General features: G+C 53.8%; 6 protein-coding genes and 1 long non-coding RNA gene across 13 annotated transcripts; 3 read left to right on the top strand and 4 right to left on the bottom strand.

Annotated features, from left to right (window-relative positions):
* Positions 1-77075: 77075 nt before the first annotated feature.
* Positions 77076-86490, bottom strand: IRF8 (interferon regulatory factor 8). The gene is made up of 9 exons (XM_068150828.1): positions 86429-86490; positions 84695-84869; positions 83469-83652; positions 81918-82006; positions 81374-81485; positions 80468-80515; positions 79560-79946; positions 79137-79252; positions 77076-78289 (listed from the first exon to the last, which is right to left on the bottom strand). Exons 2-9 carry the CDS (start codon positions 84866-84868, stop codon positions 78116-78118), a joined length of 1284 nt encoding a protein of 427 aa, XP_068006929.1. The 5' UTR covers position 84869; positions 86429-86490; the 3' UTR covers positions 77076-78115.
* A 3033-nt stretch (positions 86491-89523) lies between these two features.
* Positions 89524-109555, bottom strand: LOC137447418 (dual specificity protein phosphatase 22-A-like). Of its 4 annotated transcripts, none has more exons than XM_068150901.1 (9): positions 109541-109555; positions 109211-109275; positions 109000-109078; positions 107491-107524; positions 106554-106636; positions 101286-101335; positions 94864-94938; positions 93916-94087; positions 89524-91238 (listed from the first exon to the last, which is right to left on the bottom strand). In XM_068150901.1, exons 3-9 carry the CDS (start codon positions 109018-109020, stop codon positions 91032-91034), a joined length of 642 nt encoding a protein of 213 aa, XP_068007002.1. In that variant the 5' UTR covers positions 109021-109078; positions 109211-109275; positions 109541-109555; the 3' UTR covers positions 89524-91031. The 4 variants fall into 4 exon arrangements, with proteins under 4 accessions (XP_068007002.1, XP_068007001.1, XP_068007000.1 ...); XM_068150900.1 differs by lacking the exon at positions 109541-109555 and adding an exon at positions 109415-109431; XM_068150899.1 differs by lacking the exons at positions 109000-109078; positions 109541-109555 and adding an exon at positions 109415-109499.
* Positions 109556-111049: 1494 nt separating this feature from the next.
* COX4I1 (cytochrome c oxidase subunit 4I1) lies at positions 111050-116128 on the bottom strand. Its single transcript, XM_068150827.1, has 5 exons — positions 116024-116128; positions 115093-115172; positions 114390-114557; positions 112090-112221; positions 111050-111328 (listed from the first exon to the last, which is right to left on the bottom strand). Exons 2-5 carry the CDS (start codon positions 115169-115171, stop codon positions 111192-111194), a joined length of 516 nt encoding a protein of 171 aa, XP_068006928.1. The 5' UTR covers position 115172; positions 116024-116128; the 3' UTR covers positions 111050-111191.
* A 24-nt stretch (positions 116129-116152) lies between these two features.
* EMC8 (ER membrane protein complex subunit 8) lies at positions 116153-130584 on the top strand. The gene is made up of 5 exons (XM_068150825.1): positions 116153-116521; positions 123439-123515; positions 127622-127691; positions 128187-128281; positions 130275-130584. The coding sequence occupies exons 1-5, from the start codon at positions 116168-116170 to the stop codon at positions 130432-130434; spliced, it is 756 nt and encodes a 251-aa protein (XP_068006926.1). The 5' UTR covers positions 116153-116167; the 3' UTR covers positions 130435-130584.
* A 2545-nt stretch (positions 130585-133129) lies between these two features.
* On the top strand, positions 133130-141980 carry LOC137447365 (uncharacterized). 3 transcript variants are annotated; one of them, XR_010988854.1, is made up of 3 exons: positions 133130-133297; positions 140327-140415; positions 141557-141980. It is a non-coding gene; the product is annotated as an uncharacterized lncRNA (long non-coding RNA). The 3 variants fall into 3 exon arrangements; XR_010988855.1 differs by lacking the exon at positions 133130-133297 and adding an exon at positions 135338-135707; XR_010988853.1 differs by lacking the exon at positions 133130-133297 and having other exon boundaries at positions 139441-140415.
* A 1498-nt stretch (positions 141981-143478) lies between these two features.
* On the top strand, positions 143479-148835 carry GINS2 (GINS complex subunit 2). The gene is made up of 5 exons (XM_068150898.1): positions 143479-143679; positions 144629-144743; positions 145898-145997; positions 147146-147272; positions 148219-148835. The coding sequence occupies exons 1-5, from the start codon at positions 143590-143592 to the stop codon at positions 148342-148344; spliced, it is 558 nt and encodes a 185-aa protein (XP_068006999.1). The 5' UTR covers positions 143479-143589; the 3' UTR covers positions 148345-148835.
* Positions 148836-153096: 4261 nt separating this feature from the next.
* On the bottom strand, positions 153097-265406 carry GSE1 (Gse1 coiled-coil protein). 2 transcript variants are annotated; one of them, XM_068150823.1, is made up of 17 exons: positions 263438-265406; positions 229021-229186; positions 171997-172215; positions 166304-166503; positions 164485-164663; positions 163552-163749; positions 162455-162646; positions 162005-162327; positions 161260-161584; positions 158894-159474; positions 158170-158282; positions 157474-157744; positions 157232-157354; positions 156718-157089; positions 155601-155879; positions 155116-155219; positions 153097-153349 (listed from the first exon to the last, which is right to left on the bottom strand). In XM_068150823.1, exons 1-17 carry the CDS (start codon positions 265376-265378, stop codon positions 153215-153217), a joined length of 5721 nt encoding a protein of 1906 aa, XP_068006924.1. In that variant the 5' UTR covers positions 265379-265406; the 3' UTR covers positions 153097-153214. The 2 variants fall into 2 exon arrangements, with proteins under 2 accessions (XP_068006924.1, XP_068006925.1); XM_068150824.1 differs by having other exon boundaries at positions 153098-153349; positions 157232-157339; positions 263438-265392.
* Positions 265407-281770: the final 16364 nt, after the last annotated feature.

Here is a 281770-nt window from a genome sequence, read left to right as displayed (position 1 = left end):
TGCAGTAAACAAAATCTTCAAGCAGAATCCATTAAAGCTGTTTCAGTTCCCAGGCTCTAGTCCTTCCAAAGGTTAACTCTTATAAAATTCAGTGTAGGCAAATGCTCTTTGACTGGGTAGGAGAAGGATTCAAATCATCAGATGTTCATCATGACCTTCTGGGTCAAGGATCTCCCACTAATGGCATCTGTGAATTTGCCACCCAGCCTGGAAAAGGCCTTAGCAAAGCATTCCCAGAGACAATAAAGATTTTTAAGTCAACAACAAAAACCCCAAACCAAACCAACATAGTTTCAAGAATTTTACCAAATTGTGGTATTGGATCCTTCTCCATTTTTGCACAACAGGAGCCAATGCTCAGGTTCCCTTTGCAGCCTCCATCCACAAAGCCATGCTGGTAGGAGCTGGTTTCCCATAAACAGTGGGTTTACATCTAAACTAAGCTCCAGTCACAAACCTCGAGCCGTGAAGGACCTGAGGGCTCTTGGCTAGGCTGCTCTTCTCATATGTGTGGCTACAAAGCAGCATTTAAGTCATTAAGGCTCAACTGTCCCAGAAAATGTCCCTTTGGCAGAGCCCAGATCTCCAACTGCTGCTTCTACAGAATCACAGAATCACTATTGCTGGGAAAAAACCTTCAAGATCATCAAGTCCAACCATTACTTAACTCCACCAGGGCCACTACTGCACCATATCTAGACAGCTTTTAAATTCATCCAGGGATGGGGACAGAAGGAGCTCAGGAACCATCTCTCTGCTCAGCATTTTAATGCTCAGTCACAGTCTTAGAATCATAGAACTATAGAATTGTAAAATGCTTTGGTTGGAAGAGGTCATTAAAGTTCATCTAGTCAAACTCTTCTGCAGTCAGCAAGGACATCTGCAACTACAGCAGGTTGTCAGAGCCCCAAACAACTTGACCTGGAATGGCTCCAGGGATGGGGCATCTTCCACTTCTCTGGGCAACCTGGGGCAGGGTCTCACCACCCTCAGTGTAACCAATTTCTTCCTTCCCTCTAGTTTAAATCTCTCCTCTTTCAGTTTCAAACCATCACCCTGTGTTCTGTCACAACAGGTCCCACTAAAAGAAGCCTGCCCCCATCTTTCTGATTGGTCTGTTTAGGTCCTGAAAGTCCACAAGTAGGACTCCCCTGGAGCCTTCTCTTCTCCAGGCCAAACAACCCTAACTCTCTCAGCCTGTCCTCACAGCAGAGGGGTTCCAGTCACTCCAAAAGAAAGCAAACAAAACTTAATAGCTACTGCCTTGAAGCTGTCGACTCCCTATTCCAAGACAGAGTAAGTCTGTGGCTCCAAATTGTTGGCTCTGGGACTCTCTCATGACTGGGGTTTTTCTGCATCTGGTGGAGCAAGTTTTTCTAGTGTCATTTCTCATCAAGGTAGCTTTCAGTAACAACTTTCAGCATATTGCAGGTCAAGGTTAAGAGGGAAGGGGAAATTGCCAAGAGGAGGTGCTCCCGCTGCCGTTTGAGGTGGTGAGGGCTGCAAGAGAGAGGACTTGTGCAGAAATTAAAGGAGTTATTGTAATGCAGAGGAGCTGATATGAAAAAAAATATATAAAAGAGGAAAAAGCAGCAGTTGTGACACTGCTAGCAATTGCAACAAGGTGCAGCTGCCTGGAAATGAGCAGCTTCAAAACCATCCGTGGCAAATTGATTTCCAACCATCAGCTATCTGGTCCAGCCTATCCCAAGCAAAGGCTGCTTCTCCTATGAAAACACTTTGTGCATTTGGAAAGCACTTTTAACTGAGCCTGGAAAATATCTCACAAAACCAGGACCTGTCTCCCAGCATGACTTATTCAAACCTTTCGCCTGCTCTTGGGCAGGTCGGGAGCAACCCTGCGTGTCAAATCGTAACTCAAACCACATTCTCAGCGTGACTCTGCACCCTCCTCCTTTCCAAGGGCCAGGAGAGCCACGTGAAGAAGCTGAGCTTGCAGCCACTCATCACCGTGGGGGGGAAGCTGAAAGGGATGACACAGGCTTTGTGAAGCAAAAAGCTGCCTTTCCTCACCCACAATGATGTGGAACAAATGGATCAGCTGTCTGAGCTAAATTCCCAGGCTAAGCTGTTGTGATGCATTCAGCTGCACCAAACAGTTCCTTGCCCTGCAATCCTACAATGCTTCATGAAACAGTCACAGAATGCTGGAGGTTGCAAGGGACCTCTGAGGATCATCTAGGCTAACACCCCTGCTGAAACAGGATCACCCACAGCAGCTTGCCCAGGACTGCAATGTCCAGGTGGGTCTGGAATCTCTCCAGAGGAGGACTCCACAACCTCTCTCAGCAGCCTGCTCTGGGGCTGCAGTGTCCTCATAGCAAAGAATTTTCTTCTCCTGTTCAGATGGAATCTCTTGGGTTCCAGTTTGTGCCCATTGCCCCTTGCCCTTTCACTGGGTGCCACTAAAAAGAGCCCAGCCATATCATCATGACCTCCAGCAATTAGATATTTGTATTCATTGGTCAGATCCCTTCTCAGCCTGCTCTTCTTCAAGCAGAACAGCCCCAGGTCTCTCAGCTTTTCCTCCCCTCAGAGATTCTCCAGTCCCCTCAGCATCTTTGTAGCCTCTGCTGGACTCTCCAACAGTTCCCTGTCTCTTTTGAACTGAGGAGTCCAGAACTGGACCGAGGACTCCAGATGTGTCCTCAGTAGGTCAGATTAGAGAGGGAGGAGAATCTCTCTTGACCTGCTGGCCACACTCTTCTCCATGCATCCCAGGAGTCCATTTGCCTTCTTGACCATGAGGGCACATTGCTGGCTCGTGGTGAACTTGTCATCCATCAGCACTCTCAGGTCCTTCTCTGCATAGCTGCTTTCCAGCACTTCAACCTCTCCCCTGTCTTGGTGCAAGAGGTTATTCTTCCTCAGGTGCAGGACCCTGCACCTGTCCTTGTTGAAATTCATGACAATCAGCCTAAAGAAGTCAAACAGCCAGCATCTCTCTGACTCATTCTGTTGTTATAAAACATAAAGAGAAATTGCCTTTCAGAGAGGCAGAGGCAGGATCCCATCATTTCCCAGGCTTGCATCCCTCAGGCTGGAACTAGATATTTAAAACAATCAGAAGAGGGCAAAACACTCTCTGCTTTTAGGTTCTGATTTTATTGGGTTTCTTGTTCAGGACACTCTGAACTTCATTTTTGAAGATGCCCAGCTCCTGTAAATTTTATGCTGAGCTGTGATGGCTCATCACTTCAGAGTAAAATGACTCCATGGGAAGGCATCTGGGGAGTGTTGCCATTATCTTCAATGAAATCAGGACTTTCCTTCTAAAACTCAGCTCTTCAAACCCAGGGAAATTTAGTACTCAATATCAGCAGGGTGAAAATATAACAAGGTGAAACCATGTTCAGACAGCTCCTTTTTCTCAGAGATGTGGGATGGAATTAGTAGCTGAAGCTGGAGCTGTGCCATTCATCCAGCAATGGGGCATTTGGGCTAGTGGATATCCTTAAGGTGATTACTTTCCTTGCCCCATGCTAATGACTCCACTTTTTTCCACATCCAGTTTTTCCACATCCACTTTGGGATATGCTCAGTCCTAGGAAGTGAAAAGGATTTTGTTAGCACTTCATATTTGCTGGGTCCAGCTCTGGGTTCCTTAGGACAGGACAAATAATAGATCTGTTGGAGCAGGACCAGAGGAGGCCATAACAATGACCCAAGAGCTGGAACCCCTCTGGTATGAGGACAGGCTGACAGAGTTGGGGTTGTTCAGCCTGGACAAAAGAAGGCTCCAGAAAGACCTCCTTGTGGTGTTTCAGGATTTAAAGGGGTCTATAAGAAAGCTGGGCACAGACTTTATAGCAGGACCTGTTGTGACAGGACAAGGGGTGAAGGGTTCAACCTGGATAGAAGGAAGAAATTGTTTCCACTGGAACTCAGGCCCAGCTTGCTCAGGGAGAGCCAGAGGTGCCCCATCCCTGGAACCATTCCAGGCCAGGTTGGTTGGGACTCTGAGCAACCTTCTCTAGTTGCAAATGTCCCTGCTGGCTGCAGGGGAGATGGACAAGATGACCTTTAAATATTCCTCCCAACCCAAACCAGTCTATGATTCCATGATCTTATGATTCTGTGTAGCATTTCTAGCTACATAATCTATGTAGAAATACATAATCTATAGTAATCTATACTAATTTATAACCATCTGCAATATTATTGGTTTTACAGACACATAAAAAATCAGAGCTTTTGAGTGGAAGAGATTTCCTTCATTTTGAGGAGTGACACCAGTCCAGACAGACCAGGATGAGACTGGAGTCTCCTTCTTCTGGAGACTTTCAAAACCCACCTGGACACATTCCCGGGCAACCTGCTCTGGATAAACCTGCCACAGTAAGAGGGTTAGAATAAACCTTTATAGAATAAACCAAACCAGGTTGGAAGAGACCTTCAAGATCATCGTGTCCAACCCATCAACCAATCCAACCCACCCAAACAGCTAACCCATGGCACCAAGCACCCCATCAAGTCTCCTCCTGAACACCTTCAATGACGGCGACTCCACCACCTCCCCGGGCAGCCCATTCCAATGGGCAATCACTCTTTCTGTATAGAACTTCTTCCTAACATCCAACCTGAACCTCCCCTGGCACAGCCTGAGACTGTGTCCTCTTGTTCTGGTACTGGCTGCCTGGGAGAAGAGACCATCATCCGCCTGTCTACAACCTCCCTTCAGGTAGTTGTAGAGAGTGATAAGGTCATCCCTGAGCCTCCTCCTCTCCAGGCTAAGCAACCCCAGCTCCCTCAGCCTCTCCTCATAGGGCTTGTGTTCCAAGCCCCTCACCAACTTTGTTGCCCTTCTCTGTACACCTTCCAGCAAGTCAACCTCCTTCCTAAACTGAGGGGCCCAGAACTGGACACAGTACTCGAGGTGTGGCTTAACCAGTGCGGTATACAGGGACCGAGTGACCTCCCTGCTCCTGCTGGCCACACTGTTCCTGATGCAGGCCAGGATGCCATTGGCCCTCTTGGCTGCCTGGGCACACTGCAGGCTCATGTTCAGCCTACCATCGACCAGCACCCGCAGGTCCCTCTCTGCCTGGCTGCTCTCCAGCCACTCTGACCCCAGCCTGTAGCACTGTATGGGGTTGTTGTGGCCAATGTGCAGAACCCGGCACTTGGATGTGTTCAATCTCATGCCGTTGGACTCTGCCCATCTGTCCAGCCTGTCGAGGTCCCTCTGCAGAGCCTCTCTACCCTCCAGCAGATCAACTCCTGCCCCCAGCTTGGTGTCGTCAGCAAATTTACTGATGATGGACTCAATGCCCTCATCCAGATCATCAATAAAGATGTTAAAGAGCACAGGGCCCAGCACTGATCCTTGGGGCACACCACTAGTGACTGGCCGCCAGCTGGCTGTGGCACCATTCACCACCACTCTCTGGGCTCGGCCATCCAGCCAGTTCCTAACCCATCGCAGTGTGCTCCCGTCCAAGCCATGGGCTGACAGCTTGGCCAGGAGTTTGCTGTGGGGGACGGTGTCAAAGGCCTTGGACTAGATGATCTCCAGAGGTCCCTTCCAAACTCCACCATGCTGTGATTCTGTTGTTAAAAGGGAGACATTCCCAATTCAGGACCCAGTGCCTTATGTTTCCAACACATTGTGTCGGCACCCAGGGCTCATTCCTCCCAACTTACTGCACACTGAGATGCTAAATGCTCGGTGCCACCTCATCCCCAGACAGACCCTAAAAAAACCATTTGGGCCTCAGCAAGCAAGATGCCTTCCTTAATGGCCTGGTATTTGTGAAAGTGCCTTATGGTTGTAATCTTTGGGATCCTGAGATCACCTTACAACCACAATTGGATTTCAGCAGCAGGCTGCAAGAGTCTGACTCCCAGCATTATACCGAGATGTTGTCTTAGCTGGATTTTCTGTTTAGTCTGAGTTCCACATAGTTTAGGGCTTAGGGAAAAAAAAAAAGAAATATAAAGCAAAAATAAAATTAAAACAATCCTCAGGTAGTTCAAATAACCTCCAAGGCAGGGTGCTTTGAGCTTGCTTGAATTTGGAAGGGTATTTGTCTCTGCTGGCAGCCAGCATGGTGTTGGCAGCATGGATTAGAAGTGCTTCCCAGAGGCCACTAGTATCCACCAGCAGCTCTCAAAGACTCCCAGAAGTCTTTGAGACAGGGAGGAAAGTATGACACAAATATGTCTTGACAGGACAAGATGCCACAGTTTTAAACTTAAAGAGGGAGATTCAGACTGGGTAGAAGGAACAAAGTTTTATGCTGAGGGTGGTGAGACACTGGCCCAGGTTGTTGAGAGAGATAAGAGATGCCACATCCCTGGAAGCATTCCAGGTCAGGTTGTTTGGGCTCTGAGCAACCTGCTCTATTTACAGATGTCCCTGCTGACTGCAGGAGGGTTGGACCAGGTGATCTTTAAATCTCCCTTCTAACCCAAACCTTTCCTTGATTCTATGAAATAGCCCCCAGGGCATTCTCAGTGCCCTTTCTGTATCAAAGGTAGCTAATAGCCAGAGCACTGACCTGGCCCTGAACAATGTCCTTTGGATGCCAGATGACCCTGGGGCAACATCCCCCTCCTGCTCCATGACCCGGTTTCCCCGGGTGTAAAATGCAGAGCTGACATTTAACCTTCTGTAAAGTGCTTGGAGTTCCTCTATGGAAAATGCTGCCTCACTGCTTTAGCTCAGCCTTGCAAACCAGGGGCATGGCTGGGCATCACCTTGGTCCCTCCAGCCTTGGTCTTGCTCAGGCATGCTGCTGCCAGCCCAAAGTTAAACGGTGCTGAGAGTTTCATCATCCCCTGCTGAGAAGTATTATACACATATTGCTTCCCACAAGAGTTAACAGAGGAATCAGCACAAGGAGGCACTTTAGATACTGCTGCTTTGAATTTCATGTGTGCTTGTGGAAATGCATCTTTTATATTCTTTGCTGTCTCTTCTCTGATTTTGAACCTCAGTTTAAGAAGGACATTGAGACACTTGAACGTGTCCAGAGAAGGGCAACGAGGCTGGGGAGAGGCCTCGAGCACAACCCTATGAGGAGAGGCTGAGGGAGCTGGGATTGTTTAGCCTGGAGAAGAGGAGGCTCAGGGGAGACCTTATTGCTGTCTACAGCTACCTGAAGGGTGGTTGTAGACAGGAGGAGTTGGTCTCTTCTCCCAGGCAACCAGTGCCAGAATGAGAGGACAGAGTCTCAAGCTGTGCCAGGGGAAGTTTAAGCTCGAGGTGAGGAGAAAGTTCTTCACAGAGAGAGTTGTTAGCCATTGGAATGTGCTGCCCAGGGAGGTGGTGGAGTCACCATCCCTGGAGATGTTCAAGAGAGGATTGGATGTGGCACTTGGTGTCATGAGGTCTGTGGTGACAGGTTGGACTTGGTGATCTTTGAGGTCTCTTCCAACCTTGGTGATTCTGTGAAGGGAAAAGAAAAAACAAGCCCCAAAAGAAAAGCCCTCTCCAGCAGCTCACAGGTGGAGGGTATCCATCCAATGAGCTGAAAGCTGCACACACAAAGCACAAAATTATCATTTCTGTCATCAAATGACAGCCAGACCCCCCTGGAAAGTCCCAACCCAGATCAATTAATCCATACCACGATCAGCCAAGGCAGGCATTAAGTCTTCAGGCTGCTGGGGAGTTGCCAGAAGCTGGGAATTTCGGCACCAGCTATAAAGACTAACTGGCAAGGACAGCAAAATTTGACAGTGTCTTTTTGATTTCCCTGTCAGCCCCAATGTGATTTAGGGATCACCAAAGTGCCAAGGATGAGCTCTCTCTGCTGAGCCCATGGATGATGGGATGCAGAGGACAGGGTGCTCCTTGGCAAAGAGACCTTCTTCCTTGCCAGCATCTCCAGCTCCATCCTTACACGGGCATCTTTCACATGATGAGGTTGAGCTGGGACAGACAGGGAGGGAAGAAAAAGAGTTATAAATTTAATCTGTGGTGTTTAAGTCTATTGGACAGGTTAGAGGTTGGTTTGGGGGAAAAATCAAAACCTTTTGGATTCAGATTCATCTCCCCCTAGGTCATATCTCTGTAACATGAGAGGTAGCTATGGCTTTGGTAACTGGAGTAAATGCCAACCTGGAAAGATGGAAATCTTGTAACCAAGCCATTCTGCTGGATAAAAATCTCATGTAGGCTCCCAGAGAGTCCATGAGCAGCTTCAAACCTTACCTGCACAGCCTGTGAACTTTGTAGGACCTTTCTGGGCTCCCAAAAGTTGCTTCCTACTTTGAAAAGCTTCCATTGATGGAAACCTCAGCTGCTGTCAGAGAAAGACACCCAAAAGGATTTGCATCCAGCTGAGGTGATGGGAAGAAAAATCACTTTTAGGAGCAGAAAAAGTGGACAAGAGAGGGGATTCAGCTAAGAGAAGCTTGACACAGGTGCCACCTCAGCCTACAACATCAGAGTTGGCATCACCTTGCTGGCACACACCTCTATACCTGCCAAAGCAGGTTTCACAAGCTCTGTGAACCACAGCAATGAGCAGACACCTTCAGCATCCCAAACACACACCTTCACTCTTCAAAGCAGCATCCTACAGGCCTGGGGGAAAGCCTTAAACAGCTCCTGGAAGACAGTTCAGGGTTTTGGTGGTTTCAACCCATGACCCTGATTTCATGCCTCCCCATCTTCCCTTCAGCAGCTGCCTGGAGCAAACCTGTTGACAAAGCTGGGATGCTCAGAGCCTTAGCTGCGTCTCCAGCTGCTTACCCGCAGCCAAAGAACATGTCCGCTCCTTCTTCATCATCTCCTCCCTTGCTCACCCATCCTCCCCAATGCCCCCTGTTTTTCTCTCCCACAACCCTGAAAATGCCTTCTTGGAGTTGTTTTTAAGAGCCACCCCATTGTTTGTGGCAGGATGGGCAGAGCAGCAGGCTGCACAATGCAAGTGCCCTTTTCTCAGGATGTACGTTGGTCATCCCAGGGCAGGAAAATGCTTACGATGGGGCTTCCTCAGCAAGCTGCCTTCAGCTCTTCACTTTCCTTCCCCCTTCCCAGCAGATTCTCACACTCACCCTGGCTGTCTGACCACCATCCATCCTCGGTAGCAACTCACCCCAGGCAAACAAAATGCTGTGCATAGTGCACAGCTTCACCCAAGACCCCCTGAACGTTCAACACCCACCGGGCTCTACTGCTCTCCCTAGGTAAATTCACCTTCATCCCATCCTATCCTTCATCCTGTCCAGCACTAGAAGAGTAACCTCACCACATCAAGAGGGCCATGCCCATCTCATCTGATGACAGCAGCCTCCATCCTCACTGACGTAATGTGTGGAGACGCCGGTGCAGTAAACCAGGGCAGGAGTCCTTTCATCGCCTGCCAGCCTTTGTCCTTGGACACGCATGAAACTCCTGGGCATCCTGAGCCTGGGGCCAGACTTGGTCATCATCTGCTTGGCAGACCATGGAACAAAGGGCTCCCTGGATGTGCAACCCCACACCCACACTGGGCTCTGCAAATGACATTAAGTGGACTCATATAATTAGTGATGGGTCGGAACAGAGTGTACCACTGCAGAGCACAGCATCAGCCTCATGTCATAGACATCCTCCCCAGGGGCTTGTACAATGTGAGGCATTCACCCTCATCCTGCTCCCAGACTTCAGTGCTCCTCATAAACCCACATCTGAAGAGGTTGTTTGCATCTGAGTTCACATCTTCAAATAGCTTGTGGTACCCATAGTCACAATACCAAAGCCCAGCCTAGACTTCATGGTGGGCTTCTGCCATCACCATCCTGTGTGAGTCCCAGACATTGACTTTCTACTAACCAGAGCAAATCTTGCATCCAGAGCAGCTCAGGGTATATTGCAGACCATGGTTTCTCAGGATAGCAAATTTTGTTTCAAAGCTAAGGACCTCTTCAAGAAGTAGCTTTCAATACATCAGGTCAGCCTCTTCAAAGGCTGAGAGTATCCTGATGGCCAGAACACAGCCCATGTGCAGCAATGAATAGTGCTGCTGGGTAGTAACATGAATTGTGAGATCCCATGAAGCTTGGCTGCAAGCATCAGGACTGAGTCCTTCATAACCAGTACACAGCACTGGTTAGGTCACACCTTGAGTCCTGTGTCCAGTTCTGGGCCCTTCAGTTTAGCAAAGATGTTGAGTTGCTGGAATGTGTCCAGAGAAGGGCAACAAAGCTGGGGAGGGATTTGGAGCACAGCCCTGTGAGGAGGGGCTGAAGGAGCTGGGGTTGCTTAGCCTGGAGAAGAGAAGGCTCAGGGGAGACCTTCTTGCTGTCTACAACTACCTGAAGGGAGGTTGTAGTCAGGAAGGGGTTGGTCTCTTCTCCCAGGCAACCAGCACCAGAACAAGAGGACACAGTCTCAAGCTGCACCAGGGGAAGTTTAGGCTCGAGATGAGGAGAAAGTTCTTCACAGAGAGAGTTGTTAGCTGTTGGAATGTGCTGCCCAGGGAGGTGGTGGAGTCCCCATCCCTGGAGGTGTTCAAGAGGGGACTGGATGTGACACTTGGTGCCATGGTTTAATAGTCATGAGGTGTGGGGTGACAGGTTGGACTTGATGATCTTTGAGGTCTTTTCCAACCTTATTGATTCTATGATTCTAAGGACTCAATCCTTCTTCCCTTCAACTACATATCTCTTGTTCATGACTCACCTTCATCTCAGCATTGCTACTGCTGCTGATGAACACATGAATGTCCTGTGGGAAGTCCATGAGATGATCAAGACTGGATCCCTGTTTGAGGTGGGGAATTCAAGCACAGATGAAACCACACAATTCCCAGAAGGTCTCATTGTCATGAAATCAGGTAACTTCTGTGGGGCTTTGCAAAACTCCTTCATTTCCTGTGAGGAGCAGCTGAGGGAACAGGGGTTGTTCAGTCTATAGAAAAGGAGGTTCAGGGAAGACCACCTCAGTCTCTACAATTTCCTGAAAGAAGGCTGGAGTGAGGTGGGTGTTGGTCCTTTTTTTTAAGTAGCAGGTGACAGGATGAGGAGAAATGGCCTCAAGTTGCACCAGGGAAGGTTTATGTTAGACATTAGGAAAACTTTCTTTGCTGAAAGGGCAAGAGCAGTGGTAGAGACCCCATCCCTGGAGGGATTTGAAAGACATGTAGATGTGGTGCTGAGGGACATGGTTTAGCAGTGGATTTGATGGTGTTAGGTTAATGGTTGGATTCAATGATCTTAAGGGTCCCTAAAACGGTCACAGTCTTTTCCAGCCTAAACAATTCTATGAAGCTATGATTCATGTGGGGTTTACAGACCAGAAGACCTACAGGGATGATGTCTCAGCAGAACATCTACCCTACCCCCACTGCCAGGAAAAGAACTGGTTAAAAATACCAAAGTGATCCGAATCCTTTTTCCTCTGAGGCTTGAATGAGGCTTGGAGAGGAAAGTGCTTCTCAGCGTCCTGCCATCTGAATGTGCTGTTGAGGAAGAGGTGTGTACCACATAGGCAGTAACTCATTTGGGCTTGAAGGCTACAAGTGGCATTTTGAATGGCAATTTGCTCTGGGAGTCCATAAATACATGACATGATTTATCAGGTTGTGGTCAACATGGGAAACAGCCCAAGAAAGGGATTTTGTAATTGTGGCTTTGCATTCCCTGTTCAATGCATGTTCTGTCCAGTTCATAAGCCTGAGGAAGAGGAGGTTCTAGGAGAGGGCTGGTGGCTTGGCCCAGCAGTGAAATCAAGATAAGTTTTTGAGTGCAGTTAGCAACTTAACTTGCTGTCTGAGGTCATTTTTATTTGATTAAGTGAATGCAGCTGCATGGTGGACTTCCTGGATTTTGGGGAGGAAGAGATATTGGAGAGATGGGAAAAAGAAACAAGGGAAATTATTCATTATCTGAAGTGTGTCCAAAGTCTACAGGAACCTGGAGAAGGTCTGTTTCACTGGGTGGTGCAGGAGGCCAGCAGACATGCTGCTGAGGAGGTGCATCTCACAGAGAATGGCATTTTCTCTCTCAGCAGCATTCAAGATGCTCCTCGTATTTCTGGCATAAAATTGCTTTGAAATCAGAAAATAACCACTCAGAAGAAACAAGTCATAACAAGTATTGGTGGAAACCTCTAAGCCAGGTCCAAAACCCAGGGGAGGTCCTCCAGTAGTGCCTACGCACTAGCTGGGACAGGGTGGAGAGATCTCCTTCCACACAGAAGAGTAGGAACTTACCAGTAACTCCGACTTTTCATCAGGCCCTTGAACCAACAAAACACAAACACCCTGATAACAAAGCTACCAAAACCAAAACATTAAAAGAATCATGTCATATAGAATCAGCTAGATTGGGTGGGGAGGGGACTTTAAAAGGTCATCTTGTCCTAAAGTTGCAGTTTGTCCATTTAAGTTTCCAAAATCCCTTCATGGAATGGAATGGAATGGAATGGAATGGAATGGAATGGAATGGAATGGAATGGAATGGAATGGAATGGAATGGAATGGGAATAGGAATGGAAGAGAATAGAATAGAATAGAATAGAATAGAATAGAATAGAATAGAATAGAATAGAATAGAATAGAATAGAATAGAATAGAATAGAATAGAATAGAATAGAATAGACCAGGTTGGAAGAGACCTTTGAGATCATCGACTCCAACCTATCATCCAATACTATCTAGCCAACGAAACCACGGCACCAAGCACCCCATCCAGTCTCTTCCTAAACACCTCCAGTGATGGGGACTCCACCACCTCCCTGGGAGCCCATTCCAATGGCCAATCTCTCTTTCTGTGAAGAACTTCTTCCTAACATCCAGCCTAAACCTCCCCTGGCACAGTTTGAGACTGTGTCCTCTTGTTTTGGTGCTGGGTGCCTGGGAGAAGAGACCAACCCCCACCTGGCTACAACCTCCCTTCTTCATGGTTTTGTGTGTGCAGAGCAGAATGGCTGCAAGAGGACATAGTTGGCTTGGAGGCTTCCCCAGGTTCTTCTGTCACTGAGAAGGGATTAGATACATGGACATATTTTGTGGGCTCTCAGATGAGAGCTGTAGTTGCTGGACCTTGGCTAAGCCAAAGAAGGCAACAGCTTTGCAGGGATCTTGTCCAAGTTTGGTTGGTTGTTTTTTCCCTTCAAGTAAAACAAGAATATTTTCTGGAAGCATCAAAGACTTTTGAAAGGAGAAATAGAAGTTTCCAAGTTGTGTTTGGTCAGAGCCAAACCTGCGTCCTGAAGCAGTGGGGCTGGTGAGGGACAAGGGTCAGAAGGGAAACGCGCTTGGCTCTGGAGGAAGGCAAGCCTCAGGCAGAGGAGAAATCAAAGAGCTATCCACAGAAATAATAAAAGTCCAAAAGGAAGCTTCAGGTCCCTGCTCATGACTCATGTCTGCAGCATTATTCACCAGAAATTAGTCAAAACGTCTCCTCTGGCCAGCTCCACTCTTTCCTACCTCTGGAATTCCTACCCATTCTGCCCAACAAAGTGGCCATGGCACCTCAACACTCCCCACCCCCAGCACCCAGTTGGCTTCTGCCTCCTCTGCACCATCAATCCCTCCAAAACCAAAGTAAGCCAGACAAATCCCCTCGCTGCCAGCTCCACTAGGAGAAAAACAGGGCACCCTTGTTTGCAGTTATCTGTTCAGCTGCTTTAAGGAGCAGGAAACTTGGGCCATTTGCTTTAACCATTGTATCTTCTGTTATTCATCCATTTTGGAAAACAGCCTCTAAAATTGTTTCCGCCTCCCCCTCCCCCCACCCCCTTTTCTTTTTTCCCATGTAAATCACTCCAAGGTTTTGTGTTTTTGTTAAAAAAAAAAAAAAGAGGGGAAGGGGGGAGGGGGAAAACAAAAAAAAATAGCCCGAACATTCTGTTGTTCACAGCAAGATTTTTTCACTTCTATTCTAATTTAGCAGCTCCGCTGAGCTCCCCTTTCCCTACAAGCCTGCGAACAGAGGAAGCAGTTCCTGCCTGCGGCTGCACGCAACCACCGAATGCCGCAGCTGAAGGGCTTTTTCCTGTCCCCTTGTAATGCGCAGTCAGCTCCCTCCAGGAGTGAAGGGACGTTGGTCGGTTCAAGGAATAACCCAAGGAATAAACCCCCTCTCCTGGAGAGTTTTCCAAGTGCTGGCTCCACTCGGGTCCTGTGTCCAGTTCTGGGCCCTTCAACTTAAGAAGGACATTGAGACACTTGAGCGTGTCCAGAGGAAGAGCAACGAGGCTGGGGAGAAGCCTCGAGCACAACCCTACGAGGAGAGGCTGAGGGAGCTGGGGTTGTTTAGCCTGGAGAAGAGGAGGCTCAGGGGAGACCTTATTGCTCTCTACAACTACCTGAAGGGAGGTTGTAGACAGGAGGGCGTTGGTCACTTCTCCCAGGCAACCAGCACCAGAACAAGAGGACACAGTCTCAAACTGCACCAGGGGAAGTTTAGGCTGGAGGTGAGGAGTAAGCTCTTCACAGAGAGAGTTGTTAGCTATTGGAATATGCTGCCCTGGGAGGTGGTGGAGTCACCCTCCCTGGAGGTGTTCAAGAGGGTATTGGACATGGCACTTGGTGCCATGGTTTAGTAGTCATGAGGTCTTGGGTGACAGGTTGGACTTGATGATCCTTATCCAACCTTATTGATTCTATGATTCAATCAGAATTGTTTTGGTTGGAAAAGGTCTTTAAGATCAAGCCCAACCACCTTCTATGTCCCTCAGCACCACATCTCTGGGGCTTTTAAACCCCTCCACAGGGATGGGGATTCCAGCACCTCTCTGAGGAGCCTTTTCCAGTGTTTGAGAACCTTTTCAGTGTAACAGTTTCTTCTAATGTCCAATCTAAACCCACCCTGGTGCAACTGGAGAACATTTCCTCTTGTCCTATCGCTTGTCACTAGGGAGAAGAGACCAACTCCCACCTGGCTCCAACCTCTTTTCAGGTTGTTGTAAAAAGCCAGAAGGTCTCCCCTCAGCCTGAACAAACCCCCCCTCAGTCTGAACAATTTCACTTCCCTCAGCTGCTCCTCACAAGACTTGTGCTCCAGACCCTTCACCAGCTTCATCACTCTTCTTTGGACTTTTTCCAGCACCTCAATATCTTTCTTGGAGCGAGGCCCTCAAAACTGAACCCAGTTTTCAAGGTGTGGCCTCACCACTCTCAGGTACAGGGGAACAATCACTTCCCTGGTCCTGCTGGTCACACTAGTGCTGATCCAGGGTAGGACACTGTTGGCTTTCTGGGACACCTGGGAACATGCTGGCTCATCTTCAACCAGCTGTTGATCAACACCCCCAGCTCTTCCTCTGCTGGACAGCTTTCCAGCTACGCTGTTCCAAGCTTCAGACCCTTGGATGATAGAAAATGTTCTTTGCAGTCAGCATGTGAATTGTACTTTGGAAATTGCAAGGCAAGTTCTACTCCAATGCTCAGGCTCAGGTTTGGGAAGGAAAAATGGTCTTTTTTGTACTTTTTTTCCCCAAACTCAAAGAACTTGGTTGGTTTTGAGGGGAAATGTGCAGTGGCCCATAAAATTGGGATGTGGCCACTCCTGAGAGTGTGGTCTAGTCATGAGGGCTGTGGTGATAGGTTGGACTCGATGATCCTCGAGGTCTCTTCCAACCTTAGTTATACTGTGATACTGTGATATGCTCCCGAGACCCTGTTTCGGGTGCTTGTCAGGGAGATGAGTCAAGGTTGGTCTAGATGAGGTTTAATGGAGAATTCCTTCACATTTACACCAGGGTCCTGTCCTGGGATCTGCTCAAAGCATGTAGATATTTCTGTAGATTGTTGTTCAGAAGAGACCTTTAAGATCCAGCCGTTAACCCGGGACTGCCAGGTCACCACTAAACCACATCCATCAGCGCCACATTTCCACAGGGTTTAAATCCCTCCAGGGACTCAAAATTTCCCTTGAAGCCCCAACTTCAAGAGCCATCTGAAAATACCAGAAAATATGTTCAGGGTTTTGTTTTTTTTTAAGCTCTATTTAACTCCACACCTATTAAGTCTCCTCCATTTCCCTTACTGAGGTGTAAGCCAACATCATCTGCATCCCTGAGGAGCGTGGACCTCCTCTAACCTTTCCCAGCAGGAGCAGAAGGAAGCTGGAATATCTCAGCTGAGTGCTGCCAGGCTGTGCAAGAAGCAGGCCAGGAGGTTTTCAAAGAGTTCACACACACACACATGGAAAAATAATAAAAAATAACTTCAAAAAATACCACCAACCAAAAATAAAACAAAGCAAAAAAGAGACCTTTACGTTGCAGCTTTTGCTTCTGGAAATCCCCTCTTTGTTCCTGAGTGAGTCAGCCAAAACAGTGACCTTGGAAGCACGATGGGAATGTCGTCGGACGTAAAAGGAGCATGGAGCAGCCCAGCTGCAGCAAGGAGCAGTGTGATGAGCCAAGGAGCTGATGAGCACAAAGGTCTGACCACGCTGCAGATGCAGCACCAGTGGTTCCAGTGGGAGAGAACAGCTGTTTTCCAGCAGAGAGGGGCAGCCAAGGAAAATAATTCCTCAGTGGCTGCAACCTGCATGAAAGGGGTCTGGAGCAGAAGCCTTGGGAGGAGCAGCTGAGGGAACTGGGGTTGTTCAGCCTGGGAGAAAACAAAGGAGCCTGAGGGGAGACCTTCTGAGTGTGTACAGCCCCCTGAAAGGAGATTGGAGCCAGGTGGGTGTCAGACTCTTCTCCCAAGGAACAAGCAACAGAACAAGAAGAAACAGCCTCTAGTTGAACCAGGGGAGGTTTAGGTTGGATAGGAGGGAAAATTCCACCAGAAGGTTTGTCAAGCCATGGAGTATAGGAACATAGAATTGTCTAGGTTGGAAGAGACCTTTAAGATCATCAAGCACAAAAATTAACCCAAGGTCACCACCAAACCATGTCCCTCAGCACCACATCTACCTGACTTTTAAATCCCTCCAGGGATGGGGGTGGCACCATTTGCCTGACCAGCCTGTTCCAGGGCCTGACAACCCTTTAAGTGAAGAAATCTTTCCTAATATACAACATAAACCTCCTAGAACACAACATGAAGCTGTTTCCTCTTGTCCTATCCCTTGTTATATGGGAGAAGACACAGACCCTTACCTCACTCCAGCCTCCTTTTAAGGAGTTGTAGAGAGCCAGAAGCTCTCCCCTCAGCCTCCTTATCTCCAGGCTGAACTACCCTAGTACCCTCACGCACATATCTTAAAGCTTATGCTCCAGCTCCCTTTACATCGTGGAGGCAACCCTGAAGTTATCAGCAGCCCATCTGATGTTCATCAGTTCAGTAACCACACGATGGAGCTGGACTCAAACCCCACTGACTACAGTGATGCTGGGAGAAGGCATCAAGTACCTTCAGGGCCTGGAGTGAGAAATGAGACCTGTCTCCAGCTGAGGATGCAGCCAAGCATGTTGCTGCAAGGAAACATTCATATCAGCACGTTTATCCCAGTATTTCAATGCACATTTTTTTATTCAACTCCTGATTTTCCAGGAAAGCAGAGGCTGGGCTGCATACTTTGGAGAGATAAGGGCAAGAAGGAGTCCCTATAATCTCCTGCTGACCTCAGCAAAAGTGTCCCACTTTTACCTTGTCTTTAAAGGCTATGTGCCTGTTGCAAGTGGCCGTGTGGTCTGCCCCCCTACCTCCTCCGCTCCTACTCTGTGTTCCTTAAGAGCAGGAGTGGGAGATAAGTGCTTAATGAATTAGCAGAGCACATAGTTTCCCTGCAAGAAGCATCATCTCTGGGCTCCTGCCAGATGCTGAGGCTCTCCCCCCTCGCAGACCGCCCTCAGAGCCAGCCCTGGGATTTCAGAGACTTCCCAGCACGGCACCAGCTGCACGGAGAAGGAACCTGCAATTTCTTCATGTCTCAAATGCAAGTGCTGCTTCCCACCCCTATTTGTGAGGAGAAGGGATGATGATCTGGGAGGAAAAGCCCAGCTGTAGACCCAGACCTTGCAGAAAATAAGAGTCTCCATTGAGCTGAAGGTTAAACGAGAGGCTGAGTTCGTTAATGCTTTGAGCAGAGGAAGGCATCGGCCTGGATTTTTTAGGTCACAGCGACAGCAGAGGAAGTCTGGCAGGGCCATGATGTGGGATGGAGATTGCTCTCCAGGGTGACTCCAAAAGGCAATAAAAAAAAGACAATAAGGAGAAAGATAATAAAACCCTCTGGCTTTTTCTTTTCTCCCTGCTTTCCAGGAAGGGCTAATGCTTGCCTACAGATTTACTGCCCTCCAGGCGCAGGGTGCAAAGGGACAGCTGCTGTTACTTGGCAGCTCCCACGAAGGGCTGCATAGCTGTGACCAACCCTCTTGCTGGCAGTGAGGACCAGCCAAGGTGTCTACCATCAAGCTGATAGAAAATAGCCTGCTGGAATGAAACAAGGTTAGAAGTGCTCTCTCCCTGAAAGGCCCTCAGAGAGGATCAGCTTGCACAGCACCTTAAATCGGGTTTATTCCTGCAGGAGGCTGGGTTTGGTCCCTACAATAAACACCAGCTTGTTCTGCTGGGAATAGGAAGGGCTCTGGATAAACCATGTCACAACCTCAAGTCATCCAGCTGGTAAATCACTGAGGATCCTTGGGATGATAAAAGTTGATGCTGGTTTCCCCAGGGGTCAAGAGTGCCTCCAGCTATTCTCCTTAGCCTCACCCATATCAGAGCCTCCATGCCTTCATGCACCTACCACCCAGACCTCAGCTCTGTCCTGTGAGCTGACACTGAGCACACATAGAGGGCAGAAAGCCTAAATCCCAAGCCAGCACAGGGAAGCCTGGCTGGCACACTCTGCTTAGTGACCATCACTCCTTAGAATTACCATGAGGATCTCATTAGCTGGGAGCCAGGAAAGCAGGACCTGATTTTTCAGGGCTGCTCCACAACAACAAATGCCTGTGGAGGAAGCACCCTTAAGCACACCATTCCACACTGACATCTAGCATGGAGGTCACAGCCCCATCAAGGAACCATGGTAACCACTCCAGCAGCTTCTCAATCAGCATGTTGAATTAATACTGTTTGAACCAGCCCTGGTTATTCCATCTCCTGGCAGGACCTGGGAGAGTTGTAATTTATTCTTTCTCTTTCATGCTCATTTGTATTCCCAAGCAGCCTAGGGGAGCAATTTCTCAATGGTTGGACAGCTGCTGGGAGAGAGGAGCAGGTCTGGGAGCCTGGGATCAGGGAAGTGGACATGAGGACACCTGTGGCAGGAACCATGGACATGGAGAAGCCTCAGGGAACCCAGGAGCATCATGAGACAAGGAGGTACGGAGCAACTAGATTTACCGTGGTGGCATCCACCCAGTTGCTTGAAGCTCTGCCTCTCTACCAGGGTCACCTGGCTTTTATGGGGCTGAAGCTGGACTGGGTGAGATGACAAGTCTGTCAAGCCTGGACACCAGTGCTGCACCAGTGAAAGGAATTTCTCTCATCTTTCCAAGCCCAGGTGGTGCAAACCTAGGTGTTGCACATTCCCATGGGATGCCTTTGGAGGAGAATCAAGCTTGTGGGTGCAGCCCACTCCAAGGCCAGCAACACAAAGGGATGAGCTGAGATATGGGCTGTGGAAAGGAAAAAAAGAGTTTTCTGAGGGAAGCTTCTGAGTTTGGTTTTCACCCAGAGACAGCCTGAAAAGTTGGAACTTCATTTTCTTCTCATTTTCCTCTTAGAACAAGAATGCCTAAATATGTATATTTGGACCTAGTGGAATGCTGTGTTCCAGGGTGATTGAAATATTATGCTAATATTAGAGGTACTGTGTGATTACAGAATGACATGAAGGCCAGTATGAAAGGAGGAGGCTCAGATGAGTCCTTTCCACATCCTTCTCTCTATGTTTTTTTCAGTGAAATGAAGGCATTTCCTGAAGAGGATTTGATTGCAGCAAAGCTATTTCCAAAGGAGAGCTGCCCTGCAGGGATTAGGGGGATGATGGCCAACATCATGACTGCTGGTGAAAACATGGCACAGGGGCTGTCCAAGCTAAAAAAAAAAGTGAACATCATGGAAAAGAGAATACTTCCTAATTATATTCTCTCTTCTTGGGGGAAGCTGGTTTATGGGGTGGGTTTTTTTGGTGGTCATCTCCAATCAATGGCTATGTAACTAGAAAGGCAAAATCCCTCTCCACCTCTCTTCAAAGCACAGACACATGAGACACCTTGCCCATGTTTGATGTATATCCCACAGCAAGGTCAGAGAATCATACAATCAGTCAGGGTTGGAAGGGACCACAAGGATCATCTAATTCCAACCCCCCTGCCATAGGCAGGGACACCTCACACTAGATCAGCCTGGCCAGAGCTTCATCCAGCCTGGTCTCACACATCTCCAGGGATGGAGCCTCAACCACCTAAATACAGAATTACAGCACCACAGAATCCCAGCACGGTGAGTGTTGGAAGGCACTCTGGCGATCACCCAGTCCAACCCTCCTGCTAAAGCAGGGTCACCCACAGAAGGTTGCCCAGGATCACAATGTCCGGGTGGGTTTGGGAGCTCTTCACAGAAGACAACTCCACAACCTCTTTGGGGAGCCTTGTCCAGGGCACCAACACCCTCACAGAAGTTTCTCCTCGTGTTAAGACAGAACCTTCTAGGTTCTAGTTTGTGCTGTGTCCCTCATCCTGTCATTGAGCACCAGTGAAAAGAACCTGAACCCACCCTTGTGGACTCCACCCTTTTGATATTTATATGCATTGAGCAGATCCCCTCTCAGGCTGCTCTTCTCCAGACTAAACAGCCCCAGGTCTCTTAAACTTTTCTTCTCACAGAGATGCTCCAATCCCCTCAGCACCTTCATAGCCTCCAGACTCTTTCCAGCAGTTCCTTGTCTCTCTTAAAGTGGGGGGCCCAGAACTGGACACAGTATTGCAGATTAATACAGAGGAGAAGAGAAGAACCTCCCTTTACCTGCTGACCACACTCCTCTTAATGCACCTCAGGATCCCATCAACCTTCTTGATCATGAGTTCACATTGCTGTCTCATGGTGGACTTGTTCACCAGCACTCCCACATCCTTCTCTGTGGAGCTGCTTTCCAGTAGGTCAGCCCCTCACCTGTATTGGTGGTGGGGGCTATTCCTCCCCAGGTGCAAGACTCTACCTGAAATGATGTCAGTAACACCAGAAACATTTTAAAACACTAAATACAGAGAAACTGGGAAAAGACACCCAAGAATAAACAACAATCCATCCTTTTTAGCTTTAGGCTGCTGGCCACAGTTGAAAAACACATTAATCTTGCAGAACATGGCCAGCAGACAGGAGCCAAAAGGTTGACACTGGGGTGTGGTGAAGGGGAGACATATTTCCATGCTATTGCTCAGCAGGTCACAGCAACAGGATGCTGATAACATCCTGCAAACTTCCTCCCTCAACTTGGGGGGGAAGAAAGAAAGAAAAGAAAAAGAAGAAAGAGAGAGAGAAAGAAAGAAAGAAAGAAAGAGGGAAAGAAAGAGAGAAAGATGAAAGAAAGACAAGGAGAAAGAGATAAAGAAAGAGCAAAAGAGAGAGAGAGAAATAAGGAAAGAAGGAAAGAAAGAAGGGAAGGAAGGCAGGAAGGAAGGCAAGCAAGAAAGGAAGGTAATAAAGAAAGAAAGGAAAGAAAGAAAGGAAAGAAAGGAAAGACAGGAAGAAAAAAAAGTAAGAAAGGAAGAAAGGAAGAAAGAGAGAAAGAGAGAGAGAAAGAGAGAAAGAAAGAGAAAGAGAGAAAGAGAAAGAAAGAGAAAGAAAGAAAGAGAAAGAGAAAGAGAAAGAGAGAAAGAGAGAGAAAGAGAGAAAGAGAGAAAGAAAGAGAAAGAAAAAGAGAGACAGAGAGAAAGAAAGAAAGAGAGAAAGAAAGAGAAAGAAAGAGAGAAAGAAAGAAAGAAAGAAAGAAAGAGAGAAAGAAAGAAAGAGAAAGAGAGAAAGAGAGAAAGAAAGAGAGAAAGAAAGAAAGAGAAAGAAAGAGAAAGAGGAAGGAAGGAAGAAAGAGAGAAAGAGAGAAAGAGGAGAAAGAGAGAAAGAGAGAAAGAGAAAGAGAGAAGAGAGAAAGAGGAAGGAAGGAAGGAAGGAAGGAAGGAAGGAAGGAAGGAAGGAAGGAAGGAAGGAAGGAAGGAAGGAAGGAAGGAAGGAAGGAAGGAAGGAAGGAAGGAAGGAAGGAAGGAAGGAAGGAAGGAAGGAAGGAAGGAAGGAAGGAAGGAAGGAAGGAAGGAAGGAAGGAAGGAAGGAAGGAAGGAAGGAAGGAAGGAAGGAAGGAAGGAAGGAAGGAAGGAAGGAAGGAAGGAAGGAAGGAAGGAAGGAAGGAAGGAAGGAAGGAAGGAAGGAAGGAAGGAAGGAAGGAAGGAAGGAAGGAAGGAAAGAAGGAAGGAAGGAAGGAACATTCACAAATTCACCTCTGGGAAGCTTGCATTTCAGAGCAGACTGGCAGGCACATCACTTTTTTCTGGTTACAAAGAAGAGGACTTGAAAGCAAGGAAAACAGGGCAGAGGCAGCAGCCTGCAGCACGATGGGGTGAAGGCTCAGCGAGTGTGGTGCTGGCACTGATGCTCCTTTTATTGTTCCAGATGGATTTTAAATTGACCAGCTCTAGCAGAGAGGGGGGTTTAATAGCTGGGTTTACACGCTTCCCTTGTCCTCCAGACAATGGAGTTCAAAGGGGTTCAGAGCCACATTATGCTCTCAATGACACCGATATAAATCCAGATGAAGTCAAAGCAACAGGCTGAGCAGAAGCACTGTGAGCTTCCATGAAAGGCAGAGGAAGGAGCAAGTCCTCACCAACATCTTTAAAATCAACTGAAAATAATTTCATTTAGATCTTTTGACAAGAGGTGTGCAGGATTCCTGCAGTGCCCAGGGAGGGAATATTGTTTGCCAGAGTCCCAGGGGGGGATTTTTGCCTCCCTTTCCAAATGAAAACACAGAGCCGTGCTCGGAAGGAGAAACCAAACCTGCCTGCAAAGAGAAATGGCTGGGAATAAATACCTAAATTTCTCTTGGTATGAGCAAAACCCAAAAATTTCCTCTGATCAAATGAACTAAATCACTCCAACCATGGCCCTTGCTTGGTTTGCAAACTAAGGGAGGATGTAACAAAGATCTCCAAGAGATGCCAGGGGCATTCGCAGACCCCATGGAAGGAGCTTTTGCCTCCGAGCGTGACTCATTTCCCCCAGAGCATGCTCAGCCCCTTGCCAAACATTTCTCTGTGTATTTAACTCTCCCCCTCACTACCCAACCCCCCAACCCCCCCCCCCCCAAAAAAAAAAAATCCTAAAGATCAGTTACAAGAAATCTCCAGTTCCAAGAGCTCATGCTTAAATAAATAATTTGTCTTCTGGGTGGGTAGGAAACCAGAGACAGGACCGTACATGTCTTGGTCATGCTCCTGCCCATTTTAATCATCAAGGGTTGCTCTTCAACCCTCAGCTCTGCTGAGCAGGTCTGATTACACCCACACCAGGGGCTCTGCTTGCATTTATTTGCTCTGATCTAGTTAAAAGTTGTCCCTGCTACTGCAGAGGGCTTGACCTTTTAAAGGTGACCTTTGAATGTCCCTTCCAATCCAATGCATTCTATGATTCTGTGATGATATGATTATGGAGGGGAGATAGGGTAGCAATGGTAAGCTGGTGGGACCATCACCCTGTGAAATGTGAAGGCTAGGAAGGAGACAGGAGGCTGCACCCTGTGCATAGTGCTGCACAATATTGCAGCCTTTCAGTTGGGGATGGTCTCTCACCAAGTGCCACATCCAATCCCCTCTTGAACACCTCCAGGGATGGTGACTCCACCACCTCCCTGGGCAGCACATTCCAATGGCCAACAACTCTCCCTGTGAAGAACTTTCTCCTCACCTCAAGCCTAAACTTCCCCTGGCACAGCTTGAGACTGTGCAGCACCAGAACAAGAGGACACAGTCTCAAGCTGCCCAGGGAGGTGGTGGAGTCACCCTCCCTGGAGGTGTTCAAGAGGGGATTGGATGTGGCACTTGGTGCCATGGTTTAGTAGTCATGAGGTCTGTGGTGACAGGTTAGACTTGGTGATCTTTTAGGTCTTTTCCAACCTTATTGATTCTGTGATTCTTCTCATATGCAACAAATGATAGGACAAGATGAAACAGCCTCAAGTTGTGCCAGGGAAGGTTCAAGTGGGTTATTAGGAAACATTTCTTAACAGGAAGCATTGGAACAGGCTGCCCAGGGAAGTGGATTGGTTTAATGGTAGTGGCTTAGAAGAAGTGGTGGGACTGTGAGCTGCAGGTGAGCAGTTTGGACTTGGTGATCTCAAAGGTCCCTTCCAGCATCAACAGTTGTATGACATCCCTCAGCAGTGCAGGTGGAAGACTTAACACAGTCCAAGCTTGCATGAGGAGCAGCATTCCCCAGACATCTGTGGCAACAACAGAGACATTTCTGAGCTTCGGCTCCTGCATCTTCTCAGAGCCCCATCAAACCTCCACTCCCCAAAGCAGCATCCAGGCTCGTCGACAAATACACATTCTTGGAGGCTCATTCTCAGTTCTGGTTTGTTTTGCCCAGTTCTGGAGAAATGAAACACAACTACACCTCCGTGGTGTGCTCACAGACACCCAGAGCACATACACACGTCCCTGTGCACAGCTTTCCTTTCAGAAGCAAAGCTGCATTTTGGAGCCTATCCAGGAGGCTGTCCCCAGCCCCCACATTTTTGGAGGGGGTGCTTGCAGCCCCACAGTATCTCACAAAGCCAGCTCTGTCGTTTTTACTCTCTCCTCCCCCAGAGAACACTTCTGTGAAAGTGAGACCTGCCCTGCAGCAAGTCTACCTTCTGCTTGGCCACTCAAGAAGACATTTTTCTCCTTGTAGGAGCAAGGACATTTATCTTGGCAGGGTCTCCATCACCAGCCCAGCACGCAGCCTCTGCAAAATGAAACCTCACTTAAAGCACCCACCCACACAGGTACTGGGGCCAGTTCACACATGGAGGGTTTCCAGCTCCACCTACGTGCCTGTGTTGATCACAGCCCAGCCTCTGGATGCTTCTGGTGGAGGGGCTGTGGAAATAAATAAATAAAGAAAGATAAGCTGAGGTTTGCAAGAAGAGGGGATTTTCACCCAAGCTGAGGAAATCAGGTGGTAGTACTGAACTTTTATTTGCCTCTGCAGCATCATTTGTGTCCTCACATATCAGTCTTGGGGTTTGGCCAGCAGTTCAGCAATGATGACTCTGGAAGAGATCTCTAAGGTCATCAAGTCCAACCATTAACCCAGCACTGCCAGGTCACCACTAAACCATGTCCCTCAGCACCACACCTACACGCTTTGAAACCCTTCTAGGAGCCCTGTCAGTACTTGATAACCCTTTTTTGGGTGAAGAAATTTCTCCTCATGTTCAATCTACACCTCCTTTAGCACAACTTGAGGCCATTTCCTCAAATCCTGTTGCTTGTTCATTGGGAAAAGAGTCCATCCCCAACATGGATCTAATCTTCCTCCAGGGAGTTGTAGAGAGCCAGAATAGAATAGAATAGAATAGAATAAACCAGGTTGGAAGAGACCTTCAAGATCATCACATCCAACCTATCACCCAACACCACCTAATCAACTAACCCATGTAACCAAGCACCCTGTCAAGTCTCCTCCTGAACACCTCCAGTGATGGCGACTCCACCACCTCCCCAGGCAATCCATTCCAATGGACAATCACTCTCTCTGTGTAAAACTTCCTCCTGACCTCCAGCCTGAACTTCCCCTGGCGCAGCCTGAGACTGTGTCCTCTTGTTCTGGTGCTGGCTGCCTGGGAGAAGAGACCAACCTCTGCCTGTTTAGAACCCCCCTTCAGGTAGTTGTAGAGAGCAATAAGGTCACCCCTGAGTCTCCTCCTCTCCAGGCTAAGCAGCCCCAGCTCCCTCAGCCTCTCCTCACAGGGCTGTGTTCCAAGCCCCTCACTAACTTCGTTGCCCTTCTCTGGACTCGTTCCAGCAAGTCAACCTCCTTCCTAAACTGAGGGGCCCAGAACTGGACACAGTACTCGAGGTGTGGCCTAACCAGTGCAGTGTCCAGGGGCAGAATGACCTCCCTGCTCCTGCTGGCCACACTGTTCTTAATGCAGGCCAGGATGCCATTGGCCCTCTTGGCTGCCTGGGCACACTGCAGGCTCATGTTCATCCTACCATCAACCAGCACCCCCAGGTCCCTCTCTGCCTGGCTGCTCTCCAGCCACTCTGACCCCAGCCTGTAGCACTGCATGGGGTTGTTGTGGCCAATGTGCAGAACCCGGCACTTGGATGTGTTAAATCTCATGCCCTTGGACTCTCAGAAGGTCTCCTCTCAGCCTCCTTTTCTCCAGGATGACCAACCTCAGTTCCTTCAGCCGCTGCCCCACATCTTCTTCCTCCTACCCATCAGTCCATGCTGAGAACGTCTCCCTTTGAGCTCATCACTGAAAATTAAGGAAATAATTAAGCTGATATCAAATTCTAGGGGGTCACCTTCTCACCTGGTTTCTCTTCACTCAACTAAAACATTGGATCACAGCATGCCCAGGGTGGGTGCTGACAAGCTGGGCCTCACTCCCTCTTGGGCTGGCTCCATTTCCTGGCTGAAGTCCCAGCTCCCATTCCTGGAGCATGGACAGGGAAGAGGAGCCACAGAGCAGCCAGGCCAATTCATGCAGACCCAAGCAGGAGCTCTGGGTCACCCCACACACGGGGCCAACATGACATGGCAGGCTGCCACCCCCAGCAGCTCCTCATCCCCATCACCAGCTCAAGATGCAAACCTACTGAAGAGGAATTTCATGCAAGGTGGGGAAAAAAAAAAGCTTTCTGCAGATCTACTTCAGGTTTGACTGTGTTTCTGGTCATCAGCCTCCAGCCACAGGCGTTTTGGAAGGACTTGTGTCCTGGATTCCTGTTCTCTAAGGGCCAGATCCTTCTCGGTGCTGTATGCAATAAGCTGGGAGCATCCAGCAGCAGCAGCATGATGGAGAATGTTTCTTGTTGTGAAAACTGGATTTAATAAAAATAAATGGCTTTGGCAGCTCAAACATTTCCCCCACTTGCTGCTTTAGTGCCAAAGGAGGTGACATAAACAGTAATTTCATCTGCCTCCTTTCCCCCTACACACACACACACATACCCAGACTAAAAGCAGCCAGAGAAGCAAAAAATCTCATCCTGGAGAAACAAGCTCAGATCAAAAAAATCAACTTTCCTTCTGATTTGACCAAAAGGGGGGAAAAAAAACCAACAACCAGAAGAACAGCAAGGTCTCAGTGGAAAGGGGGACTGCCTCCTTCTCTTCCCTGTTTTAGAAATGACCAAGAAAGGTCTGTGCTGAGAGGCGAGTCAATAGGTGCGTGCTCAGGGGCTCAGCAGTGCTGGGTGGTCCCAGCACCCCAGGGAGGAACAGGGTGGGGACCTTCCCCTGACAGCCCCTATGGTTACAGGGATAAAACATCTCTAGCAATGCACAGAAGCGCTCTGGCAGCTGGTGAGGGGTTTGGAGCACAAGCCCTATGAACAGAGGCTGAGGGAACTGGGGGTGCTTAGCCTGGAGAAGAGGAGGCTCAGAGGAGACCTTATGGCTGTCTACAACTACCTGAAGTGAGGTTGTAGCTAGTTAGGGGTTGATCTCTTCTCCCAGGCAACCAGCAGCAAAACAAGAGGACACAGTCTCAAACTGTGCCAGGGGAGGTTTAGGCTGGATGTTAGGAAGAAGTTCTTCATAGAAAGAGAGATTGGCCATTGGAATGTGCTGCCCAGGGAGGTGGTGGAGTCACCATCACTGGAGGTGTTTAGGAAGAGACTGGATGGGGTGCTTGGTGCCATGGTTTAGCTGGTTAGATAGTGTTGGATGATAGGTTGGAGTTGTTGATCTCAAAGGTCTCTTCCAACCTGCTTAATTCTATTCTACTCTATTCTATTCTATTCTATTCTATTCTATTCTATTCTATTCTATTCTATTCTATTCTATTCTATTCTATTCTATTCTATTCTATTCTATTCTCTCTCCACTGTGAGCTGAGTGCCTGCCTTCACACTTTCTCCATGGGAAAGTACCTCCTGGGGGCTTCCAGCTCTGGTTTCACTCTACACAGTGGTTGCTTTCCAGGCAGGATTAGGACATGGAAATCTCTGTCATGCTGGGAAAATTACTTCTAAGAAAAGGATTTTTCAGGTGATTGATGGTCATGGGTATAGAATCATAGATTCATTTTGGACCCCAAATATATATGGTCATTCCAATAGTAAAAGTAAAACACCTACAGCACAGGTCTCCCTTGGGCGCAGTGTTTACAAGAGCAGCCAGGGAGAAGGAGAAGCTGGAGCCTTGAAGGGGGGAAGTGCCATAGAAACTGATTTGTGGACATGAAAATGAGAGTTAAAGGAGAACACAACAAAAAGGGAAGGTGGAATAAAAGGAGAAGCTTCTTCACCACTGTCCTGTTTCCTTCCCCATCCAAGCCCGTGTCCTCTTCCCCCTGTATCCAAACTCACAAGGTAGAACCCAAAGATGCTCTTAAGTGTTGGTGGAGGTCACAGGAGCAGAGCAAGATCTGAAGAGGAAACAGACCTCGAGCAGGACACAGGCATCTGTGGGATCCCACGAGGCACACAGGAAACCCTGCTTCACCTCGGCACATCCAACACATCACTGCAGCAAGGAAAAGTGCAGCAACACGGGCTGGCTTCTTCTCTGGATGAAGCGGGGCAAGAGGTTTAAAGCCCTACCAGAGTGCTGGCTGGTCCTGCCTGTCCCACACATCCTTCTTCCTGTACCTGAAGGGGACTATGGGAAAGCTGGAGAGGGATTTTTTTATAAGGGCATGTGGTGAGGGGACAAAGGGCAATGCTTTTAAACTAGAGCAGGGTAAATTTAGACTAGACATTAAGAAATTCTTTACTGTGAAGGGTGGTGAGACCCTGGAACAGGTTGCCAAGTGAAGTTGTGGGTGTGTCATCCTTGTAAGTGTTTAAGACCAGGTTGGATGAGGCTTTGAGCGGCCTGATCTAGTAGGAAGTGTCCCTCCCCATGGCAGGGGGGTTGGAACCCTTTCCAGCTCAAGCCATTCTATGATCTCTGATGTCATGCTCTGAGAAAGGCCCTGGGAAGAGCCAATTCCATCCACCTCCACTTATCCTCAGCCGGCTGGCAGCAGATCCAGGCTGCTCAACTCAAGTGGGGTTAAACCCCTCCTGATTAGCAAAACAATAACAACTTGCAGGGCAACGCAGTGCACCAGCCCCTTCATGCACCGAGGGCGTCGGGTCTTTGGCGGGGGTGAACTTCAAACCCCAGGAATGTGATTGTCACCAAAAGGGGAAGCGGCTGGGGCCAGCGTCCCGATCGCTATCTGGCTGCCCTAATTAACGCCTTTGAGCGGCCGCCAGCCGCTCGCTGGCAAGTGAACTTTCCTCTGAACTCCATTCCCCGCGCAAGAGGGAGCTTGTCAGCCCCTGCCCCGCGTCTCTGCACCCCTTATCTCCCCCCAGAGCTTTCCTGTTTACATTTCCCATTAGATGACTGTAATTAATGCAATAACAGCAGATACTGCTTTGGGAATGTGGCTGGCTACCACTCGCTGGAGGAGGGCTGCGGCGCTGCTCCTGCAACGCAGCTAAGCAGCTCTTCAGCCACCTGGAGCTGCTCCCTGAGCTGTGACAGTGGAGCTTTGACCACGGGAAGTTGGGGTGACCGCCTCTTACAAAGACTATCAAGGGTTTGTTTGAAGATATGCTTGCAGTGGGAAGCAAGCAAGCAGCTCTGGTGAATACTAGGTCAACCTGGTAGACAAGAAGTTCATCATGAGCCAGTAACGTGCCCTCATGGCCAAGGACAACGGTCTCCTGAGGTGCATGAAGAAGATTGTGGTCAGCAGGTCAAGGGAGAGTCTCCTCCTGCTCCCTAGTGCAACCACATCTGGAGTCCTGGGTCCAGTTCTGGGCTCTCCAGTTCAAGAGAGACAAGGAACTACTGAACAAAGTCCAGCAGATGCTAAGAAGGTGGTGAGGGGACTGGAGTATCTCTGTGAGGAGGAAAGGCTGAGAGACCTGGGGCTGTTGAGCCAGGAGAAAAGCAGCCTGAGAGGGAATCTTCTCAATGCTCAGCAAGAGCTAAAGGGTGGAGGACAAGAGGATGGGACCAGACTCTCCAGTGATGTCCAGTGATAGGGCAAGGGGCAAGAGGAAAGACTGGATCCCAGGAAGTTCCATCTGAACATGAGAAGAAACTTCTTTGCTGTGAGGGTGCTGGAGCCAGTCAACCAAATGCTACCAAGTTCACTGCTACACCACATTCCTACCGAGGAGAAACATGATCTGATTTCCCCCATTTTCACCAGCCCAGGAGAAGACCACGTTATTCTGTACGGCTGCTGCAGGTCCTGATAACAGCTGAATCCCTCTGATGGCAATGGGTAATCGTCTGGGGGAAACCAGAGTCATAAACTCCATCCCTCACCCTTAATTGAAGGCAAGCCCTGTGCAGATCACTATCAGAATCAAAGTCCTCCAGCTGATGTATGGGCTGGGTTGTATGTCAGGGACCCTTTGGTGGAAACAGGCCCCTTGCTGTTATATGGCACCCAGAGGAACTGTAGCTATCAGCTTTCCAGACCTCTCAGTTCCTGGGGGATTTAGTAGGGGAGGCCAAAGGGAAGCTGGAAGCTGCAGCACATCTGTGCTCCCCCTCATCGACACATAGGTAGCTAATAGGTGCTATATAAAAACCCAAGAGCAGGGAGCACAGAGATATGGATCTTCAAGGAGAGAGGAAATTCAGCAGGAGGGTGAAGTAAAACAAGAAAAAAGGGGAGGGGGGAAAAAGGAGAAGGGGGCAAGAAAAGCAGCCCGCTTTGAAATCAAAGCCTTGGTTGATCCTGTCTCAGAACTGGGAGGTGGTCTGGGGAGTAGATGAATGGGGAGGGGTGAGCTGGGAGGGGAAACCTGCCCCCGGGTTGTGGATGTAGTTGGTATTAATGCATCCTTTTGGTGGGGCACACCCAGAAATCAAAGTGGATTGGCTTCTGTGCCCTGCTAGAGCCAAAAGTGCCTCTGCTGGTAACTTCCAAGCAAGTCTCCTTAAAGAAAATCAATTTGGCCTCAGCGCCTGTGAGCTCTTCTGCTTAACTGGTAGCCCCCAAAGCATCAATATTCAGCCTTTATCAACACAGTGCAGAAGCAAAACAGACATGGGCTCAAATCTGGAGGGAAGGGGAGAACATTTCAAGCTTCAAAACGCAGAAAAGAGCAAAGCTACATGCTGGCGTTGTCCCACAATATTGATTTTCTCACTAACTGGCCAAATTCCACGCATCCAACCCTGCAACATCACTGCTTGGCATGAACTTCTCTCCAGGCTCCATTTTTCTAGCACATTCAGCTCATTTATTTTTTGCCTTCCTCACGATAAACCCTGCTCATTCTCTATGTGTGATCAAAACAGACACCACCGTCTGCTGCTGCTCCCCAGATTTCTTGCCTGTGGGTGATCTCTCCCTCCTCTATCACTTGGGGACCTTTTGCAGCTGCCACCCGCTGCCAGGCTTCATCCCCAACACAAACCTTTCACTCCAGGCATCCAAAACGACATTTGCCTTTAGAGACACACACACACTCCCCCCTCCTCTCATCAGCTGCTGAGGCAGAAGAAGGGCTTGGAAATAAACCCCTCATGTTGCTTTTTTGTGCTTGCATATGTTCCCCAGCTGGAAGATTTGCAGCTGCGTGTCAGCAGCACTGAGCCTGCTGCAGTTCCCCCCCGCCCCGACCTCCCCCTCCTGCCTCCAGCCGTCATTGCCTATGTGATTTGCAGCACAATGCAGGCCCGAGGGTCGCTGGATGGGTGGGAAGAGAATTAACCTATCTGCAAGAGAATTGCTGATTTTGTTTTCCTCCTCTCTGCAAGCAACCTGCCTTCCCTAGAGCTCTGCAGCAGCCATCTCTGGCTGGAAAAAACATGAACCGTCAGCCTTGCAATGAATATTCCACCACCACCCCCTCCACCCATCCACACAGCAGGGTCAAGAGCCCGCAGGTCAGCCCAGATGAGCTGAGGATGCTCGCAGCTTGTTGCCCTGCTTGTCTTCCAGCCCTGCAGCTCACAGCATTGCTCCTGCACGTCCTGATTTAGGATGGTATCCAAATTCTTTGGAGCCAACAGCTATGTCTGTGCCAGAAGCAGAGGTTCTGGCTGGAGCAAGGGAGAGGGCAAGGACCAGGAATGTGATATGGCCCAGGAAGTGGTGGAGTCCCCATCCCTGGAGGGGTTTCAAAGCTGTGTAGTTGTGGTGCTGGGGGAACATGGTTTAGTGATGGGTTAGTGGCTGGACTTGGTGATTTGAAAAGTCTCTTCCAACCAGAATGATTCTGTGATTCTTTACTCACAAGGTGTCACGCTGGGGAGAAGCTCTCGGGATCAGAAGTTGCCTTTGGTGGCGCAGCTCCATTTTGCCTGCACTGGTTGCTAAGGGCAGCCCGGAGGATCTGAGCTGCAGGCATGCCCCTGAGGATGTGGGGAAATGATACAGCTGGTTTGATGAAATCATACCCTTGCTGGCAAAGGAAAATTGCAGCAGCACAACAAATCCTGCCTGGGGGCTCGAGGATGAGATTAAACCCACGGCAGCCACTTGAGGCAAAGCGCTGATGCGGTGTCAGTTCAGGCTGCTGGTTCACAGCTGCCTCTTCATCTGGGCACTTGCAGATCCTGTGCCAGAGCAGGAACTGTCTGTACCACTCCTGGCTAAGGCATCACTGCTGCTCCCTGGGCAGCATCCTACAGCGTGAAGCTGCCACACGTTCAGCTCAGGAGCTCTGGTTAATGTAGTGCTCATGATGTGCTCAGTGCTCAAGGCCTCTGCCACAACCAAGACATGCACCCAGGACACAAACACAGTAACTGTGATGTGTGCAGTGCCACACCTGAGATATCCACAGCACCCAACACACTCAACACCAAAGAGACACAGAGCACCTTTAACACATGGTGCAACACCCTCAGTAGTTGCAGCACATCAGCCAAGGGACAGATGCACAGCACCCAAGATATGTGCAGCACTCCTGACACATGCAGCACCCTTGGTGTGTTCATCACAGCACCCTAGCCACATGCAGCACAGCATTCAAGACATATACAGCACCCTCAATGAGTGTACCACCGTACCTATGACACACACAGCACCCTCAGTGCTTGCAGCACAGCATCTGAGACATGCACAGCACCCAGGATGTATGCAGCACCTTCAGTGTGAGCATCACAGCATCCTAGATGCGTGTCAACACCCTCAATGCATGCAGCCCAGCATCTGAGACAAGCACAGAACCCAAGATGCATGTACCACAGTACCTTTAACGTGCACAGCACCCCAGATGCATGCAGCACAGCACCCATAACAAGCACAGCGCCCTCGATGCTTGCAGCACAGCACCCAAGACATTTACAGCACTCTTGATGTGTGCAGCCCTCTCTGCATGCAGCCCAGCACCCCGAGGAAAGCTGAAGCCTGGAGTGTGGCTCTCTCTTGCTCTCACTAGAGGGAAGCAGTCTCCAAGAGAAGACAGAGGAGAATCTCCCTGGGCAGTCACAGCTTTCCAGGCCATCTGGACAAGAAGCTGCTTTGGAGGGGTCTGTGCTTCTATCCCTGTGCAAGGCATTTTCCTTGCAGCAGCCTCGAATCAGCCCAGATCTGAATCTCACCAGGAGAGAGGCTTTGGTATAAGCTGTGCAGAACCTAAGGGGAGCTGAACTTCACGTGGCACTCATTTGGGTGGCTGGGCTCAGCTGCTCTTGCCTCCCCAAATTTCCCTCAGGTCCCCTAATCCCTCTCATCCCCAAAGGCCAGTGTGTGCCAGCATCACTCACCCACAGACCTTTCTCTGGCTGCTGCAAACTCTCTGTGGAGAGATTTGGGTTTAGTTGAATCCAGATTTAGCTGAGTCCCATCTTGGTCCCATCTCATACCACTGTTTCTTTCCATTCCTTCTTGCTTGGAGAAGAGTCACTGCTAACCAGTCCTACATGGATTAAAGCAGGAATGGGAAGTGCTTTGAGATCTGGGTCACACTGAGCATTGCTCAGATGTGGTTTATATCAGCATGGAAAATAACAGCTCTCCTGAATTTATTACAACCCAGTCATAAAGCTGCATGATAGCAAGGCAGGGCAGGCAGGGATGGAGGAATGGCATTGATAAATGCATCTTCATGCTGCATCAGGACTTCCTGTAGGAAAAAATAACCATGGAGCAGCTGAGAAGTGTGCAACCTGCCTTTTAAAGAGGGTAGCACAGGCAAAGTGAAGAATTCAGGCTTTTGCCTTCATTTCTTCTCCAAAACAATTTCATTTGGGATAGGGTTTAGGTAGGACATTAATGTTTTAAAAGCTTGGGGTTTGGACTAGGTGATCCCTTCTGTTCTATTCTATTCTATTCTATTCTATTCTATTCTATTCTATTCTATCCTATCCTATCCTATTCTATTCTGTTCTATCCTATCCTATTCTATCCTATTCTATTCTAGAGTAATATTATTCATACTCATGAGGTAGATGTGAAGATTCTGTGTCGAGGTATGAATATACAACATTCAGTGTAGTTATGTCCAGAAATGGAATGTAAATATCCCAGTTTTTAAAGAGGTTTTCAAGAGCAAAGGAATAATATTCCAAAGCTAGCATAATTGTTGTGCCTGGAAAAACACCTGCTAGGCTGGGCCACTTGTTATATAATGAGGCATCGAATGAGGTTATAGACCAGATAGATAGAGGAGTCTCGTGGTATCAGACTGGTTTGGTTTGGAAGGGACCTTTAAAGTTCATCTAGTCCACCCCCACCCCCCCCTGTAGTCAGCAGGGACATCTGTGACTAGAGCAGATGGCTCAGAGCCCTAAACAACTTGAACTAGAACGGTTCCAGGGATGGGACATCTCCCATCTCTCTGGGCAACCTAGGGCAGGGTCTCACCACCATCAGTGTAAAACATTTCTCCCTTCTATCCAGTCTAAATCTCCCTCTTTAGTTTAAACCATCACCCCTTCTTCTGTCACAACAGGCCCTGCTAAAAAGTCTGTTCCCATCTATCTCATCAGCCCCTTTAAGCACTGAAAGGCCACAGGAAGGTCTCCCTGGAGCCTTCTCTTCTCCAGGCTGAACAACCCCAAGTCCCTCAGCCCATCCTCAGAGCAGAGGGCTTCCAGCCCTTACATCATTGTTGTTGCCTCCTCTGGTTCCACTCCAAGAGGTCCATGCCTCTCCTGTGCTTCGGATCTGGACCCAGCACTGCAGGGAGGGTCACAGCACAGTGGAGAAGGGCAGAATCCCCTTCCTCCCCCTGCTGCCCCCTGGGTAGAGTACAAGATGTAACACAGATCTGAAGCAAAAGCCCTTTCTTAGACATTCAGCTTCACATCCAAACTCTGAATTCCTTTTAAGCTTTGCAACATTGTCTGTAATAAACCCCAAGACTTTAAAAGAAAGAGCCCAGTGGAGAAATAAGTTCAAATTTTAAGGAAGTTTGAGCAAAGGTTTGATTTTGAAACCCCACAGTGCTTTCTCTAGGCTGATTTAGGGGAAAAAGACGAGTTTCTGCTTTCTCTTTAGCACTCAGGGTGACTTTTTTTACTGCTGAGCTGCCAAGGCAGCGTCTCCTCCAGCTGAGATCCAGGCAAAATCCCTCTCAGCATGGTTACTTACTATGTGCTGCTAATTTGGGTAGCCCATTTGTGAAGCTCATTGCCTTGGGATGGGCTGCCCAGGCAGGTGATGGAGTCACCATCCCTAGAGGTGTTAAAAACCCATGCAGACATGGCACTTCAGGACATGGTTTAGTGGGCACGATGGTGTTGGCTTGGTGGTTGGACCTGCTGGTCTTAAAGGTCTGTTCCAACCTTAATGCTTCTATGATTCAAGCAGCTCCTGATGCACTCCATGTGCTTTGGTGGCTGTGTTTTGCTCCAGAGCTGAGAAGCTAAAATCCACTGGGCGCTCTCCCAAACAAGTTCAGAAATAACTGAATGGGCACAGCCCTGAGAGAAGTCCTTCAGACCTGAGCTTCTTGCCTGACAGCTATTTATCTGATGAGACAGGAGATCACCCAAAGCTTCACTCCAGCCAAACAGCACAGCAGAGCTCCTCTCGCCTTGCTGCTCCTTCCCACAGGCTCGGTGGTTGACAAAAGGTAGCACTTTGGTGCATATTTAGCATTCTAAAGACCATGCTGCTAATCAGCGATGATAAATGGGGAAAATATGATTTAATCTCGGCAAGGAACTCCCACAGAAACTGTGTTTTCTGCCTCCCAAGGCATTCTAGTACAACATCCACCTAAATCACCGTGTTCAAGCATCCATCTCTTACAAGCCCTGCTTAATAGAAACAGATCAGAAGACTCAAAGGAGGATTCAGGCTCAAAGTCTCCTGGCTGTGAAGGGATTTATCTCTCTGAACAAAGGGTCAGTATAATCTGGGGTCTAAAAGCAGGAGATTTGTTCCAGGAGGAATTCAAGCAGGTCACACAAAGCAGGGCTTGCTCTATCCCTGCCTCCTGCCTTCCCATATGAAGGTAATTGGTCTCTATCCAGCTCTAAGTTATGAATGTAGAAGAGGTTTTTGGAGCAAAACTCGGTGAAAGAGGAAAGCTGGCTTCCTCAAATGCAGTTTCTTGGCAGTTTAAGACATTTCAGTTGAATTTGGGATGAGAGAACCCTCCTGCAGCGTGTTCCCACCCTGTGCCTGCTCCAAGCCACCCTGGGGAGTTAATCAGGCCAAAACAATAGTCAGTCTTTTTGGAAAGATTATTTTTGGTTCCTTGAACCAAGTGGTGTCTCAGCCCCTGGAGCACCAGAGTCTGCAGGAACTGTGCCCCCAGGGAGTAAGGATAGGCCAGGACTTCAGATGCAAACCCATGGCCACGATCGCCTATGGGTTTCCACCTTCCACAGCGATACTTTGGCTTCCAGCACTGCTGTATTTATAGAAGCCCCAGGCTATTATATAACCAAAAGGCTGATTTCACACACCACCCCCCACTAACCCCAGCCCCAAGGAGCTGCAGGGTCAGAGTTTTGTCAAACCTCACAAGCTGTGTTTGTCTCCTGGCTCAGCAGCACGTCTCGCAGAAAGAGGAAATGGTTTGGAGGCTGCTACTTGATTTTTATTTGTTTTTATTATTTTTCTTTAAGATGAACCAAGTGTGAACTAAATGCTGACATGAAGGAGCAAGAGGGAAGAAGTTTTGCACTGAGAGAAAGTTTAGCAGTGGCCAAGCAGTTCCCACAAACGCTCTTGTGCAGGAGGAGATCAGTTCTGCTGCAGGAGATGGGCTTCGTGCATGAAATATCTGTGCAGTGTGCATGAAATACCTCTTCAGGTGCCCAAGCAGCTTCAGAGCCAGTCTGCAACTAGTGCTAGAGCAATCAGCACTGGGATTAGGCTGCAATTAGTGCTGGAACACTTTCTTGTAGTGAGGGGCCCAAAACTGAACCCTGTATTTGAGGTGTGGCCACCCCAGTGCCCAGTACAGCTGTTGGTCCCTGCCCTGCTCCTGCTGGCCTTGGTATTGCTGATCCAAGCCTCTCCATCTGCAAAGAGGAGAGGCAGAACAAGAGCAGCTGAAGCCTCTCAGCACTTCCAATATCCCTGCCAGCCACTGCCTCAGCTCACCAGAAGTGCTTCTGAAGCAAATACTCATCTCCCTGCAGCTTTGGGATGGGGTAATTTATGCTCACTAGCAAGCCTTGAAGAAAATGTGCTCACAGCCATTAGCTCTGGTGCAGCTCTCCCCAGGCTCAGCCACCTATAGCTTAGGAACAACCTACTCCAATCACTTCCAAGGGATGCAGCATGCATCTAAAATGACTTCAGGGGATTTAGTGGTCTATCAGCTCCAGCATTAGCTGTAAAAGAAAAGGAAGAGCAAAAGCACTCAGATTTTTCTCCTCCCCTCAGCATACATGTACACCCTGAGCACACAGGTCACACAGCCTACAAGGTACATGACCTTCTCCAACCACTGAAGCATCAAACAAACCCCAACAGTGCAACAACAGCCCTTGCCCTGCTCTCAGTTAGCCACATCAGGGTGCACCTCATTGAGTGTAAAGGGGCTGTGTCAGGGGAGGTGGATATATAAAGGTGAGGCTTGTTTGTTGTTTATGTCATGGAAATAAGGTTAAGAAAGCTCATTTTGGGGATAGAATGAACTCTGCTGTAGGCAGCAGCATTCATTCTCTTTATTGGCTGTGCCTTCTCTAGGTAATGTTAATGCAGGAATACAAAATATAGCTGGAAGTGATCCCTAAGAGAGCTCAAGCAGAGGAATGTGGTTCACAGAAACATGGAATGGTGGGGGATTGGAAGGGACCTCTAGAAATCATCTAGTTCAATCCCCCTCCTCCCCCTGCACCCCCCCCACACCCTACTGATGCAGGTACAGACTCCACAGCTTCTCTGGGCAGCCTCAAATTAAGGAATATTTTCCTTAAGAACAAATGAAACCTCTTGTGATTGCTGGGTGGGGTAAGAGTGTACTGTTTGGGTAGAAAGCAGAAGAAAAGACCTCTGGAGATGTGAAGATATGAGCATGTTTCTCCCTGGACCCTGCTGTGCTGAAGGTGAGGGCTTTGAGGATGGGGTCTCCCACCCTAGGGTAGTGCCTTGGTAAGGGTATGACCAAGGTATCTGAGCAATGCCCTCTTGCTCTCAGCAGCCTGGATTGGGGTTAGGACTGAAGGTGCATTAGGAAGGTCTTTTCAGAGCTGCAAAGTTTCCTTGAGTATCAGCTGCAGTAGCTTGCACTTGAAAATAATGCTGGTTTCTGTCACCCATACACAGTCCAACCACCTTGGTGATGAAAGAGGAGCACCCAGAGCACAGCACGCAGGGTTGCAGGCTGCACCATCGCGAGGCAACAGCTGCAGGAGGATGCAGGTTTGCAGAAGCCACACTTGGTTTTCAGGGCAGCGCAGCCTGTGCAGCCACTGGGTGGCAATCGCCATCAGGTTGTGCTCCCAGCCAGCACCCCCGGGACCTACTCAGCATCCTCCCCTTCGCCCCGCATGCAAATGAAGGAACATCTGGTAGCAAGGGCTTGTAAAGATAGCCCTCAGCTAAGCAAATGCAGCAACGGGGGCTCAGCTGAGCTGTCACAGAGTTAAAGCTCTTCCTTTCTTTTTTTTATTATTCTTTTTTTCTCAGTCCTCATTTGCCTGTTGTGGTTCATCCCCCCTCCCAATGCCCAGCTTTATCTCCTGGCCACAGGCACTGCACAGCGTGTGGCCTGGCATGGTGGTAGTGTCTTCACCCTGCTGGGTGACACTTTGATAAGAGATACAGCCCTTTGAAGGGGCTGAATTATCCTTAAACTCTTCTGGTTCACTCTTCCCTGGCTGCTTTGAGCAGGAGTGGGATTGGCCCTTGCACAGGATCTGGGCTGTGCTCATGGCTGGGGCTTGCCAGCACACCGCGGGGGGTGGCATGCAGTCAGTGCTGGAGGGGGTTCCTCTGAACTGCAACCAAAGCATTTGAGCAATTCCCTCTTGCTCTCTGCAGCCTGGATTTGGGGTTAGGACTGAAGGGCTAGAAAGGAAACCTGTGGTCTGAGAGACTGAAGCCTGCTTAGGGTAGGAGCCGGAAGTGGATTCATTGCGCTTCTGCCACAGGCTTCCTTTGCAGCCTTCCACATTCCCTGGCCTCCATTTGCTGTCAGCAATGGGGATATCAGCACAGCTCTGGCCCAGGGAGTTATTATGAGGACAAGGGTATAGCTGAAACACCCAGAGTCCTGCAGCTGTACTTGAGGCACGTTTTTTCACATGTGTTGCAGAACAACACTGTTTAGACCCCAAAACCTGATGACTCAAGGCTACGTATGAAAATGCATCAAGCAGCCAACCGCTGCACAGACCTGGGGTTTGGCTGGCCCTATCCAGGTCCCCAGTGCAGTCTGCAGTGATGCTTTACCACCAGTGTTACCCTGAACCACAATGACAACAAACCTTCAACCCCTGCCTTGCAAAAGATGTTTTAGCCAGACCCTGGCTCTTGCAGCTGGTTTTGGAGACCCCCAAGACATTGGGTTGATGGCCGTGAAGGAGACCGACCACCCAAAGCAGATACTATACCCCAATATGGGCACAGCCACCTCTTCCTCCTCTCCCCAAACCATTGCCCACTGGGAAGGAGGTGATGGGATAGCATCACTCTGGTGCCAATGGGTAAGACACTGTGGTTCCCCTCTGGTTTTGTGGGGCCAAACACCATGGCTGGCAGTGCTGCGATAGGTCCCACGGCTCACCACTGCGGTCACCAATGAAGAAATAGCTGCAGTGGTAACAGGGAGAGGAATTATAGCTGGTGGTGGAGCCAGGAGAATCAAGGAACTACTAACATGGGAGAACAAAGGGTACCTAGGACTAGGGCAAGAGCAGATGAGGGGGCCTGATGGAGAAAGAGAGGTGGGATGATGGGGAAGGACCTTCTCCAGCATTGCTGGTGCTCATCCAAAGTGGGGGAAAAGGGAGATTGGGAGGGAAGTGTGGGTGCAAGGAGGAGTGGGGAGATTGGTGCTTAGTGGCATGGTTTAGCAAGAGACTTCCTAGTGTTAGGTGGAAGTTGAAGAAATGGGTGAGAAAAAAAGCAGGCTGTGAGGTCTGTGCAGCCACCTGCAAGGTGCATCTCTTCTGGACTTGGATGGACTCATTGAAGGAGCTGGTAGTCAGCCTGGTGCTGCCAGGAATGGCTGGTGAGGGGAAGACCAACACCCCATTTCAGCTTGAGGAGGGAGGCTGCCACAGTCACTTCTTCTGGGAGGTGATTAACACAAACATCCTCCAGCATGGTGGCCACGCTGCTGTCTCATTCTGCTGGCAATTTGGTTTACCCTCCAGGAGAGACACTCCCCTTTTCTGATGGCCCAGTTGCCACCCTGAGCACACAAAGCAAGACAGAAGATTCAGTGGCCAACTCCAAGAACATCATTAATTATAAAACCATCTTCTTCTCATTGGGTGAAGGTGAGGAGCAAAGAATTCACACAGGTGTGGCCTTCCCAGAAGGGGTGAAGCTGATGCCTCAGCTCTCCGTGCTCCTGAGCATAACCACCCTAATTTAGCTATCAGATTTCTCAGGCTAATCATTAAACAGGAAGATGCCTTTACAGCTCAGAAGGACTTTGCTTGCTGCCAACATCTGCTCCCAACACAAGGCTGCCAAAGTTTCCAGGAAACCCTCTCAGCCTTTTTTTATTGTATTTATTAAACATTCTAACTCAGTGCTGGGGGTGTACATTTTAGGTGAGTGTCTCAGAAGATTGAAGCCCTGGCTTTAACCATGCCAATGGGCTAACAAAGTTTGGGTGGAAGAGATACTGAGGCATGAAAGGACTTTGTTCTGCTCATCAATATAAGAAGGACATGGACCTGATGGAGAGGGTCCAGAGGAGGGCCATGAAAATGATCAGGGGTTTGGAGCACCTTTGCTATGAGGACAGGCTGAGGGAGCTGGGGTTGTTCAGCCTGGAGAAGAGGAAGCTCTGGGGAGACCTAATAGCAGCCTTCCAGTACCTGAGGAGGGCCTACAGGAAGGAAGGGGAGAGACTGTTTACAAGGGTCTGCAGTGACAGGATGAGGGACAATGGCTTCAAACTAGAGCAGGGTAGATTTAGACTGGATATCAGGAAGAAGTTCTTCACTATGAGAGTGGTAGAACACTGCAACAGGTTGCCCAGGGAGGTGGTTGGGACTTCTCCCTGGCAATATTCAAGGTGAGGCTCAGTGAGGCCCTGGGCAGCCTGATCTAGTTGGAGATGTCCCTGCTGACCATGGGGAGGTCAGACTAGATGACCTTTGGAGGTCCCTTCCAGCTTGCACCATTCTGTGATTCTATGATTCTGTGATTTTCAGACATCGATATGCAGATCCTCAACCAAACTGGGGGCAGGTGTTGATCTGTTAGAGGGTAGGAGAGGTCTGCAGAGGGACCTCGACAGGCTGGACAGATGGGCAGAGTCCAACAGCATGAGATTTAACACATCTAAGTGCCGAGTTCTGCACATTGGCCACAACTACCCCATGCAGTGCTACAGGCTGGGATCAGAGTGGCTGGAGAGTGGCCAGGCAGAAAGGGACCTGGGGGTGCTGGTTGATGGTAGGCTGAACATGAGCCAGCAGTGTGTCCAGGCAGCCAAGAAGCCCAATGGCATTCTGGCCTGCATCAGGAACAGTGTGGCCAGCAGGAGCAGGGAAGTCATTCTGCCCCTGTACACTGCACTGGTTAGGCCACACCTTGAGTCCTGTGTCCAGTTCTGGGTCCCTCAGTTTAGGAAAGATGTTGACTTGCTGGAAGGTGTCCAGAGAAGGGCAACAAAGCTGGGGAGGGGTTTGGAACACAAGCCCTGTGAGGAGAGGCTGAGGGAGCTGGAGTTGTTTAGCCTGGAGAAGAGGAGGCTCAGGGGAGACGTTATTGCTCTCTAAAACTACCTGAAGGGAGGTTGTAGCCAGGTGGGGGTTGGTCTTTTCTCCCAGGCAACCAGTACCAGAACAAGAGGACACAGTCTCAAGCTGTGCCAGAAGAGGTTTAGGCTGGATGTTAGGAAGAAATTCTTCACAGAAAGAGTGATTGGCCATTGGAATGTGCTGCCTGGGGAGGTGGTGAAGTCACCATCACCGGAGGTGTTTAGGAAGAGACTGCATGTGGCACTTGGTGCCATGGTTTAGTTGACTAGATGGTGTTGGATGATAGGTTGGACTTGATGATCTCAAAGGTGTCTTCCAACCTGGTCTATTCTATTCTATTCCATTCTATTCTATTCTATTCTAACCACAAGGAGCTGCTTCTTGGGCTCTCCCAACTCAGAAAGCCACCAGGTTGCCAAGAGGTGGTTGTAGGTCTTGTTCTCAGCCAACGTGGCCACCAGATCCTTCCAGTTCACCTCCAGAAGATGTTCCCCTGGTTGACATCAGCTGGTGGTGGTTGCAGAGATGTTTTATGGGAAGCAGGAGCTCTGTGCGGCTGAGCCACTGTGCCCACGTGGAAGTGAAGGCCCTGCTGCAGTTTCGCACAGGTGGAACCAAGAATGGCAGGAGGCACCGGCACCGAAAGTCCTGCCTTGGTTTCAATGGTGAACCACATGGGTTTGTTGCATTGTTTTTATTCTCAGCCCAAAAACAATGACTCCAACCTGGTTATTTCCCCCCCGAAACCAATGCCGTGCTGTGCTCAGCCAATCGGAGCAGGGCTCCTGGCCCGATATTCCATTCTTGCCTTTTATGGTCATAATCTGGCCCCTCCAAGGAGAAAAAAGTAGGTGAGGACAGCCCACAGCAAGATGCCGTGGGTTGGTTCCACATGACAGGTTGTCCTGTGACCTGGTGTGGTGGTTTGAGCCTTAACTGGGATTGAAGAGCTCAGATGGGGGCCAAGGCTGAGAATCCCTCCCCCACTCCCTCCCCCTCTTTCCCGATCAAGAGGAGGGGAAAAAAGAAAAGGGAAGGAGCAAAGAATAATTTGCTTGAAATAATTTGGAGTTGGTTTGGAAGTAGAGAGGCAAATATTTTCTTTAAGTAATATATATATATTATATATTATAGATATATAATATATAATATAGAAGGACGTATAGATGTCCTTCTCTAAACAGTATTTTTAGATCAGAAGCATCATCTCTGCTTATTTCTTCCTCCTTTCCTATAAGTTTAAACAAAGGAAATTCCTGGAATCTCAGGACTTGCTAGAAGAAGTGTTGAAACTCATAAGCCACTTCTGCCTTGCAAGTAGCCATGGGCTACAGTTTTAAACCTCATCATGTTCTGAGTTAATTTTCTTTAAACTATATATATATATATATAAACCAATAACAGGAAGAGTTCAGAAGGGTAAGGAACAAGGATGGATAGGGAAAATAAGTATACAAAAACAGTCTTTTGGAGTCCTTTGGAGAGGCATGGATGTAGGAGGACTGGGCCTGACCATGTGGCAGAGAAGCAGGAAGCCAGCAGTAGTCCTCATCCAGGCAAGGCAGAAGCCAAAAGAGAGCTCATGGCTGCAGTGTCTCCCTTTTTATAGGCTTGCTGGACAGGGAGGGGGAGTGGAACAGACTAACTCAGTTTCCCCAGGAGGTAAACCCCCTCCAGGAAGGGCAATGCTCTCATAAGCTCTCCCCGCTCCCTGCTTTCAGGATGGATGTAACCCATCACACCTGGTCCTCACAACACACTGCAGGACCAGAAAAGGGGGAAAGGGGGGGTGGTGGGGAACCGTCAGGCAGAAGGTGAAGGTGGACAAAGCTTTTGGGCTCAAACAGAGTCCCAGCAGGCATCTGAGATGCTGAAACATGGAGAGCATCAGTGGATGTGCTCTCAGACATCCTGACCATCTGTGCTAACGAAAATCACCTAACCAGGGCCCAGGAAAACACTATTGGACACCAGGAGTGATACTGGTGGTGCTTCTGGGAAGACTTCCAAGGCTTGGCCTTGAGCTGGGCCCATGTTGCTCTCGTTCAACTGACATAGGAGAAAAATCCTATGGGACCTCAGTGCAGTTGAGGAAAAGTCTTCCTTCTCTCACCCATAATCATGGGAGCACACAGACACTGATTTCTGTTCATGAGTAGCAGATGACATTTATAGACCTCAGCCTGAAAGCCCCTGAGGCTTAAACACCTCAAGCCAACATCCATTGATTCATGATGGAACCCTGAACTGAAATTCATTTGCAAATTCACATTGGATGTCCTGACTGACAGACAACAGAGGTCAAACCACACCACCAGGTGTCAAATCTTCACAGTATGGAAGATGTTCCTATCTTCAGATGCTTTTTCTGAGCCAATTCTGGTTCCCAACCAATGAGTCTTTGCTCATCCCATCCTGCACTCAAGAGGAGGGTGGTAAGGCAGACAACTAGTAAGCCATAAAGGAAACTATATCTGTTGGAGGGGGTCTAGAGGAGGGCCACAGAGATGATCAGAGGGCTGGAGCACCTCTCCTATGAGGACAGGCTGAGGCAATTGGGTCTGTATATTCAGCCAGGAGAAGAGAGCACTCTGAGGAGACCTTATAAAGGACTTCCAGTACCTGAAGAGGACTGTAGAGGGACTTTTTATGAGGGCATGTGGTGATAAGACAAGGGGCAATTCTTTTAAACTAAATCAGGGCAGATTTATATTGGACATTAGGAAGAAGTTCTTTACAGTGAGGCTGGTGAGACACTGGAAAGGGTTGCTCAGAGAAATTGTGGGCATCTCGTCCCTGAAAGCATTTAATACCAGGCTGGATGGGGCTTTGAGCAACCTAGTCTAGTAGGAGTTGTCCTTTGCCCATGGCAGGGGGGTTGAAACTAGATGATCTTTAAGGTCCTTTCCAACTCAAGCCATTCTACAATTGTATGAAACTACTTTCCCCCTCTGACCTTGAGCATCCCTCCTGGGGGACCTTTTACAGAGTTTTGTTCTCACCAGTGACAGGATTTGTAATTACTGGATGTTTTCAATTGGGATGAGCTCACAGAAGCAGTGGTGAAGAACCATAGAATCAACCAGGCTGGAAAATACCTCAGAGATCATCAAGTCCAACCTATTACCTAATAACTAATACCTCATAACAACTAAACCATGGCTTCAAGTGCCACATGCAATCCCCTCTTGAACACCTCCAGGGACAGTGACTCCACCACCTCCCTGGGCAGCACATTCCAATAGCAAATTACTGTTTCTGTGAAGAACTTTCTCCCCACCTCAAGCCTAACCCTCCCCTGGTGCAGCTTGGGACTGTGTCCTCTTGTTCTGGTGCTGATTGCCTGGGAGAAAAGACCTGTCTACAACCTCCTTTCTAGTAGTTGTAGAGAGCAATAAAATCTCCCCTGAGCCTCCTCTTCTCCAGGCTAAACAACCCCAGCTCCCTTAGCCTCTCCTCATAGGGCTTGTGCTCAAGACCTCTCCCCAGCCTCGTTGCCCTTCTCTGGACATGTTCAAGTATCTCAATGTCTTTCTTAAACTGAACAACCCAGAAAGAAGCAGGGACCCAAACCCTGATGTCTGACCTGTGCAGCTCCACCAGATCCTGATGTGGGCAATTACATCTCCACCACCCACCAGCACTTAACCATGCAGCTGCATGCTCCTACCCTTCAGTAAATGCCAAACATTTCACAAGTAGAATCTCTTGTTGTAATTTGTGACTCTTTTAATTCCACTCTCAGACAGAAAGAGAAACAAATTACTGGAAGACGGGGGAGGGGGGAGAATAAAAAGGGTTGCTTGAAGCAATCTGAGAGCAACTTTTGGCTCCCATCTCAGCCAATCCTCTCTCTGGGAAGACACATAAACTCCCAGGAAACATGTTTATTCTCAACACCCCAAAGTATTTCCTCCAACTGATCATATTTAAGACTCCTCTCCTGACATGAGCATGTTAAGGTATTTAATCCTAGGCTGAAGAAGGGAAAAAGAGAGGTGCTGGCATATAAGAGGATTTAATGAATGTCATGTTGGGCCCAAGACAAGTCTTTGTCACATAAAACCCCTGGAGCCAAGGTAGAAAATTCGTTATTAATGAGGCAAGGGAACAGCCTCTGAGTTTCATCACCCCTTCTAAGGCAACACAATCACCCCAAAGCTGTGGAGGAGATCTCGTTTCTCTCCTGTGCTGCTTCTGACAGCCCCATCATGTAAAATTAGAACACGGGAAGTTTCAGGAGTAAATTCTCAAATGTGCTTCAGTTGCAAGAAGAAGAAGAAGAAGAAGAAGAAGAAATTAGTACCATGGGGAAAATTTCCTCCCAGGCTGAAACTCTTGTCTTGACAAATGGAGAAAGAAAAGCCCTACAGAGTCAGAGGGAGTGTAGAGGGTTGGGGAAAGGTGGAGGAGACCAAGCATTTAGCCTCCAAAAATCTTGACCCAGACTTTCATGACTCCTTATACCAAAAATCCGGAGCAAACTGCTTGTGCAATTTCACCTTCCTCAGTTTCGTGCGGCATTAACAGGATGCGGTGACAGGAGAGGTAGGAACAGAAGGAGCATTTCTGGGCATCCAAAGCAGCCCCACGACTCGTCTGAAAAGCCTGCGTAATGTCGCTGTATAAATTCATGAGCCTCTTCCCCTGGGGAGCTCTGCTTTAGTGCCAAAAGAGATTGCAGAATTACAGCGATCAGAAAACAATAAAGAGCTGGGGGGAAAGGAGGGGAGGGGGCGGGGGGGGGTGGGGGGTTGGGGGGGAGGAAAGCTGATGAGAGAAACTGGAAAAATTAGGGTAGTTAGAAAGACAAATGAGAAGGAATCAAATCCAGGTATTAAATAATTGGAGGGAGGCAGGAGGTAGATTAAAAGCTGTTTTCGTGGCTTGTACTCCAAGCACGAGGAGTCATTAGACGAAAGGAAGAGATGGGAAATTAAAGGAATAGCTGGGAAATTAAACCCCCCTCCAAGGGCAGTGCTTTCACTTGGCAGAGGTAATTAGAGCGGGGAGCTTGCAGCCACCCGCCCCTTCAGCTGAAGCCACCATCTGAAGAGGTTCACATGCACGACAAGAACACCGTGTGCTAGCCCATTAGCAGGCATAAAAGCAGCGCTGAAAGGGCTTTCAGAACCCCGGCCTTCCCCCCCTCCCTCCCCCTCCTCCTGCTTTTGTCCTTTAAACATCTGGAGGGAAGCAGCCGCTGCACCACAAGACTGGAGCAAGAAGTCTGATGAAGTCTTGATGTTAGCCAAGACCTCAGCCATGCCAGAGGCTGCTGACACCCACATGAGTCTTCCCTCAGAGCCTTGGCCCACCAGATCCCAGTGATATTTAAAACCAATCACATCATTCATCCCCAAGGATGACCTTGGATCAAAGGATTTATGGGAATCCAGCATCGTGATGGCTCATTTCCAGGTTCAGGGGTTGCTGCTATCAGTGTACAGTGGAAGTGAGCTCTGATAAGACACTTGCTACTTGCTGCTATAGGGGTTAAATAATCAGAGGTTAACTAAGCAGGGCTTAAGTAACAGTGACACACTGCAACTGATGGAGGTTTATGACCTGATTTGGCAACTCCTTGTCCTTGGTGGATATAGTCCCATAAAACAAATCATATTCAAGGTGGTACCCTGTGGTAGAGCTGGTTTAGCAAATCTGGAAGGAAGCACAGGTGGTTTCTTACCATTTTGTCACAGACTCCCACAATCCCAGCATGGTGGGGCTGCAAGGGACCTCTAGAGGTCATCCAGTCCAACCCCCTTGCTAAAGCAGGACCACCCACAGCAGGTTGCCCAAGGATCACAATGTCCAGGTGGGTCTGGAATCTCTCCAGAGGGAGATTCCACAACCTGTCTGGGCAGCCTGCTCCAGGGCTCTGTCACCCTCACAGCAAAGAATTTCCTCCTCCTGTTCAGATGAAACCTCCTGGGTTCCAGTTTGTGCCCGTTGTCCCTTGTCCTATTACTGGGCACTGACAAGAGTCTGACCCCAAGTGGGTTTATGGTGAGCTGTACAATACTCGTTATTTTCCTCCCCCTAAATCTCCAGCTCCTGGAGTCCTGCCATGACATCAGAATCATCCTTCCTTTTTTTGAAAAACAAGAACTTCAGAGACTCTCAGAATGGAGAGAGAAAGGCACAAAAGGGTCTTTCTGCAAAGGCTGTGCCTTTTAGCACAAGTTTCCTGGGTCCCTCTGGGGTCTGACCGTGTGGCATTTGGGAACAGTTTGATTTTTGGGTGTAATTATTAACCCTAGCAAACACAAGATGACGTGGTGGCCAGCGAGATAAAACCACTGGGAGGATTAAACCTGCCTCTTTAATTCTGCTGAGCTTTTTAGGCTGCTTGACCTCTGGAAGGCAGGAGCTCGAAAGTGAAAATAAAAGACAAGACAAAGGTCACTTATTTGATGCTGGGGGTGGGGGTAGGAGAAGAGGAGGGTGGAATGTTCTTGGCTTTCACAAATCCTCTCTCAGAAATTTTATGAATGGCTTTTCTCAGCATTCCCCATGTCTCCAAGAGGACTCCAGTAGCTGGAAGTGGTCTCCAAGAGGTCCCCAGTAGCTGGAAGTGGTCCAGCTCCATCGCCTGGGGGGACTGCAGACTGGAAAGACCTGGAACTGCAAACTGGAAAGCTCAGGGATGTCCTCATCTCTGCACCACAGGTTGACAATGAGAATTCCTTTCCATTTCATTGCATCCTCTCCAAGTGAAGAAGCACCTCTAAGAGAAGAGGGGGATGGCTGCAAGCTTTCTGTTTGCTTTCCAATCTTCTTACCTCTCCCAGTGTTGGGAGGAGACATCTGAAGGAGAGCAGTCTAAACACTGAGGACCTTGACATCTGAAGCTGCACTGCAGATGTCCTTCTCTAAACAGTATTTTTAGTTCAGAAGCAGCATCTCTGCTTATTTCTTCCTCCTTTCCTATAAGTTTAAACAAAGGAAATTCCTGGAATCTCAGCTCCTGGTTCTTTTAAGTGACTTGCTAGAAGAAGCGTTGAAACACGTAAGCCACTTCTGCCTCGCGAGTGGCCGTGGGCTACAGTTTTAAACCTCATCATGTCCTGAGTTTTCCTCCTCACTGATCTCATCAGTTCACCTTAAAGACCAATTCCCTAACACCCAGAAAGACCTAGAATTGAAGATCAAATTTTCCCCTCTGTTTCCCCCCCTCTCTCCAATCAGCAAAATGTTTTTCTCTAGGCTAGGAGGAAACGTCACACCCTGCCTGGTTTCCATCACAGCCTTGCAGGCATGGTGGCCAAAGGTTACCTTCTCCACATGGGTTGATATTTTCTCTTAGCTTGCAACCCATTACAAAACAAGCATCTGTAGATACACCTGATAAAAACCAACCTTTATTAGAATAAACCAAACCAGGTTGGAAGAGACCTTCAAGATCATCGTGTCCAACCCATCAACCAATCCAACCCACCCAAACAGCTAACCCATGGCACCAAGCACCCCGTCAAGTCTCCTTCTGAACACCTTCAATGACGGCGACTCCACCACCTCCCCGGGCAACCCATTCCATAGCGCAATCACTCTTTCTGTATAGAACTTCTTCCTAACATCCAACCTGAACCTCCCCTGGCGCAGCTTGAGACTGTGTCCTCTTGTTCTGGTACTGGGTGCCTGGGAGAAGAGACCATCATCAGCCTGTCTACAACCTCCCTTCAGGTAGTTGTAGAGAGTGATAAGGTCACCCCTAAGTCTCCTCTTCTCCAGGCTAAGCAGCCCCAGCTCCCTCAGCCTCTCCTCATAGGGCTTGTGTTCCAAACCCCTCACCAACTTTGTTGCTCTTCTCTGGACTCGTTCCAGCAAGTCAACATCCTTCCTAAACTGAGGGGCCCAGAACTGGACACAGTACTCGAGGTGTGGCCTAACCAGTGCAGTGTACAGGGGCAGAATGACCTCCCTGCTCCTGCTGGCCACACTGTTCTTGATGCAGGCCAGGATGCCATTGGCCCTCTTGGCTGCCTGGGCACACTGCAGGCTCATGTTAAGCCTACCATCAACCAGCACCCCCAGATCCCTCTCTGCCTGGCTGCTCTCTAGCCACTCTGACCCCAGCCTGTAGCACTGCATGGGGTTGTTGTGGCCAATGTGCAATGATGATAGTCACAGCATCCAGCCCAGCTACTAGAGTTTGCCACCAGGTCTGGCTTGGAGCTTGTGTGCAAGATGTGCTGCTATATTGGCTGTTCCAGAGAGAAGCCACCTGAAATACCTTTGCCTTTGTCTTCAGTGTCTTTTTTCTGCTGCTTTTGAATATTTCAGACAGAGCTAGTGTTTCCTCAAGCCAAAAGTAGGCTTTAAGATGTTCATGTCAAAATGTTGAGTGCAGAAGGCTGCTGCCAAAGCTGGAATGCACACGGGACATGTCCTACCCAGTCTGACTTGGGTCAGCAAGTGGAAACATCAATAAATCCAGGGAAAAAGAAGTTGATGGGAGTGGGATCCTATAACTGTCATGTACTTTGGTGTAGCTGTGCTTAGTGAGAGAATATCTGGCAAGATGCTTAAAATCTGGTTGAGCCTGAATTAATTCAGTTGAGTTGAACCTGTTTGAGCTCCTCTTTTGAGCTGTGTGATCATCCTTGGATAGAAAGCTTTTTAATGGGATCAAGAGTGGTTTGTTGTTGTTTGTTGTTTTTTTTTTTCATAGAATCATGCAACCATAGAATCATTAAGGTTGGAAAAGACCTCTAAGATCATCAAGTTCATCTGTCAACCCAACACCAGCATGCCCACTAAACTGTGTCCTAAAGAGCTATGCCTACATGCTTTTCGAACACCTCCACGGACAGTGCCTCCACCACTTCCCTGAACAGCCCTTTCCAATGCCTGACCCCTCTTTCACAGAATCACAGAATAGTAGGGGTAGGAAAGGACCTTTGGAGATCATCTAGTCCAACCCCTGTGCCAAAGAATCATAGAATCAACCAGGTTGGAAAAGACCTCAAAGATCATCAAGTCCAACCTGTCACCCAGCACCTCATGACTGCTAAACCATGGCTTCAAGTGCCATGTCCAATCTCCTCTTGAACACCTCCAGGGAGAGTGACTCCACCACCTCCCTGGGCAGCACATTCCAACGGCTAACAACTCCCTCTGTGAAGAACTTTATCCTCACCTCCAGCCTAAACTTGCCCTGGTGCAGCTTGAGACTGTGTCCTCTTGTTCTGGTGCTGGTTGCCTGGGAGAAGAGACCAACCCCCACCTGGCTACAACCTCCCTTCAGGTAGTTGTAAACAGCAATAAGGTCTCCCCTGAGCCTCCTCTTCTCCAGGCTAAACAATCCCAGCTCCCTAGCCAGGGCAGGCAGGTTGCACAGGAACATTTCCAGGCAGGTTCTGATAGTCGGCACAGTAGGAGACTCCACAGCCTCTCTGGGCATCCTGTTGCAGGGCTTCAGCACCCTCATGGCTTTTCCTCATGTTGAGAGGGAACTTCCTGTGTATCCATTTATTTGTGTCCATTTGCCCCTCATCCTACTGCAGGGCACCAATGAAAAGAGACTGCCCCCCTCTTCTTGACACCCACCCTTAGAATATTTGTAAATATTGATCACTTTCCTCTCAGCTTTCTCTTCTCCAGGCTAAACAGCCCCAGGTTTCTCAGCCTTTCCTCCTAAGAGAGATCTTTTATTCCATTAATCATTCTTGTGACCCTCTGTTAGACTCTGTCCAGCAGTTCCCTATCTCTTTTGAACTGGGGAGCCCAGAACTGGATGCAATAATTTAGATGTGGCCTCACTAGGGCAGAGTAGATGAGGAGGAAGAATATGTCTCAGTCTTGCTAGTCACACTCTTCTTAGCACACTCCAAGCTTTTTATTTCCCTAATATCCAATCTAACCCTCCCAGGGTGCAGCCTGAGGCCATTTCTGCAGGCTCAGACTTCATGGGAGCATCACCCAGCTGAAGCCCCTGAGCAAGACAGAGACCGAATGGAGCCGTTTGGACTCTTGCAAAGGACCTTCATGCCTCGGTGGGGTTGTGTTTCCTTTTCTGGGAGGGCAGGCGAGCAGCAGGGGAGAGCCGATGCCAAAGGCACACAAAGGGTGTTGCACAACGCCGGGACAGCGCCGGCTTCCAACCGTCAGGGCTGCGAGGCAGCAGCGGCAGGAGAGGACGTGCAAGTTGATGCCTTTTGTGGGCCCCGGGGTCTTTTTATACTTTTAGAGAAGTTGGGCTCATCCTAAGTTCCTCTCCCACAGATTGTTCCTGTTGTTGTTGCTTCTCCAACCCCACAGATCATGTGGCTTGGTGTGACCTGGACGCAGCAAAACTGGGTGCTGGAAACCCTGGGTGGCTTGCAGCACAGTGAGGGACAGCAGGGACAGTGGGGACAGAGGTCCTCTGGCTCCATTAGCTGGGTGCTCTTACCTATCTGCCAGTCTTCTCACACTTGGTTCATCTCTTTAGGGAACTCAGTTTCCCTTTAACTTCCTAAATATGAAGCACTCTCTGTTCCTCTACCAGCTACCTTGGCAGCTGTGCCAGGGAGCAACTCCAGCTCCAGGAGCCCAAAAGTTTTGCATGGGCAGAAAAAAAAAAGGGATCTGCTTTCTAGTGGGAATCCCTTGAACATGCTTGGCATGAAGGGCAGGGCCAGAGAATCACAGAGTCATAGAATTGTTTTGGTTGGAAGAGACTTTTAAGATTATCAAGTCCAACAGTTAACCCAGCACTGCCAGGGCACCATTAAACCATGTCCCTCAGCACCACACCTACACAGCTCTGAAACCACTCCAGGGGTGGGGACTCCACCACTGCCCTGGGCAGCCTCAAAGTCCTCAAAGGCAATAAATTGTTTCTCATGTCCCACCTAAACCTCTCCTGGTACAACTTGAGGCCATTTCCTCTTGTCCCATCACTTGCTACTAGGGAGACTTGTTACTAGGGAATCTCCTTTCAGGGAGTTGTAGAGAGCCAGAAGGTGTCCTCTCAGCCTCCTTTTCTCCAGGCTGAACAACCCCAAGGACCCTCAGCTGCTCCTCAGAAGACTTGTGCTCTAGACCCTTAACCAGCTTTGGTGCCCTTCTCTGGACATACTGCAGCACCCCGATGTCCATCTCGAGTGCAGCCTCACCAGTACCCAGTACAGGGGACAATCACTTCCCTAGTCCTGCTGGCCATGTATAAAGATGAAGGTTTTCCAACCAGCTGCTGGGTCTGCTTCAGCTTTTATCTGCTGCATCATGGCTTCAATCCAAACTCTCTGTCATTTGGATGCAATGAACCATAATTTATTCATGGGAGCAGGTTTTCTCAAGGGCTTGGCCAGGAAAGCAAGCTGTAGCCCTGCTTTAGCTCATGCCTAGACCTGGTCATGGTCTTTTGGCCAAGGCTGTCCACTCTTAGCCCCAGGGATTGCAGGGTGGGCACGTAGCCACTGCAGGGGACACCACTTTGGGGGCAAAAGGAACGGCATCCATGTCTCCTTCTCTCTGCTCACAGTAGCTTACACAGAGCCAGGCTGGCACAGAGAGCTTCAAAGCCCAGTGCCAGGACACTTAGAGGCATCACTGTAAAACAGCTCATTAAACACTCAATTAGGCGGCTCATTGGGAAGGGTCTGTGGCAGCAGTTCCCTGTGGTGCTCTGCTCATAGCTGCTGAGCTCAGATGTGTGCTCAGATGCTTTCTCTGAGGCTGCTGGTGCTAGTGGGTAGTGAAGGGTCCTGTTCTCCTTGCCCCTCCTGCCAGCTCCCAGGATTTTAGTACAAAAAAGAATAAAAAAGGTTGAAGTTTAGTTCAGAATCCCAGAGTCCCAGCATGGTGGGAACTGGAAGGGACCTCTGGAGATCATCTAGTCCAACCACGCTGCTAAAGCAGGGTCACCCACAGCAGGTTGCCCAAGGATCACAATGTCCAGGTGGGTTTGGAATCTCTCCAGAGAAGGAGACTCCACAGCCTCTCTGGACAGCCTGCTCCAGGGCTCCAACAGCCTCACGGCAAAGAAATTTCTCTTCATATTGAGATGGAACCTCCTGGGTTCCAGTTTGTACCCATTGCCCCTTGTCCTGTCACTGGGCACCACTAAGAAGAGTCTGGTCCCATCCTCTTGCCATCCAACCTTTATCCCTTGCTGAGCATTGAGAAGATCTCCTCTCAATCTGCCCTTCTCCAGGCTGAACAGCCCCAGGTCTCTCAGCCTTTCCTCCTCACAGAGATGTTCCAGGCCCCTCAGCATCTTCATAGCCTCTGCTGGACTCGCTCCAGTAGTTCCCTCTCTCTCCTGAGCTGGGGAGCCCAGAACTGGACATGGTGCTCCAGATGTGGCCTCACTAGGGCATAGTATATGGGGGGAAAACATCCCTTGACCTGCTGTCCACACTCTGCACCACAGGAGAGGGTTGGCCTTCTTGGTCACACAGTCACATTGCTGGCACATGGGTAATTTGTTGTCCACCAGGACTCCCAGATCCTTCTCCTCAGAGCTGCTTTCTAGCAGGTACAAAACTCTCATTTTCAAAGGGAAAAGCCTCCAAGTGGGAAGCATCCACTGGGCAGTGCAATGCAAGCCAACCACAGTGAACAGACCTGAGGCTATGCCCTACAGACACAGGCACAACCCAGCCCACTCCAGAAGATGTTCTAAATTGTTTGTACTGCTGGCTAGTTTCTGAATTAACTGCATTGATTCACTGCATGATTCCTGCTGCAAACTCTGTATGGAGGGAACAGCTGGTGAGTGAAAAGAGCAAACAGCTCTTGTTTGCTCTTCTGGAAGAAGGAGGGTGGTGAATAATAGCAAGACTCCAACTGTGCCATCACACTGATGGCTGGAGCACGTGGGGAAGAGGATCAAGGTGTGCAGGGAAGGACAGAACTATAGCCACCAACCACACAAAAACAGCTGGAAGGGGAGGGGGAGGATGGTGGAGGGAAGAGGGAATGCTGCTCTCTCCATCTTCCATCCCCAAAATGAGCCAAAGGAGATGGTGACGGAGATGCTCTTGCACAGTGCATGCTCCAGCTCTGCCTCCATTGCTGAAGAAGAGAGCAGCCACTGCAAGCCCCAGCAGGATTGCATCTGTCTCACTAGCAAGGTTAAGGACACAGGAATTTATCACAGCAAAAGAACCTGCATGAAAGAGTCCTAAATCATTATCTTCAGGGTTTGGATCAAGGGGCAGGAAGATGGATCCCAGAGTCCAGCCCATCCTCACAGTGTGGGGCTTGCACTGAGCCCCTGAGGATCTACATCCTATGAGTATGCTGAAAGCAACTCCAACAGCTGGGCAGAGCTGCACCCCAGGCTGGTGAGAGCCTTTCTTCTCCAGACTTTGTCTCTGCTTTCTCCCAGTTCCCCACCCAACAACACATGATGTGCCTGTTTTCTGCAGGGCTTCAGCCTTTGCCATGGTGAAAGAGCAGCAGTGGGTTTAGGGAAGTGTTTTTTCTCTGGAGAGAGGAGCACCCTGAGGTAGGGCTCTGTCTGTCCCCCCGTGCACCACTGCTAGGGCTGGGTCTGAACAGTGGAACTGGAGTGAAGGAGAAGGGCTTCCAAATTCCCTGGTTTCCACCTTTTGAGACGATGAGCTCCATGGGTAGCTTCTCCATCCATGGTTTTGCCCTCACATCCCAGGCAGGCATGAGAGCTCTTGCTCACTCCCACCCTGGAGAACATCCACCATCACTCTCCCAGGCAACACCATCCCCCTTAATGGGGGCTGATGCCTGGTACTGGGTTTCTCCACCACCCAGGGCCATGGAAAATCCCACCTGCTAATGTACATAGCATTTTTTCCCCCCTCTAATGACTTAGCATGTGGTTTTCACAGTGACTCAGAGCAGGCTTTGAGCAGCCCCTCAGCAGACCCAGGCTCAGGTTGGATTCTAGTTTTAGTCAATCACCCCTAATTAACACTGACTGTGATGGGTCTTGATGGCTGTGGCGTCTTCCTATTCACGCATAAGAATATTTCCACTGTTCCCTTTTCAGGCTGCTGTTATTTTTAGTGAGATTCCCTCCCCTCCCCCTTCCCTCTCCCCACCTCATGATCCTCACGTGTGTTTTCCAGAAGGATTTGAAACTCAGACTTTCAGGAATTCATTTGCTTGCTTAATTACAAACAGCAAACCCCTGCTCTTTAATGGTACCTACTAAGAATAAGCCTCTAAAATGCCCCCCCCCCCCTTTTTTTAACTCTTAAATGAAATTCACACTCAACAAACCTCTTTTATCTTTTGTTTGTAGGTTGTTTTTTGGGGGGGGGGGGGGTTTCTCTTTGATTTTTTTTTTCCCCTAACATTGGGATTAGGATATTTGAATTTTGCTAAGACATGAGAAAGATTTGAGGCAGTAAACCAGTTCCCAGGCTCCCTGGTACAAGCAGTCACACTTTCAATGATCCAGAGAGGGAGTTGGAATTTAAAAGAATCCACAAAGAGAAATGCTTTGAGCCCTTTGAAGTGCAGAGGAAATAGTGAACATAAGCAGAGGGACTGGCTTGGTTGGGGAAGTGCATGCCAAGATTCATGGCCAACATAAAGAAATGCCCAGTGGATTGTCCCAGTGCCTTAATGGTGCCTATAAATAGATGGAACTCTGCTGGATTTGTTATTGGTGAGCTTAATCTTGTCTCAAGGAGCTTTTGGTGTCTGTGGAGGGCTTATGTCTACTCCTTATTAGTGAACAAATGATTTAACAAGCTCATCATAACCTAGAGAGGGGGTATTATATCCTTGATACTGGTGTGCTGTTGGTGGATTTATGGCCTCAATGCACAGCACTTCAGGTCCCGTTGCAAGACCAAGAGACAGATGGTAGTGGTGATGGTCCACTGCAGGACATGGGTTAGTGGGCATGGTGGTGGAGGACTGACTGTTGGACTAGATGATCTTAGGGCTTTTTTCCAACCTTGTCAAATCTGCTGATCTTAAAGGTCTTTTCTTAGGGGTCTATGGTCTGTGAAACAACCATTGCTGAGTGAGCAGCATGATGGTCAGTCTCAAATCTTCATGGGTCTACCCATGAACAGAACTGTGGGTGAAGGGGATAGAGCAGCATCCACCATTGGCTCCAGGATGCTTCTGCTGGGACCTGCTCTGGACAGATAAAGCACTGAGCTTTGTACTTGATCCTCTTGGAGGTCTTTTCCAAACTCAATGATTCTGTGGACATTCTGTCAGTAACTCCTTGCCATCCTTGAGATTGGCACCCAACTGCAGCTCCACGTCAGGGACTACCACCCCCTGGTAGTCCTCTGGTTGTATTTCCCCTCCATTGTACTCTCACACCGAGGCAAAAGAAACACAGCAAAGCAAACCCAGATCACAGCCCAGCAGCACTTGGCACTCAAGAACCCTACACCCACACCGCTGCCTGCCCCTGAACCACTCCTCGCCTGAGTCCCAGCCAGGAAACCAGTCAGAAAATGAAAATGAAGTTTCCCTAACCAGTACAAAATACTGCAGTGAGGTTATTAATGTAGGTGAGAGCTCCAGCCAAGCAGAACCAGGATTGGGCTGTCCCCGCCTTCAAGCAGCACCCACTGCTCTCTCACCTCACTCTAGTGTGTTTCCTGCCATCACCCAGCACCAGGGATTGGGTCACAGTGACCCTGTGAATGCTCCAGGACTGGGGAAGAATGGCTGGAAAGATGCCTGTCAGAAAAGGACCTGGAGGTGTTGGTCATTGAATGCTGGGATCCCTCACTCTGAGAAAAGCGTTGAGTTGCTGGAGAAAGTTCAAAGAAGGGCAGCAAAGCTGATGAAGGGTCTGGAGCTCAAGTCTTGTGCGGAGCAGCTGGGGAAACTGGGGTTGTTAAGCCTGCGGAAGAGGAGGCTGAGGGGAGAGCTTCTGGCTCTCTACAACTCCCTGAAAGGAGATTGGAGCCAGGTGGATGTTGGTCTCTTTTCCCCAGTAGCAAGCAGGACAAAAAAACAGCCTCAGGTTGTGCCAGGGGAGGTTTAGGTTGAACATGAACAGTTTCTCCCACTTGAGGGTTGTCAAGGCCTGGTCCAGCGCAGAGCAGTGGTGAAATATCCAACCCTGGAGGAGTTTCAAAGCTGTGTAGATGTGGTGCTGAGGCACATGGTTTAGGGGTGACCTGGCAGTGTTGGGTTAATGGTTGGACTTGATGATCTACAGGAAGGCTGGGGAAGGACTTTTCAGGATCTCAGGTAGTGATAGGACTAGGGGGAATGGAATGAAGCTGGAGGTGGGGAGATTCAGGCTGGATGTGAGGAGGAGGTTCTTCACCATGAGAGTGGTGAAGCCCTGGAATGGGTTGTCCAGGGAGGTGGTCGAGGCCCCATCCTTGGAGGTATTTAAGGCCAGGCTGGATGAGGCTCTGGCCAGCCTGATCTAGTGTGGGGTGTCCCTGCCCATGGCAGGGGGGTTGGAACTAGCTGATCCTTGTGGTCCCTTCCAACCCTGAATGATACTATGATCTTAAGGATCACTTCTAACTAATATGGTTCTGCAATGCTATGATTTCCTGGGATGATTTTTGCAATTCATCCCTAGCTGGGATGACACCAGGCCCCATCTCCCCATCAGCAGCCACCAGGAAGGACGGGGGTGCTCAGCCTAAGGCTGCATGCAAGCATAGCTAGAATAGGGCTGTATTTTCTTACAAGCTCCATCATCTCCACGCAAAGCTCTTTCTTTCCCCCAGCTGTGGCTTCTTACACGCAAGAAGCTGCGGCAAAGCCCTTTCTCAGGAAAGCCGCCGCTCTGGGGGGGATTTTGGAGGGCTGGTGGCTGGTGCTGAGCTCTCCCCACAGAGGGGGAGAATGGGGAAATGCTCTTGAGATGCTGCAGCAAAAAGTTGAGCTCTATTTTTTTCTTTTTTTCGTTTTTCTCCTCAGTTTTGCATTACCTTGTGTCTTTCTGGGAACTCGTGGGAGTCCTTCAGTGCGGACATTTTCCATTAAGGAACAAGACTCCTGTTTTCTTGCAGCTCTTCCTCATCACCAAAACCCAAAGGGAAGAATGAAACTATTACCCAGGAGACGGCAAAAGCAGGTCTTCCTAAATAAGGGTTTCTCAGCTTGCTGCTCCCTGCAAAGGCTGCAAACAGCAGGGGCAAACTCCTGGGTCCTTTGCAGAAAGGATGAGGTGGAGGCTGATTCTTTTAAAGTCTTATGCATCAACTTAAAACACAGAATTGCCCCACAGGAGCAAAATGATGACTTGATTTGTTGCCTGTGTGGTGTGAGGAGTAGCTTTATGCAGATTGCTAGCACCCAAGGAGGGAATATATCACAGAATCACAGTATCACTAAGGTTGGAAGAGACCTCAAAGATCATTGAGTCCAACCTATCAACACAGACCTCATGACTAAACCATGGCACCAAGTGCCACGTCCAATCTCCCCTTGAACACCTCCAGGGATGGCGACTCCACCACCTCCCTGGGCAGCACATTCCACTGGCTATCAACTCTCTCTGTAACGAAATTTCTCCTCACCTCAAGCCTAAACTCCCCCTGGTGCAGCTTGAGACTTTGTCCTCTTGTTCTGGTGCTGGGAAAAGAGACCAACCCCCTCCTGGCCACAACCATCCTTCAGGTAGTTGTAGAGAACAAGAAGGTCTCCCCTGAGCCTCCTCTTCTCCAGGCTATGCAACCCCAGCTCCCTCAGCCTCTCCTCATAGGGCTTGTGCTCAAGGCCTCTCCCCAGCCTCATTGCCCTTCTCTGGACACACTCAAGTGTCTTAATGTCCTTCTTAAATTGAGAGTCCCAAAACTGGACACAGGCCTCAAGGTGATGCTCCACTCCCAGAGCCCAGCAGGACTCTGCTGCTTAAAAGAGCATTCGCAGCTCCGAGCCCCCCAAAATGAGGGGAGAATGGCCACAATCTGTGTGAAGCACCCCTGCAACACACTTCTTCATATTTCCTAATTGGTTTGGGGTTGGGTTTTGGTTGCCTTTGGGTTGTTGGGTGGTTTTTTTTTTGTTGTTGTTGTTTTGCAGAGATTATTCTTGAGTAATGCCTGTTTGGTTGAAGAATTGCACCATAAACAGCCAACGGGGAAGGAAATAAATAATTGCTAATAAATGTCAAAGTAGATTAGCAAACCAGCAAGGCCAAGGAAGAGCAACTTTTCTTTTGCTTTTCCCTTTTTGTTTTGTTTCCTTGGCTTGGAAAATAACTGCAGGGTTCTTGCAAAGATCCTATTTAATGAAAACTATTCCAGTACCTTGCAGGGGAGTTAATGTTTTGTCATTTCCTCAGCCTGGGTTAAAATGCTGTCTGACTCCTCTGCTGTCTGCAAGCAAGCCTGGAAAATAGCTTTTCTTTATTTTTTCCTTCTGCAAGACAAGGATAAGAAGTAAAAAAACCACACAGCTTCCTTCTGAGCACATCAGGAGCTCGGAGTCCTGCATTCAAAAGGCTCTTCCAGCCTCTGGTGTTGGGAAATTTGGGAAAGGTGAGGGATGTATTAGCTCCCCACAGCCTGAAATTACACAAGATAACATGCATCTCACTGAGGCTGAGCATCAAATAAGCTTCCAGGTCCTTTCAAAGCAAGACCAGGAAAAAGAAGCATTGAAAGCCTTAAATGGAGTCCAGAAACTTGTACAACTATAGATCAAAATAAGGAAAAAAAAAAGGCAAAGAATGAAGATGAAAAATGCTGCTGCTGCTGCTGCTACATAGACAGTTGGTGTTTGGGGGTTTCTGCTGCTCTGGGTTGTGCATTCCCAGCCCAGTGCTTTCTGGAAGCAGATGAAAGGTGTGATTTGACCATCACACCCCTTCAGCTGCCCCTTTGATTTAAAGACTCATTAACATCGGTGCAAAGCTGCGCTCCCCAGAGCAACTGCTGACAGCTGTAAAAGTGACTTATGGAGAAGGGGAGAGGGGAAGAAGAGAGGAGAAACCCCACTCAGCTGCTCATGGACCCACCAGCACAACCCTGATCTTCCCAGGGTGTTACCCTTGCTGAGAAAGGGCTGGTACCTTCAGCTTCTGCCGTGATCCTGGATTCCAAAGTTCAGAGAGCTGCTTGTTTTTATCTGCAGGCAAAGAAATGACCCAACACAAGCTACTTCAGCACAAACCTCTGGCAATTTCCCCCCTCCCCCCCCCCCCCCCCCCCTTTTCATTTTCTCCTCATTGCTCAGCAGAAACCCATATTTACTTGCTTCTTGTGTAGAAGAAATAAAAACCTCAAGAGCATAGAGGATGCAGAAATTAATAGCTAACCCTTCTCTTACTCCTCGTGGCTCCCCTAACTACTGCCAGCTCAACTTGTGGTTGAGATTACAGCGATAAATCACAAGCTGCTCTTTGAAATAACAGCTCTGATTTCACCCAGCACAAGGAAGGAGAAGGACCAGTGAGGTTGTGCAAGGCTGAGGTGGAACAGGGTTGCAATGGGCTCCTCTGAGCTGGGTGGTGGGTTGAAGAGACCCAGACAAGACCACACACCTTCAGGCATGGCTCTAGCTTGTGGTTCATGGCTGGAAATGTCAGAGGTTTTTCCTCCTGCCCCAGCTGCCATCCTTATAAAAGGCTGGAGAGGCTGAGCATCCTTTTGGGCAGGATGAGGCACAGTCAACTTGCATGGATGCTGTTAGAGGTGTGTGCAGCTGCAGGGCAAGTACGGTTTGGGTTGGAAGGGACCTTTCAAGGTCATCTAGTCCGAGCTCTCTGCAGTCAGCAGAGGCATCTGCAACTAGAGCAGGCTGCTCAGAGCCCCGTGCAACTTGAGCTGGAATGTTTCCAGGGATGGGGTAACCTGTGCCAGTATGCTGGACAAAGTGAAGGGGACAAGTCCTGGGGGCTTCATCCCCAGAAGAAAGCTTGTGGGTGTGGCATGGCTTTATCACCTCTAGTCCCCAAGCATCACAGAATCCTAGGATTGTTTCAGTTGGAAGAAACCTTTAAGACCATTGAGTCCAACCACTCTCTAACTCTACTAAGTCTGGTGGTAAACTATGTCCCTCAGCACCACATCTCTGCATCTTTTAAACACCTCCAGGGATGATGACTCAACCACCTCCCAGGGGAACATATTCCATCATTTGCAGGTGGCCTCTTGCCTGGCTGGTGACCCCGAGGAACAATGACAGGAGATGTATGGAGGTGATGGCGATGCCCCACTGGCTCCACACACAAGAGCTGCCACACTTCTCCTGCTGAGCCTCCCTGAGCAGAAATAAGCCTTCTGACACGCTCGGGTCTTCCGTTAACCCAAACCCAGTTTCACCTTACGCTTCAGGATCTTCTGAAACTTGCTCCACACCCCTATTTTTAGCCCACCCTCTCAGTCCCAGCTGCTCTGGCCGCAAGACCCTTGCAGGACGCCTGTGGCCAGGAGGTACTCTGAGGTATTTTTAGCCATGTCCATCTGCCACAGACCAGGCTGGGTGAAGGCTGCATGTGGTTTGAGCATCTGCAAGTGAGACCGGCTCCAGGGCTCTTTGGCAGTGGCCAGGGGGGGTGTAAATGTGGAAGTGGCTCCTCCATCCTGGGATCAGGGAGGGTTAAATAAAGAAAAGAGCCGCTCTGGCCGGTGTGTCTTTTTGGGTGCAGCTGAAACCAAGATCACTGGTGGGATGTAGCCCTGCAGGAGGATGATAGATGGAGCAAGTTTGTGCTCAAACCTGTCTATGCAAAGCCCTAATGGTGCAAACAGCCAGGATAAGAGGAGGCTTCTCCTCCTTGGGGTCACCTCAGTGTCTCCTGCACCTTCCAGCTTTGCCACAGAAACCTCCCCGTTGCTGTTGCCTTGCCCAAAACCTGCTGCAAGCCAGGCTGCTGTGGCTCACCCACCATCTTTGCTCTCCTGAGGGGCACCCATGGGAGATGCACATCCCCACAGATCTGATGGCCCCAGCGCTTCCCTTTTCTCAGAATAAAGGCTGATGTTCCTCCAAAAACAACAGCAACAACACAAAACAAACCCAAAGAGGCAACACTGGAACTTCTACTTGTTTTGTGCCTTTTTAGGTGAGTTTTGCCTTTTTTTTTGGGGGGGGGGGGGGGGGGGTGGAGGTGGGATTTAGGAAGTTGCCACAGGTTTGGTAGCTTTCAACTTCATGTTTTCACTTTTTACTGCGCTGCAGTGACTAAGATGTGCCTGCCCCTACCACACCACCTTACACTGGAAATACCCAGAAAATAAAAAGGACATCATCAAAGGAGTCTCTGATTTCTCTCAAGGTCTCACCAGGTCTCTAGGAGTTTGTGAGGGTTGGGAGACTACAGAGTGGGTGCAAGGCAGCCCTTGCCCTGTATTTGATGCTGGCAGAGACCTGAGCATCTTCTCCAGAGGTGATGGCCAAGGCCAGTAGTAATGCTTTCAAGCATGAACATAAACAGTGCCCACCCAGTCTCAGTGATGTGACTTCCTCATCACCCAAACCTCCATGGGGACTTGGAGCCACCTGGGACTTCAGCCCTCACCAGGAAATGAGGTCTGCAGGCCAGTAGCACCTTCACCATCATCGTTGGAATGGGCTGCCCAGGGAGGTGGTGGAGTCACCATCCCTGGAGGTGTTCAAGAGGGGACTGGACGTGGCACTTGGTGCCATGGTTTAGTCATGAGGTCTGTGGTGACAGGTTGGACTCGATAATCTTTGAGGTCTCTTCCAACCTTAGTGATACTGTGATACCGTGATACCGTGATACTGTGATACCATGATTGACTCAGGGGATGTGCATGAGGTTCTTTGATGGAGTCTCCACCTCAACACTGGTTACTTAGTGCCACCCAGCCTGGTATTTGCACCATCCTTGCTGGCTAGTATCCCATGGACATTACCTCAGCACCCAAGCCTGCCATGATGCCTTGTCCCTGTAAGTGTTACAAGGACAGGTTGGACAAAGCTTTGAGCAGCTTGGGCTAGTGGATGATCGTAGAATCATAGAATCAATAAGGTTGGAAAAGACCTCAAAGATCATCAAGTCCAACCTGTCACCCAACACCTCATGACTACTAAACCATGGCACCAAGTGCCACACCCAATCCCCTCTTGAGCACCTCCAGGGATGGGGACTCCACCACCTCCCTGGGCAGCACATTCTGATGGCTAACAACTCTCTCAGTGAAGAACTTTCTCCTCACCTCCAGCCTAAACTTCCCCTGGTGCCGCTTGAGACTGTGTCCTCTTGTTCTGGTGCTGGTTGCCTGGGAGAAGAGACCAACCCCTCCTGGCTACAACCTCCCTTCTGGTAGCTGTAGAGAGCAAGAAGGTCTCCCCTGAGCCTCCTCTTCTCCTGGCTAAACAATCCCAGCTCCCTCAGCCTCTCCCTACCCACACTAACAGTATTGGACTAGATGGTCTTTAAGGTCCCTTCCAACCTAACCATTCTGTGACTGTGTGAAGATTCTCTGCCCTCACCACGCACGCTGGAGCTGGGCTTTTGTACGGCCGCTCCACGCCGCGACATCTGCTCTTCCCCTTGCCCTCTCCTGTGCACTTCCTAGCCCAACAAGAGTATGTGCTTGTCTTCAAAGCTCAGGATTTATAAATAAAAGAAAGAAAAGAGGTCTTTTTTCTGTTCCAAATTAGCCCTGTGCAGACAATATGAGCGTAGCAAGAGACTTGGTTTCCTGTCTGTTTGCCGAGGCTCCGAACGAGCTTCCTCTGCATAACAAACCCGGCCCGAGGGCGGAAAGGGTAAGGACCGAACTGAAACGTCTGGGGGGGGGGAGAGGTGGAATTGCACAACATCCCTGGCCACCAGCGCTCTCCAGGGCTTGTAATCATGGAATGGTTTGGGTTGGAAAGGACCTTTAAAGGTCATCTAGTCCAAGCCCCCTGCTTTCATCAAGGGTGTCTTCAACTAGAGCGAGTTGTTCAGAGCCCCAGAAAACTTGACCTGGAATGGTTCCAGAGATGGGACTTTTACCACCTCTCTGGATGAGCTGGGCCAGCGTTTCACCACCCTCAGTATAAAAAATGCCTTCCTTCTATCTAGTCTGAATCTCCCCTTTTTCAATGTGCTGTAGTATTTGAATCCATCTATAGTATAAATCAAATCTTATCTGAGGTAATCTTAAGGTCTAGGGGTTTTCTCTTTAGGATGTGGAGGTTTGCACAGAGGGGATCCATAGGGGGACCCAGGAGTGTAATGCTGCCCTCTGCACCCACCTCCCATGGGGGGTTTGAGATGGCCAGCGAGCTGTCGGCTGCAAGCAGCAGCATGGGACTGCAGCAGGGAGATGCACGCTGGGTCCTGAAATAGCTCTTCAGATCCACAAATGAGTCATTTGATTTCTTGACCAAAAATATCTTCCTTTGCAGCTCATGGGTCTTAATAGGAAGAGCCAGACTCTGTCTGTGCCGGGCGCCGTTTGGTGCTGCCACCCTTGGAGCGGCAGTCAGAGCTGGAGAATCCGTAGCCTGGAGGGTGTTTGGAAGGATAATCCCTCCTGGGAGTGTGGGAAGAGCAAAGCCAGCGCTGAGAATGATGACACAGCGTTGTTCTTGTGGTATTTCTGGCTCAGCCAGAAGTGGGAAGTGTCAGAAATCTCATGAGACGCAGCGAGGCCTTGTGAGATTTCCAACCAGTTTGCAAACCCTCCCAGGGTTTGGATTCCTCCCTAACCTGGTTTTCTCCCTCTTTTTACTGCTTATTCTTCTCAAACACCCCCTTTTGCCCTAAAGGAATGCTGACTTGCATGCCCATCTCTTTCTCACCACCACTGTGCTAAGGGGAGGCAGGAGCATGCAGAATCTCACTCTACAATCCCCTGCACCAAAAAATGGTGAGGAAAACAAAAGAACAAGGAGTCCAATGGCATTGATAATACCAGGAGGAAAAAAGGAAGTATCTCCCTCATATTGGTGTACTCAATATGGCAAGAAAAAAACCTCCTCCTCAGCCCTGCAGCTTGTTGGCACAGTATGGATGGAACAAGCAAGGTGTGGATGCAAGAGAAGCTCCTTGGTTAACTGCAGAGCTTGAAAATTGCAGAACTGAGGAGAAATCAGAGGAGAAATTTGCCTTCACTTCTTATTCTGGGTTACAAAGAGATGAAATAGTGTAGCCAGTAGGAGCAGGGCAGGGGTTGTCCCCCCCCCCCCCCCCATACTCAGCACTGATGAGCTCACACTTCAATATTGGATTCAGTTTAGGGCTCCTCACTCCAAGAATGACATTGAGGTACTGGAGTGTGTCCAGAGAAGGAAAAGGAAGCTGGAGCACAAGTCTTGTGAGGAGCAGATGAGAGAACTGGAGAAGTCAGCTTGGAGAAAAGGAGGCTGGGAGGAAACTTTCTGGCTCTCTACAGCTCTCAGAAAGGAGGTTGGAGCCAGGTGGAAGTTGGTCTCTTTTCCACAGTAACAAACGATAGGACAAGAGGAAATGGCATCAAATTTTACTAGTGGAGGTTTGGGTTGGACATGAGGAACAGTTTCTTCTGCTTGAGGGTTGTCAAGCTGCACATGGCAGTAGTGGATTCCCCATCCTTGGAGAAGTTTCAAAGCTATGTAGATGTGGTGCTGAGGGACATGGTTTGGTAGCGACCTGGCAGTGTTGGGTTAACTATTGCATTCAATGATTTCAAGCATCCCTTGCAACCCGAACCTTCCTATGACTCCGTGATACTCTAACTGCCCAGGGACAACAGGGATCTGCAGCAGGACTATCACAACAGCAGAGCAGCTTGGCATAGCCAATGCATTGTAGCAACCCAAATGAGCAGGGGCAATTTGTCCATCCAGTCCTGGAGAGGTTTAGAGAACCCTTAGGGGTCCCAGGGCTGCCCTTGTCATTGCCAATGGCTACTACAAGTGAAGGGGGAGCTGCTGCTGGAGGTATCTAAAAACCAGGCAGCTTCACAGGAGTAGGGAGATCTCTGGGTGGCATGCAAGGCTGGGCAAGCAAGATGGAAGTCCATTTGGAGTCCCCTGTATGGAAGTGGCAGCACACCAGGGCCACAGGATGCTGTTAGCTTCCTGAGCAGAGGGCTTGCAGGTGCTTCCTCTTCATCACACCAACCACAGCAGCAAAGCCTCTCGAAGCTCAGGGTGTCTTGGTGGCTAGAAATCAGGGGAGGACAGGTATGTGCTGTAAGTACTGCTGTTGGGCTGGGAGACAGGATGCAGGGGAAAAAAGGAGTGGCCTCTGCACAGCCAGCCGTAGGGGGCTGCAGACCCATTTCCCAAGGTGGGGAATGTGTGTGATGGCATCTATGCTTCTGCCTTTGCTCTACCTGACTTCAGCAGCCTCAAAACTGCTTAATTCCTTAAAACTTCCTAGAAATAGGAAGTGATGTGTTGGCTCCCTCCAAATGACTCCTGGTGGTTTGAGGATGTATGAAGAGAGGTTGGTGCAAGCTGTGCCAGGTGATAACTGGTGCGAGCAGCCCCTGCAGTCATCATTTCCAGCATCTCTATCCTTTCTCACTTTAAAAAAGAAGCTGCTAGAAACCATCTCCATTTCATAAAAAATTAAGGTGAAATCCTCATTTTTCCACTCCACTGCTTAAATGTTTAAACTACTGAAGAGCCAAAGTTAGGCAGGAGGACCAGAAAAGACATGGAAGCCCGTGAGTGATGAATACAACAACCTCCTTCCCTCCAGCAGCTCTAGCTGATGTTGTCACTTCACCAGAAACATGAAATAGTTTCTGAACTAGGCAAAACCGAGGCAAGGTTTTGCTTTCATGTCCATGGCTGCAATCTGCAGTGTTAGATCCCTGCAGTGAAAAGCAAGAAGAGCTCCAGGCTAGGATGGGCACCATCAAACCAGCCCAGACAGATGCCCGCCTGCCTGCCTGCTGCTCAAAACCCTCCAGCAACAGGATCTCTTGCCTTTGTGGCTCATCCATGGGGTGAGAAGAAGCTTCCTTCATATAGGCTGATGGGGAAATAAAGGAGATGGGTCCTCCATTCACAGACACCCTGGAGCACATCTCCCAGTTTTTTCCTGAACACTCCAAACCACTGACCTCCTGGAAAACCAGTTTCCCCTGAGCCATCACTACTACCACTTGTCATTGGAAGGGGCTGCCCAGGGAGGTGGTGGAGTCCCCATCCCTGGGGGTGTTCAAGAGGAGATTGGATGTGGCACTTGGTGCCATGGTCTAGTCATGAGGTCTGTGGTGACAGGTTGGACTCAATGATCCTCAAGGTCTCTTCCAACCTTAGTGATACTGTGATACTGTGATTCCAGAGGACACAGCCATCAGAAAGGCTCCAGAGCCTGAGAAAGGGGCTTTTAAGGGATGACTGGTGGCAAACCCAGAGGGCTTCCACCAATCCTGTCTTGCTCCATGTCATGGCTTAGCTGGGGCTTGGTGTTTCTCCTGGGGGAGTTGCACACCGTGACTTTGACTGCCCAGCACAGTAACCTGTAAAGCCCCTTGGTTTCTCACAACCCACGGTGAGCCTATAATTACACCAGAATTTCCAGTCTCTCGTGAAGACTGAGAGTTTCCCACATCCACCCCAAGGGCAGAGCCATACAGGCTGGGCATAGCAGGTTCATTTTCACCACCATGCTTGGCCTCCTGCCTCATCTCAACCCCATGAAATGAGAGTCAACATCATCACTTGCTGCAGCCAAGAAAGAGAAACCAAGGCAGTGTCATGCACCAGAGATGCTCTCATGCTCATCAGGAAGAACCCAGAAGATTCTCCACTTTTCAGGAGCCATACCCTGTCTGATAGGGATAATCCTTTTCCTTGCTGTATCCTATCCTTTCCCTTCCTTTCCTTTGTTAAGGACATTAAAGACATCCATAAAGAAGAGCTGCTCTGAGTTCTATGGCCCACAACCCTTGGTCTAGGCTGTCCCTCAGCCACTGAGTTTTGGGTTCGGCACACAAAGATCCATTTGCTTGCTTCTTCCTCTCCCAGACACCTCTTGACTGGTGTTGAGTGTGGGACCTGGACTGTGTGAATATTTGGCAGGCCTAGGGATGGCAAATGTTCAGATGTTCATCCTTCCCTGTTGATTTCCTTCCACCAACTCTTCCTTTGCTGCATCCACGATGAATCTTTCTGTCCATCGATCCTCATCACTCACTTTCCCCCAACTTTTCAATCTCCTGCTCAGTGGTGAACACCACAGCCCACCTTCCCAACCACAAAACTCCTTCCTCCAGGTTCTCTTCGCCCTTAGTGGTGACACCACAAGGAAATAATTTTCCACTGCCTTTCCTTTCAGCCAAGTCATCCCTTCCCTTCTCCACCTGAAAACTCACTGCCCCAGGAGACAGAGCTGTGAGGCTTTGTCCATTCCTCTGTGGAGCAGATCTCCTCCAATTCTCAGTGCCACCCCAGGGAAGGGCAGGAGCTGAGCATTTAAGAGCAGAGAAAACCCCAGAGCAGGAACTAGAGTAGAAACAGCAAAGCAAACCAGTAAATTCTAAATATTCAGGACTTTTATCAGAGAGGTGCCCAGACCCTCCTCCAAACTAGAGACGGAGGCATTTCTTTTTACTGGGGCAGAGGTGTAAGAACATTCTCTCTGTTTTCATGCTCTATGGGAAGACCAACCTGCAGATGTGCTGTGAACATGTCCATGAGCCCAATTTATCTTGGGGAGAAGTGGTTACTTTTCAAGAGAAATACAGAACAGAAAGATCCAGGCGAGGGAATAATTTGTTTTGAACCACTCTCTGCTTCCACATACCTCAGTCCCCCCACCCCATCCCCGGGGGCTGCAGCACCCAGTTGATGGGAACCTGCTCTGCTGTTGTTGTGGGGGGAAAAAAAAATGAGGAAACACTGATTTTTGGTAGGAACATCTCCAGGAGCCTCGAGAAGTTTCAGGTTCCAGGGTGGATTCACATGACTTTGTTCTAAGGTGCAAGGTTAGGCAGAGATTGGGGCTGCTAGGCGTGGGAGGAGACCATGGTGGGGTGGAGAAGGGCATCCTTCAGTTAGCTAGTGGAGGTAACTTTGGTGGCATGGAGAGACCAAGGTGATGAGGTGAGGAGAAAGTTCTTCACAGAGAGAGTTGATAGCCATTGGAATGGGCTGCCCAGGGAGGTGGTGGAGTCACCCTCCCTGGAGGTATTTAAGAGGGGATTGGATGTGGCACTTGGTGCCATGGTTTAGTAGTCATGAGGTGTTGGGTGACAGGTTGGACTCGATGATCTCTTGAGGTCTTTTCCAACCTTCTTGATTCTATGATTCTCTGATGTTTGGTGACTCAATGCAGTGTGCTATGGATGGAGAACTGGCTCCAGGGCACTACAGCATCTGATTTCAAGGAAGTGTGTGTTTCCTTTATGGCCTCATTAAGCAAACAGGTCATCACTGAATTACAGCTCCAGTTTGTGAGCACGAAGCTCAGAGGCAGACACAATCTCTCATGGCAGCCAGATCCAAGTACACATCAGTTGGAGACTGCCTGGCAACTGCTGTTTACAGGACGTCACTGACCTCAGCCTCCAGCTGGGTGATAGCAATTGCTCCACGCCCCTCTCTCTGTCCAAATACAACATCCCTGCAAAACATCTGCACAGCACAGGGCAAGGGCAAACAGGAGAAATCCCATCCACAAGCTTTGCTCTCCGGTGCAACAGAAGCTCACTGCCATCTGCTCTCCCTCAGCCTTGAGTTACCCCACACAGGCTCCAGGGGTTTTTCTATGGCAGGTGAGCTCATGGTTCAGCTCAACAACACCCAGCCTTGCAGGAGAACACAACAGGCATGTGAATGCAGTGCAGGATTCACAACAGCAGCAGCTCCCTCATCCATGCAAAGTCCTCCAGCACCTCTGTCCTTGGCTCATTGCAGCAGAGATGCAGGAGATTAATTGGGCCAAAACTCCATTTGAAGCCCATCAGAAGAAGAAGCAGGAACCACAGCACACTGATATTGAAATCCACACCTACTTGCTCCAAAACTCAAGGTCACATTATCATTTGTGGTTCCCCCTAAAACATCCAGCACAAGTAAGGAAGCTATGTGGATCATACTCTCAGGAAAAGCCAGAGCAACTCTTCTGAACATCCAGCTCTCACACGCTGAGGGGGGGAAAACAAAGAAGGAAAAGGAATGTTGCTCCAGCTTGGAGCATGTTTTGAATTGCCTCATTACAAAGCCCTCCTTGTGAAACAGCCTGAAATGCCCTTTGGCTTCTGCCCATTTTCATGAGTGTTTTTGGGGCTGAGTCAAAGTTCTTCCATCTTACTCTTCCAAAGAGCAAGAGAGGTCCAGGTTAGCTGGTATCTGGCTGGGGTATGGCTCACAGAAAAAAACAATCTGACTATTTTATGGCTCCAGAAACTTCAATGCATCAGGGTGTTTGTGTTGCTGTAATCAAATCACATGCACTAACAATAGGCTCAGAGCAGGACACAACATCATGGCTCATGCAAACTCGGAGAAGGGAGAGGGTTTCAGCCTGGACCTCGGTTTCAGAGCCTTGGTCTCATCAAAAACCCAAAGGTCTGACAAAACAACATAAGCATTGCTGTATTTCTTCCCATCCCTGAGTGGTTTTTGCAGTATCACCCTGTTTCTTCTCATCTCTCTTTATTTTTGCAGTTGTGGCTTGGGTGGAGCCTGCTTGCACGACCTTGTGTCTGGTGTTACAGCAAAGACTTGCAGGAAGAAGAGGTCATCTGTCAAAAATGTTCAGAAAAATAAGTGGCTGTCATACTTGCTGGAGTTTGGGATCTTCTTTCCTCTCTGTGAGACCTTTCTCCAGCCAAGTCTAGCTTGAGGAAGCCAGCAGGCTAGTTGCCTCCCCAGACTCAGACCCTACTTCAGCCTCCTCACCCTTGGCTCTTCCAGACACCTCCTCTCTGTTCTTCACTTCCAGACCTGAGGGAGCTGAGATGCCCAGAGCTGACAAGGTACCTCCCTCCCTGTAGCCTGAACAGGTGTGACATTAAGAGAGCTGTGGTTTGACACATAAACCAAGTCCCACCAGCCATGTAGCATGACCATCCAAAGCAAACATGGACTGGGAGGACCACATAGTGCCAGTCTGAGCACTGAGCAGTCACACAACGGTGTAAATCCTCTGGGGTCCACCAAAGATGACTCCAGGCAGGTTGTCACAGAACAGAATCCTAGAATTGATTTGGTTGGAGGAGACCTTTCAGACCATCAAGTCCAACCATTCCTCAAGGCATCACTGAGGTGTCCTTGGCAAGAAGACTACCCAAGTGAGTACAAACCCCTTGAAGAGGGAGGTACAGGCCCTCATGCAGCTCTCCTGCATTCCTGAGGGCAGGGAGATGTCCTGCTGCTGGTGACCATGCAAAGGAGGCTGCTTCCCATGTTGCAACACGCTGGCAGGAAGAGCCCAGAGATGCCCGTCGTGGACAGGCTGCTGTGCTGAAATGGGGCATTGAGCAATGAAACCAGTTGGAAACCCTGGTGTCTAGAAATAAAAAGTGACTGTTTGTTTTCTAACGCCTGGAGGGGCTGGTGGGGCCCATGCCAAGCTGCAGCAGGTTGGAGGAAGCAGCTGTAGCTGGGTTATGTTGTGTTTCTGAGCAGCTCAACTGTGAGCTGGGACCTGCAACTCAATTGTGGTTGTCTGCATAGAGTGTTTGGTCTCCAGAGATGGAAGGTGTCCAGGGAGGTGGTTGAGGCCCCATCCCTAGAGGTGTTTAAGACCAGGCTGGATGAGGCTCTGGCCAGCCTGACCTAGTGTGAGATGTCCCTGCCCATGGAAGGGGGTTGGAACTAGATGATTTTTGTGGTCCCTTCCAACCCTGACTGATTCTATGATTCTATGAAAAGCTCTGCAGCCATCTCCATCCTCTTTCTCCAGGCTGAGATGAGCAAAATCTCAGGAGCTTTAAGTGAAACCAAGTGAAACCAAGCTCCTCTCTCCTGCCCATGTGAAACCTTCACTCTTCCCTTCTGCTCCTGAAGGCAGGACTGCAGCACCTTCCCAGGTCTACAGGGATTGCAGCTCTCTCAGAGGAGCAGCACAACCTGGTCCCTGGGTTGGCTTTCCCAGGAAGCAAGGAAATACGTCAGGTATCAGGCAGAAGTTTGATGGTATTACTGCTCCAACTGAAACACATCCTGAAGGTGTAGGAAACCACATTTGGATGATCAGCAAGCATGTCAGGGAGGACAGCCTTTGAGCTCCCCATTCCTGCTATGATTCTGCCACACCTGGGAGGATTGTTCAGTGGAGAACATGCAGGCTGTGCCATGGATGCTTACATGCAGTGGCCCAGGACCCCCAGCTGAAGCTTGTGCTTGGACTGGCTTACTGATCTAATGCTTGGACTTACCAACAGAGGAGATACTGATGAAGAAGAGCCAGCACCAGGTGCCAAGGTTTCACTTCAGTGAAGCCATAGAGAACCCAAGTGAACAGAAACCAACGAAAGTATTTGAGTCCTCAGTCACCCAAAACCACTAAAACCTGGTGCAGCTGCACAAAGCAGTTCACCAGAGCTGCTGGGAGTCAGGCAAGGTGCAGGGATGATGGGTGCCTGGCATGGAGGTGCTACCTTGAGGTCAGGGAGCTCCAAGACACCACCAGCACCAGCTGGGGTTTGAGGGAGAAGTATAAGATGTGCAGAAATTGCTCTGGGCTTTTGCAAAGCCCACCACAAGTCTGGGCCTGAACATCCCTTAGCACAGTGTGGAGCAGTTACCTCAAATCCTGCTTCCATCTGCTGGTTTTGTCCATGAGTCAGCATCAGAGGCTTCTCTGGTGTTGGATTTCAGGATGCACAAGTCCAGCTTGGGCCAAGCATTAAGCACAAACCCAACACTACTGTGAGCCCCACCTGAGACCTGAGCAATAAAGGGATCCCACAGCATCATCCTTCTTACATCCTACCTCTACCACAAGACCCTGTCCTGAGGTTTCTTTCCAAGCTACTCCACTCCCACCACTTGTCTGCTCTTGAGCAAGGCTTGGAAACCATTCAGGACAGGAACTACTTTGGAGCACAAGCCCTATGAGGAGAGGCTGAGGGAGCTGGGGTTGCTTCACCTGGAGAGGATGCTCAGGGCAGACCTTATTGCTGTCCACAGCTACCTGAAGGGAGGTTGTAGCCAGATGGGGGTTGGTCTCTTCTCCTAGGCAACCAACACCAGAACAAGAGGACACATTCTCAAGCTGCACCAGGGGAGGTTTAGGCTGGATGTTAGGAAGAAGTTCTTCATAGAAAGAGTGATTGGCCATTGGAATGTGCTGCCCAGGGAGGTGGTGGAGTCACCATCACTGGAGGTGTTTAGGAAGAGACTGGATGGGGTGCTTGGTGCCATGGTTTAGTTGATTAGATGGTGTTGGATGACAGGTTGAACTCAATGATCTCAAAGGTGTCTTCCAACCTGGTGAATTTTATTCTATTCTCTTCTACTCTGTTGGGTTTATGGAACAAGGGGCAGCATGGTCCCAAACCAAGCTCTGGGCTCTAAGGCACGATGGTAACACTAAAAATAAACCAAAGTGCCCAACAAAAGCTACCTCTGCTCCCCACTGCTCTTCTGCGGTCTTGGAGTGGAAATTGAAAGAGCCCTGAATACGTAGCAGGTGGCTCCAGGCAAGCACAAGATGATGGTTTCTGAGGAAGAACTTGGCCCAGGACAGCTGGGGAAACCGCAAGTGGTGTTTCTGGTGTCCCAGCCTGCTGCCCACCACGTGTTTCACAAGTGGGCACGTGTTGTTCCAGCACAGATCGCACCTCCTCCCCACCGGGCGCCTCACCCACAGGCAGGTGAGTCTCCTTCATGCTCTGAAAGAGCACCAGAGACTAGAATAGGATTCAGCCCTGAAGAGGACACCATCATGGCCCTCAGAAGGAGCAAGGAAGGGCTAGATGTGAATGCCAGTGGCACACCTGCAAGGTGCAATCCCCATCTCCACGGCCAGGCATCTCAGATGAGAGTGCAGGAGCTGGGGACCTCATGGCACTTGGGACCCTGGAGCATCTTCAGAAATCTTGGCCTGCAGCCACCTCCACTCCCAAGCACCAAAGCCATGCACAGTAAGGCTTGCCAGGGACATACACAAGGGTGCAGACAGGATTATGACATCAAACCAACTTAGTGGAGGTAAGGAGAACAACTTATCTACAGTGGGGTGCTCATAGCATACAAGGCCTCCACAAAGCGCCAGCTGAGTCTCCCATTTCAGAGCACTTTTTAGGTGCTCTAAGCTGTATGTTGCCCACAGCTCTTTAGGACAGAGGCTGCAGCTGCTTACCTTGGAGGGACACAGCAGGGACAGCTTCAAGTCCCATGAGAGCTGAACATATATAGCTGTTTTGGAGAGGCATATTTGGGAAGGCTGAGTTGCTCACCCCAAATTAGCTGGCAAGCCTTTAGCCAGAGCAACATCCATCACAGATGAGCTGCAGTCAACCCACCCAAGCTCAGGGTGCTCAGGTCTGTCATTCATAAAAGCAGAGCAGCAAAAAAGGGCTGATCTTTGAGACCCAAGAAGAGAGAGGACAGCTTTGTATCCACCTCCTCATCATTTCCAAAGGACACCCAGCCTCCAGGTGCCTCAGGAATCCCCTTCACTAGTGCATAGATCCCCCAGTACCATGGGCACCAAGGTCACAACAAGAAGGTTGGTGCATCCCTGCCTGCACTCCTTGGCAGGGATAACCCAGATCACACACTCATAGAAAGGTTGGGGTTGGAAAGGACCTCAGCGATCACAGCAGAGCTTGTCCTCAACAGAGGGCAAGGTGGCAGATCAGACATATTCCTCACAGCCCTTCAGAGCCCTTTGTTTCCCCAAACACAGTCTTGAAGTGAGGTCATGTGAGGGTGCAGCTGCTCAGCCTCCCTTGATTGCAACACTGACTTTGTCCGACCAAGGCAGATGCTCTCTTTTTGCCCTTGGTTATCCACAAACATCACCCACCTCCACTAGACTGTGCCCTATATGAGAGGTGGATGGAGAAGACAACAGAGAAGAGCTCTGTTGTGCTAAGGGGCATGGCTTAGTGGTGACCTGGCAGTGTTGGGTTAACAGTTGGACTTGCTTACATGAAAGGCCTCTTCAAAACAATTCTATGTGCCCAGCAGGCAATGGAGGAAGGGGGATGACTGTAGGTCTTAGATCAGGACCATAACAAACTACCCTTCATCACACATCCTTGGAGCACCACAGCCCAGATCAGAGAACTAATGGTACCCAGGCCAGTGCAGTGGCAGACAGGCAGAAACCCATCTTCATGCTTCCTTGAATTAAGGACCAACAAGCAAGCCTTTGCCTCCCTCCATCAGGTTACAGCAGCCTGGCTTGTGTCTCTCCTGCCCCAGAAATGAAGCTGAGCAGTTATGGAGCAGAAGGGAGGTGACAGCAGAGGCTTAAGAGACCCCACCACAGGGAATCTTAGAACAGTTTGCACTGGCAGGGACCTTTCAAGGTCATCTAGTCCACACCCCCCCACACACCCCACAGTCAGCAGGGCCACCTTCAACTAGATCAGGGTGCTTAGAGCCTCATCCAACTTGAAGATCATAGAATCAGTAAGGTTGGAAAAGACCTCAGAGATCAAGTCCAACCTATCACCAAACACCTCATGATTAACTAAACCATGGTTTCAAGTGCCACATCCAATCCCTTTTTGAACACCTCCAGGGATGGTGACTCCACCACCTCCCTGGGCAGCACATTCCAATGGCTAACAACTCTCTCTGTGAAGAACTTTCTCCTCACCTCAAGCCTAACCTTCCCCTGGTGCAGCTTGAGGCTGTGTCCTCTTGTTCTGGTGCTGGTTGCCTGGGAGAAGAAACCAACCCCCAGCTGGCTACAACCAAGTCAGAGATCCCCAGGCTCTGCCCACCAGAGGTATGACCTCCACACACACACACACAGACTCACTGCAACCAAAAACCACGTGGCAAGAGGAATACAAAATATAGCACTTTTAATCAGGAGAAGATTAACATTACTAAAAAATGCCAAAAAAGAGAATTAATAAACCTTCAGACATAATAAATAGGCAGCTTAGTGAGAGACACAGATGTGCAGTTGTGGGTTGTGTCAGCTGCGAGGCACCAGCCCCACGTCCAAGTCGCTCCGGATTCACACATGGCTGCTGCTGCCTTGGTCATGCTTGGGAGACTCCAAGATGTGCACTTGGGAGGGTGAAGCCAACCTACTGACACTATGCTTTAAAAATTACAGACCTTCTAGGCTGATAGAACCTTCTATTTCTGATTTGGGGGGGGGGGTGGTGGAAATTAAGATCCTAGAGTTCTTCTTACTCACCATTTCCCCTCTGTAACTCTCTGCATTGGTTTCCAGTCTCATTTGGGTAGCACAGATAAACACAGAAACCTCACAGGCAAAATAAAGGGGAATCTGAGGAGGTTCTCCTCTGAAGGCCCCACCTTCTGGCATCAGGACTCTCTGGGGGGGGAGGGGAGGGGGGAAGTTGATTATTTTTTTAAAGAATTCCCTACATTTGAGCATTTTAAGGCTTTTCCAGGAGCTACCTCCTAGCAAGTCACTGTTTTCAGCAAGGTCTGAGCTGCAGACTGCAAGGGCAGGTCCTCAGGACTTGTTTGGTTTGGGTTCTGCTTGACCAGAGTTCAGCAAAGGCAATGCAAAGTCAAGCCAGCCCTGATCTTCCCTCTCTCTCTCCCCTTCCATCAGCTGTAGACAACACTACTGGGACTACCCTCCTGCCATGAGCTGTATACAACAGCAGCAGGACTACCCTGCTTGATACAAGAGTCATTTGTATCAGTGAAGTGCCCACAGGCCGGATGCTGAGCATCCAACCTATTTCCTCACAGCAATTTCTGCTGCTGTGTTGATACAGACTCTGGCCTGGAAACAGCAAAGAACCAAACCCAACTTTCCAAAAGAAGGAACTTAGGCACTAATGGGACCAAACTGGGTCTAGGTCCACTCAAACCACCACATTAGGTCTGGAAGAGGAGGCTCAGACGGCAATTTGTTGGTTTTCTCTGAAGAGTGGCCGCTGCGTGGTGCAGATGTCCTGGAAGATTCTGTACACCTGCTCATGCTGTGTCTCATCAGCTATGGGGACCATGGGGTTGCTGCTGCAGGTCTTCCCAGCCTCCTCCACCACCTGCCTGACATACAGCTGCTCCACCTACACAAAAAGAAGTCACTCAGTGTCCGTATGAAGAAGAACCTTTCCAGGCATCTCCCACTGCTGTCAATCACCCCCACTGCTGTCATTCACCCCCAGCAGCCCAGACAGCAGGGCATAGGATGGGAGAGACACAAAGCAGTAGTGTCCAATAGACCCCAGTGGCCTGGTCCAGTCAGGCCAGCAGGTCCAAATTCACAAGCAAGCTTGGCACAACCACCTCAAGGAGAAAATGAGCAGTCACGAGAGCTTCCCTCCCAGCAGAGCTACAGGAATGTGAAGACAGGCTGGGGGATGTCCCAAAGCAACCAGAGTGATCCTTTGGTGCAGATACCCAAGGCTAGAAGAGGTGACCAGGTCAGAAAGTTGTGCAGGGAGACACAGGACCAGTCTTCCCAACTTGTAAAAATCAGCACCAGGACCTCACAGATTTGTTAGGTCTCCGTTTGCTCAAGGGTGGCTGAAACATCCTCCCTGTGCCCTCCATGCTATGTCCCTGCTGCCACAGCCTTGCTGGCCCCACGGAGTCCCACAGTAGGTGGAGGCTCCACAAACACCCTAATGCATTGACCCAAGGCTTTGAGATCCCAGAACTGCTTCAGCTTCTCCAGGGAGAAGCTTCTGCCCAGAGCCATGGAGACTGTCTCTGTCATCCTTCCTCTTTTCCACCCTCCTGAAGGTTTCCCAGCCTCACTGCTGTCACTCATGCCACATCTGCCACCCCGCCAATTCAAGCTCAGGGGGATGAAGGTAGAGCCCTACTTATGGAAGAGGGAAAAAGGGCTAAATGGTCCAGACAAAGCAGGGGAAATCCTGCAGCAGAGCTCCAAAGGGCAGCTCTCCATACCTGGACCAGGATGAGCTTGCACCGCAGCGGCACGGTGTCTGGGAACTCCTCTCCAAAGCACAGTATGACTCTGCTGTCCGGGAAGCGGCCCTGGTTGTTGTAGAACTGCTGCAGCTCTGCAAGGAGAGGAGAACAGTTTGGAAGCTGCCTCCTGCAAGCTCTCAGCCTTTGCTACACAGCTTTGGGACCACAGAAGGAAACCATGGGCTCAAGCCAGTCTTGTTGTGCCTCTAACTGGGAGGAAAGTGCCAAGTGACACACGCCACCAGGCTGTGCCTTCCTAGATCTGGTAGCATCAGCTATTTATCCAGAGTACTCCATCAGCAATGGACAGTGATAATTCCAGAGTGCTTCAATGCCAAGGCCTCTACCCTTTCAACCCCCTCCAAGTGGAAGGAAAGAAAAGAAAATGCTCCTACAAACCTCTGAAGAACAAGTTGGTGTCAAATATCTTCACCACCTCATCCCGGTCCAATTTGTTGGGCTTGTCCTTGTAGGCCATGGTGTTCCCGCTCCAGAAGACCCTGCCCTGGCACAGCCTCTTGATGAAGATGCCCTGCTTGTTGCTGTGCAGCAGGACACCCCTCTCCAGATGCCCAAAGAGCTTCTTGGTGACCTGCTTCTGGCGGTCGTTCTGGATGGTGTCGGCCGAGGGGAACCGCACGTGCTCCAGGGCGTCCGGCGCGTAGAGCTTCTCGCCCTGGCTGGAGGGCTGGCTGAGGGAGAGCCGGCAGCCCTCGGGGTACGAGGTGGTGACGTGCCCCACCAGCCTCCCACCGTAGAAGAAGCTGAGCACCATCTGGGAGTAGCCTAAGGAGGGGATGGACACACGTGTGACCCATAAGGAGAAGACAAACCCTGTCTGCTCCTGACGGCAGTGCCCGAACTCCGTGACAGCAGCAAGACTTCCAACGAGCAAGTCTCACTTGATGGTGAGAACACCTACATGCTAGGTGACATCTCCTTCAGCACTCAATCTGGTACAAGCAAGCAAGATCAGCATCTCCTGATGCTGAACTCCTTCCTCCTGCCTTTGCTCCCTGTGTTCTTTGCTGTGGGCAGATCTCCCTGCACCCAAAGGCACGGCTGATCCCAGCATCCCAGGGCAGCCCACCATGCCAGGGCCACAGCCACCAGGCAGGATGCATCCCTGCTCAGCAGGCAAATTGTGGATCCTCAGGATGGAGCAGCACCTCCCAAACCCAGGAGGAAAGCCTCACTCAAGGCAAGGAGCAGAATCAGAGCTGCCTTCTGCCACCACACACACAAGGCCAAGCCCCAGAGGACCTTTAGATGGCCACAGCCCAAGCTAAGCAGGGGAGCTGCCTTACCTGATTGCTGCTGCTCATAGCTGGGGTATCCATTCACCAGGGGCAGTGCTGTGGGCAGAGAGAAAGCAGAGCTGAGCTTGTATGCCCAGCTCCCAAATCCCAGTGCTCTCCACCAGCCCCCAGTTCTCTCCTAGGCACACCAGGCTTCACAGTTCCTGCACAAAGATCCCAGGAAATATTCCCAGGTGGATTTAACCCTGTGCAATACACACTTTAGGAGGCCTGGTACCAACCACACCATTCATAGAGTCAGAGTCATTTCAGTTGGAAAAGACTTTTACAAGTCCAACCACTACCTAACTCTACCAAGTCTGGTGCTAAACCTTGTTCCTCAGCACATCTCTGCATCTTTTAAACACCACCAGGAATGGAGATGCAATCACCTCCCAGGGAAACCTGTTCCAGTGTTTGAGAACCCCTTCAGTGAAGAAGTTCCTTCTAAGGTCCAACCTAAACCTTTCCTAGTGCAATTTGAGGCCATTTCTTCCTGTCCTATCACTTGTTACTAGGGAGAAGACACCACCCCCAACTTGGCTCCAGCCACTTTTCAGGGAGTTGTAGAGAGCCAGAAAGTCTCCCCTCAGCCTCTTTTTCTCAAGGCTGAGCAAGCCCAGCTCCCTCAGCTGCTCCTCACAAGACCTGTTCCCCAAACCCTTCACCAGCTTCTCTGGACACATTCCAGCATCTCAGTATCTTTCTTGTAGTGAGGACCCCAAAACTGAACCCAGTACTGAAGGTGTGACCTCACCAATACCTAGTATGAGGGAAGAAACCAGTGTTGCAAGCATTTTGATTAAGGAAGACAAAATACAAGCAGGGTCCATCATCCTCAGCTGTACAGAAAGGGGTTTTTTTTGTGTCCCAAATAAAAGCCTTGGTCCCATCAAAACTCCACACACTACGTACCAGGGCTGGGCTCCTGCACCCACCAGTCAGGTATTGGGGGGTTTCTGCAGGTCTCCTGGGGTGGTGAGGGGCTTCTCTTGATGATCCCCAGGTACTCATCTACACAGGGAGGCTGTGCAAGAACAGACACAGAGATCAGAGCAAATTTGACACCTTGGGCAGTCACTGCCTTGTGCAGAGGCCCTTGCAGTGCTTGGATACAATCTAAATGGCAATGCCAACAGAATGCCAATGAGGTTTGGGGGTTAGAAAGAGCAGGTTTGGCAATAACACCCTAGAGAGCTACCAAGCAGCAGCCTAAGATGATGCCACCATGAAAGGGAACAGAGCAGCAGAACAAGTTCCATCCCTCAAAGGTCCCAGCCACCCAGATGCACATCAAGAGAGTAAGGCATTCCTCACCACCACATCCCAACAGTGGATCACAGGAACGAGCTGCGAACCCCAACTGATCTCCAAAGCTTTAGAGCTGGAACTTTAGGAAGGCAGCTCAACACCATCACTCCATCCAGAGTGACCCACTCCTCCCACAGTGAGGGCTTACCTCTTTAATGAGGTTATCAATTGCAGAGGAACTGCAGTCCATCTCTGTGATATCGTTCAGGCTGCTTCCATTGGCAATGCCAGCTTTGCCTGGAAGGAGAGGCCAGGATGTGGTGAGGACACACACACAGAGAGAGCTCCCAGCCAGGACTTGTCTCACTGCTGAGTTTTAGAAACCCTTCACCTCATGGGCTCCCCAGTTGAAGACAGACAAACTGCTGGAGAGAGTCCAGTGACAACTATGAAGATGCTGAGGGGCCTGAAGCATCTCTGTGAAGAGGAAAGGCTGAGAGCCCTGGGGCTGTTTAGCCTGGAGAAGAGCAGCCTGAGAGAGAATCTGCTCAATGCTCAGCAAGGGGCAAGAGAATGAGGCCAGACACTAGGCACCACTGAGCAGAGACAGGACAAGGGGCAAACAGGCACAAATTGCAACCCAGGAAGTTCCACCTGAACACAAAGAGAAACTTCTTTGCTGTGAAGGTGCTGGAGCCCCAGAGCAGGCTGCCCAGAGAGGTTGTGAAGCCTCCTTCTCTGGAGACATTCCAAACCTGCCTGGGCATGGTGATCCTGGGCAAGCTGCTGTGGGTGACCCTACTTTAGCAGCATGGTTGAATTAGATGATGCCCTGAGGTCACTTCCAACACATTTGGTGATTCTGTGAAAGTTATGAAACTGAGAACCACAGCACCTCAGGAGGTCTCACAGCCCCTTCCAGCTCCACCCAGAGCTGCTTTTCACAACCCACTGCTCCAGTGCATGGCAACCAGCAGCAAGGCAAATCACAACTCCAGCCACCAGCAGACAGAGATAGAGCAGAGGGGAAGGGGTTTGTTTTTGTGAGCACCCCAGAGACTGGGGTTGCTGCTGCTGCTTCTCCTTTTTTCACCAGCCACACCGAGGCTCAGCAGTGCTTGCTGGTGGGAACCTGCAGTACCATTTTCATAGCAGCAGCAAGCCCTTGGGTGAATCTAGCTGGAGCAGACTGAGAGGCTAAAGGCAGATTTCTTGACAGCAAGGTTTGCTTTCTTCTGCAAGCTTTCTGACTTCAAGAAAATAAAAGGAAAAGGCACACAAACCTAACCACAAGCAGTGATATACTTAGCAGGACTGGACATCACAGCAGCAACTGCTCCCTGCAAACTTACTGCTGCCTCAATCACTGCTGGCAAGAGAGGAGGGATTTATTGCAGCTCCCTGCCCAGGAAAGATATTGGAAGGACAACAAGTTGGGATTTAGATAGCCCCCAAGTAGAACTGATTCTGGATTCACCCTTACAACATCCTTATAGAAGCTTACACCATGCTGTAGTTCTCCCCTCTCTCCTAAGCAGCTGTTTAAAGGGGTGGAAAACAGCTTGTACTTCCTTCTCCCCTCCCTGCCACCGCAGTGACACAGGGGACATTGTTTGCAAAGCAGGACAGGCAACTTGTCACAGCACAAGAGCAGAGCCTGGCCAGGAAGCTCTGCTCAGATGTAGGTCAGCAGCACAGGCCTGTGGTTACTCACAGACAGGCCTGCACCAGGGGTCAGTCCCTTAACTAGGACACTCACATTTCTGTTCTTCCTCTGGCACAATCCTGTAGACCTTGTAGGGCTCAGAGATGTCCAGCTGGGACCTTTCTGTCACCTCCTGAAAGTCAGGGCTCTTGTTCAAAGCACAGCGCAGTCGCGTCTTCCACGTAGCCGGCTCTGCTTTGTCACCTTCTTTGAACTTGCCTTTGAAAACAGCCCAGGCCTAAACCAAAGCAACACAAAGATACAATCATGTGAGCTCTGCAAAGGCCCTCAACCCCAGGGCTGAAGGAGCTGGGGCTGCAAAGAGCACATGGCACCTTGTTCTCAACTCTCTGCAACTTGCACCCCCTCAACCATTCATTTGGCTCCTACAGACATGTTCATGGCCACCACACATGGGGACAGGTGCCAAAACCACCACCTGCCCCAGCAATGCACCCAGGCAGGCTGCAGAACCCAGGCAGAAGTTAAGGATATAAGGTGTGGTTTCACCTCTGTACCAACAGAGCAGGAGATGCTGGGGATGAGTCACTCCTGAAGCAATGGGGTTCCTGACAACTGGTAACACCTCAATTAGAAGCCCAAACAAACCTCATTTCCCATCTCCTGACTAATAAATGAAAGCTGGTTTCTTCTTGAGATCAGAATGGCATTTGTGCTTCAGTGGGAGAATGTTTTAGCACTAAAGGGGGCTGCAAGACATGCATTATTCTTTAAGTACAGGTATTTATTTTATAGATATGTATCTGTCTGCAGATGGCTGAATTCCATCTCATCTTCATAACCCACTGCCTTCAAACCAGCTGTCACTGCCCCCAAAAGTGACTTCATTCACACAGAGAAGGAAATTCCTGGGCAAGAGCCAAACCCTTTGCAGGATGGAATTCTCCCCAGAACTGGAATTCCCCCTTAGTGAAATCCAAAAATTGCTTCCCTCCTGCAAAGTCTTTTTGGCACATCCAAGCCTTTTCCCAAGAACAGCCTCATAAACAGCACAGAGCAGGGCAAGAGGAGCGCATCCAGCTCCTTCTCACGTCAGACCAGGATTCAAACGTGATGAACTGTACCAACATCTGGCAAGAAGGAACAAACATCCTCAAAACAGACCAGTTGTGGGGTGAAGCACCTCCTGCAGAGGGGAAAGATGCAAAGCCCCCAGAGAATGTGGGCATCTCCCACAAGTGAGACGGTCAGTAAGGGATAAACAGCACCAGAGAGCCCAGGAGCCATCGGGGAAAAGGGCTTTAACAACCTGGCCTTACCTTGAAGATCGAAGCATCCACCTCCTGGTTGTAGTCCTGCTTGCCAGCATGCTTCCAGGGGATGCGGAACATGCTCTTCTCCTCGTTCTCCCAGATGAGCCCAGGGTAGAGCTCGCTGTCGATCTGCTCGATCAGCCACTGCCGGAGCCGCCGCCCGCCGCTGCGGTCACACATCCTGCACGGAGCAAGACATCCAAGCCCTGCTAGCTCCTCCAGCACACTCCCACCACAACCAAAGTGACACTGGGGTAGGTCATGCCGAGGCAGACACCCATCAGCGTCTGCAAGAGATGGGAGCCAAGTGCTGTCCCCGCCTGGTCTTGGCACCAGGGTCTGCCTCAGGGGAGCCAGGAGCCCCTCTCACTGGGAACGATCTATTTGGGATGCAGGTGCTGGCTCCAGGCAGCACCCAGAGTCACCACAGGGATGGAGACCACACAATCTACCCTCTCGAACAGAGGGCCAATGTGTGGAATGAATAGGGTGAAGTCAAGCGATTCTCAGGTCATTTTTAGCCAAAACCAGTTGGCAAACTTCCTGAAGGATCCATGAGAAAGCTTCTCCCACCCAGATGGAAGCAAAATGCCAGGCTCAACTTGCCTGGTGTTCCTTGTCACCTACATGGCAAGATCCCTAAGGTACTTCAGGAGTTGGTGGCCTGGCAGCCCCAGGATTAGCCCTCCAGATCTTTTGGGCCCATAGCTCTCCTCCAGATTTTATGGAGCTGCCTTATTATTTTTAAATTTTCTGCCCCATGGGAAGGTTTTGGGGGAGAAGATGAGGATGATCCCAGCACAACCTGAGAGACCAGGTAGTCCCCGTTTTGCCATGGACTCACATCAGCTCAGTGCCACCAAGTTCTGCCCCCTTTCCATTGGCTTACTGCTGCACAGCAGAGCACATGGATCTCCCCACCCATCTGCAGCATGGTCTCCATTTTTAGGGATTGTGATAATTTATACCATGAGTCAAAACACTACCAAGAGCACAGAGGCACAAGGACACACACAGCCTCTCTGCTGGTTCCCACACCGAATACCTTGCACCTAAGTTCATAGAATCATGAAATGTTTTAATTTGGAAGGGACCTTAAGGATCATCTAGTTCCAGACCCATGCCATGGGCAGGAACATCACCAACAAGATCAGCCTGCTCAAAGTCCCACCCAATCTGATTTTGAACACTTCCAGGGAGAAGACTTCCACAACTTCTCTGGGCAAGCTATGCCCTGATGAAGAGCCTCAGAAACACTTGCTGAGATGGGGCTCTGCTCTAAATAAGCCTGTTCTCCAAGAAGCTAGTTCCCATCACTAGCAGAGGCCAGAGCCCTGTTTCCCTTCCACAGAAAGCTGAGCAAGCCACCAGCAAAACAGAGTCACAAAATCATGGAGTTGTTTCAGTTGGAGAAGACCTCTAAAATCATTGATTCCAATCATCATGAGCCAGCATACCCAGAACATGGCCAAGGAGTTCCTCCTCAGCTAGCAAGCCCTGCATCAACCTCATGCTGGGAGGGACAAACAGCCAGAAAAGTTTGTCGGTAGAGTCAGCACCACGTCACAGCCCATCACCATCTCCAGCTTCTAGCCACCACCATCAAGCTCTCCCAACCCACCCACCGACCAGGAGCAACGCTGGCAGCACCTCCCGCGACCCCAGGCCGTGGGTAGCATATTAAGTCCATGTTACATCCCCAGCACCCCTTGATCCTTCACCCCAGGACCCTGCACCCACCTGCCAGGATATGCTCCGCTCTGCGCCGAGGTGCGGAACGGCCCCCCCCGGATCTGCCTTTTAAAGCCGCCAGAGGGGCGGGCCCGGCAGCGCCCGCGGGCCCGGCAGTGCCCACGCCCCCGCGACGTCCCGCCAATAGCTCGCTGCGGATCCTGCACGCCACGCCCAATGGGGACACGTCGCTGTCTCCGGCTGCCGAATGAGAAGGCGCCGAGCGGGGTGCGCGGGGCTGGCGCCGCTTTCTGTGAAGGGCGTGCGTTTCCCAGAAATCAGCTGACCGGGAGAGGGCGAGGCCTGCGGGGGAGGGGGCGGGGCCAGGGCGGGGAGTGGGCGGAGAAGAGGAGTGGCCGGGGGAACCGCCCAGGCCCCCCATGGCCCGGCGCAGTTACGGTTCGGTTCCGGTGCTGCGGTGTGGTGTCTGTGTCCGCCACCCTCTGTGGGTCTGGTTCCGTGCTGAGCTCAGCCTCGCCGAGATCGGTCCCTCCGCAGTCACGGGCCAGTCCGCCCAGTCCCAGACTTACCCACTCACAGGCCCCCCAGTCACTGTAGTTTCCACACAGTCTCCTTAGACCGTGACCGGTGCTGCGTAGTCCCGCACCAATCTTCCTAGGCCGAGAACAATCCATCCCCAGTCCCAAAGCAGCCTCGCTCATTCCGTATTGGTTCCTTTCCAGTCCCAAATCAGTGTGTCCCCAGTCCCAGATCAGTCCATCCCCAGACTCCCATCAGTCTCCTATATCCCAGACAGATCCATCCCCCATCCAGCCAGTCCCTCCAGTCCCTAGTTGGTCTCCCCAGTCCCAGTCCCTCTTCAGTTCTCAGTCTCCAGTCCCACACTGGTCCCTCCCCAGTTCCAGATCAGTCTGCCTAGCCCCAGACCACTCCACCTCAAGACCCAAATCAGTCTCTCCAGTTCCAGACCAGTCCATCCCAGGGCAGTTCCTAGTCCCCTCTTGGATCTACCCCAGATCAGTCCCTCCTCCACTGCCCATGGCCATTCCTGCTGTCCCCCAGCTGGGATCAGTGCCCTGGCCATGGCCAGCAGCCCTAGCCCAGCCAGCCCCAGCTGTGGCCACTGCACGTAGCAGAGGGCATAAGCCCATCTGCAGCCTGCCTTGGGGATGGGAGGTTTCTGGGCTTACCCGACTGCAGACACATCTCTTGGAAGAAAACCATGACGACTCCCTCGTGGGCAACGTGGAGAAACAGGGAATGTATAGAGCTGCACAGATGGTGGAATAAACCTCTCAAGCTAAGGTGCACAACCTCGGCTGTCACATCCCATAAACATCGGCTGGAACAGACCTTGTTTTGAAACACTCTGCTGATCCCAATCAGATCTCCCTCATGAGATTCCAGGAAGAGCCAAAACCATCAGATGTGGTTAGAAGGGTTATTTCTGGCTGTTAAGGAGAAATGAGTGAAGCTTTGCGGGATGGGGTCTTGCATCATCATCCCTCTGTGACACTGTTCCTATCTTTCTGCACCACCCCAGTTCTTCAGTAAAAATTATGGAAATCTGAGCTATTTTTCAGAGGCTTCATGTAATGGAGCTCCCCTCTGGAGCCCAGTAAGCTGGAGCTTAATAGAGATCCTACCAGCATCAGAACAAGAGGACACAGTCTCAAGCTGTGCCAGGGGAAGTTTAGGCTCATGGTGAGGAGAAAATTCTTCACTGAGAGAGTTGTTAGCCATTGGAATGTGCTGCCCAGGGAGGAAGTGGAGTCACCATCTCTGGAGGTGTTCAAAAGGGAATTGGACGTGGCACTTGGTGCCATAGTTTAGTCATGAGGTCTGTGGTGACAGGTTGGACTTGATGATCTTTGAGGTCTCTTCCTTGGTGATTCTGTGACTCTGTCACCTTCAGCTGCAGTTTGGTTCCTCATGGACATGCTGGAAAGACAAATTCCCAGTTGCCTGGGGGACCAGATCCCAGTGGGCAGAGGATAAAATAATAACAACTCCCTTAAAAGGGGAGTTTCAGCCTCTCCTGGTGCCAAATCACACAAAAACACAGAACATTAGGGGTTGGAAGGGATCTCGAAAGATCATATAGTCAAACCTACCTGCTAGAGTAGAACCACCTAGAGCAGGTCACACAGAAAACATCCCAGTGGGTTTGGAATATCTCCAGTGAAGGAGACTCCACAACTTCTCTGGGTAGCCTGTTCCAGTGCTCTGTCACCAAACACAGAGAGAAGCTCCACAGCCCTGCCAGGGACTGGCAAGGCAAAAAATGAAACACACCCCGGGGCAGGCAGCAGGGATGGTAGTTTCTTGCAAACCAGTTCCCTGTGCAAGAGCATCACCCTGGGAAGCTCATTCACTCTTGAACAGAGAGATTTTCCCCTGTGCTGCAGGCACTGGGCTGTCGAGAGAGCTAATGTGGTGTGGACAAGCTGAGCAGTGAAGCAAGTGGAGCTCTTCTGATGAAGGTGAAGGTGAAAGTGAAGATGAAATCAGACCAATTTTTACCTGCTTCAAGGATTGTCTTCACATACCCAAAAGTCCTAAAGCCACCACAGGTCCCACTGGTGTACAACAGAGCAGAAAAATGAATGTATCACCTGGGACAAGCCTCAAATTTGGGAGGGATTTGGCTTAGGAAGTGTTCTTTGGGCAATGGCTGTTGTGATGCCAGGCATGGGTGATGCTGCAGATTATAAAGAACATTCCTTGTGATTCCCCACATCAAGTGTGTTTGGGGGGGTTGATTTTGTTTGTTTGTTTGTTTGTTTTTTCCAGGGATAAAAGTTGCTTTGGCTCCTTGGGGAATATTTGAGTCCTGGGGTGAGCATTTTGAGGGATGGGAAGGGACATGGCCACCTGTGCTGGTGCAGGGGATGGGGTGGCAGCACTCCACGGAGGTTATCACACCTACTGCACCTCTAACCTCTGCTTATCACAGATCTCCAATGACTTCCTATTAACACCAGAAACCAACTTTCTTCTCTTTTTTTGTCTCCTGTACACAAGTTCCATTGTTCTGCTTCCTACAACGATAATGGAGGTATTAAATCCCAGTATTGACCCCGTTTGCTCCACTTCCCTCCAGCCCAGTCCACCAACAGTATTTACAGTCTTTGATCCTTTTATTTGCTCAGGGCAAAGGGTGCTGCCGGCACCAACTGTGCAGAAACAGCCAAGACAAGGAGAAGCTTCCATTGTTATTTTTTTTCCCAGCAATCCTATACATTCTGGCTAAGCTTCGAGTCTCTAAAACTTCATTTTTCTGGTGCTTCTCATTCACAAAATAGGAAGCAGGACCTGGAAGCAGAGGGATCAGGTCAGTCCACCCCTCCACTCCCACCAGGAATTCCACAAATCAGGACCAGCCATCCTCCTGGGTTTAATCACTCTCCTTTTTATTAGGAGCTGGGTGAGTCACCCCAAGCACTGCCACCCTCCCAGTACCCAAAAGAGTTCATGAAGGGAATTCCTGGAAGTACTAAAAAAAAATGCTCTTTAAGTATTTCTCAGGAGGGATATTTGAGAGAAGTCAAGAAAGATGCTGATGGTGAAAAGCCAAGTTAGAGTGGAAGGGCTGAAGGTTTAAATGGTGAAGTATCACGTTGATGGGTTGGGACCTACCTTGTAGGGTGGATGCTGGAACTCCTAGCAAAGAAAGGTGGTGAAACCACACTTCTGAAACAGAGTGTATCAGCTTGATGGGGCTCTGAGCAACCTGATCTAGTTGGGGATGTCCCTGCTGACTGCAGGAGAGTTGGACTAGATGACCTTTAAAGGTCTCTTCAAACCCAGTGCATTCTATGATTTGGGGATGAAAACAAAAAAAAGGAACATGGTTGTGTTCTTTCAGTATTAGAAAGGCTGCTGGAGAGGAACAGTGTTAAACTGGCCTGTGGGTCAGCCAAGTCCAGTCAAGCAATTGGCTGCTTCTGCAACCAGGACAGCAGGGGAAACCCAAAGCTGCTCTGCTTTCAGGGATGGAGGTGGTGGAGATGGACAGGCTCTGGTCTTGCTGGATTTCCCCCATCCCTGGGCAGGAGTGGGTTAAGAAAAACACCAAACAGACTTCTATCCAGGACAGGCTGGATCAGGAAAGTCCAAGCATGATGAAGGGCATCTGAAGTCCCCACTCCATAGGGTGATATTGGGACTCAGCAGTACCCCCACAACCTCAAGACCTATCCCTCCCTCTTGGGGCAGACTGCAACAGCCTCTAGCTTCACTGCCAAGGTAGCCTCTTCCCATCTTAAACTGCTTTGGCTTTCCAAGGTCTTTCTTGTCATTCCCATGTCCTGCCAGAGGAGCACCCAGGTATTGTGCTGTTGGAGAGAGTGATGGGCTCACTGCTGCTTTATGTGATGGAAAAGTGCCCATGACCCACTGCAGAATGGAGAAGCAGGACAGAGCAGGGCACTCTCATCTATTAAACATCTTGCCCAGAGATACACACAGAGCTAGAAGCCAAGAGGAGGGTCTGCAAGCCCTCATCCCCCTGTTCCAACCCTCGAGCTCCCAGCCTAGGCTGGCACTGGCTGTTTGCTGCCCCAAACATGACCCCCAGGGGCAGTTGGCAAAGGGAAGGTTGAGTTTTCCAAGCCCCAGGGCCAACGGCCGCCTGCGAGAAGGCAGCTGCTTATCTGTTCATCCATCTGCTGCTGGTGGTGCCACCTGCGTGGTAGGGGAGAGGGTAGGTGGGAGCTGGGGAGTGGTGCCAGGAGCAATCTCTGCTCCCCAGCTGCTGCTCCTTCTGCCTCTGCTCCTGTCCAGCCAGCAAGCACTGCAGCTCCTCCTGGTCCTTGAATGGGTTCCTGCCATAGTCACGGCGGATCCAGGCGCGGTACTGCCGGGACAAAGCCAAAAGAGGTTGTTGGGGTCACCAGGAGCTGAGACACCTCCAGCTTTGGTGTAAAGCAGTGAGTTGAGCAAGGGCAATGCCTGCTGCCTCGCAGTCACAGCCAGCAAGCACAAAGGTCACAGTTCCACAGGAGCTCACATGCAACATAAGGGATGTGACAGTTGCCTGCCTCAACCAAGCCCTCCCCACACCTCCATCCCCTTCCAGATGGACCCAGAGGGCTGGCAGCATGCTCAGCCTCTCACACTGGCTGCAGCTACCACTGGCAGCTTTATTTACTTGTCATTGCCAAGAAGCTGCTGCTGTTCCTCATGTGCCCCAGTTCCCATCAGCAAAGCTTCCCTGCACTTTTCCCTCGCTGTGACAGTGTGGGGACAGGCTGCACTCGCTGCCACAAGTCAGATCTTTCATGTTGCTGGAGGTTAGCTTGCAGAACTTCTTGTGGTTGGGTGGGGATCCTCTCATCCCCCTCCATCACTGTAGCCAGATGCAAAGGATGCTTCAGTGGCAGGAGCGTGTTGGTGGCCAGGGGCCAGCTGGCAGCTGGCTGAGCTCTGGAGATGTCTGGGAAGCAAGAGATGATCCCTAGAAATGCTTCCCATTACTGCTGGGATGAGAAATGACCAGGCTGGGCCAGACTGCAACACACAACAGCTTGGGCAAGAATGGGCAGCTTGGGCAGGACCTGCTGTGCCAGTTGCCCAGTGCTCCTGGGGAGCGGGCAGGGATTTGCCATCTTTCTAACTATAGAATCACAGACTGGTCTGGGTTGGAAGGGACCTTTAAAGGTCACCTAGTCCAACCCCAATGCAGTCAACAGGGCTGTCTGCAACTAGAGCAGGTTGCTCAGAACCCCAAACAACCCAGTTTGGAATGATTCTAAGAACAGTACTTCTACCTCCTCTCTGGGCAGCCTGTAAGTAACTGCAAACCAGCTGCTCCAGCAAGCAGAGTTTATTGGGATGAGCAGTAGGAGCACACCCAGCAATACCAAACACCTTACAAAAAGGGTAGGGGAGCACTTGCTGGTGCAAAGGATCCAGACAAGGACCAATGGTCAGAACCTTGGCATGGGGCAGCACTGAAACAGGTCTGGAGAGCAGCTGTGGAAACCAGAGGGAGATGGTGAGACACCCCTGCAACAACTCCAGCTTCCCAGGGGTGCCATGGCAGCACCCCATGCCTGGGAGCCACCAAGCTCATGGCAAGGGAGCAGGAGGCAGGACAGTGGGATGGGCAGCTTGGCCCCATTGTGCTGGGGCTGCTGCAGGCACAGGGACCTGCAAGAGGGGAATGTCTGAGAGTGACCCCAGCAGCATCCCTCCCTCCTGCAACAGGGGAAAGTCAGCTCTGGCAGAGGGGGTTTCCACTGGGAATGTTTGGATTTCCTGAATCCCCACTTTCAGACAGTGGGACTCACCGTGGCTGCTGTGTGCTTGCTGCCTGCACCCCTTGTTTGGAGCGCACCCTGAAAGTCCAGCCTGATTTTCTTGCTGGAAAATAATCCCTGGGAAATGAGGCCCAAAGGATTTGGGACAGAATTTGGGAGAGAATTTGAGGCAAACATCCATGCCAGCTGTTCCTGGAGAAAGCATGCCTCCCATGCTAGCCATCCAAAAGGATGAAGCTTCTTGAGATCAGCCTGGCCAACACCACCCACCAAGGCTTGACATCCACTGAAGTTCAGCACCCAGTGCCCAGCCTTGGGCCTGGCTCCCACCATCCAGCAAAGGAAGAAAGGAGCTGGCAGGAGCCCAAGGGAAGTACCCAGCTGCTGCTGCCAGGCATTTCCCTTTAAAGCCAGAGCAAGAAGTGGTTACAACCCATTTCCTCCAGTGCTGACCACTAACCCATTGCCCTCCTTCTCCTTTTTCATGGGGCCAGGAGCATCCATCCCATCTGGAATGGCACTGGGAAGGGGAAGGCAGCCTGGCTGTGGTGTGCCCACACCATGGGGCAACATATCCATCACCTGTGATGAGAGCCCATCTGTGGGCTCTCATCCCTGAAAGTGTTTAAGAACAGGCTGGACGAGGCACTGAGCAACCTGGTCTAGCAGGAGGTGTCCCTACCCATGGCAGGAGGATTGGAAACAGATGATCTTTAAGGTACCTTCCAACACAAGCCATTCTGTGATTCTGTGATGACTTGCTGTCAGAGCAAGCCCAGCTGGATCCAAGCATGCCCAGACATCCAGAGACCTCTTCTAAAAGCTTTCCTCCTTTTCCTCTCCCACTTGTCACCTCCAGCTCCCACTGCATTCCTGGGAGCCATTCTAACACCCTCCCTGAGGCTTCTAGAGCACCTACTACTCACCCAGCCCTCCTGCTGTGTCCTAACTGAGCTCTGGAGTAAAGTGCTGGGGCTTTAAAGAGCCTTTTTAAGAGCAGCCTCAGAATGTCCAGGCCCTTCTCTTTTTTTCTTCTTTTCTTCTTTTTTCTTAAGAATTTGTTTTGGGTTTGGTGGGGGTTTTTTTGCATGCAAACCCCCAAAATCCCCAGGCAATAAATAGCCTGCACAAGACCACCTCAGGCAAGCAGCTGGTCCCTGCAGAGAGCTGCATGCAAAAGAGCTGTGCATGCTTGCAAACATGCAAACACCCCTACCAAACACCACCACCACCACACACACTTCTCTAAGGGTATGTCTGCATGGGATGTACCTCCTGCAGCGAGGTCACCTCATACTCCTGCAGCTGCTGCTGGAAGCCAAAGTTGGGGCTGACGTAGGAGCGCACAGCCTTGGTGGCAGCCAGGCAGCTCTCCCAGCTGAGGTCAGTCACCGTCATGAGGTAAGCCACCAGGATGGTGGTGCTGCGTGAGACCCCAGCCAGGCTGGCACGGTGGGAAAGAGCAGTCTCAGGGATAGATGTTCCTGCTGTGGGGGCTGGTGAGACCACACAGCCAGGGACACCCATGGGATGCATCTAATGAGGAGTGGTTGAGGGAACTGGGGTTGTTCAGCCTGAAGAAAAGGAGGCTGAGGGGAGACCTTTTGGCTCGCTACAACTCCCTGAAAGGAGGTTGGAGCCAGGTAGGGGTCAGTCTTTTCTTCCAAGGAACAAGTGATAGGACAAGAGGAAACAGACTCAAGTTGTGCCTGGAGTGGTTTAGATAGGATGTGAGGAACAATTTCTTCCCTGGGAGAGCTGTCAGACACTGGCCCAGGCTGCCCAGGGCAGTGGTGTAGTCTCTGTCCCTGGGGAGACTGAAAAAACTTGGAGATGTGGTGCTGAGGAACATGGTTTAGTGGGGACCTGGCAGTGCTGGGTGAATGCTTGGACCTGATGATCTTAAAGGTCTCTTCCAACCCAAACAATTCTATGATTCTGTGATTCCACAGACACTCCCTCTCACCCAGGTTCTCGTGGGATTCACCAGCCATGGACTGGCAGGGCATAAGGAGCTACATGGCCATGGGTGAGCCCCAGGCAGGTGGCTTTCCCCTGTCCCCTCCTCTTGCCTGTCCCACCTCCCTGGATGTTCCACATTTTCAGTGCACAGACCACCCATTCCCACGGATCTTGGCAGTGTCAAGGACACTTTTTTGGAGCCAAACCCCACAATGCAGAGGGGAACCAGAGACACAGGCTGGTGACAGCAGCTCCTACCAGTGGACGAGGCAGCCTCCCCCACTGAGCCGGCACTCATGGATGAACTTGATGCACTCCTTGAAATGCTGCAGCCTGCAAGGAGAGAGGCAGGGAGGTGAGGATGGGCACCTGGCCACACCAGCAACACTTGTGTCCCCTTCTAAGGACTTCACACCCTGAAGCCACCAGTGTGGAATGAGAGCACAGATCCTTCCTCTGTCAGGAGAAGGCAGAAGGGCTGATCTTCATCTGCCAGGAAGGACATGACCAAATCCAAGGGGTTTCCTGTTTCCCAAGCATCAGGAAAGGGGTGATGACTTCAACCAAACCAGCTCAGGGAGGACCCCATGGGGACAGCATCCAGGGCAAGGTGTCACCTTGTGCCATGTCCTCACTTCAGAAGCTCTCCTGAGCCATCAGCTCAGTCCTAATTCCCAAGTAATGCCAAAACCACTCAGTTCCCTCAAAGGGAGAGATGCTGGGGGGGGGGGGGAAGTGGGGACAAAGTCAAAAAAATGGTGCAATTCTCTTCCCTTCCTCATCTCCAGCAGCCTCTCCAGCCCCTTCCCACCCCAGGGAGTGCATAGCAAGATGCCTGTGTCAAAGAGGTAGGACTGCCAGGAACAACACAGGCTGTCCTGCATTCTTCAAAGCATAACCAACAAGGCAGAGAGAACATACTAATCATAAACTAGTGAGTTTTGCAGCAAAGTGGGGCAGGGCAAGGAGTCAGAGCTTTCTGGAAGCTGAGCTGCAACACACTATGGTGCATCTCCTCTTCTGACCTGAATGCTCAGCACTGTGAGTAGCACACATCTCTTTGAAGGAATGGAGACCTAGAAACCAGGATAAATAACTCCATATGTGCTGAGAAGATAGATGGTGGGAGGGTTGTGCAGGTTCTGGTGAGACCCATCCCTCCCTCTCATCACTCCACAAGAAGCTGAAAGCTGCAGCTGATCCCTCCTGAAGATAGCAGGCATCTCCAAGAGCCCACACTGAGCCAGATATTCGTGTCCTCAGCCTGGGTTTGCAATAGACATTGCCCATCCTGGCTCATCCTTGCAGTTGGGACAGTTTTGAGGCAGAAAAGCTGATGCTGGATAACCAACCTGGGCTTCTGGTGGACTCCCTGACCACACAGTCCTCAGTTGTGTTTTTTTTTGGGGGGGAGGAGGAGGAGTCCCTTTGGCACAGCTGATCCAGAGCTGCCCAGAAGTCAGTGCAAGAGCCAGCATCACCTCTGCCCCAGCACTGGCGTCCAACTTCCCCTGCCTTCACGTGATGGGGTGGGTGTGCATCTGAACAACCTTCCTTCTTTCTCAGAAGCTCGGCTATGAGCTGCTACATGAGCCATAAGATACTACAGAGCCATTCCTCTCATCCAGGGCTCGCTTCCAGCTGGCTTCTCTGCAGGAACAGGGCAGAATCCTCCCAAACCTGACTTCGCCCATCCTTAGAATGAGGATGGAAGGGGATGCTGCTCATCACCCTTCCTTGGAATGGCAGAACTCAGGTGCCTTCTAAGGCACCAATTAGGGATGCATTCAGAAACAGCAGAGGACTCTGCTGCCTAGGAAGAGAAGTGGAGGAGTCACTGAAGATGTGATCATACTAAGAACATTGATTCTCTCAGCCCTGGAAGGAGATAGAATCTTAATGTTCTTTTCTAACTGAAATGATTCTAAGATCATTGAGTCCAGCCATGCTCTAACTCTACCAGGTCTGGTGCTAAACCTTGTCCCTCAGCACCACAGTATCACAAAGGTTGGAAGAGACCTCAAAGATCATCGAGTCCACATCTCTGCTGCTTCTAAAACTCCAAGGATGGGGATTCAGCCACCTCCCTAGGGTGGTTGTCAGTCCCTCACTCCTCACAGGCTACAAATGTGCCTTCTTGTGGCAGCCTAAACTGCCACACTCCTCCTCAACCATTGTAACAAACAGAACATCACTTTGAGGGGAGGGGATTTCCCTCCCTGAAGTCTGTCCCTGGGGATTTCTCCTCATCCTCCTCACCTTCACAAAGCAGGCAGCATCTCCCAGGGCCTGCACATGTTGCCTACATAGGGTCAAGCTCTCCACATCCCCGTCCACTTCAGCCCCTTGGCTGGGACCAGCAAGGAAACACTTTGCTTGCAAGAACATGGCAATCTGGCGAAGTCCCCATGGACTGGAAAAGGGGAAACATTGCCCCCATCTTCAAAAAGGGTAAGAAGGAGGAACCAGGGAACTACAGGCCAGTCAGTCTCACCTCTGTGCCTGGAAAGATCATGGAGCAGATCCTCCTGGAGTCACTACTCGCTCAAAAGAATAGTGAAGAGGTGATTGGGAACAGTCAGCATGGCTTTGCCAAGGGCAAATCCTGCCTGACCAACCTGGTGGCCTTCTATGAGCAGGTGACAAAATTAATAGATGAGGGGCGAGCAACTGATGTCGTTTACCTGGACCTGAGCAAAGCCTTCGACACTGTCCCGCACCACATCCTGGTCTCCAAACTGGTGACACATGGGTTTGATTGGTGGACCACTAGATGGATAAGGAACTGGCTTGATGGCCGCACCCAGAGAGTGGCTGTCCATGGCTCCATGTCCCAGTGGAGGCCAGTGACAAGTGGAGTCCCTCAGGGATCAGTCCTGGGACCTGTCTTGTTCAACATCTTTGTGGGTGCCATGGACAGTGGCATTGAGTGCACCCTCAGCAAGTTTGCTGATGACACCAAGCTGTGTGGTGCAGCAGACAGCTGGAGGGAAGGGAGGCCATCCAGAGGGACCTTGACAGGCTGGAGAGGTGGGCACAAGCCAGCCTCATGAAGTTCAATAAGAGCAAGTGCAGGGTCCTGCATCTGGGTCGAGGCAATCCCAGGCACAAATACAGGCTGGGCAGTGACTGGCTGGAGGATAGCCCTGAGGAGAGAGACTTGGGGGTGCTGGTGGACAAAAAGCTCAACATGAGCTCTCAATGTGCTCTTGCAGCCCGCAAAGCCAATCAGATCCTGGGCTGCATCAGGAGAAGTGTGGCCAGCAGGTCGAGGGAGGTGATCCTCCCCCTCTACTCAGCCCTGGTGAGACCCCACCTGGAGTACTGTGTCCAGTTCTGGAGCCCCTATTACAAGAGGGATGTGGAGGTGCTGGAACATGTCCAGAGAAGGGCCACAAGGATGATCAGAGGGCTGGAGCACCTCTCCTATGAGGACAGACTGAAGGAGTTGGGGCTGTTCAGTCTGCAGAAGAGAAGGCTCCGAGGTGACCTCATTGTGGCCTTCCAGTATCTGAAGGGGGCCTACAGGAAGGCTGGGGAAGGACTTCTCAGGATCTCAGGTAGTGATAGGACTAGGGGGAATGGAATGAAGCTGGAGGTGGGGAGATTCAGGCTAGATGTGAGGAGGAGGTTCTTCACCATGAGAGTGGTGAAACCCTGGAATGTGTTGTCCAGGGGGGTGGTCAAGGCCCCGTCCCTGGGGGTGTTTAAGAGCAGGCTGGATGAGGCTCTGGCCAGGCTGATGTAGTGTGGGGTGTCCCTGCCCATGGCAGGGGGGTTGGAACTAGATGATCCTTGTGGTCCCTTCCAACCCTGAATGAAACTATGAAGCTATGAAACATGATGCTCTCACATCTAGGTCCCTTGGCACGCTTCATACCAGCCTCTAGCCCACACAGCACTGTTCTTCCCAGCCCATCCTGGAGCGAGGTGAGCATTTTGGCCTCTTCATCCACCCTCAGACACTTCATGGTTGGGTTTTTTTCCGCCCAGGCAGCCAACCAGAGGAAAGGTCTGCCTGTGATTTTTTCCATCCGGGAAGCGTGGGATAGAGGCATGGAGCCTGGTAATGCTGAGAGCCACTGAGGTCCTGAGTCACAAGCATCTCCCCAGCAGCACAAGAAGTTCATGAGGATTGTGAAATCCAAGGCAAAAACTGACAAGCAGAAAATAGTTTCCCTGAACACATCTTCCTTCCGACAGCCAGCCTTATCTTTCCCTGCTCCACCACCACCACCAACCCCCCTTCATTTTCTTTTATTTCCTTTCCCTTTTGACAGAAATGCCACAAATGCAAAGAACTGAGAGAAGAGGGGAAAAAAAGAGCAGCCCAAAAAAAAAAACGCCCCAGCTCTTGCTGAGGCAGGGCTTTCTTGTAAAGCTGCTTTTTCCGCTCAGCGGGAGCATGAGCAAGCAGAATCACGCCCCCGGGCAGGGCTGCTCCCAGGGATGCTGGAAAACCTCCCCAGGGCTCAGTCCGGCCACTGCGTGGGAAGTTTCGATCCTTTCTAGGGTTTGATGGGTGAGAAAAATCCCAGCATGCTGGGGGCCTCTGGAGGTCACCTGGTCCAACTGCCCTGCTAAAGCAGGGTCACCCGCAGCAGCTTGCCCAGGATCAAAATACCCAGGCAGGTTTGGAAGCTCTCCAGAGGAGGAGACTTCACAGCCTCTCTGAGCAGCCTGCTCCAGGGCTCCAGCACCCTCAGCAAAGCAGTTTCTCTTAGTGTTCAGATGGAACTTCCTGGGTTCCAGTCTGTGCCCATTGCCCCTTGCCCTATCACTGGGCAACACTGGAAAGAGTCTGCCCCCATCCTCTTGCCCTTCACCTTTTACCTTTTGCTGAGCATTAAGAAGATCCCCTCTCAGGCTGCTCTTCTCCAGGCTAAACAGCCCCAGGGATCTCAGCCTTTCCTCCTCATAGAGATGTTCCAGGTCTCTCAGCATCTTCAGAGCCTCTACTGGGCACTCTCCAGTATCTCTTGAACTGGAAAGCCCAGAACTGGACACAGTTCTCCAGATGTGGCCTCACTAGGACAGAACCTCCCTTAAACTGCTGACCACACTCTTCCTCATGCACCCTGTTGCTGCAGACAAGCTTGTTTTGCCCTGGTCACCTGAAAGTCAAAGGGAGCTGAACAATGCTGAGTCCTGATTTACTCCTTACACCTTTTCCCTGGATGCTCCTCAGCCCCATCATGCTCCCCACGAGGCACAAGGGACCACCAAGGCACAAAGGCAGGACCCAGGAGTCTGGGCTGGCTCAGAGAAGGCTCTGCACCTACCAACACTGAGGTCATCTGGCTGGAAGATATCATCAGAGACTCCTGAGTTCTTCAGGCTGTTTGCTTGAGCCAGGGTAGCCTGGAGGCATGGGCAGGCTGGAGAGCTCACCATGGAGATACCTCAGCCACCCTTTATCTGGTTGCAATGGATGGTTGGATGGCTTATGGAGTCCCATCACCTAAAGCAGCAGCAGGGTGCTGTAATCCCACCACCAGCACCAGCACCCCCAACCCACCCTGTGACAGCAGTGCCTGCACCCATCACACCCCAGCACCACATCCCATCAAAGCCTGGGGCTTCCTTGCAGCACCTCTCACCACCATCTCAAGAACATCCTTAAAGGACTTAAAAATATCTAAGCTTGGGGGGGGGAGGGGAATAACATTGATTTTTAACAAACGTTTTCTTTCTCTTTCCAAGGAGAACATCTGGAAGGCCAACACAAATTGTTACCTTTTCTAAGCCAATTAAAAGTGGACCAATTTTCAACCCTGCCCAGCAGCATAATTCTGAATCTGCTGGAAAAGGAAATTTACTGAGCACAAACACACAGCTTCTAAGCCCTACAAATGCCATTTATGAGGTGAGAATGAGCCACAGCTTCTCCCAAGCCGCTCAATGACCTGAAGTTTTCACAGCATGAATGGCCTGAAGCTTCAGTGTGCCCAGGCAGCCAGGAGGGCCAATGGCATGCTGGCCTGCATCAGGAGCAGTGTGGCCAGCAGGAACAGGGAGGTCATTCTGCCCCTGTACACTGCACTGGTTAGGCAACACCTTGAGTCCTGTGTCCAGTTCTGGGCTCCTCGGTTTAGGAAGGATGTTGAGTTGCTGGAGCATGTCCAGAGAAGGGCAACGAAGTTGGTGAGGGGCTTGGAACACAAGCCCCATGAGGAGAGGCTGAGGGAGCTGGGGTTGCTTAGCCTGGAGAAGAGGAGGCTCAGGGGTGACCTTATTGCTCTCTACAACTACCTTAAGGGGGGTTGTAGACAGGCGGATGTTGGTCTCTTTTCCCAGGCAGCCAGCACCAGAACAAGAGGACACAGTCTCAGGCTGCACCAGGGGAGGTTTAGGCTGGAGGTTAGGAGGAAGTTTTACACAAAGAGAGTGATTGCCCATTGGAATGGGCTGCCTGAGGAGGTGGTGGAGTCACCATCACTGGAGGTGTTGAGAAGGAGACTTGATGGGGTGCTTGGTGCCATGGTTTAGTTGATTAGGTGGTGTTGGATGATAGGTTGGACTCGATGATCTTGAAGGTCTATTCTATTCTATTCTATTCTATTCTATTCTATTCTATTCTATTCTATTCTATTCTATTCATCGTGCAGAGCCTAAGCTTTTATTGACCAACAACTGCCAACACAAGATGCTGGGACACCAAAGGATGGCAGATGACTTACAGGTTTTGACTTGATGAATCTGAGGCCGAGATACAGAGATAGGTCATGTCCTGCAAGACAAGGATGGTCACAGTGATAAGACACCTCCATGAAACACAAAATCCCCCATTTCTCTCTTTTCCCTCTCCCCAGCTGACCCTTTGGTGAGGTAAAAGCCACAATCCACTTCTGAATACCGTGCTGGGTCACATCCATCCCACCTTGGGTTATTTTCCCCTTAATTCCCAGTGTAGAGGCCAGGCTATTGGGAACGATGCTCAGAACCTCCCCAAAAATTAGCCACCCCTTTCCTGGGGCCCCCAGCAGCAAGTCCTGGCAGGAAGATGTGTGACAACAGACACTGATGAAGTCACTCTCATCAATGAGTTATTTCCTCCTGGTCCTTTTAGTGCTGAGGGTGCACTCAATGGACAGTGGCATTGAGTGCACCCTCAGCAAGTTTGCTGATGACACCAAGCTGTGTGGTGCAGCAGACACGCTGGAGGGAAGGGAGGCCATCCAGAGGGACCTTGACAGGCTGGAGAGGTGGGCACAAGCCAACCTCAGGAGGTTCAACAAGAGCAAGTGCAGGGTCCTGCATCTGGGTCGAGGCAATCCCAGGCACAAATCCAGGCTGGGCAGTGACTGGCTGGAAAGTAGCCCTGAGGAGAGAGACTTGGGGGTGCTGGTGGACAAAAAGCTCAACATGAGCTCTCAGTGTGCACTTGCAGCCCGCAAAGCCAATCAGATCCTGGGCTGCATCAGGAGAAGTGTGGCTAGCAGGTCGAGGGAGGTGATTCTCCCCCTCTACTCAGCCCTGGTGAGACCCCACCTGGAGTACTGTGTCCAGTTCTGGAGCCCCTATTACAAGAGGGATGTGGAGGTGCTGGAACGTGTCCAGAGAAGGGCCACGAGGATGATCAGAGGGCTGGAGCACCTCTCCTATGAGGACAGACTGAAGGAGTTGGGGCTGTTCAGTCTGCAGAAGAGAAGGCTCCGAGGTGACCTAATTGTGGCCTTCCAGTATCTGAAGGGGGCCTACAGGAAGGCTGGGGAAGGACTTCTCAGGATCTCAGGTAGTGATAGGAGTAGGGGGAATGGAATGAAGCTGGAGGTGGGGAGATTCAGGCTGGATGTGAGGAGGAGGTTCTTCACCATGAGAGTGATGAAACCCTGGAATGGGTTGTCCAGGGAGGTGGTCGAGGCCCCGTCCCTGGGGGTGTTTAAGCCCAGGCTGGATGAGGCTCTGTCCAGCCTGATCTAGTGTGGGGTGTCCCTGCCCATGGCAGGGGGGTTGGAACTAGATGATCCTTGTGGTCCCTTCCAACCCTGAATGAAACTATGAAACTATAACTATGAAACAATAAGTCATCCTGCTGCATGTTGGCATAGGCCAGGTTACTTTCCTTTCTCTAAAACATTTCTCCCTTGATCCTCCCTGTTCTGAGCTAAAGTTAGATCCTCTTCATTTAATGTCTTTCTTTGGGTTTTGTGTTTGTTTGTTTGTTTGTTTGTTGTTTCCTCAGTGAAATGGGTGGAAATCCTGCCAGCCAGAGTTGAAGTCCAGCACCAGGGACTGCCCCACCTCCACCAGCTCCCCTGTGGCATCACTGCTGTTAAAAGATTCCCTCCTGGACTGATGAAGCCCAAACCCATGGTCCCCCCTTTTTGCACTCCAGCTCAGGGGAAACCAGGAGGCTGGGAAAAGTCCATTATTTAAGAAGGGAATGGGCAGAGTGGGATGGCCACAGGGATATTCCCATGCTGGAAAGACCCACGTTGTGTGGATGAGTGCAGATGGGCTTTCCCATGCATCACCTCTCCATCCCATCCATCCTCCCCAGTCCCTCCTTGCCAGCCTGCAGCCTCTCTTGGGATGGGGACAAGGTGCTGCAGACATTGGCACTTGCCAGCTCCCCATGGCACGCCAGCCAGCTGCTCTCCACCCGGAGAAGCTGCTGGAGAGGCAGGGGCAGAGGAGGAAATAGAGCCAGCAGGTTCCTCATCCACATCCCCAACCAAACCACAGCTCCCTGACATGCAGGGGATGTTTGAAGGGGACCTTGCACCAGGCAAGGGCGCTATGACCAGTAAACAAACACCAGCAGGTTTGTGGGAGGAGCCATGATGGGCTGTGGCTTCCCAAAATCTGGCTGCACCTTGTCGTGCCTGCTAACAGCTCGACCTCCCCGTGGCAAGGAGAAGCAGCATGCCAGCAAAGCCACCGTGTCAAGCAGGGGAGCAGCCAAAGTCACCTCACTCCTCCCCAAGCCCTTACTTACACTCTGATCCAGGATTAACTGCCAGGCTCCCAGCAGCTTCCTCTTCCCCACGGACCTGGGTGCCCCCATCCCAGCTCGGGGATCTGGGCCACGCATGGGAACGGTGCTGGGGTTTGTGGTTCCCAAGGCAGGGCTGTGATTGACACATTGCTCAACCCCCCCATGCCTTTCCTGTTCCCCTTTCCACCAGCCCAGAAGCTTGCTCCGTGTTGTAAGCTCGCTGTGTGGTTTGCTACCCGTCTGGCCGTGCCCCAAATCATTCCAGCCCCAGCTGCCGCCCCTTCTCCGGCCACCAGCCGTTTCTCTGCACCACTTCTCTGCAGCCTCCTTCCTTCTCCACGTTACTCAACACCTTAGTGGGGAAGAGACTCGGTTTGATGCTACCCTGACCATCACAGAACCAAGGGATGAGGGGGCTGAGCAGCCCCTCTTCACCTATCAACTTCAGTAGAAATAAAGAATAGAATCAACCAGGTTGGAAAAGACCTTTGAGATCATTGAGTCCAACCTATCATCCAACACCATTCAATTGCCTAAACCATGGCACTAAGTGCCTCATCCAGTCCCTTCCTAAACACCTCCAGTGATGGGGACTCCACCACCTCCCTGGGCAGCACATTCCAATAGCAAATAACTCTTTCTACAAAGAACTTCTTCCTAACATCCAGCCTAAACCTCCTCATGTGCAGCCTGAGACTCTGTCCTCTTGTTCTGGTGCTGGTTGCCTGGGAGAAGAGACCAATCCCCACCTGGCTACAACCTCCCTTCAGGTAGTTGTAGAGAGCAATAAGGTCTCCCCTGAGCCTCCTCTTCTCCAGGCTAAGCAACCCCAGCTCCCTCAGCCTCTCCACAACCTCCTGCAGCATCCTGGGATTTGGGAGCTGGGAGCAGACCCAGTGCCAGGATGAAGTGCAAGCTGCAGGTGGCTGGTGGCTGCCAGATGGGCAGCAGGATCTGGGTCTGCTCTTCACTGGGTTAAGAACTGCCTGGATGCCCCAAAAGTTACGTGAATGGGGTTAACTGCAATTGATTAGATAGTGTTGGGTGGTAGGTTGGACTCAATGATCTCAAAGGTCTTTTCCAACCTGGTTAATTGTATTCTGTTCTGTTCTATTCTCGTAGCCAGTCACAACTGGGGTTCCCCTGGGCTCAGTACTGGGGCCTGTCCTCTTTGATATCTGATGAGAGTGACTGAGGCACTCCCAGAGAATTTGCAGTTGACAGCAAGTTAGGAATATTGATCTGCTAGAGAGTAGAGAGGATTTACAGAGGGATCTGGGCAAGCTGGGTGGATGAGCCAAGGTCAGTGGGATGAGATTGAACAAGGCCAAGTCCCAGGTCCTGCAAGTGGGTCACAACAACGCCATGCAATGCTCCAGGCTTGGGGCAGAGCAGCTGGAAAGTGCCAGGTAGAAAAGGACCTGGGGGGTTTTGTCAGCAGCAGCTGAAAATGAGCCAGTTCATGCCCAGGTGGCCAAGAAGGCCAACAGTAACCTGGCTTGGAACAGCAATAGTGTCAACAGCAGGACTTAGGGCAGTGATTGTCCTGGGCTGCTCACCCCAAGGTGAGGAGCTGGATCATGTCCAAAGAAGAGCAAGGAAGCTGGTGAAGGGTCTGGAGAACAAGTCTTGTGAGGGGCAGCTGAGGGAGCTGGGGTTGTTCAGCCTGGAGAAAAGGAGGCTGAGGGGAGATATTCTGGCTTTCAACAACTGCCTGAAGGGAGGTTGCAGCCAGGTGGGGGTTGGTCTCTTCTCCCAAGGAAAAAGAGACAGAACGAGAGGAAACAGCCTTGTGTTGCACCACACAAGTGGGACATGAGGAACAATTTCTTCCCTAAAAGGGTTGTCAAAGCCTGGACCAGGCTGCAAAGAGCAATAGTGGAATCCCCATCCCTGGAAAGGTTTCAAAGCCACGGAGATGTGGTGCTGAGGGACACGGTTTGGTGGTGACCTGGCAGTGCTGGGCTAACTGTTGGACCCAAGGATACTAAATGTCTTTTCCAACCAAAATTATTCCATCATTCCATGGTTCTGTCCACGTTCTGGGGATGTTCCTCCTGTAGCAGACTCCCCAAGAGTCCACACAGGCAGGATTTGTGCCCAAAAGTCCTGACCAGCACCTCTGCCATCATTCCACCGGGCATCTCTCTCCTGCCTCAGTTTCCCCCACCCACAGCAGATGGGTTTGCAGGCAGGGGTAGGACAGGGCAGGCAGAGCCAGGGTGGGCTGGGAATCCTGTTCTGGAGCTGGGGGGCTTGCTCCGGGACCCTCTGAGCCCTGACCCCGGTGCCCGTCAGGGCTGGATGTGGCCCTGCCACTGCCTTCCGCGGGGCACCGCCGCCCTCTCGTGGTTCTCCCCGCAGCAGCACCGGGCACCCCACCGGGTCCCGGCCCCGGCAGCGCTGTGGTTGCTTCACCCTGAAAAACAACCCAGGAGGTGGTCGTGAGCCTCTCAAACCCCACTGCCCTCTCTGCCATAAGCCAGAGCTGAGCACCTTTGGGTGTGTGGTGCAAACTGGGGCAAATCTGGCGTCATCATGGAATCACAGGCTGGTTTGGGTTGGAAGGCACCTTTCAAGGTCATCTAGTCCGGCCCCCCCCTGCAGTCAGCAGGGACAGTTGGAACTAGAGCAGGTTGCTCAGAGCCCTAAACAACCTGACCTGGGATGGTTCCAGGGACAGGGCAATCTTCCCACCTCTCTGAGCAACCTGGGTCAGGGTCTCACCACCCTTCTTTCTGCTCAAGAACTCCAACTCTCAGCCTGTCCTCATAGCAGAGGGCTTCCAGCCCTTTCACCGTTGCTGTGGCACCCTCTGGACCTGCTCCAACAGGTCCATGTCTCTCCTGCACTGAGGATTCAGAAGCTGGACCCAGCACTGTAGGTGCTCCAGCATTGCTTCTCCCCTCTCTGCATCACACAAGGAGACCATGTGTGTTCCATTTTCATCTTCACAGCTCCAGTTCCTCCAGGGGGTCCTCCAGCCCCTCCCTACTCAGACACTCACCTCCAGCACTGGCTTGGCACTGTTGTGGACAGAGAGGATGTGAGTCACCCCATTCTTGAGCAGGTTATCCCGGTCCTCAGAGTCTGGAAGCAGAAGCAGCATGTAGAGCCACCTGCTCTCCTGGGAGATCTGCTCAGCCAAGCACTCAGCAGCGGCCCACATTCATTGCCAACCAGCCCCTGGACCCCACTGCCAACCCTTCCCCACTGCATGTCACCCTACACAAAGCAGGAAGGAGGACCATGCTTGGCAATGGCAGTCTCTTCTCCCAAGAGGCATGACAAGAGGAAACAGCCTCAAATTGCACCAGGGGAGGTTTAGGTTGGACATGAGGGAAAAATTCTTTCCCTTGAGGGCTGTCAGGCTGCCCAGGGCAATGGTGGAGTCTCCATCCCTGAAAGGATTGAAAAGCAGTGTAGATGTGATGCTGAGGGACGTGGTTTGGAGGTGGCCTGGCAGTGCTGAATTAATGGTTGGACTTGATCTTGGAGGTCTTTTCCAAGCAAAACAATTCTATGACTCTGTGATGCATCTGCCTCAAAGCCAAATCCTCCTGAAAACACCCCCAAATCAGAAATGAAACTGCTAACTTGGCAAAGGTTGTTGTGTCCTTGCTCTTGGGTGAAACCCAAGCTTCTCACAGGCTCAGAGGTCCCAGTGTGAAAGCCAGGCACTGGCCTGCTCTAAATATTTTCTCAACAAACACAGGGGAGGTTTCCAGCCGTGCCAGGGATTGGAGCTCCAGCATGGCTGCTGATAGTCCCCATGGATGTCCCTTTCCTGGGCTAGAGCTGCACTGGGTAACTTGAGGATGGGGCTTTGGACCTCCAGAAGATGCTAAGGTGCACAGCTGGGAGGAGGCAGAAGGTCCTCTCAAGGAGAGGGGCTGCCCAGGGATTCCACAACGATGTGGAGGTGAAGCAGGGAAAGAACTCACCCCGGATATTCCCAAGGTAGAGGCCTTTGACAACCTGGGAGAAGACAAAAATGAGAGAGGTTTCAGACAGCACCAGGCACCAGGTGCATCCAACACGGCAGGAGCACCAAGCAGTGTGGTGCTCCCAGCCTCTGCCACCAAACTCCCCAAGCACTGATAAAGCAGGCACTTAATTAACAAGCCCACAAATGAAAGGGAGTTGTGTTTGCTCCCACTGCTGGATGAAAGGCACCGCTGAGAGGTGGTTTGCCCAAAGAGCTCAGCCCACCCCAGCCTCTTCCTTCAAGGGAAGGCTTCAACGGGGACCTCTCCACCCCCTGGAGGCAGATCAACCCCGCTGCAGCTTGGGTTTGTTTTGCTGTTCTATAGCAACCACCTCCAGCAAACAGTTTCAAAGGTTGCCTCTGCCAGCAGCAGAGCAATGGGCAGAGGCACCAGGCTATTTATAAGCCTTTTCTGGCCAGGATATTGCAGTAAGTACCATCAGATATGCAAATTCAGTCTCCAACTCACTGCTGCGGGATTAGGAAGGAGAAAAAGAGGCAGCTCAGAGGATTTATGGGCTGTAAGGGCCCAACAGAGCTTATTCCAGGGGCACAGAAAGGAAGAGCTGATTATCAGTTGGACTTGCTTGCTCCCATCTGGCAGAAGACACCTGGTTTGAGAGGCCCGAGAAGGGGTTTCAACAGCACTGAGTCACATCCAGCCCACCTTTATCACTCAACTGAACCCCAGCCTGCTCCTGGGGTGCAAACACCTGAATTCAACAAAGATCTGTGCCCAGCACAAGCTGTTACCACTAAAAGAGTGGTGTCTCACCGAGTCAAAGCTGGATCCTACACCACAAATGCATCTGCACCGACCCAGTCCCTACCAAAGGGCTCCCCAAGAGTGTTTGGTGGATCTGAGAAGGCTGTAAAAGCCACTTTGAAGACTGGGGTGTTATCAGCAGGGGGTGAAACCTCAGTGTTAAATCACACCAGAGCCATGCAGAGAAAGTTTGCTCTGCTCTGATCTCCCTGTTGTTGTCCCAGAGTCTAATTTTAAGCGGGAGGACACAAATACCGAGCGGTTATTTAAGGACAGAGCAGAAATCAATCCCCTCTGGCAGCCCTGGAGTTCAGCTGAGCACAGAGCAGCAGCAAAGCCTCACATCCCCCCTTCACGAGGCACAGACATATCCCAAGGGTGGCAAGAGGAGGACATTTCCCTGCAGGGAACCCCATCAGCCCTGAGGACACAGACTTAACCACCCCAAGGGGTGAGCATCTAAAGCCAGTTGTCACCTTTCTGACATCTGCAGGCACTCAGCTCATTGCCTCAGATATAAACCCAGGGATCACTGCCCTCTCCCAATTCCTTTCTTTGAAGTTTCAAAGAGGAATGAGAAAAGGGAGATGCAAATGGTTGTATTCAGGACATTGTGGTGGCTTGGGAATGAGCATCCCCCTGGGCTGCAGGAGAAAGGTCCAGCCCAGAGAGGACATACTGACCACCATCCCCCAGTACCTTGCTCATTCCAGTCCCCATGGTATTTTTCTTCCCCCCAGGATGAGGATTAAGGTGGCTTCTCAGTATCCAAGGCTATCTGCAAATCCCAGACAGGATGGTGAGATCTGGTGCCCCTCCAACCACACATCCCTCTGCCAAGAGCAGGACAAAGAGGGAAAATGTGCCAGCAAGGGAGCATACAGAGTCCCAGCAAACTCAGCTCACTTACCGGCTGTAGGCTGCTCTGGCAGGTCTCTGTCAGGAGAAAGGGATCAAGGAGAGTGGCTGCTGCTGCTGGGCAGAGAAAGATGAAACGAGGATTAGGGCCATGGTGAGGCTCAGGTTTCTCTCCCAGGCTCCCTGGGACTTTTGGGGAGGGTGATGGGAAGGACATTTCTGGGAGGAATGACTCTCTCGTCCCAGTGATGCTCACCAAGCTTCATCCCAGGTTGCTACAGGCTGGTCCAAGCCCTGCACTCCACATGATCCCTCTCTTGACCTTGTTAACTCCTCCTCCCAGTCCGAGGGAGGAAAGTGGAATTCAGCGCAAGGCACTTACCTCAGCCACCAGAGCGTGCCGGGAGCAGTGTGCAGCTAATGGAGCACAGAGAATAAGCCCATCTCCTTCTCCCTCCAGGGAAGTAAGAAGAGCTGTAAAACAGCTCTGTGATCCCAGCACATGCTTCCTACCAGGAGTTTTCAAAGCAGATACACCCAGCAGCTCACCACTCCCCTCCCAGCTCAGCCCCATCAGCCTGCAGAGGCAAGAGCTGTACAAAGAGCAGAGAACAGCAAACCAAGAGTGTAGTGGAAGCCCCCTCAGCCTGTGATCCCATCATCCTTCTTAACACCCTTCTCATTTTACCTAAGGGATCTTGCAGGAAGGGGAGCTCATCTCTCTTAATTCCCACAGATCACCTCACCCTAAAACCCTTCCCTGGATTTCTCTGACTGGAAGGGAATGGCTGGCTCAGGCCCCAGCACAGCAGCTGTCAGGAGTGGCTGAGGCCCTTCCCTGGCTGCTGAACACAGGTGTAGATTTAAAACCCTGACAGCCCTGTACTGAGGAAAAGAGCAAACTGAAGCTGAAGCTTGTTTTAGCCTGGTAGCTTTTTTAAACCAAAGGCAAAAGTCTGCCTGCAGAAAGCCAAGGTGACACAAACCAGATTAGCTGTAGGGAGAAATTTGGCAGTGTCACAGCAAAGGCACCAGCTTCTGTAGCTCAGGCTCTGAAGATGTTAAGCCATAACCAGAACATGCAGAATTATGGCATCACTTGGGTTAGAAGCGACCTTTAAGATAATCACTGACCAGCACTGCCAGGTCACCACCAGACCATGTCCCTCAGCACATCTCCATGGCTTTTCAATCCCTTCAGGGATGGGGACTCCACCCCACTCTCTGCAGCCTGGTTCAGGACTTGACAGCCATCAAGTGACAGAAATTGTTCATGTCCAACCTAAACCTCTGCTGGTGCAACTCCTGGGAGAAGAGACCAACCCCCACCTGGCTCCAACCTCCTTTCAGGGAATTATACGTAGCCACATCTCCCCTCAGCCTCCTTTTCCCCAGGCTGAACAAACCCCATTCCCTCAGCTGCTCCTCACAAGCCCTATTCTCCAGACCCCTGCACTTCATAAAAGCCCTTAATGCAGCATTTTTTCCTTACCCCAGCTGCAGTGATCTCCTCCACACACTATCACAGAAGGCACAAAAGATGCCTCAGGGTTTCATCTAAACCTGTTCTTGGTTGAATTTGATCTACTAATTCTCTTTCCACACTTTCAGATCTGCACAGGACACTGGAGTCAGGTCTGCAGCCTGCCTGTGCTGCTGAGGACACATTCCTTTCATGAGGACAGACAGATCTCTGCCTCGACCTGTGTGGTTTGACTCACTGCTGTCTGGAGCACTGACTTGCTATTTTTGGAGTGGTTGTGGGACACAGAGCCTCAGCAGGAGCTGGGATCTGATTAGCTTGCACATAGCTCAAACCTCTGCAGAGCAGCACTGCTGGCTGTGCCCCAAACATTGCCTTTAACAAACGACACATCAAGCACACCACCAATAAAAGGAACCCTTCAAGTCAACCAGACATTTATTAGCATCTATGTAGATGGAGAGGTTGTTCCAGTACACGAGCAACGAGGTCACGCACAGGTGATGGAATCATTTCATTTTTCAAGCAGAGCAGGTTCCACTGAGTTGCTTCACTTCTTCCATTCATTCTTCTCATAATCCCACTGGGAAGAGATGCCCTCCACAGGATTAATCCTCATGTCCAGCATCCTCTTAGTCTGCGCTGCCAGCCACTCGTCGGAGAAGGTGTGTGGGATTGGGCCATACACTGCAATGAACAGGGCTGTGATCACCTCAGGGTACAGAGCCAGCAAGCAGGGAGCTGAGGGTTCGCTAATCAGAAGCTTTTCCTCCTCCCCCAAGGCCATCAGTGCTGATCACACACCATCAGCTACTCAAACCCACTCTCCTACAGCCAGTTTCAGATACATCCAGCCCAGACCCAATTGATTCCCCAGCTGTTTCATCCATCACTAAAGGCTCGTACCAAGACTTCAAACAGCTTTCTCCTCCGTTCACCACACACACAGGATGAAGGCTCAAGACAGAGCACAGCTCATGGAACCGCCTGCTCTGCCTCACGGCAGCTGGAGGGCTCCCTTGGGCTTGGATCATTAGCTGGGAAGGCAGCCAAACATGGCAGAAACCCAAACATGTACTGCCGAGGTGGCAATAGGCTTTTGTGACAGCAGGCTTCACAGAGAGAAGCAGCTCTCAGACTGTTAGTGTATCACCACTCTTTCCCCTCCCTCTGCCTCTCTCTCCATTCCCAAAGCCCTCTCCACCACCTTCACCCTTCTACAAACCCCCTCCCCAAATACACTATGCACCTGCCAATCTCTGTGAAGTTTCCAACTCCACAATTGACTTTTCAGAGCCTAACAAAGAGCAACGACTGCCCTGAGGCTCCCCAGAACAGCTATTTGAGGCACAATCCCGACCCCCTCCCCATGGAACTATTCATGCACAATTCTCTCATTTTCCATCAGGTACCAGCTGGTCTGGCTCTTAATTTAAGAGCTGACTTACTGAAATGTTTCTGCCAGATGAGGACGAGGCCAGTTAACCCAAGGAAGAAGAGCACCGCCCCGAGGACAGTCTTCCACTCGTTTGTTCCTTTGTTCATCTCCGCGTAGGTCTCGTTAAACTTGATGCGATACACTGCAGAACAGAACACACACACCCCCCCCAAAACTCAACAAGTTAAAACCTTCAAATCCTTCCTTTTACTTTCCCTGACACTTGCAGCCAACACACTGCTCTCCAGAGCCCAAAGCACTGGTTAAGCCACACCTTGAGTCCTGTGCCCAGTTCTGGGCCCCTCAGTTTAGGAAGGAGGTTGAGTTGCTGGAAGGTGTCCAGAGAAGGGCAACAAAGCTGGGGAGGGGTTTGGAGCACAGCCCTGTGAGGAGAGGCTGAGGGAGCTGGGGTTGATTAGCCTGGAGAAGAGGAGGATCAGAGGAGACCTTATTGCTGTCTACAACTACCTGAAGGGAGGTGGGGATTGGTCTCTTCTCCCAGGCAACCAGCACCAGAACAAGAGGACACAGTCTCAAGCTGTGCCAGGGGAGGTTTAGGCTGGATGTTAGGAAGAAATTCTTCACAGAAAGAGAGATTGGCCATTGGAATGTGCTGCCCAGGGAGGTGGTGGAGTCACCATCACTGGAGGTGCTTAGGAAGAGACTGGATGAGGCACTTAATGCCATGGTTTAGGTGATTAAATGGTGTTGGATGACAGCTTGGACTTGATCTCAAAGGTCTTTTCCAACCTGGCTAATTCTATTCTAAAAAAAAGTCTGGTAGGGGGAGGGACAGAGCTCTCTTTCCTTCCTTCCAGTTCCTGTGAATTGTTTGTATTTCTCCACTTCCTCTGCTCAAAATCTGCAGCTAACTTTTAAAGGCATAGCCTGAAACTGCCACAGCAGTGTGGTAGAGTGCAAAGCTTCCAAGCATGAGTAGTTTCCAAGGGACTGCTGGAACTCAAAAGCCTTCTCCCAGTTTTTGCCACTAAGGCCTGCTGTAAAACCTTGAAGTTTGGAGCAGCACAAGGTGGGGAGAGTGATTATGAATGCTTGAGCAGCTGCTGTTAAGAGTCTGACACCTTCTCACTGTACCACAGCACTGTTTGCAGGTCAGGTCAGCCCTTGCAGACCACAATGGCAGGTGGTGTGGTTTTATCTGCAGGTCAGACACTTGCTTAGCACTTGTAATTACCTGAAACTTGCTCACCCTAAGGGCAGTGGTCATACACAGGGCTCCCTTCACTCAGCTGGACTAGTGACTGCTGAATACAGAGGTACAATCACTGCTCTACTCCTGCTGGCTACACTACTGAGGATGCAAGGTCAACAGCATTGTGCCTGTACCAGCACTGGTGTCTCCAGCAGGATCAGGGCAGGGATTCTCCCCCTGTACTCAGAACTGGTGAGGCCACGCCTTGAGTACTGGGCTCAGTTTTGGGTCCCTCACTACAAGAAGAACACTGAGGTGCTGGACCATGTCCAGAGAAGGGCAGCAAAGGTGGTGAAGGCTCTAGAGCACAAGTCCTGCAAGGAGCCACTAAGGGAGTTGTTCAGCCTGGAGAAAAGGAGGCTGAGGGGGGAGACCTTCTGACTCTCTACAACAACCTGAAAGGAGACTGGAGCCTGGTGGAAGTCGATCTCTTCTCCCACTGAAAAACAGGACAAGTTGTACCAGGGGAGGTTTAGGTTGGACATGAAGAACAATTTCTTCCCTAAAAGGGTTGTCAAGCCCTGCACCAGGCTGCCCAGGGCAGTGATAGAATCCCCATCCCTGGAGGGATTGAAACGTGGTGCTAAGGAACACAGTTTAGTGGTGACCTGGCAGTACTGGCTTAACAGTTGGACCTGATGATTTAGAGGCCTTTTGGTTCCAATCAAAACAATTCTGTGATTCTACAAAACCAGTTCTGTTCTATTCTATGGGTGCTGTAACATTTTTATTGTGGCCTGTTGAGAGCAGACAGGCACCAATAAATAACTATCATCATTTGTTTTCTGAAAGGAATTGCTGAACTTCGCCTCAGGCACCTACCAGACACCACAGCAGGTGTTTCAAGCCTCTGGAAACAGCACTAAGCATCCTAGGAGCACAAACCACTGACTTCCACACACACAAAGAGCTCCATCATAACTAACTGAGTGCTCCTTCAAGGCTCATGAGTCATTTGGAAGAACAGGGTCCAGCAGCTGCCCCAGCAGGCACTGTCTGTGGTGGGTTTTCTACTTCAAGTTGTCACAAATGAAAGCACAACAGCTCTGATGGTATTGCTGCCAGCTGTGAGGTTACCTAAAGCCCCCAGTACTCACATTCAACTTTCTCATCGACAGACAGAGCAGTCCAAGATGCCTTTTCCTTCTCTTTCAGTGCCTTCTGCTGAGCAGAGAGGTCCTTCACAAAGGCCACTTCAGGCAGGGGAAGATCACGACGGTCAACATAAGCCGGGAGGCTGAAATCCTCTGCTTTGACAACACCAGCTGCACATGGGAACAGAAGAGGCACCCAGTCAAGCACACACATCACTTACTGGTTACAACACAAAAATTCAACAGCTCAGTCAAAACACTGATGGCAGCTAAGGAATCCAGGAAGTAAAAAAAAGTCTTCCAGATGAAGCATTTATCTGGGAGGGAAAGGAAACAGAGAGCTGTTCAAGTGGGTTCTTTCTAACAGGAAAGCATGAGAACAAAGTAGAAGTGGGATCTACATAAAACATAATATCCAAAATCACTTCATAAACATCTCAGCCATCTCCATTTCCAGCTGTCACACTCCTCACCTCCCCTTCCAAACACGCACAAACCCTCTACACCTTTTCCACCCCAGTTTCTCCCTGGCCCTCAACTCCTTCTGCACCTCGGCAATGCCATCTGCTGGCACAGCCTGCTCAGATCTCCTGCCACCAGTCAATGCACCAGCCTTGCCAGCTTACCCAAACCCTTAATAGCAGCTTTTCTGTGCTCTTCTGAAGTGCTTCTTTTATTATCTTTACTATAAGCAGTTACCACCTACCATGTCCATGTGCTCTCAGGCAGATGGAGGTGGAAAGGGCTCTCTTCCCGACGAGGCTGAATGCTCTTGAAGCCAACATCCTGGGGGACCAAAAGCAAGTAAGTCAGTGTCAGGTGAAGACATGGAATGTACACATGTGAAGGAACATCATTTTTCACTTGTCTATAAAAAAGAAAAGCCAGCCTAGAGGTTTCCAATCCCATCTCCCAAGGCTGGCACATCACACCAAACCACTCCTTGCTTTCCAGGGACATTTGCCTCCTAAAGGAACTTGGATGAACCTCCCTCTCCCTCCTTTTTTTTAACACAGCCTCCTGTATACGAGCCCAAATGCATTCTCATTTTGAAGTCCGCTTTCCAGAATGTTTTCACTCGGCCACAGACCGTTACTGGGTGCTAGCCAGGAGCCTCAGGCAAGTCTAAATGCATCTTGCATCCACTGCGGCACACTCCAGCTCCAAACAATGCTGACATGTCTGAGGGCAGGGCAGACGCCCAGCTAACGGTTTCTCCCCCACTCCTGCTGTCACATCCACTCCACGATACAGGTTTCTCACAGACCTCTGATCTCAGCTAACCCCCCCCACCAGGATCCCACCGTGAGCTGAGCGCCAAGCCCGCGGCCCACGCCTGACCTTGGAGTGGACCACACGGCAGAGATGCACCCCACCATGCAGTGCCGCTAAGCATCTCAGGCACACCCGACGTGACAGCGGCGATATGACACCGCATCGCGGCCCCTCTTCAAGGGGAAGAGAAGGCCGCAGCCCTTCCCCCTATTTCCCCCCTACACCCAAGCCAAGCTGTCCTGACCGCCCGCCATCCTCCGGGGCGGATGGACGTGGTGAGAGGGGCACATTCAACCGCCACCGGTAATCGAACGACCCCTGCAGCCGCCCCCCTGCCCCGCCACCCGCCGCGGCCCGACGACCTGGCGACCGTCCTCTACGCCGGGCTGCTACCGGAAGGAGCCGCTGGCCGGAAGCGCAGTGCACGCCGGGAGACGGCGGGCAAGCGGGAGAGCGAGAAGCCGCAAAGGAGGGGCCCTGCGCGCAGGGGCTGACGGGATACAGGCATGCCGCCCGTCGGCTTTTACGACAGCGCCGGCGCCGCGCTTGGCGGCGTCCAGCGACGCTTGGCGGCCCGAGGCGGGGTGGCGGGGCCGAGACCGGGAGTGCCGCCGGTGCGCCGTGGTTGCGGGGCTGTTTGCCGTGGCGGGATGAAGCTGACCACGCAGGCCTACTGCAAAATGGTGCTGCACGGCGCCAAGTACCCGCACTGCGCCGTAAACGGGCTGCTGGTGGCCGAGCGGCCGTCGGGAGCCCCGCGCCGCGACCAGGCCGGTCCCCCCTCGCTCTTCGTCGACTGTATCCCGCTCTTCCACGGTACCCTGGCCCTGGCGCCCATGCTGGAGGTGGCCCTCACCCTGGTAAGGCCTTAGGCCTGGGAGCGAGGGGATGCCGTGCAGGGAGTTGGGGAATCGTCTCCTGGTCCTGGCAGAGCCCAGGGAGGGTGGCTGGGGCGAGGACGGATTGGTGCTGAGGGGACTTGGGCTGCCGGGTTGGGTCTCCCAGCACTGTGCTACCGGTGCCTAAGTCTGTGGTGCGAGTGGGGTGTTTCTAGAGTGGAATCACAGAATGATTTTGGTTGGGGGGAACCTTTAAAATTCATCTAGTCCAGCCCCCCTGCAGCCAGCAGGGACACCTGCAACCAGAGCAGGCTGCTCAGAGCCCCAGCCAGCTTCACCTGGCATGGTTCCAGGGATGGGGCATCTGCCACTTCTCTGGGCAACCTGAGCCAGTGTCTCACTACACCTCCCCCCCTCCTAAGTCCATCTGCTGTACCACTTTCTGCTGAGGAAGCAGCAGAAAACTCCAGAGTCTGGTAGTTTTGCCTAATTTCTTTTGCAGTGCAAGAAAACTATTTCTGTCAGTGCCATTATCCCTGAATAACTCCCAGAGGGAATGGCCTTATTCTGCAGCAGAAAACACTTGTCCCAGCTTACCTTTAAGGCACTTCAAAGCAGTAGCAGCTAATTGGAAAAGGGCTTGTCTCCAAGTGAGAGTGTACAGATGCAGATAAACATATATCTCTTAATTCATTTTGCTGCACTTTCCCCATTTGTGGAAGCCATTAGCCTAAATAAGGGGTGGGGAGGAAATTGATGTCTCTTCATACTCCAACTGTGGCTTGGGCTTGAAATCTCAATTGGTATATTGAGAGCTCACTGTTGGTTCATTAACCAGGGGATAGCCAGGGGCAGGCAGGCAGGCATTCCCCATTATGATATCTCATACCTCATCATGCTGCTGTAAGTTCTCATGGGATAATCCATTTTCTCTCCTGCCGTCAGACAGAGTAGGAGAAGGATGTCAGGAGCACAGAGGTGATGTTTCCCAGTCTCAGCTCTGGCTATCTGTTGTGCCTGGCATTGGGAGAGAGTTCCTTTGTCAAAGCCAAGGATGGAGAGAGTGAAACACAGATTTTTTATTGTCATAGGAAGTCAAGGTGGGCTGCAGGAAATCTGGAGGCAAAGAAGTGTTTGGGGACCTTTGCTGTAGGTGTAGCCACTACTAAAGGGCAGTCTGGGTGTGATTTGAGCTCCAGACTTCCTGTCCATTTTCAGACTTGTCCTATTAGCAGGGCAAATTCCAACCCTTTTCAAAAGCTGCAGGCATAACCTAACTTCTCATTCTTGGCCTAAATGTTCCATTTCATTTTTCCTCAGAAGACATTTCTTTGTAAATGTATCCTTTCCCCCCCCCCATAGTTAATAGGGCACCATTGGAGTGCTGAGATCTTGCTGAAGCCTGGGGTATGATGAAATGCAGCCACAGGAGCAGGGCCTGGGCCTGAGTTCTGCCAGCTGAGGCTTGCCATACTCCCATGAGGCACAGGAAAATTTGTCAGGCTGAAGTATTTTTACATCAGTCTAAGAGTGTGGGAGGAACACAGGGATGTGTGCTGGTAGTACAATCACTTTCTGCTTAGGATTTTCCTTGTGTTACTGCTTGGGAAATTGTTCTAATACAGTTTGGAGCTGTTGTCTAGTGTGGGCAGGGCTTGATTTGTCGCTTTTTTGAATGGCAGGCATTTGGTTTTCCTCTGGAAGTGGGTAAATGGAAGTTGTAGTGAAGCACAGGATAACATACTGTCAAAGGCTGGGGCTGGGGTGGCTGCTGAGCAAGTGACAGAGGCTCTATATGAACCCTCTCCCTTTCCAAAGGGAACAGAAAGAGAATAAGGGAGAGAGGGTGATGGCTTGGGAAAGAAACTAAACCAGCTTTAATGAAATAAGAGCAATGAAATAGATACAAACCAATACTGACACACACACAGCCCCTGATGGCAATGACATCACTGTCACCACTGATGCTGTGGCAGGAGTTGCAGGCTGGACTCAGCAGCATATGGGAACTGAATTCAGGAGCTGTGTTCTGGAACTGGATTCAGGAGCACACAGTTCAGGATCAGAGGCAGAATGAACAGAGTCCTCCTTGGACACCAGCCACTGAAAAAGAGCTTTGAACAGGGTGGTCCCTCAGCTTTATCCTGAAGATGCTGTCCATGGGGTGGAATCTCTTGATGGTCAGTTCAGGCTCACCTGTCCAGTCTGCTCCCCCCTGCTGTTGCCACTTCTGACTTACTGCACCCCAGTGTGGGGCTCAGGGTTTAGCAGTGGCTTTGACATGCACAGGAGCAAGTCTAATCCAGAGCCTTTCTGCTGCCCAGCCCTTGGCAGTAACTCTACCCATCAGCATTCTCACTGAACCCTGTTCCCATCTAGTTCTGAGTCCAGTCTGGGACCTCCTTAGTGCCTGTCCCCAGCATCAGTGGTGATAGTGATGTCATTGCCATCAGGAGCTGAGTTTGGTACTGGTTTGTGTCTGTTTGTATCCATTTCATTGTTCTTATTTCCATTCCAGCTGGGTTAGTTTCTTTCCCAACCCATCAATCTCTCTCCCTTACTCCTCTCTGTTCCATCAGGAAGGCAGAGTGGTTCATAGAGAGTCTGTCACTCTTTTAGTGGCTGGTCCAGCCCTGACCCTTGGCTGCCAGCTACAAGCAACCAGTAAAACCAGATTTTTGTTAACCACACAGGAGTGCCTGAAGGTTTGTGGCTCTGGAGGAGAGAGCAGAAGTGTGTGTTTGGTTTACACTTTGGCCTGTGTGTTTGAAATCCCTTTTGAAACAGAGTCATTACAGGAAAAGTGAATCAAGTTTCACATGGAGGAGTTTTTTTTTGGTACCTTTTTGCACTTCTCAGCTAATTTGATGTGGTTTTGCAGCCACACCTCAGCTCAAAATCCCCAAGTCTCACTTCCCTCTGATGTACCTTGCCAGCTCCCCACCGCTTGGGACAGCAGGATGGCAGCAGGTCACAGCCTGTCCCCTCTCAGGGCTCTGCCAGTGCCCTGTCACCTGCCTTGGGGGCCACAGAACAACCAATCCTGGTTTTTCAGGGAGTCACAACTTAGCCCCTGTTGGCTCCCTTTCTGGATGAGTTCCTGTGAGACCTGGTATAGGTACTCTTGCTCTGGCAGGGGGGTTGGACTAGATGATCTCTTGAGGTCCCTTCCAGCCTCTGACATCTTGTGATTCTGTGGTCTGAGGCTTGTGCTCCTGGAGGCTGGACATGCCTCAAAATGCCAGGGGCTGACTGATGGTAAGGCTGCCTTTGGTGACAGCACTGGAGAGGTTTGGAAACTGCAGGGAGAAACAGTTTTTATCCCCCACAATAATTTCCTCCCCCTCCCTCCCCTCCTTCTTTTGTAATATGGAAGCAGTGTTTAATTCCCACTTGGGGAAGAGCAAACTTGAACATCATCCTCTCCTTCCTTTTTCTCATACAACCATTTTCAGTATGCAACAGAAATGGATTTAGAGCTAAGGTTTTTAGTGTTTTCAGAAGGAAATTAATTTTAGTGCCTGGCCTTCTGGCTTTAATGCCAAGCTTTCAAGCCACCATCAATTAAAACCCCGAGCCCTGAGCCCTCCAAATGGGTTTGTAATTGAAGCAGCAGTTGGCCCTCAGCTAGAGCAGGGCTCCACAGCTTTGGGGTTTTATCAGGTAAATCCATGGCCAGCCCTTGTAGAGGAGGGATTATTCACATGGCTTCCTCGGTTTGGTTGTTTATGCAGCCTAATTATTGCTAAAATTGAGATGGGTTGGAGGTGCAGGATGTGATGGGGCAGCCTCAGGTATATTTTTGGACTCCCATTTTGCTGCAGCTCTTCAGGTATTTAGTTTCTTTTTAGTGCTTGCTCTCCAGGGACTGCAAAGGCAAATTTGAGCTGCTTCCTCCACATCTGCCTTTCAGGGCTCTGTATTATGCTGACTTGATCTCCTCAGCTCTAAGGACAAACATATTTGTCTGTCATTTCAAAGCAAGGCAGACACAGCAGGAGGAAATCAGATCCAGCATAAAGCTGAGAGATAACAGCAGTGTGTGCACTGAGACTGCACTTAAAAACCCCATCAAAACAACAAAGCTCCATCAACTTTGGTACTTGTGTAACTCAAAAGTTGTGCAAATTGTATGCCCCACAAAAAAAACCAACCCCAGCAAATGTTTTCCATATGGATGGTAAATAAGGAGGAGCTACCTGGGCTGACCATGACTGTAACAGGGATGGGAGAATTTATGCCAACAGACCTTTGATCGAGGTCTGATCTTGTGGCTGACGCAGAGAATGGTTTGGGCTTGACTGAAAGGTTGTCAAGAATGGAGAGCCCACCCATGTGGTTTGAAAAGCTGGAGATATGAACTCTCAGAGAAAAGCAGTTCTACCACAAAAGCCTTTTCCTAAGAGAGCAGGGATGTAAAAATGGCCAACAAATGGGACAAACACCTTCAGCCTCACATTTGCCTTTCCATTTGAGTTTGTTTAGCAGCTAAGGTTAAGCATGCTTATGCTTTCAGCTAGAAATGCTACATGAGAAATAAAACCAAACAGCTCTTCTTGAAATGGCAGCACAGTCACACTCTATGTCAAGGCCTAGGGCTGGGCTGGTCACTGAACAAGTGAGAGAGGCTGCCTGTGAACCCCTCTGCCTTTGCAGTGGGAAGAGGAAGGGGAGAAGGGAGAGAGGCTGATGGGTTGGGAAAGAAACTGAACCATCTTTAATGGAAATAAGAACAATGAAATAGATACAAATAGATGCAAACCCAGCCTCTGATGGGAATGACATCACTGTCACCACTGATGCTGGGGGCAGGCACTGGGGAGGTCCCAGACTGGACTCAGCAGCAGATGGGAGCAGGACTCAGGGGCTGGATTTTGGGGCTGGGACACTGGCCATTGAAGAAGTGGCTTGACCCTGGTGATCCCTCAGCTATATTCCAAAGATGCTGTCCATGGGATGGAATCCCTTGTTGGTCAGTTTAGGGTCACCCATCCTGTCCCCTGTTGCCTGCAATTGCCACCTCTGACTTACTGCAGCCCAGTGTGGGACACAAGATGTCGCAGCAACCTTGCTCTGCACAGGAGCAAGTCTGAGCAAGAGCCTTTCTGTTGCCCAACCCTTGGCAGTAACCCTCCCTGTCAGCACTCTCACTGCTAGAAGCAGTCACTGTCTGTGCAAACATGCCCTGAACCTCAGAAAGTGCTGTCACTGAGCAGAGCCTGAGCTGAGAAGTCAAATCACTGACCACAATTAATTCTGTTCTAGCCCAAACCAGGAAAATCTACGTGGTGAACATTGGCTAAAGTCTGTTAGTCAAATGAACACCCACAGAAATAGCCCCAGAGGGCCATAGGTAAGACTTGGCCTTCTAATAGGCAGCAGTGTTGAAGCTCTTTACTAGTCCTGTCCTCCTCCTGATGGAGCAGGTCCAGAGGAGGGCCATGAAAATGCTCAGGGGGTTGGAGCACCTCTGCTATGAGGACAGGCTGAGGGAGCTGGGGTTGTTCAGCCTGGAGAAGAGAAGGCTCCAGGGAGGCCTAATCACCACCTTCCAGTATCTGAAGGGGCTCACAAGAAGGCTGGAGAGGAACTCCTTACAAAGGCCTGCAGTGATAGGATGAGAGGCAATGGTTTGAAATTAGTGAAGAGTAGATTTAGATTGGATGTTAGGAACAAGCTCTTTACAGTGAGGGTGGTTGAACACTGGAACAGCTTGCCCAGGGGTGTGGTTGAGGGCTCCATCCCTGGAGATATTCAAGGTGAGCCTCAATGGGGCTCTGGGCAACCTGCTCTAGTTGAGCATGCCCCTGCTCCCTGCACCAGGGCTGGACTGGATGGCCTCTAGAGGTCCCTTCCAACCCAAGTGGTTGTGTGATTGAAGTCAGGCTTTGACTGAGGGAACTTCATGCTCTTCTGCTGCTGGGAGAGTGATGGAAAACATTAACCCAGTGTTAAATTAGCCAAGCTCTGTGTGTGAGTGTGCACATAAATCTCTATCAATGCATTTAGCTCTAAAGAAGCAGTTGGCACAGACACCATCCTGCTCCAAGCCCTCTTTTATTTGCAGGACAGACAGGAGATTTCCTTAGTTGGAATAGAATAGAAACTCTATGCATTAGAATAGAATTAATCAGGTTGGAAGAGAACTTTAAAATCTAACCCATCATCCAACACCATCTAATCAACTAAACCATGGCACCAAGCACCCCAGCCAGGCTCTTCCTAAACACCTCCAGTCATGGGGACTCCACTACATCCCTGGGCAGCACATTCCAATGGCAAATCACTCTTTCTGTAAAGAACTTCTTCCTCACATCCAGCCTAAACCTCCCCTGGTGCAGCTTGAGACTGTGTCCTCTTGTTCTGGTGCTGGTTGCCTGGGAGAAGAGACCAACCCCCACCTGGTTACAGCCTCCCTTCAGGTAGTTGTAGACAGCAAGAAGGTCTCTCCCTGAGCCTTCTCTTCTCCAGGCTAAGCAACCCCAGCTCCCTCAGCCTCTCCTCACAGGGCTGTGCTCCAAACCCCTCCCCAGCTTCGTTGCCCTTCTCTGGACACCTTCCAGCATCTCAACATCTTTCCTAAACTGAGGAGCCCAGAACTGGACACAGGACTCAAGGTGTGGCCTAACCAGTGCTGAGCACAGGGCACAATGACTTCCCTGCTCCTGCTGGCCACACTGTTCCTGCTACAGGCCAGGATGCCATTGACCTTCATGGCCACCTGGGCACACTGCTGGCTCATGTTCAGCCTGCTATCAACCAGCACCCCTCGGTCCCTTTCTGCCTGGCCGCTCTCCAGCCGCTCTGACCCCAGCCCGTTCTGGGGGGTGGGGTTGGGGAGGGAGGTTTCTTCGGGGGTTGTTTTGCTTTGGTTTGTGGGTTTGGGTGTTGGGGTTTTTTTTTCCCTCTGGATTCAATTGTTCCAATTCCTTTTTCAGATTGACTCTTGGTGCAAAGAGAATAGCTACGTGATAGCTGGCTATTACCAGGCCAACGAACGCGTGAAAGACGCCAGGTGTGTTGGGGCAACAACTCCTTCTGTTTGCTCTCTCCCCTCGTCCTTTGGACTCTGCCAACAAAAATCAGCGCCTCGATTAACTCTTGACGACTGTCATCTGCTTTCTCATTGTCTTTGTGGTGCCGGTGGATGTGGCCTTTGTTCGGGTGCAGAAACAACACACCTCACCCCATCCCCTCCCCTATCTTCCCGGAATCTCCTTCTCTGCAGTGGGGGGCTCTGAAAGGGCAGGGATTTGAGCGGCTGCCAGCCGCTTCAATTACAGCTGGCAGGGATGGAGCCAAAACTCGCCCGGCGCGTTTGCTCCTCTGCTTGCACATCATCGTGTCAGCTCCAGTGGGTCTGAGGGGGTTTGGGAAAGTCTGCTGAAAGAAAGGAGCTGGTGGGGAGCTGGGCGTTGGTCTCCTCTCACAAGCGACAGGACAAGAGGGAAGGGCAGCAGGCGATGCCAAGGGAGGCTTACAGGACAAGAGGGAAGGGCAGCAAGAGATGCCAAGGGAGGCTTACAGGACAAGAGGGAAGGGCAGCAAGCAATGCCAAGGGAGGTTTACCGGACAAGAGGGAAGGGCAGCAAGAGATGCCAAGGGAGGCTTACAGGACAAGAGGGAAGGGCAGCAAACAATGCCAAGGGAGGTTTACCGGACAAGAGGGAAGGGCAGCAAGAGATGCCAAGGGAGGCTTACAGGACAAGAGGGAAGGGCAGCAAGCGATGCCAAGGGAGGCTTCTGTTAGACCTTAGGAAGAACTTCTGTACCAAAAGGGTTCTCAAAGACTGGCACAGGCTGCCCAGGGAAGTGGTTGAATCACGATCCCTGGAGGTCTTTAAAAGCCATCTAGATGTGGTGCCTAAGGATATGGTGTAGCAGAGCCCCTGGTAGAGTTACATAATGGTTGGACTTGATGATCAGCCTGAAGAAGAGAAGACTCCAGGGAGACATAATAGCAGCCTTCCAGTACCTGCAGGAGGCCTGCAAGAAGGCTGGAAAGGGACTGATTACAAAGGCCTGTAGGGATAGGACAAAGGACAATGGTTTGAAATTAGAGTACATTAAGGTTGGACATTGGGAACAAGTTCTTTACTCTGAGGATAACAGAACGCTGGAACAGGTTGCCCAGGGAGGTAGTTGAGGCCCCATCCTTGGAGATATTCAAGGTCAGGCTGAACAGGATGCTGGGCAACCTGATCTAATGGAGGATGTCCCTGCTCACTGCAGGGGCTTTAGACTAGATAAGCTTTGGAGGTCCCTTCCAGCCCAAACTGTTCTGTGATTCTATGATCTTAAAGGTCTTTTCCAAATCTGTGATTTCAGAAGTGACCTAATTCTTCCTAAAGTACTTAATTCTCTCTGAGCTGTATTGAAGCATTTTCTTATGTGGCAAAGGGGCACTCTTGAAATGGAAGATGATATCAGTCAAGCAGAGATATCACTTCTCATTTATTCTCCCCAGGATTAGGTTGGTTTTTTTTTCCTCTGCTATCTGACTCAAATTACTTAATAAGCCATAAAAGGGCCTTCCAGTGAAGCCACAATACATTTTTTAGATCACAGAATCATTAAGGTTGGAAAATACCTCCAAGGTCATTGAGTCCTAACCATTAACCTAACGCTGCCAGGTCACTACTAAACCATTTCTGTCATTGCTACATCTTAGAGGGTAGGAGAGCTCTGCAGAGGGACCTTGACAGGCTGGGCAGATGGGCAGAGTCCAAGGGCATGAGATTGAACACATCCAAGTGCCAGGTGCTGCACATTGGCCACAGCAACCTCATGCAGTGCTACAGGCTGGGGTCAGAGCGGCTGGAGAGCAGCCAGGCAGAAAAGGACCTGGGGGTACTGGTTAATAGTAGGCTGAACATGAGCCAGCAGTGTGCCCAGGCAGCCAAGAAGGCATCCTGGGCTGTAGCAGGAGCAGTGAGGCTATTCTGCCCCTGTACTCTGCAGTGGTTAGGCCACACCTTGAGTCCTGTGTCCAGTTCTGGGCCCCTCAGTTTAGGAAAGATGATGAGATGCTGGAAGGTGTCCAGAAAAGGGCAACAAAGCTGGTGAGGGGTTTGGAGCACAGCCCTGTGAGGAGAGGCTGAGGGAGCTGGGGTTGCTTAGCCTGGAGAGGAGGAGGCTCAGGGAAGACCTTCTTGCTGTCTACAACTACCTGAAGGGAGGTTGTAGCCAGGAGGGGCTTGGTTTCTTCTCCCAGGCAACCAGCACCAGAACAAGAGGACACAGTCTCAAGCTGTGCCAGAGGAAGTTTAGGCTGGATGTGAGGAGGAAGTTCTTCATAGAAAGAGTGATTGCCCATTGGGATGTGCTGCCCAGGGAGGTGGTGGAGTCCCCATGACTGGAGGTGTTTAGGAAGAGCCTGGCTGGGGTGCTTGGTGCCATGGTTTAGTTGATTAGATGGTGTTGGATGATAGGTTGGACTCGATCTCAAAGTTCTTTTCCAACCTGGTCTGGTCTAGTCTAGTCTATTCTATTTACGGGTTTTGAACACTTCCAGAGATGGCAATTCCACCACTTCCCTGGGCAGCCTGTTGCAGGGCTTGACAGCCTTCAAAGAGAAGAAATTGTTCCTCACATCCAGCCTAAACCTCCCCTGATGCAACTTAACACCATTTCCCCTTGTTCTATTGCTTGTTCCTTGGGGAAAGAGACAAACCCCCACCTGGCTCCAAGCTTCTTTCAGGCAGTTGTGCAGAGCCAAAAGGTTTCACCTCAGCCTCTTTTTCTCCAGGCTGAACAACTCCAGGTGCCTCAGCAGCACCTTACAAGACTTGTTGTCCAGACCTTTCACCAGCTGCTTTGTCCTTCTCTGGAACCATTCCAGCACCTCAGTGCCCTTCTTGGAGTGAGGAGCCCAAAACTGGACCCAATATTCCAGATGCAGCTTCACCAGTGCCCAGTACAGGGGAACAATCCCTGCCCTGATCCTGCTGGCCACACTATTGCTAGTCCAAGCCAGGATGTTCTTGGCCTTCTGGGCACAGGCTGACTCATCTTCAGCCACTGTCAACTAATACCCTGGGTTCTTTTCTGCCAGGCAGTTTCCAGCCACTCTTCCCCCATCCTGGAGCATTCATGGGGTGGCTGTGACCCAGGTGCAAGACCCCACACTTGGCCCTGTTGAACCTCATCCCATTGGCCTTGGCCCATGTATCCAGCCTATCCAGATCCCTCTGTAGAGCCTTTCTACCTCCAAGCAGATCAACACTTCCACCTGACTTAGTGTTATCAGACAGCACCCTCCATCCCCTCATCCAGATCCTTGATATTAAAGAGAACTGCCTCCAGTACTGAGCCTTGAGAAATACCACTTGTGGCTGGCCACCAACTGGGTCAAACTTTGTTCACCATAACTCTCTGAGCTTCCCCCTCAATCTATTGGACAAATCCAGTATCAGGACTAATGGGAGTACACCATACTTGCATCTAAAGTAAAATGAAGAGGTTGTTGAAGGTGTTGCTGTTTAAAGTGTTCCAGTTGTTTTGTTCCTGTACATCCTGCAGCCACAAGGATGTTTTTTGAAGTAACCCCTTTGACTCTGGATGTATCCAAGAGGGATAAGGGATGTTATTTGTAACTGGGAACATTTTTAAGGAGAAGATAGAGTTTGTTCTGTCTGAGGTCTGAAAGGATATCACAGTCTTGTTTGGGGGGGAGGGGAGGTTAAACACCAGTTTCCTTTCTGAAGGTAAGTGGTGCTGGGTAGAGATTGTCAGCTTTGAAACGTGGTAAAAAGTTATCTGATGCTGGTGGAGAAGCTGGGCAGTGAGTGGTCTCAAATGCTAACTAGGGAGGAAACTCAGTTTCCTTTTTCAGCCTGGGTGGGTGTTGCTGCAGTCTTTGGTGTGGTGCAAGAGGGTAGGAGTCCACAAAACTTTGATCCCACAAAGTCTGCAGCGAGCCTTTTGCCACTCAAAAACCTACTGCCTGAGCACAGGCAAGATCCAGACCATGTGCTGAGGAGAGGAGCTGGGGCTTTCTTGGCCCCCTGAATTCGTCAGCTCAATTTCATGTCATTTTCACATCTCTTTAGTGTATTTCCTGCTGCTTTCAGCCAGTGTCCTGGGTTGCTTTAACACCATTTCTTTTCCCTTCTGCTGCAGTCCAAACCAGGTTGCGGAGAAGGTGGCCTCCAGAATCGCAGAGGGCTTTAACGATACAGCACTCATAATGGTAAATCACTTCAGTTTCACCCCATCCTCCTTCTGTACTCTTAATGTTATGAGTATGGTGTTGGACTGGTCATTCTCTGCACCCTTTAATAGGGAGGTCACTCATTTTCCTCCTTCCACATGCTCTGGGGAAGAGACGAAGTGACCTGTAGCCAGTGAAGCTCTTAGCCTACAGACTGTGGTTAGCTCTCTGCCATCTCAGAGGATGTGGAGGCCTTCTCTGCTTGTGAGGCTTGAGTGAAGGCAATGTGTTCTTGACTTCAGACCCTCTTCTCTGACTTGAACTCTTGTCTTTTACGAAACAAAGAACGCTTTGCCTCCTTGCTGTAGTCACAAAGAATGGTGGCAGTTCAATCATGTAACATCAGGCTTATTTGGGGCTAGAACAGTGGATGTGTTAGAGCAGGGTGCCCTAAAACTGGCTGGGTTTTATTTCATCTCTTTACCTGGGATCTCAAGGAGGAGACTGAGGTGGTGTTTTCCTCTTGCACACCAGGTTGATAACACCAGGTTCACGATGGAGTGTGTAGAACCTGCCATTCATGTGTACGAGCTTCACGAGAACAAGTGGAGGTGCAAGGACCCACACATGTGAGTAAACTTCTGAGGTTGTGTGCTTGGGTGGTAAGGAAAAGCAGCTGGCTGGTTGCAAGGACAAGATTTTGACTGTAGCTGAATAACTATAAGGGTGGTGGCTGGAGCTAGTGGTGCTTCTAAAGCTGTTTTTTGCTATAGTGAGAATTAACAGCCAGTGTCTGCATCCAGGTGGTGGTAGGGCCACCAAGACCATGGTGCAGAGGGTGCAGCTTAAGTTCCAGAGTGGAGAAGGTGATAGAGATATTCATTGTGGTCTCCTATTCTATTCTATTCTATTCTATTCTATTCTATTCTATTCTATTCTATTCTATTCTATTCTATTCTATTCTATTCTATTCTATTCTATTCTATTCTAATTTGAAAGCCATTAAAACTTATCTGAGAGCTGGAATGCCTCTGCTGTTGGGACAGGCTGAGAGAGTTGAGGGTGTTCAGCCTACAGAAGAGAAGGCTCCAGGGAGACTTCACGGGGCCAACCAGAAAGATGGGGGCAGACTTTTCAGCAGGACCTGTTGTGACAGGACAGGGGGCGATGGTTTGAACTCAAAGAGGGAGGGTCAGACTGGAGAGAAGGGAGAAGTGTTTGACACTGAGGGTGGTGAGAGCCTGGCCCAGGTTTCCTGGAGAAGTGGGAGATGCCCCATCCCTGGAACCATTGCAGGTCAGGTTGTTTGGGGCTCTGAGCAACCTTGCTGTAGTTGGCAATGTCCCTGCTGACTGCAGGGGGGCTGGACTAGAACGAAATCCAGAAAGCACTACCTGCTTTCTTGCTACTTGCATCAGCTTTGAAACAACTAATATCTCTTCTGGTTCAAAAGCAAAGCTAAGTACTTTCTGCCTTCCATTCTAGCTGTAGGCTTATCATTTCAGTATGAGTCAGGTTTCCTGATTGGGTTACAAATTCAACCAGAACTCCAAAACTTTTAGTTGATTAGATGGTGCTGGGTGATAGGTTGGACTCAGTGATCTCAAAGGTCTTTTCCAACCTGGTTAATTCTATTCTGTTCTGTTCTAAACTATTCCTGCAAGGTCACTTAAAAAATACCAAAACAACAGCACAAAAAATCCTGTAGCAGGGTAGCTCACACAAAAGCACTCCTCTCAATTTTACACTGCACTCATGGGGACACAGCTCCCTTCGTGGTGGCACAGGACCACGGGGAACAAAGGATATGACCACGGGGTGGGGACAAGTGGGGCGACACTGCAGCCGGGGTGGCATGGCTGGGACACTGCAGTGGGGACACTGGCATGGGGAGGTGGCTGTAGCCCATGGGGTCACCTCAGCAGACTGGCTGGGCTAGAGGACCTTGAAAGTTGCCTTTCAACCTGAAGCATCATGTGACTCTGTTCCTTGCTGGCTGTCTACAACTACCTGAAGGGAGGTTGTAGCCAGGTGGGGGTTGGTCTCTTCTCCCAGGCAACCAGCACCTCACAGTCTCAGGCTGCGCCAGGGGAGGCTTAGGTTGGATGTTAGGAAGAAGTTCTACACAGAGAGAGTGATTGCCCATTGGAATGGGCTGCCTGGGGAGGTGGTGGAGTCACCATCGTTGGAGGTGTTCAGGAGGAGACTTGATGGGTTGCTTGGTGCCATGGGTTAGTTGTTTAGGTTGGTTGGATTGGTTGATGGGTTGGACGCGATGATCTTGAAGGCCTCTTCCAACCTGGTTTATTCTATGTAATTCTATGTAATTACCAGAACAAGAGGACCCAGTCTCAAGCTGTGCCAGGGGAAGTTTAGGCTGGATGTTAGGAAGAAGTTCTTCACAGAAAGAGTGATTGCCCATGGGAATGTGCTGCCCAGGGAGGTGGTGGAGTCCCCATCCCTGGAGGTGTTTAGGAAGAGAGTGGATGGGGTGCTTGGTGCCATGGTTTAGTTGATTAGATGGTGTTGGGTGATAGGTTAGACTCGATGATCTTGAAGGTCTTTTCCAACCTGGTTAATCCTATTCTATTCCATTCCATTCCATTCTGTTTTCCATCCTAGTGATTTCTGTGAGGACTGGGCGGAGGCGCAGCGCATCGCCGCATCCCTCTTGGACAGCAAGTCCTACGAGACCCTCGTAGACTTTGATAACCACCTGGACGATATCCGCAACGACTGGACAAACCCAGAGATCAACAAAGCTGTCCTCCACTTGTGTTAGAGGGCTTCCCAGTGACTGGTTGGTTGGTTGGCTGGCTGGCATCCTCACTCTGTCCTGAAGAGAGGAAAATGCTCTTTTGGAATGTAAATAGAATTGCCGTTCAGTAGCTTGTGTGGAGACCTGGCTGATTAAAAGGAGTGGCGAGTCACACTGGGGAGTGATGTGTCCCTAAGCCATTACACCTTCTTTTTTTTGGTGACATTCCTTGGAAGAGCTGCAAATCATAGAATCAGAGAATCAGTAAGGTTGGAAAAGACCTCAGAGATCATCAAGTCCAACCTATCACCCAACACTTCCTGACTAACTAAACCATGGCACCAAGTGCCATGTCCAATCCTTTTTTGAACACCTCTAGGGATGGTGACTCCACCACAACCCTGGGCGGCACATTCCAATGGCAAATAACTCTTTCTGTGAAGAACTTTCTCCTCACCTCAAGCCTAAACTTCCCCTGTTGCAGCTTGAGACTGTGTCCTCTTGTTCTGGTGCTGATTGCCTGGGAGAAGAGACCAACCCCCACCTGGCTACAACCTCCCTTCAGGTAGTTGTAGACAGCAATAAGGTCTCCCCTGAGCCTCCTCTTCTGCAGGCTAAGAAACCCCAGCTCCCTCAGGCCTCTCCTCATAGGGCTTGTGCTCCAGACCTCTCCCCAACCTCATTGCCCTTCTCTGGACATGTTCAAATGTCTCAATATCCTTCTTAAATTGAGGAGCCCAGAACTGGACACAGTACTCAAGGTGTGGCCTAACCAGTGCTGAGTACAGGGGCAAACTGTTAGTCACAGCTGTCCTTGTGGATGTCTGCCCAGTCATAGGGAACATTGCTGTTCCTTTAAAACCAGAACTACTTCTGCTCATCCCTACTGTCTGTATTAGAAGGTTTTAACCAAGCTTTTCCTAGCCTTCAGAGAGGTTACTTTTTAACCATTGATGGAAATACCTTGGGGAAAAAAATTACCTTGTCCTCAGCTGAGAAATTTTAAGGTCAAATGCATAAAATACAAGGTAAACAGTTTGGTTTGGTCGAGTTTGGAGATGTCATTCTGCACAGTACTGGAATGATGATGATGTACCACACTCATGTGTCACCTGTCCTGCAGTGGTTTAATGTGACACAAAGGATATGCTGGAGCCCTGTTCTCAAAGGCAATTCCTGCTCTCTGTGGGCATACAAGCCAGTTATTGCTTGGAAGTGCTAAACCCAAGCTAAAAAACAAATGATTTGGAAAAGGGAAGGTTGAATGACAGATCTAAACCAGTTTGAGTCTACAAAAGAAAGAGTCAAATACCTTATTAATTTCATGCAGTCTTTTGGGGTTTATGAACCTATCTCATTTTCAGCTGGTTCATGGCACTCTCCATTTAAGTAGGTCTAAAATGTTTTCCTTCAAGTTGAAAGCAAACGATCTGCGTACATCAAATCAAGGAGCCTGGATATTGTCCAGTTCAGCTTCTGTCTGTCCTTCTAATTACTGTTTCAGACAATAAGCTTACTGGACAGTGAAGCTCTATGTCCGGCTAGTACAGCTCTTGGTGGGTCTTGTTGCCTTATTCTTCATGGTTGTTGTTACTCAAGCTCCAGTTGAACATTGCTTCAACCTGCTTCCTTCCCTTCCTCCCCCCTGAAATGTTTTTATGAGGAAGATCCAAATCATCTGCCTCTCTCCAACTTCTTCCTTCTTTTCCCTCAGTGATCTTATTTTACAGCATGGAGGGTGATGGGATTGTCAAAACCTCTTAAGTCTACTTTTGCTTCTGCTTAAATAAGCACAAGTTTCACTTGTAGCAAGAGAAGGTGTGAGGCTAAAATCCCATTGCAGAACCAGGATGCCTCCAGTCAGGTCCCGCTGTGGAGTTTCCACAGAGCCAGGAGGTGAGAGGTCTGAGGTTCAGCTCTAAGGAGGAGGTGAAGGTTCGAACTGAAAGGTTCAGTTTGTCACCCTGTTACCCAGGGGACAACCCTGTTATGTTGGCATTTAGTCAGTAGCCTTTCTTAAGCATGACTCAGGCTTGCAGGAAAGGAAAACATTTTCACTTGTTGAATGAAAACAGGGAGCTAGCTCACAAGCAGCGAGATAAACGTGTTCCAGGGGCGGTTTTACTGCATAGCCATGTCTGCATGGAGAGATATCCTGGAAACAGCAGTGCTCTGGCAACGTGTGTTCAGGGGAGGCTCTGCAAATCGCACACACCGCAGGAAGAAAGGGCTGTTGCCTGGCTTTGTACAAACACCTCAGGAAATCTAACCCGTTGTTCCAGAGGCAGATGTTATCTTAGCAAGTTGTGTGAGATTGTCAGCCAAGGCTGCTGTGTAAGCTGGTTTGTCTCCTCAGCCACAGGAAATGTGGGGTTTATTCTTTGTAATGAGGTGTCATAATCCAGCTTTGATCCTGTGCATGCTCATAACAGCCCGATCTTGCAGTGCTCCCCTCTCACCCTCATAAGACAAAGCAAAATGTCTGTAACCTGATGGAAACTCTCCCTGTGACTAACCCTTGAGACATGGAGTAGCTTTCAGTGCTTTTGTCTTCCCCTCTTTTTACCTTCTGTTTGCTTTTAGATGAGGTCATTTGAGCATTGTGCCACCAGTAGAGAAGCCCAGACTGGCTTGAAGCAAAAAAGACAAATGCTGTGGTGCTCAGATCTTATCTCACCTGTCCTGTTTGCATTGAAGGCTGGACAAAAAGGCAGCAATTTCCTAAAGCCAGGCAGCATGCAGCCACGGTGGCTCTTGTGAAAGAATGAGGAAGCTGCTGGGCTCAGAAAGGGCTGTGTTCCCCTTTCCTGCTGATGTGCCAGACTTACCTGCAGGAGCAAATGCTGCTTTCCTGCCCAGTCGGTTGGACTCATTGGAGGAATTTGAGGTAACACCTTTTAAAACTTCAAGGGGAAGAAATCTTGGGGAAGGCATCTGTGTCTCTGTTTCTGGAGCCCGGGGAAGATGGCACCAGGAACAGGTGTCCTACTCTTCTGTCTTGTTAGAAATGAATGATACACTGGAATCATTCTGGTTTATTTTCCCTATTCAAGATAGGGAGATTTGCCTGCACAGATGCTTCACTCCCAGCTCTACCTCATCCACAGGACCTTGGGTTCTTGGAAATGCAAAATTACTCCCATGTGGGATTATTCTTTTTTCTCAACTGTCAATCCTGATATTTCAAGAGAGTGACAAACAGACTACAAGTATCTGAAAATGCCAGTGCTACATGCTCGGGCTCCTGAGCAGGAGGACATGCACACCTCTTGGCTGAGCCCCTTGATCTTTTGGTCACAAGGGGGAGAAGGAAGAGCCTGGAGCGTGTGTTGCTTCAAGCATCCATTCAGTATGAAACTAAGGATCAGAACGACCCGAGAGCCAGAAAGCCACAGGTGTGTACCCAGATATGCCACCAACTGATGGCTCTGGGCACTCCTTGGTCAGAAACTCCCGTCTTGAGAAACACAGAAGGGAGCAGAGAGTTTGGGGAGCCCATGGGTGTTACTTTTACCAAGAGACAAGTCTGCCTTAAAATTGCTCAGAGAATCAGTGGCCAGCTGGGGCTAGATTTGGTTTGGGAATGATCTCTGCTCCCCCTGACTTGTGTGGCATTGTGAGTGGGTGGTAGACAGGTGGCAAGAGCCACGGGGTCTTTGATCAGACACACAAGCGAGATACCTGTTCCTGGGGAACGCACATGGCTGTGTTCTCTCTCAGCTCATTGCTCTGTGTGGTTTTGTGTGCTTTGGGGCTTTTTTCATCGTTCAGTAGGCTGCTGCTGGAGTTTTTCCCCCCTTCCCCCCCCTCCCATCTGCCGACTGAGCAGCTCGTGGGATGTTCCCTTCCCGGTGTCAGCCTGCAAAGGAGCAAAGCCCCACGGTGTAACCTGCTTCAGCTCATTAGAGCTGACGTGGGCGTGGGAAGCAGCTGAGCACTTCAGCTGGCAGGAGGAAGGGGATGCAGCCACTTCACCTTGGCACAGCTGGAGCTGGGGGCAGACAGATGTGTGGAGAAATGCACCATGAGAGGTATCCTCCTTGCCCCCAAGAACTCCTTACCTAAGCGGCAGAGCTGCACACCACGGAGAGGTGACAGTGACAGATGCAGGAATCAAAGCCAGGTCTCTGCCTCCCTGGCTTGAGGCCTAATCACTGCACTCTGCTGCTCTTTGGGAGGCGTCTGGAGATGCTGGGGCGGAGGGCATTACCCATACGGAAAGAGCAGGCCAACGCTAATGGAGGAGGCTGTTAGCAGGGTGGACTTGCGGTTGACTGCAGCTTGGAAAATGGCCTCGAGGGGAAATGTGCTCAGCGTGCATTTGTGAGCCAGGCTTCAGCTGTGTTTTAAGCTGGAGCCAAGCTGGGTCGCCCACCCTTGTAGGAGCTGCAGTGAGTTGGTCAGTATCAGGCAGAGTGGGCTGAGCAAGCTGCTTCCTTCTCATCCGACCCAGGCTTCCTTACTCCAGTTAACCATCCCAGCGCCCTCCAACGCCGCAGACTCCTCAGCTGCTTTACCCAGTACCCTGCACCCAGCCCTCCTGCAGCAGGCAGCGGTTTCACTCTGCCCAAGTAGCCACTGAGGACTTTATTGATTTATTTCCCTTTTTTCTTTTTTTTTACCCCTGTCACTTTTAGACCACACTTTCACCCAACCTTCCCATCCCCAGCTCTGTATCCTCCTTTTGGCTTTTCAGCCCTGGCCCCACGAAAGGCGGCAGAGGCGGACTCACAGAGGACAGAAGCAGGTTGCTGGCTGGGGCTTTGCTTTTGGTACCACACGAAAGGCGCCGGTGGTCCATAGTCCTTCGTGGCTGTGTGCTCAGCTCGGTGCTTTCGCAGCTCGTGATGAGGCAAGCGGGGAGCTCTGCTCTTAAAACCACCCGGTAGGTGGGCTGGGGGTGATGGGTAACTCCTTGAGTGCTTCCAGGCAGCGCCGCAGCACTTTGGCTGGATGCGGGCAGGATCGGTGCCAGGCATGTCCCGCTCTGCGCAGCATCAGCCCATGAGGGGCCAAGAGAAACGGCACAGCCCTTCCTAGAAATGCGCTCGGGAGCTTAAAAGAATGGACCTAATTGGAAAAAAAAACACACCGGGGTTGTACCAGGGGATAAAAGGGAAAGCTGGGCTGAGATTAACCTGGAGCTCAGCGAGCCGAGACGCGCGGCGCCCGTGGCCAGGTCCCTAAGCCAGTGCCCAGCCTCGACCTCCCGCTGAATCCATGCCCGGCAGGAAGGAGGTTTGCTCTGGATGCAGGTCTGGCAGGAGAGCCCGGCACGCTCTGGGGTTGTGCTTCAGGTACGTGCTCGCTTTCCCCTTTGCTTCCTACCCCCTGCCACGGCATCTCCTGAGAGCTGCTGCCACGGCCCGGTGCGTTCTCCTCGGGGGTGTTTTCAGCCTGCAGGGTTCCTGTTGGTTGGTCTCGGTCCGCTGGCCCTGCCAAAAGCCTGTGCTTGGGGAATGCTGGAGCTGCTCCAGTTTCCCTGGAGCCCGCATCTTCAGCTGCTTCTTTGTGACATCCTCCTCCCTCCCCATGCCTCGCAGACCCTCTGGGTACCACTGACCTGCCCTGAATGGCTCTGGGGCTCTGGGAGGGGGCTTCTTCTCCCCTCCCAGCACCCCCCTCTTTCAACAAATCCCATTCAGTGGCCCTGCAGCCCCCTTTTGGGGCAATTTTCTGAGTGGGGCTGGGACCAGCCCTTTCCCCTGCACAGGCCCAGGAGAGACCAGGGCTGAAGTGGGGAGCAGGCAGCTTCATGCTCTGTTCACACTGAGCCAGGGTGACGTGTCACCTGCGTTAGCAGACCCTGGGACTCCGTGACCCAGAAAGCTGCTTCCCCTCCCTCCTTCCCTCTCTCTCCCTCCCTCTCTTCTAAAACAAGCCCAGCTGGTGTTTGCAGGAGCAGCTCCTTTGAAGGGAGCCGGCAGAGCAGCTCCACCATGGGCTCTGCTCCACCAGACGCTCCAGCCGAAGCTTTTCTTGTGGCTGCTGTTTGCAAAACACATCTCTCTCCCTGTGGTTCCTCCGGCGTCTGGGAAGCCATAAGCTCAGTCTGCCCTTCCCCTTCCAGCTAAGTTAGGAGGCTGCCCTCTGTCCTCACCTCCTTTTTGGTGCTTCAGCCCCCTCCACCCTCTTTGCATCAGAGGATGGAGTCAGTGGGTTAAGGAGCATTGAGCCCCGGGAGAGGAGCAGCCCAGCTGCCAAAGGGCCGTGGCCAGAACTGGAAATCAGTCACCAACCACATCAGAGGACTGCCCAGGGTGGTTGCCTGCACTGAAGGAGCAAGCTTTACCCCAGAGAGGTCAGCTAGCTCCATACTGACCCACCAAGGAAGCTTTGTGGACCCTTCTTCCCCCTACTCTGCTGACTCTTGGTGGTATTTGGCCAGTTGCCCTGAATCCGATGCTCAGCATGTCACAGCTCTGGCCCTGTGACAGCCAGCAGGAACTCCTGGGAGGGACCTGGAGCAGAAGCAAGGCTGTGTGAGTTGAAAATGAATGTCTGGCCTGGGAGGCTGCTCCTGTGCCCACGACTTGGATCTGCCTAATCTGCTTGTCTGGTAACGACCAGGGCTCCATGCTGGAGGGTCTCCAGGTCATACCCCAGCACCCCTGATGAACTTGCTCAAGGTTGTCTTTGTTTGCCAGCGCGTGGGGAGGAGAGGAAGGGCTGTGTGCTGCTGTGCTTGTGCCTCTCAGGTGTCCCCACACCAGCTGGAGCCATGCTGCAGCCCGCAGAGCTAACCACAGTTATTTTAGCAGGGCTGATGTTTGTGTTTACCTCCGGGCCGCAGCAAGCCCTTGCTTTCAGTTGCTCACCATTTTAGCAGCAACTGCTGCTCCAGGGCCAGGCTAATTCCAGCCCCCTTGGCTTTGGGGCCATTTGTTCTCATGCAACAGCAGCAAATGGGTAATTTTGGAGAGAAGGTATCAAAATAGCTGGTGTGGAGGAGGGATTTTGGCTGCTCAGGCGGGGTTTGTGCTGCAGGGACTGGGCTGCTGGTGAATGGTCCCTGGCCCCACGGGATGCTGTATGCTCTGAGGATGGGATGGGATCCGGACAAACCCAGCTTGCCAGGCTCTGGCTCAGACCTTGTCCTTAAGCTCTTTGACTTTGCAGCTGAACAGGCAAAAAACCCCCATGAACCAGTTAATTTGTCTTTTTCCTGGGGCAAAAACAGAGCCATGGGTTGCAAATATCTCTGCCCTGGCCTCTGTGCCCAGGACCGGTGGCTGCCATGGGGCTGCAGCCTTTCCCCTGTGCCATCTGCCCAGCTCTTCAGCCTGCAGATTTGCAGTAACTCAGTGATTTGATTAAATCAGAGAAGCCAGGGAGGGAAGGAAATCAGATCTTTTCATGCCTGTGATTGTCACCAAACATGGCAGGACCATGCCAGTAGAAACTGGAGCAAACCCACCCATTTCCCCTCCCTGCTCCCTTTCATGCCTGTCCCAGGGGGGGCTTTGTCTCGTTTGTGGGGCTTTGAGACCTCTTCCAGGCTCCTGGGATCAGTTCGCTCTGATCTGCAGGGAAAGTTCAAAGCTTTCCCTTCGTTCCCGCCTGCAGCCACAGGGTGTTTAATGTGCGGCCGGCGTTCCCTGCACGCCGGCGCCCTGCCTGTGAACCGCTGCCTTCAGCTCTGTCTGAAAAGCAGCCGTCTTGGGGCCTCGCCTCTTAATTGTGGAGGAGGTGAACATGAAAAAGCCTCTGGCTGCTTTTAACGCTGGCAAAGGCAGCTGCTCTGGAGGCAGAGCCTTCATCCAGCCATCCTCACAGCGGGGTTGTACCAGACCCGGAGCTCTCATCCTAGGGATGGTGAGAAAACCTCAGCCTGTTGCTGTTCCTACTGCTGGGCTGGGGTTTGGGGGTGGGCTGCTGCCAGACCCAAAAAAAGGAGGGGGGAAGACTGCTTTTTGAAATCTGGAGAAGGTGAAGCTGTTCCCAGAGACTGGCTGGCTAGACACTGGGACATCAGGGTTGCTGATGAGTTCTGCCAGGGCTGAGTGTGGGACCCTCACACCAAACTGGTACCTACCTTTCTAAGCACATGGTAGCCCCTCTGCCTGCTTGTAGGGATGCTCAGAGGTCCAGAGGCTTTGGCTGCAGGCCAGGGTCACTCCTCCTCCTCTGTGCAGCAGGCCGAGAGTAGAGCAGCGTTTCCCCGTCACCCAAGGGCTCTGCTGAGCTTGGATGGGGCTTGAAGGATGGATGGATGGATGGATGGATGGATGGATGGATGGGAGGAGCTGGGATTCTGCTAACCTGATGAACCAGGTTAGAAACCAACCTCACAAAAATCTGAACCCTCCCACTGCAACCTTCTCCTGCCCTCCCAAGGCTCAGCTGGTCAGGGTCAGAACCCCCTACCCAGCCTCATGTCCCAGCTCCCCTCCTGCATCCAGGAGAAGCCAGGGAGGTGGGATGGGATGGCAGGCACCATGCCTCCAGCTCCTGGGACCACGTAAGAGTCAGCCCCTTGGAGCATCACAGCCAGCTTCTGCCCTGCTCCTCTTCCTCCATGCACTCCCAGCCCCATGTGCCAAATGAGCATCCCCCCACTTTCAGCACAGGTCTAGTGATGCTTGCAATGAGTGTCTGGGGAGTTTGGGAGCATGAACTCACCAGGAATGCAAATACTCCTTGGCCTGATGTCAGCACAGGAGCAAAGTTGAAGCCCAAGCACCATGCCTCTCTGGTGGCACGTGCTGAAGCGCCACTGGTGGGGGGATTTCTCTGCCCAAGCATCAATCCTGGTACTGTAATCAAGAAGTGCTAGTGTTTGGGCACGGTGAGGATGCAGGGCAGAGTCAGTGGCCATGGGGAGGGGGCTGCTATGTCTTGCAAGAGCTTGGCAATAGGTGTCTGGTCCCAGAGGAGACCTCTCCTGCACCTTGGAGCTGTGTCTCCCTGACATAAACTGGCTAGTGGTGTGGGCCACCAGCAGGTGCCAAAACCCAGAGAACTCCCCTTAGACCAGGTGTTTTGATAACAGGAAGCTGCTGTGATAGCTGCAAACTGGGGGGGCTCTGGAGTATGGGGGGTGGGCTGTCAGCCCTGGCACAGCTCTCTGGCCATGAGGGTGTTATGACTCAGTGTCTGTGGGGAGCTGATTAAAAATACAGAATTAAAACCAGTGGTGGCAAGTTCCTGCTTCCTCTTGGTGGCTGCTGCTGGCCTGTGTCAGGGCCTCTTGGAAAGGTGAAGTAAAGCTATGGTGAAGGTTGGGCAGGGGGAGAGGGCTGTTTGCTGCAGCCCTGAGGGCTTGAAGGAGCCAAAATGACTCACTGGCCCTCATCCCAATAAGCTTTTCCCAGCAGCTGTGTGCCAGAGGGATGCAAATTTCCCACCTAAAGAGATTTTTGCCCAGAATAAATTTCAGCTGATTTAAAAAAAGCCACATCCCACAATGGCAATCATCCATCTTAAGGCTTTTGAGGTATCAAGGATGCCCAAAGAGAGCAGGACCATGTGCTCACCAGCTGCTCTAGCTCAGCCCCAAGGGAAGCATCCCCAGTGCGATGCTGCAGTGGAGCATCCCTCTGGTTCCTGCGTGGGGGCTTGGGGTTTTCTCCACAAGCACCGCTTGCCTTCACAAATAACAACTTCCTTCCTCCTGTTCCTCACCTTCTCACTTGCAAACATTCACAGCATCAGTCCTGTGAGTGGAGAGGCTGGGATGTGCCCCACCACCTGACCACAGGCTTCTTGTCCACCCTCCCAAAAAGTTCCTCCTGACACTTGAGTCACTGAAGCCTGTGACATCACCAGCGGTTTCTGCTACCAAGCAGCCGTGCTTCCTGTTGTGCCCAGGCCCTTGGCCTCCTATAGACAGATGCATTTGTGCACATAGGTGCGTGCTTGTAGCTCTTCTTCCTCCCAGCATCGCTTCCTGCAGCTCTTGATCCTCTTTTTGCAGCACCAGAGGTGAGGACTGGCGGCAGGGCTGGAAAACTGGATCCCGCTAAGAGGATGAAAACATGGGACTCAAGCTATCCTGCCTGAAAGGTAGGTTTGGGGTGGGTGAAGGTGCTCCATGAAGGCATCTGGGGGATGGTTCTAGATGGAGGAGCTTGAGATATTTCTACTATGGGCAGGACTGGTGTGATTTTGCATCCTGGTGGCATTAGACCACATCTTATGGGTGACCTGTTGCTCATGTATCACCCCAGAGCTGCTTTCCCCATCTCCTACCCAGAGCTATAAAGATAGAAAGCTACCATCCTGCTCTTGCTCCTGCATCCTCTGCTCCATAGCATCCTTGGCCTGATGGCATTCCTCAAGGTGGGGGTTTCTGTAAAAGTGAGATGCTCAGGGATGCATGGATGGGATGCCCTTAGCTCCTGGCCTCCGAGCTGACCTCCATCCTTTGTTGCTCCAGGAATATCCCAACCCAGGCCCCTCTAAGATGCAGACCTGCTGCTTCTCCGGCTTTTCTTAAGCCCAAATCCTACATGTGATGCTGGCTGTGACAGACAGAGTTTTGGGTGCACCCCCTCCCCTGTGCCATGGATGCTGTGAGTGTAGGGTCTGGGGATGTTTGGTGATCCCACAGCCCACTTCCAGCCCATCTCAGGGACATGAGATGACAGAGAAGGGAGATAAGGCAGCTAAGGAGTCCTCATCCTGCACTAAATCCAGAGCAGAGCCCCACAGTATGGCCCCCACACCCCCAGACCCTTCCAACAAGCTTGGAGTCTGCAATAATAAAATCCCCCACCTCTTTTCCAGCTCCCTTATGTGAGGCTGAGCTTTATCCTTAATTAAAAAGAGATTTAAAATATCAGTGTCTGTGCCCTCCAGGCGTTTTCCCATTCTGGAGGAGCTGCAACCTCCCTGGCTGCTGCCTGTGCCACACGGGGCTTTTCTCCTGCTTGAAAAAAAACCCCAAACCAGGCAGATTAAAGTGATCTACTCCCCCAGGGAGGGTGGGCAGGTTGTTGTTTGCGGGGCAGGGAGGCTGTGAAATATCTCAGACACCCCAAAATCCAGCGTGGGGAAGTGCTGTGAGGCTGCTGAGAGCGTTTGTGGGTTCCCCTGGTGGCGAGCAAGGCGACGAGATGCGCACAGAGGAGGAGGAGGAGGTGGGGGGTGCCGCAGCCCCGTGCTTCATCTTGTGTGTTCCCTCCCTCCCTCCCCGTTTTTGCAGGCTTGAAGATGTGTGTGAGCAGCGGGAACAGCAGCGACAGGACCTCAGGAATGTCCCAGAGCGACAAGCACCTGCCTGTGCCTGCCATCATCGTCACACCGCCCACGCCGACGGGGACCATGCTGGCCCGTGAGGCTCGGCGGGTCGGGGGGCCACCGCCCTGCAGCCAGTGCTGAGCATGGCGACCAGGGGGATGCCAGACCCACCCCCCAGGATCTGTCCCCCCTCCATCACGATGGAGCCACAGCCGCTGGGATGCGAACTGGCTGGATCCAGCACCCAGGGACACGCAGGGCATCCACCACCCCAATGGGTTTGGACATTGGTGACTGGATTTTTTTCTCTCACTTCCTAAAAGCACTGGGGAGGGGTCGGCACCACACGGTGAATAAACCCTCCTTGGGGGTCACTTTGGCACCCATCACCTTCCCTGGTCTAGTGTCAGCAGAGTGATGGGGGGGGGGGGGGGGTGTCCCTCCAAAAACCACCATCACCACCCCCCTGGAGCTGACCTTGTGCTTGACCAAAAAAGTGGGGTGGCCAAAAGCAGAGGTTTGAAGGAGCTGGTTCCAAACAGCACTGCAAAACGGAAGCCAGCGTCGCCTGCAAATCGCCCTCACGGCCCTGCTGCCTCGGCCCCATCCCGGGAAGGGAGCCGGGGGCGATGCTTCCCGGGGAGCGGCGGCACCGGGAGAGGCGGGAGTGTGAAAGCAGATGGAAATGGAATTTTTTAATGACAGCAGCAGATGGCAGAAGACACGCCAGTGGAGTCGCAGCGTGGCGGAGCCATTTATAGAGCACCCGGTGGAGCTGCGGCAGCACCACAGGGGCTGCTCGGTTAATGCAGAGGGGTGGTGGGACCCTTCTCTTGCAGCCCTCGGTGAGGGGTGGTCAAGGGTGTCCTCAAGGCTTGGACAAAGGGCCTAGGAGAACGCCCGCAGCGAGCCTCACTCAAAGCTTGGGGTTGATCCCATAGCTGTCCCAGGGCTGAGCCCAGGGTGGTTGGGGAGGAGGAGAATTGTGGGGAGCTAGCATCATCTAGGGCCTTTCTGTTTGCATGGTGACCCACAAGCTGGGGTGCACCCCCCTCAAATTGTCCTCAGTGGTGGGTATTGGAGGTTGCAGCTGCTCAGCTGAGCTGGACATGAGTGGGTGGAGGGAGGTATGAAACAGGGATGGATGGATGGATGGATGGATGAGGGCAGGATGGAAGGGAGGATGGAGGGATTGTTTGGACAACATACTGCATGGACAGACAGCATGAGGAAGGCTGGTGGCTGCTCTAAGGCATGGATGGATGGATGGATGGATGGATGCTTGCATAGAGGGATGCATGGCTGACTGCATGGATGGACGGACAAGCTAATGAATGGAGGGAAGGGTTGGATAGGTGATGGCAGGTGACTGTGCACAGCTGGCTGCAAAGTGACAACTGGACTGCCTGCCATCCAATTGCCGCTGGCCCACACACAGGAGGGAAGGTGCCCAGGCAGGGTGAGGGAGCCCAGGCTCCTCCAGAAGGGAGTCCTCAGGCGTGATCCCTGGAGGACCTGCTTCACCCGGCCGCAAGGGGGCAGCTAATGGCAGATGCCAAAGCGCATGCGCACAGGGTGGAGGTGGGGCTGAGAGCCCCATGGAGCCCTGGCAACAAGTGCTGAGCTCTGATTGGCCGAGAGTTCGCGGGTGGGGCCCCACGATTGGTCCTTTTGCGACCGACCCAGACCTCCCCCAGAGATGATGGCAGCAGGAGCACGGCGCGAGTTGATACAGCCAATCAGAAAGGGGTGCGCCATCACAACCAATGGCAGACCAGCGTCCCCCTTGATAAACCAATCGGCGTGCTCCGCCTTGAGCCAGTCCCCGCCCCCAAGGCGGAGACAGAGAAAACGCGCGCCGCGGCGGCGGGAAACAGAGCTCTGTGGGCGGGGCCATGTCGCCGCGCAGCCAATAGCGAGGGTGGGCGCGTGGGGGGTCCGGTGCCGTCCCGGTCCCCGTCCCGGTCCCCACCCCGGTCCCCGGTTGCGGCCGCTGCTATGGAGCCGGCCGAGGCCGAGTTCCTGGCCGAGAAGGAGATGGTGACGATCGTGCCCAACTTCAGTCTCGACCGGATCCACCTGATCGGGGTCGGCGGCGCCGGGGGTGGAGGGCAGGGACTGGGACCTTGGGGACGGCGCCTGATGGTCAGGGGAGGGCTTGGAGGAGGAACTGGGATTGCGGGACAATGGCTGGAGACTTGGGGGACAGAGCTGAGGGGACGGCTTGAGGGCAGGAACTGGGGGGGTTGGAGACACGGTTTAGGGGTTAAAGCCTGGGTGGGGGCTTGGGGACAAGGCCTGGGGGTCAGGGGCTGGAAGCTTGTGGGATAGAGCCTGGGGACCTTAGCCTTGGGGACTAGGGAAAGAAGAGAGTCTGGGAGACTGGAATCTAGGGGTAGGATTTGAAGAGACTAGGGGACGGGAGCTGATGGGATTGGGAAGGAGTTGGGAAACTGGAGAACAGGAAGAGGAGATGGGTGGCATGGGGGAAGAAGCTGGAGGGATTGGGGGATGAGGATAAAGAGGACGGGCAAAGACGAGGAGAAGCAGGTTGAGAGCAGAGCAAGGCAGCCTCCCAGGAGGTTTGGGAGGTGGCAGAGCTGTCACCCCCCACCATCTCTGGTGCTTTTGCAGTGAGCAGCGCAGCCCCTGAGCCTTAGCCAAGGGCTGGGGTGGGATGCCAGGCTCCTCCCTGCTGCTGCTGTGAGCTGTGCTCCACTGCCACCCAGAGTGCCTTGGCCTGAGCCTGGAGGGCTGCGTTTCCAGGATGGATGTCACTTCTGCTATAGCTTCTGTGAAATGCTTTGAAATAGAAAATGCACTGGAAAGGTTTGTTATTGCTCCTCAAGGGAGAGAGGGAGGGTTTGAGAGTAAGAATTAGGGGAAGCAAGAAGAGGAAACTCAGATGCTATTGATTTGAGCTTTTCAAAGTCCCCTGGAAAATCAACTGTAGGGATGGCTAAGGCCAAATTAACAAAGTTCTGCAGTGTCCCACCCCTCACTATTGTCTTACTCTTGTCTTCCATTTGTCTTCCAGGGGGATTTGGGTCCCTTCAATCCTGGCTTGCCAGTGGAAGTGCCTGTCTGGTTGGCCATTAGTCTGAAGCAGAGGCAGAAGTGTCGGCTGATTCCTCCAGAGTGGATGGATGTTGGTGAGGATGGGGTCTTTCTGAGCAGCACTTGCATCTCTCATGAGCCTTGCTCAGAAGCAGCTCTGGGAACTGGGGATGATCGTGAGGAGGGACACCTTGGAGAAGTGTTAATCATTCTATGAAACCATTTACCTTGGGGGTATCAGAAATGGGAGCTTGTCTCACTCTCTAAAAAGTGAGAATTGTGGCACCTCCTGTTGGTTGTCTCAAGGGAAATGGAGAAAGAGTTAAGGCTAATGGAGCTGCAGTAAGAGGAAGATCTACACCAAGCATTTATTCAAGAGCACAGACACTAATTAACCCAAATGCTCTGTGGGTGAAGGGACCGTCTCCTGAGAGGCTCAGGGATCAAGCTGGTGTTGATCCAACCTTCTGGCATGGTGTCCCTGTCACCATCCTTGTGTGCTTCATTGTAGGAACCTTTTTCAGCCCACACATTGATTCAGTCTTGAATTAGAGTTGATCCTACAGAAATAATAATCTGGGTTTTCCTGGATGAGGGTTAAAATGTGCCTGGAGTGGCGAGGGTCTGGTGATGCCTGACCATTCACAGAAGCACAGTGTGGTAGGGGTTAGAAGGGGCTTCTGGAGGTCATTTAGTCTAACCCCTCTGCCAGCACTGCTTCACCCAGAACAGGTTGCCCAGAATGGTGTCCAGGTGGGTTTGGAATGTCTCCAGAGATGGAGACCCCATAACCTGTCTGGGCAGCCTGCTCCAAGGTTCACACCACCTTCAAAGAAGTTCTTCTTATGTGTGGGTGGAACTTCCAGTGTTCAAGTTTGTGTCCATTGCCTCTTGTCCTGAAGCACAGAGAAAACTGTCCCCATCCTCCTGACACCCCCCCTATAAGCACTGATAAGATCCCCTCTCAGTCTTCTCTTCTCCAGGCTGAAAATCCCTATGTCTCTCAGCTTTTCTCCCTAAGAGAGATGTTGTGGTCCCCTCATCATCTTCATAGCCCTTTGCTGTACCCTCTCAGCAGTTCCCTGTCCTTGAACTGGGGAGCCCAGAACTGTACCTAGTACTCCAGATAAGGCCTCACCAGTGCAGAGCAGAAGGGTAGAAGAACCTCCCTTGGCCTGCTGGCCGCACTCTTCTTGATGCATCCCAGGTTCCCATTGACCTTCTTGGTCAATTCCCGCTTGTGTTGCAGAGAAACTGGAGGAAATCCGGGATCAGGAACGCAAAGAGAACACCTTCACTCCAATGCCCAGTCCCTATTACATGGAACTCACCAAGCTGCTGTTAAACTAGTAAGTAGGAAGTGTTCTTGCACCGCTTTCCACCCCAGCACATGCTTGTGGAGACAATTTTTCAAGCTTTGGTTGGCAGCAGCCCCAGAGGGCGGGGGGAAAGCGAGAGTTAATGGAGGTTGATTTCACAGCCTGCCAAGATCTCGTTGCAGCCGTTTTCTCATGGTAACTTTTGCATTTCAGTGACTTGGGGAATTGCTTCTTCTGCGGCCTGATAATTGGGGCTGTGCCGCTTTATTGAGCGGCAGCTGAGCGGAGAGAGGCCTTGAGGAAAGGCAGCACGTTCCGTGCCTGCAATCTGTTCAGCAGCCTAAACCCTCCAGGCTCCTTCCTTGGCTTTCCTTCAGGAGGAAAGCTCTTCCCTCAGCCTAGAGAAGCAGGAGACCGGGGATATTCTGAGCCTTGAACTCCTGCCTGCTGTGAGGCATTTCACTTGTGAAATGTGCTGGCTGGTATCTTGCCCGGTGCGGGCTCTCCTGACTTTTAAGCCCTCGATTACGGCAGGGTGGTCATTTAAGCACTGGGTTTTTGGTGGTGGTTTTTTTTTGCCCTCTGGAGATGCCACTCTTGGCGTGCAGCTCCTTCCCTCACGCTACAATAACCCTGACAGCTCTGTCCCCGCGAATTGAGCTGATCTCTCGAGGTCCTTATGGCAGCTCTGAATCGCCTTAATAGGAGGATGAGGCACAATTCCTGCGGTGCTTTCAACTTAATACTCCCTGATAGAGCCAGGAGAGCGCCGAGCCGGGGCTCTAATCGCGGCCGAGCCCTTTCAATTCCCTGGCTGCTTGTGACTTTGGCCGGGTTATTGGCCCTCTGTGTACCTCGTACCAGCTGGGCAATTAAAGAGCAGAAGGATTTCTAGTGAGAACCAGATGCTGCATCCGAGCTGAGCATTCCCGGGTAAATAAACCATCCCAGAAATCCCAGCAGCAGAAGTACCAGCCCGGATTTTAATGTGGAGCTGCAGGTTGGGGTTTTGTTGGTTTTATTCTTTTCCCCCCCGCTCTCTGTAGCAAACTGCTCTGCTTATGCCTCAGAGGGCTGAAGAGCTGCCAACATCACTTACACCGCTGACATAACGTACGAGTCCCTCGCAGCCTGTTCTGATCCTTGCCGTCTCTCCCTTTCCCTCCCCTCCTCTTCAGTGCCTCAGACAACATCCCCAAAGCCGATGAGATCCGCACGCTGGTGAAGGAGACGTGGGACACCCGGATCGCCAAGCTGCGGCTGTCTGCGGACAGCTTCGTCAGGCAGCAGGAGGCTCACGCCAAGGTGCGGCGGGGGAAGAGGCTCTTGCCAGCTCTTCTGCTTGGGAGGATTCCAGATGCTGTGTGATTGTGTGTGGGCTTGTGACTGATGAGAGTTGCTCCTGAAAAATGCTGGTTGGGGCATGTTGGGTTTTTTTTTCCCCCTTTCCTGGGTTGTGGGTACATCAGTTGAGAGCTAAAGCCATATGCTGAAAGCTTGCTTTGTGCAGCCATAGAGCTGCTGAGGTTGGAAGGGACCTTTGAGATCATCAAGTCCCACCTCTCGCCCAGAGCTTTCAATCCCACCACTGCTGCTAAATCAACATCCCTCAGCACCACATCTACACAGCTTTCCAATCCCTCCCTCAGCACCACATCTACACAGCTTTCCAATCCCTCCCTCAGCACCACATCTACACAGCTTTCCAATCCCTCCAGGGATGGGGACTCTGCCACCTCCCTGGGCAGCCTGTCCCAATGCTTGAAAACCCTTTCTGTGGAGAAATGTTTCCTAATGTCGAACCTGAACCTCCCTTGGCACAGTTTGAGGCAGTTTCTTATCATCCTGTCACTTGTTGCATGTGAGAGCAGAGTGACCCACACCTTGCTCCAACCTCTGAGGGAGTTGTAGAGAGTGATGAGGTCCCCTGTCAGCCTCTTCTTCTGAAGACTAAATGACCCCAGTTCCCTCAGCCATTCCTCAGAAGACTTTTGATCAAAGCCCTTCACCAGCTTAGCTGCTCTTCTTTGGACACATTCCAACACCTCTTGTAGAGAGGGGCCCAAAACAGAAGCCAATACTTGGGGTCTGAGAGCTGATTGCAGCTTCTGATGTGTGATGGACACGGTGCTCTTGTTGCTTGTGTGCTTCTCTTTACTGGGGCTTGTCCCTTGGGTTGTCACCAAAGGTAAAACATGGGCTGCAGAGCTGCTTTCTGAGCTCCTCACAGGACTGTTATTCTCTCTATTAGCTGGATAACTTAACCCTGATGGAGATCAACACGACAGGGGCATTCCTTACCCAAGCCTTGGATCATATGTACAAGCTCCGGACTAATCTTCAGCCTGGTGAGAGTTCCCAATCCCAGGATTTTTGAGGTGCTAGCCAGCCCTCAAACCTCCCAGGAGAGGGCAGTGGGAGGGAGCAGGCTCTGCTCCTCCTGGACCTTCATCCTGCTGCCCACCACAGACCTTAAGCCATCAGAGCTTCATGCCCCTTCAGTTGCCTGCAACAACCTCCTCCTCAGCAGCCACTGCAGGCAGGCAGAGGAGGGAGCAGCCAGCTTCCTGGCTGGCTGGGAATCGCTCCAGAGCTGCTGATGGCTTGGGAGAACCCCTACACACTCCCTCTTTGCAGAGGTGGGCCTCTCCCTGGGCTTCAGGGGTCTCCTTGGCGCAGGTGATGGCTTGCCAGGCTGCTGGTTAATGATGTCAAGCGATTCTCTCGGCCCTGGAGAACCGTGGGTGTACTTCATAGAGGGAACTTCTGAGGGCAGCACAGGCCACACACACTGGTTTGAAAGCAATAAAATTCCTGGGCGGTGCTTCTCCAAGCCTTGGAGAGAAAAAAAAGGCGGGCGGGGGGGGGGGGGGAGGGAAGATGTGCGGGCAGTGAGAGGTGTCTGCTGCTCTGCTGGGGAGATCAGCTGGGAAGCAGATCCATCTGCTCTGCAGAGAAGGACAAAAGAAAATTGGGGGGGGGGGGGGGGGAGGGCGGGGGGAGTGGGAGGGTGGTTTTCCCCTCTGCAAAGCCAGGCTGTCTTATAGTATCATACATCTGACTTCTTTTTAATTGGGAACTGTATAAAAAAAAAAATAAATAATAAGCCGCTAATTGCAGCTGAGCAAAATCGCCTCAGAGTCCCCGCGCTGTGCACGCCGAGCGTCCAGGGGTTAAAGCCTGCCTGGAAAAAGCCGCAGCTCTCCTTTGGCTCCGGCCCCGTTCCCCTGCGGCACAGCGACAGGCGAGGGCAGGATCCTCGATGGCAGATGGATTTATTACGGGCAAAGGGAGGGTGGGGGTGGGTGTGTGTGTGTGTGTGTGTAAGGGCGGGGGGGGGGAAATGCCAGCTCGAACCCTGCCTGCCATCTGTGCCCTGCCTTCCCCTGGCACCACGGGCAAGGCTGGGACACGGGGAGGGTGGCAGGAGCTGGGGGGGAGGCTGGAAGCGGGAGACAAAACCCTTTTGGCGTCATTGTGGAAGAGTTTATTATTCTTGTTGTTATTATTTTTCTTCTTTTGGATGTTTTCAGAAATTACAGCCATATATTCATAAATACCTAATTACTACAGTCAACAAATCATATATTACATTACAATTAATTCAAACAAGTACACTTAGAACATGGGGGTTGGGGGGGGGGAGGGGGGAGGGAATTTCTCCTTATTGGGGGGTTTTGTTTTGCTTTCACAGCATCTAAACTGCTTCCCCCCACCCCCCTCCTTCCCTCAGGCTCTGCTTTCCTTTCCCTCCTTGCAGCCCTCCCAGGCTCTGCTGCAGCTGCTCGAGTGATTCAGCACCGGAGGGGGGGGGTGGGGGGGGACACACGTACAGCCACTCACCACGGCCCCCGGGTGAGGAGGGGGGATAATTCTGAGAAATTGGTCCAAAACCCCCGTGATTATGAGCTGCTGAAGGGGGGGGAGGGGAGGGGGCGCGGGGGGAACCCTCAGTACTGGAGCCTCTATGAGGAGGCTACATCCCAGCCAGGCTCCCTGCCCACAGCTTCCTTGCAGCGAAGGGATAAATTGATGATTTTCCATCCCTGGCTTCTTCCCCCCCGCCCCCCCCCCCCTCTCTCCCCCCTTCCCCCCCCCCCCCCCCATCCTCTCCACCCTGTTCCCTCCCCACCACCACCACCTCCAAGCACAGGGGAAGGAAAAAGAGAGCAGAGCAGCAGGGAAAAAAAAAAAAAAAGAAGAAGAGCGAATTTCGTGGTGTTAAAATTCATTGTGAAGCCCGGAGCTGGCAGCGGCTGGGCCAGAGGCTGGCGATGCAATTGGGGATTTAAAAAAGATTAAACTAATTTCTGTCACAAGGGCATTTTGCTTTTTAATCTACCACCAGCTCCTTTTTTTTTCCCCTTTCTTTCTTTTTTTTTTCTTAAGGGTGAAGCCAATGGGAGAACAGGGAGTGGGGAATCGGGGGGGGGGGGGGGGGAAGGGGGTTTAATGCTTTCTTTGCAAGTGCAACAAGGGAATTTAAAGCAGAAAGCAAGAGGTCACCTTTTCCCCTGGGTGTGAGCTTGTCTCCTGGTGACTTGAAAAAAAAAGGAATTATAATAAATAGTTTTAAAATAATAATAATAATAATAATAATAATAATAATAATAATAATAATAATAATAATAATAATAATATTATAAAGGCTTCCTGGGGGAGTTGGGGCACGTGATGATTAAAAAAAAACCCCATAATTGGCTAAAACAACAAAATGGCCCCACGTGGGGGTGCCAATCCTGAACCTCCCCTCCCAGCCTGGCACTGCCAGGGTCTGGGCAGGAACAGCTTGATCCAGCTTGTCCCCGTGGTGCCACCAAACCCCTGATCCCACGGGCAAACCCCCAGCTCCTTCCCAAATTCTGATTGTCTTAGGTGCTTTGGGGAGGGGGATAAGGGCACCCCAGGGGGATCAGGACATCCCACCCGTCCCCAAGCCGTCACCACGCGTTGCTTTGCGGCTGTTGAGGGATGGAACCCCGCCAAGGCAGAGAAAAAACCACCCAGCGCTTTAACGCCCAAACCTGCCCTGTTGGAGCAGGATAAAAAACCCCACCAAACAACAAAAAAAAGACCCAGAAATCAAAGGGGAAAAGGTTAAAAATGAGGGAGAGGGTTAAAAATGAGAGAGTGGGTTAAAAATGAGGGAGTGGGCTAAAAATGAGGGAGTGGGTTAAAAATGAGGGAGAGGGTTAAAAATGAGGGAGTGGGCTAAAAATGAGGGAGTGGGTTAAAAATGAGGGAGGGTTAAAAATGAGAGAGTGGGCTAAAAATGAGGGAGTGGGTTAAAAATGAGGGAGGGTTAAAAATGAGGGAGTGGGCTAAAAATGAGGGAGAGGGTTAAAAATGAGGGGGAGGGTTAAAAATGAGGGAGTGGGCTAAAAATGAGGGAGTGGGTTCAAAATGAGGGAGAGGGTTCAAAATGAGGGAGTGAGTTCAAAATGAGGGAGAGAGTTCAAAATGAGGGAGGGTTCAAAATGAGGGAGTGGGCTAAAAATGAGGGAGAGGGTTAAAAATGAGGGAGAGGGTTAAAAATGAGGGAGAGAGGGCAATAGAAGGGCTCAGCTCTGGGCTCCCAAGGGATTGGTGGTGGGGACAGCACCTGCCCCCGCTGGAAAAAGGGGATTGCTTTATCCTGGTTTCTTAAGTTCTTTTAAAACACTTCACTATCTTTTCTGGCCTGACCAGCAGCAGTACAAACACTTAAAAGCGAGTTAATCCTTTTAGCCAACAAAAAAAAAGGAGGTGTAGGGGGGGGGGGAACAAAAAAAGAACACATTAAAAATAAAAAAAGGGGGAGAAAGAAAATAAAAAAGGGGAGGAGGGGAAAAAAGGGGAGGGGAGGGGGGGCAAAAAAACCAAAAAGCAGAAACATCATTAAAAAAAGGCAAGCTTTTTATAACAATAATTAAAGTAATAAAAACATACAAAACTTTTTCTTTCTTTAATATATATATACACAGTACAAGGCTGAAGCACCTTTTTTTTTTTTCTTGTCTTTGTTTTTTGTTTTCCTTTTTTTTTGTTTGGACTTTGTGGTCGGTTGGTTGTTTTGTTTGCCCTCAATCACCAAAAGCCAGAAGGGAGGTGGAGGAAAGCGGGGGGTGGGGGTGGGGGGTGGGGGGTGTCTGGCTCTGACCCCTGCTGGGCCCCACCCCCCCACCGCATCTCTCTGCCCCTTCCCCCACCAAACAGGAACCAAAAAAGGGGAGGGGGGGGGGGGGAGGGGAGGAAAAAAAAGGGGACCTTCAACCAGTTTATTGACTTTTATTGGTTTATAGCGAAGTGCATTTCCAGTGGAAAGCCCCGGGGTGGGGTTAGGGGGAGGGCGGGAAGGCTCCTGGGGATGGCGGCGGGGGGAGGTTTGGTTTGGGGTAAACTCGTGGCGGGGAGGGGGTTAAGGGGGCTCGGTTGGCTGCGGGCCGGCCCATCCCACACCCAGCCCCGCGGGGGGGGGGGGGGCTCCTCCGGCTTTAGTGTTGGTGGTGGAAGATTTAATTGTAATTAAAAAACAAACAAACAAACAAAACAACGAAAAGAAAAATGAGCTCTATAAAGTGTGGGCGGGTGAAGAGGGGCTGGGGGGGGGGGGGGAACACACACACCACCCTGTGTACCCCCCCACTCCCCCACCAAGGAGGGTCTGCTGGCCGTCAGAGGTGGGCTCCCGTGCTCCTTTGCTTCATGCATGGCACATTCTCCATTTTTATTACTATTATTATTATTATCATTATTGTCAGGGGATTGATTTATTATTGTTTGTTTGTTTCCTTTTGTTTGGTTGTTTTGGGGGTGGGTTGGGGTTTTTTTTTTGTGTGTGTGTTTTTCTTGTTCCATTTTACTTTTTTAACCTTTTTTTTTTCACTTTTTTTTTTTCTTCCTTTTTTTTCTTCCTTTTTTTTCCTTCCTTTTTCCTTTCTTCCTTTTTCCTTCCTTTTTTTTTCCTTCTTTTTTTTCCTTCCTTTTATTTTCCTTCCTTTTATTTTTCTTCCTTTTATTTTTCTTCCATTTTTTTCCTTCCTTTTTTTCTTCCTTTTCTTTCTTCTTTTTTTTTCTTCTTTTTTTCTTCTTCTTTTTTTTTCTTTTCTTTTATTTTTTTCTTTTCTTTTATTTTATTTTTTTTTCTCTTTTTTCTTTTTTTTTTTTTTTTTTAGCTTCAAACCTCCCAGTGAAAAATATTTAAATATTCAAGGTAATAAAATAGATTATTATTTCTAGACTATATGTTCGGTCTAGCCCAAGGAGCGTCACCTGGGATACCCCTTGAAATAACCCCTAGACCACTGCATTGCAGGCAAGGCAAGGCACTTCCGCAGGTGATCCAGCTCGGCTTGCAGGCGCTCGCGCTCCGACACCATCTTCTGCTTCTGGGTCCTCAGTTCCTGCAGGCAGGAGATGACACGTTGTCAGAGCAAGCAGCCGGGGGGATGGAAAACGGGGATGCAGAGCCTGGGAGGATGCTGGCCTCTCCTAAGCGCCCCGCGGGGCACTGTGGGGTGGGATTCGCACAGAATCAGGCGGGGAAATTCAGGTTGGAGAAGACCCTCGGGACCGACAGGTCCAACTGAGGACCCTGCTCTACCAAGTTCACCCCTAAACCATGCGCCCAAGCACCACATCTAAACGACCTTTAAACATATCCAGGGTTGGTGACTCAACCACGGGATCACAGGATGTTAGGGGTTGGAAAGGACCTCCGAAGATCGTCGAGTCCAACCCCCTTGCCAGAGCAGGACCATAGAATCCAGTACAGGTCACACAGGAATGCATCCAGATGGGTCTGGAAAGTCTCCAGAGAAGGAGACTCCACAACCCCTCTGGAAAGTCTCCAGAGAAGGAGACTCGACAACCCCTCTGGAAAGCCTGTTGCAGTGCTCTGTGACCCTATGTGGTGGTGAGAGAAAGTTCAGCTCTCCCCCCCACACAAAGAAACCAGCCAGAGTGTTCCAGCAGCTGTCCCTTTCTTAAAGGCACAGCCTAAAACGGTCACACCCTCACAGTGAAGAGGTTCCTCCTCCTGTTGAGGTGGAACCTCCTGTGCTGTAGTTTATATCCATTGCCCCTTGTCCTATCACAGGGTGCAACTGAGCAGAGCCTGTCCCCTTCCTCTTAACACCCAGCTCTTAGGTATTTATAAGCATTTACTAAATCCCCCCCTCAGTCTTCTCCAGACTAAAAAGCCCCAGGGCTCTCAGCCTCTCCTCATAGGGCAGTACTCCAGTCCCTTAACCATCCTGGTAGCTCTCTGTTGGACTCTCTCGAGCAGATGAGATGCCCACCTCCCTGGGCAGCCCATTCCAATGCCTGACCTCTCCTTCTGTGAAAAACATTTTCCTACTGTCCAGCCTAAACCTATCCTGCTGCAGTTTGAGGCTGTTCCTTCTTCTATCACTAACTACCTGTAAGAAGAGACCAGCACCAGCCTCTCCACAACATCCTTTCAGGTAGTTGTAGAGAGCCATGAGGTCTCCCCTCAGCCTCCTCTTTTTCATCCCCAGCTCCTTCGGTCACTCTTTCTCAGATTTATTCTCCAGGCCCTTCACCAGCTTCATTGCCTTCCTCTGCACTCACTCCAGCACCTTGATATCTCATTGTATTGAGGTGCCCAAAACAGAGAGGTATAATTGTTTTTTAATGGATGGGGTATTGGGGGTGGATGGCTGTGTTATGGGAAGGTCGTAGGATTGTGGAATCATAGAAGGCATTGGGTTGGAAGGGACCTTTAAAGGTCACCTAGTCCAACCAGCCTGAGAGGGGATCTGCTTAATGCTCAGCAAGAGCTAAAGTGGGGGGAGCAAGAGGATGGGGCCAGACTCTTCTCAGGGGTGCACAGTGACAGAACAAAAGGCAATGGGCACAAACTGGAACAAAGAAGTTCCATCTGCACAGGAGGAGAAACTTCTTTGCTGTGCAGGTGCTGGAGCTGCCCGGGGAGGCTGTGGAGTCTCCCTTGGAGAGATTCCAAACCTGCCTGGACATTGTCACTCTGGGCAAGCTACTGTGGGTGACCCTGCAGGGAGGGTTGGACTAGATGTTCTCCAGAGGTTCCTTCCCACCCCACCACGCTGTGAGGTTGCATGCCCAGGAGGTTGGGTGCCTGGCAGAGGTTGGTTGCCCGGCAGAGTTTGGGTACCCAGGCCCCACTCACCGCCATGCTGTGCGAAAGCTGCTCTGCCGTCAGGCTCAGGCTGTAGTGCTGGGCCTCCAGTCGCCGGCACTGGGTCTGCAGCACTTGGCGCTCCAGGTTTTGTTCTGCAAGAGCCAAAGAAGAAGATGAAGGGGTAAGTGCCAGCTCTTCCAGCTTCATGTGCAGCACAGGACCCTGCCCGAGCACCAGAGGATGCCAGCCCCAGCAACAGTGATTGCCTCCAGCATCCCAGAGCATCCCCAGCCCCTGCACTGCCCACAGGAACAATGTAAGTCCCACTGGGAATATGCCCTGCAGCTGTGAATCCATGAATTTTTAATGTAGACATCAATTTTCACCAGCACTTGTTGCTTTTGTGCTGCTCCTGCATTGCCAGAGAACCCTCAAGCACTTCCCTATCCCATCCCAGTGGGAGCTGGAGATGCCTGGTTGGGGAACAAAACAAGGGTTTACCCTCCCTACCCTGATCCCTCCCCATCCCCTACCTTCTATATGTTCCTGGTAAGCTTCAAAAATTGCCTCGATCCCTTGCCACTTGGGCCTGGGGTACTCTTCCTCCTCTTCCTCGTCCTCCTCCTCCTCCTCTTCCTCGGAGGCTGAGTCGCGGGGCAGGGGGGGCAGCGGCCGGTGGGGCAGTGTCCCCTCGGCTGTGCCGTTGTGAGGGGGCCCAGCCAGGCGGCTGGAGGCCTGCAGCTCAGGGATGTTGTAGTGGATGGAGGCATCAAGCTTGTGGTTCTGCTCTGCCGTCAGCGCCGACGTTCCCCCTGTGGGCACCAAACATCAGGCCCGTGCCCACCTTCCGTGTCCTCAGTGTCCCCCCACTGAGGCTGCATCAAGAAAGCTGCTACTCTCAAAGTATGAATTTCCACACACCCCCAGGCCATCGTGGTGGGGCTACAGCATCAAATCATAGAATGGTTTGGGTTGGAAGGGACCTTGAAGGTCATCTAGTTCCAACCCCCTGCTAAGGGGAGGGACACCTTCCACTAGAATGTGTTCTGTAGGTTTTCATCACCCGCCCCCACACTGAAGTAACCTTATTTTCCTCACTTACTGAAATGAATGAGTCACTCAACTGTTTTAGTTGGAAGAGACCTTTAAGATCAAGTCCAACCATTAACCCAGCACTGCCAGGTCACCACTAAACCATGTCCCTCGGCACCGCATCTGCACAGCTTTGCAACCTCTCCAGGGATGGGGACTTTACCACTGCCCTGAGCGGCCTGGTCCAGGGTTTGACAGACCTCAAGAAGAAAAAATTGTTCCTCATGTCCAACCCAAACCTCTCCTGGGGCAACTTGAGGCCATTTCCTCTTCTCCTACAGGTTGCTCCTTTATGAGAAGAGACCAATCCCCATGTGGCTCTGAGCTCCTTTCAGGCAGCTGTATAAGCTGAATGAGTTTGGAGGAGCTGCATTATCCCAGCACCCTATTTTTATCTTCATCAGTGAGCTCCTGGGATTCTCCAGCAACAAGGCTGCTGGTGAATTTTATGCCCTTGGCAGTTCCAAACCCCAGTGTGGGGAATGAGGAGGGGTCTCCCACCCCACAGGGATACCAGCTTGGTGTTAGCTAGCCTGCTCCCCACATCCCTTCCATTACCTTTGTGCTTCTGCAATGCTTTCTGGGTGGACTGCAGCACCGACTCATGGAACTGGTGGGCAAACTCCTCAGCAATGAAGGGCTCCCAGGGCTTGCTCTTGCCATTCATACTGTGGGACAGCGGCACTGGGATGTCCTTGGGGAGGGGACCTCTGACATAGCTGAGGATGCTTAGCGCCTTCTTGCCAGGGTGCCCATCATTCAGATGGGGCTTCTCCGCTAGCGTGGTGGTTGACTCCTTGACTCTTGGTAGCTCCTGGGATCTCAGCTGATCTAACCTGCTGGGTTCTGCTGTTTTCTGTGCCTCTGGCACGGAGACAGTGATTCCCACAGGTTTATCAGGATCCAGCAGGAGTGGTGGCACCGGTGGCTCTTTGGGCAGAGGAGGAACAGAGTTGGCTGCAACCAGGGGCCGTGTCCCCACCAAAACATCCAGACAAAGCTGTCCCCATCCCAGCAGGCAGGGGGATGGTCCCAACCAGCTGAGAGCCACACAAGGACTCGGGGTTCTTACCAGTTGCGATGCTGCTGGGGCTGTCCCGCGGGGAGCTCTTTACCACCACAGCACCCGGCGTGGTCTTCTGCTTCATGGCCTGGAGCATCTCCACCAGCTTCTCCTTGTCTGTGGCATGGGAAGCTGAGGTTTAGTGTAGCCTCCGCTCAGCAGAGCAAGCTCACAGTCCCAGGTAGGACCCTCAAGACCAGGGAGCGGGGAGGACCCAGCAAGCCAGGGCATGCACGGGGCATGGCTGTTACCTTTCCTCTTGTCGGCGCTGATGTGTGTGAGGTTGAAGATGGTGAGGAAGCGCTTCTTCTCCTCGAAGTTGGGGCTGTTGTTCATCTCGTCGGGGCTGTAGCGGGTGGAGAGCGGCAGGCGCGGGGAGGGCGTGCGGCGCTTGTTCTGCACGGTGGGCGGTGAGGGGCTCCGCTCCCGCAGCATCCGCCGGCGCTTGCGCCGCTTCTGGCTCAGCAATTCTTCCTTCTGCTGCTGCGTGGTGAGGCCAAAGAGCTGCAGGAACTCCAGCTTCTGGGGTGTCAAAATGAAGAGCAGAGAAGGGTCACCCCTAGAATAGTCCCTTGTCCACATTCCCATCCTCATCTCCATCTCCATCCCAGTCCCCATCCTCATCTTTATCACCATGTCTACCCCCATCTCTATCATCACTATCACTCTCACCCCCATCCCCATGCTCATCCTTGTCCTTATCCTCATTCCCATTCCCATCTGCATCCCCATTCTCATTCCTATCACAATCCTCACCTCTGTCCCCATCTGTCTCTGTTCCCATCTCCATCCTTATCCCTGTTCTTGTCCCTGTACCCATCCCCATCTCTGACCCCCAATGTCTCTGCACCCAACCGGTGGCAATGGCTGTCATGCAGCACCAGAAACTGTCGCCCAAGGAGGAGCTGCTTCCTCGGGAGACAGAGGACACTGAGCAGCAGTTGTACCTCAGAGGATGTGTCCAACTTCAGTGGGGGCTGCTCAGCCACGCAGCGGAGATGGGCTCGCACCTCCTCCTCGTCACTGTCGTCACAGGAGTCGTCCAGGTCGTAATAGTAACCTGGGGATGGGGAGAGGCTGGGGTGAGACTGGGGAAACCATGGGAGACCCCACGGGGAGCCTGCTGAAACCCCAGGGCGTCTATTTGGACCCCTGAGAACTGGCTGAGACCCTACTGGGGACAGTGGCATAGCAGGGTGCTGGTGCAGTGAGACAGAATGAGTGTGAGCAGTGGGGGGGGGGGTTCAGTGTGGGTCTCAGCAGGGTAGCAGGTGTAACCCAGTGGAGCCTAGCATTGCTTTGGGACTGGTGGCAGGGGCTCAACAGGTGGGTTAATAGGAAATGTCTGGGGGGAGGCTGCGCTGAAGCCTCCATTCCAGCTGGGTGGGGGACAGCAACACCTGCCTGCCACCCCCGCCCTGAACACTCCATCTCCTCCTCACCACCATCCTCATCCCCGCTCACACAGCTCCATTAATATTTAAACCCCACTTATTAGCCTCAGTTCATCATTTATTAATTGGGCACGTCTAGAGCGCAGGATTTACCGCGGGAGGGTTTCCATCGCAGGCTGCCAGCGCTCCCGGGAGACCCAGCAGCTGCCCTCCCCACCACCACCAGCTCCCGGTACTGGTTTCTGGGGGGTCCCTGGAGCGGTGCAAAGCCTCTCACCTTTCTCACGGGCCTCTCGCCGCCGGCGCTCCTCCAGGTCCAGTTTGCTGACCAGCCTGCGGTGCTGCTGCACGAACTCATCGTAGATGTACATGGGGTCCTGGGCACGGGGCTGTGGGGGTCGGTAGGGTGAGCTGGGCTTGGTGGCCTCGGTGAAAGGGGTGGCTGAGGGTCTTTGTTGGCTCAGGATGCTCTGTGTGGATTTCTCCAGCTCGGCTAGGAAGGGGGTGTGGGTGAAGACCCCATGCTCCGGAGCTCCAGGGTCTCGTCCTGGGGGGTATTTCTCCAGAGTGTCCCTCTTCCTCGCCCCCTCCTCCAGTTTCTCGGGGCAGAAGACCCTCTCCATCTTCACCAGTGGGATGCCCTGACGGCTGGGCTCGAAGGGGGTTGGATGGCTATGGAGACTGTGGGGCTCAGGGAGGCGTCGAGGTGGGTCTGGGGGGGTCTCCATCAGCGAGACGGGGTTCCAGAGGGACGTAGTGACAGGGTGGTGCTGGGGCTTGGGGGAGATGAGAGGTGGTGGCCCACCAAAGTGCTGCCCTGGCTCCCGGCTGCTTGGCTCGTGGCGGCTGGATCCTGACCTGTGGGGAGAGGAGAGGATTGGAAAGGTGAGGGGTTGGCAAGGATGCTGGAGAGCCGGTGGCACCCTGGCACCAGGTGGATTTGGGGGGGAGAAATACAGCAGTTAGAGGCATCTGGTGGGGCTTGTGCATGCTGGGCAGCCATGCTGGTCCCCTCCTGTGCCACCACCCAGAGAGATGGGGGGCAGAGTTAAGACAGAGTTAAGATTGAGCAGGCACATTGCTGCATCCCAAAGGTGATGGGCAGGGAACCTCAGACTCAACCCCACCGTGGGGACAAGAGAGCCACCAGTCCTGCCCCAACCCTGCTCTCCCTGCAGCAAGGGCAGCACCTCGGTGCTACACTCCTCCTCCTCCTTCTCCTCCTCCAGCCGGGGCCGAAGCCAGCCTGTTAGCAGGATAAATATTTCATGTGCCCAAGCTGTGCATTTAACGCTTTTCTGCTCCAGCGCCCCGGATCTCCCTGCATGGAGCAGCCAGCTCCACTCGGCGCCACCAGCGCCACCACGGCACTGCCATTGCCACCACGGCACCGCTGGTGAGAAGCGTCACCCACCCTGCTGGGACTGGTCCTGCTCTGTTCCTCCTGGATCTGGGAAGCCCCACAATGGGGATGGGAATGAGGACAAGGATGGCAATGAGATGGGGATGGCGATGGAGAGGGGGATGGAGACAGAGATGATGGGGACAAGGATGGGGATGGGAATCTGGATGGAGACTGAGATGAGGATGGGGACTGGGATAGAGAGTGAGATGAGGAATGGGGATGGAAACAGAAAATGGGAATGGGGACAAGAATGAGGATGGGAATGGGAGATAATAGTAGGGATTGGGGTAGAGATGAAGATGGGATGGGGACAGGGACAGGGATCAGGATGGAGGTGGGGAGAAGGGTAATGATGAGGATGAGGATGGAGATGGCATGAGGATTGGAATCAGGATGCAGCTGGGGACAAAGATGAGGATGGGGACTGGGATGGAGATGTAGATGAGGATAGGGACTGGGATTGGGATGGAGACAGAGTTGTGATGAGGAAAGGGATGAGCTATCCCCCCAGCTGCAGGTGTTTTGGGGTGACCTTGCTCTCTCCTCTCTGATTTAGGGCAGGAGGAGCGGATGGGGAGGAAAGCCTGCAGCGGGCATTCGCCTTTGTGCCGCCCAGCGATCTGCTCCTTATTATCCGTGATGAGCTGCACTAATCCCCTGGATACCCAAAAATAACAAAGGGAGCTGGCAGCAGAGCTGCTGGATGAGCCCACACCGCTTAAACACTCAGCAGTGGCAGTGAGCAAGCCCCTGGCAATCAGGGGATGCAGGCAGGCTTCTCTGCCCACCCCAGACCAACCCCTAAATGGGGTGGATGCCCCCCCAAAACAGGGCTTCCCACTGCCTGGGTCTGCTGCACGGCAGGGAGCTGCAATTAGCAGTGCCGGGTGACTGGGCAGCACCTGGCCACTCGCCGCTGGCCCTGGGCCACCTCCTGGGCTCGCCGCCTGCCGCCGCGCAGATGTCGGGCACCGGCACCGCCCGGCACTGCCAGCACAGCCGGCCTGGCTGGCACCGAGTGATGGGGACCTGCTGGCACCGGATTCTGCTCACAGGGATGTGCAAGGAGCAAGGAGCACGGCTGGCTATTGAACTGGGGAGGGGAGGGGGGGCTGGAGCTAGCTAATGGGGGGGTATAAAGCCAGAGGGAAGGGGGTGAAAATCCTACTACAGGGATGGATGTGAATGGGATAACGCAGCAGGGGTTCGGGGGGGAGCAGGGCTGGCAGAATCCCTACCTGGGGTGCTCAGGACGGTGCTCGGGCTCGGGCTGGCTCGGGGCACGTCCCATGTCGAGGTGCTGCTCCAACACTTGTTGCCGAAATTCCGAGACTTGGGATTGGCGATCTTCCTTCTCCTGGCGCAGCCGGCGCTGCCGGGCCAGCCACTTCTCCTCCTCGTTGGTGCGGTGGATGAGCAGGGCCGTGGCTGCGCTGCTCCCCGGCAGCGGGAACACATTGTGGTTGGGGATGAGGCTGGGCACAGGGTGGTGGGAGGCGGGTGGCTGGTGCAGGGGGTGCTGGATGGGCTTTGGTGTCGGCAGCACTGAGTCCTTGAGTTTCTCTGGGTTGGAAAGCAGGTGATGGAGAGTCAGGGCACAGACAGAGGGGGCTACTCGCAGCCATTATTGGCTCCCAGGGTTTTTTGGGGTGCACAGGGTCACTCTGAGCATCTCTGCAGGCAGGAGGCACTCAGAGTTGTGAGGCCAGTCAGAGCTTGACATAGAGGGGTTGCCCGTTTGCTGCCAGCCCAGCTGTCCAGAGTGCCATGGACCAAGTCAGATGGCACGGGCAGTGTGCCGCCTTGCCGAGTGCAGCTGGGCTTCTGGCACAGCGAGCTGGCAGCCAGGAGAGCCCAGCTCCATCCTGAGCCACCTCCCAGGGCCACTGACCCCCCTGGCTTTGCCATCTGGAGGGAAACAGGGATGGTGGCAAGATGTGCCAAAGGTGGCAGCCCCCCCAGTGTCACTCGTGGGGACATTACCTGGTCTGCCGGGTGCCAGTGGCTCCGCCGGCTTGCCCCGCTCCTCGGCCGGGTGTCCCCGCAGCCCGTGCAGCTCGGCCACAGGTAGGAAGGGCCCTTCCATGGCTTTCACCATGCTCAGCTCTTTCTCCCGGGCACGCTCCCGCTGCCTCTCCAGCTCCCGTTCCCGCTCCTTCTCCCGCTCTCGCTCCAGCTCCTTCTCCCGTTCTCGCTCCCGTTCGCGTTCCTTCTCCCGCTCCCGGTCGGCTTCTCGCTCCCGCTCCTTCTCCCGCTCCCGTTCCCGCTCCCGCTCTCTCTGCCGCAGCTCCTCGTCCATTTGCAGCCTTCAAAGAAAAGCCAAAAATAAACCCCTCAAATCACCCCAAAACAACCACCAGGCACCCGTGAGCATCCCCCGGGGTGCTCTGTCCATCTGTCCCCCTACCCTCAGCCATCGTCCTCTCCCCGTACCTCTCGGCAGCAAGGCTGGAGATGCGCTCGGACTGCAGGGCGGAGAGGGAGGAGTGGGAGAGCTCGGGGGGGTACCGTACCCCCGAGAGGTGCAGGTGCATGGCTGAGGGGTGCAGGGGTGGCAGCGAGCCCGGCGTTGGCAGTGGGTAGAAGGGGGACCGGAGTGCCGACAGGCAGTAGGATTCATCCATCCTGGGAAGACAGGGAATCATGGAACGGTTTGGGTTGCAAGGGACTTTGCAAGGCCATCTAGTCCAATGCACTGCAGTCAGTAGGGATATCTGCAACTAGAGCAGGTTGCTCAGAGCCCCAAACAACCTGACCTCAAATGTTTCCAGGGATGGGGAATCTCCCAGCTCTCTGGGTAACCTGGGCCAGGTTCTCACCACCCTCAGTGGTTAAAAAAAACTTCCTTCTATCTAGTCTAAATCTCTCTCTTTTAGTTTAAACTATCCCCTACTTGTTCTATCACAACAGGCCCTGCTAAAGTCTGTTCCCATCTTTCTTATTGGCCCCTTTAAGCACTGAAATGCCACCAGAGTGTCTCCCTGGAGCCACCTCCTCTCCAGGCTGAAGAACCCAAACTCTATCAATCAGCCTGTCCTCACAAGCTGAGGGTTTCCAAACCTCTGATCATTCCCCACCTCTGGACATGCTCCAACAGGTCCATGTCTCTCCTGTGCTGAGAACTACAGAGCTGGCCCCAGGACTGCAGGTGGGGTCTCAGCAGAGTGAAGGAGAGGGGAAGAACCTCCTCTCTGCCCCTGCTGCCCACACTGCTGGGGATAAGCCCAGGATATGGTTGGTTCTGAGCAGCAAGAACACGTTGTCAGCTCATGTCCAGCTTTTCACCCCCCAGCACCCCCAAGTTCTTCTCCACAGGGCTGTTGTCCAGCCCTTCGCTCCCCCAGCCTGGATTGATACTGGCAGCAATCCCAGGCTGGATGGGGGCTGCCTTCTTCTTGGAGAGCCCTTGGTGCAGCCCAGTCATCCTCCCTGGATCAAGGATCCCCCCCTCCCCAGAACCAAAAGGGTCATCCTCTGACCACCAGCACACCCACTGGGGACCCTCGGACCTGAGGTTGAGTGATGCCCACCTGAAGGCAGGGTGTGGGAAGGGGTGGTGTGTCAGGTAGCTGGGGTGGTAGTAGGCAGCAGCAGTGGCCGGATCCAGGCCAAGGGGCGGCAGGGAGGACATGCGGAGGTCCTCAGCTGTGTGGTAGGGACGGAAGCTGCGCAGGTAATCCTCGGTGACAGCACTGGGAGGAACCACGTGGTGGACTGGCCGCTGCAGGCTAGGGCAGAAGGAACATAGTCAGCATCCCTTCCTGTCCTCGTGGGAAGACATCACTCCTCTGCCGAGATGTTAATCCCCTGGGGAGCTATCACCTCCCTAGGGAGATGCCACCTACCCCTGGGATGCTTGATGGGACCAGACTTCACAGGGCATGCCTGCATCCCACCCTGTTCTCCTAGGGAGCTATCACTCCCCTGAGGACATGTCACCTCCCTGGAGATATTGTCACTTCCCTGGGAAGCTTGGTGGTATCAGACCTTGCAGAGGATATCTGCATCCCATGCTGTCCCCCTGGGGAGCTGTCACTCCTCTGAGGAGATGTCAGTCCCTAGGGCAGATGTCACTCCACTGGGATCTTTGGTGGGACCAAACCTCACAGGGCACGCCAGCATCTCACCCTCTTGCCTTGCGGAGATGTCACCTCCCCCTGGGATGCTTGGTGGAATCAGACCTTACAGGGGACAGCTGCCTCCCACCCTGTTGCCCTGGAGAGATGTCAGTCCCCTCAGGAGATGTCAACCCCATGGGCAGATGTCACCTCTCTAGGGAGACGTCACCCCTCTGCTATGTTTGGTGGGACCAAACCCCACAGGGCATGCCAACATCCCACTCTGTCCCCCTGGGGAGATGTCACAGTAACCCTCTAGAGCGATGTCAAGCCCCTGGGATGCTTGGTGGGACCAGACCTTCATCCTGCAACCCACCCCACGCCATCCATCACCATTGGACTCACTTGAGAGGTGGGAAGCGGGAGTCCTGGACCACGGAGCTGGGGGGCAACCCGAAGGAGTAGGGAGTCCCCAGGAGGTGGGAGGGGACAGTGGGACCCCCTGCTTTCTCCTGCGTGAGGGGGGGCTCCGAGATGAGGCGCTCACGGCTGCTGCTGCTGCTGCCTCGTGACCCTGCTTCTTGCTGGAAGGCAAAGGGGCAGAAAGGCTGAGCCGGGTGTTAGGGGACAACAGGGACCCCACAAGGGATGTGGGGACCGGTCCCCAGAGTCTCCTGATCCCAAGATGGTCAGTGAGTCCCCAGTGTGCCTAGGGGTCCCTGACTGGCACCAGGACACCGGAGGGATGCATCTGCTGGAGCATCTTCCTGCAGCCTCACTGCTGAAGTGTGGTCGGAGGGGTGTGAGGGTCCAAGGGGGTTCCACAGTGGGAAGGACCAGTGGGAGACAGGGTGCTGAAGCTGGGGCAGCACTGAGGGCAGCACACGTTACCTGCCTGGAGATTTACGAGCTGCTTTGTTCTACAGAGCTATAAACCCCCCAGGGAGGATACAGACAGAGCTGGTGGAAATATAGCAGCCCTTTGATAGCAGCCATAAACTGGGGTTCAGCCCAGCATCCCCCCACCCCTGCAGCAACAACCCCCCGACCCCAACATGGGACTTCCCATTATCTACCCCAGAATGGGGCAAAGGTCACTCTTTCCTCACCGGGGAGGAAGCCCCTGGCACAGGAAGGACCCTTGGGGGGACAAGGGACCCTGCAGGGTGCCAACAATTAGGGGGATGACCTCCACATGGCAAGACTGGGTTTAAAATCGATTATTTTTCACCACATCCTCTCACTGAGCAGCTAGAGGAGGAGGATGGCAGCACCTCCTCCCCATCCAGTCCCGGTCCCCAGACCCTCCGGGTCAGGCTGTAGGTCTTTGGCTGTCAGGGATGGTCCCAAGGTCACCAGGGCCAGCACAAAGGGTGTCCCTGTCGCCCTGCCACCGCCCCTGCCGCCCGCACCGTGGCTGATTGTGCTGGTGCCAGGCTCTGCTCTAATTACCTCCCCGGCTCGGGGTGTCACGCTGCGAGCGCCTCTGCCAGACAATAACCCACACTCGGTTAACCCCCGTGCTGGGGGGGAGCAAGGGGAGGAGGTGACGAGGGGAGGGGGAGACACGGGAGCAGGGAGCACCCAGATACCCCATGCACCCCTCTGAGCACCCAGGGGTGGTGGCTCCCTTTCTTTTTCTCCCCCCTCACCCCCCACCCTGGGTGTTTCTCACCCCCTCCCATTGCCTCTCCGCTTTGTGGTTTAATTAGTCCTTCCAAGTGGCATAATCCCCCGGGGAATCTGCTTCTGGCATGTGGAGGAGAGGAGAACCACTAACGATGCTTCTTAATTAGCTGCTTTCAACCCCCCCCCTTCTTCCTCATGCTCCCCTCCGGATGGCAGCCCAGGGATGATGGCAGCCTGGGGATGATGGAAGCTTGGGGACATAGGAGGGAAGAGAAGGGATAAATTGGGGTGTAGCTCCATGGGTTTTTTGGGGAGTACCATGGCTCATGGCACTTCAGACCATGACTGCCAGGAACTCCTCCAAAACATAGAATCATAAAGGCTGGAAAAGACCTCTTAAGATCATTAAGTCCAACCATCAAACCAACACCACCATGGCCACTAAACCATGTCCCTCCCAAGTGCCACCTTTTGAACATGTCCAGGGAGGGTGACTCCACCACCTCCCTGAGCAGCCTGCTCCAATGCCTGACCACTCTTTCAGTAAATACTTCCTTCCTAACATCCAACCTAAACCACCCCCTGGAAGCCTTACCTGTCTGCCCTCGCTCCTCCAGACCCCATTGACCGTCTTCGTGGGGGCGATGGTGACGACAGGCGGTGTGCTGGGCACGCTGTGCCCCCCTGGGGGCACGATGATGGGGCCCATGGGGCCACGTTTGGGTGTGCTGGCGGGGGAGCTGTGGTTGGTGGCTGGTGAGGAGACAGGAGACGACTCGCTGCTTATTGAGGACCCTGCAATTACAGGAAAATTGAACTAAGTGGGGAAGAAGGCAGCTCTTGACCAGCTGAAACCACCCCAGCAAGGTGAAGCCATCCCTGTTGGGCTGCTCTGCTGAGGGACCATGGGCACAGGGATGTACACCAGGTAGTGGGCATCCAGCCAGCCACCCACCCAAGCTGGACCCCATCCTCCCATCCCAGAGAGCCTGCAGGAACACTCTCCCATGAGACATTGCTTTTGGTGCTAAAAGGCTTTGCCCCACATAGTGGGATGGACACCTTCTTGCTCCCTTCTAAGAGGGATTGACAATCCTTTCATGGGTGCAAGCCCTGCCTGTACTGCTCACCTTGGCACAAGTGAGCCCAAAGTGATGCCCACCCTAGGAGGTCACATCTCAAACCCAACCTGCAGACTCCTTAATTCATCTGGAAAAATCTCTGTGCACAACCCAGGGCACTTGGAGATGCCAGGATCAAGGAGTCCCTCCCCATAACCCTTTGGCAAGGCTTTGGCTTTGTTTGCATGATACATCTGTGTTCTCCATGATACTCAGCTGGGGAATGCTGGGGATATAACCAAGAGGAAAATAAAAAGGGAATTAAAGTGGAGAGTGAGAAAAGCAGAGATGGAGAGAAGTGCAAATTCAGCCTCAAGGAGGGCACACAAAGCCTGCTCTGCAGCACACTGCCCACTCCCAAAACCCAGCTGGGCAGACTGGGGGCCATCTACCCCCAAAAATCTGCTCCCACCAACCCTGGGCCATGAGAAGGTCTTTGACATGCTGGCAAGGATGAGCTACTGGCCACAGAGGGGTGGCTCATGGTCACTGCAGGAGGTGATGATGCTCCTTACTCCAGCTCTGAGCCTGGCACTGAGAGGGACTTTGTCTCCTGAGTGTGCAAGCCAGCTCCCCTGAGTGTGCAAGGTGTCTGCTTGCCCTTCCAACATGCAAGTTGGCTCACCTGAGCATGGCAGACAGCCCCTTGCCCTGCCAACATGCAAGCTGGCTCTGCTGAGCATGCAAGGTGTCTCCTCACCCTTCAAGAACTCAAGCTGGCTGCCCTGAGTGTGCAAGTCAGTTCCTCACCCTGCAAGCATGTAATTTGGCTTCCTCAAGCATGTAAGCCAAATCCTTGCCCTGCAAGTGTGCAAGCCTGCTCCCCTCCACCTGGCTCCTTGCCCTGGAAGCACACAGGCTGACTCCCCTTAGTGTGCAAGGTGCCTCCTTGCCCTGGAAGCACACAGTCTGACTCCCCTCAGTGTGCAAGGTGCCTCCTAGCCCTGGAAGCACACAGGCTGGCTCCCCTCAGTGTGCAAGGTGCCTCCTAGCCCTGGAAGCACACAGGCTGGCTCCCCTCAGTGTGCAAGGTGCCTCCTTGCCCTGGAAGCACACAGATTGGCTCCCCTCAGCGTGCAAGGTGGAAGGGACCTCAAGATCATCCAGTTCCAGCTGCCCTGCCACAGGCAGGGACACCTCACACTCAATCAGGTTGTCCAGAGCCACAGCCAGCCTGGCCTTAAAAACTCCCAGGGATGAGGCTTCTACCTGGGCAACCTGTTCCAGTGTCTCACCAGACTCATAGTGAAAAATTTCTTCCTAACATCTGCCCATATCTAGTGTTTTTTTTCCATTCCCCCTAGTCCTATCATTACCTGATAACCCTAAAAGTCCCTCACCTGTGCCATTTTCCCCCTTTTCCCCTCAAACCCCACAGCACCTGGGCTCTGTTGGAGTCTCCTCCCACACCAGGTGTGGCCACTTAGCCCTCCCCACCCACTCCCCTATTTAATCCCCACCAGGGCAGGCTGAAGCCCTAAGCTGAGCCCATCTGGGCTGAGGGATCCTCCTCTCATCACTGGTGAGTGCCCATGGTGCACACTGGGTGATGGTGGTGGTGACAACAAAGGCCGGGGGGCCTGGTGGCCCCCCGGTTAGCTAGGAAAATGCTTGACTTTCCTTCCAATATCACCCATGGGTGCTGGCTGGGTCTCTTTACTGGGGCTGAGCTCCTGTGTGATATCTTGGCTGGTGAAGGTCTTGCCCCTGGCTCTGGGATGGGTTCCTTGCCCTGGAAGCATACAGGCTGGTTTCTCTCAGTGTGCAAAGTGTCTCACAGAATCACAGAACTAACCAGGTGGGAAAAGACCTTCAAGATCATCAAGTCCAACCTATCACCCAACACCATCTAATCAACTAAACCATGGCACCAAGTGCCTCATCCAGTCTTATTTTAAACACTTCTAGGGACAGTGACTCCACCACCTCTCTGGGCAGCACATTCCAATGGCCAATCTCTCTTTCTGTGAAGAATTTCTTCCTAACATCCAGCCTAAACTGCAAAATTGGCTCTGGGATGGGTTCCTTGCCCTGGAAGCACCCAGGCTGGCTCCCCTTGGCGTGCAAGGTGCCTCCTTGCCCTGGAAGCACTCAGGCTGGCTCCCCTCGGCGTGCAAGGTGCCTCCTTGCCCTGAAGCACCTAGGCTGGCTCCCCTCAGCGTGCAAGGTGCCTCCTAGCCCTGGAAGCACCCAGGCTGGCTCCCCTCAGCGTGCAAGGTGCCTCCTTGCCCTGAAGCACCTAGGCTGGCTCCCCTCAGTGTGCAAGGTGCCTCCTAGCCCTGGAAGCACCCAGGCTGGCTCCCCTCAGCGTGCAAGGTGCCTCCTAGCCCTGGAAGCACCCAGGCTGGCTCCCCTCGGCGTGCAAGGTGCCTCCTTGCCCTGGAAGCACCCAGGCTGGCTCCCCTCGGCGTGCAAGGTGCCTCCTAGCCCTGGAAGCACCCAGGCTGGCTCCCCTCAGCGTGCAAGGTGCCTCCTAGCCCTGGAAGCACCCAGGCTGGCTCCCCTCAGCGTGCAAGGTGCCTCCTTGCCCTGGAAGCACCCAGGCTGGCTCCCCTCGGCGTGCAAGGTGCCTCCTTGCCCTGGAAGCACCCAGGCTGGCTCCCCTCAGCGTGCAAGGTGCCTCCTTGCCCTGGAAGCACTCAGGCTGGCTCCCCTCAGCGTGCAAGGTGCCTCCTAGCCCTGGAAGCACCCAGGCTGGCTCCCCTCAGCATGCAAGGTGCCTCCTAGCCCTGCAAACCTTCATCTCCTCTTCATCCCTCTCCAAAAGCCCCACACTTGCCCTCAGTGCCAGGGTAACCCTGGGAGGGAGCCAGGATGCTGGGAATGCCACGGGGAAGCAGGAGGAAGGATGCTGGGAGGAGCAGAGAGGCCGAGAGGAGCATCCCGCTGCCGGCCGCTCTGCTTTATTAATTCTCCCCAAGTCGCTCCGAATCACTTTCATTTGAAGAGCAGCAAGACTCGGGGCAGAAGAGAAAGGCTGCCCACCACAAAGGAGGCCATGGATACGGATTTGACACCCACTGAAGTCTATCTTGTCAGCGCAAGGCCAACAACAATTAGCAGCCTAATCCCCTCTGAGCTGGGAAGCCATTACTCACCACGCGATAGCGTTAACAATCAATACCATCACAATGAGCCCGGCAATTAATGAAGCTAAAGTCTTACTTCAGAACCTTAATTCTCGCTGTGTGGCTTTAAACGGGAGGGTTTGTGATCGTTATAATTAACTGGTGGTATTCAGCCAGGAGTTAGTCAATGAAACTAATCTGGATTGGAGATGACAAGAGGCACAGTGTGATGGTGTCACCTTTGTTTTCTGACCTCCTGCTTTCCGGCTGGGCGATAGCAGATTAGCAGCCTGGGTTGACAGGCAAATGTAATTAACAGCTGAGACCCTGGACAAGGCAGGGGGGGGGGAGCTGGAGGGAAGAAAGGAGGGAGTGGGGGGAATAAAACCCACCCTACAGATAGCCTAGGGGCAGAATGAGAGGCAGGAGTCCCCAGCTAGGTGATGGCTTTGGTGGCTTCTTGGGGATTTGCTATGATGGAGCTGGTCAAGATGAGCCCCTGCAGCTAGGGATGCTGGAGAAGGGGGGGTGAGTGGGACATCCCTGTGGATGTGGCACAGCTGCTGGTCCATAAAGCCAGTAAAAAAAGCCAGTGATCCTGGGTGGATCCCACTGGTACCACCCCATCAACTGCACCTGCCACAGTGGAGCATCTCCCATTGTGGGAAGGGAGTTAGGGGGGTAAAGCAATTTATTTCCTGAGGTTAAAAACCACAGCATGGAGAGAACCCCCCACCTCCTGACACACATCCAAACCCACACCTATTACAAACCTCTGGGATGAGCCATTCCAGGCACTCAGATGGGTGAGGACAGGGCAGGTTTTATGCAGTTGTTAAGGGGAAATCCAAAGGGAACATAGTTGCTTCTCTCCAGCACCATAAAAGGCCATGCCAAACCCTTCTGATGTCCCTTTGGATGGGCTGAGCAGCACAGCAAGGGCATGAGTGGGTTGTGTGTGGAGGGGAGAAAAGGCAAAATAATCCCCCAAAGCCAACCAACCGCCTTAGAGGAAGCAGATGGGCTCTGGAGGAGGCAGCCAAGGAGAACCAGGAGCTGCCAGGGAGGCTGAAGCACCACCAAGGCCTTGTTCCCTCAGCGTGATGGGGATCTGGTGTCCCCATGTGCTTCCTCAGGAGCAGCCAACACTGAAGGATTTGGGTCACAGGGCATTTTGTGTCTGGCTTCAAGGAGGGTCTTGCAGACAGTGACTGCAAAAGGGTCTTCCAAAAAAAGGGGAATGGCAAAAAGGGCTTACAGAAAGGGCCTGGTAAAAAGGACCTTGTGAAAAGGATCTTGCTAATGGAATCTTCCCAAAAGATCCCTGTCTTCCAAAAAAACCAAACGTCTTACAAAGGGTCAAGCATCCTCCACAGAGATCCAAGTGCCCTGGTTGTGGAAAACAATCCAATGGGGAGCTCTCACCAATGGAAATTTCAGGGGAAAATAAAATTTCATGGAATATGATGATGCCAGCAGTCTCCTGGTGAACCACCTTGGAGCCTGGGGATGGGCTGCCTCTCCCTGACAGTGTGGGACAACCCCAGGGATTCCCATGGGACATGGTTCCCGAGGCTGTGGGGACCTCAGGGTGCTCTGGTCCATGGCAGCAGCTCATCCCCCATCATGAGCTGCACCACACACCCAAACAGACTGGGGGTACAATGGAAGATGCTGTGGCTGGGCAATCATAAGGTGATGAGGGATGGTAACATCCTGAGGGTGCCCAAATTTGCTGTTTAGCCAGAAAATTTGGCTGGGAAAGGACCAGATTTGAAGAGCCTCCAGGGAAAAAAATGCCATTTTGGTGAAGTGTGGAGGGAAAGAGCGGGGCTGGTGTGGGAGGGAAGGAGGGACAGGTCCTTCCCCAGCATGCTCTCCGCAGGCTTTCTCCTGGGGCACAGTGAGTGATGTGGCATTTGGATTACTCCAGCTGGATTGAATTTCTAAACTACCCCCTCGAGATGTGATGGCAGGGAAAGACATTAGCCTGGGAGCCAGCGAGAAAACACCATCCAACCAGCTCCCAGGTGGGGAAAGGCATCAATGCTCACCACCCCCCCACCTTCCTTGTCCTTGTCCCCATCACTGTCCCCTACCTCTGGGCTCCTCGGCTTGCTTGGCGAGCTTGCGGAGAGCGGCGGCGAAGCTGGAGGAAGGTGCTGCCTGGACGGACAAAGTGCTGCTGGCTGCTGGGCTGCCATTGGGGACGATGGAGCCGTTGAGGGGCGAGGGGGTGAGGGGGCTGACGGTGGCAGTGGTGCGGGTGGCAGTGGAGAGCATTCCTAGGGACGGCGACTTCGGCTCATGGCTCATGCCTGCAAACAAGAGCAGCCCACGTTAGATGGGGAGGCAAAGATGGAAGTGGGGACCCCACAAATCCACCCCAGAACAACCAGCAGGACAAGCAAGAACTTTCCTCTGGTTCATCATCCCGCTCAAAAATGACCCTACTGATGCCACGGGTGAGGCTGCTCCCAGGTAACAGTGTGAGCAGGACCAGTGGAGCCCTGTGGGAAGGGAAAAGGGGCTTCAGGGGGACTTCAGAATCCTGATGGAGATGATGAGGAGAGGGGAAGCCCCCTGACTTACACGGTGCTGCTTAAACCCGAAGTGCAATTGCTGCACTCCTAATTGCCACCACTGCACCCCTAAATCCCTGCTATTGCATTCCCTGGTTTCCCACCATTGTACCCCCAAATCTTCAATGCTGCACCCCCAAATCTCCATCACTACATCTTCAATCACCACTGTGGCACCTTCGAATCACCACCACCACCCCCCCACCCTCAAACCCCTCTCATATGGCAAACCCAGTACCCCCTCCACACTTCACACTCAAGTCCCCACTATTGCACCTTCAAATTCTCGCTATTGCAGCCCCAAATCCACACCGCAGGACCCAAAATCCCAATGCCACAGCACTCCAAATCCCCGCCACAGCACCCCTAAATCTCACCATTGCACCTTCAAATACTCCACATAGCCCACCCAAGTCCCCATTGCTGTACCCCAAAGCACAAAGCTGCTATAGGGCACAGTGAGCCCTAAGGGCATGGGTTCAGGTGCTGCACCCCATGTGCCCCCCTCAACAGTCAGAGCCAGCTGCTCCAAGGCTGGAGCAACTGCTGATGTCAGGGCCCCTAAAATAGATTTCCAAATGAGCCGCTTCATTAACACCAGCCTAAAATTAGCCCCCGGCTCCCCAGTGGACAGACGGATGGGGGGGAGGGGGGGGTGACCAAGGGGCAGCCCCCCAGCTCCCAGTAGAGCTGGAGGCAGCCTCCAGGTCCCAGCGACGCTGGAGAGCCTGAAGCATTCCACGGCAGAGGTTGACTGGGCAGAGCAGCGGGCGTCGAGGGAGCTGGGATGGAGGTGGGGGGGGCCACGAGTGCCACTCAGCGTTGATTAATCTTTGCCCCCCAGCCCCAGGAGAGGCGGCCGGCGCGGCGGCGTGCGCTCCCCTCTGCCCTCATTATACAAGCATTTATTAACTCCGGTGCTCTCAGCCATTGACTGCCGCCTTGTCGACACGCTCGCCTCATGTAAATTCATTACCAGAACAGCTGGCAGGCCAACCCGCCCGCGCCAGCCTGGCCTGGGCACCCCCCGGGCTTTCTGTCAGCCTGCGGATCTCCCGCACGCGCACCCCGAGACGCGTGTGAGCGCCTCCCAGGAGAGCAGGGCGCTGCGCTCTGCCTACAGCACCGCACACCCGTGGCACAGCCTGCAGTACGCTGAGTGCTGCTCTGCACGCCCCCGGGCACAGCCCTGCGCTCCCCCCAGCTGCTGTCCCGTATCTCCAGGGCACGGCCTCACATCCTCCTGGAATAACCATGCATCACCTGACTACAGTCTTGAATCATCTGGGCACTGCCCCACATCTTGACATAGCTCTGCATCCCCAGGCACAGCCCTGCACCGCCCGGACATAGCCTCAACTCCCTTGGGGATGGCCCCACATCCCCTGTGCACAATTCTGCATCACTAGGACAGAGTACTGCATCATACCAACAGTGCCTGGCATCCCCTTGGCATGAGTCTTGCACATCCAGGACCAGCTCCACATTCCCTGGGTACAGCCCTGCATTGCTCAGGCACTGCCTGGCATCCCCTTGGCACAGCTCTGCACTCCTCAGACACTGCTTCACATCCTCTGGGGACAAGCAGGCATCCCTCCAGGCACTGCCTGACATCTTGCTGGCATAGCTTTGCACCCCCACAGACAACTCTGCACCCCTCAAGCACAATCCCACACACCCCAGGCACAACCCCACATCTCCTGGCCTCTGCCCCACATTCCTTGAGCACAACCCTGCATCCTCCAGGCACTGCCTGGCATCTCTTAGGCATAACCCTGCACCATTATGGCACAGCCCTACACACTGCTAGGCACTTCCCCACGCCTCCCAGTTTCTCCTCAGCTATCAGCCCCAGTATAGCCCTCCCTAGCCCCAGTTCCAAGGCTGGTGACACTTTGCTAACCAACCAGCAGGGATCCACATGCTGCGCACGCTGGCCGGGCACGGGTGGGGGTTGGCGGCAGAGCATCACCCGTGTGATGCTCAGCTGATCCCTATGGCCTCCCGAAAAACTCATGATCCCACCGGGATTTGCCGGGTGAAGGCAGGGCAGCTCTAAGTCAGCATCTCTCCGGGAAGCTCGTGGGGAGCTCACCTTCACCCCAGGGCTGGCTCGCTCAGACGAGCTGTTCCGCTGCCCCAGCTGGGCTCCAAACCAGTTTTGCTGCTCCCACTGGGTGATAAAATCAGCGCCTCCACCCCGGCTGGGGCCTTGCCCTGATCCAGCTGGCGTCCGTCTGTCCGGCCATCCCTGGGCCGCTCCATGGGACAGCTGCCAGCTGGAGAAACTGAGGCACGCTGCAGCGGGGAGCACCGGCATGGCCTTGGGGGAACCCCCCCCCCGCCAGCCCTCCAGTATCTCCTTGCCAGCACACCACCAGTACCACTCACCTCTGCAGGTGCTACCAACCCCAAGGTGTCTAGGGACACCGTGTCAACCCACAGCAAGGTGGGGCCAGCCCCCACCCCCTCCCCCCGGCACCCCTCCAGCTTTCACCCTCCTCCGGCCCCTCCCTGTCTGCTTTTCCCAGCAGGCAGATCCGTGTGGAAAAACAGGTCAAGTTCGGAGCCCGGCAGCAGCTCGGGGTCACGCCAGAGGTTGCCTCACCAGGGCAGGGAACCAAACCCTGAGATGGAGCAGGGAGAGGGGCTGGCAACCCACCACCTACCTGCCCTCGGGCAATGGTCGCTGCCTTCACCCCGCACGGCCGGTAGGATGGGGGGTGCGGGGGCTGCAGGATGCCTGGGAGGCCACAGGGGAGGTTGGGGACCAGGCGATGTGCCACCCCGTCCCCGTGTGCCCAGCATGTGCCCAGGCACAGCAGCACAGGGAGTGTCTGGCATTCCCGGTGCCCGCTGGCTGCCTGCCTGAAGAGAGAAGGGGAGGAGGAGAAGGAGGAGGAGGAGGGGACAGCAGTGCCATCGCCATGTCCCTTTAACCCTTCCCCGTGACACCCAGAGCCCTGGCACCCCTTCCTATGGTGCCACACGTAGGGTTGGCACCCCTGATGGAGCGAGACCCCTGGCTCCCAGGGGTGGTGGTGGGCGGGTGTCCCTGCCCTGCAGCCCCCAAGCAGCCCCCCGCATGCCCAGCACAGGGCTGGGAGCTGGGAGCTGGGAACGTGCCATCTCCTCTCCATCTGCTCCCGATGACGCTGGCGGGTTTTTTGGCAGCGAAGAGCCTCCTCCGGCAGCGAGAGCAGAACCAGTCTGGCTGCCTGGTGGGACTGGAGACAAATAAACATGCCGGCAGCCGCCACGGGCAGCAAGTGGGGCAGGGATGGGCTCCCAGCACCCCAAAATCCTTCTGTGGTTGCCCTCCTCATCCTCCAGCTGCTGGGAAATGTGGCACAGGCTGCTTTAGCCCCTTGGTTTTCAGCTCCACCTCGTGCCAACCCCAGCACCTTGAAAGGTCCCTAATGAGCATGAAGTGCCCTTCAGAGCAGATTGCCATTGAACTCAACCTGCACCAGCCGCCCGCTTTGAAAGCAGCTATTTTGAGCTCCCGGGCTCCCGAGCACTGGAACTAATAATTTATTACCAAATACGATCAGGCAGGAAGCTCCAAGCCTCTGGCAAATGGAGCGGAAAAAAAAAAACACCTCCCCCCGCCCCCCCCGCCCCCCCCCCCACCGCCTTGCCAAAGCCTGGCAGGAGGTAGAGAGAGCTGGGAGAGCCCAGCAGCCTTCATCTTCCTCCCTGGGATGGATCTCAGCGCCACCACGCTCCCTCCGCATTGATCCTCAAGGGATTTTGGGGGTGATGCTCCTTGGCATGAGGTTCTCATATTTTTTTCCCACCCCCTTGCTCACCGCCACCCCTTTTCCCCGCCTCTCTCGGCGCCTGGGAGCCGCATCCAGCTGCACGCTCCAAGCGGGAACAGCTGCTTTGCATGGATTTTCCATGCTTAATGGCCTCGCATTGTCAAGTCCCCCACTTGCGCTGCCTGAATGCGGCAGGCAGGAGGGAGGGCAGGCAGCCAGGGGCAGCACGTGCCCCGTGTCCCCTTGCCACACACCCTGTCACCCCCTCGAGAGGCGGCAGGCAGGGGGACATGAAGTGGGGACCAGCTCCTCTCCCGGTGGCATCTCACGGAGTAACGGCGCTTCCAACACGCTCCATTAATGAATTAATTGATGGATCAGAGTCAGTGCTCCTGCCCTCACCCCTCACCACCCAGGAGGTGGCCAGGCTCAGTGTCCCCAAGGATGGAGAGATATAGACACAACCTCTGTCCACTTTGGGGTTCCTCAGGGCAGAGCCCAGATCCCATCCCTGGTGAATCCTTCACCTTTGCCCAGCTCCTTGGAGGAGTCCAGATGGGTCCCCACGGGGTGAGGAGCACCTTGTTGGGCAGGGATAGGATCTGGGGCTCCCCAGTGATCCCAGCACAGCAGGAAGCATCCAAGCACACGGCACTATTTGCCGGCTGGGTCTCCATCGATCACTCCTCCATGGACCATTGATCTGGCAAACGACAACAAGCAAACTAATAAGAGCTCGTTTGGAGGGCACAGCGCCAGGGAGGGACTGGGACCAGCATGATGCAGGATTATTGTCCTCCCATCTTGGCCATCCCATGCCCAGCCTGACCATCTCCAGGTGCTTTCTAAGCCTACAGGAAACCATCTCAGTGAAATATTTCCTTCAAAGCAACTTTCTTCCCCATTTTTGCCCTGTCCAAAGCTCAGCTTCCACCTCTCACGCCAGCTGAGGGCTTAAAAAATCAAATGCCTTGCAGCCAATGGGCGCTGCTGGGCCACAAGCCCCTCTCTGTGCCACCCAGGGTGGGATGGTTGCTGCCCAGATCCAGGAACCAGCCACCTTCTGAGCCCTTCCCCAGCTTTGAGGGGAGTGGGATATAGTTTCCACCCCTCCGTTTGGCATGAGCTGCTGCTGGGGACTTGAATGGCTATGCAGGGTGCATGGGTTGATGTCAGGCATCACACAGCACCACTGGACACGGTAGGGGCTATTGGGCATCATGTGGCAGAGCGCTGGCCACTACACTGGGCTATCTGGCATGGTGTGAGAGAGAGCTGGGCATTGCAGGGAGCTGCTGGGCATCATATGGGAAGGAGCTAGGCACAGCACAGGGCTACTAGGCACAGTGTGGGAGAGAGCATGGTGCTCCTGGGCACTGCACTGTGCTTCAGGGCATAACATCATGCTGCTGGGTGCTGCACACCACTACACGGCACCACAAGGTGCTGCCAGGCATTGTTTGGCACTCCCAAGCATTGTTTGGTGCTGATGGGTACGGAGTGGTGCTGCAAGGCATTTTTTTGGTGCTCCTTGGCACTGCACAGTGCCGTTTGGCATTCCATGTTGCTGTCGGGCATGGCGCAGTGCCATTGGGCACTGCACATTGCTGCTGGGCATCACACAGCGCTGCCAGGCATTGCATGGTGCCATTGGGCACTCCAGGGTGCTGCTGGGCACTGCACAGTGCCGCTGGGCATTGCACGGTGCCGACTCAAATTGCACAGCGCCATTGAGCAACATGCGGGCCAGATCCAGGCATTTCCTGGCTCCACCAAAACTCTCTTGGCACTAGCAGGGGGGCATTGCAGAGGCCGGCAGCGGGCCGCCTGCCCATGCCCATGCCCCGTGCCCATCCCCGTGGCCATGCCAGCAGCTCGGTGCAGCCCCGCGGCGGGCAGCGCAGGCTTTGCCGTCAGCGGCACATTGTTCCCGGCGCGAGAAGCCCTTGCCCAGCAGATGGCAGGTATAACAAAGCAGCTTGCTGCGGCCAAGCCAATTATTTATCTAATTATGATTTACCACTTAACCACATGATCTTTCTGCAGAGTTGTGGGCAATTAAAACCGGGGTGATTATGTGGATTATGCAAATCGGCTGGAGCCGAGCGAATAAAATTGGAGATTAAGCGTTTCACGCAGGCTGGATCTTGCATGGGGCAGGTCCTGGTGGGGCAAGGGGTTGGCAAGGGGGGGTACAGGCAGGGCTTCGTGGGGCCACGACCCAGCTGAGCTATGGGGCAGGGTTAGGAGGTGCCAGGGCACGGCGAGGGGATACCTCCTGCAACCCTGTCCCCTTTAACAGAGCCAAGAGGGGCCCACAGCTCAAAGCTGCCCTTTGGCATGGGGGTGAGTACCCACAGGGGAACCCCCCCTGCATCACTATGGATAGCAGCCAGTGCCAGGGATTTCCCAGCGCCCACCCTGGACGCACCTCTAAAAGCTTGGAGGCGGGTAACACAGCGCAGCCCACATCCCTCACCCCATCTCTCACCCCATCCATGAGCAGCTAATGAAGGGCTCCGGGGGCGACGAGTATTAATAACAGGTATTAATAACGGGTATTAATAATGGGTATTAATAACACCGCCTGGCAGATTACTCTGCCCGCCCGGCTTGATATGAGATTTATGCACGGCGCGAACTCCGGAAATACAGAAGTATTAATGGTAATTCCTCGTGTCCTAGCAAAGGTCACGGGCAATCTCCATCAATCCCACTGTGCTGATGGCAAAGCCGGGGGCCTGGGAAGGATCGGGGCGGGGGGGAGAAGGGGGTCCCCGTGTGCAGCGCAGCACCGCGGTTTATCGCCGTGCAGATGGCCTGGTACGGGCCAGAGGGAAGGTTTTACCTTGGGATAAGAAATTAACGTTGGCAAACGGCAAATTTACTGCATGTATTTCCCTTTTCCTAATACCAGCACCATCTGCTAGCAATTGGTGCCCCTCGTCACCAGCTTTTTAGTTGCAAGATGCTGCCGAGGTCTTGGTGAGACCTTGGTGTGCTCCTCGCTCCTCACCCAGGAGCCCTGGGTCCACCATGAGGTCCCCACGGGACAGTCTCAACACCACCTTGATAGTCCTCACCCTTTTCACTAACCCCACCAAGAAACAGGGGATTGGAAGCAGCAGCAATGCCCATGGAGCCAAATCGTGCCAGGGATGGACACAGCACACTGCCAACACCACTGGGATGACTCTGGAAAAGATCAGCCTAAACCCAGGTCCAGGGGTTTGGGGACAAGGAGAGGAGATCCCTCTTCACACACCAGGATTTAGGGTGATTTCTGTCAGTGATCCCACATGCTGGGGCCGAGAAGGGTGGTTGGTGCCCCCCATGCACACAGCATCTTCCCCTTTTCGCCTACAGTAATCCTCAGCCTTTCGAGCAAATTATTAAAATTCACTTATATTTAATCTGCCTGCTGGAATTAATTGAATTTTTACGCTTGGCAAATGTCAGTGGGTGCACACAGCCTCCCAACGGGGACCCGGCTGCAGGTGTAGGGAGCACAGCTCTGGATTTTCACCCCTCTCCAGGGACAAAACCCACCCTGGCGTGTGGGACAAGGTGCCCACGGAATCCATTGGCAACAGGAGGTGAGATGTATGGGTGCCAGCACCCTCCCAGCCGTGTGGCACACAACACACATCCCCCAAACCTCCCTCCTTCTGTTAAATGCTCCCCAAATCCTACAGGATTCCCACAGCAGCTCCTTGATGGCTTTGGAGGGGCTGCGGGGAGCAACTCACTTCCCACTCCACACACTCGCTGGAGAGTGCCAGCATCCTGCTTATTGCTGGGGTCCTCTGCTGGGTGATGGCAGCCTTCCTCCCCTCCCCATCATCCTCGAAAATTGCCAAAGAGTCTAATTTGCCTGCGGGAAGGCCGAGGGAAAAGAGCCTCTATTTTGCTGGTAATAAGCCCTCCAGACAAAGGCGGGATGAGCCATTCAGCGGTGGGAAGGGGGAAGGGACCAGCCCCATGCCGGGGGCTTTAGGGCAGGAAGAGTTTCCTTCCTGCTTCATGAAGCCAGCACCAAGCTGTGACACGGCATCCTGGCATCATCCTGGGAGTAGCCAAAGCCCACGCTGGTCCTGAGCTCCTGGATGGGTGGTGGGATGGGAAACATCACCTGCCACCACACTAGGGACACTCCAGATCTGCAGGCTGGGACTGACATCCAACTCCTGCATGGCCTCACTCCCCATTCCAGCGGGGGCAGCCCCAGTCCCTGTTTGGGGACACTGGGGCTTTGCACTGAGATGGAGAAGTTCACGGTCGACGGGAGCAACGGGGGACCCCAGGCCCCAGCAGGCAACTTCCAAACTTGACTGGTGCTTGCCCCCCTCCGCTGCCCGCCCGGGATTATCATAAATTAAGACGTAATTACTCCATGGAAATTTACAGCACAAAGCTGCGGCGCTAACAAGTGTGTTTGGCGGCACCGGGGGACATACAAAGCCCTATTGTCTGGCGGGCACCAAAAAAGCTGCTCTGCTCCCCAAAACCCTGCATCCTGGGTACTGGGATGAGGATGGGCACAGGGATGGGAATGAAGATAAGGATGGGAATAGGGATAGGGATGAGGACAGGAATGAGGATGTGGATGAGGACAGGGATGGGGATGAGAAGAGAGATGAGAAGGGGGATAGGGATGAGGACGGAGACAAGGATAAGGATGGGGATTGGGAAAGAGATGAGGATGGGGCTGGGGACAGGGATGAGGATGGGGATGGGGATGGGAATGGAGCAATTCCACTGCAGTCACCTGAGTGTCATACGTGTACCCCACATGCCATGGGGATGGAGAGGGGCATGGTGCCCAGAGAAGAGGGCCTGATTCCATAGGGATGAGTGAAGGTGTCTGACAGCTCATTGGCACAATGGGTGCTGTCCTGCCCTGTGCCGAGCACTGCTGTGGCTCTGCTCCCACAAGTCACACTGCCACTAACAAAGCCATCTCCTCTATTCCCTCAGCACCCAGTCAGCTCCCACCCATGGGTGCTGCACCCAGCACAAACCCCACCTCTGAAACCCCTTCCACCAACTTCAGCACACATGAGGTTAAAAGTAAAAAATACCCTGGCAACTTGGGAGGAGGTGGGGAGGGAGGGGACAGCAAATGAAGGGGGCACCAGTGCCAGCGCTGGCATGTGTGTCCCCCTGCCTCTACCTCCCCGGTGCCACCGGTGCTGCCACACTCCCCCAGCTGCCACGCACATTAAAAAAAGTCATAATCGGTGTGGCAAAATGAGGGGGTGGGGGGAAACCAAACACCCCAAAAAAACCCACCCCAAAACCAACCAACAACCGACACAACAACACAGTGTGAAAAAATTCAGGCGGCTAAAACAAAATCCAGCAATAAAGGAGCTGGGGATCCTCGCAAAGCTGGCTGTGCAATTAAGCAGTTTTCTGCTGTACGCCGATAATCACCTAATTATACTATTAATGACAGTTCAACCTGCTTGGAAATAAAAGGACATTCTTCCATAACAGGATGCCAGCTGTTTGTTACAGATGTCAAACATCTTTAAAGTGTTATTATTAAAAGAAGGGAGGGAAGGAGAAAGCTTGGCGAGGCAGAAATGCAGCCTCCTTCCCGCCCCCACCACCAACCCCTAACCCCGAAGCTCCTTGGAAGGATGAGGCGTGGGTGGGTTGGGGTGTCCCCCCCGGGGAGGGTCGAGGTGTCGTCCCCACTTTTTGCTGCTGGTGAAAGCAGCCGTGGGAGGGTTGTTGTGGTGGTGGTGGTGGTGGTGGTGGGGAGCATCTCTCCTGTCGACATTTGGTGCCGTAAATACGCGGCGGTGGCTGGCGGCTGCGTTTAATTAGGCGAAACGTTTGGGAAATAAAGCTAAAAATTAATAATCAGAGGAGGGAGGGGGTGGCAGGGAGAGGTACCCCACTGCCAGGCTCGGGGCACGGCTGGCCCCGTTCCCCTCTCCCCGGCTGCTGGCAGTGCCTCGAGCGCGGCTGCCACCGGCGGTGCCCACGCACGTGCTGCGGTGCTGTGCCAAGAAGGAGCGTCCCTGGCAGGTGCCACCAGCCTGTGCCAAGGGAAGGGAAAAGGCGGGGGACACACGCACCGTAGAGAAAGGAAGCACCTGCTCTCCCCCAGAAAACTCCGGTGTGGGTTTGGAGGTGAGTGATGCCTGCACCATCCCAGAGACATGGGGGTCTGGCAGTGCTAGGAGGGTGGAATCGGGGTCTGGCAGCGCCAGGAGGAGTGATGATGGGGGAGCACGGTGGCAAGGAGGTGGCAGCTGTACCCTGCTTTCATCGTGGGCTGACCTCCCATTTGGATAATTACACCTTGCCTGCTCTCTGCTGGCAGCATCCATGCTGGCACTGTCATTCCCAGGTGGCAACTGGGTGCCCACCCACCATGGGGTGATGCCAGTGCTGGTGTTACACACCCACCAGCCTAGCCACCCGGCTTTGCACCCTGTCCTATATAGCTTCAGGCAAATCTGCCTTTAAAACCGTTGGCTTAGCTCAGGAATAAAGAGATTATGGAGACGAGGGGCGGGAAGAAAAGAAAGAAAAAAGGGGGTGCCTGGGAATAATTTCCCCTATTCCAAGCTGTGTGGCTACTGACATCCTGGCTCCCAGAGAGGCCCTGGCATGAGCAGGGTGGCTGTAGACAGGTACTGAATTTTGGGAGTGCCCACCCACCCACCTGCTTGCAGCTGGGGGGTCTGTGATCAAGTCCCATGCCTGGCACTGGAGACCCAGCCCTGACCCTTGGCACACACCAGGTTGGCACCAGCCCCCACTTGCCAGACGGGACCCAGCAGGGAGAAACCATCTGGGAAGCGTCACCCTGAGCACAGGGTGATCGTTCCCCTGGCCTCCCCCTGCCAGTGTGCAGCCCTTGCCTATTGCCCCCTTTCCCCTAGCTCCCCTCTTCCCTCCCCTTCCCCCCTCAAACCATCACAGGGAGGCTGGAAAGTGGTTGACATGGTTGCCATGGCAATCAAATTTAGGACTGGCAAGAGAAGGAGGAGGAGGGTGGTGGGGTGGGCAAGGGAGGAAGGCGGGAAGGCTTCCAGAGACCCCAGCACAGCCTGGACTCCCCTAGCATCACCCACCACCCCCTCACTACCCTACAATCATCACCCTCAAGCACCCCTTGCCCACACCCAGCAAGGATGAGGAAAGGCAATCCCCCCACCCCCAAAACCCAGCTGGGGGCTGACAGGAGCAGGGTTCAACCCCCAGCACCCCAAAAACCAGCCCGGGGGGAGACCGTCCCTACCCGGTGCTGCCAAAAGCCGCCGGTGACTCAGCCCCCGCGCCGGTGGCACCCACTGAGCAGGTGTTGACGCGGCATCACCCGGCTCCTTCCATCTGCTTTGATCCACAGGCTAAATACTGCCGGCCCGGGCATAAAAATAGGAACCATTTGGGAAGATCCTGAGTCAGCAGCATCCAGAGCTGGCACCCGCCACCAGCCTCCCCGCCCCACCACTCCGAGGCACCCAGGAACTCCATCCCATCTCACTGGGGTGCCCCAGGGGACCCTTCAGTGCCCCCATGTGATTTGGGGACACCCATACTGACTGGGGACACCACAAAAGGCTGTGTGCATTCAGGTGCCACCCTCACATCTGCTGAAGCAGAGAAATAGGCCCTCCAGGGATGCTCCATGTCCCCAAGGGGTGCCGCTGTCCCCAAAGGATGCTGCTTGTCCCCAAGGGATGCTGACACAAGCTATAGGGTGACAACTGCACCCACATACCTCCAGGCAAGCCAGTCTCAGCATGCTTCCCATATGTAGTGGTGAAGAATGGGGTCCCCTCCTTGGCCCCCATTCTGAACTATGCTTGATTCTGGGTCCCCACCATGGCTGGTGTTCCCTCAGCCCTGTTGCACATCCCCAGCCCCACAACCAGAGGGATGCAGGGGCCAGAAGCATTGTTGACCATGACCAGAGTGATGCAAGGGGCAGACATGTCAGTGACCAGAGGGACATGGGGCAGAATGCATCGGTGACCGGAGCAATGCAGGAGACACAAGTGTCAGTGACCATAGAGATGCAGGGCACAGAGCATCAGCGGCCAGAGGGATAAAGGTGACAGGAGCTCCAGTGGCCAGAGGAATGCAAGGAACACAGAGAAGCCAGCCAGATCCTGTGCCAGCTGAACCGGGAGAGCAAGCCACTGAGAAGTGTGTGACACGGGGCACGACCAGGCTGTCCCCGAGGCGGTGACAGTCCCCAGCAGGACTCGCGCCGCTGAGTCACCACCACCAGCTCAGCGCTCACCAAACCCCTGCGAGTCCACGGCGGCGGGGGGGTGGGGGGAAGGTTCCCAGCTCCATCTGCTCCCAACCCGACCTGGCCCACCAGCATCTCCCAGCGCCGCAGCAGCTGCCGCCGGCGATTTCACTCCTTGCCAGCGCCTCCAGCATCATTCCCCCTAATTGCTGGAAACCTCACAGCCTGACACTTCCACGCTCCTCTCTTTCTCTTGCCTTTCTCCTCCCGAATTTTTTTACCTTTCCCCTGAGAGGTGGCTGGAAAGCCACGAGCCAGCCAGTACACGGTTTTCCAGGGCACGGGAATTGGTGCATTAACGGGCAAAGCCAGAAGTTTAAAGCAATAGGAGCTGCTGCCAGGAGCCCCTATTCGACCCGAGCCTGCTAAAACTGGAATTTAAGGGGCAAAAAAAAGCCACCCCCCTATGCTGTCTGCCGTGCACCTGCAGTCTTTGAGGTATCCCCGCTGCAGGCGACAGCACTGAAGATGGGCAGGTAGTGAGAACCGGCAAGCCTCAGGCAAGGGACTGGTGCCATGGGGGAGGGACGGGGGGGGGACAGGGAACGGGACCCCTGTGGCTGACAGGGAGCAGGGCACAGCGTAGGAGAGTGCTGGGAGTGAGCAGGGTGCCACAGGCAAGCAGGTCACCCATGTCTCCGCTATGACACAACCCTGGGGGAGGGAATGTCACACCACAACCCATCCCAATGAGGCGGGGAGCCCCCCAAGTTCAACCCTTCGCCGCCCTTCCCGGGTCGCACTTCGGCGCAGGCGCGCTCGGGCAGAGCCGCCTGTAACAACTGCCACATGCAAAAGCCATTTCCTGAAACAAACAACCTTCCGCGGGGAAACCGCCACAGGGGACCACGGCCCCCCAGGAGTGGGGCCCTGTTGCCAGTCCCCTTGCTTCCCGGAGCGCACCCTGAGCCAGCCCCCAGTTTGCAACCTAAGCGCACATCACGAGAAGGTCCCCCCCCGGAGCACCGAGAGCTCCCAGTCTGAGCTCCCAAGCCCAGGCTTGCATCCGGAGCGTGCACCCTGAGTGTGCACTTCCAACATGCACCTTCAGTGTGCACCCCAAGAGCACCTGAAGCTCACAGCCCAAGCGCACCCCAAGTCTGCAAACCGAGAGCACCGTGAGTACACAGCCCAAGCCCACAGCCCATAGCCCATGGTTGCACCCGGAACGTGCACCCTGAGTGTGAACTCCAAAGTGTGCACCCCAAGAGCAGCACCCTGAGCTCACAGGCTGAGTCTCCTGAGTGTGCACCCCAGGCGTGCACTCCAAACATGCACCCTGAGTGTGCACCCCGCAAACACTTCGATCGAGCACCCTGAGCTCACAGTCTGAGTCTCCTGAGTGTGCACCCCAAGTGTGCACCCCAAATGTGCACCAACTCTGCACCCCAAGAACACCTCGAGTTCCCATCCTGAGCTCCCACCCCGAGCTCGTCTCCCGCATACACATCCTAAACAAGCACCCCGAGTGTGCACCCCAAATATGCACCCTGACCAAGCACCCCAAGCTCATACCTGAAGCTTGCACCCCAGCCCCTGTCACCACTGATGCTCTCAAAATCCCCCCCACCCCCGAAAAGTGGGGGTCCCCCTCCTTTGCCATCATCCACAGGGGCTGGTGATGCCAGTTGCATTGGGCACTGCAAACTTCGGTGCCCTAAGTCCCTGCGCCTGAGTAGCAGTGAGGCTGTAAATGGGGACCCCCCCACACCCCAAAACAACGCACCCAAAATTTCACCACACCCCTCCTCAGTCAGAACTGTCCCCTCCACCTCCTCGGGGAGGGGGGTGAAACCCCCAGGGTGAGGGAGTGGCAGCAGGAGAACAGGGGAAACCCAAGCACCCCAAAACCTCTCAGAGCCTTGCAGTGCTGTTCTGGGGCTGCCTATCCCCCCCAACCCCCTAGTAAAGATTGCTGGACCCCCAAACGCCCTATTAGGTGCTGGGAAAAAGTAACTTCACCCCCAAATCCCCCTCGACTGTTGCTGACTGGGGCAGACAAAGGGGTGTCCCCAGGGTGGGAGGGGGACCCCGCAGGGAGACCCCGCAGTGGGGGTCAGCAGTAGCATCGCTTACCTGGTAAGTAATAAAGAGGTGGTTTCAACCCAAACATGATTTATGTTACAGTTCCATTGCGGCCAGGGGGGAAAAAAAAAAAATAGATATAAAAATAAAAATAAAAGACCCAAGGTGAAGAGGATGTGTCAGGAAGCAAGGAAAAAAAAAAAAAAAGAAAAACCCAACAACAATCAACCAACAAAACAGAAAACCAACAAGCAAAAAATTATTTTAAAAAAAAGAAAAAAAAGGAAAAAAAAAAAAGAAACAAAAAAAAACCCAACAAAAACACCCCAAAAATTAGCACCGAGCCACACGGAGGGGGTTGGAAAAATAAACCAGAGGCGAAAAAATACGGTGGAGCGGGGAGAAGGAGGAGGAGGAGAAGGAGGAGGAGGAGGAGGAGGAGCGGGGGGGGGGGGGGGGGGGGGAGAATCAAGTGCGTGGGGGGGAGGAGGAAAAATAAAAATTGAAATAGCAGCGAGCCCAGGGCGCCGGCGGAGGGGTGACGGTGGCGGTGGCGGCTGTCACCGGCGGGGCTAGGGCAGAAGCGTGGCTGCCACGGTGTGACGCCTTCCCGCGGGGGGGGGGGGGGGGGGGTGGTGTTTCTTGCCGCTTAAGCCCCAAGCTGCCAGTCGCAGCCACACAAAAAGCCAGCGAGGACGAGGAGGAGGAAGATGAGGAGGAAGATAAGGCGGTGGGACCCTCAGCGTAGCAGGGAACACATTCCCTAAGCCAGCCGGAGCGGTGGGGTTCCCCAGCACGCCCCTGGAGAAGGGCGCCGGTAGCGCGGGGTGGGCGACCCAGGCGGGGGTTGCGAGCCGGTTTGTCTGTCTGTCCGTCCGTCTGTCCGAGCGTCCCGAGGCGAGCAGAAAAGCCCAAGCTCCCCGGGGCTGCGCCAAGGCGGGCGGGCGAGAGGCGGCAGACTTGCCCCTCGATCAATTTTCATGCAAGAATCATTATCGGTAAATTGGAAATCTGGCTCCTTGACAGCAGATTTGTCTCCCCTAATGAAGGGGAGCGGGCAGGAGAGCGGCAGGCAGCTGCTCGCCCGGCATCCTCCTCCTCCTCTCCTCCTCCTTGCCTCACACTGCCCTGGCCTTCAGCCTCCATCCCTGGTGTTTTGGGGAAGGTGAGCCCCGGGGTACCCCACCAGCTGGGGATGGGAGGGCAGGAGAAACCTTCTTCCCCCTCAAGCCTCCTCCTCCTCCTTCTCCTCCTCGACAGACTGAATAATTTTTCTTCCCTTTTTATTTATGTTAAGATCTCTTCTGAGATGCTGTTTTCAAACAGCTGCTGATGGCTCAGAGTTGGGGGGGGGACGACGACGACGACGACACACAAACCAAATAAAAATAATAAAAATAGAAAAGCCAAGCCCCCGAGTCGCTTAAGGAGGAAAATTCAGAAATAAACCAATGAACAACCCAACTTTGCTGCTTCACAAAAGGCAGGAGCAGGGAGGCTTCGTGCCCCAGCCCCTACATGGGGAGTTGAGGAGGACCTCCCACACCTTTCTGCACCCCCAACTCCACACTCCCCCCCCCCAGCCAACCCTGCTCGCCCCAGGGAGGGGGTTTGCAATCAGCCACCCGATAGGATCTGCCCCATTCTCTCTCTGCTGCTGCATTAGCAGATCCGGGAAGACATGCTCGCAGGCAAATAGGGCTAATAAATGCTATTAGGGGGAGAGGGAGGGAGGCTGGAGAGATCCTGGCTGCACCATAGTAACGAGGGCCCGGCTTAATTTGCTTGAAGCAAACGATCAGCCAAGGCAGGGTGGAAAAGGAGGGGGGAAAACGGCGTGCGCGCACTCGCTCGCATGGGCGCGCTGCTTAGGGGGGGGCGCGCTTAAGGAGCTCGTCCAGGCACTTCCACGCGTGCTGATCCCCCCCCGCCACCTTCCCCGTCCTCCTCCAGCCCTTCTCCCTCCTCCAGCCTTTCTCGCCCCAAACTGCCGCCCTGCTTTTAACACCAAAGTTCACCCAGGCGACGTGCGATATCTCACCCCTGCAAGAGAAGCCACATCCTGTGTGATAATGGCCAACCCTTCGAGCAGCTTAAAGATACAGGCCATTCCCTGCGCCTCCCTGCGGGGGGACACGACTGAGGGGGGGGTCCCCCTATCACCTCAAACCCATCCGGCCTCATGGAGGGGAGGTCAAGCATGGTGCATGCTGCAAGAGAGCAGGAGGGTCTTGCAAAAGAGAAAGGGGCTTCTGGCTACAAATGCATGCTTGTGCATGCTTGCATGCACACATGCATGCACTCACATGCATGCACTTGCATACACACACGTGTGTAAGCACACACATGTGTGTAAACACATGCACACACGTGTGGGGACATGCACCATTTGACCTGAGCTCTCCAGGACCCCATTTGGCAAAGCCAGAGCTGATGAAAACCTTCACCCTCCTCTTCCTCCTCCTGCCCACTTTAAATGTCTCTTTTCTAATTCCAGATTGGGGTATTATTATTATTATTATTATGTCTTTTTTTCTTCCTAACCTACATCTGTGAAGATTGGCACTGGCAGTATTTCTGTCCTGTCCCTTGAGTCATCACTTGCGTCCTGCTGCCTCTGAGGCTGCCCCCCTGCACCGCTGAGCTCCCAGCCGTAGGGTGCTTTTTGAGTGCTGGGTACTGTGTGCTGCTGCCCCATCACTGCTTCCCCACCTCTCCAGCCAAAACCCCTCTCTGCACACCAGGAAACGTCACTTACAGGAGTGACAAAATGTTATGTAGGTGACACAGGTCTAGGTATCCCAACCCTAATGCCTCCCCTTCCCCTACCTAGCGTGGGTGCAATGAGGATCCCCCCCCACCAACCCTTTGCCGTCAAGGCTGTGGGGTCACCACTTCACCCAATTCCCTCTGGGACCCTCCATCAGCACCCTATACTTTCTAAGGGGTGGAATTTTATGCACTCACAAGCACTGGGGGACCCCCCCTTTACTCCCCCCCCCTTATCCCTGCTTCATGGCATGAGCTGTAAAAATTAATTTGCAAACATGTCATTACACAATAGCTGTACAGGCAATAAACCTGTAATTACAGGAGGCTGGGGGAGCGGGCAGGCAGGGAGGGAGGGCAGGTTGGCAGGGAGGGCAGGCAGGGAGGGCAGGCAGCTCAGGCTTTAGGGTTTTGCCTCCCCCCATCCCCCCCTGCTCTCTTTGTTCATTATGCAAACGAGAATTGCTTCACTCCTGGAAGTTGGGATCTACTTCAAAGGGGCACTCTGCCCACGCTGCCTGCCAAAAAAGCCCCAACATCCCCAGTATCCACCACCCAGCACCCCAAACCGGGACATCTCCCCCCCCCCCACCTCTCCCCGTTGCTTTGCCGCGATGGGGAAACCAAGGCACAGCTTGGGAAACCGGCTCGAGCCTTTGCAACATCGGCCCAACCGAATTATCCGCCACCCTCCTCCTCCAAGGCTGTCCCCGCTCTGCATGCACGTCCCGGCGGCCAGCGTCACCCTGCCTCAGTTTACCCACTTACCCACCCCAGGGCAGACGGGACAGCAGCAGGGCACCAGCGGGAGACACCCGCCTGGCCACCCAGCAGCCAGCCGGGCTCTGCCACGCCTCGCCTTGCCCTTCGTTAGCGGGAGAGCTTGACGAGCCTGACCCACTTCCCCGAGCGCCGGGAGGATTAATTGGTTCCTTGCTCGCGCGAAGCCGCCGGGAGCTGGGGCAGGTGCCAGGCGGGATTAGCAAAGCATGAGAGAGCAGCTTGCGGGGCTGGCCGGGCAAGTGCGCCGCTGGCCCTGCCCATGTCAAGCGAGCGAGCCATGGAGATGGCAGAGGGGCGCAGTGCGCCCCCAGCTTGCTTGGCTCCAGGGTATCCTTTGCCACAAGAGGATCCTCACCTCAGGGATGCCCAACCTCCTCAGGGGGGTTACTCTTCTTAGAGATGTCCATCCTCCTTGGAGTCGCTTGACCCCCTTGGGGGTGCTTGACCTCCTCAGGGATGCTCAACCTCCTTGGGGGTGCTCAACCTCTTTGGGAATGCCCAGTTTCCTTGGGGATGCCCAAGTTCTTTAGGGATGCTCAACCTGCTTGGGGACACCCAGCCTCTTTGGAGACACTCAACCTCCTTGAGATTGCACGAACTCCTTGGGAATGCCCACAGTCCTAGGGAATGCCCAGCTTCCCTGGGGATACTCAAACTCCTTGGAATGCCCAATCTCCTTAGGAGTGCAAAATCTCTTTGGAAATGCCCAGCTTCCTTAGGGATGCCCAACCTCCTCAGGGATATTTGACCTCCTCAGAGATGCTTAAGTTCCTTGGAGATGCTCAACCTTCCCATGAGCATGTTCTCAAGAAACGGGACACATCCCATCCCCACCAGGATGCCCACACTCAAGGAGCCCACTTGAGGGAAACTGAGGCATGGTTGCTCTCCACCAGCCAGCAGTGGGCTCCACCACATGACCTGGCACCCTCAAAGCATCCATAGGTGGAGATGCACGAGGAAGAAGAGGTGCGAGCAGGCCGCCTCTTGCCGTAAATAAGTGGCTCAGCGATGATTTCCTGCTCTTGTTGACCTTTGACTATGCAGAATAAAGACATAAATCCATATTTTAAACCCATCTGAGCGCCAGCCAGACCCACAAAGCCATTTCCAGCCTGCGATTTGGACGGGGCAGTGAGCAGGAAAGCGATGGTTTCTCGAGGTGACATTCCCCAGGAGGGAAATGAAGTGTTTTATTTGCAGATATATAGGGCACGGTCGTTCCTTCGCTTCCCTTTCCCTCCGCCCTCGGCTCATAAATAAAACATACGGCCGCGTAACCGGCTAATTACGGGAGGATGGCAAAACCCCGCCGGTCGCTGGGAAAAGGAATCGGCTTTTTAATCAGCCCGCTTGCCTCCCCATCTAACTTAAAGAGAAACGGGCATTTCGGGTGGCGGGATGGAGCCGAGACTCTCCGGCGGCTCGCAGGCTCCTGCCGGGGTTTTGCACCCCTATCCCTCAAGGCTGGGTTTTGGGTTGGGATCGGGAGATTTCAAGCTGCTGCTTACGTTGGGGTTTGTCTGGGTTTTGTTTTTTTTTTTTCTTTCTTTTCTTTTTCTTTTTTTTTTTTTTTTTATTATTATTCCCTGGCTGGGAAAAGGATGTCTTTGAAAAGTCTAATTGTTCCTTACACATTAGATACATTAATGAGGTCTCTGATCAAGCGGCTGGCTCTCCGGCAAGGAGGCTTCAAGTAGCAATTTTCCATTTGTGTTTCAAATTTTAATGAATGTTCCTGTCTCCGGCTGCGATGCGCGGTGATAATCCGTGCGGCTCGGGTCAGCGCCGGAGCAGGGGCTGCCGCGCGGGAGGGCTTGTACAAGGGTTTGATTTCTTTGGGGAATAGTTCATACAAAAAATGGTAATGGCACAAGACAAGTCTTCCTTCCCCCTCGGCTGCCACAGCCCGAGAGCTACAAATCAGAGGGTTATTATTTCTTTCCGATGTCCCTAAAGTATCCTATATCTTTAGCGGGAGAGTAAAGTTCAGCCCTGATAAGATTGCGGCGCTGGGTGAGACGCGCTCTTCCTCTCCTCCTGCCTTCCCCTTTCCCCCACCCCCCCCCACCCCCCAACCCCCTCCCACTTCCTTCTCCCTCTCCATCCATCCCTGTGGCGGGCAGAAGAGCGTCCCTACGGCCACCAACTCACCCGTGGATGGGTTCCTCCCCATCCGAAGGCCAGATCTGGAACCCACCTCGCCAGGACAAGCTTTTCATAACCTTGTTTTGGCATGCCGGCCATTAACTTAATTTAACATCCATATTGCCGCTACTTAATTAAATAGATGAACTCATTTTACATTTGCAAGTCTTAATTCATCCTGAACAAAATTGGCCGTGTTTCGTTCTTTCTACGCTACCAGCTCCCCGGAACAAATGACTGCCTTTTGTAGTTAACTGCTAGTACAGGTTAAAAGCTAATTAGCAGCCCGGGTTGGGTGTTAACTTCCTTATTTATCACCCGGCGCCACTCGATTAGCGAGGGGGCGAGGGCTTGGCGCTTCCTTCTCCCTGCCTGGGCCCCCGTTTCTGCTGGGGTGGTGCTTGCACCCCTCAGGCAACGGGGCTGGATGTGGGCACTGGTGTGCAGGGATTGGCACATGGTGCCCGGGGCATGGCACACAGTGCACGATGTTCAGGACATGAAACTCGGTGCAGGGGCACATGGTGCACAGTGCTTGCTGCTGAGTGCATGGGACATGGTGTTTGGGGCATGGTGCTCAGCACATGGCATATGGCATATGGTACTCAAGTGCTTAAAACTACCACACACATGATGCTCGGCGCATGGTGCACAGGGCTCAGTGCATGCTGCGTGGTGCTCAGTGCATGGCACTCAGTGCTCTGCATGCTGCACGGTGCTCAGGGCATGGCACATGGCACAGGATGCATGATGCTTGCTGCTCAGTGCATGGTATGTGGTGAAAGGTGCTTGGTGCCTGTTGCATGGCGCTCAGGGCATATTGTTTGGTTCATGACGCATGACGCCTGGTGCTTGACACATCAGGCACTGCAGCACCCAGCCATTACCCAGACACCCCAGAGAGCACTTCTCCAAGCCCACTATCCTGCCAAGCCATCTTGGGCTCTGCCAATCTCAGCACAACCTCCACACAGACATCTGGGGAGAGGCCACTGTCCCCATTTTTTTCCAGCACAGCTGCAGTGCTCCCACCCAGAGTGCCCACACCAACTGGCAATGCCTGAAAGCTGCTGGTGAGGAATCACATTGGGGTTCCCCACATCCCACCTATGCAGGCTGCAGCACGGTGTGGCATGGTGCTGGCTGCAGTGGGGGGCATGGCAGAGCCGGGGGACATTAGGGGGCCCACTGGGGGACTCAGGGTGACCCGTTGGTGATGCAGGCAATGCTGAGCCTGGCAGGAAGCCGCTCCAGGAAGGCTCATCTGGTTTGACTAACAAATTGCTAACTGCCTCCCCCGAGGCAGGTGGAAGGAAACAAGCTCTGTGGCTGTAAACAACCCCCCATGGCCCCTCGCTTCCCACCCCCGGCCCCCCACAAACCCTCTCCCCAGCCACCAGCCAGAGGCAGGCTGAGACAGGAAAGTGCTTGTGAAACACCCCACAGTGCTCTGACGCAAGCCCCCGGCGGGGTGACGGGAACCCCCCAAAGCCCTTGAGGACACTAGCACCCCAGGCGGGCTGTGAGGTGATGCAAGGCTTGTGCCAGCCCCAGTCGGCCCCGCAGGACAACACCTCACCGGCGCCTTCCACACTGCCCTGGCTGCTGGCATGACTCAAGGGGACAAGGTGACAGGGTGAGATGGCCAAGAGCAAAGCCCACCATGCTGAGTGACACCATGGTCCCTATGACACCATGAGCTGGCAACAGGAAAGTGTACACCCCAGAGGACCTTGTGTCTGGGTGAGGAGATTTGGGCATTGATGTCAATCACCATCACTGTCACTGGGGCTGTGGCAATGGCAGTGGTGCCATGGCAGTGGTGTGGGGACGATGCGGTGAGAGGGGACAGATAGGCATCTGCCTGGCCCAGTAAACCGATCTGCTCCCGCCTGCTGAAATAACAGTGAGAGGAGGCAGCTCCAGTTACTGGCAGTGCCAAGGGCCGGCTGGGTGCCAGGACCCTTGGCCAAGGGCCAGGCAGCTCTGCAGGCGCCAAGCGAGGACCCCCATCTTCCCTCCTTTCCGCTGTCATGACCCAAAGCTGCTCATCCCGCTCCCCAGCATCACCACCCCACTGAGCTCCACACCCAGTATTTCAGGTCTGGCACCCAAGCCGGCGTCTTCGGGAGCCAGCGGTCCCAGGGGACATCACCCTTGCCCGGGGCCACCGCCATGGGTATGGCACCAGCGTAGGAGCAGGAATAATTTCCTCCCTGTGGCATGCAGGGTGATCCTGAGTGGTTTCGGCTGCATCCTCCCAGCACGGAGGGGTCATCTCTGGGATGAGGAGCCACCCTGGCCAAGAGCAAAGCCTGAAAGATGGATCTGGACCCTTTGCAAGGTGGGATAAGCAGTACTGGGTCCCACCAGGACCCCATCCCACATTGTTGCCATCTCCAGACACAGTACTGGGTCCCACCAGGACCCCATCCCAAACCCTTGCCATGAGCAGGTGCAATACGAAACCCCTCCAGGAACACATCCCAAACCCTTGCCATGAGCATAGCAGTAGCAAACCTCTCCAGGACGCCATGCCACATCCTTGTAGTCACCAGACACAGTACTGGGTCCCACCAGGACTCCATCCCACATCGTTGCCATCACCAGATGCAGTACTGGATCCCACCAGGACCCCATCCCAAACCCTTGCCACGAGCAGGTGCAATACCAAACCCCTCCAGGAACCCATCCCAAACCCTCGCCATGAGCACAGCAGTAGCAAACTCCTCCAGGACCCCATCCCAAATCCTTGCCGTTAGCAGAAATGAAGGAGCAGGGCCGTAAGGGGTGCGGGCAATAGCTCACAGCCCTCTGTGCTGGCGAGATAAATAGCCCCAGCAGCGCCAAGCTGTAGTGGGCCAGAAGCTAATAGGGGCTGTCAGGGTGGTTTAGAGGAGCGGAGCATCGTTTCGGGGGCCGGCTGGGAGGACACGGAGGGGAAGTGACAAGGAAGCTGAGCAGAAAGCGACAGGCAGTACACAAAGAGCATGTCCTCTGTAAGTGGCGATAAACCTTGGGTAAAAAAAAAAGAGAGAGAGAGAGAGAGAGAAGCTAAATCAGTTGTTTAGCCGATGTACCACATGCTGACAGGGCAAATGTGAAGGCTTTTATGGCCACATGGGTTTTCATTTGCAGTTATTCATAGCGGAGCCGGGCGCTTTATCTCACTTTACATTATGTGCAACCACAATGCAGACACTTGCACCGCACCGCATCGCCTCCCTGGAAAATATTAATATGTAAATGTCAGCTCGGGAGGGCAGCGAGGGGAGCGGCGAGCTGCAGAGATAACACCTGGCCTGCAAGGCGACGGGGGAGCAGGACCCCCAGCCCGCGCCCCGTGCAGCAGGGGGAGGATGGGGCACACGCCTGTGTGGGAACAGGCGGGCACACGCGTGCTGAGCTGGGACGGAGCTGCTGCAGGGTGGGCTGCAGGAGGTGTCTGGGGAGTGTTGGAGGGGTGCACACGTGTGTGCACAACAGGCACCTGCTGCAGAGCTGCGTACCTGTGTGTGCATGCACATACATGTGCTCAAAATACTCTCTGTAGAGCTGGGTGCATGTGTGTGCATGCACATACATGTGCTCAACAGACTCTGCAGAGCTGGATATGTGTGTGTATGCACATACATGTGCTCAACAGACTCTGCAGAGCTGGATATATGTGTGTATGCACATACATGTGCACAGCACATTCTCTGCAGAGCTGGGTACCTGTGTGAGTATGCACATACATGTGCTAAACAGACTCTCTGCAGAGCTGGGTACTGGTGTGTGCATGCACATACATGTGCTAAACAGACTCTCTGCAGAGCTGGGTACCGGTGTGTGCATGCACATGCATGTGCTCAACAGACTCTGCAGAGCTGGGTACATGTGTGTGCATGCACATACATGTGCTCAACAGACTCTCTGCAAAGCTGCATATATGTGTGTATGCACATACATGTGCACAGCACATTTTCTGCAGAGCTGGGTACCTGTGTGAGTATGCACATACATGTGCTAAACAGACTCTGCAGAGCTGGGTACATGTGTGTGCATGCACATACATGTGCTCAACAGACTCTGCAGAGCTGGGTACCTGTGTGTGCATGCACATACATGTGCACAACAGACTCTCTGCAGAGCTGGGCACCTGTATGTGTATGCACATACATGTGCACAACAGACTCTCTGCAGAGCTGGGTACCTGTGTGTGTATGCACATACATGTGCTCAACAGACTCTCTGCAGAGCTGGGTGCATGTTTGTGCATGCACATACATGTGCTCAACAGACTCTCTGCAGAGCTGGGTACATGTGGGTGTATGCACATACATGTGCTCAACAGACTCTCTGCAGAGCTGGGTGCATGTTTGTGCATGCACATACATGTGCTCAACAGACTCTCTGCAGAGCTGGATATGTGTGTGCATGCACATACATGTGCTCAACAGACTCTCTGCAGAGCTGGATATATGTGTGTGCATGCACATACATGTGCTCAACAGACTCTCTGCAGAGCTGGGTGCATGTTTGTGCATGCACATACCTGTGCTCAACAGACTCTGCAGAGCTGGGTACACGTGCACGCACAGACACGTATGTGTAACATACATCCTCTGTAGATGAGGACAAGTGTGTGTGCACAATGCATCCTCTGCAGAGCAGGATGCACACATGTGCATGCACATACATGTGCAGAGCATACACAGTAAGCCAGGATGCATGCATGTGCATCACATACATGTGCACAACCTTCTCTCTGCAGAAGAGGATGCGTGTGCACACATACACAACATACATCTTCTGTGGAGTGGGACACATGTATATGTGCTCATATATCACACAGCTCTGCAGCATGTGTGTGCATGCACACATGTGAGCAGGGCATACACCAAGGAGCAGGGTTTGTGTGTGTGTGTGCTTACACATGTGTGTGTGCTTACATGTGTGTGCACAACATACACCCTCTACAGAGTGGGATGCATGTGTGCACACATCCTCAGAGAGGGATGCCCACGTGCACACACACAATCACACACGTGAGCACAACAGAAGAACACCCTGGGAAGAAGGGGATGCACATGTGTGCATGCACACCCAGAGGTCATCCCTGCAGAGCATGCTGCATGCACACCACCAGCACCTCTGCAGAAGTGCAGATGACCTCACCCGTGTGCGCACACATCCACATTGGCACCCCTGCACCAAGGAGTGTGTGCCCATCCATGCCCATCCATGCCCATCCCATTCTCTCCAAAGCTCACCCGTGCCCATCCACCGACCCTCACAGCACAGAGACCCCACAACCCCCACATCCTCGCTCCATGCCCACCCCAGGGGACGCACGGTGAGGCCATGGGCCGTGGCTGAGCGTTGGTGGTTTTTGGGAGGCTGCCTTGCCCAGTCGAACTGAGCCGGCTCGGCATGCCAGCGCCTGCAAAGCCCCAGCCGGGCAGCGCTCCAGCCATGCCTGCTGTTCCTCGGCTCCGTTCCTCTCCCAGAGCCTCCAGCCCCGGGGGTAGTGCCAGACTGACAGCCTGGAGGCTATTTATTCGCAGGCAGAGGCAGCGGGAGCTGCTGGCGGATGCAGGAGCCTTTGTCCTACAGGGAAGTTTGCTTCAGGGCTGCCCCCCATTGCCCCCTCCCTCAGCCCATCTTACTGCCTCCACACCCCATTGCATCATCCCAGTCCATGGAGGCATCCCAGGCCCAATGCCCAGAGTGCCATGGCAGGACTTGGCACAAGTTCCTGGCATGCAGGGATGTCCCCCCCCCCCTCCCTGGCACCCCCTTGACATCACCCACCAAGGGTCTAGAGGTGGCACCCCAAAGGTGGCTGGGTGCAGGAAGAGGGTGGGCACCCAACCCTGAGCTTTGACACCCAGCACCATGCCAGGTAGGGTGGGGGTCATCTCCAAAACGTGCCCCCGCTTTGGTTGTTACCAGGATAAGTACTGGCAGCCAGCACTGGCACAGGGACAAGCCTGGGAGGGAGCCTGCCCCCCAGCACCTCGGGGAAGGGAACAATCCCCGGGCATTTCTTTTTTGGCAGGCCATGGGTGCCCCCCTCTCTGAACCTCCCCGGCCCCCCTCCTCCCTGTCGTCCTCCCGCGCTCGGGCGCAGGGATACAATTAAATCAGTGTTCTGCTAACAATCTGCCGGCTAATAAGACATTTTCCTCCCTCTCCCTCCTCCCCCCCACTCCACCCCAATCCGTGTGTGATGGGAGCGCTTTGATATGAGAGTGGACTCTAATGGGTTCGGTGTAAGGGAGCCTTAATTTATTACGTGCCTGTAATTGATGTTTGTATAAAGTAGCTCTTACAGCTCCTCAGAGCGGGAGATGAAAAGCAATCAGTCAGCCATTTGCCTCCAAAGGAAGGAGAGAGGAGAAGACAGACAGCGAGAGAGAACCAGACATACTCATCAAGCCTGGAGAAAAACCCAGAACGGCAAGGAACAAAACAAAATCCCCCACCCCGTGCAGCCTCGCCAGCAGCTCCAGCACTGCTGGGTATCACCACCAGTATCCCTGGGTACTGCTGTCAGCATCTCTGTGCACCACTGCCAGCATCCTCCAGTACTCTCATTAGCACCTCTAACTACCACTGCAATCATCCCTAGCTACCACTACCAAAATCTTCTAGTACCCCTGCCAGTATTTGTGGGTACTGCTGCCAGCATCCTCCAGTACCCTCACCAGCATCCCCAGGTACCTTCACCAGAATCCCAGTACTCCCACCAGCATCTTCCTGTACCCCATCAACATCCCTATTTCCCACTGCCAGCATCCCTAGGTACTGCTGCCATTGTCCATGGGTAGCACTACCAGCATCTTCCAATACGCCCATCAAATTCCCAGGGTACCTTCACCAGCGTCCTCCAGTACCCCCAAGAGAGTCCCTGAGTGTCTCTGCCAACATCCCTGGTACCACCCCAGGGTACCCCCAACCAGTGTCATCCAGCATGCCCACCAGCATCCTTACCTACTACCCCTGGGTACACCCACCAGCATCCCTGGGTACTGCTCCTGGGTGCCCCCACCAGCATCCCTATTTCCCACCACCAGTATCCCTAGCTACCACTCCCTGGGTACTCCACTCGCCCCAGTGCTCCCTGGCCCATATCCTGCTGGGAATGCTGGGGTCAGGCAGCCTTGTGGAGCTGTGCCAGGGCAGGATGTGGCCCCCTCCCACGCCAGCAGCAGGCACAGGGCTGATGAAGCGAGCCAGGCTGCGGCAGCCGGTGCTGAGCCGCTCTAATGACGGCGGGCGCTGGGTTGTCACGTGCCAGCCGGCGCTGGCTGGGGAGCCGTACGTCACTGGCCCCAGCAAACAAAAAAAAATCAGTGCTAAATTGAATCAATCCATCTTGGAAATGGCTCTTGTCAGCCAGTGTCAGGGAGAGCGTCTGCGGGAGAGGGATCAGGCGGGGGCAGGCCAGCGAGGGCCAGGCGGTCGGCACCGATGCCATGGCACTGCTGCCTTTCTCTTGGGCCCCCCCACGGTGCCTACTGGCTCAGTTTGGTGGGCATAGGGGTCCTGAAGCTGCTACAATTCTGTCCAGCAGGATGGATCCAGCCATGCTTCAGTTTTCCACACTGGATATCCCATGCCCTGTTACTACCTCCCTCTGGGAAGAAGACAGGAGAGAGCCCCAGGAGGGATGGAGACCCCCCTGCAGCACCCAGCTACACCCTAAGACCATGCCCAGCGCAGAGTGTGCCAGGTTGGGAAGGACGATGCTGCACCAGGAAGACAAAGACTCCAGGTCTTGACACAAATATAGATGGATCCTTGTTGGATGAACCCCGCAGCTTGGCAAATTAAAACGTCGCACGAAAAGGGGGGACGGAAACTGCCCCAGTGATTGATTTGCCATCCAGACATTGGAACCAGCTGAATATGTCACCCAGACAAGCCCTTGGAAAGCAGCAGCAAGCCTGGATTTATCCTCTGGTTGGTCCAGAGACCATCAATCCCTATCCATCCCTGGTTTAAGGTCCCCATCTTCCCACTGCAGTGCCCACAGCGTGGCGATGCCGGGACAGCGCGTGGCATGGGCACTGCAGAGAAGGGATGTAGGAGGATCCAGGCTTGGGAACACATACTCAGGTTCATAACGAAGACAATTAGAGGGGGAAGCATCCCTCACACCGCTTCTCCTAATTAAGAACCAACCAATTCCCCAGTGCTCCTGTTCCCCAGCTCTGGTAGAGCCTGTTGTTATTTACCTGCAGCTAATGCTAAGTCCTGTATCAAATGGCTGGATCTTGGCTTCTGACAGCTTTCAAGACCTGTCTCTGGGACACAAGGGTTTCTAATTACCGGGTTTCATCACTGGAAGGTTGAGTTCAACACCAGTCACTCTCCCCGGGTGACATTTCTGCCCGGATTGGAAATCTAAACACAACCCAAGTCAGTTAAGGTTAAAAATACAGCACTCAACAAGACGAGGGGGGATCATAATTTGGGTCACCGACGGGTTTAATTAATTGGAGTGGAGCAATCAAAGCGTGGCATGCGGTAATTACAACGCTAGGTTGGGGGAGGCGGCAGTACCCAGGTGATGGGATGCGGTGGGATGCAGTGGGATGCAGTGGGATGGGATGGGATGGGATGGGATGGGATGGGATGGGATGGGATGGGATGGGATGGGATACTCCTCCATCACTGTGGAGATGGACGAGGAGGCACCATCCTCATCCCTACTGTGTGCGAGGAAGAAGATGCTAAGGATGCGAGCCAGGGGCATTCCCAGTGGATCACACATCAGACCCTTGTGAATCCCAGCCAGGCAAAGCAGGGCCCATCCCCTGGTGTCGTAATCTGGACACAGCCCAGGCTCCCAGCCACCACCACAGCCCTGCTGGGGCTGTGACGAGTGATTTGTTTTCACCAATTGTCAGGGCACTCTTGCCTTTGCCGGGACCACGTTTAATTGATTGGAACCTATTGAAAACACATTAACTGGTACAGGAATGCAGGGACCTGTTTACAGCTCCTGTGTGCAGAGGGGCACACGAATGGCTCTGGCACATGGGTGACACTGGTGAGGAGCTACACAGCCCCCTAGCATCAAGAGGAAGATGGTACAACCCAAATGTCCCACCAGGACTGCTCTACAACACTTATGGCTGATGAAAGGGGAAACTGAGGCACGGAGCAGCACAGAACCCCAAGTCTTGCTGCTTCCTCACTGGAAAAACCCAGAATCAAAGTGTTCATCTCTCCACCACCAGCCCTGAGGAGGGATGCTGGCGAGAAGCTCGCGACAGTGACCCCATTAAGCGAACCTAGCTCGCATTAATTTGACCCCATCCACCGCACGCTAATCAGCTGTAACCGTGGCACCCAGCTCAATCCAAATTGATTTACCGAGCCTGGAAATGGATACAAATGTGATTAAAGGCTTTTTATTTTCCATAGGTCCTCTCTAAAATGATTTAAATCAATTGCTACGTGCAGGGTTCCTCCTCCTCCCCAGCCGACCCCGCGGCGCCGCGGAGGGGCAAAGGCCCTCCATGGCGCCATGGGATCAGCCAAGGAGGGATTAACACCCCAATTTCCACGGCCACCAAACCCACAGCACCCACACCCAGGGGCGAGCGGCACCCTCATTTCTACTGCTGACCCACCTGCACCGTTTGCTAGACCCTGAGCATCCTTCTCCAGCGGGATGCCGGCACGCCGGGCGGCCCTTGGCGAGCGATCAAAGCCCATTAGGCTGAGCGCCGATGCGCGCCCGTTGCTCGTCAATTATTCAAACAATAATTGCACCCTTATTTAAAGTCTAGTCTTGCGTGCGCGGCACTGCAGGCTGCCAAGGCCCCACGTTAAGATTTACACCCCCGGCGCGCTCCCGTCGCCAATTAATTAAGCAAACACATTCCTCGGCATGCTCTCAGGTGTACAACCTGCCCCGGCATCGCCAGCGAGGCTCATCCCGGCGGCTGCAATGCAGCCCTGCCTGCTGAAGGGGTCCTGGTCCCGGTTACGGGGTCATGATTAGGGTTCTTTGTGGTTATGGGGTCATTATTAGGGCTCCTTGTGGCTATGGGGTTGTTATTAGGGCTCCTTGTGGCTAGGGGGTTGTTATTAGGGCTCCTTGTGGCTATGGGGTTGTTATTAGTCCTCCTCACAGCTGTGGGGTCATTATTAGGGCTCCTCATAGTTATGGGGCATTATTAGGACTCCTAATGGTTATGGGGTTGTTGTTAGGGCTCCTTATTATTTGGTCTCCTCCTTATTAGGTGATTATTAGGGCTCCTGTTTATTAGGACCAGAGCTTTCCTCAGGGATGGAGATGGCTGTTTTTACCCTCTGCTCCAAAGCTGATTAAATCCCAAGCAATCCCCTCACCTACATTTTTCCTCCCAGTTTCCCCTTTGGAAAAGAAAATACAAAAAGAAGAAGAAAAAAAAGAAAAGAAAGGAGAAAAAGAGGGCAGGGGGGCGGAAAAGAGGTGGGGAGGAGAGGGCTGACACCAGTGTCCCTTCTTCAGGTCCCACTCGTTCCCACCAGTACCTAACGAGGGGGGAGGCTGAGAGTGACAGTCACCAAGAGGTCAATTCATTCATCTGGCCATGTTATTACAAGGCCAAATTTATTGTCACCGGGCCACGTTAGCGCTGGCACCGAGGACGCAAGGTTGCACCCCTCCTGAATAAGCAGATAAATGAAAGACATCTGGAGAGCAGAATGAAGGGGCAGATTATTAATGCTGAAATTTAGAAGCCAAGGTCTAAGCCACGAATCCATCAGCGCGACCAGTTATGTCCAATAAATTAGGAGAGATAAGGATTGAAGGATGGTATATTAAAGGCAACATTCATTGCTGAACTGGCACCAGGGCTCAAAGGCATCCTCCTCGCCTCCGCCGTTAACCCTTGCTGGCCAGGGATGTGCAGGAGCCAGAGAGGCAGTGGCCGGGGAGATGGAATCCATGGCCCCATGATGGGCAAGGGTCCCTGCACAGAGCCCATCCTGCCACCAGGTTGTTCTTGGTGGGCACAGGTGGGTGCGAGGAAAGAGGGTGTATGATGATGGAGCATGCATGATGGAGAATGCACGGCAGAGCACACGTGAAGACAGAGTGTGCACGGAGACAGAGCACATGTGATGCAGCACACATGACAGCAAACATGAAGGCAGAGCATGGACAAAGATGAAATGTACTTGATGGTGGAGCACACATGAAGGAGCACATGATGGAGCACATATGAAGACATAGCATGGACAAGGATGGAGCAGACGTGATGGAGCACTCATGACAGAACACATGTGAAGACAGAGCAGGCATGACGCCAGAGCACATGCAAAGGTGGAGCGTGCAAGATGGTGGAGCGTGTGCCAAGAGTGTGCACCGTGATGGAGCTTGCGCAATGGCATGTGCATGAGTGCACACATGTGTGGGAGAGGCTGGCACAGAAGAATTGGATATGCCCTGGTCACTGGCTGAGGTGGGCAGAAGGTCCCCAGTCCTTCCCACAGCCCATCCATCCTCCCCAATTACAGGCTAATGGGCCTGAGGGCCTCTGTGGCTCCTTGCAGCCACAGCATCTGTGACCTTCGCCCCCACCTCTCCCCCCTCTATCCCTGGGCTGGGGTTCAGCTGGTCCAGTTGGTCATTTAGGGATAGATAAGGACCAAGGGGACAGAACCTGTCCGAACACCCCTGCCCCAGGCCAGATGGCTGTCACCAGGAATTGTCCCCCTGTTCCTCCTGCCATCATCACCCAGCTGCCACCTACCCACAGGCCCCATTTTGTCCATCCCACCCCATGCTGCAGGTCACACCATACCAGCACCTCCCAAATGCACCTGCCTCAGTTTCCCTACCACCATCACAACAGGAATGGCCATCCTGCTGGCCCTGGGGATGATGCCAAAGCCTGGCACCATCCTGTACCCCTATACTCATGAGTCAGCCCTGTTGCATGCATCCTCCAGGGAGCTGAGGGGATATTGTGAGCCTGGGGCTTGTGACATGGCAGCAGCATGACCCTGGGGCAAGCAAACACCACCAGCATTTCCATGGCACAATGCCTGGAAGGGTAAAAATCAAGATTTTTTATTCCCAAGCAAGAAGCTTGGGGCAGGGGTGACTGCTTGGCAGCAGAGACACCCATGTATGTCTCCCCTTGGCACCCCAAAACTGACATTTGGGAAGAGAGATGTGGGCTAAAATAAAGACAATGGTGAAACTGGAGGTTTCTTGACACTGGTCCCTCATGGCCCAGCAGCAAAGAGGTGTAGGGCAGGAAGGCACAAAGGGCCCCCAGAATGCTGACCCGGTCCCCGTAACATCCACCAAGCATCCTGCCCCAAGTACTCCCAGCACCCATGCAGTTTCCCAGTGCACCCAGTTCAGCAGCCCTGCCACAGCCTACAGCTTGGGGCAGGGGTTTTGGCATCAATCTCCCTCCTTGCCATGGCTCTGGAGCAAATTTCCAACAGCCTCATCTGGCAGCTGAGGGATTTGGGATTTGTTTAAGCTCTTTTCAGCTGCCTGACTCTAATCAGCGCGTCTGCCCAACCTCCAACCCGGTGAAACCACGGCTGTGCCGGTGGTGACACCGGAGGGTCCCAGCTTGGGGCCATTCCCAGCACCAAAGCCCAGGGCTGCCCCCAGCCCAGGGCCAGGATTAGCTATCAAATAACTTTGCATTTAAAGCCTTTTTAACAGGGCTGGAGGTCGGGAGGGAAAGGGCAGAGGTTAAGCCTGGCCACGGCCGGGTGCTGACCCCAAGCAGGGGGACGCCAGGGAGGGGACGGGGCGGCACGCTGGGTCAGGGGAGGGGTGCGGGCCCCTCACCCCGACCATGCCACCCACCAGCTTCCCTTTTACTGGGAACAGTGGAGCTGGTGAGGACCCCACTGGAGGTGTCCCCCATCCTGGTAGCCCCCATCACTTACTGAGGCTCTGTAGCAAAGAAGACCAGCTCTTCATCTCCAGCATCACAGGAGGGGTCTTGTGTCCCCTTCCGTGTCCCAGAGCTCAGGCCACCAGTGGGACTTGGCACCAGTTACATGCTCCCAGGGCAGGATGTGTGGCACCAGCGATGAGCTGCTGGCTGGAGACAGCGACCATTTTAACTCTGCCTGTGTGGCTCCGGCGCACTCATCCTCCCCCTCGCCATCGCCCAGGGCTGGTCCCGAGTTCGGGAAGCTTTTGCTTTTCCCTCCCTTCCCTCCTCCTCCCTCCTTGCACTTGATAGCAGCCTTGTCAAGGCTGCTGAGTTGCTGCTGACCCCTGCCCCGTCGCTGCTAATTAAGGCTGCACAGTGACAGTTCAAGTGCCTCGCCGCCAGTTTCCAGCACTGCTGCTTCTAATTGGAAATGCGTTTTCATTTCTCTATAGCCAGTGTGTTGGGGCTTGGGGGTGGTTCACAGCCATCCCAGTGGGTGCTGAGGTAGGGGGATGCAGTACCCTGCCCTCACCCCCATTGGCATCCTGGACATATGTGGGCAGAAATTATCACAAAGGTGATGCAGATGTGGGCAAAAAGACTCTGAAGTCAGGAAGAAAGTGGGAAGAAGGAGAAAGGAGGGGAGCAATTCCCTCCAGGAGCTGTGAAGGACTGGAGGACATGCCAATGCCTCCTAATGTGGTTTTGGATGGTGAAGAGGAGAGAGGGCAGAGGGCATGGCAAGGAGCCAAGGCACACAGCCATATCTCCCAGCAGCAGAGCAGAGGCTGGCATGGGCATGGGGTATCGGCTGGGACACCTGGATCTTGTCCCCGTCCCTACTCACAGCCCCGGATGCCCCACTGCTGAGACCCTACAACATCATGACACTTGTGTGCACCCCAGAGCACGGCCACAGCGGGGTGGCAGGGGCGCTCCAGCAGCCAGCCCAGCCCAGCCCGCCTCTGCCGGGTCCATTGTGTCGTGACAGACGAGCTGCTTTATCGCGGCCAGGGAGCCAGCGCCAGCCGCTGTGCTGACCCCGCCGGCAGGCTCAGGAGAAACAGAGGAGGGTTTGTATCATCCCGGCGGGTCAGAGGGCAGGGGAGGCAGCCACTCCCCCCCCCTCCCCTCACGCTCCCAAATTCCTGGCGTGCACACCCGGCCAGGCAGCTGCATGTGGCCTCTGCCCCATAGGCTGGGAGGGACTGGTAGGATGTGGGGACACCCCAAGTCCCCACACCACCAATGCAGCCTCCTCCTGTCACTCTATGACATGGGGACTGCTCCTTGAAGTGATGTCCCCAGTCTGTCATGTTCCCCAGCACCTCTGACTGTCCCCAAACCACCCTGCCCCACAGCACCTTTAAAATGGTGTTCCCCAATCTGCCCTGTCCTGTAACACCCCTGAAATGGTGTCCCCCAATCTGTCCTGTCTGTAACACCCTTGAAATGGTGTCCCCCAATCTGCCCCATCCTGTAACACCCCTGAACTAGTGTTCCAGATCTACCCTGTTCTGCTGCACCTATGAAATAACTGTCCCCAACCTGTCCCGTCCTGCAGCACCGCTGAATTGATGCCCCCAACCTGCCCCATCCCAAAGCACCCCTGAACTAAGCTCTGTGCCAGGCACAAAATGCCACTGAAGGAAGACAACCAACAGGGACAGGGATGTTCACAACCATCCTGATGCTCACTTACAAAAGCCACCCCAGTGTCACCCCATCCAAACCAGTGAGCAGGGTCACCATCCTTCCCATGCCACCCCAAAAGCTGTTTTGTGCAGGCATTCAGCAGTATTATCCAACTCAAAGCTGTCCCCCACAATGCATGTCCCTCTGGAGCCGATCCCACTGGGCTGATGTTCCCAGCACCAGGAATGGCCAAGCTGTGGGAGCACAACAGTGCCAACCATGGGGTTCAGAGCCCATCTCTGTCACCTCAACCCAGAACAGGCAGCAAAGCCCCCCAGAGCCACACCAAGCTCCCCTGTCCCTTCCTCCCCTCCCGTCAGCCTTTGTGCCTCATCTGAGCCAGCACCTCCGGGGTGGACGTATTAAGGCAACACAAAGCAGAGCCGAGAGGCATCTCGGCTGCAATTTTCTCTGCTCCATTATTGACAAACAAGCTGCTTGGCGCAGGTGACAGCAAGGCCAAGTGAGGCAGCTGGGCCACCACCACCACCATCACCGTATGAGCCAGCCCTGTGCCGTGCCAGCTGGCTTGCCCTGTGGCACAGTGCCAGAGGCGATGCCCTCCCACCCACAGCATCATGAATCACTTCAGCTTCAAGCCTGCTTTGGGTCACACGGATCCAGAGATGTCATCCCTGAAAAACAGCAGGGAAAGAGGGAGTTGGGCACGCTCCGACACGCAGCCGAGGTGCCCAGTCAAGTGGTGGTTTGCCACCGGGCACCCCCTTTCCCCCCTTGGTTGGGGCGACCGGGCACAGTGTGCGGCGAAGTCTGTCGTTAGCGTCGTGCCAAACCCAAAGTGGCTGCTTCGAAACGGCAATCCAATAAAAGTGCTACTTGTCTATTTATCATCCTCAGGGCTTTTTATCACAGTGCAGATGGCTGCTACCTTCGCAAGGCACAGCAGTGTGCTGGCACGCGCCCGCCGCACAGAAGCTCCAACGCCGCAGAGTCTGTGCCTACACCTGCGAGGGGCCGCCGGGCCGCCTGCTCCGGCTCTGCCGGCCAGTGAGACGGGCAGTGCCGCCTGCCAGCCCCTCAGCACCCCTCCACAGGCTGAGTCCCAGCCTGGGCGCTGTCTATACTGGGTGTTTGCACCAGGCATGTTCACCTGGCACTGGAACTGGGCATTTGCAGGTGGCATTTTCATGGGGTGTTTGCACTGGGCATTTGCACTGGGGATGTTCACCCAGCACCGGCAACGGGCATTTGCATGGGGTATTTTCATGGGGTATTTGCACTGGGTTTGTTCACCAGGCACTGGCACAGGGTATTTGCACCAAGCATTTACACAAGGCAATGGTGTGGCATTTTTGCATGAGGTGTTTGCATCAAGCCTCTGCACCAAGCACTGGCAGGGGGTGTCTGCACTGGGCATTTGCATCAAGCAATGGCACAGGGTGTTTGCACCTGTCATCAGCAAAGGGCACTTGCACTGAGCATCGACACCAGGCATTGGCACAGTGTTTGCACTGGGCATCAGCACAGGGTATTTGCACTAGGTACCAGCACTGGGCATTTGCATGGGATGTCTGCACTAGGTATTGCCACAAGGTATTTGTATTGGGCATTTGGATGAGGTGTTTCCACCATGCATCAGCAGCAGCACTGGCATGGGGCATTTACACTGGGTATGTACACCACAGATGTTCATCCAGTGTTTCCACGGGGCACTTGCACCAGGCATTTGCACAGGGTGTTTGCATCAGGCACCTGTACCATGCACTGTCACAGAGTCTGGGTGTTTGCACCAAGCATTGGCACGGGGCATCTGCATCAGGCATATGCACAGGATTATTTTCCTGGGGCTAAATTTACACTGGGCATCTGCATCATGCCACCTACACCAGGCACTGGCACAGGGTGTTTGCACCCTGTATCAGCACAAGGCATTTGCATGGGACATTTGGTCCAGGCACTGGCACCAGGCACCTGCACCAGGCATTTGCATGGGGTGTTGACACGGGGCATCTGCACCGGGTGTTTGCAGAGGGCGTTAGCAGCGGGCGTCAGCACAGGACATCTGCAGCCTGTAATTACTGCAGCCACGGTTTCTGGGCAGCGGCAGCGGCGGCGCGGGCACAGGGCAATGGGCGGGAGCCACCGGAGCAGGTGATTAAAGCCGTATTAAATGTCTGTCTGCACGCGGGAGCGGACACACCTAATTATCCAGCCAGAGTCAGCCGGCAGGGAGGAGCGGCCCCAGCGCAATCACGTAACCAAGTGTAACGCAGGGCCAGGCCTGGCGCGGGCGGTAATTAAGAGACAGCAAAGCCAGGATTGCAATGGCTGCAGGCAGGGGTGGGTAGCGGGCAGGGGTCCGTCAGGAAACCCAACACAACACAACTAATCCAATTCAATCCGACCAACCCAACCAATCCGACTCAGCCCAATTCAAGAAATCCATCTCAACCCAACCCGACTCAATCTAACCAACACAGATCAACCTAATCCCAACTCAATCCAACCTAACTCATATCAACCCAACCCAAACCAAATCAACTCAGCTCAACCCAACCCAACCGTACTCAACCCCACCCACAAATCTGAAGACCCCTGGGTCCTTTGGGACTCCTCATTTGGTGAGCTCCAAGATGGGGAGTTCACATCACCGTGCCAAGATGCTGGCCCATGCACCGCGTCCCCAAACCCAACCTGCTGATGGCAAACACCTCTGCTGCCAGCACGACGCCAGCACGCTCCGGCAAAGCCTGGAGCTGATTTGTGTTCTCGGGTGTGATGCCAACACACCCCACCTTGGCCCCAGGCACTGGTGAGGCACCGTTGCATGGGCGTCAAAAGAGGTCCGCTGAGCAGCAGTGGCGGTGAAAGGCGAAGCCAGGATGCCAAGGGCAGGCGCCGCTGGAAAAGGCGTCTGCAGGGCGGTGGGGGTGGCCAGCTCCACCTCTTGCATCACAGCCAAAGCCATCAACCCACGCTGCCACTCCCCGAGCGGGTCCAGCAGGTCAGGAGTGCCCCGGGGAGCTAGTGAGTGCCGCGTCGCCCTGCCTGCACCCGTCACCCAGCGTCCGCAGCACCGCTGCAGGGACCCCACACCTACACCTCCCACCCCGGTCCAGCCGCCCCAGCCAGTTGGGAAGCGGCTGGGCTTGCCCAGGAACGCTGCTTGCATCAGCCCGAGCCCAGCTGGCACCGCTTGCAGGCAGGTACGTGCTGTGCTGTGCCATGCCATGCCATGCCAGCAGGCAGCATGCCGGGGTCAGACCCTGGCAGAAACACAGTGGGGATAAGGGCATCAGATGCACCAGGCATCCCTGACACCCTGCATCCCCCAGGAATAGTGCACAGGGGACATGCAGGGCAGGCAATGACTGCACAAGAGCCATCCCAGTTCCTCAGCATTTGAGCCCTGGCATGCTGCAAGTGCCCTGTCCCTGGCATGGTGACAATCCCCAGCTCCCCGGTGTGGTGACAAGGCAGGGGGGCACACAGGAGGACATCCCCTCCCTCTCTTCTCCATGTTTTTTTATTTTCTTTTTTTTTTTCTTCCTTTTTTTTCTTCTTTTTTTTTTTTTTGTATCAAAGCTCTCCAGAACAAAGTACACACTCTACCTCTTCAAACCCACCACCATCTGTCCGTCCGTCTGAGCGCCGAAGCCACAGCCCTGCCGCTCAGAGCGGCCGCCTCCGAGCAGATGGTGCCAGGGGAAGGACAAGCCGCTGCCACCATGCAAGGGCTTCGCCGGCGGCGGGTCACCACGGCTCCATCATCAGCCCCTGACCCCTCCAGCCTCCCCCGGCACGGTAATTACCCACCGCGCCGAGCAAACAGCCTGCGCCGGGTCATTGTCCTGGACACCAACAAAGGCCAGCCGACGGCGGGACCTCCTGACCCCTGCCAGCCCCTGCTGACCCCTGCCACCCCTTGCTGACCCTTGCCCTCTGCCAAAAGAGCAATAAATCACAGGGATGGGACAGGATGGGAGGGCGGAGGGGGAACAGGGATGGGGACTCCTTCTACCACTGCCACAGTAGCAACCCCACCAAATGGGTAGTTCCCCTGCACCCAAGCAGTGAACCCTAGCTGCCCTGTAAGCCCCCCAAATTAGTGAGGCAATTGTAAAGCATGGTGGGGATTACCCCTCCCTGGCAACGGGGACCTGTCCTTGCTGTCCTTGGGGATAGGCACACAGCCCACATGTCCTCTCAGGAAAGGCAGCAGGGTGAAGGATGACTCTCCCCCCCCAGCACCCTCTGGTCACAGCCTGTTAATGGAGAATTTCATGGGTGGGGTATGGTGGAGCCTGGCCGGGGAGCATGCTGGAACCATCTGCTCACAGGACCTGGGGCCGTTCAGCCACCCTGACCTCGGTGTGGCAAACAGTTCGGAGGAGCAGATGTTGCTCTCTCCCTCCCTCCCTCCCCACAGGGCCACAGGTGTGTCACTCCATGAGCTCAGCATCACCAAGAGTCCTCAACGACTTGTGGTAGATCCTTGAAACAAGCTGGGGACAAAACCAGGCCGAGAGCAAAGGCATATAATAAAGACCTGTCAAACTCACTGCAGGAGCAATACCTGCCCAAAGATGGGTCTCCATAGGGAACTTTGGCACAGGGCAGAGGATACCAGCTTCCTTCTGGCACCTCGGGCACCACAGCTACCTCAAGCAGGATGCCACTATGTGCCAGTCCTGGCACGGACAGTGGCATTTGGAGAGCTGACTGTGCCCAGCTCCCAGCCTGCCGAGCTCAGGCCCTGCAAAACACCTCACAAAGGCAGCTTGGCTCTGCCACCACACACACGTGGCATGGCACAATACAGCACGGGAGCAAAGGTGGCTCTCCAGCAGCAGATCCCGTCTGGATCCAGCCTGGTTTCCCGCAGGTTGCCGGGAGTGGCTATCACCGGTGTCTTTGGGACTGATTAAAATTCATTCTGCATGATTTAGGACCTAATCTGGGTGAAACTCCACAGTGCTTTATTAATAGCACATTAGTGGGTAATTCATGCATTGGGATGAAAAATCAGCCTGTGTTTTCTCCAGGAGCAGGGAGGGGGGCACGGTTTGAGGAGGGGGGGACACAAAACACACACAGGGAAGCCGGGGGGGGGGGTGTGCCACCCCACTCACCCAGCCTCCCGCACCTCCCCATCACTGCATCCCGGCGAGGCAGCAGCCCTTCTGACAACTGCCACCACTCATTAATCTTGACGAGTTTTCTGCTGAATATTCTTCCACGGGCTTTCAAACCGTTCACTAATTGCAATTAATCACTTACCGAAACAGATGTCAGGAACAATGGAATTGGGAAGTCTGGAGGCTTGATAAAGCTGTCAGAGGAGCGCGCTCGTGTGGCAGCGGGTGCCAAAAGGCGCCAGCAACACCTTCCCCCTGCCATGTGCTGAGGGGGACCTGGTGACCCCCCATTGCCTGTGTGGCATCTGTCTGCCCTAGGGAAGGGGTACAAGGGGTTCTGCATCCTCAGTAGCTACCGGTGTGATGAGATGGGACACGGGTACAGGTTTTTGGTGCCGTGCCAGCACCCACACCTGTGGGGATGCCGCAGATGCCAAGTGGCATGGCTTCACCCTGGCACAGGGAAGGCTTGATCTCTCCTCTCCCTTGGGAAAGGCACGGAGCAGCCTTGCCGGGGTGTCACGTCCGCTGTGCCTCGCGCAGGCGACGGCACGTTCCCTGTCCCTGCCAGACGCTGCTTTAGCACCAGCAGGGATCCACCAGCCTTCCCCGGCGGGCGCCGCGCTGTTTACCCATCACACATGAAAGGTGCCGAGCTGACAGCTCTGGAGACGGGAGGGAGAGAGCTCCTGGCGACACTGATGGGGCCAAAACTCCCCAGCGCCTTCGTCCTACACTTCAAGACTCCAAAGGCCACCACATAGGTGATCTCAGCAAGGCACAGCCCTTGAGCTTCTGCTCCCCAGGGAAGGATAAGGGACATGGTTTAACAGTGACCTGGTAGTGCCGGGTTAATGGTTGGACTTGATGATCTTAAAGCTCTCTTCGAACTAAACCCATTCTGTGATGCCATGATTCTCTGATTCTAAGGAGCCTGCAGCTTCACCAGCTGGGGCGCTAAACACTGCCCCAGCCCCCCAGCATGGGGGCATCCTTTGGGAACAAGGCTGAGGACAGGCTGTGAAGGGGAGGGCTTTCCCAGTCCCCCGCGAGGCTACACAGCCTGAGGGCACCAAGAGCAATTAGCCCCAAGTCCTTCAACCACAGTAGGCACATGGTGGGTGACACCACCACAGTGACACTGCCATGGGGACATGCTTGCCTCCCTAGCAGGCATTGCCCAGGGGAGGAGAGCATCTTTCCAGGGCTGGCGCGGTGCGAGCCGAGCCCGGGGCTCGTGACCGGTGCGCCCCCAACACATGTTCCAATAAATATTCCGCACAGACACCGTTCCATATGTATGATCCGGTGGGGTGATGATTTTTCCACTGATCACTGGAAGTGACAGCTGTGCAGAGAGCAGGAGAAACAAAGGCACCGACTGCTCTCCCCGTTACACTCCGCTAGCGACATGATGGTGTGACACGGAGCGGCAGCATCTGGTGGCGCAGGGACCAACAACCGGCATGGGATGCCTGTTAGCGCTGGGCACAAAGGGGTGGCAGTGGGCACGGGGTAGAAAAGGGGATGGGGTGGCAAGAGGGAGGCAATAAAGATAGGGTGGCAATGAGGATAGGGTGGCAAAGGGTTGACCATGGGGATGGCATGGCAATGCGGAGAGGGTCACAATGAGGATGAGGTAGCAAGGGGAACAGAGTGGAAATAAGGATGCAGTGGTCATGGGGACAGGGTGGCATGGGCATAGGATGGAAATAAGGATAGGATGGCAATGGGGACAGGATGGCGATAGAAATGTGTAGGAAGGGGAACAGGACGGAAAGAAAGATGAAGTGGCTATGGGGACAAGATGGCCATGGGGTGGCCATGGAGACAGGATAGCAAGAGGGATGGAGTAACAAGGAGAACATGGTGTAAAGAAGGATGAAGTGGCCAGGGAGATGGGGTGGCAATGGGGATAAGGATGGCGTGGCAAAGGGGACAGAGTATCAATGGGGTTAGAGCGGAAGTGGGGTGGAAATAAGAACAGGGTGCTCAGGAAGACGGCTTCCATCTGCCCTGACATGGCCAAAGCACTGGCCACCAGGGAGCACCAACCATCAGGATAGGGCACCAGGGAGCACAGGGCTATCAGCATAGGCTACCAAGGAGCACCCAGCCATTGGGACAAGGTACCACGGAGCACTCAGCCATTGCAGTGCCTGGCCCAGGCATGGTCAATATTTGCATTTGATTTGCAGGCGTCTCCTCCCCCCAGATAGCGGCGGGGCCGCGGCACGTAGAGGAGGGAGAAGCACTGGGCTGGGTTAATTATTAGCGAACATGCAAATTCCTCCCTACATGAGCTAACAATAAACACCACGATTTTCGGCAAGATAAACAGGGCTTTAAATTTCCAGCAGCCTTTACTGGTGTAAAAATAAGCGTCCCTTATTTATTTAGCTCCTTTGAGAAACCACATCAGTCCCCAAACACAGTCTTTTACTGTCAAGCTACAGTAGAAGCCTTTATAGGCGGCGAAGATCCTGACAGCTACCCCTAGCACAACCATCTTTTATTCATGCTCATAATATAAACTCTATTGCCTCAGAAACAAAAGGATTTAACCCATTGCTGGCCGGGTGGCAGCAGCCAAGTGCAGGTCTCCACCAGGGGCATGTGGCTGGGCTGGCTTTGCTCCGTATGGGGACATCGCACAGGGTCACCACCGCCTCCTCCTAGGGACAGCCCCAGGACAGATCCCCTGCCCCACTGCATCGGCATGTCCAGGACTGAAATAAAGCCCAAAACAACATGCACATACCCCCAACCTCGACCCATTAGGCAAAGCCTCCTTGCTCTGCGGCTCCGAATCCCGCACGGAAGCAGCAGCTCCAGGAGTGGTTCGTATTTAATAATGCAATTTATATTCCACTCTCCACATAAACTATTGTAAAGGCACACTAATGTAAAAATACATCTGGCTTGTCAATAGTTTATCTTCTGGATCTGCATCTAAATCCCTGGGCATTCTTGACTTATGGCTGCACCAGTGCCTAATGAATAAAAAGGTGCAAATTATAGGGCCTTGCTTTAATGCTCATCATAAAATTAGATGATAGTTGCAAAAGCTGCATTCTCCTGCCCACAGCGCAGCGATGGTAAGCTATAAATAAAGTGTATTTAATGTATCCCAGCGCTGCACAGAGCCAGGAAACAGTATGTTACTGCACAGCCTTCAATGGATCCGCCACCAGTTCAATGAAGTGATAACTGATCCATCATGTGAATTTATGTTAACTGTCTGCTCGCAAAGTCACGGCCCCAGCACTGTAAATAGCCGACAATCCTTCCAGCCCAGCCTGCCTGCCAATAAACCTGTCACCGGCAGCCCCGGGAGCAGCCACCTTAGGACACCGCAGACAAACCACTACGCTCTTGGGTTTCCTCTTGGGTTTTCCATCCATTATTTGTTTTGTGTCCGTATGGCTCATTGCTGCCCTGTCTTGGTTTACCTGCGGCTGTGCTGGGCACTGGTCAGGCCACACCTTGAGTACTGGGCTCGGGTTTGGGCCCTTCAATCCGAGATGGACGTTGAGGTTGGTGAATTGTGGCCAGAGAAGGGCAATGGAGGTGGTGAAGGTTGTGCAGGAGAAGGAGAAGGGTCTAGAGAACTTGTGAGGAGCAGCTGAGAGAGCTACAGTTGGTCAGCCTGGAGAAAAGGAGGCTGAGGGGGAGACCTTCTCACTCTCTGCCTCTCCCTGAAAGGACACTGGAGCCAGGTGAGGGGTGAGATCTCTTGTCCTATCTGATGGGACAAGAGGAAACAGACTCAAGTTACTCCAGGAATAGTTTAGATTGGACATGAGGAACAATTTCTTCCCCAAAAGAGTTGTCAAGCCCTGGAACAGGCTGCCCAGGGTAATGGTAGAGTCCCCATCCCTGGAGGGGTTTCAAAGTCATGTAGATGTGGTGCTGAGGGACATGGTTTGGTGGTGACCTCGCAGTGCTGGGTTAATGGTTAGACTCAATGATCTTGAAGGTCTTCTTCAATGCAAACAATTCTGTGACTTGAGTCCTCCCCACCACCTCCAGGGCCCTGCAAGCCTATGCAATGGTTTTCCACTTCCCCAGAGCTGTCACATCAGAGATGCTGGATGCTCAGATGGGATTCAGGTGGCTGGCAGGAGCGTGGGCAGAATGGATCCTGCTCAGGTGACAGGCACATGCTGGTGGCAGGGGACAGGGTGGAAGTGGAGACGCCCTGGCTTCTGAGCTGTGATGCAGATCCAGGAGACCACATGCATGGAGGGCTAGAAAAGCTAACTGCACTGTGCCTGGGAATTATCCCTCTCTGGCAGAGCTGTGTCCCCCCAGGGATGGCATCTGGGAAGATGCCCTCAGGAAGGAGACAACCCTGGGAAGAAGACACCCCTAGGAAGATGTGGTCTCCAGGAAGGAGGTGTGCCTGAGAAGGAGAAATCCTCAGGAAGATGTGGTCCTTGTAAAGGAGGTGTTCCTTGGAAGCAGATGTATTTGGGAAGGCAGTATCCCTTGGAAGGAAATAGCCTGGGAAGATGATGTCCCAGTGAAGGAGAAGTTCCCAGAAAGCTGTCCCCAGGATGCAGATGTCTTTGGGAAGGAGATGTCCCCAGGAAGAAGTGTATCCTAGGAAGACATGCCTGAGAAGGAGATGTCTCTGGGAAGATGTGGTCCCTAGGAAGGAGATTTTCCCAGGAAGATGTGGTCCCTAGGAAGGAGATTTACCCATGAAGATGTCCCCAGGATGCAGATGCCTTTGGGAAGATGTGTGCAGGAAGGAGACATCTCTGGGCAGAAGTCATCCCAAGAAAGCAGATGTCCCTAGTAAGAAGATGTCCTGGGAAGGTGTCATCTGCAGGAAGATGTCCCTAGGAGGAAGATGTCCTTAGGAGGAAGATGTCCCCAGGAAGGAGACACCCTTGGGAAGGATACATTCCCTGTTCAAACAGCCCAAAGCCAGGGAGATCCTCATCCCTCCATGTCCAGCCTGCAGCTGGGGACACATGACCAGACTCCAGCTGATGAGGACCCAGGAATGGCTGTGGGGACACAACCACCCTTGAGGAGCCCAGGAGGAAGCTGAGGACCCCAACCTGGTGGGAAGCAGCGTATTTGCCATCACCCTGCTCTCATTAAGGCAGTGCCGAGCAGCCCCTAATAATAGCAACAGTAAATTCTCCTAACCAATTCGGGTCCATTTCTATAAATAATGTAGAATCTTTTTTATTTACTGACAGGTTGTAAAAGTATCAGCGAGAATAATGTGAAATCAGGAGCTGCTGAATAATTCATGGCAGCAGCTCGGCACTCCCCATTCCCCCTGCTCCCCTGGCCCAGGCGTTTACACCACAGCACCTTGCACCCGGGTTTATCTCCTAAAAGCCAGGACTAACGACTTGGCACCAATTCTTTATCAACCAGGGCTTTGGTGGTGAGTGTGGAACTGGAAATAAATAAAAATAACCCCGGGTGCACCCTATTAAAAACGCGTGGGTCTGTGCGCTCGCCTCCGCCACGAGCTGGTGATCCCAGGAATGCTCGGCACCTGGAGGCAATTCCCTCCAGCCCCCAGAGAGCCTCCAAAAATTGCTATTAATTAGCAGCACCTGCAGCTTTGTGCCGGCATCAGGAGGTAGTGAGAGCGGGAAGCGTGGCACGATCCTGCTGGGACATGGTAGGACTCCTGGGGATGCTGACAAGCACAATGGAGACACCAATAGAAGCCATGAGGATGATAACAGGGACACGAGCAGGACCCTTAGGGACACAAGCAGGACCCATGGGGACACCAGCAGGACCTGTGGAGGTGATGGCAGGAACTATGGGGACACAACAGGACCCATAGGGATAATGGCAGGACCCCTAAGAATGATGGAAGGACCCATGGAGATGATGGCAGGACCTATGGGAACACCAGAAAGACCTATGAAGAGGATGGCAGGGCTTACAGAGATGATGGCAGGATCCACAGGGACAATGACAGGATGCTCACTGTCCTTATACCCTCCTGCAGTGATGCTAGCTCAGAGCAGCAGACCCTCACTGAGGGCAGACAAATTAAATTCAGGCTGAAAACCCAGCTTGCTGGGGCAGCTAATCCCTGTAACAACCTGATCTGGTGTCCCTCATCCCTCTGAGGGTGATGTGGCCGGCAGGACCCCCCTCCTCTTTGCAGCTCCCCTCCCCAGAACAATACCTCTCCATCGCTGTTTTGATGTGCAGCACAAAGCCGGGAGAGCTTCCCATGTAACATGATAAAAGCAAGTCCCCAGCCAGCACAATTATTTGATAATTCTCCCTTAACACCCATCAAATTAAAGCAATGTCCAAGGGCTGCCTGAAGTGGCACTGATAGGTATTAAACTTTAATGAGATTTAATGGCACTGCCCTACTTTTTAAGCGCTCGGGTCCTGCGTTTATGAACATTTAATTTCCCAGGCCCTGACCTCTTTTTTTTTTCTTTTTTTTTTCCCTCCCCATCCCTTTTCCTTTCACCCTCCTCTTCTCCCTCCTCCCCCAGTGCCCCCCCACCCCCCTTTTTCCTTTTTCTCTTTGCCCACCCGCCCAGCTGGTTTCTGTTAGCCCTGACCTGGGATGCTCGGGATGCTCAGCCCTTTGGAAATCTCCAGGGTGAGATGTTGATTCTAGCAGGGAGCCCAGACAGAGCAGGGAGGGGGAACCCAGGGAAGGAAAGAGGGAGGAAAGGAGGCAGTAGGGGAGTAGATATGATTCACCAGCCAAATTCATGGAATGACTTAATTAACTTGCTCCTGGATGACACCACACCATGGGCTGGGCTGAGGGTTCTTATCCTGCTGCTCACTTTGCAACCGAGTTTGGTTAAGCACCCCTTGGTTAAGCACCCAAGCAGCTCCACTGCTGCAAAACTGCTGTGACAGGACAAATTTGGGGGTGTTATATCCCCAACACGCCCAGGGACCAGACACAACCCACTGATCCAGTTTGTTGCTGCCCTCTAGTGTGTATGGGACAGGCCAGACCCCGCTGTCGCTTGTCCCCACATGTCCCCTGGGCCACACAGGATGATGTGTCTCAAGCAGAGCTGGCTGCTGAAATGGTCAGAGCACTGGGGTGGAGGGCAACATACCCCAGCACCCCAGCCTGGAACCCTGCCAGCTCCCCAAAATCCCATTAATGGGGCTGCAAGATGGGGCACTGGGGCATAGAAGCAGTGAGCAACATGTACCACCTCCTGCTCTGTGGCATGGCCCTGGTGGGATGCAAGATGCCACATTTCCCACCACTCTGAGATGCAGGAAGAATTGGGGGACTCAGGCTGGCATCAGCATCTCCCAACAAGAGGAGCTGCTGGCATGGCTGGCATCATTGCTCACCCCACAGCACAAGGGAGAAGCTCAGGGTTTAGAAGGTTTGGATGAGGAGCTTGGAGACATGTCTAACAGTTGTGTAGAGGGAGCTGTTAGGTTATGGTAGCACTTGATGATCTTAAGGTCGTTTCCAGTCAGGTGACTATATGATTGAATCACAGGCTGAGGAAATCAAAGCTTGGGGAAACAGAGGCAGGCACTTTTCTACACTGTGAATATCCTTCTCCCACCTCCTACAAGCCTCCCCAACACCCACCCCTGGCGCTGAGAGCCCAGTTGCAGGAATGCAAAGGCAGGGCAATAAAAAGGAGCCTTATCAAGCCCCAGCAGAGCCAACAGCCCACACTGAGGTGGGGAGGAGGAAGAAAGAAAGAGAAAGAAGAAAAAAAAAAAAAAAAGAAAAAAGCCAGAAACCAAGCCAACCCTTAACCCTGAGATCACTTATCATTCAGGCTGCACCACGCATCTTGAAAGTGCAGACACAAAAATGTAATGTCATAACATTCGCAGTTCAATAACCTTTGCTTCAACGAGACGGCTTGAACTGTCAGAGGAGCTGGAAGGTAAATATTTCAGCACACAGGCACTGAATGCAAAGGCATGGGGAGGGGTGGGAAGGGGTGGGGGATAGGCTTCGGGGGGTGGGGGGGTAGGGGGGGTCAACCTCGGCTTCCCCAGCTCGCCTCGACACGTCCAAATATCCCCCAGCCGTAAATCCCAGGCGGCGCTAGGGAAAGGCGGCGGCGCGGATAAAATACGAGCAGATATAAAGCCAGACACCTTTATTGTTCAGCAAAGTCTTCCAACAAGTTATGAACCCCCAGCTTGACCCTAAAGCCCATCATCTTGTTATACGGTGGAAACAAAGCTGGGGCTGGGAGCTGGGGCTGGACCGGGGCAGGATGAGGGTGGGAAGGAGCAAAACCCATCCTGCCTCCTCCACATGGAATCATGAAGGTTGGAAAAGGCCTGTAAGATCGTCAAGCGCAGCCATCAACCCAACAGCACCATGCCCACTAAACCATGTCCCAAAGTGCCATGTCTATGTGCTTTTTTTTAACTCCCCCCCCCAAGAAACGGGGACTCCACCACCTCCCTGGGTAGCCTGTTCCAATGCCTGACCACAGTTCCAGTCGTTTTCCTAATATCCAACCTAAACCTCTGCTGGTGCAACTTGAGGACATTTCCTCTTGCCATATCACTAGTTACCTGTGAGAAGAGACTGACCCAACCTTCACAGGGGATGTTGGGGTGCAATTCACCCCCTAATCACATCTCCCATGTCCTTGGGGAGCAGACCTGAAGTTAGCCCCTTCCAATGAACCTCCCTGGTGGGTTACAGGGGTGTAAAAATCCCTCCAGACAGGGCTTCTGGGACAAGGACTCCAGCAAACTCTGCACCAGGTTAATGAGGATAGTGCCACCAGGTTGTGCCAGGTGGGAGGAAGGACATTGCATAGTTGGAGCCTCAGTGGGAGCAAAAATCCACCCAACAGTGCTGGAAAGCCTTGGGAAGCTGCTGGCACCAGGACTCTATGTGTCCTAGAGGGCTCCATGGTACAGCATGGCACAGCAGGTATCCAAGGGAGTTGTATGGCACAGCATGGCACACAGCAGCAACACCCTGTGTGTCCACAGGGATTGCATGGCATGGCACAGCAGGCAGCAGCAGTGCCCTGTGTGACCAAGGGGGCTGCATGGCACAGCACAGCAGGTATCCAAGGGTGTTGCATGGCATGGCATGGCACAGTGGGCAGTAGCCATGCCCTCTGTGTCCAAGGGGGCTGCACAGCACAGCATGGCCAGCAGCAGCAGTGCCACGCAGCTTGCACAGTCCATGTACAGCACCTGTTGCACAGACCCCACCCCGGTCCAACCACATGACACAGCGTGGCACAGCCGGGCACAGCCGGTGACACCTGCCTGCAGCTGGGCTTGCTCTGCCATGGCGCTCTGCCAAGCCCTGGCAGAGCTCCACACCCCAAATTTGGGGACCAGCAAGGCCATAGCACATGGGAGCTTCAGGGAGGACACAGCACCCCATTGGCAAGTCCCAGGGAACAAGGTCAAGCACCCGAACACTGATCCCTGGCACTGCCCCATGCCGAGGGTGGCAAAAGGGGGGCACGGCTGTGGTGAGGAACAGTTAAACGGTCCCCACCCGTCCCGGGGCGTGCGGCAACAGGCTCCGTCGCACCCTCCCTGAAACACCTGCTAGGGCAGCGCTGGCACAGGGCGAGCGCCCGGAGCGAGCGGGAGGAGGAGGAGGAGGAGGAGCAGCGGCGGCGGGGAGCGCGCCAGGGCCCGCAGCAAGAAGCGGCATGTCTGCAGCTTGGCAGCACAACAGAGAGCAGGTGACAAGCGCGCCGGCGGTCGCTTTATTACAGGAAGCCAGCACGCAAGCCTCTGACGCCGCGCTGCCAAAGGAAAACGCGACACCCCCTCGCCGTGAACCTCCTCGCCCCAGCCCTGGGGCTCCCTGCTCGCCTGGGGTGCCCCACCGTGAATGGATCGCCCCACTCCGCATCCTGGCCTGTGAGTCGTGAGGGCCGAGTGGATCCCCAGGGAGGAGAAAAACCCACATGTGGGTGAGTGCACAAACACTGCCCCTCAGCAAACACTCCCCGAGACAAGATGAGCCACCCCTGCTCCTGCCCGCCCCGCTTCTCTGACACAGCAATTAGAGGCCAGCATTAATATTTCAGTATCACCGGCTCTAGAGAAGGGAAATCAAATAAAAACAAAATAAAAGCACTGCTGCAAGCTCCTGAGCTCAACCAGCCTCAAACCCCACCAGGGGCATGGCAGTGAGGATGCAGGGGCCATGCCACCCACTGTGGGGGACAGTGGGGGAAATGAAACCATGAGGAGAACCTCCTTTCTGGTCAAATGGGTGTGAGGAAGGAGGTGACAAGCAAATGGTGAGCAAGTGGTAAGAAAGCAGTAAACAAGTGGCAAGCACGGGGCAAGCACTAAGCAAAAATCAAGCAAGCAACAAGCAGCAAGCAAGCAGCAAGGAGCACCAAGCAAGCATGAAGCAAGCAGCAGTGATGCTCCTGCCAGCTCAGTAAGCCAGAGGGGTTCAAAGGGCTCTGACCCCATGATGACCATGCTCTAGCAGGGCTCACAGAACTCCCACTCTCCCAGCCCTGCCTACAGTGCTGTATGGTGCTGGGGGACAGAGACACATACACAGCCTGCCCCCCCCAGGCGTTCACCCTGAGCCCTGCATGCTTGCGCGCGCACTAAGAGGCAGCATCGACACAGCAAAGAGGATTTACTGCTCAAGGCGAGGGGCTTTAGAGGCAATAACTTTCCCTCCTCTTGACTTAAATGGATTTTAAACTTCAAAAAGGATAGAGGGGGCACGCTGCCAAGCAGCCGACCCCGCGGGTGCTACAGCGGGTGCCAGGGGTGGGTGTCAGAGGGGGGGGGGGGCTGCAAGCCCAGATGGAGGCCAACGGCCAAGGCAGATAAGGGCTATGGGGGGCCATGCTGCCCGCTCTTGCAGAAGGGCCTGTGATAAGGCAGCCACCGTTATCAGCAGGGGAGTGCTGGGGCGCGCTTCCTCCTGTGTCGCGGTGCAACTGCCAGCAGGCAGTGGGGTGCTGGGATGGTGGAGGGGACAGCGGGTGGCCCCGTGGCTGAGCAGCCAGGGCAGCGTGGCACGAGGCACAGCAAGGGCCATTTCAAGGGCAATCCCCCTGGCAGCTTGCCCAGCTGGCCGCGGTTTGCCAAGCTCTGTCCCAGCTGTCCCTTCCTGGATGGGAGTTGGGGTTTGGTGGTGCTGCCCTGTGCCCTCCCATGTGCACCCAGTCCCCACCAAGGGCAGCCACCACCCTGTCGATGTGTGAAGCACCTGGAGACACGAGCTGGGTGTCCCCACCAGGACCCAAGGTCAGAGGCAGGCAATGGCCGTTTCCCCACACCGTGACGCCAAACCTTGCACCCGTGGCTGGCACCAGTGCCGCAGGGATGGAGGTGTGACCCATGGCACCATGCCCTTCGATGTGGGGTGGCTCTGCACCCAGCTGGAGCATGGCCACAAACCCCTCTAGGTGCAGCTCCCTACACCCCTCCCCCAGACCTCAACCTCCCACAGGCTGTGTGGCCAGACGCCAAGGTGAGGGGCAATGCCTGGGGGGCTGGAGGAAGGAACAGAAGAGTGGAGATTAAAAATCCCTCCCGCCCAAGCTGCCCCCCAACCTGCAGCCCCGACCCAGGCACTGGCACGTCAGGAAGCGATAAACTGTTCTGTGTCCTGCGGCACCCCCGCGCAACCCCCCTTCCAGCAGCCTGGCCCCCCGCCAAAGCCACTGTCTCGGCTCTAATGCTCCCTGCCCTGCAGCCAACACACACACAGCCCCCCCACTGCCCCAGAAACACCCCGGGCGGGCACGCTCCTGCGTGCACACGCCAGCACAAGCACCCGGGGACGTGCACGCTCGTGTGCCACACACACCCCAACGTGCGCCCAACACGGGGGGAAAATGGGCTGAGTGTGCTCAGCGCTCACCACTTAAACCAGCAGCTCCCAGTCACCCTCCTTGGGCTGTGCAACACATGCACAAGCGTGTGCAAAGATAGCCACCCTCCCCCCCCCCCCCAACCCTTGCCAAGCCCTGCCTGGGTCGTGCCATGCCGTGCCACCGCTCACCCTCGTCACACCCAACACGTCCCCACCAGGTCACACAAACAGGGCGGCCTGGCACACCAAAGCACACCCGTGGCCCAGCGCACGCTGCTCACAGGGGCACACCCAGGAACCACACCGGCTTGCCCCGGTGCTGCTGTGGGCCCACGCGCAGGCGCGCGCTCACAGGAAGAGCTTCTGCCTTCCCGCTGCCTTTTCTCTTCAGTAACTCCCCCTGTGGGTCCCATCCTGACCCAGTAGGCACCCACATGGCACCCTGGTGCCAATCATGCCACCATGAGGAAGAAGAGAGCTGGGCACTCGCCCTGCTGCTCCAAGGGCTGGCAGCAGACACTTGCCCAGGGTTCAGGGCCAGTAGCCAAATGCTGTCACCAATTCCACCAAGCAAAGTAGTCACTCGGACGCGCCATAACATAGGGAATGAGCGCAGCACAGTGAGCCACCAAGCCTTGAGACAAAGGGCAAGGCAGGGGTGGAAAAGGGAGGATGGAGCCAAGCGATAAACACGATGGCAGATGAGAAACCAGGCAAGATGCTGGGGCCATGGAATCACATGACATGGTGCCCAGGCTCCCTGTGTCAGGCTGCAGGGTTTGGCTGGCAACATGGTGTGTCCCACATGTCCAGAAACACAGATAATAAAAGAGCTGCCTGCTCAGGAGTAGGTAAACTGAGGCACAGCTTTGAAAAGCATTCTGCTCAGGAAACATACAGGAAGCAAGGTGAGAAGACATGCCAAGGTTGGTGCCAGCAGGAGAGCCACCAGCATGACCTTGTGTGCCCCCATGCCGGGCCAGCCCACAGGCTGGGCTCCCCCACAGGAAATGACCCAAAGGTCCCTGTGGCAATGTGGGAGATGGGGACCTGGCACCTCAGCCAATACCAGACCCTGAGCCTGCAGCATCCAGCAGGTCCATCTTCCTTCAACATTCCCCAGGCATACCTTCAGCTGCAGGGCAAGCCTGCACCCTCATGCTGTGGAGTTCCCCAACCACCACACGACAGGGTCCCCCAAGCTCAGGGCAACCTCCACCCCTCACACAAGGGAGTTCTCCAAGCCAAAGATGACCTCAGTTCCCCAAGTGATGGTGTCTCTCAAGCCCAGGGTGACCTCCATGCACTACACCATGGGGTCCCCCAGCTCTAGGGCAGCCTCCACCCCCCACATCACAGGGAACCCCAGTCTCAGGGCAACCTCTGGCCTCCACCACTATGAGATCTCTCAACCCCATGGTGCCCTTTGCTCCTCATACCATGGGTTTCCTTACACCTGAGGTGACATCTGTCCCCTGCACAATGGGATCCCCCAAATCCAGGGTGACCTCCATCCCCCACACCATGAGCTCCCTCAAGCCTAGGGCAACCTCTGTGGCCCACACAACAGGGTCTCCCAAGCTCAGAGTGACCTCCATCCCCCAAGAATAGTGTTCTCCAATACTGGCAAATCAGGAAACAATATGACATAGGGTTCTGTAGGATGACCTCCATCCTCCACATCACAGGGTCTCTCAACCCCAGGGTGAGGTGTCAACCACACCATAGGGTCTCCCAGTTCCAGGGTGACCTCCATATTCTACCCCATGGAGTGTCTCAACCCCATAGTGACCTCTGTCCCGCACATCAAGAGGATCCACCAACACCAGAGCAACTTTTGTTCTTTACAACATGGAGTCTCCCAACTCCAGGGTGCCCCCTAAAGCCAGGGAAACCTCTGCTCCGTGTGTCATGGAATGTCCCAGCTCCAGGATGACCTCCATCCTCCACACCATGAGGTCTCTCAATCCCAGGGTGAGTTGTCCACCACACTACCAGGATGTCTCCCAGCTCCAGGATGACCTCTATCCTCCACTCCATGGGGTCTCTCAACCCCAGGGTGAACTGTCGGCTACACTACCAGGATGTCTCCCAGCTCCTGGGTGACCTCCATATTCCACCCCATAGAGCCTCTCAACCCCACAGTGACCTCTATCCCCCACATTCCAAGGACTGCCAACACCAGGACAACTTTTGTCCTTCATACTATAGTCTCCCAGCTCCAGGGTGTCCCCCAAATCCAGGCTGACCTCTGTCCCCCACACCATGAAATCCCCCAAGTCCAGAGTGACCTCTACCCTCCACACCATTAAGTCCCCCCCAACCCAGAGTGAACTCACACACACCCAAGAAACAACCCCCCCCAAGAAACAAACACCAAGGGGCTGAGCGGGGGGGGTGGCTAACTATGGTGGGTCCACACCAGCTCCGTCCCACAGCTCGACCCTTTTAGTCGAGGGCAGGGGAAACCTCGGCGGAGGAAGGGGGGCGGGGGGGGGGGGAGCAATGGAAGCACCCGGACGGCATTTAGCGGGGGGGTGGGGGGGGAAGGGGGGGGCCAACACTCACCCATCGGCCGCACCGTCCAACGTGGGCTGCGCTCCTCCATGGAGGAGCTGAGCCGTGCCAAGCCGAGCCGTATCTTCCACCCCCCCCCCCACCCCGCTCCGTTCCAAGCCGCTTCCTGCTTCCCTCGGCGCCCGCCCGCCGCCCCGGGAGCCGCACGGCTGCAGCGTGACTCACCGGGGGCCGGGCCGGGCAGGGCAGGGCTCCGATGGGGGCGGTGAAAGGGGGGGGACACGACGAGTGATGGGTGGTTGGTACTTACCCCAGCAGATAGGCGTCCTCCGTCTCCAACACTGCATTTGGGGGGGAAGGGACGGAGGGACCTATGGTGCCCCCCCCCCGCAAATACGACGCCGAAGGTGGGGGGGGATCCCTAAAGTCCCTCTGTGCCCTCCCTAACCTCTGCCAGGCATCCAGGTTAGGGTGGTATTTTGACACCCCTCAACCCAAAGCTACCCCTAAACAGACTTTAGGGCACCCAGAGATAAGGGCTGGTGCCACCACAGGCCCACCTCTCTGCACCCCCAGTGTTCTGTACTGGGTGTAGGAATGAGGACAGCACTGCCCTCCCAGGTTGGGACCACGGTAGTCACAACTGTGATCACCTTGTGGGACACCACTGTCCCACCCAGGCTGGGACAGTGATGGTCACCACCAAGCCATCCCACCATCACTCTGCAGGGCAGTCCTCTTCCTGCCCAGGCTAGGACCATGGTGGTCACCACCACGCCATCCCCCTGCCCCCCTGTGGATTCTACCCTCACCCAGGTTTGGAGCCACTAATGAAAAGAGCTGGGTAGGGCTCAGGCCACTTGTGGCAACCAGAAGTTGCTGATCATCTACCAGCTATTAAAGCTGCACCAGTTGGTTCCGCATGCCCGACAGGCTCGTCAGGCTCCCACAGGCAGGACCCCAACATTCCCAAGACAAGGAACGTTTCCGTGAGGAATTCCATCCCAGCACTGCCAGCCATGAACTTGCATCTCTACAGGCAGTGCAGGCCACAGCAGGGACATCCAGCTGTCCCCAAGCAAGCTGCCACACCACCCACTCAAGCCCCTTCTCAGCTCATCCTCACCTCTGCTCCTTCTCCATCCTCCTCCTCCTCCCTGGTGCTGCCCGCCGCTCCCCCAGCCCTCACCAGCAGCGCCAGTGCTTTTCCACCCCCCCCACCCCCCTTCCCCATCTCCCTTTTCTCGTTCTATTTTAAATTTTTATTGCATGCTTTTTACAGAATACAGAGGAACAAATGCCCTTATCAGCAATTCTCACAAGGTATAAAGAGACGCTTTTATCTCCCTGCCTTTACTAATCTGGAGCGAGCCGATGCCTGTTAATTTTTTAATTTTCCTAGTGACTGCGTTGGTGGCTCCGCCAGCACCCACCCGCACGCTCCCCTCGCCCGGTGACCCCCACCGTGGCATCGCCACCCTGCCAGGCTTCACAACCACAACGCTGCTTCGTACGCCGGGAAGTCACACGAGGCTCACCAGGACACCCCGAGATGTGCCACAAGCCGGGAAGCCCCAAAATACGCTGGTGCCCTCAGGGAAGCCAGCCTGGCTTTGCCTGGCCACACAGAGCAGGTCTGCATCCTCAGTACAAAGATGGATTCCCGTGCCAGGACGGCCAGCTGTCACCATCACCTGCTCTGGCCAAGGTCCCTGCATAGGGACAAGAGGGGTTCACCCTTGTCCCCCCCAGGGAATGGAGGGCAGGCAGAGGCTGCCCGCACACCAGGGCTGGGAGCGCCGGCAGCCGGCCACAGTGCACAGATGAGATGTGGCAGGCGTGTAACAAGCCATTAGTCACTGTCACCTTTGCCCGGCAGCCACTGGCAGGGTAATAAATCCCGAGCTGACTCTGGCAGGCCCGTTCCAGGCCACGGCTCCCAGCTTGCCTCCGTGCCGCTGCCGGCTGGGTGGTGAGCAGCTTGCAAATGCGTCGTGATCACCCCCCAACCCAACGCACCCCCCACCTCCCAGAGGGATCCCAAACCAGGGCCAAATCTCTGCAGGGCTGAATGATGGCCAACACAAGCCACTGTGTCCCTGGGAAGTGCCCTTACTTGAGGACATGGAAGGGTCACAAATGTGCCTCCCCCACCCCCACTGTCCCCTGCCAGGCAGCCTGCCCCATTTACCTGCCTGGCCCATTTTCCTGCCCTCCCCATTTCCCTGCCCTTCCCAACTCCCTGACCCGCTGCACCTTGCGGTTCCTGTCTCTCCCCAACCCAACGCCAAGAACCGGCACTGGCGGTTGCTGCCAGATCAAAGCAGCCTTGGCGTGGCACAGCACGGCACAGCACAGCGCACCCGGCGGGAAGGGCTGGCAAACAAGCTGGGCCAGGGAGGCAGGCAGGCGGGAAGCACGCGTGATACCTCTCCCAAAAAATGCTGCTGCTCCTGACAGACGAGGCCGCCAAGTCCCGGGAGCCACAGCCCTACCCAGCCTTGCACACCCCCCCCACACCCTCCAGCTCCCCAGCATGGTCAGCCCAATGCCACAGCTCTCCCTCAGCACCTGTGGCCTGAGTCACAGCCCTGGAGACAACGGGCAGGGACTGAGGTGCTGTCAGAGTCACCTCCTGGAGCCCCAACCTCAAACCACTGGGTGTGAGTGTTCCCGTGGCGGCACATGGGTTGGCCAGTGCAGAGGACAACCCTTGGGGACAGCATACCCACACCCCCTGGCATCCCGCGGCATCACCTACTTGTGGCTCCAGCTTCCGCGCTCTCCACATCCAAAGCTGTCCGCTGGCTGATGTCCTGGGCAGTGCCACCGCCTGTCCCTGGGCTCTCCCTGGTGCTGGCCGCTCGGTGCCGGGACTCAGTGGCTGCAGGTTTGGCGGCAGCTGTCTCAAGGGACGAAGAGGACGCCTGGAAGAGAAGCAGGACAGAGACTCAGCGCCTTTTCCTTTGCTGAGCGTGGCAATGCCAGAGCACCGTGGCACGGGTGGGGGGCACGGGGGGGACGCTGGGGCACACAGACACAGGATGCTTTTGTTTTCCTGCCAGCCGGTGCACGTGGCCGGCGAGGGGAGCTGCACGCCAGCCCGCGCCGCGGGGCTACAGCTGGATCCGGCCGATGGCTCCCAGCGTGGCCAGACAAGAAAGGCTGGAGAGGAGGGGGGAGAGGACATGAATCAAAGCGGCGTCCCCTCGCCCGCCCGCCGGCGGCAGCTGGCCGGTTGGGCAGCTCCCGATTACTCAACCGGGCAGTGTTTACTCGAGATCAACAACCCACCCCCCCACCCCCCCCGCCTCCCCATCGCCTTCCACGTCGGGCGGGTGAGCGAAACGTGCCACAAAGATTGCGTCTCGCTCAGTTTGGGGACAATCACCCTCCTTGACCCCCGGCGTCCTCAGGCACTGCCGTGGCCCCGTGTTCATTGTAGCTGTCACCTTCCATGTCAGGCGCGCCCAGGCACACAGCTTGGGCTGTCACCGCTTCTGTTTATCTTTAATAAAGCCACAGCCAGCAACCCCACACACATCCTGGCACTGCCACACCATTCTGGGACAGGCACATGGGCAACCCAGCCCTAGCTCCGAGAAACTCCTCAGGACGCTGTGCCAGCCCCAGGCACAGCAGGATGCGGGCAACCTCCCTTCTTGCCAGAGGGGACGCCCTGCTCCCAGTTTGGGGACTTCAGTGTCTGACAACACAGTGAGGATTCTACGCTGATCCTGTTTTACTGGGGGGTTAGTCCTGCAGACGTGGAGAGCCGGAGCAAGAGCTGGACGGTAGGTGGGTTTTTTGCTGGGAAGCCCTCAGACTCAACGAGCCCCGCACGCGAGCAGCTGTATAAATTTACCGTTCATTTCCTGGAAAGGTTTAATTTATGGAATCCATATGGCAGCGCCGCACAACCACGAGCGCTCGGCACATCCCGCGAGTCCTCGAGTGCCACCACGTACCAGCTCCAACTGGCAGGGTGCCACCAGCTGCCCCAGCGATGGCGGGATGCTCTTCTCTTCCCCAATGATTAGCAGAAGGTGACTTTCACAGTGGGCAGGGGAAAAGCCCAGGGACCTGCCCCCATCCCTGAAAGCTTGGGGTGGGATTCCTGATGGCTAGGTCACCTCCCTGGGATCCCAGGGGAACATGCCGTACCACCACTCCTCAACCTGGGGTGACGCCATCAGTGGCAGCAGGCAGCAATCCTCTACCTGTGGGCACGGCAAAGAGCTGGGGTGCGCTTTGATACCCGGAGCAACTAATAGTTAATTAGCATTAATCATCCCCTGTCACGTGTCACAGCAGTATTAGGCAAGACACAGTGAGGGAGCAGCAAGCTGGGCTGGGGGCACAGGGGGTAAGGCAGATTTTGGCAGTGGTTACCAAAATCTGGCACCGTCTTCAGGCCCCCAGACCCCAACCCCAACTCACCAGCCCTCCCAGCAGTGGCAGCCCCTACCCCCTCTATTTTCCTGCTGGAGGATGCCAAGATGTAAAAGCACTGGAGATGGGTCCTGCATGCCCTAGGGGGAGCCAGGATCCATCCCTCACCCCATCACCATCTGTGTCCCCTGGGACCCCCCAGGCAGCAGCCAGCGCCAGTGCAGAGCAGTGGCCGCCTCCTTGCTTTAACTTCACCCCGCGCTATCTGTCAGCAAATCATCCCCGGTTACACAGATAAGGAATAATTGATGCAAAGGAGCCATCTGTTTGCGAACATGGAATATCTGCTCAATTAGGAGGGATCTGTCCACCCAGATAAAAGCACTGCCGCAGCCCCTCAGATGAGGGGGGTGTAAAACCTTCCTCCCCACCCACGTCCTCAAAGACTCACCCCCAACTAAGAGGCAAGAGGGTTGATTTGGGCACTAATTTGCCAAGCAGCACCTTGAGGTGCTTGGGCAGGGGCTGGGAGGGAAAGGGTGCCCTGCCACCAAGTGTTGAAATTGGAGGGGAGCACTGGCAGTACCCCCAGCATCCCATCATGGAGATGCTCATCTTAGCCGTGGAATCAGGGAGATGCAGGTCCCCATAGGTAGTGAGCAGACCAGAGCTGAGGCCCACCCATTCGTTACATGAGTGGCTGCCTGCAGAAACACACTGATCCTGCACATGGTCTCTAGGACAAGATTGTGACAGCTCATAGCAAGCACTGGTGGGGACCAGAGACATGGGGCATGGCCCCTGGGCAGGGTCCTGGTCTGGGGGAGGTTTGCAGCAAGATGACATCAATGTGACATCGTTATGTGATGTTATTAACAAGGGAAAAATTGAGCTGGCAGGCAGGCAAGGGCAGCAGGACAGGGGAGACCATGGGCAGGGGTGTCAGAGCAGCTCTGCAGGTAACAAAAATAGGAGAGAAAAGGCTCCAACCAGAGCCTCATGGAATGGCACTCCCCTAACCCCCCCTGTGTGGCATCTGACCCATCAACCTGAGCAGGTCCTTAGTATGAAGGACACAGAGAGCTCAACCTGAGTCAAAATGTAGTCGGTGGCAAGGGCAAGGAACTGTGTCCTTGCATCCATCCCTCCCCAGCAAGGGCACATTCTGTCTGCTCCTGTCACCAGGATTAACACCTGTGGTGGCCCCCAGCTCACCCCTTGGCCCTGGCTTTGGTGACAGAACAGGAAAGCAAAGGGCTGTGGCAGCTCTGTGGTGAGGGTCTGGCACATAGGCAGCTGCACCAGCATGTTTCCTGTGCCTCCAGGACACCCCAAAATACAGCTTCCCTGTTCCACCTTGCCTGCTGCTGGGGCAGACAGCAGCACCAATGCCACCCCTGGGCATACCGCCCACACTGATGCCACAGGCATGGCAAACCCCCCCCCCCCCCCCCCACTGCCCCAGCAGCATCCCACCCTTGAAGCCCCAACCTCCTCCAACCTCCACCCTTCCCAGGGGGCAGCACCCTGGAAAACCCCTGCCAGGGCACCGGGGGTGGATGCAGTCGCAGTGCTTCACCTCTTGGCTGGCATAACCACAACAGGCACGGAGCCCGGTGAGCACCGGCACAGCTGTGCCAGCAATGGGTTTTGGCACAGCCTGCGTGCAAGCTCTCATGAGTGAGCAAGGGCTGAGGTGGGGAGGATGTGAGCATCCTGCGCCTCCCAGGGCATGCAGAGAGCCCGAGGCTTAGCGTGGGGGGAGCAATGCACCCCAGCACCTGGCTGCAAGGCTGGGCGGTGGGGGGGGTATGAATCCTCCCTGTACCCTCATCTCCCCTTTATCACCACCACCATATGTTCACCCAGATGGTTTCAGATGCTCTTCCCTCTATGAAGCCTTCACCCTCATCCTCCCTCACCCTCCCAGCAGCCTGAAAACAGGGAGTTTTCCCCCCAAAACAGGCTGTGCCCAGAGACCTGGTGCAGCAGGGGTTCCCTGCTAGTGGCATGGCACTCCAAGGGTCCCTGACACCCTGGTGGGTGCCCTCAGGAGGGGTGGTGGCCAGATCCCTGCCATCTCCAGTGGCATGTTTAAAGTTTCTCAGCCGTGTTTGCTGGTAGAAAGTTGGAACCTGCAATTACAGCTGTGCAAACCCCTCATTAAAATGGGGAAAGGGGGGGAAGAAAAGAAAAAAAGAAGAAAAACAAACAAAAACAAAAAGAAACAAAACTCTCCAGAAAAACACAGTGCTGTTAACCTTTCCCACACTGGGGATGTGCCAAACCCAGGTGCTCCCCCCACCCCCCCCCGGAAAACTAATAGGCCCACCAGGACGTGCCACAGCAGCGACAGCATGTGCTGGGCAGCAGCCCATCTCTGCAGCCATGGGCATCACTGTCCACCCAGATTCCCCCCTCTGGGGTCTCTTCTGGTGCATGAGTGAAGCTGGGGGTGCCATGACACGGCCCAGGCGCCCGCGTGGGCATGGCTGTGGCTGTGCCAGAGCCGTTTGTCACGGCAGGGTTGCGGTTCCTGCTTGCTCTCCAGCAGCGACACCGTGACGCCTGCTGCAGGAGCCCACACAATATGTTCGCACTCATCTCGCAGCTGCCCCCAGCCAGCCCGAGGTGCCGCGCTCCGCCCCGCCGCGGGGGCCGGTGTCTTCCGCGGCACGCCGGCGAGCCCGGGCGGGGACCGGTAGTGGGGCACGTAGGGACGGAGACGGCGGTCAAGGCTGGATGCCACACGGGGAGATGATGCTGGAAATGCCACCCGCACCAGGGAGACAACGTTGGAAATGCTGCCAGCCAGCACTAGAGCGGAATGTGCTGGTGGCCTCCCTGTGCCCAAGCACCCTGACCCAAGCTGTCCCAGCAGCCTGGGGAATGCTGGGCAGGGGGAAAGGTCTGACTGTGACCTCCATGGCATCGCAGCCCCCTGTGCCGCGCCAGCAAAGCAGGTTTGCCACCACCCACATCAGCGGCATGGTGAAGGAACAGAAGCGGGTGCAGCACCGCCCTGCTCACTGCTGCAAGGTGGCCCCCAGGAGCCTGTTCCCAGCAGCCAGCCCATCCTGGCTTCACACGCACACCCCCCTGCACCCCCGCCCTGTGTCCTCATCCCTGGGGAACAGCGGGTTCCAGTGTCACCCTCCCACCCCACCGGCGACACCACCTCACCCACCGCGGCCACAGCGGCTGTGACAGCCAGCTAACGAGCTGCAGGCAGCAATTTGGGTTATATATAGCCCCAAAGTGACTGCATCTAATTGCTCCAGCACGCACGGGTCCCGACGTGGGTCTGGGTGCTGGGTGCAGAGGGACGGGGTGAGCAGCACATGCTCAGCTCCCTCACCCTCAATTGTCACCCAGTGTGACCCCATCAGGCCCTCCCCCCCAAGGCTGGTGGGGCAAGAACATCACCCCATGCCATGCCATGCCATGCCAGCCCTGGGAAGTGGGGTTCTTCTCAACAGCTTTGTGCTGGGGCCATAAGCGGCTTTGGCTAAAGCTGCCGTCCCAGCCCGTCCCAGCCAGGGGCCCTAAGGAGCTTTTGTCCCCTCTCATTAAGGGGTTTCAACTGGGGATCAACGGGGGGCAGCACCACAGCTCCCCTTCCACCACAAACCATGGGCTCTGGCCAGCTGCTCTGGCAGTGCTGGAATGGAGGGAGGGAGGGAGAGAAGGAAGAAGGGAGGAAAGGAGGGAGGGAGAGAGGGAGGAAAGGAGAGGGGGGAGAAAGGAGAGAGGGAGGGAGGGAGGGAGGAAAGGAGGGAGAGAGGTTGTCTTGCCACCGGCCCCCAAGCCCTTTGTGGCAGCCCCCATTCCCCTCGCAGCAGCTGCCAGGCGAGGTGACGACGGGCACGCAGATGCAACCAGGGCAGGAGAAAGGCGGAGGGTGGGGGGTGGGGAGGGGTGTGCGTGATGCTGATGGTGGGGGTCCCCATGCCGGCGGGGGGCGAGGGGGAGCGAGCAGGAGCCGAAATTGTTTGCCAGCTTCCTCGAGACGGCACAATGGAGGGCGCGCAGGCGGATCCGGGGTCAGGGGTGAGAGCAGCAATAAGTGGTTTATGCCTTTTGTGAAGAGGCTGAACTGACAGCTCGCTGGATTAACAAAGACGTCCTCTGTTCCCGGGCAGGTCATGTGGAAAGCGCTGCGCCGACCCCTGTCACTTCTTTTTTTTGCAAGAACAGACATTTGTTCGCCAGCGAACGGGGAGGTGATGGAGGGGGAGGCAGCGGGGGGGCCACGCAGCCGCTTGCTCCTGGCTTTCCCTGCTTGCTCCTGGCTGGCTTTGCTTGCTCTTGGCCTTTTTTTTTCCGCTAGCTCCTGGCTTTCTTCGCTCACTCCCAGCTTTCCTTGCTTGTTCTTGGCTTTCCTTGCTCGCTCCTGGCTTCCCCTGCTTGCTCCCAGCTTTCCTCACTTCTGGCCTCCCTTGCTTTCCCTGCTTCCGGCTTTCCCTGCCTTGCTCTCAGATCTCCTTACTTGCTCCTGGCTTTCCCTGCTTGCTCTCAGATCTCCTTGCTTTTTACCAGCTTTCCCTGCTCTGCCTGCTCGCACTCAGATTTCCTTGAGTTCCTCTGGGACTCTAGGATTGGGGAGCTTCAGTAGCCCTGGTCACACCACATCCCCTCCTGTGCCTCAGTTTCCCCAGGTTGTGGGATAAGCTGAGGCTAGTGGTGATGTACAAGGTCCCGGGGGATGCTGGGGCCCATGTCACTCCAGTTTCATTTGGAGAACCTCCCATGCTCACCCCTCCATCATCCCAAGGTCAGGCTGGGTGGGCAGGATGGGACACATGCCCTGTTCAGTCCCAGAGCATCTCCAGTTCCACCACAGGGACACACGGTTTGCTTGTATCTGCCAGTCCCTGACAGGTTGGGAAAGTTTCCCTCAATCCTCCTTTCAAGGCAGGGAAACTGAGGCAGAGGAGGTTACAAGCACCTCATGCATGCATTGGCATCAGGGCTGCTGACAGCACCTCTGCTCCTGGCACTGAAAGGGGCACAAGACTTTCAGGGAACAGCCAGGCCTCTCAAATCTAAGGATTTCCCTGAGGCTGTGCAGCACAGAGCCTTCACCATCATTAGACTCCAGAGTAAACAGCTGAAATAGCACCATTCCACACTGAGACAAATTACTCTGGCTGGCTCAGTGACCCTTTGGCCTCAGTGGTCCCTGCAGTTCCCATCTCCCTCTGCCACCTTCCCAAAGCTCCAGCTCCAGGCCACCACTGCCTGTGTCCCCCCAGGATCACAAATCCCAGGATGGGAGACAGGGATGCAGCTCACTGTGGAGCAGGGTCTGCCACTCAAATCCCACAGGACATGCTGCTGCTCAGCTCTGTGGCCCTGCTCCATCCCTCATGCTCCCCAATCTCAGGGACATCAGGACCCTGCAACCCATCTTGGCACCCACCTCCAAATCCAGAGCTGCTGAGCAGTCTGCAGTCACTGTTCCATCCCTGCCACACTAAATACCTGTGTCCCCTCCCTGCCACCTTAAATACCTGCCACAGGGAGAGGTGGTTGCCCCAAGGGGCTTTTCACTCTGGAAAATCCCACCCAGCTCATGTTTTTGGGACATTCCCACCTGGCAAAGCCCCACGGCACACGCGGGGGGAGGCAGGGAGGAGCAGCTAAGTGGGTCCCAATCCCCTTTAGGCAGGGCACACCATGGCAGTCACACACATGGCAAACCCCAGTGTGGTCCTGGTTGGACAACCAGCTCATGGCAGCACCTCGGCTCCCGGCACCTAAAGGGGAGCTGACCCTGCAGAGACCAACCTGCCCTCTCAAATCCGCAAGGATTTCCCCGGCACTGCGCAGCACAGAACCTTCACCTCATCGTTAGACTCCAGAGTAAACAGCTGAAATGGTGACATTGCACACTGAGACAAATTACACGGCATTAAAGCCTCAATCCCCCCCTCTCCTCCCCGTGTCCCCCTTCCTCATCCAGCCCGGCGGCTTAGCGCGGCGGTTCTCAGCTCCCGCCTGCCATCTAAAGACGGACTTACCGCCGGGGCCGGGGCTTCGTTAAGCCGCAGATTAAACGCTCACCATCTGCAAAGGGGAGAACTTTAATGCCAGGATAATACCTACATCTCACAATCCACCCTGTCACCGTGTGCCCCCCCCCCCCCCCCCCCCCGGGCATGCCAGGCAGGTGGGCACAAAGCCCTGCAGTGTCACCAAGCCACCTTAGTGTCACCGTGTCACTCGGCAGGGACTTTGAGGGTGAGTGGTAGCCGAAGTGGGATGTTCCCATCCTTCCTGCTGTCCCTTCTCCTGGCACCGCCCCACATCTGGCTGCGGGGGGGAGCTGTACCCCTGGCCAGCCCCCTCCCTGTTGTCCCCTGTGTCACCCCCGAAGCAAGGGCCCAGCCATCACCCCACCTCGTTAATTACTTTAAGCGATTATTAGTCTCTTCATCAGGACAGGAGATTAGACCCAGGAGCCATCTCTCCCCCACATCCCTCCTCCCTCAGGAGACGAGAAGGGGGAGTCCTGCCCTGTCCCCATTTTTAGGAGCAAATTCCACCTCACCAAGCCCACAAAGGTGGTCTAGGTGCCCTGTGCCTCCCCTCACACACCTCCCAGCTTGGCAAAGCCCCCAGGCCAGAAGCTTCACCTGGGGTGCAGCAGGGACACAGGGTCACCCAGGCTGTCCCTTGTGACAGGGGGAGTGTCACACAGAGGCAGGAGGGATGCAAGGAGGGATGCTGAAGGAGACACACAGGACACAGTGCATCCCGAAGGTGGATGGGGGAGGATGAGGCACCCGCCTGCCGACTCAGCACCACGATGAATTACACCGGATTACAGGTCAGGTCAGCAGGGAAAGGAGCCAAGGAGGTTTTCCACCTCCTGGCCTGCTCCTGACGGAGAATTTATGGCCAGGACTCCGCGAATGGCTGAGTAATTAGCGTTGGGAGGAAGATGGCTGAATCAGCACCCAGCCATCAGCACTGAAGAGATGGAGCTGGAAGAGAGGAGCTCATGCAGCCCTGACCAAAAGCAGCCCCCTGGTATATGGGGGGCAATGTGTCACCCAGCAGTGCCCGGCTGTGAGCAGTGGGGACAAGCCAGCTAACTCAGCATCCCATTTCCAACCTGCTGCTCTGGCACCAGTTTTGGCCCAGAATCCATGAGATATTACTTTGGGAACACCATGGGATGCAGCTACAGCATACAAAAGCCCCCCCCTGCCCCCTGCTCACATTGCTTTGGTCCTTCCTTCACGGCCCAGATGCTGCATCCCAGGATGCTCAGACCCCGGGCTGCGCTAGCATCCACCCAGCCAGGCCCGGGCAGCCCTCAGGCTCTGCAGCCGCCATCGATTTCTCAGGGTTGGGAACAGCAGAGCTGGCCCCTGCTCCGCAGCTGATTACAGCCATTTCCCTGCCTGCTCCCCCTCCCCGCTGTCTGCCTCCTGCCTCCGTCTGCTGCCTGGTTTTACGAGGGCCATTTCCAGGAGGTCGCTGGAAATAGATTTTTATCACCTCGTGATAAATATCATTTACGGTGACATTACTGCTCGGAGAAGGGAGGAGAGGCGGGCAGGCGGACGCCCGCTCGCAGCCCCCCAGCTCCTCAGGGCACCGACTGGGCCCTTTCTCATCACTCTCCCCATTCCTGTAGGTTCAGGGAGTGCCAAGTCCTGACACCATCCATCCATCCACCCATCCATCCACCCACCCATCCGTCCATCTGGGTGGCACAAACAGAGGGAGTCGCACCATTAGCCCCGCGCGCCATTAGGCACTTAAAAAGCCATAAGAATAAGCCGTGCCATTAGGTGGGAAGTGAACTGGGAGGGATAGGATGCACAGTAATGGCTGGGGTGGGGGGGGACAGAGCACAGACTAGAGGATCTCAGCACATACCCCAGAGATACTCTGGTTCCCCCAAGAAGTGCAGCATGCCCAGGAAGAGAGGCTAAAACAGCCCCTTTCTGCACGCCAGCTCCAGAGTGGAAACCCAGGGGCTTTCAGAGATGAAACGTTGTTTCTGCAGGGGTGAAGCCACTGGGGACCATTCCAGAGAGACTTTTCAGCAGGACGGGGAGAACAGGCTCACCACTTGTCCCCTCCAAGCATGACCCTAGCTTCAGGAACAGAGACCAAGGAGAAAAACCCAGCACTGGGCTGAGAACTGCAAACTCATGACAGCAGTGGTGTTGCAACCTTGTGCAGGGGCAAGGGGAACCTGGGTCCTGCCCTGGCTGAGCCCACAGGCAGGACAGCTGCCAAGCTGTGCCCACAGGCAGCTGCCTCTGGAAAAGGGCACGGCAGCGGGCATGGGGCCAAGGCCAACCCGCTGCTTGTGCCAGCCCTGCCACACACAGTGACGGCCACCCCCAGGGGAAACAATGACCCCTTTGACCAGCACCAAGTGGGGGTTGTCACCTGTGGGGACAAAGCCATGGTCCCCAGGGTGCAGAGCAGGGGTGAAACACAGCAGCAAGAGCCAGCCTGAAATACCCAGCAAAGAGCAACCCCCACCCGCAGACAGAGAGTGCGGCAATGGCAACCCATGCCAAGAATCCTGTTTACTCTCCCAGCCCTGGCACTGGCTGCCTCAGCTCCCTGCTGCCCTGCTACCTCAGTTTCCCCAGCACCCAGGAGCTGGCAGGCATGCTGGGGACACTGGGCATGGGGTGGGCAGCCTTGGGGGAGCCCAGCCCTGTATTTTGGGTGCTTCTTGCAACACGCAGCACAAACCCGTCTGGCTTGGCAAGCGGCCCCGTGGCGTGGGGCCAGGAGGGAGGGAGGGAATGGGGCTTTGTATGGGGACAGGCCCTGGCCAAACAGCAGCCACCTGCCGCGAGCCACCGCGGTGGCATGGGCCCCTCCTCTGCACCCCACAGTCAGCATGTGGAAAGCACCCCCAAAAAGGGACAGTACGGCCACCCTGGTGGCACTGGGGGGATGACAGAGTGCTGGTGAAGCAGTGCCCACCTTGTGTCCCCCCCTCCCTCGGTAGCAGGGATGTCACCTTGCGGCCAGGACACGTGTATGGGTCAGCTGATGCTGCCCCCATGCTATCACCCTCACTGAGGCTGTGCCAGCAGCTGGCATTGTGCCCTGGTGACACATCTCACCCCAGGGCATAAGGGTTCCCTGGTCACTGCAGCCCCTTACACATCCCTCTGGACAAGGGGACCTTCAGCTGGCCCCAGAAACCCCTCCAGCAGGACACTTGCTGGACCAGCTGCTTTGGGTAAGCATGAAAAGAGGTTTGTTCACCTGGAAGCAGACTGGTTGCATCTGGTGCCAGCTTCCACCACCACCTCACAGAAGCCACCACTGGAGCCAGCCACCCTGGCAGAGCCACCACCCTGGTGGTCACAGTGACCTTACATATCACTGCAAGGAGACCCTGTGTGCTGTGGCCAGCCCAGCTCTTGGCCTGGCACACGACTCCTGTGACCAAGGCAGGACTGTGGCTTGGCACCCACCCTGCCCATGGCTTGACACCCACCCTGCGCTCCTCTCCCTGGGCTGACAGACAGATGGACGGATTGACAGCAAGAGCACAGCCCCCTGCATGCACTGTCCCAAGGCCCTGGGGTGCAGGTTTGGGTATCCCTTGCCCATGCCAGCACCTGGGTGCAGGAGGTGAGGCAGAGATGCTGCCTGGTATTGCCCACTGCCAGAGCCACCCAGGCACTAGCATCCCTCGGGGACACACAGCTCCAAGCTCACAGAGCACCCAGGGGGTCATTGAGGGACGACATGACATTTTGTCCCCCAACATCCACAAACACATATTTGGACACCCAGGGGGTACCAACCATGGGGATCAAATGCCTTTTCCCCCCTTCCAAGCATTACTGACACCCCTCGGCAAGCCAGACCCAAACCATGTGCTGCAGCCCCGGGTTACACTCCGTAGGGGTGCCCCCTCCCCTTGCCCCCCCTGCCGTGCATCCCTGGAAATCTGCTGAAAGCCCATTTTCCTCCTTTTTCCTTTTAAAAGATGGAAATCTCCACCAACAGAAAGAGCCTCGGCAAAGTTTGCAGCAACTTACACACCCCCTTTCCCCCCCTATGGTCGGGGGTGCCATGAGGAGAGGGCTCCCCCTGCGCAGAACACACACACGCACCCCATCCCCCCCAACCTTGTAGATTGGAGGGGGGCACGCAACAAGTCCAAAGGGGGGGGGATGTTACATCATCCTAAACCACTCTGCTTCCCCCCACCTCAAGAAGGACACCCCCCCCCCCCCGGGTTGGTGCCCCCCACTTGAAGGCAGGGTTTTGGGGGAAAACAGGCAGCTCCCTCCCTGCACCTACCTGTGGGGGTCGCGGGGTGCGGGCAGGAGCGGGGACCCGGCAGCAGCGAGCGGCAGCGCACGATCAAATCTCGAGCTGCCTGCGACAGAAATGGGGGGGGGGGGGGCACGATAAGGAAGCGGGGGGGGGGGGGCACGGTGAGGAGTTGAAGGGGGGGGGTCAAGGTAATTAATAACCGAGAAAAAGCCACTTACCCCCTCCCCGGGGCTCGCCACCGTGCCGCGGGGGTGGCTGGAGGGTGGTGCTGGGGAGGATGGGGGGGGATCAAAGGCTGGGGTTGGGGGGGGGTGGATGAGGGGTTGAGGTTGGGGTTGGGGGGGGTCTCGCCAGCCCCCGCTGCCTGCCACAACAAAGAGCCAGACACAACAAAAGCAGCATATGGCCAGAGCCGCGCGGGGCTGTAAATTAAACATAAAGGGAAGATTAGATAATTAATGAGCGCTCCCGGGGGGGGGGGGGGTGAGGGGGGCTGCCTGCTGCGGGGAGCACGGAGGAGGGGAGAGGGTGAGGGGGCGGGGGGGGCGAATACGATGGCCCCGGCAGTGCAAGGGAGGGAGGCGGGGGGGCGGGGGGGGGCACCTGTTGGGAGAGGAGGAGGAGGATGGGCAGCGAGCGGCTCCAGCCTCGCCAGCTGCTCCGGGGCGCAGCCTAAGCGGATTAGCGGGGGCAAAGCCCCCACACACCCCCCCGAAAAGGGAAACAGGCCTGGAGATGCAGGGCTAGGGGGTGCGGAGGGGGGACCCTTGTGTTGTCATTCGCCCCTGTGGGGCTCCACCTCTGACCCAGCATCCTCAGGGGGCTGGCACCCGGTATCCCGGGAGCGGCGCCGCCCAGCATTCCCGGCGGGAGATACTCAGCTTCCCCGGGCGGGGAACGGGGGCACCCAGCAGCCCCCGGGAGGGCGCACCCAGCATTACGGGTTTGGAAGCGGGGGGGGTGGGGGGCAATCTGCATCCACGAGGGCGGGAGCATTCAGCATCCCTGCTTCCCAATGCCTTGAGGACTGGGACCAGCCTCCCCCCCCCCCCGCCATGTGTATGCCTCCCAACGCAGCGAAAGCAGCTTGCCCCTTGCAATGCCCAAAACCATTCTGCTTGGTGGGGAGGGAGAATTGAGGTGGAGTGGGAGAAACTGAGGCAGGGAGGGAGGAAACTGAGGCAGAAGGGGGGAAAGTGAAGCAGGAATGGGGAGAAGTGAGGCAGAGGAGGGGAAACCGAGGCAGGGAGGAAACTGAGGCAGGCAGGCAGCGAGTCCGTGCCAGTGGCTCCGATTGGCATGGGGGGGGGGGGGGGGGGGGCAATTTGGGCTGGCTCCAGAGAGCCCTGTGACCCCATGACATCATCACCAGCGTGTCCTGGTGATCTGGCTCTCCCTAGGAAGGTCTGGAGGTTGGGGGTACCCCGGGCAGGTTCCACAGAACCACACTGAGGCTCAGCCCCAGCCAGGAGAAAGAGTTAATCCCATTATTGGCAGCTCACAGATGGCGGCTACAGCAATTCCCCTGCTTAGCAGATTTAACACATAAGGCAGGAGGGAGGGAAAGAGGCGGGGGAGATCCTCCCCCCCCTAAAACACACACACAGCAGGGGCATGGGGGGCAACAAACACTCTCTCCCCTCCCCCTTTCCCCCCCTTTCCCCCTCACACCCCCCAAAGCCAGGAAAGCCTCTCAGCACCCCAGGATGCTGCCCTGCACCCTGTGGGCACCTTTGCACACATGATGCCCATCCATTCTGCCTTGGACAAAAGGTGGCAGCCAAGACAGGTCTTGGGGTCACCCATGCTGTCCCTGCCATGCCAAATCCACCAACTCTATGTGAGTACCTCCATCCATCCATCTATCCATCCATCCAAGTCATGAGCTTGACAGGGCTCACTGACCTTCACCTCATAGCTGTTTCCCCCCCTGCCCCACCCCAGGAGGCCCCAGATAACCCCAGTAGCAGCTGCCAGCTCCTGGCAGTGCCCAGCCTGGTCCCAGTGGGCAGGATGAGGCCAGCAGCCTCCAAAGCAAACCTGCCTGCTCTCCTTTCAAGCTGTTGGAAAACAGTGTGCCTTTGATTCTGCAGGCAACAGGGCAGCTCAGGGCAAACAGGGATGCCCCAGACTGACATATTAACTGCAAATTAACTCTCCCCTGCAGCCACTCACACCAGACCCAGCACCCCCCTTTTCTTCCCAGGAGGGGACTCCAGGGATGGGAAGGGCACGTTTGAGCCAGAAGGTGCCCAGTTGCCATGCTGGAGGTTGCCACGGCAATGGGAGGGTGGGAATCTGTGTGGAAAAAGCAAGGGGATACCATCTTGCAGGGTTCTGGGGGCACAGCATGGGGCTGCCCTCCACCTCCTTCCTCCACAGTCCTAGTCTGAGATGGATCAAGGTGCTGTGGCACCCTCCCATCTTCTGCCCGAAGAAAGGAATAAGGCTGCACACAACCCAAACCCAGTCTGCCCCACTGCTCATGGCTGGGTGCCTCCATGCCACCCCCTTCCTGCTGGTGTCTTGCCCTCAGGGGCCATTGGCAGATTTAGGGGTACACCAGAGAAAGCACACTCATGGCATCCCAACATGGCTTATCTCAGTGGCAGCTGCACTGAGGCAAACCTGGTCAGTGTCTGACCCCAGCAAGAGGGGACAACCCCAAAGCTTTGGGGGCACACTGTGTTTAGGGGTGAGGGAGACTCAGGGAAACCCCAGTGGACACCTCATCCATTCTGTAGTGCAGGATGGGGTCCAGGGCCAGACCTCAACAGGGTCAGGGCAGCCAGGATGTTTCCCAGCCCCTCTGTGCCTCAGTTTCCCCTACCTTTGAGGACTTAAGAGCTGCAGGCAGCAGCTGCCCAGCCCCGGGGCTCACCTGGCCGACCAGGAGCAAGACGCCAGCACAGCTTTCCAACCTGCCCATCTAGGAGCTCCAGCACAACTTTGGATGGACCCATCCCACCCACTGGTACAGAGAAAAGGGTGCTTGGTGGCCAAAGTGCAAGCACCCCGCTCCATCTCCTGCTCCTTACTCCAGGTGTCAGCTGGTCAGTTCAAGAGCCCAAAACACTGGGACCATTTGGTCAGGCTGGTAAACCATGCTTGTGAGCCCTGACCTGGGCTCCTGCCTCCAACCTGCACTGGTACAAGGCTCCCACTGGAAGCAGCTCAGCCAAACCCCACTGCTTCCACAAACCAGCTGGGTACCGAGCTGTGGGGAGGCTCAGCCATCCCTAGGCTCTCAGAGGGAGCGTAGCACACGAAATGCCCCCTGCCCCCCACCCCCCAGCAACAATCTCCATCCATGAGAGATGTGATGATCCATCAGCTGGGAGCAGGCAGGTTGAGGCTGGGAGCTGCCTCCCGTGCCATCCCAGACAGCATTCCCAAGGGACTAATACCAGCATGTAAATATTAGATACTTTTGTCTCCTCTGAGACCAATTACACAAATCGTGGCAGCTCCCGCAGGACTCTCCGCTTCTACTTACTGTATCATCATTAACAGCTTATTAGAGAACAGCTGCTCTAAAGAGGGAGGGGGGAGAATAAAAATCTGGGAGGAGAGACGGCAAACAAACCTGCACATAGGGGATAGAGGTTGGGAAGGGTGACCTCCACTCTGCCCCGGCACCCAGAGACACCCACACCCATCCCCATAGTGGCATCGGTGTGCCCAGCCCTCCCTGCAGCCCCAGCTGTGGTGGGATCAGTCCCAGAACCATGCTGGGATCTGCTGTAGGCTTCATGGAGGTGCTGGGAAGTGGGCAGAGGAATGGTCCCCCTATGGGAGGACAGACTGTGTGGCGGCTGGGGACAGGAGTGAGGTGGCTGCAGGATCTCCAGGGAAAGCAGGAGCTGGAGGGAAGCCCCCAAAGCAGCCTGGTACCCCCCACCTGGGGGTATATTGGGGCTGGGAGGTCTCTTCATGCTCAGGACAGAGGTGATTCCTCAGCCTTTCACTCATGGGTGGCAGGAATGGACAAGTCTCACATCAGGAAGCAGCTGAGGGACACTGAGGAGAGGGCTGTAGGCTGCAAGATAGCTCCTGTCTGGGGTAATGCTGTCCAGGGGATGCTCCTCCATCCCCCCTACTCTGGGCTGGGGTGACAGGAGGTTTGTGATGAGCCCCCCACCAGCACAGCACAGCCCCCCCTGAGGGGCACACACTCCCTAAGCCATTATTACAAAGTGTAGCTACTTGGGAGAGAGATACTCCTCAAGCCCCTCCCTGTCCCTTGAGGTTGATGCTGGCCAGGCTGGGAGGTCAGGGGTGGGTTTTGGGGTGACGCATTCTTCCACCCCTCCCAAATCCAATTAGGCAGCATCCATTGCAGCCCAAACATCTGCTAAGGACATCCCCTGTGGCCAACAAGGGCAGACAGGATCCCCATCTGGGCGGCAGTGGGTGCCTCCAGGGCCACCCTAGGGTGTGGGCAGGTGGCCAGAGCAGGTGGCCCTGTTGGGTGTCATTGTCCCCAGGAGGATGCCACGACATGCTTCTGGTGCGCTCTAGCGTCAGCCAGCATTAATGCATTGCCTGCACTGCGCAGCAGCACGGCTGGACACACACACACACACACACACACACACACACACACGTGTGGAGACACCTGGCAGGGCCACCAGACCTCCTTGGTAGGGTGACATCAGATGCACTCTGTCCCTGCAAGGGTGGCTTTGCAGGGCTTGACACCCTAAGTGGGGGGACAGATGTCCCATACCAGTTGGGGCAAAAGTGATGCAACTACCCTAGAGTGGGGCAGGTGCTCTGCAGAGGGAGACCCATGGGGCAGGAGGGGGAACAGGGCTCCCAGGGGCTCTGGTGAGCAGGGAGGTAGCAGCTTCCCGTCTGATTGCTAATTATCCTCGTTATTCCGTGTCAGACACTTTATGAAGCACTGGAGTGATTTGCTCTTTCCCTGTAATTAGGCACGTTGCAATTACCATCTCATTCAAGTTCAAGCTCCGTGTCCTCACGACCTTCCCGGCCTCCACACGATGTCCCTGCTCGTCTCTCCAGCTCACACCACCACCCCCCCCGACTCTGCTTAATGTCCCCCCTTGATGTGCCCCCTCACCTCATGTCTGGCTGGGAAAGGGGAGCACGTTTTTGGCTGGTGGGAAGATGGAGAATAGAGCAGCCCCACAGGCTGTCTCCCCCCGCATCCCCCCCCCCCCCCGAAAATCCCATAGCTAAGTGGGATGCTAAAAGTCCCCAGCCAGGTCTGGGGTCCATCTGTCCTCCCAGGGATGGGAGGGTGACAGTTCCCAGCACAATGATCCTAAGCATCCTTGAACCCTTTGGATTTTGGTCCAGCTGCAAAATTGGAGCCAGAGCTGAGCTCCAGCACACAGCCAGACTCTGCCCCACACACAGCACCAGTCCAGCTGCCACCTTGTCCCCATGAGGGTCATTTTAGACCCCACAGGACATATTTAAGTGCTTCTGCTACATCCAAGTCTCACTTTCAGCTCCCATTCCCAAAGGGACAACCACACAGGAACAGCCACTCAGCAAAACACCCCCACACCCCACAGAGCTTATTTGGGGGGGGCAGAATGGGAAAAAAAGATGGCAGGAGCCTGGTGAGTGGCAGCTCTCACAGCTTCCCAGCATGGTGCTGCCTCTTGGGAATCTCCTCTCCCCATCTGGCCCACAGTGTTTGCTCCGGGAAGAACCACAGCTCCCCTTGGAGCATCCTCCCAGCAGCCTCCAGCAAAAGCATCCCCGGTGCCGCAGCACTGGGCACTGTGCCGTGCCAGGCTCCGTCGCTGCACCCAGCGGCACCACAGTCACCGCAGCAGGATGCCCTCCCTCTCCCAGCAGCTAATTAATCCTTCTGCTCAGGCAGAGCTCATTAGCTCTGGTGCAGCACTGGGCTGCCCAGCACAGCCGTCCTTCCCAGCGGAGAGCAAGGTCAGCGTGAGGGGCCAGCTGGCACCAGCACTGGCATCACTGATTTCACCCTGGGTTCTGCCTCCTGTCCCCCTTGATGGCCTTTCCTGCAGGTTTGTGCTGTTTATTCAAGCTTATGTGATAGGGAAAAAAAAGAAAGTAAGTACAAAAAAAAAGAAAGAAAAGAAAAAAGAAAAAAGGGGGAGGAGGTGGAGAAAAGGCCCCCCCTGAGTGTGAAGGCAAGGGAAAAGCAGCCAAGGAAAGCAGAGGAGTCAGCCAAGTGCCTTGCTCCGTGGCAGGCAGGGCTCGAGTGGGCCGCCCTGTAAATGTTTTGAATTTCCAAAACAGGAGGGAGAAGCCAAGAGCTGCCGAGTTCCCCCACATGCCAAGGAGGACAAAGGGCATCCCTGCGCAGCACAGCCATGGGCAAGGTGCCCAGCACCCCAGCTTTACCCCCTTCCTCATCCCAGCTTGCCCTTGCTCCCCCCCCCCCACCCCCCAAGGATGTGCAGCACCAGCACCCCTCTGGCTCGGCTCTAATTATAGCTAGGGTGATGCCACGTGAGGGTGGGTGCCAGGCATGGAGCTGGCAGGTCCCACATGGGCACGACGGGTGGCTGTGGGTGGGATGTGCACCCACTGGGACAGCCTGGAGCAGAGTCTGTGGTGATTCAGTGTGTGGCAAAGTGCCTGGCTCCCTGCCTTGGCAGAGCAGGAACCTTGCAGCTCACATCTCCTCAAGAATCTGTCCCCTTCAAGGGCCAAAACTGCTAGAAAACCCCCAAAAGCCAGCACACTGAGGGCCTCCTTGCTGCAGGATGCTCCAGTGCTGATCCCTGCCACACACTGGAGGGAAATCCCAGTGCCCACCCCAGCTGCTGGCAGGGACTGGAGGATGCTGCTTGGGTGGTCCAGCACCTCCAAGTAATCCTTTGTCCTGAGGGGCAAAGCTGCACCCCAAAAAAACAGAGCCTGCCCTTTAGGGAAGAGGAAAGGGCTGCAGGAGACAAAACAGCATCCATGGGAATGCCAGCAGCACAGCCTCCATGCTGAGGGGGGAGACTCTAAACACACCCCCCACCCTCCGCCCCCCACCCCCCCATTGTAAACTTGTACAGATTATGATCTTCAACAGACCCCTAACCCCATCTGCTTATTCCTGCCCCACCCTCCGCTCCCCCCACCCCCCCAGTATAAACCCCACGGGGCTTATGCTCTGGATAAGGGGAATAGGGCTGGCAGGGGCAGAGGGAGGAGAAGCTGCGGGGTGAGCTGAGCCCCCCCAGCAAGGTATCGCCGGGTTAGGAGCAGGCAGGGAGACAATATAGGGCCTATGTGGCCTCCTCACCGCCAGATGTGTGTTAATAAGGCAGCTGCCCCCTAAGCTAATAAGGTCACTTACTGGCTCCAGTAAGACGAGAAAACAAGCAGGGGCTTGGCTGCGGTACAGCCCGACTTGGCACCCGCCGCACGCCGGCTTCCTGAATTCTTGCCGCTTCCAGAACAGCGCAACGGGGTGGAAAAAAGCAGCTAGAAACACCCCCTGCCGAGAAAAAAACCCACCCCACAGCCCACCCGTCTCCAGCATCCTCACCCGCCTCCAGCGCCCCCAGCCCTGCTCTTCACCCCGGGGCACTGCGATGGGAGGCAGGCTCCGGCACCCGGTTGTAAGGTGGGCTGTGGGGCTTAGAGATCAGCACCCCGGCTTGGGGCAAGGACACCCCAGCTGGGTTTGTTCCATGGGGAAAAGCTCTTGGAAAGGGTGTGGGGGCGATTCCTGCAGACTTCCAACATCCCTAATGTTGCCTTCCAGCCCAGGGCAGTGCGGTGGGGGCCAAGCTCCTGCACTCCCCACTGCAAGACGGGCTGTGAAGCTTGGAGATTAGCATCCAGATGGGGCAAGGACACCTCGAGTAGGTTTATTGGGAGGGGGGGAGGGGGGAGGAACGGGACACCCAACTCTTGGGAGGATTTTTTTGCGGGGGGGGAAAGGTTGTTTTTCTTGGGGGGGGGGGGGGGGGGGGAGGTGTTCCTGCAGATTTTCCCAGCACAGCAAGCAGAGCAGTGAGCCCCCCCTCGCCTGCCCCCGATCATGGCGCCTACAACTCCCTTTGTTTTAATATTATAAAGCGAGCCAGATGCCGGCTTTAATCCCCTCAGCTGGTGAGGATTTGCAAACACATTAGGAGGCAGAGCCAGCTCCTCCGCCACTGCTCCCCAGCCCCATGGCCTGTCCCCGTGCCCCATCTGCTGCCTTGGAAAAAGGGGATCCCATCTCCTAATTGCCTTCCCGTGGCTGGATTAGGAGCTGGCAAGAGGGGCACGGCCGTCCCCTGCCACTTACAGTTGGGGAGCGCTTGGGAGGGTCTTTCGCTTCCCTTGCAAAGGCCCCAGCCGAGAGTCTGGGGGTTTGCCTTGGGTGGCACGATGCCAGGGTGATGGGCACAGTGGGGATGGAATTGGGGTTCAGGCAGAGGTTGGCCAAGCAGCACTCCCGGTGCAGAGATGATGGAGGATGTGTCTGTCCCAGTGGTGTGGCATCACGGCTGTGGGACCGGAGCCTGAGCCAGCTCTCCTGCATCCCCAGGAGACACAGGATATTTCTGTGAATCCTTCCTGCAACATTAACAGGGGAAAGGATTTTCCTCCTGACTTCCACTGCTGCCAGCAACACTTGAAGGTTGATGCTGTGTCCTTTCCCCTGGGTTTCAGCACACAAGGCTGAGATTAAACAGGTACCAGCAGCAGGAGCTGGAGGAGTTGCTCCGAAGTGTTGCATCCCACAGGAGCTGCTCTGGGGCTGGATCAGGAGCCAGGCATGTGTTTGCTTTCCCTCCTGTCAGGGGACTGTGTTTATCCCATGCAGGTGACAGCATATGGGCTACATCCCCTGCAGTACAACCCCAGTTCTTCTGGACCCTCAGAGCATCCAGGAGCAGGGAAATAGCTGGTGGATGAGAGGGATCTGGTGCTGGAGCAATATCCCAACCCTGCAGCATCCCAACAGGAGAAATGCTACCAGCCAACATGCCCTATAAATCTCCTCCTCACCCAAGGGCTGGCTAGCAGCACACCCTCACACCTTCCCAAAAGCTGGGAATTTCCCTCCAGGCACTCCAATCCAGGCTGAACTTCAGAGACGGGGACACTAAACAGCCCCCATCTCTGCAGAGACCAAGCATTCCTCAAGATTCTGCCCCCAGGGGATCTTCACATCCTCCTCTGCCACCACCCCTTCAGTTGCTCCAAGCTGTCCCAGTGCTCCCAGGGAAGCACCACACCGGGGAGGGATGCACCATACTGGGGCCCCCTGTGGGAGGTCGCTGCTTCAGCTCCCCCAGGGAAACAGCCTCGGGAGCACTCAAAATCTTGCTGAGCTGTCCCAGAGCCCATATTTGCACTGCAAAGGCAGCAGGGCTTTTAGGAGGCTGTGGGGTTTTTTTCTGGTTTCTTTTTAAGACCAGGATCTCCTACATACCACTTAGCAGCCAGGAGTTCAGAGGGAGCAGAGCTCAGCGCTTTAAAACGACGCCTCGTTTGCCAAGAAATAATCCCAAGCAACAACCCCCACCCCCCCCCCCCCAACCACCCAACCTAAAAACCATCAAAAACCCAGCCTCAGAAGATAATTAACTCCACAAAGCAGTGTCCCTGAGTAGCTCAAATCTTTGCTGTAACTACCAAGCCCATGTTCCAAGGGCTTATTTCTTGCTGTCTGCAACACAACGGCACCAGCATCCCCTTCACCAACCCCCCACCGGCAGATTTGTCACTGCTTCAGCCAGGCATGGTGGGGGGGCCCAGCCCTACATGAGACTCCCCAAGCAGTGGCGTCACTCTCCATCCCTAGATGTGGCTGCAAGAGAGACATCAAGGATGTGGGGCTCCATCCATGGGTACCACAGGAGAAGGGGCAGGGGGATGCTGTCATCCCTCAACAGCCACCGGCACACCTCAGCAGGGAAGAAGCCACCTTTCAGGGTCCCTCCCGTAGACAAACAGCAAGAGAAGGGAGAGTAACCCAGACCTAGGGGGGGTCAGTTTCAGCCTCCCTATTCCCTCTCCCATCTTTGGTGCTTGGCAGGAGAGTTAGGGTCCCACCAGGAGTTGGCACAAGTGACCCTGGTAGCACCATCCCCCAGCAACACACATCACCCCCTTCCAAGCAGCATCACCCCCCCAGCAGCATCCTCCTTCTCTGGCAGCATCACCTCCTGCCCCTTCCTGGAGCTCAACAGGGAGGGGAATAAAAGAGAGAAGAGCTGAGAAAAAGCCATGCAGAGCCAGCCCTTCCCGCTGCTGCCTCCCCCCCGGCATCCCCCCTTCCCCTCCCCGACCACAAAAAGCCAACATCTCCCCGCGCCCCTCCAGCCAGGGGATGGGAATGTGGAAGCAATTGCACTTGGCAAGGCAGCAACAGTGAGTCAAAAACAGTTGTTTGGCTTGTCAGCCACCCAGGCCCTGCAGCACTCTTGTTTTCCTTTGCCTGCCTTAACCCCTTCCAGTCCCAGTCCCTCTCCTCAGTAGGACCCACAGCCCACAACCCCGATATGAGCAGGGACTGGGTGCCAGGGAAAAGCTTCATCCCATCACCTGGCTGCCTTGGTCCCAGAAATGGGATGTTGGGCAATCCCTTGGCTTGAAAACCCACTGCAAGAGGGTGCACCCAGCCTGAAGGGGATGGCACAGGGCAAAAGGACATCCCAAGGCCACCAAGGAGCAGAAGCAGGATGCCAAGTGCTCTCGGGACATCCCACTTGCTCACCTCAGGAGATGTGGAGAGGTCCTCACTCCCTCCACAGACAGCATTCCAGATGTGCCTGGGCAGGGTGCTAGGGACACTGTGACACCACAGGGTGGCCAGACCCCCTGTGCAGAGCCAGCCTGGTGGCGTGGAGCTCTTGAGAACAGCTTTCCCCATCCAGTTTACAACAGTTTAGCACTTCCCAGGCTGCTTCCCACTGACTCCTCCAGCCCCTTCCCTGCCTGCAGCAAGATCAGAAACATGTCCAGAGCCACCACATATGTTGCATCAGGGGTTCTTCTCCATCTTCAGGTCACCTCTCACACCCCAAGATGAGGGAGTCAGGCCAAGCACTCAGTGCCTCCCTATCCAACAGTATCACATACTGCTGGAATCCCATCTCCATTCAGGTGGGGGAACACCAGGACCCATCCACCCCTTCCCCACCATGCAGAGACAACCACGGGGGTCAGGGCATCTCTCTAGGTGGGATCTAACCCTCCACTCCCCTCAGAATTGCACCTCAAGCCAAACACAGAGAAGATGAGGAGGGAGCCCAGAGTAGGAGCTGCTCTCTCTCTCTCTCCCTTAGGGGTCCTCTCCAACACCTCCATGGGACAAGGGAGCCAAAGACAAGAGAGCTGGGGGCAAGGAGATAGAGGGAGGGAGGCAAGGAGGGAGGGAAGGAAGGAGGGAGGCAAGGAGGGAGGGAAGGAAGGAGGGAGGGAAGGAGGGAGGGAGGGAAGGAGGGAGAGAAGGAGGGAGGGAAGGAAGGAGGGAAGGAAGGAGGGAAGGAGGGAGAGAGGGAAGGAGGGAGAGAAGGAGGGAGAAAAGGAGGGAGGGAAGGAGGGAGGGAAGGAGGGAGGGGAGGATGGAAAGAAGGAGGGAGAGAAGGAGGGAGGGAAGGAGGGAGGGAGGGAAGGAGGGAGAGAAGGAGGGAAGGAAGGAGGGAAGGATGGAGAGAGGGAAGGAGGGAGAGAAGGAGGGAGAGAAAGAGGGAGAGAAGGAGGGAGAGAAGGAGGGAGGGAAAGAGGGAGGGAGGGAAGGAGGGAGAGAAGGAGGGAGGGAAGGAAGGAGGGAAGGAAGGAGGGAAGGAGGGAGGGGAGGATGGAAAGAAGGAGGGAGAGAAGGAGGGAGAGCAGGAGGGAGGGAGAAGAGTTAAACCCTCCAGAGCAAGCTGAGGAGAAGTGGAGGGCAAGAGACAAAGCAAGATGCTAGAGCCAAGAGATGAAGGCAAGGATGTGATAAGAGGGGGAGCCGGGGCTGTGCGCCTGAGCGAGGGAGAAGGGAGGAGGAGGAGGAGGAGGAGGAGGAGGAGAGGTGGGTGATGACCAAAGTCATTGAACATTTTTTGGCACGCCTACCCCCCGAGTATCCTGGCCGTTGGCCCAGCTCGGAGCTGAACTTAAACAAACTCCTGTTGCAGCCATCTGCTTGATTTTAAAATAAATCAAACAATCTGTTGAGCCGTGGGTGATCAAATTTCCATCTGTGCGGACGCCTGCTCGCCTCCTCGGAGCCTCCGCTTGCCTCTACCAGCCAAACACTCCTGGCAGCATGTGGCCTCCCTAATTCCTCCAGGAAAGGGAGAAACCGGACCTCCCCACCACCCTCCCCCCCCCCACACCCCACCACCCCCCCCCCCAGTCCTTCCCCACCACCCTCCTAACTCAAACCAAGTGCTATTTTTACAGCCACCCACCAAACAGAACCCTGTGCTGGGTTTCAATGGGAGGAAGACAGGCTTGGGGTGGTGGGGAGAGATCCCAAGAGGTCCTGAGCCTTCCCCGTCGCTGGCCACGCTGGGGTGGGATTCCTCATCCCCTCCCCATCCACCCCCACGGGTCCAAGGGGATGAAAAGGCAAAGGGCAGCAGCTGCCGGCAGCAGGACCCTGCCTGCCCCAGCGTTGGTGACCGCGACACAGAGGCCACAAAGAGCAGCTGCAAAGCTTGGCTGGCCCCAGGATGGGGACAGTAGGAGCACATCACTTCCAAGTGCCATGGGGTGCCCAGTTCCCAGTCATCCTACCCACTAAGCCCTCCCAAAATCACTTTGTCCCAAGGGGTCCCACTTCCTCTGAGAGCAGCAAACCCAAGGGAAGGCAGAACCACTTGGCTAAGGGTCCCCAATGCGCCCAAAGAGGAGCAGCATCACCCTTCTCAGATGTCTCTTTGGGTGCTACAAGATCCCAGCCTGCCCTGGGTGCCACCCAGCCATCAGCTCTGCACCCACAAGGGAGATGGCACCCATGATATCCATGGTCCCAAATGCCTGCTGATCAGATGGTCTTTTCTGCAAGCCAGAGCCAAACATCCACTGATAGCAGGCTTTGCCCTCTGTCCCCTGGAACCCTTCCTTCCACTCTGAGCAGAGGGCAGCAGGCACAGAGCCAGTGTGGCCAGAAATAGGGCAGCAAGCTGGGGAAGAAACACAGCAAAGGGACAAAGAGGTACAATAAAGGAGGCAAAGTGTTTAGGGCTCATCAGAATTCCAGCAGCTGAGGTGCAGAAGGGTTGCTGAGAGCAAAGGTTGCCCATGCATGGGAGGAAGGACATGGACACAGCAGAATCTGCTTCTCCTTCAGGGCTGCAAATGACACATCCCCAGGGCACAGCATTGTGGAAGCAGCAGCAAAGAGGATGAAGTGCCCAGCACCTAAGCACAGCCCTGTCAGGAGCCTGAGCCAGTGGATGGGCTGCAGAAGAAGCCTTAGTCATGAGGGGCTCTGCCAAGCCAAGAACTGTCCTGGCCAGCCCAGGGCTGAGCTTGCCAAGCCACTAAAAATAATGGGGAGGCAGGGGAAGAGTTTGGGCCAGGGTGGCCTCCACCCTGCCACTGCCCTGCATACTTCACTCTTGGGAAGGAGCCACAGGCAGCAAAGGGATTATAGGGTACCAAGCACTGGGTCCCACAACCACTTTGTGACATGGTTCAGTGAGAATACTGGTGTTGGGTTGAGAGTATTTGGCCTGATGATCTTAGAGGTCTTTTCCAGCCTCCTTAGCATGCTGCAAGCAGTGCCCAGGCTTTCAGGATGCAGGATCAAGCCCAGGAGCACGAGGAGTGAGGGGGATCAGCAAAGGAAAGCCATCTGGAATAACTGATTTAGCAGTTTGTGTGACCCTAGTGCATCACTGTGCCACCAGTCACACGCCCTGAAGACAGCCCCCAGGAAAACCTCCTCCCATCTGAGATGGGGGTCCCCCAAAAGCCAGTAAAATCCAGGTACAGCCCCAACAGCATACACAGCAGGGAGCAGGTTACAGAATGAAAGGGGGGTGGTGAGGGGGAAACCCACCCACCCAAGCCCTTTTTGGAAGAGGAAAGGACTGACAGGACCTGGCTGAGAGGCAGGAGAAAGCCCAGATTTCCCAGTTACTGTGCAGATGTTCTGGCTTGAAAACAGAAGACGGCAGGAGCAAATCCATCTTCCCCTCCAGAGCTGCCGCAGCCAGGGCATCTGGACTCTGTCTGCAGGCAGAAGTGGCTTCCCCCCAGCTCCTTGGAGAACCCTCAGCACTGGGGACAGACAGAGCACACCAACCCCCTCCCCCCCCCCCGCCCCGGGGTGCCCACCCGTACCCAGAAGCCAGGGTGGCAGCAGCCAGCCTGGGCTCCATCCCTGTGCTGGGTTGACCTTGGCACGGTTACCTCCCAGGAAAACTGAAGGGCCTTGTCCTCGCCATGTTTTCACTTTGGGATAAACTCATGCTGCTTGCTGCGAGGCGGGAGAGAGGGAGAGAAGCAAATGCAGCTGTTTTAGCAGTGAAGACAAGGAGGGAGGGTGGGAGGCACACACACACACACACACATACACACACACATATATATATTTATGTATTTATTCCTGGCCAGGGTAGTAACCGAAATCACCAGCACTTGATCACGGCTCGATGAAAAGCTCCACGGCCGCCTGAACTCAGCCCACTTCCAGAAACGTGCTGGAAGCAGATGGGAGGTGATGGTGGCAATTTGCTGCTCGCTCCACACCCTGCACATGGCCCCAGACGCAGCTGTCTGTCTGTCCATCCCTCCCTCCCTCCCTGTGTCTGTCCGTCCTGCCGCGGCTGCAAACCGCCAAGCTGACGCCTTGGCTGTCACCAAAACATTCCCAGCTCCAAGGTCCCTGCCAGCGACTGCAGTGTCCCTGTGTCTGGCTCCCCTGGGGACCGAGGTGGCTGCTGGTGGCCCTCCAGAGCCATTGGCTGATGCTCCAAAGGAGGCAAAGACAGCGAGGGATGAACAAAACCACTTTGGAGGGTCAGTGGGGAAACCACCGTGCACAGGACTGCGGTGGGGCCCAGGCTGTGCCATGGGGTGTGGTAGGTCCTGAAGGGGCAGGCACCCAGCCCTAGCTGGGGCTGAAAGGGGCATGATGCCCCCTCTGTGGAAGTCCCCAGCCCCAACAGCAGCAGGCTTCAGGGACACACCAGGTGCCAGCACATAGCCTCAAGGAGGGTCACAGTCCTGGCTCTGTGCTGAGCTGGTCGCAGCATCCTTCCTGTCTGGAAACCACCACCATGTTTCTGCCCTCTGGCCACAGCAGGCAGCTACCTGACCCCAGGGAAAAGTGGACATGCTCCTGCCTGCAGGGCCACCAGCCATGTCCCCAGAGGACCTTCACCTGCCTCCTGGTTGGGTCTCAGCCTTTTTTTAGGAGGAGCTGGGAGAGAGCATGGTGAGGGGAAACTGGTTCTCCCAGAGAGCCCACCTGCCCCCTGCACATCCCTCATGGTGGGGCTCAGGACTCTTCCCTCACACTCTTGGGCAAATCCAGCCCCAAGACCCAGCACCTCTGCCAGCCAGGGCAGCACTCAGCTCCCTGGATACTGGCATGGGTGATGCCATGGCCAGCCCTGCCAGAAGCCAGTGGGAAGAGGCAGCACTGGGGCCAGACGGTGATTTCCTGAGTTTGTGTGCAAGGGCTTGAATAAATCCCAGTAAATCCCCTGGCAAGCCCTTGCTGCAACTGGGAATGGCCCATCCATGTACACAGGCACCAAAATGGGGTGTTTTCCAGCTAGAGGGAAGCTCTGACACCCTGCAGCACACAGCACCAACACCCCCCCTGCCCCCTTCTGCATGTGCCGCCAGCATGGGTGATGGCATGCTTGGCACAACCACCTCACCATGGGCCAGCGGGCTGCAGGAGGAACAGCAGGGCAGCTGCTGCCCCAAGCACACCAGCTCCATGAGTAAACAGATGACTTCAGCCTCCTGAGAGCTACTAAAGCCTGGCAGCACTTGCCCTAATGTGGAAAATAAGGAAAATAAAGAGGGAGAAGCAGCATCACATTTATGGCAGATTGCAAAGTGCACTCAGGTAATCTCCTATTCCTCCTCCCAGCCCAGCCAAAACTCCCTCCTGGAGCTGTCCCTTTCATCCCTGCTCTGCTTCTAAAGACCCAGGGGGGAAAAAACCACAACAAGGCCAGGCCAGCTGCAGGAGGCTGTTTACCCAGCCACGCCATGGCAAGGCTTCTGTGCATCGGGAAGAGGCCAGCAAGGCTGCCAGCACCACACTGGAGCAGCTGCTCACCCAGCAGTAGGAGCAAACCGCAACCTGCCTGTGGCGGCCCAGGTTGGCACTGGGGCTCCAGCATCATCTGCACAGCACAGGGAAGGGAATTGGGACGGCCGGGAGCAATGCCTTTTGCAAGCAGGGGTGCAAGTGAAGAGCAGCATCACAGCCCCGAAAGCCATGCTGGCACCTGCCAACACGAGATGCTGGCTCTGCAGGGAGCCAAGGCACGCTCGAGGCGCCGCTGCCTTGGCAATGGGGGGACCTGGAGCTGTCAGAGCCCTGGGCTGGGGCCCGGGAGGATTGTGCCGCTGGAAGGTCTCCTGTTGCCAGCTGCTCGCAGTGGAGGAGAGCCCGGCATGGCCGGGAGCCTGCCACCCTCAGCCAAGCTCCAGTGGATCCTGCTCCAATTCCTACTCTACCCCCCACCAGAGTGCTCCTGCCCCACCACTCTCCTGCAAGGTCCCCCCAAAGCCCTGGCAGTCCCTGGGGAGAGGAATGATCTTCCCCTCTGTGATACAGAAAAGTGGTATTTCCATGCCATCCCTTCAACCCTAGGATGCCAGCATGCAGCACAGAGCTTTTGCTGCAGGGAAGAAGGGCAACATCCAGCCAGATGCTGTAAGGACCAGCTGGAGCTGTTTGGCTGATGGCCCATCCTAGGGAACCTCAGGAGCACCCTGCTCTGAGCAACACATGCCAAAGATGCTGGTGGGGAACGTAGAGCTCCTCCACCCAAAACCAGCATCAGAAAAGGTCCAGGGTACAGGAGGCACCCATTGCACTCGGCAAGGTGCAAACAGGCTCCTGGCAAACCATCTGTTCCCAAAACCTCATGGGGCCTCAAAACCTCCTCAGGACATGAAGACATCTCCTTGGGCCCAGCTCAAGCCGCCAAGGATGACAGCAGAGTTGTTGGCACACGTCCAAACTGGAGCATTTGGGGGGTACAGGACAGTGAAGATGCAGCTTCTGCCATTACCAGTATAGCAGCCAAATCAAGCACCCCAGCTGCTACTGCAGGGAGGTTCCTCCTCACTGGGAAGCAGCCAAAGAGCATCCTGGGCTGCCCTCTGTGACCACACTTCCCGGATGGCTGAGAAAGGCCAAGCGTCTGGACGAAACATCTGTCCAGCTGCTAGGGCCAGAGCCAGCCATGCCTCCATCCCATCTCCCAGCTTGGCCACAGCTTCGCCCAAAGCACAGACAGGGAGGCTGCTCCAAGATGCTCCAGCAGTTGCGAAAGCATTCTCACTGCAGGGGACCAGAGCAGAGCCAGTCTCTCACCCCGGGGGAGGACATTCTGGGGAGGTGCAGGCTGGGATTTGTGGGCAGGATGCATTTCAGGGCAGTGTTCTTGGCAGGTGCCTGCAGAACAGGGGCAGCGCTCAAGCTGCCAGTGCTCTGCTGCTGCTTTTGGGCAAGGCAGAGAGAAGGCATGGGGTGAGGTGGGGGGAGGAGGGGGCAGAGAGGGTGGTGTGCTGGAAATAAATATATAGCAGCCAGCTGGTGAGCTGTGGAGTCAGCACAAGGGCTGGAGGACACGGTGGCTGGCAGCGGCGCGGGAGCCCTGGTATTTTTGACAGCTGGTACAGCAAGGTCAGCCTGGCTCAAGCTAAAGGCTCCTTTGCTATTCCCCCCCCCCTCCCGCCTTAATACATTGAAGGACATGCACCCCTTGCTGGGGACCCCAGTGGGACAAGTCAGCAGCCCACGATTCTGACAGGTGAGGATGAGGAGGGATGAAGGGGTGCAGGTTTCCAGCCTGTCTGGGTACATACCAAACCCGCCCTGACCTCATCGGCAGGAAAAAAACAGCAGCACATTTTCCTCGTGTTGTTTCTTTGTTTGCCAGCTGGGAACACAATCCCATGGGAGGCCATGCCCCGAGACATGAAGTCATATCATGATTATATTGCCACCTCCGTGCTGGGATTGAGAGCTCACCCAAAAAATTGCCAGACCTGGTTGGCATGAGCTGCAGCAAAGGGCTGTGGAGGAAGCTGCTTTTGCTGAAAAGCAGCTTGAGCCTGGCTGAAAACAGCTTCACACTGGCACATCCTGCAACCAAAACAGGGTTATCCCCAAAAAGTTGGCTTTAAAATACCTTGGCCTCATTTTGCTCCGCTAGAATTGGTGATGGCAAAAATTGGCACAAGCACAGAACCACCAAAGCCAGCCCCGAGCCACAAGCCAAAAAGCGGAGATGAGGGAACCCAGCTCTGCCCTTCCTTTAGGTTTAAGGGACATGAATAAGCTCTACGCAGCCTGTGCCACCCCTCTGGAGCCCACACATGAAGCCTGGGCAGGGGATGTGCAAAGGACCCATCAGCTTGGCAGAGAAAGTGCAACCACCCAAAACCAGTCACCGGAAGATTCTTGCTTTGCTTCAAAATGAATGAAAGATGCAAACAAGGCAAAGCTCCTGCCTGACTGTCCACGACCTGGGAGCCTTCTGCACGGGTTTCTCACTTCCCATCCTGTGATACACTCAAATATCCATGAGTTTTGCTCAGTGCAACGCAGGAACAGGCTCAAGCATCGACCTCCACCTCCTGGGTTTACTTTCACAGCATCCAGGAGTTTCAGCTGTCGCTCAGCATCAGTGAGACAAAGTTTAGCTGAGAACACCAGAACTCTTTGATGGTTTCCCCCAAATCAACCTTTCTCAAGAGCCAAAACCAGCATGGAAAACACCAGACAATGCTCAGAAACTGGCCTGAGGACAGAGCTGGAGACACAGCAGCAAGCTCCAGGTGCTCCCGAGGAGCAGGATGACACCAGCCACAAATGTTGCATGCAGTTATGATGGGATCTGAGAGCTTCCCAGAAACCTGAAGGTATTTGCAGAAAGTTGCATAGAGGGGAAAAAAAAATAATTAAATAGATCAAAGCAACAAAGTAGCTGCAGCAAGAGCAGTGAAAGGCAAAGACAGGAGGAGCTGGAAAGGCTGGAGAAGCTTTCCTCAGTGCTGGAAAAAAGAAAGGCTCAAGGTAAGCACAGAAAAGCTCAGCCAGGTCCAGTACAAGCAGCTTTTGACCTGGAAGTACTGTCAAGAGGGTGGGGAGGCTCAGCATGGGGCTTCAGGGAGCATGGCCAGGGACATGGGTCAGTGTCACCTCTGGACATCAGCCAAGTCTGGGTGTTTTATGGACCACTCAAGGCAATCAGCCTCAAGACCTGCTCCACTGTCAGAAGCCACCTGTCCTGCAGCACCCCAGGGAGCCATCTCCTCCCGGCCAGCAGTGCAGGCTTGGTGGTGGGATGCACAAGTAGTTTCTCTGGATCAGGAGAATGACACATCATACCTGGTGGCAGCAGCACCGTCCCCTCTTCCCCCCCCCGCCCCCAAACTCAGAAGCCCGGCATGAATGGATGCACAGATCTGCACAGGTTGTCCTTGCAAGGTGCACAGCTGGAAAGAGGATGCATTGTCTCAGCACACATCTGCACACCTTGGAGGGGACCAAGGATAACAAGCCAAAGGACATCCCCCATCATGATAACCTTACTGAAGCTCAGCACTGCTACTTTTTCTTGGTAGGAGAACCCAAACCCACTTCACCCAAGCCAACAACAGTGGAGTTTCTGTAGCAGCCCTTCTGCCAGACAGAACTTACCTCCGAGAGATCCTCCTGCAACAGGTAGGATCACAGGCACCACCACACCTCCACAGGGTATCACCATGAAACCAGCAGCAGAGACATCACCCCACACAAAATACCAAAGCCTCCAGCCTCCTAACAAGCCTCAGGTGTTCCTTCATTACCACCTCCAAAACCTCATCCTCATCCATCCTGCTTTTATTATGAGAGAGTGACATGGGGGTGTCTGGTGGCACTTGGTGCATTTACCCAGTGCCTCAAACATTCAGCAAGGTCAACCACCTTGGAGGCAGGACAGTTGCAAAGCACCAGCTTGGTGTGCAGGGTTGAAGGGTCAATCCTGAGCATGTCCATTCAAAAAATGAAGTTGCAGGGCTGCAAGGAGGAATGGGGAGATGTTTTTAAGCCCTCAGGCTTATTTGCTCCTGCCTGGTTCCATCTGAACATGGACCTGGGCGTCACACAAGAGTGAAAGGCTCATCTGAGGTGACTTTGACAACAAGTGTGGCTGAGCAAGGGTACAGTTAAATTAGCCAAGCACCCAACCCAAGCATTAAGCCCTGTTTTAAATAGCCTTGACATCTCTGAGGTCTCATCCTGATGGGAAGTGTGTAGATGGGGAGGGAAAACCAAAAGGACTTTCTGGACAGCCAGAGAATCATCACCAGGACACAGCAGAGCAAAACAATCCCTGGAACGGCTGTCCTCCTCAGACAGATCAGCCTTGCCTCCTGCCACCGTGCCTGTTGTAGCAGCCCCTTAATTTGCTCATTAGCAAACCCAGGAACAAGGGGGAGGAACTGAATAGCATCCCTTCCCCAGGACACCCTCTGCATCCTCCTCGCCGCCTCCCCCTCCGCCTTTCATAACCCCACACAAAAGCTTTTCAGAGCTGCTCGGGTTGGAGACAGGGCTGCAGGCAGGAGCCCAACTGGAGTTTGGGGCTGGGGCCAGCAAGAATGAGGACTGACATGCCTGAGAAATGTTCTGGGGAGGTCGCTGAAGAACCCCATGAGAAGCACTCCTGAGCACCCAACACTGCACTTGAGCTGGGACAGAATTGCTGTCCATAATGTCCCCATGACAGGACAGAGGTGTGAAACACCAGCTGGGGACATGTGGATGTCACCCCCATCACCAGCTGTGCCCACCTAAGCTCTCCTGGAGCATCACTCCCTGGGTGATGCTCACCTGACTCCCAAGTCACAACCACCAGCAAGGGTTCTACCACCTTGTACTTGCCACCAGACCAGGGGTCAGACAGAGAAGCAGCGTGGCCACAACCACATGGACATCACAACTCGTGCAGCCTTCTTCCAACACCCAGAGAGTCTCCAGCACATCAGACACTCTGCACACAGCAAGTTGTGTTGGCTGGAAGCAGAGTCCCATGAGGATGAGCCTGAGCATCCACAAAATGATCTGCAGTGGTGTCAGGGACATCTAGTTTGGGTGATGGAGCTTGGGGAAAAACACCTAAAAGTCATGAGTTCTGCAGGATTCCCATTGCTGCTTCCCACCCAACCTCTTGTGCCACCCTGGTGCTCTCCATACCAACCTTTTTGGTACATGCAACTCTTGCCTGGTGGCTTTCCAAGCAGCATCCCTCCCCACTCGCACCCCCCCCAACTCTGGAGCCAGCTTGGCTAAGTGGAAAATTCTATCTGTCCCCAGCCAAGGGAGAGCGACTGGGGAGAAAAAGAGTGCAGTCTTGGAAGGGCTGGTTCACACTGCTGAGGAAAATGCCAGCACTTTGGAAAGCCGCAGGGTTCTGGCTACAAATGGAGCCGAAAGGCTTTGAAAACCAACGTGGGGATTTACGATGCTGGCATTTTACAGAGCCCAGCCTGGGGCCTGGTTTGGAGACAGAAAGCAGCAGCTCTCCAGCATGCTCCTGCAAGCTGGAAGTTTGGGGATAAAAGCAGTTATTTCCCCATCCCACAAGAAGCTTGGGACTAGGAAAACTTCGCTCTTCAGCACTGCTGTCGATGTGATGCTCCCCAAAGCGCCCTGAGTAACCCTCAAAGGGAGGTGCAGAAAAAAGCAACCCAGGACACTGGCAGCACCTGGGTGATGACACCCATGACACCCTTCAGAGCAATGCTGCAGTGGTTCAGGGGCACAAGGGGATGCTGCTGGGGGTCCCTTAATGCAGAATAACGAGAATAGGAAAAGCTGGGAAGATCCAACCCTGAGCCCACACATCAGCCTCCCCACCTTGTGGGGTTTCCCCAAGAGGAAACCCTTTGGTTAAGGCACCTTATAAAACAGGAGAGAACTTGGGAAGTTTCCTACAGTGGAGGCCATGCACTCCTTGGAGCTTCCCGAGGATGCTGCTGTGAAGGACAGGCCAGCCAGCCCTCCCTGCCCTCTGACACCTTGGATCACCCTTGATGGCAAGCAGGATGGGGTCAGGATTTCCTCCATGCTGGCCCCCACCTCCCTCACACAGGCTGTGAGTGAGCAGGAGCCAACAACACAGACACACGCTGCTGGAACAGGACAGGTCTTGGCTCTCCCCATCTCTTGGAAGGATTTTTATCTGCTCCTTTGCAGCTTGACAGCTCCAAAAGTTCATTGCTAAAGGCACCCCATCCATTAGCGTTCACCCCCAGAGACCAGACCCGAAAGGAAAGCATCCATCAATGTCACCGCTCCACCTCGTCCTCGATGCCAGAGCTGAGAAATGCCAGTAGGGGAGGGACAGGATCCAGGTCAACCACCTTACCTTGGGGAGGAGAGCCTGGGGTGCCGCTGCCAGCAGCTCTGGTGGGGTCATGCTCTTGCCAGCCAGGACCACAGCACCGCACTCAGCACAAGCACCGATGGTCAGCTGCTTCCCATCATCCACCAGCAAGCTGTTGGCCATGCGGAGGGTGTAGAGGAAGACGGGGAGCCTGGCCACTTGAACTGCTTTTAATCCAAGGCATCGCTTCTTCTCCTGCCGGCAGAAGAAACAGACGAAGGTCTCCACTTTGTACTGCCGGGACCAGGCGCTGCTGGGGTGGTGGGAGTTCCTGCCTTCGTGTTGCAGCCACTGTCCGAGCAGGTCATGGTAGCAGAGGATGCAGGTGGCCACCAGCCCGGTTGAATCGGCTGGTCTGGCCCGTGGGGCGGGTGGGTAGACCGTGAGGAAGGGGAAAAAGGGCTCCTTCTCTCCAAATCGCCCCGGAGGGTTGACGTTGAGCTGGAACTCTTTGCCAGCACCCAGCTCGGCCCCACAGATGTAGCAGACAGAGGTGGGGCCAGGCTTGATGGCCTGGTGGCCGGCCAAGACGCTGGGGTCACCAGCAGAGAAGACCTGGTGGTACCTCCCTAGGAAGCTCTGCACAGAGGTGATGAGCTCCTCGTTGTGACAGGCCCTGTACATGGCCCACAAGTCCTGCAAGACCCCAAAGCACTTGCGGCAGCTGCTGACCTCCCAGTGCTTGTTCAACCCCTTGGCACTGGGTGGGCAAGGCAGGAGGGTGAGGAAGGGGAAGTGCATGGTGCTCTTCGCGTTGCCGTTGGTGATTTTGGCTGCCACCGGCCTCGCCTCTTTGCCACACTCCTCTCCGCAGAGGTAGCAAGCCTCGGGCACTGAGGGGATGCCCACTCCGTCCTCTTTCATCCCTCGCCGGCCTTTGGCAGGCATGGCACTGGCATTGAGGGGCACCACGTAGAGACGCTGCAGGACGGGCACGTTGGCCAGCTCAAAGCTTTGCCACTGCTGCATGAGGGAGGCGAAGCAGCAGGGACACACCAGGGTGCTGCCTGTGGGTGAGAGGGGCTGAGCACCTGGCGGGGGGCTGTGAAGCCAGAGGAACGGGAAGAAAGGTGCTGGGGAGGTCTTCTCCTGCTTCTGCACGTGGACCTGGTGCTGGGCGCTGGGTGCCAAGGGGCTGCCGCAGATGTAGCAGACGGTGCCCGATGCCCAAGAGGGCCTCTCGCTGCCTTCCTCCTCCTCCTCTTCCTCCTCCTCGCTGGTGATGTTAATCTCGCTCTCCTCCGAGGAGCAGCAAAGCGGCCCCCGCTTCCCCGCAGCTCCCGAGGAGGGGGTCTGCACCCCGGCTTCCGAGAGGGGCTCGGTGTCGGAGAGCTCGGAAAGGTCAGAACCGGCTGTTGGCCCTTCCTCCTCCTCTTCCTCCTCCTCCTCCTCCTGACCGGCTGGGCGGCGCGGTGGCGCAGCGGGGTCCCAACCGGTGACCCCGCGCCGCAAGCCGGCTCCCCCCGCGCCCGCCGCAGCCGCCGCTTCGCACTGGTGGGGCCGTTTAAGCCAGTACATGCGCTTCTCTACCGGCGTGCGGCTGCGCTCGAAGGAGTCCCACTGCTCCCCCAAAAAACAGCGGCAGACGGCGCAGACCAAGGCGCAACCCTCCGCCGAAACGGCTCGGGCACCGGGAGCCGGTTCTTGGTGCTGGAGAAAAGGGAAAAAGGGTCGGTGGTCGCGGGGGGGTCGAACTTGAAGCTTTAGCTCTTTGCCTCGGCTGATGCCGCCGCCGCAGATGAAACAGCAAAGGGGGGCTGAAGGTACCGCTGAAGGTTGAGGAGCCCCGGGGCCGGTTGTTACCGCCGGTTCTCCGCTTGCCAGCGCGGCCATCAGCCGCTGTTTGCGGGAGAACGGCCCCGCCGCTGCCGCCGCTCCTGCTCCCGGTCCCAGTCCCGCCGCCGCCGGCCCCGCCGCGCTCATCGCCGCCCCCGGCTCATCCCGCGGCTCCGCCGGACACGCAGGCTCGGGGGGGTTGGGTTTGCGGAGCGTTCAACCTTCCCCCCCCACAACCTCTCCTCCCCTTCCCCTCTTCTTCCAGCTGCCCGCCTCCTCCCTCCCGAGGAGAAGGCAACGAGGGAAAAAAAAAAATCACACACACTCCCCCCCCCCCCAAAAAAAAAAAAACCCAAAACAACACCAAAAACACCCCCCCCAAAATAAATATCCTCCAACAAAATCCAAACCGGAATCCAAAAGTTGGCTGCGAAAAGTTTGGGGCGGAGGAAGGGCGGCTGCCGGCCCCAGCCCGGCTCCTCCCCGGCCCCCCCCAACTCCTGCCGCGACCTGCCCGCGAAGGGGGGAATCGGAGCGGGGGGGAGGGGGGTGGAAGGAATGAGCTGCTGCCGACCCCCCCACAGCCCTGCAGTCTCGCCTTGGCTCGGTGCAACGGGACCACATGAGGATGGAGGGTGGTTGGGAGGGAGGAGGGATATTTGCAAACTGACCCCACTGAAGGTGTTTATCAGCAGCCCCACGTAGGCTTTCATTCCCCCTCACTCCGGTTGTTCCCCCCTTCACCCTCCTTCTCCCCCCCCCCCCCCCATTCCATCACCACTGGCCCACCTGTGGCTCCATTCCAACATCATGGACCCCACTGCAACACATTGCTTCCCTCTCCTCTATCATCCCCGGCCCACCCATGGCCCCCTCCCCACGCCACAGACCCTCCCACACATTGTTCTCCCCCTTTTCCATCACTTCTGGCCCACCTACAGCCCCTTCTCTGGCCCACTCATGGCCCCCTCCCCACCTAGGGATTTACTCCCCATGTGTCTTTCCCCCCTCCCCACGCCACAGCCCCCCTGCATTGTTTCTCTCCCCACCCCACCAGCCCTGACCCACCCCTACCACCTTCCCCAGCCCACCCGTGACCCCCTCCCCACCCCACACCCACGGAAAGTCCTCTGTGTCCAGATTCACACCAGCGGGACGGATCCCACAAGCCTTTACCCGTAGCACCGGCCGCATCCCTGCCCTTTCCAGCCATTAACTCAGCGTCCTGACCACCGGTGGGCCCCCAGTAATTTATTTCACCGTTAAGAAGTTCCAGTTCAATACCAGATTCTATTTCCCGCCCGGCCCTAAAATGCTGCATGGCTTTGCCCCTCGCTGGTAAATAGCTGATGTGTTCCCAGCCGGAGCTGGCCGTGTTTCAGTGACGCATGCAATAATCCCGGTGTATCCTTACCTGCCTTGCAGCTCGCCAGGAGATTTAATGCTTGGAAAGCACTTTGCTGTCCTTGGACAATAGGCACCGCGGAAGTGCAAACTGGACCCAGGGCCAGCCACAATTAAACCTGACTTATGAACCACCCCAGCAGCTAGTCAGCAGATCCACCAGCTTTCCACCATAAAAAAAACCAAGCCAACATGAGAAAGGAATCGATGAGTAGCCCTAAGGATGTTTTTCAGGTCGTTGTTTTAGGAGGAAGTCTACAGCTGGCAGAGCTGGTGAGTTTGAGTTCATGGAGGGTCACCACAATGTCCCCAGCCCTGTCCTTGCAAAGGCTGGAGCCTGTCCTGCTGAAGGAGGGTGATGTGCAAGAGGGGGTAGAAGCAACCTTTGGGGATCATCTAGTCCAAACCCTATGAGGCAAGGTCAGAATTGTAGGAGGACACAGGGACCGAGGGACAGGCTGGATGCCTGCACCCAGAACTGTTGAGTCCATGGCGACTCATCTCAACATCCCCAGTCCTGTCCTTGCAAAGCATGGGGCCTGTCCTGCAGAAGGAGGGTGATGTGCAGGAGGGATTGGAAGTGATCTTTGGGGATCATTTAGTCCACACCTTATGAGGCAGGGTCAGAATTGTAGTAGGACACAGGGACCGAGGAACACGTTGGATTCCCAAGCCACACGTTGGGACAAGCAGCTGATGTAGCAAAGCGATGTCATCGTTGCTCCTCATCATCCCCACTCCTCACCCTCAGGGCACCCCAACTGCATCCCCCCTTGGGCTGACCACCCATTGATGTCATCTCCCACCTGGATCACAGGGTGACAGAGTCTGGTGCTCCCCCAGCAACTGGCCATGAGATCAAACAGATTGTGTGACATCAGCTGGAGCGCGGGCAGGGGCCAGGAGGGCTCTTCGGGGACCCGGATCCAGTTTCCATGCAGATGGCTCCAGTAATAAAGAAGCAAAGGGGGGGTTAGGAGGGGTGGTGGGGTGGGTGGGATGTGACACACAAAACAGGGAACAGGATACCTTGGCAGAACTGGCTCTACTGGGCTTTTTTCTTTTTTTTTTCCCAGGGAGGTTCCAGAAGGCATCAGGACCTTGTTGTATTTTATTTATTTATAGCCCTGATGTGGTGGCTGCTCAATGCACCGAGGGCATTGGAGTGGACATGACTCAGATGCTCTTTAGAGGTGCATGTGGTCTCTTGGAATCACCCTTTTTCCAGGATAGGAAAGAGCCATCCAGGTGGGTATTGGGTCCCTCACCCCAGGCAGCAGCTCTAGATCAGAGAATTCTTCACCACATCCATCCATCCATCCATCCATCCATCCATCCATCCATCCATCCATCCATCCATCCATCCATCTACCCATTCATCCTTCCCTCCCTCCTTCCCTCCTCCCATCCCTCCATCCCTCCCTCCCTCCCTCCCTCCCTCCCTCCTCCCATCCCTCCCTCCCTCCCTCCCTCCCTCTCTCCCTCTTCCCATCCCTCCATCCCTCCATCCCTCCCTCCCTCCTCCCATCCCTCCATCCCTCCCTCCCTCCCTCCCTCCTCCCATCCCTCCGTCCCTCCCTCCCTCTCTCCCTCTTCCCATCCCTCCATCCCTCCATCCCTCCCTCCCTCCTCCCATCCCTCCATCCCTCCCTCCCTCCCTCCCTCCTCCCATCCCTCCGTCCCTCCGTCCCTCCCTCCCTCCTCCCATCCCTCCATCCCTCCATCCCTCCCTCCCTCTCTCCCTCCTCCCATCCCTCTGTCCCTCCCTCCCTCCCTCCTCCCATCCCTCCCTCCCTTCCCTCCATCCCTTCCTCCTTCCCTCCCTTCCTCCACCCATCCATCCATCCATCCATCCATCCATCCATCCATCCATCCATTGATCCATCCATCCATCCATCCTTTGCCTCTGGGGGTTTTTTGCAGGAGCAGTGTCTGGGGCTGCCCAGGCAGAGCTCTTTGGGGAGACATGGCCACCGGCTCAGCCCACCCTTTGAGCTCAACCAACAGATGCTCTCCCGCCTGCTCTGCAGATGGGCCAGAAAACAAGGGGCTGTATTCAAGGACCAGAGCTCAGCAGGGTCAGATACCCTCCCCGCCCCACCCCCCCCACACCCCCCCCAAAAAAAAAAACCCCACCTACTCTCCCTGCTGTTGCCCAACCCCTCTGGAGACACCGTGAGCCCCCTGGCTCCCCCCTGTGCCCCTTCCTCGGAGCAGCTTCCTGGGTCTTGGCTTGCAGACGGACAGAGCAGCTCATTTATCACCCAGTGCCGCCCCAGCCCTGCGGTTGCTGCTTGCAACAGAGGATCTGGGAGGGAGAGAAAATTTCTCAAGTCAAGCCTCGGCCAGAACTGGAAACACATGCCCTGGCGACAAACGTGTCCCCTGGGGATCAAGGCGAGCCCAGCACAGGATTTTCCACCGCAGCTGCCTGCCCCAGCCAGCATTTTAAAGTGACCCAAAAGCTGAGGATGGTGGCAGCCAGGTCCCTTCCTCCAAGCCCAGCGCTGTGGGGAGAGCGGGATGCAATGAAGACGGAGTGGGACACGGTGCAGGATGGCTTCTCTCTCTCATGTCGAAGTTCAGGAGACGAACAGCCTTGCTGCACCCAGCTTTGACCTCCCTGTTGGCTTGCAGTGCAGAATTGTCCCCTTGCACAAAGGCAAGCCCCAGGGACAGATGTCCCTCATAAGGCAGGGCTTGGACAGCCACTACGTGACTGCATTGCGTCAGGACTCTGAGCTGGTTGTGCAAGGTGCTGTGCAAACAGCCCCGAGCGGCCTCGCAGTGCAGTGCTCCCCCAGCTTGCATCAGGCAGGGGTTTAGGATGGATGTGTGAGCAGCCTGCCTGGTGCTGAGTCCATCTCCACCCTCATCATCCTCATTCCCATTCCTGTCCCTAATCCAGTTCCCCTCCTCATCCCTATGCCCATCCCCATTCCTGTCTCCATTCCCATCCCCATCTTCACCTTCATCTCCATTTCCATTACTATTCCCATCCTCATCTCTGTCTCTTTCCTGTTCCACTCTCCATTTCCATCTCCCTTCCCTGCCCCACATTCATCTCCATTCCTGTCTCCATCCTTATCCCATTCCTATTCCTAGCCCTCCATCCTCATCTCCATCCTCACCTGCCTCCCCATCCCCATCTCCTTCTCCACTCCTGCCCCCATCCTCATCCCCATCCCAATTCCCATCCTAATCCTCATCCCCATTCCTGCTGCCATTCCCATCCTTGTCCCTATTCACATCCCTACCCTCATCCTGACCCCTGTTCCCATCCACATTCCCATCCTCATCCCCTTCCCATCTTTATCTCCATCCCTTCCCTATTCCTGTCCTCATCCTCCTCCCCATCCCCATTCCTATGCCTATCTCTATCCCTGTCCCCACCCCAGCAGTCCCTCAGGCACTGCAGGATGATGCTCAGCAGCATCCATGCCACAGCACACCAGCAAGGTTCCTCTCCACCCTCATAAGCAGGCATGTGCTGTAGATCCATCCATCCCAATTCCCCCCTCCCAATTCCCAGGACTGGGAGGTTAATATGGAAATTACCAACTGCTTATTCCTTCCAGCTGTTGCTGTGAGTCATCAAGTGCCTTAAAGAGCATTTCAAACACCACGGTGCCTTCAAGACAGCATGACTCTTCCCCCAGCCACCCCCTCCAGTTAATCCTTCCTGGGCTCTGCTGTTTGAAAAGGGAATGTTTCTCCAAGGAGGCAATTCCCAGCCATGCGTGGCCGGGGAGGCAGAACAGCTGGAGCCTGACCAGGCTGTGTCCCACAGGAGAGCAAACCCAAGCGGGGAAAGTGCCAAAATCCAACTTGGACATCTAAATGCCACCACACACGGGAACGAGTTCTGATCCCCCACCCGGGGAAACTGAGGCATGAAGCAGGCAGCCTGAGCACCGTCGTGTCACCTGCCTGGGGAGAAGCTGGTGGCATGCTCACTGGGGCCACCGGGGCACTGGCCTGGGGTTCAGCGACCTTGAACTCTGCTCTCAACAGCTGCATTTTTCATGGCAAGCTTCTTTCTTGCTAAAAAAAGGCTGCTCTCTGCACTCAGTGCTGATTTATCAGGTGGAACAGAGAGGGCTGGGTCATGGACATAGTCAGGGTAAATCCTTTATCTGAGGCTTCAACTTTCCTGTGAATTTTGGGAACTTTCTTCACTGATTTTTTTCTCTGTCTTTCTTTTTTTTCTTCCTTTTGCTGGACTTCTCCAGCAGCTTTTCTCCTGCTTTTAAACAATTCCTCCCAGCCCTTTGTGTGGCTGTGCAGGTGAATCAAGGATGCTTCCAGCCTTGCATGGCTGGTGCAAGCAGGAACATCTGCCTTGGCACAGCTTGGAGCCTGAAATAAACCAAGATGACCCAAGAAAAGCTGCGTGCAGGTGGCAGGGAGCTGCAGGCTGAGCGGAGGGGATGGGGAAAAACCATCCTGTGCTAAAACTGCAGCTGGGGTCTGGAGGACAGGGGCTGTGGTGAAGGAGGATTCAGAGTGGTCCACGCCTGGGAGGGAGGGGATGCTGCTGAGATGGTCCCCAAGAAGCAGAATAGAGGAAGGTGACTCTGGGGAGAAGGAGGGAACCACAACAGCTGCCTCAGCCCTGCATGGATGTGCTGAGGCTGAGCTGGAGCTGCTCTGCTCTACCAAGCACTTTCAGACAAGCTGCAGCAGAGAAATTGCTGCTGCTGCAACAACCAGAGGACAAAACCATCATGGGGGACATGTTCAGTGCCTGGCTTGGTCTAAACCAGGAACCCCAGGGCCAGCCTGGAGGTGCTCAGCAGTGTCCACAAGGCTGTGTGAGGGCACGAACATAACATGGCAGTGAAGACCTGGCCCCCTCAGCCCCTGCCTCAAATCCTTTGCTGGGCATCCATCAGAGTTAACTTTATCCCACACATCCCAGCTCAACCCACCAGGGCCAGGCACTGATTCACCCTGTGGCATCATGCCCTGCAAGGCAGGAGGGAGCCACGGAGCCATGGGGCCATGTCCCCTGCAAGGCACAAGGGCTGGGTTGCCTTTTTTTTAATCTATTTTTTCTTTCCTCTTCTTTTTCTTTTTTTCTTTTTTTTTTTTTTTTTAAGTGTTGCTTGCTTTTTTTTTTCCCTTTTCTTTTCCTTTCCAGAACGAACTGCTCTGCAAATGCCAAGTGCTGATGCCAAAGGGCCATGTCAACAAAGAAGAATGAGTGTGGCTGTTAGAGGCTGCTATTAAAAAAGGGTGGAGAGGAGGTGGGGGGGGGGGAGTGGTAAAAAAAAAAGGGGGGGGAGGGGGAAGAAAAGGTTTGTCAGTGCAAACAGCAACAGTTTGCACAGCAGTAAAACTTTGGGAGCAGCAGTTGGGCCACCACAGTGCCCTTGGGTGCCAAGCAGGGACTCTGCGCCCTGTGTCCTCCCTATCCCAGCAAGTTGGCAGCTCCCCTGTGAGCAGCACGAAGTGTTTTCCAAGAGTTTTCTGAGCCTACTCAGCTCCTTCTTGGCCAGCAGCTCCTGTGCAGGGACCTACGTGTGGCATCAGCTCCCCAGCACATGGCACAGCAGGTCGAGGTCCTGCCCCATGAGTGACAGGAGCTATTTCAAGGCAAGCCCTGACCGATGCTGAGTGGGATGGGAGGGAAGGAGCCTCTCACATGACACTGAAGATGCAATGGGAAGACGCAGTCTCTGATTTCAGCTTTCTATTCCCAGCCCATTATTCACCAGTTGAAGATGCCATCTGCCCTGCTGGGCAGCCACGGGGGGCTGGGGATGGATCTGTGGCTGGTTGTTGTGGCTGATGGAGCTCCAAAACAGCCCAAGGGATTTGGGCAGAGATTACAGCTCCTACCCAGCTAGAATTCACCCTCGGCATTGCCTCTGGTACCTGGAATGTCAAGCCCATGGGGATGCAGCCCTGCTTGGTGCCCAAGTAGCACAGCATGGGAAGAGGCAAAGTAAGCTGGAGGAATACAGAGGGAGAGATAAACAAAGGCCACGTTTTATCCAAACTCCAGGTTGAAAGGGCTTCCTGAAGTTAATATCACAGTTTGCTCCATTTTTGACTTATCAAAACCTCAAAATGTTCAAAAATGCTTTGCCTGACTCTTTGGGAAGCTTTCCCTAGCCCCGATTTTACTCCCACATCAGCACCCTGCGTGCTCCACAACCCACCCTTTTTGTGCTCCTCTCAAAGGCGAGGTCAGGAGAAAGCCAAAACTCCTGGAAAGGCCTGGGTGGGAAAAAAAAAAAAGGGGGGGGGGGGGGGGGGGGAGGAGAGAAGAAAGCAAGCAAAAAGAAAAGAGAAAAGAAAAATTTGGTCAAAATGGGGATGTTCCCACAGAAATTGGTATTTCCCGATGGAAAAACACTCCATCAGCAAAACGCTGACCCGCTCCGGTTACAGCCTGGTCATGGCGATGAGGCAACGCAGCTGGGAAAGGAATTAAAAGGGAGCTGGAGAGCTGCACGGCTTCGCCGCATCCCAGCAGCAAGGACATCCCCTTCTCCCTGGGGCTTCCAGGCGGTGGGATGTGGATCAGCTGGGAGGAGCTGAGCTGTCAGCACAGCACCCAGCCAGCCGCGCCCCAGCCCCATCATCGCCCCAACCTTGCCGGCACCCCGCGGTGCCTCGCGGGGTGCAAACATTCATGGGCTCTGCTTCCCCAAAGCCAACTGCTGCTTATCTGAAGCTGAGGCGAGCCAAGGGAACCAGATGTCCCCAAGGATGAAGCTCTGCAAACAAACCAAGCCCATCCCGCCCTCATTATTGGGAACATCTTGCAGGATTTAGCAAAGCTGCAGGGGGAGATTAGGAGACCGAGGGCTGGGAGCTCAGCAGGTTCACCACCAGGACTGGAGATCAAGGGCTGCCGCCGGTGTCTTCGCTCTAAGAATTGGTGGAAGTTGCTTGTTTGGGAGGTCCTCCTGTGCCGTCGGGTGGCCAGGCGATGGATGAGGAGTTGTTTTGCTTCTGTTTTGAAGGCAGGTTGATAAACACAGGCTGGAGTAGATGAGCAATCAATTGTCCCTTCTGCAGCCAAAGGATGAGAAGAGAAACTTCAGCACTAGGAAGATTTTGGTTGGCAATGATGGGTCAGAAACCCACAGCCAGGCAGTGATAAGCACAGTCCATGCAGGGTCCGGATGCGCTGTGGCAAGCATGGATGCATGGGAAAGGTGCTGGCCATGCAAGTGAAGCAGGCACTCATCCCTGCTGCTGTGGGCTCACCTTCCCTGCATTATACTGGATCCCATTAACCATCCCAGACACACCTCTTTGGACACAGGATGTAGCCATCTCACCTGGGGAAACTGAGGCAAAGGGGCTAATCTGCAGGAACACACCCCCAGAATTCCCAAACTCCCATATCCACCAGCTCAACCCTTCCTTGTACCAAGTCCTTCTCCCCACGTGCCTGTCAAGATGCATCACTACCTCCCAGAGCCCACTCTTCAGCTTGGCAGGTACCTCTGCTTCGATGAAGTCCTCCCTCTTCCTACAGTTTCCCCATGGGCGAAGCATGACCTCCTTCTCCAGCTCCTGTCTGGTTAAAGTGTATCCCTGTGTCCTGGTAATCACTACCCCAACCAAATGTGAGTTTCCAGCAGGGACTCACTCCCCTCCCCCCCCAGCTATGCAGATGCTCTCAGTGCCCAGTGGTCCCTGCTCTGGAGACTTTCCCATGCCTCCAGCCAAGGCTGGACTCAGCAGCACTGGTTATGATACAGACACTGAACCTCTTGACCTGTGCTAGGGTTGTCTCCTGGACAAACACATCCCCTTCCCAGGAGGAACTGCCCCTGCATATCTCTGACAGAATCAAGGAATCATTTTGCTTCAAAGAGACCTTTAAGTTCATAGAGTCCAACCATTAACCCAGAACTGCCAGGTCACCACTAAACCACATCCCTCAGCATCACATCTACAATGACTTCTTCTAAGTGCATCCATCCTGAAGGATGCAGCAGAGGACACGGAGCCTTATCCCAGCTGGGCAAAGCGCCTTCATCCAAGGGGACTGTGCTCGCTGCCATCCTCAAACCAGCAGGCACCAGGGATGGGGTCTCCATTCCCAACCCCTCCCCATTCCTGCCTAATCCCATCCCTGCTGTAAATCAATACCATGAACTAAAAAGCAAGTTTATCTGGAAGGCTTTTTCTTTTGCTTTCCCCCCCCCCCCCCCCCAAACCCCCCCAAGTACATATAAAAATATTTACAGCTTCATCAAAAAGGCTTTTCTCTTTTTTTTGGCTTTTGCTTTTTTTTTTCTCCTCCCTTTTTTTCTTTTTGGGGGGGGGGGGGGCCTGGGGGGTGGAGGGGGTGTGGGGGGGAAAGGTTTATGCCTCCTTGGAGACCTCTTCAATAAAACGCATTCTGGCTTTCCAAGCGTCTGACTGCAAATCAGGTTCCAGCCGTTCCCTTCCTGTGCCGACCTGCTGGAGTCGGCTGTTATTCTTGGCAGGGTGCCCTGAAGGAAGAAAAAAAAAAATAAAATAAAAATAATCCCCTCCTCCCCGCCCCCCCCTCACCCCCCGCCCCTTCCCCCCCCCCCCCCCCCCCCCCCTGCTTCCAGCTCCCAGCGGCTGGGAAATGCTGATGACATGACACCTTCCAGCATTCTTCAAGGTCAAGAGGGGAGGGAGGGAAATGAAAGGGGAGAGGGCTTTTTTTTTTTTGTTGTTGCTAGAGAGGGTTATTGCTTGGCTCAGGCATTTCCCTTTGATGCTCGCTCCTTGTTACACAAGATGTTGCAGGCTCCTTCTGCTGGGGGTACCGGCTCACCCCCTGCCCTGATGGTGAAGGGCATTTCAGCACCAGCATGGCACAAAGCCAAGCTGGTTTCGGTCTCCTGCACATCGCTTTGCTCTATCTCCCTCTGCCCCACAGAGCATCATCTCCTGGGATAAGGGATACAGGAACATGGACAACCAGCAGGGAGCCCATGATGCTTATTCAAACCCATGCAAGACAAAAGCTGCCTCTGTGGCATCTCCTTGTGATTTCTCCATGCAAAAAAACCCCAGGTCCCAGGCACTGCAGTGAGCTGATAGGGACCTGCAGCATCCCTCAGGATCCTCTGCAGCAGGACTTCAACTCCAGCATAAAACTTGGCACCTCTCTCCCTGAGATCCAACAAATCTCTGCTAATCCGCCTGCTCCTGGCTGCCAAATCCTCCTCCTTCTCCCCCCAGCCAAGGTGCTGAGCTCTTCAAGGCAAGTTGCACACAACTGTTTAATCCTTGCAAGAAGGAATCGCCCTGCTTGGTGCAGCTGGGAAGAAGGGAACAGGCAAAGAAGAAAAGTGGCAGTGCCAATATCATGCATGGCCGGTGGCAAAGGAGGATGCTGCACCTCTCAGATGGGCTTTGGTTGATGCCTCAGCCCTAGGCTGATGTGGTGCTGCTGCAGCAGACAGCTCTGGCCTTTGGGTCCCCAAGGACGATGAGTTTACTCTCCTGCTTTCAATATTGGAAGGAAGATCAGGAAGGATCCAAGCACAGCAACAAGGGGAAGCAAAGCAGATGCCAGCAGGGGTGTCCAGGGATGAGGAAAGAAGCCAGGGATGGTGATGGGATGCTCCCCATGTTTGCACGCAGGCTTGGGCTGAGGTCATGCCATTGGTCCCTTGTGCATCACTCACATCCTCACAAACTGCATCACAGTGCCTGTGGTTCAGGATCTGTCCCAAAGGGACCGTGCTCTTCATTCTCCGTGTCCAGCCAAGCTCTTGCTGGCACACTGCTCCATAAGGCTGCCCAGGATGCTTGATGATCATCTCGAGGAGCAGACACAAGCTAAACCACCTGCACTGGAGACCCTGTTTGCACAAAACTTCTGAGTCAAGCCTGTTGGTTGTGCTGGTTCAGGCCAGGGTAGATCATAGATGGTTGGAAAAGACCTCAGAGATCATCAAGTCCAACCTGTCACCCAACACCTCATGGCTACTAAACCATGGCACCAAGTGACACATCCAATCTCTTCTTGAACACCTCCAGGGACAGTGACTCCACCACCTCCCTGGGCAGCACATTCCAATGGCTAACAACTCTCTCTGTGAAGATTTTCTCCTCACCTCAAGCCCTAAACTTCCCCTGGTGCAGCTTGAGACTGTGTCCTCTTGTTCTGGTGCTGGTTGCCTGGGAGAAGAGACCAACCCTCACCTGGCTACAACCTCCCTTCAGGTAGTTGTAGACAGCAATAAGGTCTCCCCTGAGCCTCCTCTTCTCCAGGCTAAGCAAACTCCAGCTCCCTCAGCCTCTCCTCACAGGGCTGTGGATGGTGCACCCAACCTTTCCACCAGCTCTTGTGCCGTGGGAACTGGCCCATGCCTTGCAGAATCTCCTTGGGATCACCCCAGCTTGCCCTGGAGCTGGCTTGGAAAGGTCCCCAGGCCACCCCAGCATCCCTGCAGGCTGCAGGTTCCTCTGCAAGCCGATGCAGGGCCGCATCCTGCTCCGAGGGCTGCCGGAGGAAATCCTGGAAGGCCCTTCTTACAATGCAGCCCTTCCTGTCCCCGAAGGACCGCCGAGCACGGAAAAGCCACCGCGGGCTGACGGCACCGGCCAGCCCCGGGGGGACGCGGTCCTGCCCCGCGGCACCTCGCTGTCCAGCCCACCTGGGGCCCGCTTCCCCCTGGGCTCCTGGCCAGCAGCCCTGCTTTGGATTAAAAATACAGGAATGCAATAGGAACAGTGGGATGGCTGCCCAGGACTCCATCAGAGACAGAGACACGGGCACAGACAGTTCAAGATCAAGTCCTGGGTCTTGCAATTGGGTCACAACAGCCCCCTGCAATGCTCCAGGCTTGGGACAGAGTGTCTGGAAAGCTGCTTGGCAGAGAAAGACCTGGAGGCATTGTTCAGCAGCCAGCTGAACATGAGCCAGTGCATGCTCAGGTGGCCAAGAAGGCCAAGAGCATCCTGGCTTGGATCAATAGTGTGACCAGTAGGACCAGGGAAGTGATTGTCTCTCTGTACATAGTACTGGTACGATCATACCTGGAGTACTGGGTTCAGTTTTGGGTCCCTCACCCCAAGAAGGACATTTTGGTGCTGGAGTGGGTCCAGAAAAGGGCAATGAAGGTGGTGAAGAGTCTGAAGAACGAGTCTTATGAAGAGCAGCTGAGGAAACGGGTTGTTCAGCCTGGAGAAAAGGAGGCTGAGGGGAGACCTCTGGCTCTTTACTGCTTCCTGAAAGGAGGCTGGAGCCAGGTGAGGGTGGGTCTCTTCCAAGGAACAAGTGATAGGATGAGAGGAAACAGCCTCAAGCTGCACTGGGGAAAGTTTAGGTTGGATATTAGAAGAAAGTTCTTCACTAAAAGGGTTCTCAAACACTGGAACAGGCTGCCCAGGAAGGTGATTCAACCTCCACCCCAGGAGGTGCTAAAAAGCCACAAAAGTGTGGTGCTGAGGGGCAAGGTTTAGCACCAGACTTGGTAGAGCTAGAGAACGGTTGGACATGATGATCTTAAAGGCATTTTCCAACTGAAATGATTCTAAGATGAGGGAGATGCTATCAGGGGTGATGCTACTGTGGGGGATGCTCATCTACCTGTCCCAGCCCCTCCTAAGTGCTGGTGCCTCTACTCCCCCTCCCAGTGCCATCCCACCTGCACAGCAAAGAGAAACTTACTAACCACGTAATCACTTTGGCTAGGAGAGTCCTTTAAGATCATCGAGCCCAACTGCTAACCCAGCACCGCCGGGTCAGCATTAAAGGTCCCCAGGTCATCCCCCCAGCACATCAAGCAGCTCCGTGGCGGCCCCCGGGGAGCCGCGGCGCAGCGCTCGGGCGGCGCGGGGAGGCAGGGCGGCCGCGGGTCACGCCGCAGCGCGGGGCTCCCGTGTTATTGTTCCCGGTTGTTTTCCAGCGGGGAGGCCGCGGGGCCAGCTGGCTGCCGCCGGCCGAGAACAGCGTGGCCTATTTTAAACCGCTTGCACAAGGAGTCAGCAGCTCCAGCCCGGATTTTTTCCGAACTTTATTTGTCCAAATGCTCTGCAGGGAGAGAGGGAGGGAGGGAGAGCAGGAGGGGCGGGGGAGGGGGTGGGGGGGGTGGGAGGGGTGGAGTGGAAAGCAGCTCCTGGCTGATTCTGCTGCCAGCGGCTCACCTGCACCAGTGGTGGTCCAGGCTGCTGGCAGCATGCTGGGGCTGCTTGGCGAGGTTGTGCTTAAAATACCGGGTTCTTTGGGCCTTTCACTCCAAGAAGGATATCGAGGTGCTGGAGCAGGTCCAGAGAAAGGCAACAAAGCTGGTGAAGGGTCTAGAGAGCAAGTCTCATGAGGAGCAGATGAGAGAACTGGAGTTGTTCAGCCCAGAGAAAAGGAGGCTGAGGGAGATCTTCTGACTCTCTTTAGAATAAACCTTTAGAATAAACCAAACCAGGTTGGAAGAGACCTTCAAGATCATCGTGTCCAACCCATCAACCAATCCAACCCACCCAAACAGCTAACCCATGGCACCAAGTACCCCATCAAGTCTCCTCCTGAACACCTCCAATGATGGTGATTCCACCACCTCCCTGGGCAGCCCATTCCAATGGGCAATCATTCTTTCTGTATAGAACTTCTTCCTAACAACTCTACAACTCCCTGAAAGGAGGCTGGAGCCAGGTGGGAGTCAGTGGGGGTCAGTGAGGATCAGTCTCTTGCCCCAAGGATCAAGAGACAGGGTAAGAGAAAAAGGCCTCAAGTTGTGCCAGGGGAGGCTTAGGTTGGATATTAAGAGAAATTTCTTCCCCTTGAGGGTTGTCAAGCCCTGCAACAGGCACTGCAGAAGTTCCCACCCGTGGATGGGTTCCAATGCTGTGTAGATGTGGTGCTGAGGGACCATGGTTTGTGGCGACCTGGCAGTGCTGGGTTAACAGTTGGACTTGATGAAGTGAAATGTCTCTTCCAACCAAAACAATTCCATGCTGCATGCAACACCCACCAGCTGGACTGTTCAGCACAGGTGGGTTCCCAAACCTCTCAGGGTCACCACACACAGAGAAGCTGAAGGCAAGGCAGGGAACAGAGCATCAAAGTCCTTGAAAGGCAGCAAATACTTGTCTAGGGTCAAAGCCATGGCTTTTAACTGGTGTCCCAAGGGCATGTGGCTCCACTACTCACAGGGACTTATGCCAAGCAGCCACACATACAGAAAGATCCACTGGGACCAGAAAATTACCCTAGCTAGACCCTGCAGCAAACACCAGCAGGGCTCAGAGATGCTTAGAAAAAGGAACTGGAAAACCCTCCTGCACCCCTGGTGGTCTCAGCCCCATTATGTCCCCCAGGCCCTCAACCACCCTGCTGCAATCTGTGGGTGAATACAGGAGGTTTGTAAGTGACCAAACATTGACAAGCTTAAATTAAAATCCCTCACCTGCTCTTTTCCACATCCTCTGCAAACTTTCTGGAGTGATAACCCTTTCACGAAGGTTCTGAAGGAGGCAGTGACCCTGAAATATGGAGCACTCACAGGAAAAACCTTCTCCCCAGCAGAAGACTTCATATTGCACAAGACAAGCAAGGCATTCACCACCTTGGAGTTATCTCTATACCATATTCTTCGGACCAAGCTACTTACTAAACCTCTTTAGGAGATGACTCCTTGCCCGGGCTGAGGTGAGCTCAGAAGGCTCCTTCCAGCTCTTCTGTTTGATATCCAGCATCTCTCACAAGGGTGATGTAAAACATGATTTCCTACCCCTGCTGGTGGGAAAACACAGTGAAGAGTGGAAGGGGATGACTATGGCTTTAAAAAATAAAAGGAAAGAAAGTGTGGGTTTTTTTTTTACCTTTTCCCCCCACAAAGAAGTAGGAATTGTCCTGACAAAGAGAAATAAATTGCCCTTTCCAGAATTACCAGACCCTCTGCTCCCTGGGGAGGGACCATGCTCCTGCTTGGAGGAGCCTGGCCCATGGTGGGGGTGCTGGAGCAACCTGAACCCCCAACACACGGGTTTTGTAACCACTAAACTACCCAGCTCTCAAGCCCTATGTCTTGGATTTAAAGCTGATGGCTGGAGGCCCTTCTGAGCTTTTCAGTTGGAAGAAACAGCTCAACTCTTGGAAGAGAAGTGGGGGAGGGGGGGGGGTGGTAAAAAAAGTTATCAGCTGTTGAGTGCTAGTTGGATGGAAGGGAGCCGTTGAGCTGCACGCCGGCAGGGTGGACGGCCTGGGAGCTCCACGGATGTCACGTTGGCCCAAGGCAATATGTTTATAGCCCTGGCTGGAAGCCCTTCTGAGAAAGCCATCGCGGTGATTTACAGCGCTTCCGATGTATACGAAGCCATTCCTCTTCCACTGACCAGCCTGGGAAGACAACATCTGCAACGTGTCAAAGTCAGCCGGGGGGACGGAGGCGCAAACAGGCTGCAGGGCAGGGTGACACCAGCCCCAGCCTGTCCTGGCGCCGCTCGAGCCGGGGCAGGACCCTCTGCTCCTGCTCAAGGACGCCTAGATTCTGCTTGTTACCTTTTCTAGGGTTTTCCCCTCCAGCAGCGGAGCTGAGAGGCACCAAAACATGCTTTAAATAAACAGCCCAGCTCTGTTTAATGCTGGATTTACCCTGGCAAGCCCCAGAGCGTGGGCGGGAGCGCACCCGTCAGCCCCCTGCTTGGCCAAACCCTCCCAGCTCCAGCCAAACCCAACCCTCCACCCCACCCCACCCAGCAGCAGCCCAGATGCTGAAAGCAGGTCAGAAACATCTCAGCTGCACCCACACCCACCACACAAAGCCCAGGCAGGTGCTAAGGTCCTCCACCTTGGTGACATGGTTTTGCCATGCATGGTGGTGCCCAGGCACCGGGAGGCAAGTGGGATCACTGCACCCCAGTGATGGAGCTGTGGGACAGACAGACCCTTGGCTCCTGGGAAGTCACCACCCTGGGGAGCACACAGCAGATCCCACTTGCCATTCAAGCAGGTCTTGCCTAGAAGTACTGCACCAGGACAAAGGTGCTGGTGTCCTAGACCGTGGACAGTGATTTAGGGCTGACCAGCAGCAGTGCAAAGGCATCTCCTTTGCCAGCAGTGCACCTAAGCACCTCACACGAGGCATGACTGTAAGCTGAATGTACACCCAGCCAGGCCCCATCACATCAAGGCAAGGCTGGCTCCTGGGGACCAGGGAATCTCCTGTCTGCATCTGGAAT

Source organism: Melanerpes formicivorus, unplaced genomic scaffold (assembly GCF_026170545.1).
Source record: "Melanerpes formicivorus ecotype bairdi unplaced genomic scaffold, bMelFor1.0.p_v2 SCAF_20, whole genome shotgun sequence".
NCBI lineage: Eukaryota > Metazoa > Chordata > Aves > Piciformes > Picidae > Melanerpes > Melanerpes formicivorus.
The sequence above is the reverse complement of the archived record's forward strand: the minus strand, read 5'-3'. Positions and strand labels throughout refer to the sequence as shown.

Coding starts and splice junctions, on each gene's coding strand:
- LOC137447418 (XM_068150899.1), bottom strand. Junction 106,637..107,490: donor CTACCTTGGGAATATCCGGG/GTGAGTTCTTTC, acceptor TTCTGCTTCCAG/ACTCTGAGGACCGGGATAAC. Junction 91,239..93,915: donor AGGTGACCTCGCTGCAGGAG/GTACATCCCATG, acceptor TTGTCCCGGCAG/TACCGCGCCTGGATCCGCCG.
- GINS2 (XM_068150898.1), top strand. CDS start 143,590: ATGGAGCCGGCCGAGGCCGAGTTCCTGGCCGAGAAGGAGATGGTGACG. Junction 143,680..144,628: donor ACCGGATCCACCTGATCGGG/GTCGGCGGCGCC, acceptor TTTGTCTTCCAG/GGGGATTTGGGTCCCTTCAA. Junction 144,744..145,897: donor TCCAGAGTGGATGGATGTTG/GTGAGGATGGGG, acceptor CTTGTGTTGCAG/AGAAACTGGAGGAAATCCGG.
- COX4I1 (XM_068150827.1), bottom strand. CDS start 115,171: ATGTTGGCTTCAAGAGCATTCAGCCTCGTCGGGAAGAGAGCCCTTTCC. Junction 112,222..114,389: donor TGTCGATGAGAAAGTTGAAT/GTGAGTACTGGG, acceptor TCTGTTCTGCAG/TGTATCGCATCAAGTTTAAC. Junction 111,329..112,089: donor CATCTGGCAGAAACATTTCA/GTAAGTCAGCTC, acceptor TGTTCATTGCAG/TGTATGGCCCAATCCCACAC.
- GSE1 (XM_068150823.1), bottom strand. CDS start 265,378: ATGAGCGCGGCGGGGCCGGCGGCGGCGGGACTGGGACCGGGAGCAGGA. Junction 172,216..229,020: donor CGCGGAAGCTGGAGCCACAA/GTAGGTGATGCC, acceptor TCTTGTTTGCAG/GCATGAGCCATGAGCCGAAG. Junction 155,220..155,600: donor TTACCAGGAACATATAGAAG/GTAGGGGATGGG, acceptor TGGCTCTTGCAG/AACAAAACCTGGAGCGCCAA.
- EMC8 (XM_068150825.1), top strand. CDS start 116,168: ATGCCGCCCGTCGGCTTTTACGACAGCGCCGGCGCCGCGCTTGGCGGC. Junction 123,516..127,621: donor GAACGCGTGAAAGACGCCAG/GTGTGTTGGGGC, acceptor CTTCTGCTGCAG/TCCAAACCAGGTTGCGGAGA. Junction 127,692..128,186: donor ACGATACAGCACTCATAATG/GTAAATCACTTC, acceptor CTTGCACACCAG/GTTGATAACACCAGGTTCAC.
- IRF8 (XM_068150828.1), bottom strand. CDS start 84,868: ATGTGTGACCGCAGCGGCGGGCGGCGGCTCCGGCAGTGGCTGATCGAG. Junction 83,653..84,694: donor TGGATGCTTCGATCTTCAAG/GTAAGGCCAGGT, acceptor GCTTTGGTTTAG/GCCTGGGCTGTTTTCAAAGG. Junction 79,253..79,559: donor CACCAACTTGTTCTTCAGAG/GTTTGTAGGAGC, acceptor CTCTCCTTGCAG/AGCTGCAGCAGTTCTACAAC.